The sequence below is a fragment of the Pantherophis guttatus genome, chromosome 1 (genome assembly GCF_059756535.1).
Source record: "Pantherophis guttatus breed Tessera chromosome 1, ASM5975653v1, whole genome shotgun sequence".
NCBI classification, from domain to species: Eukaryota; Metazoa; Chordata; class Lepidosauria; order Squamata; family Colubridae; genus Pantherophis; species Pantherophis guttatus.
This window is the reverse complement of record NC_142063.1, coordinates 259,759,582-259,979,806: the sequence shown is the minus strand read 5'-3', so window position 1 is coordinate 259,979,806 and position 220,225 is coordinate 259,759,582. Positions and strand designations below refer to the sequence as shown.

The 220,225-nt window shown below is 37.6% G+C and overlaps 4 protein-coding genes and 1 long non-coding RNA gene across 12 annotated transcripts; 2 read left to right on the top strand and 3 right to left on the bottom strand.

The window, feature by feature from the left end:
* Positions 1 to 2,995: 2,995 nt before the first annotated feature.
* On the bottom strand, positions 2,996 to 16,560 carry CCDC28A (coiled-coil domain containing 28A). Its single transcript, XM_034418907.3, has 6 exons — positions 16,369 to 16,560; positions 13,143 to 13,316; positions 9,197 to 9,360; positions 6,285 to 6,439; positions 5,159 to 5,181; positions 2,996 to 3,450 (listed from the first exon to the last, which is right to left on the bottom strand). Exons 2-6 carry the CDS (start codon positions 13,298 to 13,300, stop codon positions 3,396 to 3,398), a joined length of 555 nt encoding a protein of 184 aa, XP_034274798.1. The 5' UTR covers positions 13,301 to 13,316; positions 16,369 to 16,560; the 3' UTR covers positions 2,996 to 3,395.
* Positions 16,561 to 29,208: 12,648 nt separating this feature from the next.
* NHSL1 (NHS like 1) lies at positions 29,209 to 176,034 on the top strand. 8 transcript variants are annotated; one of them, XM_034418899.3, is made up of 8 exons: positions 29,209 to 31,665; positions 134,507 to 134,659; positions 144,150 to 144,277; positions 157,410 to 157,602; positions 162,241 to 162,372; positions 166,008 to 169,304; positions 169,869 to 169,998; positions 173,785 to 176,034. In XM_034418899.3, exons 1-8 carry the CDS (start codon positions 31,344 to 31,346, stop codon positions 174,428 to 174,430), a joined length of 5,001 nt encoding a protein of 1,666 aa, XP_034274790.2. In that variant the 5' UTR covers positions 29,209 to 31,343; the 3' UTR covers positions 174,431 to 176,034. The 8 variants fall into 8 exon arrangements, with proteins under 8 accessions (XP_034274790.2, XP_087738956.1, XP_034274792.2 ...); XM_087882830.1 differs by lacking the exon at positions 173,785 to 176,034 and adding an exon at positions 170,392 to 170,633; XM_034418900.3 differs by lacking the exon at positions 29,209 to 31,665 and adding an exon at positions 76,035 to 76,925.
* Positions 117,685 to 121,337, top strand: LOC148116833 (uncharacterized). Its single transcript, XR_015731425.1, has 2 exons — positions 117,685 to 119,825; positions 120,652 to 121,337. It is a non-coding gene; the product is annotated as an uncharacterized LOC148116833 (long non-coding RNA).
* A 4,065-nt stretch (positions 176,035 to 180,099) lies between the features above and the next one.
* On the bottom strand, positions 180,100 to 191,378 carry HEBP2 (heme binding protein 2). The gene is made up of 5 exons (XM_034418898.3): positions 190,694 to 191,378; positions 189,250 to 189,325; positions 184,541 to 184,676; positions 183,628 to 183,808; positions 180,100 to 182,544 (listed from the first exon to the last, which is right to left on the bottom strand). The coding sequence occupies exons 1-5, from the start codon at positions 190,927 to 190,929 to the stop codon at positions 182,367 to 182,369; spliced, it is 807 nt and encodes a 268-aa protein (XP_034274789.2). The 5' UTR covers positions 190,930 to 191,378; the 3' UTR covers positions 180,100 to 182,366.
* A 3,381-nt stretch (positions 191,379 to 194,759) lies between these two features.
* SMIM28 (small integral membrane protein 28) lies at positions 194,760 to 200,567 on the bottom strand. Its single transcript, XM_034419059.3, has 2 exons — positions 200,367 to 200,567; positions 194,760 to 195,266 (listed from the first exon to the last, which is right to left on the bottom strand). The coding sequence occupies exons 1-2, from the start codon at positions 200,478 to 200,480 to the stop codon at positions 194,883 to 194,885; spliced, it is 498 nt and encodes a 165-aa protein (XP_034274950.1). The 5' UTR covers positions 200,481 to 200,567; the 3' UTR covers positions 194,760 to 194,882.
* Between the last annotated feature and the right edge of the window lie 19,658 nt (positions 200,568 to 220,225).

Genomic DNA, 220,225 nt, shown 5'->3' with positions numbered 1-220,225 from the left:
AGAGAACGAGAGAGATAAAGGTCTTCCTAGAAAGGGAGGCCCAGTAAAAAAAAAAAAAACACAACCCCAAACTTTCATACATTGTTGCTGGCACAGAAGAGCAAAATGTGGTAATTCTTATGAGATGCAAAAGTGACATAAAAGGGTGATGTAGACATATAGGGTTTCCCTATTTCCTCATCATATTTACATTATATGGCTGTCCATCTCACAAAATGCGACTCGGGATGGCATACAATAAAAAACTATAAAATGGTACTATGAAAGCAATAATTAAAACCATTAATATTATTACAAGGCAAGGAGGGAGCAACAAATATTAACAACAGTGAAACTACCTCAACAACTCACAATTCCCTTAAGAGCCCCCAGGCCTCTTGGCACAATCAAGTTTTGAAGGACTTATGAAAACAGCGATGGGACCAAATGTAATAACAACTTTTAACTTGTTATGCCCTTCTTCCTTGCTAAAAAAAACCCAGAAACAAAAGTCTGCAAATTCCTTCTACTTTTTCCCTTTTCAAACCATATCAGCTTGGATTGAAAAAGCCCTTGAATTAGTGGAAATTTGTTTGGAAGTGAGGCTTCTCCAAATACCGATAAGAAGCTGTGAATGTATGAGGTCTTGTATTCTGTAGTAATAAAAGCTGCGGAACACAGGCAACAAAAGCAAAATCTGCAGAAAAAGGCTGTCCTCATAGTGAGTTTAATATTTTTTGTAACTTCAAAGGCTACTCTGGTTTTCCTTAATTTGCTGTCCAGTTACTCCTCCCTTCCCCCCATCTTATTTCAGTTTGTTCTCAGCTTTTCTTTCTCTTTCCCAGTGACTTTACCCTTTTTCTTATTCCATTTCCATCATGTTCTTTTGGGTCACCAGTGCCAAGAGGGAATTGAGTGTGTGCTTAAAGTGGGGAAGCTGTGTTCTGTCCAGGATGTTTGGTTTGTATGTGTATATAGACTATCAACTCTACTTAGCAGTTGAGATCATTTAAATATATGGCATACCATATATCACAAATGCAGTCCTATCTATCTCTTTCCAGAAAATCTCCTGATTTGCAGGATTAACGGAAAAGTTTTATAGAGATATAAAAGATCTTTCTTTCTCAAGGAGAAAGCAATCCTGAGTGGTCACCTTGACTACTTCAGTTAGACGAAGGATCAATGTGTTCCTTGGCTTACCTTCCTTGGACATCAGCTTCTTCTATTAGTAATCATACATTACAATGTAGCACACTTGTCAGGAAGCCACCATAACATGAAGAGGTTTCACATCTGTAGTGGCAATTTCCATGAGTATCAAGTATTGGAATAGAAATCCATATTGTTACTAATTTTAACACATCAAACAGCAATACAAAGTAGGGATTCAACCAATTTTCCAGAAAACAGAAACAACTTACCATTGAAGTAACACCTCTGAAACAATTAAAACCTGTCAATATCTATAATAGTGAGAATTACTGTGGTCCCCACTTATATGGAAGGGAGCAGATCAGTAAAGCTCAGCAGAGAAAGGGTGTTATTACTGTGAGAATCAAGCTATTAAGCTAATAAGTCATCAATATAATGATCTCCATATGAAACCACTCACTTTCACACAATAAGCATCTGGCATCTGGTTTTAATTTCCTCTTCATCAATCATCTGAAAATAATAAGACCATACAGATATAGAAGGCTAGTTACCTGAAAGTAACTAGAAGTGGAAAATTTGAACAGCATACCCTCACACTTTCATTACTTAAAATAAATATATATACATGCAAGGGACCAATGTGGAATCCTTGTTGCTCTCCGAGCTTGGTTGTTCTGCTTGCAGACAAAATGTCTGAGGCCACTCTCACCCTCAAGGTTATTAAATGGGTGAGATCAATGTACAACTGCAAACTTGTTCTTTCTAATAACAAGGGCTCCCAAGTGATAAATGAAATGTAAAGCTGTAATGAAAATGTAGTGCAATTTCTCCCTTGCTCCGAGGGCTGTGTTATGTGCAGGATATGAGCGCATCTTGCGACTCCCAGGGGGAGGGCCTTCTCTGTGGGGGCTCCAACCCTTTGGAATGAACTGCCCCCGGAGATACGGAATATCCCTGATCTCCGTGCTTTCCGCCGTGCCCTCAAGACCCTGATGTTCCAACAGGCGGGGCTAAACATACGAACATGTGAATGATTTTTTAAATGTTATCTAATTCTGGGTTTTATTTGATTGACCAAACTAAGAAATAATTTTAATTAGCAATTTTATGATGTGTGTCTATATTTTTCTTGACTGTACACCGCCTTGAGTCCTACGGGAGAAAGGCGGTATAGAAATATAATAAATAAATAAATAAATAAATCTTTAGCTATTTCTGCTTATCTAACTCAGCAAAGTAGACATGCTTCAGGACCCCTGAGGCAGAGTTATCTAATGGGACATAGACTCCATACCTTTACTGTTGAAACATCTGCTCTTTGGGATGAGCTTCTTCCCCACTCCTAATGTACAGGCACTCTGATCCTACTACTGTTTTGTAAAGCTGAGATGTTTTTTCTCTTGTGTCTTGGACCAAGATGGTAACTGAACCCACTCAATTATGAGAGGGGGTGTTTATTTGCATACTGGTTAGAATGCAATATTGCAGGTTAATTCTGCTGACTGCCAGGAGTTTGATTCTCACCAGGCTCAAGGTTGTCTCAGCCTTCCAACCTTCTGAGGTTGGTAAAATGAGGACCCAGATTGTTGGGGGCAATACATTGACTCTGTAAACCGCTGAGAGAAGCCCATAAAGTACTATGAACCTGTATGTAAGTCTAAGGGCTATTTTCAGCCTTGGTTATCTGTGTACTGTTGTAGTTTATTATGCTGGTTTTATATTTATTGGATATTTACTTCTATCTGCTGCCCAGAGTAATAAATTATTAATTTGGCAACTTTATAAATTCAATAAATAAATAAATAAAGATACACATAAAAACGCCCAATGGTTACATAAATTCTATAGAAAACAGAGGTCTTTAAAATTATTTTATTGCTAAAATAAATTAAACATTCATTTAATGGCATCACTGAGCATGTGCTGATTGTCTACATTGTGGAAAAGGAAGCAGGCACACCATAGTTCATATATTAACTTAATCAATACTGACTTTTTTTTCCATTTTAGAAATGCTCTTTCAAGTTTTCCCACTTTTCACAGAGGATAAGGCAACGATACAAAGCATAGCAGCAAAACATGGCCATACTGAACCCTAAGCTTCAAGCCTGACAAGGCTGCAACATTGCACGTCTGCTAAGAGGAGTGTGTGCACATATTAATTATTTTCAACACGTTGTTACAGAAGCAAGGAACAGTCTGCTGGAAATTAAATATGGGAACTTGGATCCCCCAAAACAAGCAAGAAAACGGCAGATTTAGCTTCTGCTGGTATTCGGATGATCTTGAACATCTGCTAAGTGAAGTTTCTGTCTGAAGCAAGGAGTCAAGGAATAGCAATCAATGAGTTGAGCTAAAAGTAAAATGTCTTATGCTCTTCTAAGATTACATGCATTTCAGGAGAAGCAAGTTTTGAGGTAATTTCTGAAGACGTTTTTAAGAGGCTCCAGGATACATAGAACCTTGTCTTTCATTTATTCTTAAAAAAGGACCCTAAGTAGCAGGCAAGCATGAGAAAAATGGATAAGTTACATTTCACATAAAACATGCAACTGGAGTACTACTTCACTCAAGTTTAAATCATAGCCATAGATAGTAGGGTGAAAGATTTTAAAAAAATAAATGGGTTCTTTCTCTGCCATAATCCCAAAATAAATTTTCTTCTAAATACTGAAATTCTCAAGTTGCTGTTTTATTTATTTCACTTATATCTATCTTTTCCCTGGGAGCTCAAGGTGGAAAACATGGAAGCCTTTCCACCTTTTATTTCTCACAAAAGAAAACTAATGAAGTAGCTTGAGTTGAAAGCAAACATTGCCCAAAGTCACTCAAGGAGTTACAGTGGTGGAAGGTGGACTTGAGCCTGAGGCTCCCTGGATTTAGTTCATCTTAACTACCACACCAAGTTGCTACTAGGCTATGTCAAATGGGGGTCTGGAGCGGGAAATTATGCACATTAAAGACTGCTCTTTAACATTTTTTAAAAATTATGCAAAATCAAAATTATGTTCCTTAACTTCACACTACGTGTGACAATTGAGTATCCACAGTCTTGGTCCAATATTCTGTCTTATCCTTTCACTCTTATTATATTTAGTATTACTATATTTACTATTACTTTACTATCTTTATTATTATCTTGAGCTGTGGTTGTGCAGTGGTTAGAATGCAGTATTGCAGGTTAATTGTGCTAACTGTCAGCAATTCGATTCTCACTAGCTCAAGGTTGACTCAGCCTTCCTTCCTTCTGAGGTTGGTAATATGAGGACCCAGACTGTTGGGGGAAATATGATGACTCTGTAAACCGCTTAGAAAGGGTTGTAAAGCACTGTGAAGCAGTATTTAAGTCTAAGTGCTATTGCTATTACTACTAGAAACAATAGAAGTAAGACAACCAGGTTGGTGAAGGTAGGCATTAGGAAAAATGATATGAAGTAAGCATACCATTCTTTTAAAAAATCTATATAGTAACAGACATAGAGAGAGAGAGACCCTAAATTATAGTTTATTAAGCTATGGAGAAAAGTAGTACTGAGCCAAAAAATGACACGGCCCACTATTATTCAGGTCTATATTGAGAAGACTTTTGTGGGAAGCGTGTGAAATCAACTTACAGCCCAAACATGCAGAAAATCACAGTGTTTCTTATCAAACTCTTAAGTTAGTTCACACGTGATACAACCAATTTCCATTCAAAGCCACTAAGGAAATATTGCTCTGTTCAAAAACTGAGCAGAAGGTAAAATAACCAGGTAAATTTGGAGATGTACAAAGAAACGGAAGTGAAAAGAAATGGAGGGAACAAAAAGCGGAAAAATGTGAGTTGCATGCTATTTAAAATAACTTGTAAATCATGAAGAAATGTTAAAAGTTTCTCGGTTGCAGGCTTAAAAAAACAAAACAGATCAAACAGTTCTTAGACTAAGGTGCAGTTGCCTCACATGCACTTAATTTTACCCTTTCTATAAAATGAGCTAACACAGCTATTTGATTAAGACTAGATATTTCACAAAAAGGATACATAGAAGAATTCAGTTCTTCCAGCTACAGTAGAAAAAAATATAAAAAGTTGTTTTTATATTTGTACTTATTAATATTTGTACTTATTAATTGTCCAGATAATTTATCGGTAAGGCTTAATTGTATTTAGAAAAGAGACTGAGATCTACTGGAATCCCAACTAGAGAAAGAACTGGATGTCAATTTCCCACAGCAATGTCCCCACACTGTTCTTCAGTGTTTCTAAACTCTCCAGAACATTTTTTCGTCAATGATGGAAAAATAAACTGAATTTGCCTTTTCTGCAGAAGACTTCTACTTTGGGAAACAACAGCGGCTCATCAATTTAATACTTTTTATTATTCAAACATTTTTGACAGCACTAAGCTAATCTTGAATTCCACATGAGATTCGATTTTCATCCTTTACCAAATTTCCAGATGCAAATGTAATGATACCACAAAGAAAGAATGCAAAACAAATATCTGAAACCTATCAATACCTTTTTGTTGCTTCCAGAGATTGTAATGTTGAAATTTATGAAAATTTAATGATATTTATAGGGTTTTAGGGAGGACTGAGGAGACAAAAAAATGAAATGATAATTTCCTTTTTAAATGTATTCTCCTGTTTTAAAAAAGAAAGGCTGCAGTGTTTTTTCTTTATCAATAGAGGGTGGTATAATATTGGGAAAATGTTTCATTGTCAGTGCACCCTCACTTATGAAGAAAACGGTTATAGTTTGAACAATGTAATTTTGTTATTATGCAAACTCTACAAAAATAACAAAGCCATATATTTTTGAAGGATAAAAAACAGACCTGAAGTCAGGAAAATTTTTGCACTCTGCTCTCAAGTGTGCAAAATACTTCATTCTGAACATAAAATTTCACAAAAGTACAGGGTTGAATGCAAGGCAGGATGTTTTGAGCACTGTGAGACAGTTTTGCTGTTAAAATGGGTCACTCTTTAAAAAAAATCTGGTGCTCAAAATTGTTTGAAGCAAACAGAACTGAAGAAGCAAAACATCTTCAAGAAAAACAAAGTCCAGTTGCCTTTTGAAAAAGCACCTTTGGGACGTTTGAAACAAAGTAACAAACCCTTTGCAAGACTCTATTATAAACTCCCTGCGTCCTGCTTATACTTACATCTGACAACAACCTATCCAGATTAGAGTCACTAGTTAATTTTCTTTTATCTTCAGGGAGTTCTTCCAACTCTCCGTAAAGCTCCAAGTTCAAGCGGGCCAACTTCTCTTGCATTTCTCTTACATGTTCCATTTGCTCAATAGAACATTCATTTCCTGAAGTAAACAAAGGTATAAAAGAGCATTAAGCCAAAGATTTGATAATAATTAAAAGTATTAACTTTCCATCATGCTAACAAACAGATCAGAACTGCTACAGGAGGCTTAAGAAAATGATCAAAGTGCAACATCGTGCCAGTGCTTTACTCTTCAGAACTGAAGGGCAACATGACTTCACAAACCAGCTTCAAAAGAGTACTTTGCTTGAAATAGTGTAGAAGCAATGTTCCCCTTTGAAGATCTGATAACCCCATAATTTAGTTCTTCTTCATAGTAATTCTCCCTGAACCTGTCCTTCCATAAATCTTGCAGATGGTTTTCTGCTTTCTTTAGGCGATTCCAAGCTAAAGATGTGGCATCTCTGGAGACTTTGAAGCCACATATCATTTTTTTAAAGTGGTTTTGTGGGGTGATGAATAAATGTGATTTATTGGATTTACCTCACCACATTCAAGAAAACTCTTGTTAGTTTACCCCTTCCATCAATGTAGTATCATAAAACGTTCACAATAAAAAGAGAGAGAAAATAAATTACAAATAGTCAGCCAACCCTAAGGGAAGTTTATGACGCCATCTCAAATCTCAAAAGCTCTCAGTAAAGCTCCACTTTAATACCTTACAGAAAATCAGAAGTGTGGGGGTTGATACAATTTCCAGGAAAAGGCTCTTCAAGAATGCAGGCACACCAAAGGACAAGCAATCTGTGAGTCTCCAACCCTGTTAACTTTGCAGATGTGAGTGACCACCAGCAGGTTCTACTGCGACATATGGGGCAAGATTAGTTAGAGAAGGTAGTCCTGAAAGTACCTTCATGTTAAGTCACGTAAGGCTTTAAAAGTTAAAACCAGCATTTGAATTGCACTTAGAAACCAACAGGAGCCATTGTAGGGCACAGGTGTCATGTATTCATGTCAGCATGTAACAGCTAGCACCTGGGCTGCCACAGAGTGGATCAACAGAAGGCTCCAGGTGAAGTTCAGAGGCAGTCCCGTGTAGACATGTGCTGCAGTACAGACCACTGGTGGCAAAGTCATACCATAATCATTTTTACACCCTTAATGGTATAGGTTCATTTTACTATTTTCAGAAATGCAATGTAATCTGCATGACTTTACACATATATCAAGTTTGGCATGCTTATTAAATGGAAAAGTATACTTTAATCCATTGGTCCAAAATGTTTTCCTTCCTTACCCAAAGCCCCTTATCAGAAGGGTCCCTTTTGCCCATTGTTGGTAAAACACTTTAATTTCAATGTCCCTGAGGGGATTCGGTAATAGATTTGTGTGTCATTATCCAAAGAGCCTGAGTACTTTATCCAAGTTTGAGAAGCACTGCTTTAGTAACATGGTAATTTTATTTCTGGGTGTTTCTTCTATCCTTTGAAGCTTACTTAAGACTTTAAACAAAAAGTCAGCAACAGACAATTCCACAAGCAAATCAAGCCTTGAATCTTCTTCCTTCCTTCCTCACTTGTGGCCACCTAGGAACAGAAAAGCACCTCATTGTTGCCTTTGAGAACTGTACTGCACTGCTTGTCCTCCACATCCAGGAAGTGCAGTATTCTGCTGCCCTAGATAAAGGCCTACTTATTACAAGTCAACAGAAAGTAGGGCTGTGAACAAAGGCAAAAAGATGCTTTGGACAGTGCAAGCAATGCTTACAGGACAGCTCTCTGCAAATCTTTTAAAGCAGGGGTATCTTTTCCTAGTATCAAATGCCTCCCTCCAGTTTCCGCGTTATTCCAGAAAAACACATCGGATTTTATGAATTGCAAGAGAGTCTACAAGCAGGCCTCTACACATTGCTTAGCCATAACCAGAGACATTTGGGAGAAATAAAACAACAGCTTTTTGTCACATTGTGTTCATTATTCTAAAGAAAACATTTCACTGTAATTGTTTTATTCCTTCCAATTTGTTTCAGCTTTCCCAATCTTTCTGAGGAAAAAAAAAATCAAAGACAGAAAATAATATAAAAATTCAAATATCTAGCTATAATTCATAACCGATGGGCAAGACCCAGACCATTCTCCCCATGCTTGGATATGTAGCAAATAAAATTTCTGTCTCATTGGGAGGATAAAGTAATTTATTTATTTTATTTATTTATAAAAATTTGCTGCCCATTTCGTGGCTCAGGAGACTCTGAGCAGCTAATTTAAGTATGTTTTATGATCACTTACACAGCTAGTGAGAATGTAGACCTGTGAGTATAGTATGCTGAAATATATATGTTACATACCCTATTTTCTAGTCTTTAATAGGTGAAGCCATGACCACTATCGACAATTTACTCTGAATGCTAATTTATTTTTTAAAATCTTCTTCTGTTACAACTCCACTCCTTCTTTAAAAATATAAATTCTGAAGAAAGAGTTCAGAGAGCAAATATATTAAAAATGGAATACAAAACAGGGTTGCCAGGCTCAGAATTGTTAAATAACATTACTGTCTATTTTAGTGTTGATTTTTATCTTTTAAAACCTTTTTTAATTATCTTGAGTATTCACCACAGTAGAAAACTGTTACATAAATCCATTAAGTAGTACCATAATAGCAACAGTACATTGATCTAAGCAACTTGTTCTGCTTTGAAAAAATAAGTTTAATGAAACATTTCCCAATTTGTATGACTTCAGCAAATCATGCAGTTGCTTTCAGTTATGCTTTCAATGTCCCACTTTTTCCAACAGTGATCACATGAGCATTTCAACATATAATTTATCTAGGGGAACAGTCAGAATAAAAATACCAAATGCTTGCAGTTTTCCAGAATGGAAGTCATTCAGAAGACTCAGAAGTCCTTTCTCCATTTCTTGAACATCTGATACATCTGTGAGAAATGAATGCTGGATTGGAGCTGACTGGGATCCTTTGTTTTCCACTCCTGGTGTTTTGGCTTTCTCTTTCACACCTCTAAGACAGAAAAGTTGTCATTTAGTTCTGCTTGCTACTTTGAATGTCCCACCTCAATAAATGCTCTGAAACAGGGTTGTCAAACACGCGGCCAGCAGGCTGGATGCGTCACACGCTGGGCACGCCCACCCCCGTTTTAGCAAAGGGGAGAAAGTCGCGATACATCACAACACGATACATCACATGACGTGATGCTGCGAGTTTGACACCCCTGCTCTGAAGGAAGAACTTAACCCCTTCTCTCCCAAACACATACAAAAACAATTCATTATAGGAACTCAGATTATGATTCATAGGATTAGTTTCTAAAGCTACCAATGAGGTAGCTTATGTATCGTATGTCCATAAATTTTGCTTTCCTTTATCAAAAGATACAGAACAATTAAAACTCGGACCACACGTTTTCTGAATAGTTTATATTCAGAGCTATAATTGCACTCAACAATGAACTAAAGGGCCACCATCAGTGAGCTGTTGAACAGCATTACTTGGTCTGTTGTGTGGATGTTTGGGTGGTTTAAGGGTGGGGAAGTGTGGTGGGTGGGAGTGTGTTTGGGGATTGTTATGTGTTGGACCTGGTCTTTGGGTGTTAAGTGAATTTCGTTGTATGGGTATACTGTGTACAATGACAATAAAGTTGTTGTTGCTGTTGTTGTTGTTGTTGCTGCTGTTGCTGCTGCTGCTGCTGTTGTTGTTGTTGTTGCTGTTGTTGTTGTTGTTGCTGCTGTTGCTGCTGCTGTTGTTGTTGTTGTTGTTGTTATTATTATTATTATTATTATTATTATTATTATTATTATTATTACTACTACTACTACTACTACTACTACTACTAATGGAAAACCGCTTAAATAGTTTAGGAAAGTTTTCAGTCTCTGGGAAAACCCTCCTTTTCTTCTCTAATTGGTATGGAGCAACTATTTCAATTGCTCCACTAAGTGAAGTTATCCTATTGCGGTGTCTCATTTGGACAAATCATGACAGGAATCAGCTTTGTTCCGACTTTCCAAAAAAAGATTCTGCATCATATACACCTTCACCACTCCCTAATCCACATTAATTACAGTATGCCAATTCCACACTTTGCCTTTAAAAGCTGAAAGAACCAATCTGGTATATTTCAGTTCCAACTGACTGTTATTTGTACTCTTCTATTCTTGTACCAAGTACAAGAATAAAAGGAAAATGGTTATTAGGGCTGAAGTATTAGCCCTTTTCAGAAATCCAGACAATATTTGTCAGAACATGCAAGCCTTGTTACAATATTCAGCTCCCTCAATTTTTAGCTTCTTGTATTGTACAGGAATGTTTGAAGATTCAGCTTTTAGTGAGACAGCTGACTTCCTGTAATAGTTTATGGCCTCACGTTTGGGCTTATCTCTTGAGAAAATAATTTAGGAAGAGATATAATATATAGGTGCCACCTTATCTTGACCAGCATGACCTACTATCTGATCAGTAAAAGTAGCAGAGTAATATGGCATCTCATCAAGAACTTGCTTTTTCACTTTCTTATATTTTGGATAAACTGACTTATGCTGTATTTAAGTAGAACCTGTTATTTTGATTATTGTTTTACAATTGCACTCTGTTCATTGAGCAGGCGATTCCAGACATGCCTGGATATTTGCTATCAAAGCCTTGGATGTATCCCTGGATGTATTTTTCAAATTTATATGCCACTCATATCACAGTTCGAGGTAACTCTGAGTGGCAAAGTAACTATCTTACATGCTATCAGTTACTAGGACCTTCAAAAGAAAAGAGTGAGCTTGCATTGCATATCACTATTCCTGAAAGAAAAATATAAGCCCATTTAAGGGCTGAACGTGACAGGAATTCACATATACACCTTTAATATATCTTTAGCAGCCAAGAACTCATCTTTGGAAATAGTTTCTTTGACTGTGTTCCGAGTTTACATTCAGAAATACTTTTATTTACAGAACACTGTACAACCACTTCAAATCCAGGAGGGAACACATTGTTCCATTCTTGAGTATTAAGAAGAAAAAAGAAGAAAACATGGGAAATGTTCCTTGGCTCGAATAATTAGCAGAACTTGCACTGCTGCCTTCATTCTGCAATGTTCATTAGACCTTGAAAAGGCAATGCATTTGTTCTAGAATGGAGACATTTCAGGAGCTAACCAAAGGATGCTATCTCTTTTATCTGGACATGTCCTGTTCCATTTCCTGGCCAAAACATTCCTTGCCAAATCTAAAACAGAAACAAGTAAACAAAACAGCTGAGATATTTCTCAGACCATATTTGAATTACCCTGTAGTTAATTTTTCTTTACGCAATTCCCTAACCAGAAGCAAGTAGCTCTGCGAAACTTGAAGTCAAATATAGGAATGACAAAACAAAAACAACAACAAAACAGCAGAACAGAGTATAAAATGTTAGTGGCGGGCTGCTTCTATTCTTTGTCCCAAAGATTTTTGGAATTATCTCCTCTATCTGCTGAAATGACTGCCATAGCCGCATTCTTTTTTCAAACAGTGTTGTGTTGATTGGGTTTTGTGAAAGACTAAGAGCAAAGATTACTTGAACACAATTGAAGTCTGACCTCTTGATCAGGTTTTTTTTAAAATATTAATTTAACTAACAGGTTTCATCCCCTGAAAATCTTTTAAAATCCTTCTTCTATGGCATCCATCTTTGAAAGCTCTAGCGATGCCACATGTTGTCTGATATTTTTATTTTTCCTTTGAAGGTACTGTTCCACTTTGCCTTTCACGCTTTTTGAAAAAAAATATGGAAAATTGTAGCATGTGGGGATTAGAAAAGCCCTGAAGATTGTTTCAAATCTTTAATTGTTTCAAATTATAGGGATGTGGAGTCCCCGGTGCTCTCAAAGCTGGGCTGTTTGCTTACAGATATTTCATTACATTCATTCTCCTTGGTAGTTCTTTGATTAAGAGAAAACTACATCCCCACCAAAACTGGCAGGGCAAGCTGCTGTATGAAAATAGAGAGCAAACCCCACACTTACTCACATTGATGATGTCACCTAGTGGGGTAATGAAACACCTGCAAGCAAACAACCAGCTCAGAGAGCACCAAAGACTTCACTGTTCAACTCTTGAGCTGCAGATATTCTGTTCTATTGGAATTACGGGGTTGGCAGGAAATCTCCACTATTACTAATAGTTTTTCTGTGTGTGGGGATATATTTTATCCCCCTTAAAACCTTGAAAAACTGCAAAAATCGTGTTCCTTGCCCTACCCACTTGAGATGTCTTGCAAAGCTCCATGAAGTTTTTGAGCTTATGGAAACTTGTATCGAAATATTATACTGACAGGAAGAAAAGTAATTTCTTCTTTTGTTTTATGCATCATTTTCACAACTAGTAAAGATCACACTCCATTTTAAAAATACAAAACTCTCATTTAGTTAAAGAAGCAACATATATGTGTTTGTATGTGTTTAATTAATCTATCATAATAGAACCAAAATTAGTTTGGAACCAAATATTGCCTCTAATGACTAAACTCATAAATGGAGTTTGGATGATTTCAAAAGGGGCCAGCATCCTTAAGCTTGAGTTTGTCTGACCTATAACCCTCCCCAAATGAAAGGAGTGGAAAACATCACACCAAGGAGCTCCTGGGGGGAAAGCTTCAAAAAAGGGGATGCCACAGACAGCTTAGCATGGCAAGCTGGATGGTTTGTGGGCCAGGTATTCTTTATCCCTTAATGTCTCCCTGCCTGAAAATTGTACAGCCCTCAAATTTAGCCAGCTTTGATTGCCAGTAGCACATTCCATATAAAACCTTACCTTTTAAGCTTTGGTCTTTGTAAATGAACCTGGGATGCAGAATTGGTAAATGCTGTACTTTTGCTAGAAGGCACAGTGTTTTTCTTATTGCTGTGAACCTGACTGACATGAGTCATAGATGACTTGGGACTTCTCCTTTTGTTTTTTTTCTCCTCCATTTCCTGATTCTTTTATCTTTTATTATAGAGGAAGAGAAATAGCAAATATCATTTATATATACGTATGTTAATCATATCGTGATTTCAATGGAAAAATACTTTTGCACAGTGTGTATTTTTATATTTCATAAACCAGCTTGATTTTATTTGTTTGCTGCCCATCTTGCAACAAGCCAACTCAGTTATACTAGAAATCAAAATACAAATCCTCTAAATTATCACCACAATGCAGCATAGAAAAAAAGTACATAGAAAGACAGCACAATGAAAGGAAAGAAAAAAAGAAAGAAAGAAAGAAAGAAAGAAAGAAAGAAAGAAAGAAAGAAAGAAAGGAAAGGAGAAAGGAAGGAAGGAAGGAAGGAAGGAAGGAAGGAAGGAAGGAAGGAAGGAAGGAAGGGAAGAAAAAAAATCCAAAATCGAACAGGTGATAAGTGTTGCACCCACCAGCTTGCCGTCTGTCCGTTTGTCAAATGTTAACGATGCAATTTGACAGCTACTTTCAGTAAAGGAAATATTATTAGTCAAATCCTATGACTATATATTCGAAGCCAGTAATTCCTAAAATATTTTCCAAATAAAAATAATAGAGATGAAACTTCAAACTTCTAAATGGCTTTTGGGACAGACAAAAGCCATTTATTGATTACGGCCTTCAACTCTTTGAAAAGAAAGGTATACATTGGATAAATAACATACATTTAAATAGTCCCATTAACTAGTATTTTAACTGGAGTAAAATCAGTTCTATTTCCTATGGCCTTACTCAAAAAGTGTTGTAAAATGTATTAATACTTTAGTTAACAACAATCTTCAGAATTTCATCTTCAAAAGTGGGTCTAATGTAATGAACATGTAATCCACAGAAAATGTATTAAAATGTATGATAATTTCCATTAGAACTGTGGGAATTACTGGAAGGTCTGTAAGTGATATCAAATACAAATGCCAGCCAATATGATCAATCTTGCTTGAAAATCAGTATGAGTATACCCTTTAAAAAAATGCTGGTTATTCAGAAGAGAATAGATAACTGTTTCCATCTCTCCCGCAAAGAATAATTCAGCTCCGCTGACCTATTTTTAAGACTCCAATCTGTTCAACAAAAGCTTTGCATGGCTATCAAATTGGTATACTATACATGCATACTCATCAGAAAGCTCCTGAAAAAACGTCTGTGCATTCCTTACTATTTCAAGGACTGTGAGAGTTGTAATACAATTCAATTCAAAATGGCAGGTGTGGTAAAAAATTATGGTAAAAAAAAAAGAAGTCAAGATAATAACCACACATACAATCCTTGAATGCTGCCTAGAGGTCAGCAATTGGATGAATACGATTTACAACTATTCCTCGATTTACAACTATTCATTTAGTGACTACTCAAAGTTATGGCACTGAAAAAAGTGACTCATGACCGTTTTTCACTTATAACCATTGTAGCATCCCCATGGTCCTGTGATCAAAATTTGCATGCTTGGCAATCAGTTGATGGTTTATGATGGTTGCAGTGTCCCAGGATTGCGCAATTGCTTTTTGCAACCTTCTGACAAGCGAAGTCATTGGGAAGCCAGGCCCAAAGGTGCTTTTTTCAAGAGACAACTGGACTTTCTGTTTTTTCTCTTCTTATCCAAGAAGCGAAACATGGATGAGAAGTGAAACGTCTTCAACGAAAAACCAGAAAGTCCAGTTGCCTCTTGAAAAAAGCACCTTTGGGACAACCATGACCTGGATGACTGAGAATCTCCATAGACATTGGGAAGCCAGGTTCACTTTTAACAACTGTGGTAACTAAATTCATAAAGTGGGGCAAAACTCATGTCTTACTTAGCAACAGAAATTCTGGCCTCAATTATTATGGTTATAAGTCAAGCCTGTACATAAATATGTAACACTTGCAGTTTTGACTGCACCATCATGGCTAGCATTTCGATTTATTTTTTTTACCATATCCTGAGTAATACTTTAAGGAGGGAAAAATCTAATCCCACAATTTTAAACCTAAAACTTAATCCTTTCCCTCTCAGCTTTTGCTTGACCTGTTGCTCTGGAAATGAGAGTCTCCTATCATTGGTAGTTCTAACTGGCAAAACCATTTTTTAGGATAACCGTGCTTGAGTGGTTCTTTGGTTTAAGTAAGCTGCAGCAGACTCACTTTGGTCTGGCTTTGATTTCAGTCCTCGATAAGTCTTTGCTACTCTCTGATATCAACAAATAACACCCTCATTGAGTCCAGATAAAACAGAGGCAAAGTAGACCGAAGCATCTGCAGAAAAGGATGTTTGTAAAACAACAACAACCACCCAACTTCATCTCATGACTTTTCCTATTTGAAATCCAAAGTGTTTGGTCAGGTCCTTTAATCAAGGCCATATTTCAACGAAGGAATGGATTGAAATAGTTTTGACCTGAATCTGACTGTAACTTTGTTGCTTGTATCCTTACGATTTATATTTATATTGATTGCTTCCTAACATGACTTGATTATTTGTACCCTATAACTATCATTAAGTGTTGTACCTTATGATTCTTAACGAATGTATCTTGTCTTTTATATACACTGAGAGCATATGAACTAAACACAAATTCCTTGTGTGTCCAATCACACTTGGCCAATAAAGAATTCTATTCCTCCAGGCCGGGCTATCAACGTAATATTTTAAATTGGGGTATTTTAAATTTTCTGGGGTTTTTTAAATTGAGCCGAATTTATTTAATAATTTTAAATTTTTAATTGATGTTTGTCTTGTGTTTTTAAATAGGCTGTACACCGCCCTGAGTCCTTCGGGAGAAGGGCGGTATAGAAATAAAATTATACTTATACTATTAAGCTGATCGATGCCCAAGGGGTCAAGTACCAAGTCCCGTGTCTTGTTTATACGCACTCCCCACGGTCACGCAACAAGCGTTGTTAACGTTTTGCAAACGCGTAATCGATCCCACACCATTTTCTCAGTTAACCGAGTTGGAAGAAAAGGGTTATAGGGAGTTTGGGCTTCACCCTGTCGCACCCTGTCGCTGCTAAGATCGGGGGTGGGGTGGGGGCGAGAGCAATGGGTCCTCGGACCTACCTGCGGCGGCGAGGAAGTGCTCGGTATCTCCCCCAAGTCAGTCCGGTCCGACTGAACCCCCGTAACCTGCCGGCACTGGCTTATATCTTCCCCGATAAGGCGGTCAACCCCACCCACCCCAACTCAGCCCTTCCGAATGAGCCGGCAGAACGAAACTTCCGGGCCTGCTCCAAACAAGAACCCACGTGCTCTAGGAGACGAAACCGAGAGGGGAGAACCCGGAAGAGGTCGGTCACGTGACCGCGCGTGCTTCTCCGGAGGGACTGTTCCACGTCGCTGAGATGCTCAACCGTTCGCTTTTCTTTCTTTCTTTCTTTCTTTCTTTCTTTCTTTCTTTCTTTCTTCCTTCCTTTCTTTCCTTCTTTCCTTCCTTCCTTCTTTCTTTCTTTCTTTCTTTCTTTCTTTCTTTCTTTCTTTCTTTCCTTCCTTCCTTCCTTCTTTCTTTCTTTCTTTCCTTCCTTCCTTCTTTCCTTCTCTTTCCTTCCTTCCTTCTTTCCTTCCTTCCTTCTTTCTTTCCTTCTCTTTCCTTCCTTCTTTCTTTCCTTCTCTTTCCTTTCTTCTTTCTTTCCTTTCCTTTCCTTTCCTTTTCCTTCCTTCCTTCCTTTCCTTCCTTCTTTCCTTCTCTTTCCTTCCTTCCTTCTTTCCTTCCTTCTTTCTTTCCTCCTTTTTCTTTTTCTTTCTTTCTTTCCTTCTTTCCTTCTTTCCTTTCTTCTTTCTTTCTTTCTTTTCTTTCCTTTCTTTTCCTTCCTTCCTCCTTTCCTTCCTTCCTTTCTTTCTTTCCTTTCTTTCCTTCCTTCTTTCCTTTCCGTCTCTCCTTCCTTTCTTCCTTCTTTCTTTCCTTCCTTCTTTCTTTCTCTTTTTCTCTTTCTCTCATCATCCTTCCTTCTTTTTTTTCTTTTTCTCTCTTTCTCTCTCACTTTCCCTCACTCTTTTTCTCTCCCGCTCCATCCATCCACGCCCCCCTCTCCATTCGTGTGTTGGGCACTGGTCTTCTTGTATTTGTTCCTTTTACCCAGAGAGAATGGTTTGACTGGAACCCAAAGCTCTACAGTGGCCATGATCCTATCGCTTTAGTTAAGTAGGATGCATTACTTCATAGCTCCATTATCTCCCAGCTACAATAGATGCTGCCTAGATAGGAATTTTAAGCTAGCAGGAACCAGGTCAGGGAAGAACATTGCCGTGAGCTTGCTTGCACCAGGAAGGGCAGGCATTGCTCTCTGTTCCAACTGGGGCAATGAGTGCAATCCCAAACATCCCCCTTATTCCACTTTTTTCCATCTCTGCCCCTCCATCAAATTTTTTTAACACGGATTCACCTTGATAGCAGTACTTTCAAAAGTATTTCTGCAATAATGCAGTGGATGAGGTACTGGTATACAAGAATCTTTTTCTTGCATAATTTTGACTTGTAAATTTCCCAGAGTTGTTGGTAATCTGGGGTATATACATTTAGCAAAAACCAGTCACTGTTTTTAGGAAAAAGGGTGACATAAATATGAACAGATGTGGCTAGTTTCACCCATCTATACTGTCAAGACAGTGAATCACTGACTTGCCATTCCATGTTTATTCTGTTACAGACTGAAAGGCCAATGTGTAATTTTGATGGTGATTGCAGTTTTCTGGGAAAATCAACAGAATTCTGAGCAGAGACTTTGTACTTGGAATAATGGCAGATCAAGATCCAAGCAGCTATTTCAATATACTGTGTTTACCTGAAAATAAGACCCTGTTATATTTTTTTGAACCCTGAAATAAGCATTTGGCCTTATTGCCATGCACTCAAAAGCTCAATTGGGCTTATTATCACGGGATGTCTTATTTGGGGGAAACAGGGTAGTGTTCATTCAACTAAGAGCCAAAATCAGCTTGATCTTTTTTTTTTAATACTGCAATCATCCTATTTTAAACTTATCGTTCTTATCCATTGCTGCTTCTTGCATGTAAAGGTTTCCATAAAAAGCTTAGCCCAGTAATAGAATGAGGGGTAGGTAAGAGAGAATGCATATTAAACTGTTGTAAAATTCATTAGCTACATTGTATTTCAAAGTGGGAAATTCTACAACAATCAATACTACGCATATTCCACAAAGGTGGCACCATTGCAACTTGAACTGAAATAAATACAAAGGTAATTCTTGAATAGCATACATTGTTTCTGTAAGTAAACATTTATTTAAATTGCTTTAAGTGGAAGTGCAGTTCAACTTTTCCCTGTGCAGGCACAGTTACTGGAACCTGGAGTGAGTCACTGGAGAGTACAGTAGTGAGGTGGGGGGAGGTTTCTAGCAACTGTACTGCTTTGAATAACTGCTGAAAAAAGGAGCAGTACTTATTGTATGTAGAGATGAGGTAAATAGGCTTTTTCAATCTGTTTTTACATTTTATTGAAAAGTTTCACCTCTCCGATACACAGCAGGAGCAAGGAGAACAGTGACACTGACATTCCGTAAGTGGAATGCCTCTTTCAAGGGACTTCAATATGCAAAACTGCATACATACATGAATGGCCAAATTAAATCTGTAAAAGTATCTTTCACAGTTTTGATCTTATGACACTACTACTCATAAGGGAAATACGCTTTCTCTTGGAATCTATCACAGGAAATACAAATTGTGTCTAAGGGTGGCACAACATGATCCCTACTTTTGAAGATGTGCAGAAACATAATAGAATAGAATATGTTTTTATTGGCCAAGTGTGATTGGACACACAAGGAATTTGTTTTGGTGCATATGCTCTCAGTGTACATAAAAGAAAAGATACATTCATCAAGAATCATAAGGTACAACACTTAATAATAGTCATAGGGTACAAATAAGCAATCAGGAAACAATATCTATATAAATCGTAAGGATACAAGCAACAAAGTTAGAGTCATACAGTCATAAGTGGAAGGAGATGGGTGGTGGGAACGATGAGAAGATTAATAGTAGTGCAGACTTAGTAAATAGTTTGACAGTGTTGAGGGAATTATTTGTTTAGCAGAGTGATGGCGTTCGGGGAAAAACTGTTCTTGTGTCTAGTTGTCTTGATGTACAGTGCTCTATAGTGTCGTTTTGAGGTTAGGAGTTGAAACAGTTTCTGTCCAGGATATGAGGGGTCTGTAAATATTTGCACAGCCCTCTTTTTGACTCGTGCAGTATACAGATCCTCAATGGAAGGCAGGTTGGTAGCAATGGTTTTTTCTGCAGTTCTAATTATCCTCTGAAGTCTGTGTCTGTCTTGTTGGGTTGCAGAACCAACAAGACCAAAAGTGATGCACATGCACAGATACCGGTACCACATTTTTCTTCCACAATACTGTAGGCAACTTTACATTGAATACCATTCTATCTTCAGCCATTCAAAGCCTCTCTCCACCACATTCCTGCACATGTGGTTGCATTATGCCTCCTGTGGATTGAGAAAAATAGTTACCTAAGCCACTGGTATATATATTTAGTATATGCTATCTCTGAAGGTAATTAATGGTGAAAAGACACCTCCATCGATCACCATGGAATTTCCAGCAACAAATAAGAGTTCTGAAAAACAAAAGGCATTGGACTCTTATACGGGGCAGATATCCCACTTCACCAAACCATTCATGATCTGCCAGAGATGTGAACTCTCTGCAGACTGCTTGACATTCATACTTGACTGCACACCTCAACCAGTGGTGAGTTTCTACCAGTTCGCCAGGGCGAACCGGTGGTGGTGGCGTGAGGCTCCGCCCACCCACCCGGATGGCATCACAGACGCTCTGCGCACGCGCAGAAGGTTTTGCACATGTGCAGAAGTGCCACGAGTGAGCAAAGCGAACGTGCGCACACACATACGCTCACAGTTTCAAACTGGTAGCGAAGGTAAGTGAAACCCACTAATGACCTCTGAGGTTGTTCCCACTAGGGACCTTCCCAGGTGAGATTGATGCACAACCTCATGGCAAATGACCAGTCCCCACACTATTATAGTCCCGTCCTCCACTCTAGTTTGTAAAGTTATTGTTGCAACGGTGGATCTTAGGAATTGTCGTATTGAAGTAATAGTTGCGTTACAGGAAATGAGGGAGTCATAAAGCTAAAGGTGGATGCAGGCATGTTAATGGCTGAAGGGGAATTTGCACAACAATGCCTTGTACAGTCACATCAACATGTGTACAACCTCCTCTAATCATTTTATCCAAAGTCTATAAACTTTATACACTTTATACTATACTATATTGCCATCGGCTAGACAATGTCGACTGGCGACACCGAGGGGGAGAGCCTTCTCTGCGGGGGCACCAGCCCTCTGGAATGAGCTCCCCCTAGAGCTTCGTCTTAGCCCCAACCTGCGTACCTTTTGCCGCACCCTGAAAACCCTTCTGTTCCAGCAAGCCAGATTGGCCTAATATGAATTTTATGAGGGGTGTATGTATGTTTTAATTTTTGAGCCAAATTTTATATATTTGATTTTAATTAGTTTTAAATTTTGTAATCTATGTGTTTTAATATGGCTGTACGCCGCCCTGAGTCCTTCGGGAGAAGGGTGGTATAGAAGTCTAATAAATAAATAAATAAATAAATAATTTTTTCCTTGATACTATAAAGGGAAATGTAATCCCTGGTATCATGTTTTGCTTGTATGACTTTTCATTTCCTATTATGGAAGATGGACTGTGGTTATCCATTCTATACATCTACTCCTAGCTTGACAATAATTTTATATGTATACAGATGTCCCTAGACAATTGCAAATCACTATGTTTGTGAATAGTTGGAAGAAAACATATGTATGTCCCAGATACTCACGCACCGTCAAAGAACAGCTGGTGAGGGGATTCCTCCCATTTGTGGAGGGAAACCCTGTAGAAAACCATAGGCAGCCAGCAGGGCAGTAATTGAGACTAATGTAACAGTAAGCTAAAAAGTATTGTTGTTTGTTTCCTTCACTGCAGTCTTTTGTGGTCGCTGCTCCTGCCTCCCCTCTTCCATTTTAGATTATGTTTTATCAATGCACTGGTTACTGTTGTATTCTTGGTGTGCTGCCAAATGCTGCTATGAATCTGTGTTATTGTGTTTGTGGTACTGCCACATTTACAGAGACAGAACTGTGACATGAATGGGAAAAAAAATACTGTAAATGGGTTTGCTATGTAACCAATTCTTTTCCTGTGATTCATTGAAGGGAGCAAATTTATCAAGGGTTCTAATGCTCACTCCCTCTCAACCCCAATGGAGACCAGCATGCAATGTTTCAGGACCCCTCAAGGAATCCAGAACTTTTTCCTTAAACAACCTTCCATCCAGGGGTGCTATTCAGCAGGTTCTGACAGGTTCTGGAGAACTGGTAGCGGAAATTTTGAGCAGTTCGGAGAACCGGCAAATACCACCTCTGGCTGGCCCCAGAATGGGGTGGGAATAGAGATTTTGCAGTATCCTTCCTCTGCCATGCCCACCAAGCCACACCACGCCCACCAAGCCACGCCCACAGAACTGGTAGTAAAAAAATTTGAATTCCACCACTGCTTCCATCCAATTTCATCTCTTGTTTTTGAACAGGATAGACCAAAGACTGAAGAAGACATCCTAGTGTAGAATCCAGGGAATAGGGGCATACTGTTCCAGGCCCTTAGGTTACTGAGCCAGTATGATAAAACACGCATGCAGGGAGTCTGCATTCCTACAGCAAAGAAAGTTATAAAATAGGTGCTTGAAGTACATAAGTTGGGACATTATAATATGGCAAACTGAAAGCAACCCTTCCCCCCCACATCCCCAAAATGTGGCATAGCGATAGTGGCATAGTGGTTGGCCACTGCTAGGGCAAGAACAGATGATAGGAAATATGCTCTTGCAAAAAGTTTATACAATAGTAGTTAATAGAAAATTGAATATGGGTCAGCAATGTGTTGTAGGTTAACAGAATAACATAGTTGAAAGGGACCTTGGAAGTCTTCTAGTCCAACCCCCTGCCCAGATAGGAAATCCTATACCATTGCAGACAAGTGGTTGTCCATCCTCTTTTTAAAACCTCAAGTGGCAGAGCATCCACTTCTGGAGGCAAGTCATTCTGCTGATTAATTGTTCTAACTGTCAGGAAATTTCTCCTTAGTTCTAACTTACTTCTCTCCTTGATTAGTTTCCATCCATTGCTTTTTGTCTTGCCTTCAGGTGCTTTGGAAAATAAGTTGACCCCTTCCTCTTTGTGGCAGCTACTTAGATATTGGAACACAGCTATCATGTCACCCCTTGTCCTTCTTTTCACTAAACTAAACATACCCAGTTCCTGCAACTGCTCTTCATATTTTAGCCTCCAGTCCTCTAATCATCTTTGTTGCACTTCTCTGCACTCTTTCTAGAATGTCAACATCTTTTTTATATTATGGCGACCAAAACTGGATGCAGTATTCCAAGTGTGGTCTCACCAAAGCATTATAAAGTGGTACTAACACGTCAATTGCTCTTTTTCATAGCCTGAATTTTAGGCTTCCTTCACAGAAAGGTAATACTATAGTGACCAGTGATGTTACACCATTATCTTCCCCAAAGCAGTTTGGTGATAGTTTTTTGTCTGTCCCATATGTGGGAGCATGAAAATGCTCCTCCTTGTGCCCGCCTGGATAAAATCTGTCTCTATCCTTTTGGGCATGCACACACCAGAGCAACCCAATCCCACTCAGAAAAGTGGATGAAGTGTCACGCATAGAGAAAGGATGTCTTAGGTATGAAACCTACCTTGGCAACCTGTATTGGTGTAGAGCAGGTAAAACAGCAACTGAGGAAGGGAGGAAGGGAAAGGCAATAGCTGCAATTTGAGGGCACGGAACCACTTTTACATCGGTGGTTTGGCCTGAATTAATATGGTTCATCGCACAGTCAGCTAGAAGTTTAGATGAATTTGGCATTTTTGTTCACCTATCAAGTCCTTTCCAAGGACCTGGGATAGGCCGATGTTAAATATATCATGGTAGAAAATAAACTGTTCCGAGTAAAACTGCCTTTTGCCGTTGACTGATGGTGGATTTGGTCAATGCCAATAGTGTTAAAGTGGTGCTACAGATGTTTGGAGATTGCACTCAAAGCACCTATTACAATTGGCACTACCTTTGCTTTATTTTGCCACAGTTCTTCACAGTTGTCTTTGTATTTTGTTGTCTTCTCCGGTTCCTTCTTTTCTTTTCTGCTGTCTCCAGATACTGTCATGTCCACTATCCAGACTTTTTTCTTTCTTTCTCATTGACAATTGTTAAGTCTGGAGTGTTACGTGTTGGGTACCTATCTATTTGAATTCTAAAGCCCTGGAGAAATTTAGCTTCTTTATTTTTTATTACTTCCTCTATTTGATGGTCACACCATTTCCTGCTTGCGGACAAATGATACTTCTTGCAGATCTTCCAATGCACCTTTGTTGCTACTTTGTTATGCCGTTGTTTATAGGCAGTCTGTGCAAACTTCTTCCAGCCGAGGTGATCCACTGTTTCTTCAGCTTCTTCACAGAATTGATATTTGCAGGACTTCTTCTCAATTCTGGCTTTGTATGTATTTGTTCTTAAGGATCAATCTTGTACAATCCAAATTAGTCCCTCTGTCTCTTTCTTCAATTTTCCTGCTCTTAGCCATTACCAGGTCTCGTTGTTATATGCCTGCTATTACCGTATTTTTTGGAGTATAAGATGCACTTACACCCCCTAAAAGAGGCTGAAAATTTTGGTGCAACTTATACTCTGAATACTTTTCAAAGCTTTTTTTCAGTCCTAACAAGGCGCTAGCAAGTGATGGTTGCCTGCTTTTCTCATTGCTGCTCCCTCCAACGATCAGCTGTGCTTTAGAAGCTTTTTTTCAGCCCTAACGAGGCGCTAGCAAGTGACAGTCACCTGCTTTTCTCATTGCTTCTCTCTCTGATGATCAACTGTGCTTTAGAAGCTGCTTTTTATCCCCAACTAGGGGATAAAAAGCACGTGCAGTGCTCAAAACCAGAAAACAAATGTGCTGAAGCTGACCAGACTAAGGATGCTAGCCAGATGAATACCTGGTAGGCAGATTTTTTCCTCCCCAAAAACTAAGGTGCGTCTTATGTTCCGGTGCATCTTATACTCCGAAAAATATGGTACTTTATGTACTAGCCTTGTAATACTTTGTCTTGCCACTTCTCTTTTCTGTTCTTCCTTTGGTTTTTCTTGTAAACTAGTTTTGTCTTTTCAGTACTCAGTAAGTCATCATCCTATAGTAGGTTCATCTTCTTCACTGTGCTTCAGATATTCTTTGAATGCTTTTTTTTTTAACTGTCTGATGTACTTGCAACATTCCACACCCACTTATTTTCCTTGGCAAGTTGAGTCTATCAACATTGCTTTGTGGGTGAAGGGCATGATTCATTGTTATTGTTTTTTTCATCTTCTAATCCAGGGCTTTTAATTCTACTTGAATCCATTTCAATATTCCAACTGTGTATGACTGGAATTGACCAGGTGTTAATTGCCTTGATGGTATTTCCTCAACTCTGTTTGGATTTTAAGATCTTCTTCACTTTTATGATGTATTCACTTCTAACCTCCTTCTTGACTTCAGTGTGCTTAAAATCATCAGCTTGAAGGATGCCCGAGTGTTTGTAGTGTTTGTCTTTAACCAGACTCTTGATGTTATTTCTGAAGGGCATCTGGATTCATTCATTGTTTTCCTCTGTTGATGGTGAGGGTGGCACATTTGTCCAGTCCAAATAGATGTTCCAGTGAATCATTTTGGTGACTGTCTTATGTTGTTGTTTATAATCAGTTTGTGAAATCTTCTTGCACGAGTGATATACATGATCTACTGTTTGTTCTGCCTCTTTGTACAATCTGCAATTGGAATCATTTGCTGAGTTTTTAATTCTGAATAATAATAATAATAATAATCAACATTGAAAATAAACATTGAAAAACATTGAAGTAAAATGTGATGACAACTTTACATGGGCAGGGCTTAAGTTGGGAACCATCAAGAAAGAAATGGAAGATTTAATACTGGCTGCTCAATAACAAGCACTACAAACTAATGCCATGAAAGTGAAGACAAAAAAATCCACTGACAATCCAAACTGCCGACTTTGCAATGAGAAAGTCAAAACTGTTTCACATTTAATATGTGAATGCAGCAAAATTGCACAAACTGATTACAAAGCTAGACATGACCAAGCTGCTAAGTTAATCCACTGGTTATGTAAAAAATATGACTTACCTTTATCCAAAAAATCACGGGAGCATAAAGTGGAAAAAGTTATCGAAAATGAAAAGGTGAAAATTTTGTGGGACTTTCAAATACAGACAGATCGTCATTGGAACATAACGCGCCAGATATCACGGTTGTCGAGGGCCGAAGCGTACAGTTTATTGATATCGCTGTACCAGGAGACACCAGAGTCGAAGAAAAAGAACTGGAAAAAATCACAAAATATCACGACCTGGCCATCGAAATGACACGGCTATGGATGAAACACGTAACAGTGATACCCATTGTCATCAGGGCATTTGGTACCATGTCCAAGAATTTTATAAGATACATCAACAAATTGCAGCTTCCTGCAATAACACCAGTGGAACTGCAAAAAACTGCACTACTCGGAACATTTAGGACGCTGGCAGCAACCCATATCAACCATTAGCACCAGTCACTCGTATTTGTGACATATTTTTAAATGTTCAGTTGACTGAGTTTCATGTTTAATGAATAAAATAGGTAATTCTGCTCCTACCCCTCCCCTGCTTTTCCTTTTTCTCCCACCTCCCCTGATCCTCCTTTCTCCCTCTCCTCCTCCTCTTCCCTCCTCCTTCCTTCTCCCTCTTCCCTCCTTCTGCTTTTGGAATTTGGGTTGGAATCACTGAAAATATCAGGCAAATTGCTAGCCTGTTCTCAAAGACAGCAAGAATTGGCTGTCGTTGTCGTGACACCCCATGACTAGGACTAGCTTCACCAAGACATATGGCTACAAAATGTATTTCACAACAATTAACAATAAATTAGTGATGACTAAATGCCAGGAGGATATAAGAACAGTGTGTTCATTTTTCCACTTAATTTGCTATGAATATACTTTCTCATTAATCTATTTCTTTCTTATTAAATTAGTTTATTTTTAGTCACTTTAAATCAGCTATCTGTATCTCTCCCTCTGGTTTTAAATCTGCTATTTGAAGATTTTGGTGCTATAATTTATACATTGAGGAAGAACCCAGCACTAGATTATAGGAGAATAACGGATGCCATGTATTTATTTGATTGTTTACTATAGTGGTATGCTATCCATTCCCAGAGTTTTTAGGAGAGTAATATTTATTTATTTAAAGAATAGAAATGCCAAACAGGTACAAAAACAAAATCCATATAAATATACCAAAGATACTGCAGGCACTGCCTCTATTTATAAAGCTTTATCCTGTGGCAAAAGGAAAGGGGTTTTCCCCCCTAGTTTTTTGAAGCACAGGAGTGATAAAACCTACTGAGCCTTATGAAGGAGTTCCAGAGAATGGAGACGTTGATGGAAAAAGCTTGCTTCTGAAGTCTACCTCTGATGACAATTGCAAAGGGAGGAAGCCTGGAGATTGGCCCTACAATTCCTATTTGGACAAGGAGGTAAACGGCAGACAAGGTAGCCTCTGAAATAACCAAGACTGGAGCCAAGTAAGATCTTTGAGGCAATAACCAGCACTTTGAATCACACTCAGAGTCCCAATAGCAGCCAATGGAGCTTCACAAGCGAGCGGTGGAATGGGGTCATCCAAATATATCAGGGCATATCTGAGCTGATGCATTCTAGCTGTACCTGTTGAATGTTCTTCAAGGACAACCCATGTAGAATGCATTAGACCAGGGGTGTCAAACTCGATTTCATTGAGGGCTGCATCAGGGTTGTGTTTGATCTTGGGAGGCTGGGGTGGGCATGGCCAGGGTGGGTGTGGCCAGCTCAACGTCACTCCTGCAGGGTGCTTAGATCTGGCCCACGGGGCCACCCTGGAAACAGCAAAGGACTGGCCTGCAGTGCCTCTGCCAATGAAAATGGAGCTCCGTTTTTGCTAGGGGAGGGCTGCAGGAGGCTGTCGCAGCTGAAAACGGAGCTTGGGAGCCCATTTTCACTGGCAGAGCACTCGGGCCATCACAGGCACCCCCAACATGGGTGACGTCGAGCTGGCCATGTCCACCCTGGCCACGCCCACCCCAGCCTCCCAAGGTCAAACACAACTCTGATGTGGTCCTCAATGAAATCAAGTTTGACACCCCTGCTCTTGGGGCTCAGAATAAGCATTTTTCGAGCCTTCTGAAGTAATTTGGACGACACTATAACAGTTCAGTGATAATTTGCCAGCCACATAGTCATAAGACATCAATGGGAAGCAGCAAGCTGCCAATTTTATCCACTTTTTTAAAAAAGAGCCACGGTGGCGCAGCGGTTAGAGTGCAGTACTGCAGGCTACTTCTGCTGACTGTCAGCTGCCTGCAATTTGGCAGTTCAAATCTCACCATGCTCAAGGTTGAGTCGGCCTTCCATCCTTCCGAGGTGGGTAAAATGAGGACCCAAATTGTTGGGGGCAATATTCTGACTCTGTAAACCACTTAGAGAGGGCTGTAAAGCACTTTACTGTAAAAATTGTTTTTTAAAAAATCAGTGCGTGTTCTAGAAGATCAGAAGAGAGAGGGAATCTTTTCAATTGTACTGTTGCAAAACTTTGGTACCTTTGTACTGGGAATTGGTGGCAGTTTGATGCTGCTACCCTAAATTTCCAGCAGTGTAGGCATGATGTCTGAGGCTGTGCAAGGCCTTTGAGTTCCCTAGCTCTGCTCTACTAATTATCTATGACCCCTAGGCCCTAATGTAATGCTGGTGTATGCCGGAGCATCTAATTCAACTATAATGACCATCTGAGCCATTATCCAGGAAGAACATGATTACCTGACATATATAATTGAAACTTACATATGGTTGGATAAAATGACAGGTGTATTTTTTTCCATGTGTATTCACTGGTTATTAAGTGTAGCACTAAGCTTGAACTGAATGTCCTTTATAAAGATTCCTTCTTCATGGTCAGATGTTCTAAGTAAAAAACACCTGGTTTTGAATTTCTAAACTCAAGATTGGGCAGAGATTCTGATATCTTCTCTGTAGCCTGCCTGAAGTATGGAAGGTAGACATGCATACACATGTTTGCAGAAATACCTAAAGTAGTAACAGAGGTTTTTAGTGATTACAGCTAAAGTATACCAATGTCTTTTTCTTTTGTGTGTGCCTGTTGCTTATAACTGTATTTCATGACATTGAGAAACATAGCCAGAATGCAGAAAATCCTTGTAATTTAATAAGTACTAATATAGTAATAGGAAAAATAGGAATAGAAAATATTAAGCATGATTAATTGAGGAGTGAGCCAACATAATTCTAGGCAACACAAGAGATTCAAGTATTTTTATGAATGTGTTTTTACCTCCAGAAGATATGAGCAAACTAATTTTTTAAGAACCATAGTTCCATTTCTCGGGTGGTGCAATGGTTAGAATGCAGTATTGCAGGGTAACTCTGCCCACATCCAGGAGTTCAGTCCTGACTGGCTCAAGGTTGATTCAACCTTCCATCCTTTTGAAGTCAGTAAAATGAGGACCTAGATTTTGGGAGGCAATATGCTGACTTTGTAAACTTTCCAGAGAATGCTATAAAGCCCTATGGGACAGTATATAAGTTTAAGTGCTATTGCTATTGCTGTTGCTATGTCTGCTATGTAGATACTTGTTTTCCTTCCAAGTGTATCTGCTAGATGGTCTCAAGATTCAAAGAGGTGTTACTTAAAATGCCCCTATTTTCAGCAAGCTAAGAAATAATACCCTGTTTCCCCCAAAATAAGACATCCCCTGATAATAAGCCCAATCGGGCTTTTGAACGCATGGCAATAAGGCCAAGAGCTTATTTCAGGGTTAAAAAAAAAAATAAGACAGGGTCTTATTTTCAGGCAAATACTAATATGGTTAGTATTTATTTATTTATAAAATTTATTGGCCACTTATCTTACCACAAGGTAACTCTGGATGAGTTAGTATACATCTAACTCCTTAGAGATACTCCCCAAACTTCAAGATTTATGGGGAAAACTTATCAATGAATAATGTAAGAAGTTCTGCCTATATAGTTTGCCATGTATGGCCATCAGTCCAAATGAGCATGATGTGACATACATGACAGATACTAGAATGTCACCTGAATAGGAGATCAAAACAGATATCAATATTGTCTCTCCTGGACACAAAATAGACAATTTGCCTCCTGGGGTTCTAGTGCTATGGAAAAAAGCCTTTTCTCTTGACTAGAAATGCAGATAAATGAAAGAGCCACTATGCATGACTGCAGTCAACTATGGAAGTTCATCAGGTGGTCTTGGACATTTTCTCTAAACTCAAACTACCTCACAGGGTTGTTTTGCAAAGCATAATACGAGGGAGTCCTGGATGCTCTGCCTTCCATTCCTGATTGAAAAGTGGGCTATAAAAACAATAAGTAAATGCATGTTGCAAGAAAAAAGATCAGGGAATCCACCCTTAAAACTGCCACAGCCATGCCATTAGGGGTTCAGTCCATTTTACCAAAAGGTCCAAGAAAAGTCCAGTTCCACATTTATACAGGTAGTCCTCGACTTACAGTTCATTTAGTGACCGTTCAAAGTTATGACGGCACCGAAAAAAGTGAGTTATGACCATTTTTTTCAAACTTACAACCTTTGTAGCATCCCTATGATCATGTGATCAAAATTCAGATGCTTGGCAACCAATTCATACTTACGACCCTTATTGTGTCCCAAGGTCATGTGATCACCTTTTGCAACCTTGGAGAAGACAGATTCACTTAACAACGATGTTACTAACTTCTCAACTGCAATGACTCGCTTAACAACTGTGGCAAGGAAGGTCGTAAAACAGGGCAAAACTCACTTAACAAATGTTTCATTTAACAATTTGTGGTCGCAAATCGAGGACTACCTGTACTCTTTCTCTCCTACCCTTGGCCTAAGATCTCTTCTGTGAAAAAAGGACCAGCGTTTGAGCCCTAAAGGACAAGGCCGAGGCTTTTCCTGGGCCCTTAAAATGACCGAAAAGATGGCAGCTAAGAGTGCCAGAGGAGAAAGTTCATTTTGAGAGAAAGAATCCTTAAAAGATTCCTCGGGAGAGCCGAGGACTGAGCCAAGGCTGAGGTTCGCTGACCTCCAGCGGCAGAAAGAGTTAAAGGGAAGGCGGGGAGGAGAGAGAGAGAGAAAGGCGCTCCACCTTTCGGCTGGCTGGGGGGCAAGGAGTAACTCGGGCTGGGAGAGCCACAGGTAGGCGGCGGCCTGGATTTGTTGTTATTGGGTTGCTTAAAGAAAGCTCTCGCGCCAGGTTTCTGCTGAGACGGATCGTCTTGCGCTCCCCTTTCCCCGCCTCGTCGGTTTCCCAGGGTGGAAGAGCGGCTGCTTCGGGAAAGCAAGAAGAGAGGGATCCCAGGTGAACCCAGCGCCTTCGGGGGGGGGTGGGAGAGTCGGCCGAGCAGATCCCTTTTCTTCCAGCCCGCTTCCTCGCTGACTTCCACCAACATCGGCTCTCTCTCTGTCTCCCACTCCGGTTTTTCCGTTCGGAGCTGCCCGGCAGCGGCGGCTCAAAAGCTCTGCTGGATTCCTGCTCCCCGGCACGCTCCGCTCTTTGCAGCGCCTTTCGGGGCTAAGCGGAGGCTGGGCGGGCGGACGAGCCAACTCTTCCCAACAACGCTCGCTTCGGCGCAATGTACCTGTGGCGATTCCCCTGCGGGCCCTGGGCTAACGGGGCTTACGGCCACGCCAGCTCTGCGCTCCGGCCTTTTTAATAACGACAGCGCGAGAAGGAGAAAGGAAAAACAAAAAACAATACAAAACTCGGTTGGAAAAGCTCGGCCTTCTTTCGGGGGGCGCAGGGGGTGAGCCGGCAGCGCCTTTGGGTTGGATGCCTGTTGCTTTCCGTCCGGCGAAGCGGAAGCCCGAACGATGCCTTTCCCTCTGAGGACCGTGGCTCCCCTCCAGCTCTGCCGCTTGGAAGAGGGCGCTGCCGCCCTTCCGAGGGACAAAGAAGGGCACGCCAGGCGGAGCGGCGCGGGGCTCCTCTTCGACTCTTTGGAAGAAGTCTGCTCCCGCTCGCTGGTCTCCCTCCTCTGGCAGCTCTCGGACCTTTCCCGCTGGGCCAGCGACATCTTCGGCGGGATCCAGAGCGAAGCCGACAGCTTAGGGCGCCGGAGCGTCCGGCTCCGCTGCCGGTTGGAGTCCCTCAGGGCTCTCGCCGGTTGCCTGGACCATCGTAAAGTCAAAGTCCGTAAGTCTCTGTGGCTGCAATTTGGCGGGCGAGCTCGATGGACTTGTTGTGGGCTGCAGGGCTGCAGGGCCACTCTCTGCTACTGTGTGTGTGTGTGTGTGTGTGTGTGTGTGTGCCGTGCGGGAGAGAATAAGGGAGATTATTTGGGTCGGTGGAAGTGTTGGAAGTTTGCATGGGTCCCTCTGCTTCTCCGTGGGACCCACGGAAGACACACACACACACACCCCACTCGCGAGTGAAAACGGGGCCGTCTCCTCTTCCCGTCCAAGTCGGAGCTAGTTCTGGGGACTCAGAGGCTGATGGTTCTGAGCGGATTTTGCCTGAAAGGGTTTAGCGGTTATTGCAAATAGTTACAGGCTCCACGGGTTGGGTCACATTGTTTGAAATGCTGCTTTGCCTCTCCCCAAACAGGGATCCTGAAAGAGTCCAATTGCTCCAAAACAAAAGCAAAACAAAAGATTTCTTCCTTCTCTAGGTAGGGCTTGGGTAAACCATTTGGCCCACTTAGGAACCCTCGGTGACAGTGCGCCAGGCATGTATTTGGCGTGGCTGTGTGCTGAAATACAGATGTGCGTCCATCAGTTGGGATTATTTCCTTCTGGATCGCATGCCTGAGATTCCAAGAGGGTGTGAAGCAGGCTTGGGATTAGGTCCCAAAACTGTAAAAAAAAAGTTTTCTGAAGATAAGAGAAAATCTTCCACATCTGGGTTTCTTTGTGCATGTTTTTATAAACAGGACAGTAAACAGGGAAAAAATGGAAGGGAGCTTAAGTTGGAAAAAAAATATATTTCTGATACACTCTGAAAGACTTCTTTACAATGTCATTAATTAACTTCTCTTATGGCAATGGAAACATGGGATTGTCTGATCAAATTTGTTCAAGTGAAAGCTATTTTGATAATACTAAACTCTGGGAATGGTCTCTTCCATGAGTCCCTTGATTAACTGAAGTTTGTATATTACACTTTTTTTTTTTTGGGAAAAAAATGCATAGAAGTTTATAGAAGCCCCAATGACCAATAAAAGTAATTCAAACGGAGAATGAGTTTGAATCACACTGATATGACACCTGAATGATCAAACCCTCATTGAAGAGGTGTTGAAACTTGGTAAACTTTCAAAAGCAAGTTTTAATTCAATCTTTTTTCTTCTGAACAACATTGTTTCTATATCCAAACTGGTTTTTTTTTATGGATTTCACTTTAGTATTGGATGCACAGATTCTACCTTCAGGATGAAAAAGCTTTTATTAACTTCATTTAATTTGGAAAAAAAAGGACACTCTTGCTATACTGTAGATGTTATCAGAGTCATGTTGTTCCACAAAGACATAAAGCCAACACCCATGGTTTGGTAATACAGTGATTAGGGTGTACCAAACTATTACAGAGGTGTCTCCTACTAAGGAAAGTTGTATAATAGCCTTTAAATGCTGCTGCAGAATATGTGAATTCCTAGTAAGGTCTAGGGCAGTGTTTCTCAACCTTGGAAGCTTGAAGATGGGTGGACTTCAACTCCCAGAATCCTCCAGCCAGCAGCGCTGGCTGGGGGATTCTGGGAATTGAAGTCCACCCATCTTCAAGCTACCAAGGTTGAGAAACACTGGTCTAAGGGAAGTGTTCATGAGGGGTCCTTGGTACTCTATGAGCGTGGTTGTTTTCTTACAAACGTTTCATTACCTAAACTAGGTAACATCATCAGTGCTACTACGTTTGCAAGAAAACAACCAAGCTCAGAGAGTACCGAGGAGCCCTCATTTCAACCCTGAGCTACAGATATTATTCTTTATTGTTTATTTATGAGCATATATTGAGATAAAAAATTGACACTTTTGGGGAAACCTTTTTGAATGATAAGATAGGGGTTGGCATCCTTTGTGGTAGCAGCTATATCTGCTGTTGGCAAATTAGCCTAGCATCTGGTGCCTGTTTTTTGGAGAGTAGCAGAAGTCTGGTCTCCTGAGCCTTTAAAGCTAATTTGCTCTTACTGATTTCATCAGGACGGGATGTCATTGGTTAGTTACCTTTTACATAATAATCTGCTGTTTATTTTATCCTTTGAAAATTGGAATCCACTTCGACAACTGTTCAAAGTGGGATAAGAATATTCGGTAAAGAATGAAATACATCTTTCTTTAAAATGTCCTTGCCTGAAAAATGTGAAAGGTTTTTTTTTTCTTAGAAGGGAATTCTATAACTTTTGCTGAGTTATGTGACAGTATACTTTTCCTTCATTTTCCCATGGATAAGATAATGCTAGTCTGGTATCTTTGATCAACCTCAAAGTATTTTAAAGTTAGACAAAGGCGTCTAATCCTTAAGGTTATCTTTCTGGGGAGAATACTGAATCAACAATGCACAAAAGTGATTTGACTTCACCTTTCACTGGAGTACTAATAACCCAATTCCTGAGAGTAAGCTCTAGTGAATACAAGATATTTAATTTCACTTTATGCTTATGAAAGCATTGCTTTAACACTTTCCATTTTATTATATTCCATCTGTCTAAACATGGAAGGGCTTTACTTTTTGCACAATATGTTCCCTTTTATTCACCCCCGCTGTCCAATTTAATTTTTACTTACAATCTGTTCTAATAAAGTAACTTGTTTTTATTTATAGTATGTGTACAGTTTATTCAGAGATCCAAGGCTAAAAAAATTGCTGTCACATGATCTGTTCATTCTGAATTAAAAGACTTTCATGTAAATATTATACAAATAATACTGAAATTCAACTTTAGGCATTGGGAATCTACCTTTGACTGTTTAAATGAATGAAAGCAAAGCCAGAGGAGGCATGCTTCCTTCCTACTTTCTTTTCCCTATCCCAGGCCCTCTCGTTGAAGGTTCAGAAGCATGTTATGATTTTCCCTCTGTAAACTACATACATCCTTTTCCCAGAAACTTTGTTAATTCTTGCATGGAGTGTTTGGAATTTCCTGCTGGCTCTCTGCAGTGAAATATTTTTCCGACCTCTCCTCTTTTTCAGTTTTGCAGTTTGTCCCACTCTGCACAAAACAAGGCTTATAATGTGTGATGTACAGACAATTCAGCAGAGTAGAGAAGCTTGTTTGTCAGCATTTCTGATGGGTATCAGTTTTCAGCTTTCATTTGGCACATTAGCCTTAGGAGAGTAATTGGGGTTCTTGTTTGCTTACACTAACCTTTTTGTTTCAATTCATATTTTTTTTCTTAAAAATAAAACCCTTTTAAAATTCTGTTCACAATAGATGGTTCTATAGATTTGATTTTTATAACATAATTATTTTCTTATAATTTTCAATATCTAAAGCTTATTCTTTAACACTACGCTCTATTTAGATTGGATTGTAAATAGTGTTTGTAAAAAAAATTAGGCCACAGAACCAATTAATTAAAAATATTTCCCTTGAACCTCTGATCAAGAAGCATAATTTTAGTAGTGGAAGACTGCATGAACTTTTGGTTCAGGTTTTGCCCTTGATCTCTCATGGAACATCATCAAATTCTTATAGCATTCTACAGTTTTCAGGAACATACTGGTAATTCAGGGGTGAAATGCTACCGGTTTGGACCGGTTCAGCCAAACCGGTAGCGATGGTGGCTGATGGTTCGGAGAACCGGTAGTGATGGCAGCGCGAGGCTCCGCCCACCCACCCGGTCGTCATTCTTTCTGGTTTTAACCAGAAAGTAACCTGTTTTTTACCCTCTGCGCATGCACAGAAATGTTTGTGCATGCGCAGAGGGTCCACACGCACATATGACATGCACACACGCAAGCGGAGTGAGTGTGCGTGCGCGGTGTATACATTTCCAAACTGGTAGGAAGGTAAGTGATTTCACCCCTACGGTAATTCAAATAATCCTGCATTGGGTAATCAATGTCTTTAGCTGAGTTTGTGCTGATTGTTGCATTTTAAGTTTCATGATAATATACAAGAAAAAATAAGCAACCACCTTAGCATATTAAGATGAAGTATTAATTCATGCACATAGTTTAAAATGAGTAAATAATTTGTGCATATAATTCAAAGAAGAAAAAAGAATTTACATTGTGCTAATTTATTTAATTTTGCTTTGTTTGCCCTCTTGATTACTTAGCAAAAATAATTTCTGTAAAATTCTTCCTTATTGTCAAATTGGGCTTGCTAGGGGTTTTGTGTTTTTTTTTTCTTTAATGGTTGAAGTGTAAGTCCTGTTTTCCCCCTTCCATTCATTGTATCAGAGAGTGCCTGGACAAATCCCTGCAGTTTTCTTGGCAATATTTTTCAGAAGTGGTTTGCCATTCCCTTCTTCCTAGGGCTGAACGAAAATGACCACTGCAAGTCATCCAGTTTGCTTTGTGCCTAAGATGGACTGGAACTCACTATCTCCCAGTTCCTAGCCTGATACCTTAACAACTACATTAAACTGACCTTTAGTATAAGTCCTGGACCACAAAGGATATTTGGAAATATAATATTTTCGGGAATTATGAAACCACTGAGATTTTTTCCCAGTTTTTTCAGAGGCAATGTTGGGAATATTTGAAATGTATGCAGTATTTCTTTTAATGTTATCCTTAGTGATCTGAGTTCTCTTTGCTGTTTTAAGAACATTCAATGCAATATGCGTAATTTTGCTCATACAAATATAAAGTTTGTCATAATTTTTATATGCAAAAATATACACTAGTCACATAATAATTTTGTCTACTAACTGAATTTACTTTAATATATTTGGAAATTTTCAATTTGGTGTCCCTTAATGCTGCTTCTGTCCTTTGAAATTAGATCAAGGCAAATCTACCAACCTCTAAAAGGAAAAAAACAGCAACAGGCCTGTTTTCAGGCACTGAACATTCCTTCCTTCCTTCCTTCCTTCCTTCCTTCCTTCCTTCCTTCCTTCCTTCTTTCCTTCCTTCCTTCCTTCCTTCCTTCCTTCCTTCCTTCCTTCCTCCCTCCCTCCCTCCCTCCCTCCCTCCCTCCCTCCCTCCGTGGCACTTGTAACAGAACTGCCTCCTGTCTTCTCATTTAAGAGTCATATTGCATACAGGAATTATATTGCTCTGTTACTCTGAATAAAAAGATCCAGGAAAAAGCACTTTGCATTATGGAGTTTCAAATAGGTGCTACATACTTACTATTACATACTTTGAAGCATCTTTTAATCTTTGAATCTCAAGCACAACATAGTCATAATAAAATATCTTTGGAATATAAATATAAAGGATAGCAATATAAGAGCACCCTGTTTTATTGCATCCATAATGCCAAACAAAACATCACATTTGAATTTTTTCATCTTTTCCAATTTTTTTTCAACTTTTGAAATTTGCAAGCTTTTTATTATTTTTTTCTGCATGCCTTTATATCTCCATATATATCTAATAGCTTCAAACTGCTATGCTATACAAAGTCATTTTGAATCGTAAACCTGGAGCAAAATTTTGCAAAATTTAATTTACAGCGTGTACCATCAGTGAAGGAAGTATATGTATTTACCTTATTTCAGGTAAAATATCTTAGAAATGCCTTTAGAAATAAAAATGAATACATCCACATATATATATTATTTGATCTTGGGGATCTTTTTCATGGTTGAGAAATGGAAATTGAAATTGTCGACATTGCTGAAATCCAGTTCACACCACATAGGACATAGCAGTCATGGTTAGAAAAATTTATAATCAGGACACTTATATATATGCTAGCATTTAACATTCTATCTGTTTATTCAGAGGACTTAAAAGAGAAGATTGTTTGCATTTTTTCTTAAGAATAATGAATAATGAGTTTTAATTCCCTTTCAGTAAGGAATGAAATCTACAAAAAAATACCACATGAACTGAGAATTTAAATATTTTTTTTAAAAAATCTCTCTTTCCTGAAAGCTTTGCAAGCCACTGTTTAACTAAAGCAGCATAGAAATTATAGCAATAAACAAAAATAAAATCAAAATGAAATGTTTTTCCTTGTATTTGAAGCTTGGAAACCTAGCAATTTGCTGCATGCTAGGTAAGACAATGTGCTTCTTCTGGACTTGTAGAAAGACTGTATGGTTTTGGTCAAAGTTAATGGTTTTACTTTTTGATTCCCTCAATGCACAGTTTTATAAAAATGTTATAGATAATGTGGAAGAGTTTCTTGTAGAAATTGCTAATTCCTTTCCCATTTATTCTTGTGATTCATACAGTTGGGTGATTGCAGTTCATGTCTTCTCCACAGCTCTCCAATGTTAGGAAGGAAATACTGTGCAATGCAACTTGTGACTGTTTTTGTTTTGTTTGGGGTCAGCTGTTTCCGTGGGGGAACATCTCATTTGGCTCATTCACCTCCTGCTGCAACAAAGAAAAATACTGTGAAAGGGCTTTCCTGTGTATTAAAAAAAGAACCATATGAATGGAAGAATCTTCCATCCTTCACAACACTTCCTGTCTTGAAAGAATTTGTTTATAAAACATTTATTCAATATTGTAGTCACTTCTATGGTATATATAATACTGCAGGATTGTTCTAGCAGCTTTCCTTTTCTTTGGTACCTATGCTTTTCCACAGTCTTGCTCAGTTTTCTGAAGAAACATTGCCTTTCTTGTTAAGAGGATGCCTGAACCATTGAAGTTTTTTAGTCCCTAGATAAGAAAGCGAAAACAGCCTAATTTGATTTGCAGGACAGTTTCAGCTGTTTTATTCTTAAATAGTTAAACGTCTAGGTTCTACCCCTCAAAATCTATAGCTTGGATCAATTTTTTTTTCTCCCTTCTCTTTATCACAAAATTACATGAAAAAATTCAAATTTCATTCAATACTTTATCGCAAGACTATTGCAATACTAGAAACAAAGGTACACTGGAATTACTAAGTCGCATCCATAATTTTGTAATTTAACAGTAAAGGTAAAGGTTCCCATGCACATGCCTGCTGGTCGTTTCCAGCTCTAGGGGTGGTGCTCATCTCCCTTTCTAAGCCGAAGAGCCAGCACTGTTCGACAACGTTTCCATGGACATGTGGCCAGCATGACTAAATGCCAAAGGCGCATGAAGTGCTGTTACCTTCCCACCAAAGTGGTCCCTATTTTTCTACTTGCATTTTTTATGTGCTTTTGAACTGCTAGGTTGGCAGAAGCTGTGACAAGTAATGGGAGCTCACTCCGTTATGCAGTGCTAGGGATTCAAACCGCTGAAACTTCTAATAGACAAGCTCAGTGTCATAGCCCCTAATTTAACAGAGAATAATAAAAACCAAGAATTTGTTTCAGAAGTTTAGCCTTTGCAGTATTAATGACATACTTTATAAGAAGTAAAAAAAAAAATGCAGAAGGATTCATGAAAACATGAACCCTTTACAACCTTAAATGCACAAATCTTTGCTGTGTTAAAGCCAAATCTATCTGAATAAGCATGAATTTTCACATAAATAATTTTTGTCTAAAACTCGATTTTGTGTGTGTGTATGATATAGACAAGTTTCCTTGTAATAAAAATGTATCCTGTTATTATCTAATAATTATCTAATGTTATTATCTAATAATCTTCAAAAGAGTAGCTACATTGAAAGAACAGTTAGCAATGACCAGATATAGCTGCAAGAAATCTGCCTTAGATTTGGCCAATAATCTGTGATTTATGTTCAGATCTGGCATGACTTTGAAAGAACTCTTTGATTTTTTTTTAAAGCAAATAATACCAACTGGGAGATAAGAAAAATAAAAAGCAATTAACATATTTCCTCTTCTGCAATCCTGGAAAAAATACTATTCTGAAGCTTGGGTCTGTTTTAATGTGCGCAAGTTCCCTATTACAGTCATTGATTAAACTCTGTGCCTATTATAGTAATCACAATAATTTAATCTTGTCGCAAAGCCAATTGCAGTTTTATAAGCCTGTTTGTTACATACAAAAATGCATTTAAACCCCCTTGCGGTATATGATTTATTATTTATTTAAAACATTTTGTTTTAAAAGCAATTCCTTTTAAAAGTCACTCTAACAGGTATTTGACATTTTATACCAATCGTAGTATCCCCTTGCACACAGGGATATACTGTAGAACTGAAATCTGTGTACTGCTTAATCTATGTACTGTCGTCTGTGCATCAATTTTGCATTTCCAATAACTAATATATAAAGTTTTCAGAGAAGAAAATCTAAATATTTTGAGCTTGAAACCAAAGGTACTATTAAAAGTCATTCCTTTATTTTATATTTGGTCAGTGAATATTAAATTAATTAGATGGTATAAAAAGTGTGTGACATTTTTGGCTGCTGTTGGCAAACCAGATGACTAATTATAGCATTAATTAATGGGTGTAGGACTGTGGACTTGCAAGGCAGGCATAACAGGTATGGTTTTATTTTCTGCCATGTCTTACTTGGGGAACGGATTAATTTCAAATGATAATGCTGTGTTTCTTAAAATTAGTAGTATTATACAATAGTATGGTCCTTAAAGAAGGGACACGGTGGCGCAGTGGCTAAGACACTGAGCTTCTCGATTGAAAGGTTGGCAGTTCAGCGGTTCAAATCCCTAGTGCCGCCTAATAGGGTGAGCTCCCGTTACTTGTCCTAGCTTCTGCCAACCTAGCAGTTCGAAAGCATATAAAAAATGCAAGTAGAAAAATAGGGACCACCTTTGGTGGGAAGGTAACAGTGTTCCATGGTAACAGTCATGCTGGCCACATGACCACGGAGACGTCTTCGGACAGTGCTGGCTCTTTGGCTTTGAAACGGAGATGAGCACCGCCCCCTAGAGTCGGGAACGACTAGCACATACGTGCGAGAGGAAACTTTATCTTTACCTTTTATGGTACTTAAATGTAATCTGATGCATGAAGAAATTGGCTATAGTGACAAATATCCTTATTTCAGTCACTTTTAGTTTATTTTTGGCCACAGAGAAATGTTTTTACACAATCAAATGCAGGAATGGATATATTTTGCTCCCTGAAATTCCAGTATGGTGTGGAATGCCAGTATGCGGTCATCTTATATCATATTCCTGGTCTCATTTGAAAGAAAGGAAATGGAATAGATATGGCCATATGAAGGCATACTATACAGTAGTGCAGTGGGAAAAAATAATTCTCCCAAATAATCTTCCCAAATTACTAATTAAAAAGTAATTTAATATACCTTTTCCAGCTAAAATTTAAGCAGGAAGAAACTATCTGCCCCACGTTTAAAGGTAAATTACATGGATAAAAACATATAGTTCTCATTGTTCCTCCTGTTTTAAAATATGCTATCACCTTAGGTCCTTCAGTTACTGACTTTTTATGTATTGCAAGACTCATAGCTGCCAAGTGTATGAAGTTGCATGTAGTTATGTAACTATTTGTGTAGTTGTAGAAATGGCACCTGCATTTAAAGTATATGGTAAACTGTCCAGAGTCTCTGGGAGTTGGCAGAGAAATAAATTTAATAATAATGATATTGAAAATGAATATTCAGACTTAATCATGTGTAGTATAATCATTGAATTTAATTAACTAAAGTTATTCTTAATTTTTGTTGATGTCAGTGCTTCTGTTCTATATATAAATAAATCTGGATCCACCACTGACTATAAAAATAATTGTCTTCAGCTAGAAAAAAATCCTCTTAATTTCTGATACTTACAATTTATTTTGCGCAAAAATATTATGTTGTTGAACTATTTCTGTGTTATAATTTGGCATCTCCACCCTTTCCAGCATAGATTAACAGCAGCCTTGGTAATAGGCATTTAATTATTCATTTTTTATATCTTCAATTATAGCCAGCGTGCAATAATGACTCAGGGCAGCTTACAACATTTGTTTAGAGAAGGTTCATAAGACTTTGAGAAAGTGATTCTGTACTTTCTTTCAGATTATTGATTTATAGTGAAAAAAAATGCTCAAAAGTCTGTTGTCTATGGAAATCCTCAGTCATCCAGGTCATGGTTGTCCCAAAGGAGGCAACTGGAATTTCTGGACTTTCTTTAAAGATGTTTTGCTTCTCATTCAAGAAGCTTCTTCAGCTCTGACTGGATGATAGGGAACAGAAAGTTCAGTTGCCTCTTTAAAAAGCACTTTTGGGTCAAAAGTCTGTTTGTATTCTTTTCAATTTATTGAAAATCATATTATTGTATGATGAAGGAAATTTAAAATAGACCGATGATCATTTGAACCTAGTGAGAAAACTCAGTTCTTGTCTTGTTTAACTCTTACAGAGATAGCAATAGCAATAGCACTTAGATTTGTATATCACTTCACAGTTATTTACAGCACTCTAAGAGGATTACAGAGTCAGTATATGTCCCCCCCATCAATAATCTGGGCCGTCATTTTACTGATCTTGGAAGGCTGGAAAGCTGAGTTAACCTACAGAAATACCTATTCTATTTCATTTTGGGGGAAGCAATATTATATAAAGTGCAGAAAGGATTAAGATAGTAAGCCAAAGAAATTAAAGTTATGAAAAACAAAAATAAAAGGAAAATTTGCATTTCTGCCTTGGCAAATGGTCCTCTTCTAATATTCCTGTACATTGCCCTTTGTTATTTAAAATTCTCATCTTGATCCTATCCAGCTCCAGCAATGACTGGGATCTTCAGCTTCCTCTTGACCCATTCACTCTTCCTTCATTTATTTTGAGGTTGAGGATCAAGTGTGAGACTTGAGCCTCAATCATTATTTCCAGAAGATTTAGTCAACTCAGCACAATTCTTTTGTACTAGTCACCACTTTTGTATTCAAACACATCCATTCACCACTCATTCCATCCCATTGAGCTAATTTGTATGTTTCTCCAGACATTAACTACCTTCACTTCCATGCAAAGTGTGGGCAAAAATATGTTATTTTACACCCCTACTTTGTCTTTTAACAAATATTCATTAATCTTTATCAATTGCATTGTTAAGTTGGGCGAGTGAGGAGACAGGAGACAGGTCTGTGTGAACAACAGCTCTTTATTTCACAGTGACAAATCCAGCAACGAACCCAGTTGACAGCTCCCTTTATATAGTTTCTTGGCCAGGGTGCTGGCCAATCAACATTGAGGGTTTTCCCGCTAAATTTTCCCTCCAAAAGTGAATACATAACATGCATGTTATCCATTACTTTTCTATCTGCATTTATGCATCTCTTTACTTCCCAGATGGCCCGGTCATTTTCTTTGCACTGTCTTCTGATTGCCTGCATCCATTCAAATTATCTGACAGAATAACAGTTTGGGTGAATTGAAGCATCCACATAGTAATATAGTATTAATTTAATTATTTGATATACATGCCATCTTTATTTGTAAAATTCAAGTTGACATTTATAATGCTCCCTCCTTCTATTTTCATAACAGCAGTGAGATGTGGTAGGCTAAGAGAAAGTGGCAAGCCCAAAGCCAGGAGAGCACTGTGGTCTCCTGCAGGTATACCCTACCTGCCTTAGCTTACAGTACTTGTGTCATTTCCCTTCCAGGGCTAAGGTGTTTAGCTTTGGCACATTTTGATCAAAGAGCAAGCCCAATTTTACTTCAAGCATATTCATACTGTTTTATGCAAAGTAGGATCGCTAATCTAAAAAACTCCTTGCGAACCAGTATATTTACATTGTACCATCTTGGAGATTCATGCAATGTTTTGGCAGTCTTCATTCTTCATATTTGGGGACGCAGTGGCTCAGTGGCTAAGACGTTGAGCTTGTTGATCAGAAGGTTGGCAGTTCAGCGGTTCGAATTCCTAGAACCGCGTAACGGACTGAGCTCCTGTTACTTGTCCCAGCTTCTGCCAACCTAGCAGTTCGAAAGCACGTAAAAAATGCAAGTAGAAAAATACTGTAGGGACCACTTTGGTGAGAAGGTAACAGCGTTCCGTGTACCTTTGGTGTTTAGTCATGCCGGCCACATGACCACAGAGACGTCTTCGGACAGCGCTGGCTCTTTGGCTTTGAAATGGAGATGAGCACCACCCCTAGAGCCAGAAATGACTAGCACACATGTGCGGGAGAACCTTTATCTTACTATTCTTCATATTCTGTATTTTTTCATTTGCTTCATTTGATGGCTGTATTTTTTTATGAGAATGATTTCCAGACTTGAATGATTGTTGCATGCAAAATTCACTAAAACCCATACAGAATTAATTTGATTGAAAATTTGTACTGTAAAAAATTAATATACTGCTATAAATGCATCCATTAAGCTTGTTCTAGTTAAGCATGGCAGGTTGCCAGTTTGTGGAGGAGTGGCTCAACAGAGCCTTGTTTTTGTTGCTCCACCTGTTAAGATGAGCACACCAATGAATACTGTATGAAGGCAGGTGCAGCTGGAGATGTACCAAGAATGGAAGAACAATTCAGATATTCCATGGCGTCATGCAGATTTTTCTCTCTACCATGAGAATGTCTTGTGATTCAAAGCACAGGAACCACCAAAGGAGAGAGAGAGAGAAGAGAGATGCACAAGTGTTTGCTTTCTTGCATTACCACTTTAAATACTCATATTGGGAAGTCGTTTATTGTTGCCTCGTGAGACTCATCTCACGAGGAAACAGAAGCACTACAGTATGACTACATTTAACTGGATGAGACTTATTCTGTGCTAACAATTCGAATTAAAATTGCCTCGTTCATAGAAGTTAAAACAAAAACAAAGTACAGCTCTTATTTTCAAATGATTTGAATACCATATGTCAGCAATACATTTTTTTTTGCCAAATAATGTTATTTGAAATTAAATAATACAAGCAAAACTTGTACAACTACAGAATAAAAAATATATTAAAAAAAATTAAAAGGGGGTGCAGAAAAAGAAAATAAATGAGAAAAAGAAACCTCCCCTTAGGCCTCAGCAACTTTAACAATTGATCACTATTTCTTAAATTATTAGCAAACATCTCTTCATTCTATATGTCATCCCAATTTCTATAAACCCATGTCTAGAACTCTATGAAATAGGAGAAGCCCAAAACATTACAGATTATATCTAATTACACCCAATATAAATCCTTACGTTCCCTTTAAATAAATCCCTATTTTCTCTCTTCAAATAATCAAAGTTTAGTCCCACTCAAAAAAGAATTAAATATTAATAGAAATAAACATCATCATCAATTCTAATCAAGAAACTGCTAAACATTTCCCAAAATAACAACCCATTCTTTTAATCTTAATTGAATAACTAATTCTGTATTCTTTCTTTTTTTCTTCAAACGATCTTTCTTTCTTCAGAGAAAGTTCTAACATCTGACTTCTCATGCTCCCCTCTTCTCACAAAGTTCTTGTTTCCATCTTTATGAAGCTCCTTTTGTACTTCCAATGTAGCAACTCCAGCAAATCCCTCTTGCAAATTCAGTATAAGGAAATATTCCATATTGCTAATTTGACTATTTTTTTCTTTTATCAATTTTAAGTCATAATCTTTCATTTGTAAATCCCTTATTTTCATCTCCTTTTTGTTAGCTCTCATTTTTAATTTCACCTGTATGTCAGTTTCAAACAACCAATGTACAAAAGAGTTAAAACCTCCTGTCGCCATACTTTATAGTAGATCAAATGTTTCTTTTAAGGTAGCCATCTGGTGCCCTCTAGTGTGTAATCTTCAAAGTCTTCTTATCTGTTTCAAAATATAAGCAAAGGATCCCTTGGGAGAGGAGCCTTTCAATCAATTTGAAATTGATTTCAATTTAAATCAAATCCACCTGAGCCTTTTATCTATTTAAAACTTTCTAAAGTCAACAACAATCATCTTTTTGTTGTAATTTTAATAATTTTATTAATTTGTAATAAAAAGCACAACTATTTAAACTTATATTTAAACTTTTTTTAAGAATTGAAAGAAACTTACCAGTGATTCAATAAAACTTGCCAGTTTAAAGGTTCTTAAACTTTAAATAAAGGTATGTATGTATGTATGTATGTACCCTGTTTCCCCGAAAATAAGATCCAACTGGAAAATAAGCCCTAGCATGATTTTTCAGGATGCTCATAATATAACCCAAAAAATAAGCCCCAGTTAAGATTGTCACCAGACAGAGGCATTTAGTAGTGTATTCCCCTCAAAATAAGCCATAATGTGTTTTGAAGCAAAAATTAATATAAGACCCGGTCTTATTTTAGAGGAAACAGGGTATGTATGTATGTACATATATGTGTGTGTATCAAATATAAAGCCCAAAGTGGCTAAAAGGTTACTCCAGTTGAACATATAGATGACATTCGCAGTTGTAATGTGGTGGAATCTGGTGCTGTTGCAGGATGGAGGGGTCTTTCATAAGGAGCTAAGAGACAAATCAGCCTTGGGTCCTTGGCATGCAGAAAGAGGCCCAGGAGGGATTCTTCCTAAACCTTCACAGAATATAACTGATAGTTATGCAGCGTATACTTTAGGCTGAAAAGATTCCTGTGTATGGGAGAAACAAAAACAAAGAAATTTCTCTGAGGAATTCATTGGGTTATTCCTGGTTCCTTGCACCTGGCATATAGGCAAGACAGAATTCCACAACTTCCAGCCAATTGCAAGTTGACACAAAAATGCAGCTCCTGTCCTCTACTTGCAAAAACGTAGCTATATGGAGTACACGTAAATAATCTAATGGTTTCTCTTTAACTCCAAAGAGATTTTAGCAGCCTGATTCCTGCATTCAAGTCTCATTTCAGTCACAATGGTTCCTCTCTTATACAGTAATTATGGCTGATTGGAAGTTCTGCACACCAACACAATTTTAATGATACTGTAAAGTATACTCTTCATATTAATTCTTTTTCCTATAAGCAGTGGTTGTTGTATTTAATTTAAGCGGTGAGGAAAAAATTATATCAAATAATCATATGTACAGTAGATTAATAATGGGCTTGAGAAACAGATGAAAGATGTGATGAGGGGAAAAGTAGAGCAATAACTTTGCATATAATAGAACCAGCTTCCACCCATTTTCCCCAGATACTCATTTTGGACTAATTAGCACTTGTACAACATAACCTGCCAGGCAGGCTTTGTTAAAATAATGCTAATCAGGGAAAGTTTAGAGTGAAACCTCTATCTTTCCAGTTGTGATTTCATCCCTCTATCATGTTGTTGTGATAAAGGTTGCAAACTAAAGTTTTTCCTTCCCTGCTTTTTAACTTGGGTTTAAAAGTTTAAAATTGGGTTTAAATATCCTGTATGCTGCATCTTCTTTGCTAAATTGATTTCACGTTAAATTACTGTATGAATCATACAAAATACCTTCTTAGTCTTTCATAACAGTTTAACATCCAAGTGTACTTTCTGGAAAACATTTAATTGTTTTCTTTTTTCATCCTGACAAATACATCAGTGGTAGATTTTTAATTTTTATTCCTTCCATAGGACTTGTAAACGATTGATACCACATGTAGATATTTGTGGGAATAAAAAATATGCTATAGTAGACCTATTTTAATATCAAATTTTAAACATAGGTGTAACCCAGCATTATTCTTTCATGTAAAATGTTAAGTAGTCTATGACATTTCAGGGTAGGTATTAATGTTGACGAAATCTCAGTATTGAAAGCTGCAGCTGGTAATTCTCAGTCATAGGTTCCAAGTATTTATTTAGTTTATTATTCTTATCCTGGCTATTACTAATCTAGCATATTTTTACAACCTACTGAAAAGTAGAGATATTTTCAATCTGTTCTTGACATTAGAGTTTGTGTGTTCTATGTGGTTCTTTGTAGACATGCTTTAGAATGATATTTTATGAAATGCTACATGAAAAGGGCCTGGTGTGGTGAGAGATAAGTCACTTGGGAAAGAAGGATTGAGCTTTAATTCAAGCCCATCTGGCAATTAGCAAATAAACAGACAACATAAAACAAATGGAAAAGTCCAAAGGTTCACAGAGCCTTTTAGAACGTTGGTATGTTTAACACAATTAATGCAATTAAGAATAAATTCTGATTTGACAAGTCAAATGTGGGATCTCTTGCAAAAAAAATGTTAATGTCTAAAAGCAAGCACTAAGAATACACATTTTACCAGCTTCAATTTTAAAGGCATTGGCAAATAATTTAAATAGTAGACATGATATTTTAATTATTTATGCAGATGACAAACTAAATAATACTGCTTCAAGGAAGGAAGCATATATTTGAGTGAGAACATCTATATGTATATGTAACTGAATAAGACAGTTGTTTTATCGCTGTAGGAGGATTTATAATCAATAGTAATTATTCGTTATTCTTAAATGTAAACCTATACAACAAAACATAAGAAACTTGGCAAGCTACGGAAAGTCTGAAAGTCCAAAAATATGAGCTCATCTGGTAAATACAAAAAACGCAGTGACAATCCCAAAACAACTGGAGCACCATTTGAACACCATTGGCATTGGCAAAATCACCATTACTCAATTTCAAAAAGCAGTTTTGTTCAGAACATTTTGCTTACATTCTGCGACAATACCTTCGACATCATCAAATAACAACATCTGTCTAACCCAGATCCTTGGGAAAGACTCGGTAGATGGATAAAAATACCAAATCCATCCTAAACATCTGGTTGACTGTGTGTGACGAACCATAATAACAACAACTTTAATAAGTTCATTGGCGTAAACAAATTACAAAAAGCACTTCATTTCATTGCCATTTTTATACACTAGACTAGAGCTTTGCCTCTGGATCAGGGATTTCAAGAATTTTTTTTTACTAAGAAGGTCTACATATGAAAAGCCCTGCTCTGGCACTTTAATTGTCAGGACAAATTAGATGTGGCCTGTATCTCCAAGCGCTCATTCTACTTGATTATTTGAAAAAGGGGCATGACATTTTAATTTGTGCTGAGCTGTGGGAAAACAGGAAAAAAAATAATTTCTATTATTTCTTTTCCTTTAATAACAGCATATTTTTAAAGAGCAAACTGTTTATAGCATCCTAATCTGAGCCAAAAGGGGATATATATACTTTTTTGTATCTGTTACTTAAGTTCTTTAAAATTATTTTTTAACTGAAAACACTCTACTCCCTCTGCTGTGCTAAACTTTCTCTCCTGAGTTTGGTTTCAGAATAGCTCTCGCAATGGCACAGTTACAGATTTATTCCAATTAATTTTAGATATAGGTAATTGTCCCAGATTAATTTTGAATGTATTGGAACAATCTAGTGATTTAGATAGAAAAACAAAATCTAACATAATTTAGATATTAATTTTTACTTCCTTTTTCATATCAGAATACCTTTGATGTCTATATTTTGACAAATTGCACAAGTGGAACTTCCAAAATTATATTTAAACATTAAAAACATCTATTGTTTTATGATAAAGACAGAGAAAAATTAGAAACCAAACAATTAATACCACAATCTGGAACAGATTTTCAGTAAAACGATAAACATTATAAAGTTGCTAACAGGAATTGCCAATTAATATTACTGAAAGGTTTTAAACCTAGAAAAATAACACTTCTTGTTATATTAATTAATAGAAGCATATTCTTTATGTTTGGAATGCAATGTTAAAACATGAAATAAATACCTAAATAATAGACGATTTTGATTTAACTTTACTGTGAATTAAGTCAATGTTTATGAATTGATCATGAAAATATTTCTCTAAATCTATAGATATGCTGCTTATAATGTTAGGTACTTTTAAAGTCATAGAAGAGCTGTTTTGTAATATGGCTTTATGAACTTTCTAATGCCAAAAATTTAGCATAGTCCAGATTACTGTGTAAATACTCATCTGCATGTGACAGTAAATTACAATTTCCACACTATACAACACACTGCACATATGTTTTTGTATACCTAAAGATCTTGGGAATCTTAAAGCACTTTTCTGTTTATATGTATGTAGAAATGTTGCAGATTATAATATATATGTGTGACTTTGAAAATGTTTAAATTAGAACTACGTAAAAATTAAGGGGAAGAGGAAACAGGTTAGTGTAAAGGGCATTGAATACTATTATATTTTAAAACATAAAATAGTACTGATATTATTGGTTAGCATTATTATTGTAATATGTTAGCATGTTCTGATTCCTAAAAACATTTTTGATTGCCTAGCTCAGTAATCAAAACTGATTTTACTACAGTAATCATGAATTTACTATTCATGAATAATAATGAATCATATGAAAAGTATGCATATGTTTATAAAACCAACATGAATTACTAATGACATAAAAGTTTAAATCACATAAATCCCCAATTATGCTAGGCATAATGTAGTTGTAACCGGAGAGGGAAAACTCAATTCACAACACAAGTTTGAGCTCACATGAATGCCTTTGTGTATACAGCTGTACACACAAAGGTTTCCTCACAGCAGATTTAATTATTGAATGTGCCATTGAAGATTAGATTCACTAGTATGACTCCAGAGGAGTAGGTCTCATTGTATGATGAGTTTCTTCCCTTGTGAAGATGATTGCAAAGGGAAATAATATACTTTTGGCTTAGCTTGATACACAAATTTATCCATAGAAAGAAACTATGGCTTACAAGCAAAATAGTTGCATTCACACTTCCATCCAATTCAAAAGCAAGCCACACTGTGGCTTAATTTGATGTAGCAGTAAAATTAAATAATAATAGTAATCCTTTACGATGTATGCTTGTAATAAATGTTGATTGTGCAGCACTTCTATTTCTACCCCCATTTTTCTTTTTTTTTTAAAGCTATTTCTCCATGATTTATTCAGTGTGAATATTTAATTTTCTAGTTCCAAGGTTACTATCTTCCAGTTAGTTGAAGTTTAGCTTGCTCTGGAAGTACCGTATGTGAATTGAATGTATTCTCTTCAGTCTCAATGAGATTTCTCCTATTAGTGACATTGTATTACACATGATATTACGGTATATTAAAAAAAAAAGCTTGATGGGATTACTAATGAAAACATAAACTCATTCTCAAAAAATGGTTTATTTGAAATCCTGCTTAATCTGATACTTTAAGTTTATTTGACCAATTTTTTTTCTGACTCATGATTAAGCTTGTATGAGGTTCATTTATATTAAAATATATCCTTGTAGGAAATGATGGAAGAATCCTTTCTGAGTTACTGAATCATGAAAAACCTGTTTCCTAGAGTTTCAGCAAATTATATTAGACAAGAATTTGATTTCTATCCAGTTCAAAGAACATTAAAATGTTTAATCATGAATGTCCACATAAGTTAACATGAAGAGCTATTTTTGAGAAGAACTCAGTATTAGAAAGAAGGCCTATGAATTGCATTAAAACAGAAATTTGTATAGCATCCTTTGTATGAGTTGTGATGAATAAAAGGCTATAGGATTTAATGAAAAACTGTTTTTCCTGAAACATGTCTCTTGGTCATGATGGCTATGCTCATAGAATGATTGAGTACAGGTACTTGACTTACAACCATTTGTTTAGTTTGACCGTTCAAAGTTACAACAGCATTGAAAAAGTTGACTGAAAAAGTACGACCGTTTTTCACATTTACAACTTTTGTAGCATCCCCATGGTCATGTGATCACAATTTGGGTACTTGGCAACTGGCATATATTTATGACAGTTGCACTGTCCTAGGGTCATGTGATCATCATTTGTAATCTTACCAGCCAGCCTTTGACAAGCAAAGTCAATGGGGGAAGCCAGATTCGCTTAATGATCATACAATTCTCTTCATAACTGCAAATGTTGTTAAGCAAGACTCACTTGACAAACTGCCTCGCTTAGCAATCAAAATTTTGGACTCAGTTGTGTTTATAAGTTGAGGAGTTCCTGTAAGGCACAGGTCTCCAACCCGTGGGCCGCGGCTCACTACGGGGCCGCGGACCATCTGGAAATGGGCTGCGCAAGCGATGGGCAAGTGTATGTGCACTCGCAGCTCTATTTACATGCACAGCTCTACTTGCACAAGCTTATGCTTAGTGCAAAGCTCCATTTGCATGAGCAACAGGCGCTCACGCGTGAAGCTCTGCTAGCGGCAGGGGGAAGGGCATGGTTCTGTGTGAATGGTAGGCATGCATGCAAGCACGCACACTCACCCATCACTTCCTCAACCTGGTTCGAAATGAGCCACAGCCCAGTAGTGGGCTGTGGCCAGGGGTTGGGATCATATTCCTGCAGTGCGAATATTTTAGTTTTAAATGCAATAAATAGATTTGAAATCAACCTTTAAAGTCATGCTCGTCATATCATTTCCACTCAGAGATGGACTACTTATTTATTTATCAATTTACATATCAGTCAAATCACCAAAGTAACTAGGTGGCTTATGTATTAAGGTTAATTTAAAGGGGGGGGAAACCCTCTCGTTTTTATAGTTGTTTTTATTTGGCTCATTGCAGCACTACTGCAGTGATAATTCCCCATTTATCCCATTCAGAACTCTGTTGCTGGTTTCCGTATTTTTCATTAACTTTATAAACTATATTATCCCAAGCTTTCTCATCACAAAGAACAATGTATCTGTTACAATCAGTTTCCAAAGAAGAAGAAGAGGCCGATCCATAAATTTTACGATCTTAATGAGGTACTTTCTTTTAAACTACTAATCAAAGTTAACACTGTAAAGAAGCTAATTGTTTAAATGTGGTCATGCCTGAGAGGTAATAAATTATTTCTTTGTTTTAATGCTAACTGGCTATTGGTCTTTTATTTCAAGACAGATTTTACCATCTTTTAAAAATAATATATAGTTACAGAGCTTTTCATGTTTCTTAGGACCTGTTTTGTCTGCTTGTACAATGAGCAAAAGTGTCTTGAATATTTAAAAGCAGGATTTGTAATATTTAACTACACATGACTACCTAGGAATAAATTCAGCTGAAGCCCCTACTTCGGACAATGAATCTTTCAAAATTAGATGTAAGAGCCCTTAGAGAGGCAGGCAGCTTTTGGGCATGTTTGCCATGGGATAAACTTTCCTTTAGCAATTAGTTCAGGTAGAATGGTTTGATATATGTCCTCTCCCCAAGTTGCCTTGATCACTACCGAGTGATAGTTGGTGACTGAGATATAAAAAGGAGGAAATAAGTGAGATTTCCCAAGCTTCTGCAGGCTGAAAACCTGAGTTTTATACAGAAATACACTGAAGAAGATACTAACTTATGAAAGTTTTTTCAGGAGAATGACATAGCTTTTTCATAGGGCAACAATATTGTTTCTGGAGCAGGGAAAAACTAGGTAACATGAAGATTGATTTGTTATGGAAGGGAATGAACATTACCTGCCAGTCATAATAAATATCAACCTTGCTTGAACTGAGATTCAGAATGTTTAGGTGATTATGTATTTAAATCAATCCACAAGGATTTCTAGGTATTAAATGGCAATTGATAAGTATCCTCAATATAAAAGAGCCTAATTATGAGTTCATTTAGGATTTATTAGAATTTATATTGTAATAATTATATTGTATTGTCTGCTGGGTTCTTAAGATTCTAAAGGCTAAATTATTACTAGTACTAAAAATATTAATAAAAATGCCTTTTAAAAAAAAGACTGATATACCTCTATAAACCGAACAATAAAAAAGGTTAACAGATACTTTTAATAGGTTAAAAACTATTATTTATCTTTAAAAGATGTAAAATACCTTGATTGCCCTTTTTCAGAATGAGAAGTCTTAAATATGGTAAGCAGCCTGGGCACTGTGCCTTAACAGGGAAATTTTGTAAGGAGTTTAAAGACATTCTGATCTTAGAACTTTGGTTAATTAGCGTTTTTTTCTACCAAGTATATTCTGTCCCTCAACATGAGATATTCAAAATAATTTTAATTCTCAACCCAGGTAAAGATTTATAAAAGCATCGTATTTTAGACCTATATCTCTTCTTAATATAAATTATACACTAAGGTTTTAGCTGATCATTTCAAATTAATATGAACAGGAAAATTATACATTCTGTCCAATAAGGATTTATTCCCAAAAGAAATATATCAAGTCCCACTAGGAAATTGTTGAATGTCATTAACCATTGTAAAATTAATACATGATTTCTATTATTTTGCTAACACTGCATTTTTAATACTTTTGATTGTGTTGAAAGGACCTTTTTAAAATAAACATTACAGAAACTTGAATTTGTTGATTATTTCTTCTGTTGATAGGTCAAATTTATAATAATACTTTTGCTCAGATAAGAATTAATAGCTATGATTCATAAACAATGTGTTCTTTTAAGAGTCACAAAGCACCTGTTTATCACCACTGTTAATTGAGTTTATTATAGAAATAAGATAGCATTTTGTGCTAACAAGGAAATAAAAATAGGAGAAAAAAATTATTAAACTTGTTTGTTGGTGACACAATTCTGACTGTTTCAAATCTTAAACATTGTTCAAAATCGTAGAGGACAGAGGGAATGGCCTTGAAGGGCAGGACAAACTGTTGCTACCAAGGCAACAGTCAGATAAGCAAGGCTTGAGCCCATTCTAAGAAACTAATCTGAGTAATTGTCACAATCTCTTTCTTAGTTCAGGTGAATTGAGAGAGTAGGGAAGCACATTCAGATTTGCAAGATTCTGTTACTGTAGCTGTCACAATAAAAGTAGTCCTGAGTTATATGTCATTAATTTATTAGTCAGGTCTATGTTATAGGGCAATGGTCCCCAACCCCAGGCTGCAGCCCACTATCGGGCTGTGGCCTATTCAGAATTGGGCCGCCAAGTGGCTGGCCGGACTGCAATGCATGCAAATGTGCAGTGCAGCTGGCGGGTTGGTGGGTGAAAGCATGCTGGCCTGCTGCACACCTGGCCCAGTTACCCTCTCCTCGCCCCCCCCCCCACCAGCCAATGTATTGGAATTTACAGAGCTATTAGGCTAATTGGTATGAATCATACCTACAGTTAACCCATAAACTTTTAAACTAGAATGAACAGGTTCATACCTCATCTAAGTCTAAACTAAACAAACTATATGGTTTACAATAGTGAGTGAATGCAGCTACTGTGAAACTGTATTCTATTAAATATTAAAAGAGTATTGGTTTGGCTTAGCACATGGAGAAGAATTATACATTTTTAATTCTTAAGTTAACTTTGTTTCTTCTATGTATTTTTCTCCTGACTGTCAAAACTCTGGAAGAGTAAGCTATCTATTGCACAAAAGCAGGAAACTGACATAGAAACAATAACAGTATTTTTGCAGAAGCCAGTAGATTTCTGCTTCTGTTGAATTCTCTTATTCAATTGGTATTTCAAGATTACTGCCTGAAAATTGCTGCGGGTTGACTGGTTCCAAATGTTTTAAGACGAGAACATTAGTCTTTAAATTGGTACATAAACTGTATTTTAAAAAGAAATGAATGAGCTTGTGAAACAGCGTATTGGAAGCTTAAAATAGGTTCTTGTCTGTTAGAGGCCCTTCTAACTCAGAAGAAGCATCAACATAATTGTCACGATTTTCATTTTACAAAGAGCACGAAATCTTGGCAAAAGTATAAAAACTTTTTGTGGCTTGTCTGGCTTGTAGCCTAGTACTAAATCTTTGCTTCATAGATTTCTCTACTAAAGACAGGAAACCGAGTAATAAATAAAATGTTATTCAGGTTGACTGTCATGACGATGAAACACACCTTCAAGTCCACATGATTTAGATGAAGAATGGATGTAGAACAGCACATTCTAAAACAGGGATTACTTTTTAAATTTAGGATAGTTTAATCAGGTAGTTATTTAAGTTTTATTATAATCTAGTATTTGTATTTATTTTTCCACTTATAATGAAGTTTATCTGTCACACAAATAGTTACACTGTTTATCTGTCAGTGTAAGGGTCTAATAAATTATTAAACATTTTGGATTTCATAGAAAAATATGAACTGGAAGAATTGTAGAAAGTTTTCCTACATAAATTAGGTTCATTTTCATCAGTTTCCATTGGACTGAGAAAATGTAACTGGCCCAGCTGACTTTCATGAATACCTTGAATTTCAGGTATTAGGTACTGTAATTGTGGGGTTTGATTGACAATTCAAGGAAGAACAGTCATATTCAATAGAGATAAGTTCATTTATCAAGACATCCTAGACACTAAGACAGCACTAAATCCAGATTTGCTAGCATTTCATTCAAAGACTTGAATTATATTATAGAATGAGTGGGAAGGGAAGATGCAGTTTTATCTCTGATGCCTCCCTTCCACTCTCAAAATAGAGATTTTGAAAGTTGAATCCATATAACTGGGAGCCAGCATAGCTCCACTGTCTCCCCGAGAATGATTGAAAGATGTATACCTCTATTATAGAAACCTTGACAATTTGAATATGGCTCTCACTTTTCTGAGTAAGGCAAAAACTTTTGCAAAGTGATGCCTTATATGCCCCAAATCATAGTTTCTCAGGAAACAAGATGGTTTCAGACTGTATCCTATGTGCTAGTTTTTAGAGCTGTGGACCAGGGTAGAACATGCAGGTTAGGAAGGATTGTAGGCAAAGACATATTTTGGCATAGGCAACAAAATGTCATATTGCTTGTTTTCTAAGCTTGGAATAGAAAAGATTTTAAATTTAAAGACTGTCAATGTAGAATAAAATTAACCTGTCTTTCACCAATATAATTGTCCATCTACTTCATTCATTCATTCATTCATTCATTCATTCATTCATTCATTCATTCATTCATTCATTCATTCATTCCACTATGAAGTTCCCAAGGGAACTTGATCTTCCCATAATGTGTCTAAAGTATGATAATTTGAATCTGTCTACTTGACGAGAACTCCGGATTCATTTATACTATGAACCATGTCATACCAAATTTGCCTGTCAAATACTCACAAATCATGGATATAAATAATTATAATTTAATGCAATAACTAAATGACAGACTTGTCATTCACTACACATAATGCTTCTAAATAATTTCTCATAGGGTAATAAACGTTCTTAGCAGCAAAGAATATTTCATCTAAGGTTTGGACAAGAAATCAACTTTGTTTTTATGGAACTTATTAAAATTCCTTTTTTGTGTCAGTTGTTCTGGTTAAGTTCATTTGAACACAGTTCCTTTTTGGGAGAGGACACTTAGTTGATGATCTCTGTCTTGTCTCTATCACCTGACAATATCCTAGCAACTTTTCCTAGCAACAAATCCAGCCCTTTTCTCTTCCTTTTACTATTGTTATAAAAACCCTTTCTATTGCCTTTAACATCCTTGCAAGATGGCAATTTAATACCTAAAGTGAAAAAGATTATTACAATTATGCAGTTTATTACAGTTTAACAATTTAACATTTTAAAAATAATGTTTGATTTTGGTTACCTTCTAAGGAATGAGGTGCCTTTCTATGTGAGTGTGTTTAAATAGTTTGGTGTTGTATGGTTTAGATCAGGGGTCTCCAACCTTGGGAACTTTAAACCTGGAGGACTTCAACTCCCAGAATTACCCAGGCAGCTTTGCTGGCTGGGGAATTCTGGGAGTTGAATTCCTCCAGACTTAAAGTTCCCAAGGTTGGAGACCCCTGGTTTAGATTGATGTACTTGTCCAGAAACAATTTGGCCTTAGGAAAAATATGTGCTGCTAGTATTATGTAGGATTACATACAAGCAAAAAGTAAAAGGATACACCTCTAGTTCTGGGGAGTTGAAATATTTTCTGAACTTATTCAGCCATTAACAAACCTGTTATTTCTTGCAAAGTCCCATTTTGAATTATACGAGAGCATCTTTAGAAGAGCCTCTCCCACTGTTTGAAGTGACCAGGCAGGAAAGATCAGTGTAGACTCTCTAACCATAATTGTGCATAGATACTATTCACCATCTGACACCATTTGCAGCTATCTGCAAATCCTGTGACAACTGGCACTGTAAGGATCACACCCAAAAGATGAATCTGCTTTTTCTGGTTGAGTGCAGTCCCATACAGAACAAGCTTCATCTTAATCCCAGAGTACAATATGTTCTTTACTAAAAGCATCCCCATCTTGTGTGAATTCAGTTGTTTATTCTTGCTTATCCAGACTATTATCAAGAGTATTCAGTGTTCAAGAATAGTGGTTTCTTCCTTGAAGATAAAAGATAGTGAGCAGCATAGCTAGGTGTCATTAACATACTCCAGAATTCTGAAGGATCTCCCTGAATAGTTTCATGAACATTCACTGCCAGTAGATGTTTGTATTGAATTCCTCGTTCAATTGCTCATTGTAGCTTTTCAGTTGATTGCTGATGGCATTAGCCATCGTCATCCTGAAATTGTGGTTATCTTTACTAGAGGTCTTCATCAAATCCAGCAAAAGATCCAGCAGGAGCTCCTCCGTTACAAAGATGAGAACAACAAACATAGCAATGTTGTCATTCCATATGTTGCAGGAATATCTGAAAAGCTCAGGAGAATTTTCAATCAGCACAACATACATGTACTGTACACTTTAAACCCAAGAATACACTAAGGCAGAAGCTTGTCCACCCAAGGATAAAACACCTGAGCAATGTAATTATGCAATACAATGCAGTGAGACATGTGCAGATCTGTACATTGGTGAAACAAAACAACCACTTCACAAACACATGGCACAACATAGGAGATCAAACCCGTCAGGACAAGATTCAGCGGTCCATCTGCATTTGAAAGACAAAGATCACTCTTTTGAAGACAGCAAAGTCCACATTTTGGATAGAGAGGATCATTTTGGATAGAGAGGATCATTGGTTTGAAATAGCAGCCCTCTCTCAACAGAAGGGAAGGGATAAGACATCACCTATCTCCAGCCTACATCGCATTGCTTGCAGCAGTGCCAAGAAGACCTGGAAGGTCCTGGATGACTGAGAATCTCCATAGACATCCCTATTTACACTTGCAAAGATTACGAACAGGTAGACAGGCAAAGAACCAAATATTATTTGCCCAGGTAAGACAAAGGGAATCATCTCAGTCCCTCTTCTTATGTTAAAAAAAGAAGCTTGGCTAAAATCCAAGTCTGGAAAGGGGAAGGAAGAGCAAAAAGAGCAAGAACACACTGGATGGGAGGTTGAAAGAAGTTGGGCTCTAATCTCCCTTAAGCCTCAAAAACTAAGCTTGGAAAAGCTAAAAGCAATTCAAAGTAACACTGAATCAGGAAGAGAACTTTGGTCAGGATTTTATACTTTATTGTAATGGGTGTTATATACTTTAATGTCTCTGAGTATTTGTGATTAATGTCTCTAGTGCCATGCTCTCTGCAAATGCTAAGTGAATTGTATATTGTTTGTTTTTATGCTCCTCGGAACCTATCGACCTCAGAGTACAAGCTGGTGAACCATCATATGATCTGCTCAGAGATCTTGTCTTTTGTACAATTCTGTGTAAGGTTAAAAATAAGATGCTGTGTGTGATTTTAGTAGCGCAATTGGATTTTCTCCACAAGTCATTGTTTTCACAGTAAGCTGCTTAAAACAGTAGAAGAATACATTTTCTATTTAATTCAATTTAATTTAATTTTTGGTTAAACATAATTTACAATTAAACTTCTTATATTGTTCTGATTTGGAGTGTGTGTGTGTGTGTGTGTGTGTGTGTGTGCAGTGGTTTTTCCCTAACACTCATATCAAGCTCATGCAACAATTATAGGAGGTGGCATTATAGATGTCCACTCTTATCATTCCTAAATTTCTTGATTTTTTTTTACTTAGAGGCTGCGGGATTTCTATCCATCCCACACACAGAGATTAAAGTACTGTGCACAGGGAGGTAGTGGCAGGGAAAGTACTTTAAAGTTGCTGTATTACATTGGGGTTGATAGTCCAGTCAGCTTGTGTAATATCCCAGAGGATAACTGGGAGAAAAGGGGAGAAACATTTCTTGTTCATCCTATAGGCCAGCCCTTACCATTGAGTCAATATTAAACAGTATAAGAAATAGAACTGCATGGAGCACCATAGATAATCGACTTAGGAGTGTTTTATTTTATTATTTTTTTCGAAATACTGTATTTTTCAGAGTATAAGACACACTTTCTTCCCCTAAAAGAGGCTGAAAATTGGGTGTGTCTTATACTCCAAATGTAGCCCTGCCCACCCGCCAGCCCCCACTCTTCGACCTCCACACATCCTCTTCCTGCCTGCAGAGATTGCCACCAACAATGGCTTGTGTTTTTGGGCTTTGCGCATTGCATTTTCAGCCTCCAGAATAGCTGCTGCCTTCTCTTACCCCTTCTGAGCTTCACGGGCTTCACTCCAATGATCAGCTGTGCTTTCGGAGCTTTTTTTCAGTCCAAACGAGATGCTAGCGAGTGAAGCGATTTTCCACGCTTTGCCTGCTTTTCTCATTGCTTCTCTCTCCGATGATCAGCTGTGCTTTAGAAGCTTTTTTTATCCTCAACCAGGCATGTGCGAGCGTGCATGCGTAAACTCAAAACCAGCAAACTAATATGTTGTAGCTGACCAGACTAAGGACACTAGCCAGATGAATACCTGGTAGGCAGATTTTTTTTTTCCTATTTTCCTCCCAAAAAACTAAGGTGCGTCTTATACTCTGAAAAAATACGGTATTTTTAAAAAAATTCTTTGCAGTAGTAACATGTTATCAAAGAAGCAAGAAGAAGTATGAGGGAACAATTATTTTATTGTTCATGACTTATGGAACAGACACACCCAGACAGAAATGCATAAATACCATGTTTCCCCGAAAATAAGACCCTGTCTTATATTTTTTTGAACTCTGAAATAAGTGCTTGGCCTTATTGCCATGCGTTCAAAAGCCCGATTGGTTTTATTATCAGGGGATGTCTTATTTTGGGGGAAACAGGGTAAATGTTTTTTTTTTAATGTTGCTGCAAAATTCACAAGCATTTTGCAATTATCTGTTGTAAAAATCTGATACAGAATAATTTATTCTGCTTTCAAATTCAAAATAAAACTGTATAATCTTCATGTTTCGTCAGCACAAAATGGGACATACTTGAGAAGAAGTAAACTCAAGACCTTCAAGTAATCTTGAACACTTTGTTTCTGATAAAGATTTCCATCTGTGCACCCTAATCCAACATGAATTTTATTGAATTCTTCTGTCAAAATGTCTCTTTATCTTGATATCCGAAAACTACTGTCCAAGTAACTGTGAGAATAGAAATTTCTTTGCAAGCACTTAACTATTTTCAAGAACTAAATTTATTCTGTAATGTAAATATCATTCAGTAACCTTATTCATCCATGTAGTTTAATGAACAGTATTCTGTTTAAGTTGTTCTGATAATATGTTACATATTGTGGTAGTGTTAATTTAAGCTAATAAGTATTAAGTTTGGGACAGTTTTTCAGTATGAATTTGGACTACTAAATTTGAAGTATATTTTGAGCAACACATGTATTTTCATATTTATCCTATAGAATAGTAGTCTAAACATGTGACTATGCCTGTTATTCATCTATGTTTGTAATTATTATTTCAAGCATCTGAGCAACAGTGCTGACTATGATGAGGGTATGTTACCTGGGTTATATTAGTATTTTTAAAAAATACATATACCTTGTTTTCCTAGTTTTGTAAAAACCCAGCCACCATAACTGCTTTATATTATCCGAAAATAAATGTCTAAAATGGATTAATCCTAATACCACAGAAATATTGGAATAGCACTTAATGGCTTTTTAAAATGAACATTCATAGTTGGAGCAGAAATTCCTGGCAGATGAAGATTATATATCTATCTTCTGTGATTCCCATGATTGGGACCAGGACAGCTTTGTTAAATTAATGCAGCACATTCCATAGTTTGTTTTCATTGTATCAATTACAAATGGTTTCCTGACTATACTAAACTTTAGCAAATGTAATACTATTGTAAACTTTAAAAAAATGATTTCCAGCATGAGTGAATAATCCCAACAAGCAGATTTGATTTTTTTGAACCCTTCATTCTCCATGATTCATTATTTTTCATATGCTTATAATAATCCAGGTAATATTTTTAGGCTGAAAATCTCAGCCTATGTGACAATAACCTCAAGAATATCATCATTCAAATTAAACATTGATAGTGCAGAAAATGTAGAGAACCAGTTGGGTGTAGTGGTTAAAGCATTGGTGAGAAACCAGTAGATCAAGAGTTCTAATCCTGGTGAGGCACAAAGCCATTGGTGTGACCCTGAGCTAGCCATTTTCTCTCAGTTCTAGAAAGTGGGCAAGGGCATACCATTTCTGAAAACCTTGCCCAAAAAACTGCAGGGAGTAGTCTGGGCAAGCACCAGGAGTCAAGATCGACTTGAATTCACCAAAGAAGGACAAGAAGGAGGAGGAGAAGAGAGTGAGGGAATGCTATAAATACAGGTACTTATACTTGTTATACGTGTTGAATAATACTTGCTATATGTGCTTGAAAAAGTAAACAGTTGAAGAAACCATTATAATGTAAGAGACCTGTGTATTCCTTCCCATTGTACCAAACAAACTTGTGAGGTAGGATAGGAGAAAAACAGTTACCCAAAAAAGTTGATTGTTGAGTAGAGATTTGAATATGTCTTTCTAATCCTGAACTAAAATCAAGATACTTTACTGCCTCTTATAATTAAAGTGCACATGGAAAAAGGGTTAAAGAATTTAAAAGAACTTCCGATTACAGCAAAAAAACAATTATGCATAACTACATTGAATCTCCAGAAAGGAGATTGTCTTTTCCTAAAGATGGTTATTCATTCCTATCATTGTTGAAGGACTTTTCAGAAGCTTCCTACAAGTCTGCTTGTTTGTTTCCCTCGATTTCTGCTAATCCAGAACATCTTAATGTAGTTAATAGTTTGTTTCTTGGGAGTTTACAGATTGTTAAATAAGTGTGATATTGTTGCTATTCTTCTGTAATTTTATGTTAGTTGCATTCATAGAAAATAATAAGCATAAATTGCAGAGAATTTGTGTTTGCTAGGAATTATGTCATTACAGTTATGAGTAAATACAGTTTAGAGAGGCTGCAGATTCCTATATCATTGCCAATATGTTAAAGAATTATAACGGAAATGGTTTCTAGAAAATAGAAAGGAAATGGTTTCTTCCTAAATTTCAAGAAACCCTCCCAGCAAAGTACAGCATTTCATTGGTTGCCTTATAATTCTTTTTTTTTTTCTTCAGTATTTGTCTTGGCTTCTTGTGCTCTATAGTGGGGAAAATTCTAGTTCTGTTTGTTTCTTTGCATTCATTTCTTGCCAGGTATTTGGATACAAAATAAAAGCAGTCAGTATAACAGAAAAGAGAAAGAATGTTCTTCAGCATAATAGACCTAACTGCAGAGTTTCTAGAAAACAAGGTCAGCTCTCTATTTTTGAAGAAAATTGTGGAGAGAAACATAAATCAGATTATTTCACATTTAAACATTGTGACGGATATGAAACTAGAAATACTAGTGCTGTCCTGTATATGTTACCTTGTTTGCTGAATTCTTTGTTATTAAAAATATAAAATGCTTTCAAAATATGTTAGCATACAAAAAAGGAAGCTTTTCAATTCATGATTGCAAAATGGGAAACTAGACCTGAATATATAATTTATATTGGCCTAGATTTAGCAGCTTTTCCTCATTTATTCTCAGATAAATATATAACAGAATAAATAAACTTGTCTATAACTAGACAGTGGTTATTGTTTAAAACCTTTCTTACTGACTTTTTATTGCAATATTTTATACAGAGTGAGAACCTGCACAATAAACTGTTTTTGAAAACTGTGGAATGAGTGGCTTCATGATTCTCTCTCTCTCTCTGTACACATATGTATTTTTCTATGTAGATGTATGTTTTTATGTAGATGTATAGGTAGTCCGCGAGACATGACAGATCACTTAATGAACTTTCAAAATTACAACAGACACCCCAAACTTACATACGATTCTGTTTAAAAGTTATGACAGCTACAGCACCTCTGTGTTTATTCTCCCTTCTGACCAACCACAGGGATGCTGCAGAGCCCCCCCTTCTCTCTATCCCACCCTGCCAGGAACCCCAGCACTTGGACCTTCTCCCCATATGCCCATCACTGATCACACTTTTTTAAGCTCACTGGACCTTATGTTGAGAAAGGAAGGAAGGCCACATGTCCCTGGGCCATGCAATGGCAACCCAGAAGTAGCCACCATTTTATCCTGCCCACTTGTGGGCAGGAACAAAATGGCAACCTCCAGACAACTGATTTGTTTTGCTGCCTTAACACAGTCTGCACAGCACTGCAGAAGTTTTAAACGTGGCAGAAAGCTTCTGCAGTGCTGTGTAGACTTCATTTAGGCAGAAAAAGTGAGTACTTTGTTTTCAGGCTGCACAACAGCAACCTGAATATGACTGCTACTTTGTGGGTGGAACAACTGGAATCGTGCCATGCGGTTACACAATTTAGCAATCCATTCTTACCCTCTGAAAGGCCTCCAAGCTCTTCATAAAGTAAGTGAGGAGGTGGATGTTTGGTCTGATGGGTTCGGAATCAGGCCTAGCCCCTGGGGGGATCCTGTGGGAATGGGGGAAAACCTGTAGGGACCCAAGGGGCTGGAAGTGGAACATGGGACTTCTTTGGGGAGGCATTGGGGAAGCCTTGGGAGGGCCAGGGCAGGTGGGCTTGGGCCTATGCTAGATGTCCAAGGGTCTCTCCCACACCTGAGGCACTCTGTGTTCTGCTTAATGACCTGCACATTCATCGGGGAGAGCACATATGGGGGCTTCTTAGATGAGATAGTTAACCTAACCACCATCGTGATATGCAGTTGTATTGGGCAAGTTCCATTACAGTCGTATATCAAGGACTACCTGTATGTGTATATTTTCTAGCTGTGATCTCTTATTTCTTTACCTTCTACATTCTCTCCCCTTTTCTCTCTACTCCTTCTTTGTTTCCCCTTAATATAAAAATGCCATATTAATTAAAAGGGTCTAGAATTCTACATTCTGATTCTGAGCCATACTCTGAACCTACTTAAAAACTGCTTAAGAAAAGACTACTTGAGATGGAGTGTTTGCACTGCTGTAGAAACATAGGCTAAAGGCAGTTGGCATCTTCAAGAACAGAAATGTATAGTGTAGTTGATTGGGTTCACAAAGACATGTCACATGGCTAGCCATTGTATCAGAAATTGTGAATGTGTGTCAGTGTATCGTCTTACCTGACTTGGGACTTCGTGTTTTTGAGTGGAATTGATTCTGTCATCTTATTGTAGATCAGATATATGTTCAGTAATCAGATGAGACATGGCTGTTGGTGCATGTCTGAACCATCATTTCCCCCTTATTAAGTAGACATCTCTTTGTTTTTTATTATTTTGTATTCTATTTTCATGAAACTATAATTGATGAGTGGTTTGTTAAAACTTAACTTGTGCTTAATATTATGTAACCCGCCTATGCATTTTAATTGTTTTTTAATTTCTGTTTTGCTCAATTGTTGAAAAACTTTTTCTAGTTTTCTCAAAGGTACTTATTTTCTTATTGGATACCCCAAATCCTCTGGTTTCAATCACTGTAATGTTTTGATTTCAGACTAATTGGAAAGCAACAATTGTATAAATCCATAGCTAATTGGGGAGAAAAGAATAAAAATTTCCATGACTTAGTTTAAAATATAATATGAGGGGATTATATTGTTTTTACTGTTCCTCAAAGAATGGCTTTATTAGTAGGGCCTCTGTATTCCATGATTGAATAATAGCTTTCGATTAATACACACTTTCCCCATTCACATTTATAAGCAAAACATTGAAGGATTTTAATCTGTAAATTGAGAATTTAGTTACTATATTAAGTAATGTGTCTGTAAAGAATTAATTATTGCTAATAAGTGACAAAGGTATTAATTTTGTTTCTCCACCTTTGGACTTGTATCTTATTAGAATTAGTGATCATTTATTTATATCTGTCTCTGCCACCACCAGTGTCATCCACCTTGGTATACATTTTTTATTGATTGAGCTACTTGTTATCATTATACTACAAATGAAAACAGAACTCAACGTTTTGTGTGAACATAAGAAACAATCTAATTTAGTAAACTTTGTCCCTGAAACCAAATTCTTTCTTAATCATTATTGCATGTTTTCTGCATTCTAATTTTAACAATGAAAAGAAATTTGAGATCAGCTGCTAAATAGATTACATTATTGATTTTGAATACATTGCCAAAGGAAAACAAAGAAGTGTTTGTAATTTAAGCACTTCAGTACCTCCAATCAGTATTTCATTGCAGATATACAAAGAAGTACAAAAGAGACAGGATAATGCTAGCTCTCCAAGGCAGATTGGTGGTCCGCCTTATAAGCAGATGCCAAGGACACATCAAGCGTCTTGTTTTATAGGTCTTAAGTAATACTTTTTGTAAGGAGTTGAAAAGTTGAACCTTTGCAGATTACATTTTTTTAGGAGTAGATGAAGCTACTGCATCCAGTTTTGGTCGCCATGATGTACAGAAGATATTGAGACTCTAGAAAGAGTGCAGAGAACAGCAACAAAGATGATTAGGGGACTGGAGGCTAAAACATATGAAGAATAGTTGTAGGAACTGGATATGTCTAATTTAATAAAAAGGACTAGAGGAGACATGATAACAGTGTTCCAATATCTCAGGGGCTGCCACAAAGAAGAGGGAGTCAAGCTCTTCTCCAAATCACCTGAGGGTAGGACAAGAAGCAATGAGTGGAAACTAATCAAGGAGAGAAGCAACTTAAAACTAAGGAGAAATTTCCTGACAGTTAGAACAATTGATCAGTGGAACAACTTGCCTCCCGAAGTTGTGAATGCTCCAACACTGGAAATTTTTAAGATGATGTTAGATAACCATTTGTCTGAAGTGGTGTAGGGTTTCCTGCCTAAGCAGGGGGTTGGACAAGAAGACCTCCAAGGTCCCTTCCAACTAGTGCTGCACAACTACTACCTCCTTATGAGTCAAACATATCTGGAGATCAAGTTGGGAGAATTACTACGGAGAATGCTAATGTGCTTTTATGTTTCGCCAGTGAAATCCCAAGAATAGATGATATAAAATAGAAGGACTACAAGCCCTCACATAGGACCAATGTGGAAAAAGAGGAAGTATGCTTTCATTTTCATGCATGCTAATATTATTGACTATGTTATATTCCCTTCCTCTTGCTTCTGTAGTTTCACAGACCTTGTGAAAATCCTTGGAAATATGTAGGTTATCTGATATCAGGAACTTCTCCACTAACAGGATATGTTACTGGAGATATTTAATAGATTCTGGACAATAAACAAAACTTGAATTTCCACCAACATATTGGCTAGGTGACATACAGGTATTCCTTGAGTTATGACTGACTGCTTAGTGACTGTTTTAAGTTATGATGGCTCATGACTGGCTGTTGTTTATTATTTAAAGTTACTTATGACCCAATTCTAAAATGCTTAGTGGATGGGGCCCCTCTGATGGTCATTTGATCTCATTCAAGGCGCTTGGCAACCGGCCTGCATTTACAGCTGTTTGCAGCATCCCGTAGTCATGTGAGTACATTTTATGACATTTTTGCTGAAAACCAGGGTTTACTGAAAAACAGGGTTTTGGCCAAACGCCCATATTAAACAATTGGCTTGCTTGAGGACTGAGGCAAGCATTTAACGACTGTGGCAGTTGCTTAACATTCACCTCAAAAAAAGCCATAAAATCAGATTGGTCATGTGGGTGATCCATTTTACAATCATCATGATTTACCACCATAATGGCCAGAGTCCATTTCGGTCATAAGTCAAGTAATACTTATAGATGGGATTCAATCGTGAACCTGCTTTACCTTTCACGCAGAAGATAAAAATGGACAGGTCATTTAAATTAATTCATTTTCTTTGGGAACAATTCGTTTGCCCTTTTTAAAAGAAATTTCCCAATACTCTAAACTTTCCTTTAAAAAAAAGAAGTAGTTGTTTGTGTTTAAAACACTGCAGAATAGCTTGCCACAAAAGATTACTTTTCTGTGAAGCCACAACCTCATCTGTACCCAAGCTTGAAAAACACATGGGGAGATAATGTACTAACTCATCAGAATTTTCAATGTGGCTCTTTCTTTTTGAAATATTACTGGAAAAAAATCTATACTGGAATGAAAAAAAAATCCCCAAGAGGGATCAGATCAAATGTAAATTAGTAGGCTATGTTGAGGTGGTTTGGAATCAACTTCTTGTTGAGGACGAGGTCACTGGCAGGAAATATTTTTTTTTAGAAAAGTAATATACAATTCCATATTATTACTACAAATACAGGCTTCCAAATATACCTCTACTAAAATTACAGAAATACGGGACAGACACTGACTGCTTGTTGATTCTCTTCTACAAATGCCTCCTTAATCCTGGTTATTCCATTCAATTCCATCAGCCAGACTTGCTTCTGCATTTACAGCCTAATCAGGTATGGTGGGATGGGGGAGTTAAATTGCCGAGGGTGCCAAATACAGGTTTCTTGGCCAAAACTCAACTATTTTATTTAGCAGTGGAGACAAATATTGCAGACACTTTATTAGTAAAGCAGTGAGAATGGCAAATATTTATTATTACAACCTTAGATCCCACTTTGCAGATGGTGGATGTTATGGCCATATGTGGGCTAGAAAAATTCAATTGCCCAGTAGATACAACTGTGGGTTCACAATTGGTTAACAGTCAAAACTACTCTATTCACAATTGGGGGAAAAATGCCTTTGCTGTGTTTCATTGCTGTGCTTTTTGGAGGCAACAATTAAGCTTGTTCATTGATAACTCCTATGGCTTGTGTTGAATAAATGTTTTCCTGTATTCAAGACAAAATCTATTAAAAAGCTAACAATGAATGGAGGATTCTTTTTGAAAAAATGTTTAGTAGCCCTAATTGTCTGTACAAATGTGGGATATGAGAATACATGTTCACACATGACAGATGATTTTTTATTGATATTGATAGACCAGATTATGTATTCATATTGTGAACTGAGCTTCAAAGACAAAAAGAGAGAAATTAAAAACTTGAGCAAATGAAAAAATTTTTTGAAGAGATTCCTTGCCTGCAGTGTCATTTGTTTCTGGTGACTTTATAAACACAAGAACAGAGAAACATAAATTCAAATTCAAATTCAGTTTTACAAATTCCCATTTCAACCTGCAGGATTGTTTCAGCCCTGGGTGCAATTCTATCTTCAAGAAGGTTTTAGAAAAATGCAGTGCTAATTTTTAAGCAATGGATGTGAGTGAAGACAGAATTTACTCATTTCTTTTAAAAGAAATGCTCTTTTAAAAAGGGTTATTAGAACAAAAAACCCTCCTACCTACTGTATGTTCCTAGAGCTAACATTTTACCTTCTATGTGTTCCCTTGTACTTTGTCCCATCCCATTCTCTTTAACAATCTGTACCAACACCAGTCTGGAAGAAAATTGATTAATATATGGTCTTTCTAGAAGAAGTCATCAGAAAAAGGCAGCATTAGATTAAGGAGACAATCTAAGGAAAACAAAAGAAAGAATAATGGACAGTGTTTTGACAAAAACTCGGTTTTAACTAAAGCATTCCTTCCAGATCAGTGATGTACAATACAGTTTTGGAACATCCTTTCTATATTCTCCACTGTTATTATGCTTATGGTCTTATTTACTGCTCACATTTTTAAAGTTGCTTTAGTTTACATCTAAACTTTAGTTTACACTTGAAGTATTCATTATTTCACACTGCCATCTTGTGGATATATTTTATGTTTTGTACTGTAGGGTTCTCTACATTAGAAAAATGAATGTCACTTCTGACACTAGCATAGTTTTAAAGAATTTATAATTATGCTTTTAATACAAGCATGTAGCTAAGATATTAGCACTCTGACTTGATAATATCTGTTTTATTCCATTTGCATTCTTATCTTCCTTTGTGGATTGAATCAGTGGAAAAAGAAGGAAAGTCTTTCTTCTTATTCCTGTATGCAGCTATAGTCCATTAATAGAAATTTGTAATAAATAACAAAGGAAATAATTGTTCATACTCTCAAAAATTGAATGGAAAAACTATGCGATTTTACAGAGAATAAATAGAAGTTAAAAAATACTTGGATAGGACAGTTATTATAGTTAATCACTAAAATATAGTTGGATAGCACAGTTTAATTATAGAAGTGAACATACTTGAAGAACAAGATTTTGCTAGGCTATGAACTTTGACATGAACTCTTAAATTTCTAGTTATCTCTACATTATTTTTCATAAAACAGTGTTTGAACATTGGTAATGTTGGTTAAGAATTCAATATTTACAGACTATTACAACATTTGAATGACATAGTAAGCCATAGGAATTGCTTATTAATTTAATGGCTGAGTGATTTAATGGGAAACAGCTAACAGCAATTTCTTTCCAGCCTACTGATTTTTCTGCAGGGTTCCTCCAGACACAACTAACTAGAAAATGTCTGCATGGTTTGTTTTAATTTACTTATGAGAATGTTTTCTGGTTAGCAGGGCCAAAAGTATCCTACACAAAACTCAAAACAAATTACATATGGCTGTTCATAGCTGTGTTGTTTGACGGCAACAATTAAGCTTGCTTAATTTTGATGAGGACAGTTCCAAAGGCATAGAGTAGTCAGATATATATGTCCTTCTGCCATTGGTGGCTCTCTTTATTCTGTTAAACTCAAAATTTAGGTTGCAGCTTCACTTCCTTAACTAGTTGACTGAAGGCAATAACTTCTACCCACAAGCAAAGGAAGTTTTCCCCTAACCAAGAAAAAAAAATTTCAAAGAGCAATTGACAGAGAGGGTTATAACTATTCTGCCAAGTAATGGCTTAAAACACTGCTTCCTACCTTTTTCTTTATGCAGTTCACTAATTTCATCTAGATCTAACAAGGATCGCCTGTGGCCATCATGGTGAATTCCCAGATATCACAGGCACCAATCTTGCAAGAATGCATGCCAGAAGATCAACATCTGGCAAGACTTGGTGATCTCATATGATAAGAAGTCAGGAATCATTGAACTAAAGAAACCCTCCTTCTCCCTTGCATTTCTCAGAAAAAAAAAAGATAAGAATTGTGGGCCTTCAGACACTGCTTTGAGATGAGGTCACTATCTACAGAAACTTCTTCACTTTGTTTACTTCTTTTTCTGTCACTTTTCAAGGAAAGAATGGTGGGAAGCCTTCAGTTCCCTATCAAAATTAGATTTGAGCAGAAATTAGAGATGAGATGACCTCTACTGTCTTGGAATCTTCAAAGCTGGAAGCAAAGTATTTTGCTAATCTTTAGATAACATGCCCTTTTCATCTTGATGAGTATGCCAAGTGGGTTTGCTGTTCACTGTCACGTTTTACAAGGTTTTGATGTAAACAAACCTTCAAAGTATAATATAAAAAGGAAAAACCTTTTTGTGGTATTTTAACTGTTTTGGATTTTTTTTTTCTAAAATGTTAACCTATTTCTTAGGCATACTTTTATCAGGCAAAATGTAGTGTTTTCTTGTTTCTGACAAAGTCTCACCTCAGAAAAATGATTGACGTCTGAAGAGAAGAGAAAGAAGGTTCTCCTAATTTTCATCATTATTTTCTTTCTGTGAGAAAAATGAGATATTATTTTACTATTGTCTCTCAATTTTCTTTTTCTTCTATTTTGCACAAACTATTATTGCATACTGTAATATGCAGTTTTTTTAGTGGGGAAAAAAAAGATTTTCAGGCAACTCAGAACAAGAAACTTTAGATATTGGAAGCTAGTAAATTTGCCTCCACTTTGTCTTTCTTTTTATTTGCCGTATTTTTCGGAGTATAAGATGTACCGGAATATAAGACACACCTTAGTTTTTGGGGAAGAAAATAAGAAAAAAGCTGATTGGTGGGTGGATCTGCCTCCTGGTATACCCCCAATCAGCTGTTCCCAGTGGTGAATTTTAGCAACAGGTTCTCTGTGCCTTGCTTTTTTTTTTTCTGCCTCTGAAAGCCTCCAAAGGTTTTTTTTTCTGAAGCTCTGTTTGGAGGCTTTTTTTCTGAAGCTTCTTTCAGAGGCTTTTATTCTGAAGGACTATCTGTTCTCTGTTCAATCTCCTTTCTTTGCTATTGGTATATAGATTAACCTCTTCTGATCTGTTGGTTATTATGTCATTCTCCAGATTAGTTACCATAGTTTGGTTAGAACCTTTACTGATTCTTTTTTTTTGTTGCTTGCCATATTATTTTAGATAAAAGCCTTTCTGAGGCTTTTTTTCTGAAGCATCTTTCAAAGGCTTCTTTCAGCCTCTGAAATCTCATTTGGGAGTTTGGGCAGGGCTACATTCGGATTTTCATCCTCTTTTTTGGGGGGAAAAAGGTGTGTCTTATACTCCGAAAAATACGGTAGATACTGAAAAGAAAACAAGCTTTTCTGTTTTGTGTTATTCCCAATTATTTCTCAATTCTTAGTTAAAGACTGCTTTTCCCAAAGGAAAAAAAAATGTTTTTTTTTTCACTCTGGCAGGACAACCTATTTCCAATTGGTCCTTCAGATCTTTCAAAGATGCATCCATCACCACTGTAATTGAATCCATTTATCTTGTTACTGGTCATCCTCTTTTTCCTCTTTACTCCCACCTTTCCCATTATAGATGGGAAAGATCTATAGATATTTTACAAGAGCAAGTTCTTCTCACAGAATGTTATTATAACTACCATAATAGTTGTTATGTTTACCACTATATTCAGTTTTTTATTGTGTTATTACCATTCAGGGTAGATTTTTTTTCTTTTGTATTTTAGTATTTCAGCTTTAAAAAAAACTTCTGTGAAAACTGATCATATGCTAAGCCAGAGGTGTCAAACTCAATTTCATTTAGGGCGGCATCAAGGCTGTGGTTGACCTCGGGGGGCTGGGGGGCTGTGGCCGACTGGTTGGGCATGGCCAGCTTGATGCCACTCACTGGGCATGGCTGACTGGGTGGGCGTGGGCAGCTGGGTGGGTATGGCTAACTTGACGCCACTCCTCAAACTGCTGGCATGTTTCCTCTTCGCATTGCATAGACCTGGCTGAAGCCACACTGGCCCAATGTTTCCTCTTCGCATTGGGTAGACTGGGCCGAAGTGACGTGGGTAGATCGGGCCAGCTTGTTACATTTTCAAGGACGGCCCCATGGGCTGGATCCGACCATATTGCAGGCCAGATCCGGCCCGCAGGCCTTGAATTCGACACCCTTGTACTAAGACAGTCATAAGTGAGTTTCTCAATAATGGGTCAATCAAGCTTTTGAAAAATTCTCTTTTTTAGCTTCTTCCATATTGACATCCTTCCAGAATGCCATTTTGCTCAGCTTTGTCCAAAGCTAATACGAATGTGCTTCCACTATTGCAATTGTTTCCTTTATTATTATTTTATTTTAGTAGTAGTATAATAGACTGTGGAGATCAGCAATTGGTTATTTACCCACCTTCTCTGTTGTGCAATCTTACTTTCCTAGCCAAGCAATAAAGTTTGATGCATCTGTCTTCCCAGCATTTCTATAGAAAATATAATTTATTTCCAGAATAAATATAAGAAATAAGAATAAAATTTACTTCTCCATTGATTATTACAGAAAAATGACATAATATGATAAAATATACTGCAATACTTATGTATAAAATTCTCAGTTGATTTTCATGAATGAATATATTGTACTTTACAATATCCAGCTGGGAAACAACCATAATATTAATTGAACATATAGGTAATCCCCAGGTTATGAGCATTCCCTTAGTGAACGTTCGAAGTTATACGATCAGTATCCCCTAACGTTTCTGAATAAGGCCCAAAACTATGAATCTTGCAACACCACGGCAGTTGTTCGCCCTTATGAACAACCGCAGAGGGTCTACAACATTTGTCCTGCAAGCTGAAATGGAGCTTCTGAGGGGCGGATCCAGGGGTGAAATCCAGCAGGTTCTAACAGGTTCTGGAGAACCGGTAGCGGAAATTTTGAGTAGTTCAGAGAACTGGCAAATACCACCTCTGGCTGGCCCCAGAGTGGAGTGGGAATGGAGATTTTGCAATGTCCTTCCCCTGCCATACCCACCATGCCACGCCCACAGAACTGGTAGGGAAAAATTATGGATTTCACCCCTGGGCAGATCTGACCCTCAGAAGCCCTGTTTGGCCATCCGGAGGCCTTGTCCAGGACCTTGTCAGCTGAAATGGAGCCTCCAGGGGTCGGATCTGGCCCTCTGTTTGGCTCTCTGCGGGCCTCCCCTGGATCTGGTCCCCGGAGGCTCCATTTCAGTCTGCAATGGGTTCTGAAATTTAACTAGAAAGTTACTTCCATTTTCCTATTTCCTTCATATTCATTTAATCTGCACTTTACTAGATAATTCACACTTCCAGAAGTATTACATACTGTGGTCAGTGTAGTTGTATGAATTGTATGGCTGCAGTTATACTAATAGTTCAATTAAGTATATATTTGTCATACAGCATATTTTCTTTTGCATTGGCACGTGAAAGAGAAAATGTGGTGAGGTGCATGTGCTGTTCTTCAAAGCTAATTCAGTATAAATACAACCTATTCAATTATTTACTAAAGACAGTTGGCTAATCCATTGTTCAAGGATCTGAAAGTCATTTGATTCATAGGTAATCTGATACAATACTTAGCTGTTTGATTCCCAGACAGAGGGTTGTACCTTATCTTTTCATTATGAGTCAGGTAACCTTAACTTTTCAGGGAGAAAGCTTTGAAAGTCTTGTTCAGCTAGTTTTTCTTTAAGAAAATATGTTTCTGCATGCTAAAGCAATAATATAGTTTAGGGTACATCATTTATTCAATAATCTGTGACACATTCTGTTCTTCATACTTTGCTAACTTTATCACATCAGAAAAGTTGGCAGGAAATAATACTGTGCAAGTGAGTTTCCAAAGATTTCTGCAGATAGATTCAGGTGCTCCCAAAGTATGTAGACCTAGAAATGTGTCTTACATTTTTTTAAAATAATCTTTATTAAATATTTACAATAAAATTAACACACAATAATGGTTGAAAAGCAATATAGGAAGCAAAATATAGAAACACATAAACACAGGACTAAAACCAAACAACAAACATGACTAACCGAGAGTTAAGATCACTCTCCAATTAATATTAACTAATATCATCCTAGCCAAACATTTCAATGCAATCAAGTTCTTTTTACTAACTACAAAACAATTGGTCTGTTTTTATCAAAATTATAAAGAGTTATAAAGCCTAGTAAATATCTAGTTAATCTAATTAGATGATCTTATCACCCTTCTCCTAAGTTTAACCTCCTTTTGAGCCAAACAAAACATCTGTCCCAACTTCTATTATATACTGAATCTTTCTTGTCTTTTAAGATATACGTTAGCCTGTCCATCTCAGCACATCGAAGAATCTTGTTTATTATCAGATGGTCAGGGGGCATGTCTGCATCTTTCCACAGTTGAGCAAATGCCATTCTCGTCGCTGTTGAGACATGGACAAATATATACCAATCCTTCTTATTGATGTAGTCCGGTCTTATTCTGAGTAAGTAGAGGTCGGGGTGAAGAGGGAAGCTCACACTTGTTATTTCCAACAGCCACTGCTGTATTTTCCCCCAATAGCGTCTAGCTGACGGACAAATCCACCACTGATGGAAGAAAGTATCCTTGGGTGACCCATATTTCCAACATCTGTCAGAAGATCCTGGGAACATCTTAGCGATTCTGGCGGGGGGGAGGTACCAATGGTAGATCATTTTATAAAAGTTTTCTTTGAACGGGGAAGAAAGGGTCAGTTTCATAGTTTTGTTCCATATATTTTGCCATGTATCAAGCTGAATTGTTGTTCCAACATTTCTCCCCCAGGCAATCGTGTCCTTTACAATGTGTCTTACAATGTGTCTTACATTTTTAATATTTCTTCAAGAACTGCCCTTTTGGATTAGTTATATTATCTGAAGTCTTAACATGCAATTATTGTCATCATGATCCTTAAAAGCAGAGAAACTAAAAATGCATTGGACTTTGCTGTTTTTTGTTTCTGCTTTTGTACATTGGCTCGTTTCTCTCTTTTTACTGTTGTTTTCCTCCCATAATCTAAGTAATATCCAACAGTGGACCCTAATGTGTGGTGTTCATTTGTTTGGTTGCTTTATTAGCAAAATCTTAATCTAATGATGAATCCTGAAATGGATTAAAGTATAGTTTAGTGAAGCATATAGCTAAAAAGAGATCATGAACTTTAAGCCAGATAATTTATGTGACAATTTTGATGGTAAGAACAGAACTAGGTGGCTCAGTGGCTAAGACACTGAGCTTGTCGATCAGAAAGGTCTGCAGTTCGGCGGTTCGAATCCCTAGTACAGGTCTCCTGCGTGAGCAGGGGGTTGGACTAGATGACCTCCAAGGTCCCTTCCAACACTGTTAATATTAACTGTTAACTAACAATTGGAGTCGTATATTAAAAACTTACAATTCCTGTTCACCCTATCAATAAAAGTAGCATTAAAACAAGCAACCTTTTACATGCCTGGTGTTAGAAAAAAGAATTGTCATTCGGTTACTGAGCCTTTCAAAAAAATTTCTCCTTGTATAAGTCAACTGAGATGCCATTGTGTTATTTCACTTCTGTTTCCTGTTCAGAAGTTTGAACTGTTGTTAGGTCTCTGCCGTGGAAGGGAGGAGTCTCTATGGCTGCGCCTTCAGGAGCGGAAGCCTATCATATTTCACCCTAATCCTAATTGATAGCTATAGCCAAGCTTATTGTTAAGGAGAATCGTTCTGGAGAGCCTTCCCCGAGCCTTTTCGTTGTAGGCAGAAAGCTACATGGCTGGTTTGGGGGAATCAGAATGCCTTTTCCGCAGAGAAAAGAGAGAGCGGCTGTAATTTATATCCTCCTCGCCTGGCAACTTGCTAACAGCATGCATTTCTTTCTGATCAAAGGAGCTCTTGGTTCCTCTATGTAATAGGAGGGGAGCCTGGATTACAAGCACACTGGAGAGAGGAGATGGACTTTGGATGAAAGCTGGGAAAAGCCAAAATCTGTGTATTTTTCAGGATTGTACTTCGACACTCTCCTAATCTGATTTCCTGGAGGTTGTTTTCAGCGTGTCAGTCTGTTTCGCTTGCCTCTATTGTGTCGTGTTTGGCAGCTTGGAAAGTACTGGGGGCAAAAAGCAGAATTAGCCACTTGGTTTTTTTTGTTCGACTGAGTTTTAAAATGAACAAGTGTGTTACTTATTTTAAAACAGGTACACGCCCACCCTGGTGGTAAAGGAAAAGGAACGGGAGAAGATTTAAGAGCGTTCTTAATCGTTGCATATTGTATTTGGGGGATTATTATTTTTTAAAGAGAAAATGAAACAGGAGAGCTCCTCAAAATCACTGCGGTTTAAATCTAATCCAGGATCCCTTTCACGTGCTGTAAGCTGGATAAACTTCTCTACGCTGTCCAAGCAAACAAAAAGGTTATTTCGCAGTGATGGTGAACTCACATCCATATGTGATGGGGACCAAGTGGAAGAGGATGAGAACTGGATCTACAGACCGCAACACAGAAATGGTGATCGTTGTTTTTATATTTAATCCAGATCTCATCATTTTAATTAGGCTTTGTAAGATTGTGCTTTCATTGTTCCCATACTCCTTTTCATTTTCTCTACAAGGGTCTCTGTTGACCTTCCAGATTCTGGGGCGTTTCTTGATAATGTAACCTGCTGTTTTATTGTATCCTTACAAAACCATTCTTCCCTAAGAAGCTAGCTAGCCTATGAAAACAGGATTTTCGGTTGCTGTGCTTTTTAATGTGGCAGTTTGTTATGACAAAGGATTTCTCTGACATTGCGTGAGGGGAGGGGAACTGAAATGTAATGGGTCTAAAGATAGAAGACAGGGAAACATTAATTGCAAAAATAGATTCTTCAGTTATTTTTGGAGACATAATCAGTGCATATAACAGACATATGTGTAACAGGTGTATGTAAAGCAAATGGCAAGGTTTTTTTTTTTTTTGTTGCTTCACCTGTGGATGAGGTTTAACAGTTTCTGGAAGTTGGGACCTTAAGGAGCATGTATTTATATATTTAATATTCTGATTTGTATTACGCAGGCAATGTGCTATACAAATGTCTTTATCATTTGATTGGAACTTTTGGCTTAGCTTCATGTGAGATTCATTCCCTTCCTAAATGTGTGCAGTACTTATGTGGCATTCTGGCAAGGAAGAATTATTAGCTTTAGCTAGAATTGTTTCTAGACAGTAGGAATGGTGATTCATCCACCTTTTTGAAAACTTTACAGACACATCCTTGATGTCCCCAGGAGTTGAGTTTGACCTGAAAATGTCTTTATCTTTACTCTACTTCTCAACCTTCCTTTCTTACCAATGGCGGTTTCACTTTTTCCCTACAAATCAAAAGTATTTTCTACTCGTGAGTAATTGCGTGCCTCATTTCTCATCTCTTATAAAAACATGATCAGGACTTTGTTTTACAGCATGTTAAAGTAATAATTATCTTTTTGGCCAGTGTTGTAAGTAGGTGAAATCTATTTACCTTCCTTACTGGTTCAGAAGTGCACGTGCCGCCTGCGCGTGTCACATGTGCGCACAGACCCTCTGTGTATGCCCCAAACCTGCGCATGCACAGAGGGTAAAAAAACACATTATGTAAAAAACAACACCCATGCGAGTGGGTGGAGCCTTGCGCCGCCATTGCTGAACCACCTGCCACAATCGCTACTGGATTGCCCGATCCAGTCCAAACCGGAAGCATTTCACCCCTGCCCCCTATAATAATCCAGTGAGTTAGCTAGTGTACTATTAGAATTTATACATAAGTACAAAAACCATAGCAAATGATAGACTGTATTGGAAACTGTGCAGCTATTTAGTTTATATTTTACTGAAAAAGGCATAATCTTTTTTGAACATTGAGAAAATCAGTCACAAATGTTGAAAGAGCACTTGTGTAAAATAACTCCATGATAGCTTCAAACTTCATAGCGTGGGAAAAATGAGGATGGGTATGTATCTATTGTTTTATGGCACTTGACTAGAAAATTTACTTGTGAGTTCTTGTTTGGATGCAGAATTTGTTTTGTTTCCTGCTGTGGCACCCCACTAGAGACCCAAAGATCTTCTAGTAAAAGTAAACGGCTATTCAATTTCTCCTATATTCAGTTAGTTCTTTCCATGGTGCATTTTCTCTTGCTTTGAAGCTCTGTTTAAAAGAGATGAGACTGAAAGATAATTGGAGGAGGTAGAGAAGATAAAAAGAGACTAGACTAGAGGAGATTACTGTAAATCAGCCTGAATTTTCAGGACCTCACTCCTAACATTAGTCAAAGTCTTCAATGTAATTTGTAAAAGTAATAAAAAGAATTTAATAAAAAAGCATTTATTAAACTCCCCTCTTAAATCCAAGTGTGTTAAGTCAGCCAATCTTCTAGAATCATATACCAAATTGTAAAGTGAATTTTAAAATGGAAAATCTAGAATTCTGAAAAACCAGAGAAATGTTTGGTCAAATCTTTTTTTTAAAAAAACTGAGTCATTTAGAGGGTAAATTTGTAAAACAAAAGTTTGGTAATTAATATTAAAGCAATTTAATAAATAAATAAGTTCTGAAATATAAGGTTGATATTAAGTTAATATTAAACTAATAACCCTAACCCTTGTATATTCTGTACCAGGAAATTCATAATAGTCACAGCATTAAGATTTTTTATTTTTAGTCCTCTGAAGTAAACATTAATGACTCGCTAATGCTATATATGCAGTACAGGTAATGATAAACTTGGCACTTTCTGTGGTCAATTTTTGAAGTCCATGTGTGTATTCTATGTGGACATTTTAAATTCAGCATATATTATAAATATCCATGACCACACCTGGAGTTTACATTGCCCTGTGCACTGATTCATCTCCAGAAACTTGATATCTATGAGTAATATTACCATGTTTCCACTGATGATTGCTTTATAAGGTCTGTCTATGAGCCCAAAAGATTTATTGGTTTAAGAGCTCCAAAGCAGCTCTGTCATATTGTTGGAACACTCAGAAGTGATTGCAGTTGTAATAATTTCCCAGTCATGCAGACTAACCTTTGGACTAGAAACCCGAGATTGCAAAATAACCCCAGGTAAGAATGTCTGGTCTGAATAATGTGAATAAAGCAAATGTATGATGATTTCTTTTTTGAAAAACAATTATGAAATCAAGATTCCTCTTCCTGAATTCAGATGACAAACAATGTGGTAGTACATCAGTCTTGGATAGGAAACCCTAGGCATAAAGCTCAGTTATTTGTAAAATTCAATGAATTACTTTTCAACCCTGATCTTTGAGATTTGTTCCAAGAAACGGTACCAGAGATTAGCATCAGGAAAATTTATTTACAGAATACAATATAGAAACATATGTAGGACCTTATTCATATTAGAATAAGGACCAGTTATGCCAATTGTTGAAATTAACCTATTCATATTTCTAAATAGTTCCTTTCTCAAAGCTGTTCATTGCAAGACCCTTATTCTTGGAATGCCTACACCTCAAGTTGAACTTCTTAAAATTATGAAGTAAATAACAAAGAGGCCAATACCATCCTTTGTGAAACATCCTTTCCTATGTAACATTGAATGTGACTAAAAAAAGCAAGTTGTCCTTAGTAATTTGTAACTCATTTTGTTTCCAAGAGTATTTCAAAAACTAAAATGAATTGTATATTTCAACAATTCTGTGGTTTGAACTTAACATGTAGAATAGACCCTGGAGAAATGCTGGCACGACAATGTTCTTATTTGGTTTTTTCATAACTGTTCTACTGGGTATTCAGTTAAATTATCAGGTTTACATGAAGTTGGATTGAAATCAATTTGGCTTGCATGTAAGGCTAAAAGTAGAAATCCAAGGAGAGGACATTTAATCAAAATGTGCTAGAAACTGCAGTACCACAAGTGTGTTATCCAGATGTTAAGTCTACTTCCTTGAAGTTTGTTGCTTCAGTATTTGAAACTGAGCATTGTATGCTGCTCAAAGTTATTTTCTTGTGAGATCAGTAAATAAATAAAATATTTAAAGACATTTTTTGGTTGGTGTCTGACTTTTTTTAAAATTTGAAAGGAACAACAAATCTAGCAAAACAAATGTAATTATGTAATATATTATGCAGAAGTAAGTAATGTATTGTTCATTTAAGATTTATGTTCTCTTTTGTTGATCGTCATATTGTCATTAGATTTTCTTGCAAGGGCTAGTTTTTTCTTTAATGAGAGTTCACATACTAAGCCAATGTAGGAATGGGAGAAAGATGTGGGAATGAATATACTTCATTGATTTGGGGGGGTAGATGGGCAGCATAATTGTGCACTTGACTCATATATAAAATAAAGAAACCTATTGTATCGTGCACAGTATGGGGTAGAATGAGAGGACTTTTTACCCCTGTAATTGGACAGGGTCTGTAAAAATCTTTATTATTTGTAATGATATGCATGGCAGTTGATAATTTTTTAAGTTATTGTTTTTATTGGAATAATGAATACAGGTAGTCTCTGATTGACAACAATTCATTTAGTGAGTGTTTGAAGTTACGTCACTGAAAAAAGTTGATTTATGATTGTTTTTCACGCTTAACGACCATTACAACATCCCCATGGTCATGTAATCAAAATTCAGACTGCTTGGCAACTGATTCATGTTTATGACCATTGTGACAAGAAAGGTCATAAACTGGGGCAAAACTCACTTAACTGTCTTGCTTAGCAATAGAACATTTGGGCTCAATTGTGGTCGTAAATTGAGAACAACCTGTAATGGGATATGACTGTTTCAAAACACTTGAAGTTGTGCAAAAGTACCCTTGATTTTAGTTAGCATAGGTTGGAATTATTATATAAATTGTACTATTGAAGATTGCTTTAAGCAGTCTTGTAAATATCAAATGTGGCAATTTTTATTTTGTATACAGTAGTATACCATTCCAACTTACCTTGTGATGCTGATGGGGTTGTTTCTGAGTGCTTGGAAGCTGTGGGATGACTTTAGTTCATCCCTAGCCAAGACCAAGCGACTTTGGGTTGCCCAGTCTGGTGATTTTCCATCTTTAGTTCTTGATGGGATGGCAAGGTAGACCCTCAGACAGAAGTGGTGCACAATTTGGGAATTTTCCTGGATTCAAGCCTTGTGTTTGAAGAACAGATGTTGACCGTAGTCAGGATGGTTTTTGTAGCACTCCATCTGGTGTACTAATTTTGCCTTTTCCTGGATCAGTATATTTATTGTCACTCATGCCTTTGCCATCTCCCAAGTGAGTTACTGAAATGTGCTATACATGGGGCTGCCCTTGAAGATCACTCAGAAGCTGCAGATAATCCAGAACTCAATAATGCAAACAGTTATGGGAACCTCTTAGCTACATTTGTTTCCAGTAGGCTCCTGGAGGGCCTCCTTTATCACCTCTAAAACCCTTCATTGGGTGGGATTAGGTTTTAAGTGGAATTTCTCTCTAATTGTTTCTGCCTGTCTCACTAAATTTAAACAAGAAGGAAATGTTCCAGGTTGCAACTATTAAACAGTGCCATTTGATGGAAGCAGAGAGACCTTTCCTGTCATTCCATACTCCTGTCCTGTCAATCTCATTCGCAGTGGTCCCCAACCTTTTTATCGCCGCGGCCCGCTGAGCGCGCGCAGGGGTGGGGGCACAGCTCAGGAGCTTTTGCGCACGGCCCATTGCGCACAGCCCAGGAGCTTTTGCGCACGGCCCAGGAGCCTTTGCGCTGCAGCGTTCATGTCCCCCGGCCACTGCGCGGCCCGGTGCCAGGTACTCCACGGCCCGGCACCGGTCCGCGGACCGGGGGTTGGGGACCACTGCCCTATGGAATGAGATTTGCAAGCTCCTTACATTTTGTAAGTCCTTAATGACAGGGTGTCTCTTTGGGAAGGGGGTTTGGAAGTTGGGTGAACCCAGGGGTGAAATCCAGCAGGTTCTGACAGGTTCTGGAGAACCGGTAGCGGAAATTTTGAGTAGTTTGGAGAACTGGCAAATACCACTTCTGGCTGGCCCCAGAGTGGGGTGGGAATGGGGATTTTGCAGTATCCTTCCCCTGCCACACCCACCAAGCCACACCCACAGAACTGGTAGTAAAAAAAATTGGCTTTCACCACTGGGTGAACTTATCAGTGTGATTGTTTTTTCTTATGGTCTAAGTTGGGTTTGTGCTCGGGCACCATTATTGTATTATTAGTAATTGTTTTTATTTTGGCTTTTAATACTACGTTGGCTGATGAGAATGAAGGTCAATAAGATTGGCAGCTATATACATTGATTTGAGTAAATAAATAAATAGTCAAAATACCACACAAAAGGAAGCTTGGTCTTTCATGCATCTATTATATTCTGACAGTGTGACCTGATTAGATTTTTTCTCACAACTTTACTGTACTTGCGCTAATCAAATGCTTATGTCATCAGATCAAGGCAGCTTGGTAGGTTCCAAAGGTCTGGTTTGACTTTAGCAGTATTTCTTGCACGCTACTCGCTTCAGTATGATTTCTGAAAGTCAATTTGAATTAAACGTTAATTTAGGAGTTCATAACAACACAGACTGTAAAAAATATGTAATGGCACATATATTATCAGAGTGGCCACATGAAGTAGCTTTTCAGGAAATAGGGAGATGAAGAGAAAAGATGTGGAAATTTTGAGAGTATAGAAATTGAAATATGAGGTTTACCTCTCAAAAGAAAATACTATTCAGTAAACCTTTACTCTGCTCAAAGAGACACAGTGAACTCTTAATTTGAACTCTTATGATTCAGTGAAATATTTTATAATAATTATTTTACATGTATTAGCAATGAAAATTAATTATAAAAGTCTCATTAATTGCAGCATATCAGAGCTGAGTTTGTGTGCTAATACAGAACAATCGTACAATATTAATTGGAATGCTCTTGAATATATATGTTCAAAACCTACTGATACGAGTATAGAATATCTTGCCACTCCTACAGTTTTGTGGAAGTTTATCTTCCAAATAGTCAATCTTCCAGATAGTCAATTTGTAATGGTTAAGTGCCAGAATGGAAACCACGAGACTATGCATTTTAGTCCCATCTTGAGCAAAAATCCATCTGGGTGACCTTGGTCTGGTCACAATCTTTCAGCCCTAGGAAGGAGCAGTGGCAAACCACTTCCAAAATCTTGCAACAAAACTGCAGGGACTTATCCATAAATCAAAAAATTGACTTGAAGGTACAAAATTATATAAATATATAATTCAACAAAGTTGTTATCACAGGGGTGTCAAACTCACGTCACGGCGGCATCACATGACATATTGGGACTTTTTCCCACTCTGCTAAACCGGGTGTGGGTGTGGCCAATGTGTGACACATCTGGCCCATGGACCGGGAGTTTGACAGCCCTATCTTATCATATTCAGATCACTCTGTATTGACTTTGGAGTTCCCTCCCACCATTCCTTATCACAATGAGGAAGGATCTATTAATTTGTTATTTCTCAGGCACCTGATATATGCTGTTGAATTTCAGAGAGAAATGGGGTGGTTCCTGAGGCTCTGGTTAACAGCCATCAATCAGATCATTGCTATAAGAACTCTCTCAGTTCCTAGATCCTGGAGAGTTCCCAAGTTTTCAAAGGGATTCCATGAAGTGGCAAAAGAGATACCTAGAATGCCACGGAAAGAAAATGAAGAGTAAACCTGAGCAAGCACAGGAAGATTACTTCAGGTAATTAAATGTTATCATTTTTCCACTCTGACTGCAACTACAGATTGTCAGCTGTGGCCTTGTACGAAGAGTTCTAGGCATTTCTCAAAGGAAGTTGTTTAGATCCATTCTTAGCTAGTTTCCAGTTTGCAAATCCTTTGGAGTTGATTAAGAAATAGTCCAGTATGGTTATCTGGAAAGAATTCAATCCTTGTGGTCCTAAGACATTGGGGCTGTAAGTGTAGCCATGTTGTATTAAATCTATGTTTTTTCCAGTTGGTTAAAGCCTCCTCGGAGATGATGTCTAGCTAGATCTAGTGGTGGTAAATGGATTTTTGAAATCAAGGATGTTTTCTCCAGCTTTTAAAGATGCAGAGCCCACCTACTTTTTCAATAAATTATTCCAGGATCCACTGGTACTGGATAAATTGTGTCTTGTCTCCAACCTTCCTTTTTTTAGGGAAGGTTGTTGAGAAGGTAGCCAATTAGCAGCTTCAGAGTATTCTGGAGGAAACTGATTACTTGGACCTTTTCAGTCAGGTTCAGAGTACAGTAATTCGATAGCATTGATTATGCTTATAAACGACTTCTAACAGAATTGAGGTTCATTTATGAATGAATGAATGAATGAATTTTATTTGACTGCATGAAACCAACCAGGCAACTTACAGAATTTGCGTATTCAAAGCAAATATAAATCAGAAGAAATTAAAATGGTGATTAAAAATGCAAAGCTAGCAATTATAAATTTCTAAAAGTGGTGTAGCTATGTTAAAAGTAATCCTCAAGAGCTGTACAGGAAAGTTACGTTTTTCACCTGCTTCATAAAAGCCATGAAAATAGGGGGCTATATGCAATTTAGATATCAAGCTGTTCCATGAAAGGAAAGCTGCTACAAAAAATGCCCCTCATTGGGCTCCCGGTAGGCAGGAATCTCATATGACAGTTGTCTGGGTAGGATGAGCAGAAACTATTGAGGAAAGGCATTTCTTAAGATACCTAAGCCCTCAGCCATGTAGGGAAGGGGAGATTATCCATCTGGGGCTTTTTTTTCCTTTTTCTTTTTGTCTTAGCAGCTTTCTGTACCGTTTTTATACCATAGTGTCCTCCTAGATTTAAGGGCTTAGACCGAGCAGAGTGTTGAAGTGGTTTTCCTTCTTCCTCTGAGACTCATTCCAATCAATGTTGGTAATAGGAGAGATCTAGTACTAGACTTGCTACACTTCCTTTGTTCTTACTTAACATTTATATGAAAACTCTGAGTGAAGCTATTCATTGGCATACTCTGATATCATCAGCTGATGATATTTAGCTTTCCTCTCTATCCTGGGTCAAGCAAGTAATGGTCAAGCAAGTAATGGTCCTTTCAAGTGTCTGGAAACTGTTAGTGGAAGGAGGCAAATGTGAAGAACAGGGTTTATTTTAACTGAAGCAAGACCAAGTAGAGTTTTGGGATGCTCTGGTTCTTGGAATCTTCCATCTTCAGTTCTCAATGTGGTTGTATTTCCAGATAGAACTGATGTACAATTTCTCTGCAAGTCTTAGCAGGAAGAGCAGGTGGCAACTCTGCCCAAAAGAACCTTCATGCAAGTCCATTTTCTATGCCAGTTACTTATGCCCATTGATGGACCAGGAAGCCCTCTACATACTCACTCACACCCAAGCCAATTCTTATTTGGAGTACTACAGCTTACTATATGACCTGTGCTTGAAGGCCATCTAGAAGCTGCACTTGGTCCATGTACAGTGGTACAGGTGTGCATCCAATACACTCAGGAAACACCATTGTTTTTGAGAGCTACACTAGCTACCCATAGGCTTTTAGATATGTTACTACCTATAAAGCCCTTCATGGAACAAGAGCAGGTTATTTGTCTCTGTTTGTTTTTGCACATTCCACAAGATCTAGCAGGGAAATACAGGTAGTTTTTGAGTTACGACCATAATGGAGCCCAAAATTTATGTTGCTAAGTGAAATTTTTTTTTTTTAGTTTTGCCCCATTTTATGGCTTTTCTTGCCACAGTTGTCAAGTGATTCATTGCATTTGTGAAGTTAGTAACATAATTGTTAAGTGAATCTGGCTTCCCCATTGACTTTGCTTGTCAGAAGGTCGCAAAAGGGAATCACATGAGCCCGGGACACTGCGCCAAATGTCTGAATTTTGATTATGTGACCATGGGGATGCTGCAATAGTCTTAAGTATGAAAAATGGTCATGTCACTATTTTCAGTGCCGTTGTAATTTTGACTAAATGAACTGGGGACTATCTCTATGCTCTATGCTCCCTTTTATGAAACAATATTATCTAGCAAGACCCAGGAAGTATGTCTTCTTTGTTGTAGCATCTGCCGTTTGGAACAGCATATCTCTAGAGATTCCAACGCCTTCCATTGGCCTTGCAGAAGTCCTTGAAAACTTGAGTTTTTTTCTCCGGCATTAGGCTAGAGTGTTGAATGACCTTGACTTCTACCAACTTCAGGTTGGAATCTGTTGTGGTTTGGCTTTGGTTGTGTGGTTCTGTTGTGTGTCTTTGTGCTCTTTTTTGTTTAATCTTATGTTATTCACCCAGAAATGATATTCATGATTTGGGCACCTTATGTATCAAGTCATACCAAAGTAAGAAAGAACTATGAGCAACTCTTGATTTTCTGGTTTAATCATGATATGTCTTGTCCTTATCTTTCTTTTCTTATGGTACTACTGGTTTTGTTTTGTTGTTATTGTTCAGTTGCTAAGTCATATCCGACTCTTCACAGTCCCAAGGACCATAGCACATCTGCCCAAGGGTGAAATCTGAATCGGTTTGCTACCAGTTCGCTGGCCGTGCATGCGTGCTGCATGTGCACATGCACACCAAATGCATGCGCATGCGCAGTGCACACTAAATGTACGCTGTGTGTTTAAAAAGCTACTGGTTCAGGAAAACTAGTAATTAAAAAATGCTACGATTGATTATCACCTGTGCCGCATGGTTTAGCTTTGCTAGAAAGCTCTCCTGCTTTCTAGCAAAGCTAAACTGCGCGCCACAGCTGATCCCCCCCTCGTTGTACTATGTACCTTCCCAAGCCTTCTTTTGGCGTGTTCTGCACATGTGCTTGGGTATGAGTGAGTATGGAGAGGGCTTCCATCAATGGACATAAGTAACTTTTTTTTACTATCAGTTCGCCCGAACTGGTAGTTTTTATCGCTACCGGTTTGCCTGAACTGGAGCGAACTGGTAGCATTTCACCCCTGTATCTGCCCCTCCTGTCCTCCACTGTCTCCGGAATCTGCCCAAACCTATGCCCGCTGCGTCAGTGACCATATTTAACCATCTCATCTTCTGCTGTCTCCCTTTTCTACTCCAGTATCCTTGCCAAGAAAACTTTATAGACAGCACCAAAAGGCTAAAAGGTACTACTGGTGCAACTTGTCAATCACAATTTTATGTCTGATCTGTGATTTAAATCTAACAATAATCCTGGCATGTAAATTGAATTATAATTACATTGTACAATATAAATAAGTTTCGATCACAATTTCTTAGTTCAGATATAAAGGAAATTTGTTATTTCAGAAATAATATTACAATGTGCAAGAGAATGGAGGATAGTAATGTTTTTAATTAAAATAGCATAATTAGGTCTTAGTCATGTTTCTGACGTTAGATTGGGGCAGAAATATCCCTAGTTCAGCATCTTTGGCCAAGAGAAAGGATGCTGCTGTATTAAGATGCTCCAAGAATAGGCCACACTTCTCTGAAGCTGCAGAAATGGGAACAGCTTGTCCTAAAAGTTGTGCAGTGACTGATCTCTGCCACTTTTCTAATTCAAAGTTGGCACAAAGGACTGACGGGTGTTTGGCAGCCATGTAGTTTAGGCAGTTGGAAATCCTGCTGTAAAATCTGAATAGTGTAAGAAATGTTTTGCTTTTCCCTCTCCCTCTCCCTCTCCTTCTTCCTTCCTTCCTTCCCTCCCTTTCTCTTTCTCTCTCTACCCCTAACACGGACACATGTGCAAACAGAGTCTGAAACACTAGTAATTGCTTAAAATTCCAAAGTAATAACTACTTCTGGTTTGCTATTTGATACCATAATCACATGGATAGTTTAGATAATTATGTTGTATTGACAACTAATGTTAACTTGGACATGCTGAAACTATAGGCTAGATTTATAGTGGTTTGCAAGAGTATAATTCAATTTGATTTAGACTGTTATAGTGAGTTAAATTTGGAATTTGCCCGGAAAAAATAAACAAACTATAGAATCAGTATTAGTACTATTTTTATACTTTTTAAAAATATAGCTACATTAATACTGCCTTTCTTTTTTTGTAATAATTTTATTAAGCATTACAGTTAAAAAGATAAGAACAAATACAAACTAAGTGATAAAAGTATAAAAAGAAAAATTAGACAGTTAGAAAAGAAAGAAAAATAAAAACAAACATAGAAAAGAAAGAAAAAAGAATATAGTAAAGAAAGAAAAAAATATAATGATTTCCCCTCTCATAAAGTACCGTGTTTCCCCCAAAATAAGACATGTCTGGATAATAAGCCCAATCAGGCTTTTCAGCACATGCGATAATATAAGCCACTCCCGCAAAATAAGCCCCACCATCAACTACTTACATGCATGCGCAGCCAGTCCCGCTGTTTCCTCTGGTTGCTTGCCGTGCAACCAAAATGAGTTGAGGAGGGGAGGCCGGGGGGGGAGGAAGGGGGAGACATGCCCTCCCCTCCCTGTTCTTTGTGCCAGCCGAGAAGCCCAACACGTCCCACTCCACCCCAATGGCAACAGCAGCCTGGCTGCTTCCCTTCCCCGCCATCTCTTTATTGAGAGAGATGGCAGGTGAGGCAGGGAAAAAGCAAGACGCGTGGAACGAGATGTGGCTCCCCATGCTGTCTCTTCTCCTCCCTTCGCCGCGGAAGACAGGGCTCCTGCCCCTTACTTAGCCACCCGCCCCCTTTAGGGATGCAATTTGGGGGTGGCAGGTGGGACAGGTGAGAAGCGGGATGCAGTTCTTACCTTTCAAGCTCTGTCACTTTCCTCGCCGTTGTGTCCAGAGAAACACTCTGTAAAAGAAAGCCTTCTTGTGAGTTCAATCAAACTTCTCGAACTCGTGAGAAGGCTTTCTTTTACAGTGTGTTTTCCTGGACACAACGGTGAGGAAAGCGACGGAGCTTTAAAGGTAAGACGCGTGTCTTGCTTCTCGCCCATCTGCCACCTCCCTTGATAAAGAGATGGTGGGGAAGGGAATTAGCTGTTGCCATTGGGGTGGGGTGGGACATGTTGGGCCGCTCAGCTGGCGCAAAGAACAGGGAGGCAATGGCAGTGACGGGACATCCAGTCCCATGCTTGCCGCCTCCTGCATCCCCAAAATAATAAGATCCCCTGATAATGCCAAGCCCTTATTTGAGGGGTCAAAAGAAAATAAGATCCTGTCTTATTTTCAGGGAAACATGGTATAAACATTTTTAGTAACCTATCACCTTTTATTAAAGTACAACAAATGATATCTTTGTCCCCTATTTCATCTATAATCTTTATAGTCTCATCAAAAGCAAAAAGTCCATTAAGGGTTGCTAGAGAAAACAATTTTTAACATTGATCAAATAAACCAACTTCATGTTCCTTTCTTCTTTTTCTAATAATCTTGATCTTTAATTCCTTCAAATAATATTCTAGAACTTAATTTCTTTTCATTTTTTTTTTGTCTCACAAAATTCTTTAACACTTAAACAAACCTTTTTTGTAAATCCAATATTGAAAAATTATCCAGGTTATTTACTTCTTTGTTTGTTATTTCTATATCTATTTTAATTATTAAGATATCAGCTGATTTCTTTTGTAAGTCCAATGTAACATCTTTTTTTCATATTCTTGTAGCCTGTCATTTTAAAATCGTTTTCAGATCATCACAATCTAGTCAGGAAAAATATGTTCCTCTTCTATAATTTTTATATACAGTCTATCTATAGAGGCAGACACTTTTAAAATTAACTTCTGGATTCATTGTTTACAAATATCTATCAGTAGATCCAGTGTTAAAGTATTTTGTTCCATTCTGTTTTAGTAAATAAAATTTAAATGATCATCTCCTTTAATTGTAATCTCTAGTATCAAACTTTCAAAGTCCTATCCTAACATTTTTTTCAACCATTCAAAACAGCATTTCTCCATGTAAAGGATTCTTATACTGTCATTAATTTCAATATCTTACGTCAAATCAATTTGACCCTTAATCCATTTGTAACTTTTGAATTTGGCCAATTCTGAATTATGTCTTTTTAAAGCAAGAATCCTACAGACATAATTTCTGATCTAGTCAGTATTGTAGGTATTCTACTTTTTTCCTAAGTTCTTAGCTTAATAAGTGCTTTCCTATTTGGAAAAAAATTGTTTATCATAGAGATGAATGAGGTCTTAGACTGGAGTCAGCAGTTGTGACAAATTGCGGACAGATTTTGGATGCAGAAGTTTCTAATTATTTTTCCTCACTGTGTTTTAAATTGCTTCTAATTACTAGGCTCGCCTGTGAGTTACCAAACCTATTTATCTGGGAGCTACTGCCTGCATACAGCATATTTTGTTTCTCCTTGTGTAATCGTAGGGTCTAAGTAGGTCAATTTCCCATTGTTTTAGCTTTTTTTCTCTTTTCCTGTTCTTCCTTCCTTTTTTTTCATGAAGCAAAATCTGTTTGAATTTTCAGAACTCCAGTTTTCAGGGAAGACTGACAATAAAGAGAAAGAAAAAGGAAGGGTGGATCAAAATATTTCTCTTAATTGCTGTGAATGAAGAGGCAACTAATGTCTGCTGCAACTTTAAAAGAAAGGGTGGCCTTTTTAAAATTTCAGACTAAAATCCAAACTAAGGAAGAACTAAGATGTTGTAATGTTCAAGTCATTTTTAAGTGAGCACTCTGTGTAGAAGTTGGTCTTATAGAGCAATGAATTATGAAACTCAGCTTCATTTTTCTCCAGGAGACTGGCCTTTTATTAATCCCAATTCGAAAGTGCTTGGGGGAATCATTTTTCTAGCCCAGATGAAATTTAATATGTTGCAATATGGTACCCAGTTATCTCTGATGCTTTGGTTTGAAAAACGTGATGGCCTTTTTTAAATTATTCCAACATGTTATCATTGGCAGAAACTCAAAGGAACCTTAGTAGAAAAAATTATTAGATTCCTGAAAGTTCACTCCTTCCCTGGAATGTTTTCCAATACACTCATTCTACATGCATGCACATAGACATTTGCATATTCATAAATATATGTATATTGTGTGTGTGTATGAGTGTGCACGTGTTTGTGCATGTGTGTGCGCACTGAATCAATTTTTGGGGGAACAATTGTCCCAGTACATTAATTTGTTATGACAAGAAGACTATGCAGAAGCTTATAGGTATGATTTGTGTATAAGAAACATGAATTATTTATTATGTCAGTTTGTGCACCTGGGAATCTAATTCTGCACCTGGCTAGTAACACTATTCAGTATACTGGTTTGTTTGGTTGATAAGATTATTTGTGCACATTTGTTTTCAGGAAGATAAGAATATTGAAAATATTGTTCCTGAAATATGAATTTTATAATATTATTGTGCTGGGTTAAAATAAGTTAATGGCAGATTTCAGTATATCCAACAAACAACAAAGCGTAAATTAGCTTTGACCATTTAGTTAAATATATGGTTGTTTGCTGACATTCTACATAAATGCTGTCAGGCCTGGAAGCCATATTTGCATTGGATCTTCAGGCCGGCCACATTTAGTTCTGTGGGAAACTGGGAGGGGGGATTGTATGGAGCAGGGGAGATATATAGTCATAATAACATTCCTTTCTCTGAGAGTCAAGGACACTTTGCCCTTCACCTGGAGGGGTGTGACTGGGAAGCATCTCCAGTTGGCATGGTGCATTGATTGGGCCATGTGATGGCCATGTGGGTGTTGGGCAGAGTCTTGGACTTTTCTATGGATGGGGAAAACCTGGAAGCTTTCAGATTCGGGTTTTCCCAGATGTGCCAATATAACATCTCTAATAAAATGGAACTTTGAGGGAGTTCTAGCCTCGGAGTCTTCTTTCATGGGGGGGGGTGTTACTTGGAACGCTGACAAATGCTTGGTACTGTGTTAGTGTAATTTTATATAATTAAATGTACACCCTATCGATTCATAATTAAAAGAATATATTGTTACATCATTTAAAGTACTAAAAAGTTAATTGAACACTGCAGGAGATAGTAACAGGCTCAGATATTAAAGTCCAACCAGAGAAATCAGTATCTTTCTGAGTGAAATATTTTAATAGCAACAGAGGAGCAGAAACAAAAATTAATTGCCAGAGGTAACTTTAGTTTGGTGCAGCCATGGTTAAGACTTTTACACACTTATTATAATCAGTCTAGTCCAGGAGTGAAATGCTCCCGGTTCAGACTGGATCACCCGATCCGGTAGCGATGGAGGCGGGTGATTCGGAGAACCGGTAGCAAAAATCTCTGCCCCCCCCATTGCCCAGCTGAGCCACGCAATCATCAGAGGCTTTTTTTAATTTTTAAAAGCATTTTTTCTACAACCTCTTTGGCCAAAAAAATGCTTTTAAAAATAAAAAAAAAAGCCTCTGATGATTGCGCGGCTCAGCTGGGATCATCAGAGGCTTTAAAAAAAAAAAAAGAAAGCCTCTGCCGATCAGAAAAGTCAGCTGGGATCGTCAGAGGCTTTAAAAAAAAAAAAGAAAGCCTCTGCCGATCAGGCAAGTCAGCTGGGATCATCAGAGGCTTTAAAAAAAAAAAAAGAAAGCCTCTGCCGATCAGAAAAGTCAGCTGGGATCATCAGAGGCTTTAAAAGCATTTGTTTTTGCAACCTCTTCAGCCGAAGAGGTTGTAGAAAAAATGGTTTTAAAAGTTTAAAAAAAAAAAAGTTGGCCACGCCCACTCAGTCATATTACCCTCCCACCAAGCCACGCCCACAAAACCGGTAGTAACAAATTTTACATTTCACCACTGGTCTAGTCTCAACTAGATTTAATTTGGCATGTATTTCATTCACCCCCATCAAACCTTAAGAAAACTGGTCATTTAACAATTTCACAAAGAAGGAATGTTGAAGAAGGATGTAGTAAAAAAAAAAAGCTTCTAAAGTTGAACAATGCTGAAAACATTATGTAAAGTGCTTGACAAGCATAAAATACAATGCAAAAATTTATAGAGTCGGATATCAAATCTGACTATTAAAGCACAATTCCAAATGCCACAATTTTGAGCAAAATAGTGGTACACAATATTTTTGTAACTAAGAAAAGTTATCAAACGGAATTATGAACCACATAGCCTTTGAATTATATTGTAACTAAACAATTAGCCCATTTAAACATTATGAATATTGTTTATATTTTTTAATGAACATAATAAATAATTTATGCTTTTTCTTTGCTATCAATTGCCACATTTTATGGTTACTAACTTGGTGAAAACTCTGTGTGGTTGGTTTTTCTAATGTGCAGATCCAGTTCTTTATTAAACACATAGTGATGTGCATCTCTTCACCATGGGTTAAGAAATCATAGTTTCAAATTGGCAGGCCTGATCTAATGATTACCAACTTAAATCATGTTCCCCTGCTGGAACATAACTCATTCGAGTCCAGTAATAAACTTTGCCTGATTAGCTGCACCTGCTGACATCCCCAGGGCAAAGCAAATAGATGATTGTCATTGGTATAAATCTCAAATGATAGCTGCTGTCCCTTTTCTTTATTTTTCCTTGTTTGCTTGTCTTGACAGAATGAATCTTCTCCTTTTGGTTTGATGGGGACCAGTAAAGATTTTTTTTTTTAAAATGTGACAAAGAGATTAATGCACTATTTTAAGGCGTACATTTAGCAGTTGCTTGAATTGCTAAATTCAAAAATTGATTTTTAGTCTGAAATTTTTATACTTTTTCCCTTTAAAAGCCATGAAAGATTTACTCAGGAAGTTCTCTTATTGCAAAAATTATCCTTAAAAAAAAAAAAAGTATATCTGCCATAGTTTACTTGGGGAACAGCTATGTTTAAATGGCTTCATTTATCTATTGCTAATGCACCCAAGTATCTTTGCTGATTTTACAAATATGAACAGTGAACCATGTTATGACTTGGTTTATTGTCATTTGCTGCCACCACAACAAAATAACGTGTACCCTGAAACTCTGCAATACTGAATATAAAAGCACTTCCAGGTAAACTGAGTTCTATCATGACTGATTTGTATCCTACAATAGGAAACTGTCCTACTTAAATCTGAATAGTGTAATTTGTGAATTCACTAAGTAAGATCGGAAGCTGACAACCACTAGAATGCTCTATAGGTTAAGTTAAGCTTAAATTCAAATATAAAGGGGTGTCAAACTGGATTTCTTCAAGGGCCGGATCAGCATTGTAGTTCTCTGCAGGCTGGCAGAGGCCAGCCGCAGCAGGAGTGGGTTGGACAGATGCCTCCTGCAGCACACTGCTGGCCAAAACTGGGTGCGGGGGGTCAGCGTGCGGCCCCTCTGCGCCTCATTTTCACCCTCCATGGTCTCCTGCAGCACACTGCCGGCCATTTTCGGGCCATTTTTCAGTCCATTTTTCGGGCCATTTTTGGCAGGCAGAGTGCTGCAGGAGGCGATGAAGCGTGGGGGCCCTGCACACATCCCGTTTTAGTCTCCAGAAGGCACCGTAAACCGATCCTTTGATATTTCCAGACTGGCCCTATGGGCCGGATCTGGCCCCGCAGGCCTTGAGTTGACACCCCTGAAATATAACCAGTTATAAATTGGCTATAAATTTACTACTTCAGACTTCGAGGGATCATCTCATCCCGCTGGGATTGGCCCGTTTTACCCATGCTGCAGGCCCTGTCAACCCTAATATTCTGGCTGGTGGGGTACAGGAGAAGGCCTTCTCTGCCATTGTACCTGATCTCTAGAACATCTTGCCCCCCTGAAGTGAGGTTGGCTGCAGTCCTCCTGACCTTCTGTCAGAGCTACGCCACTTGGCTTGGGGCTCACAGTGGTGCCGGTTGATTGATTAACAATAGATCCTACTTCCCCCAATCCTGCTCCTGCCTTTCCCATCCTTTAACTGGGCTCTGTGTAGTATTTAATTTATGTTTTTATTTTGATACGGTTTTTGTTTTTTATGATTGTAGGCCAGAGTTACTCTGAGATGAGTAGCCAATCAATCAGTCAATCAATCAATCAATGTTTCTTTCAAGTAGCTCTGAAGTTCTGCACAATAATAAATTACATGCTACAGAATTGCTTCACTGAATATGTAACATAAATAAGTTGAATTCTACCCTGTATTGTGTGTATAGCTGATCTGAAAGAAACCAAATTCAGTGGGAAATTATAAAAAATTAAATAAAACTATTATAATTTGGTTAATGACCTTCAGTTACTTGTACTTTAGTCTTCTTATTTATAAAATTAACATACAATACTTTATTCCAGGACTGTGATAATTTATTGCATTAGAATGTCTTCATTAAAAGTTAGTAGCCATAATTTCATCTTGGGGCAGTGAATTCCACAGGGTAATTATGAACTATCTGAAGAACTGCTTGCTTCGCTCTGTTCTAAATCTCCTTCCAATTATATCTTTATTAGGTGGCATCTGGTTCTACCATTTTGCATTACTAAGGAAGCACTTCTCCTTGTACACTTCCTCCATGCGATGCATGATTTTGTAACCTCTATTGTGTCTCTATTTCTAGCACACTTTTCTTCCTAAATGTTCTAATCTTTTACGCCCATTTTGGTTCTCCTCTACTTCACTTTTTCCATCTCTGTTATATCCTTTTTCAAATGTAGCTATTGGAATTGTACACATGCTCCTAATGCAGAGGTACCATACATCTGTATAAGGGCATTACAATGTCAGACAATTTTATTTTCAAGTTCTTTCCTAATGAAGCCTACAATGGAATTTGACTTTTTCATTCCTGCTGCACACTGAGTCAAAATCTTTATTCAGCTGTCCACTATGACCTTAGCATTTTTTCCTGACTATTGGCTGTCAGCTCAGACCTCATGAGTTTGAGCCCTAATGTGTATCAGTTTACACTTATTTAAATTGAACCTCATTTCTTGAACTGTTCACTTAGTTTAGAGAGATCCTTTTGGTATTTTTCACAAGCAATTCTTGCCACTCTGAAGAGTTGATAATATTCACAAACTTGGCCCCCAGGTCACTATTAAATCAAGATAATTTATGAACAAGTAAAAAATAGTAAGCATTCAGATCACCTTATTTAGTAAGGTGTTTACTCTTCAGAAAGTGGTCTGTACTGTTTAACCCCTTGCCATAATTAGTGTAAATGTATATGTGTAAATATTTCTATTTTTTTTTACTGCTGCTGTTCTTCATTGTTTTCGTTTGCCCAAAACTGTAGGTTTTTTAAAAATGCAGTAATCTATTTCATCATATGCTTTTTTTTAATCCAAGTAACTGTTTTTTGAAGACTATGTTATTAGGTAGTAATTAGTTTTACTCTATTTTTCTTTGTTCTGAAGCTTAAATACAATACATTTCAGGAATATATGTGATGATACATTGTAACCACATACTAAACCTTTGTTAAACTTGGCAGCAGCCGCTGCTGAATTATTTTATTTTATTTGTATAATAATAAAGTTACTTTTGGTAAATAACAAAAACACAGGGCAAAATCCTAACCTCTCAGTGCAGAAAAGAACACAGTGAGGGATGGGAAAACTATTATACATTATTTTCTATTAATTCACGTTCCCTTCCATTCTACACACTTTCATAGTTTTGTCTTTTATACAAAATTGGGTTATTTGGAGAAATTCATTTAAAAAGAGAGCTGAAAGATTTCTCTCTTGACTTGTCACAAATTTATGAGGCATTGCCCTTTGTATGCCCTCTAACTTTTATTTGACTTGCTCTTGAGCTTATTTGATTCATGACTGGGATTGGCTTCATGCAGAGTCTTACTGTGGTTTAACTGATTCTTTTTGTTTAAAAAGTGATAAGGAGTGCCAGACCCAGAGGTCACTTTGGAACATTCAGTCTGAGTTAATATTAAATTAAATTGCATCGATGTATCCATTTATATGTAGCTACGCCCTCTTTTGAACTGACTGTCCCCCATATTTATCTTGTGGTTATAAAAAGTTAGATTCGACGCAGCGTGTTCAAAACAATTCAGTAGTTCTACATGTGGAAGTGAAGTTTTAAAATCTGTAGTATCTATTTTTCATTATGAAATGTCATTTTACTGGTAAAGATATACATAGATATACAATAAAAAAAAATAAATACTTGGGAATATAGATGGACACAAGGTTTGAAATTTATATAAAATGATGTATCAATGGTATTTTAACTCCTGATAAATTGTCAAAAATGTATAAGGGAATTACAAATAAGTTTTGGAATTGTACAGGTAGCCCTTGACTTACAACTATTTGTTTAGTGTCTCTTTGAAATTACAACAGCTTTGAAAGAAGTGTCTTATAAGCAGTTTTCACACTTACAACTGTTGCAGCATTCCCATGGTCACATGATCAAAATTTGAGCCCTTGGTAACTGGCATGTATTCGTGACGATTGTACTATCCTGAGGTCATGTGATCACCATTTATAACTTCTCAGCTAGCTTCCGACAAGCAAAGTCAATGAGAAATCCAGAGTCCCTTGACTACTGCATGGTCCACTTAACAACAGCTGTAGTAAAAAGGTTGTAAAATGACTCACAAATCACTTAACAAATGCCTTGCTTAGTAACATAAAGTTTGGGTGTAGTTCTGATCATAAGTCAAGGACTATCTGTAATCAATCCAAAGGTACTTTGGTGGACAGGTAAGAAGGCTTAAAAGATCAAGTATAGTATCTATTATTATCAATTTAATATCTGATACAGGTAGTCTTTGTTTAATGACTGGTCACTTAACAGTTTTTCAAAGTTAAAACGGACTACCAAAAAATTTCCTCCAACCTATCTTTGAAGTTACAACTGACTTACACATATGCCCCACAATCATATGATTGCATTTCAGTTGTTTGGCAGTTGGCTTGAATTTATGATTGGTTGCAGAATCCCACAGTCATGGGATCACAATTTGCAATTATTTTTTTCCAGTTTCCAGCAAAGAACAAAAAGGGCCATTTGGGAGAATGGATTCGCTTAATGATTATGTGGCTTGCTTAATGACCACAGTGACTAGCTCTACACCATTATAAAAATGGCGGTAAGATTGAGTCAGATAATTTGATGATTCTTTTAACAACTGCAATGATTTATGATAGAAATTTTGGGCTCAGTTGTGGTTGTTAAGTGAGGACTAGCTGTATGTCCTCTATTTGAGGACTAAATATTAAATGGAATTTTAGAACTTTTTAATTTTTTTGTTGTATACTGCCCAGAGTCACTTTGTGTGAGATGAGTAATATAAATTTGATAAATAAATAAATAAATAAATAAATAAATAAATAAATAACTTTAATTTATTTTGTAGAGTCATTTTTTGATAACTTAATTTTCCCTTACTCCTTATCTTATAAAAACACAAATGTAAATAAATCTAATGTCAACTAAAGGAAAGTATTTTCACATATTTGTAGGTTCTATCAAATTTAACTGTAATTTATTTTTAATAACAAGTTTGTTGGCTTAAATATCCAAATTATGGAACAATACTTTATAAAGAGAAGTTTCAACAGAAGATCAATGGAAAGAAGCATTTGATGCCCCCCCTCCTTTTAAACTCATGTTTCAGACGAGTTTCTTTGTTTCAGATTTCCTGGTTATTCTGATACACATTTTGGTGCATACTTGCCTCCACCCAAAAAAATAATTTTATGGCAGTATACAAGCCCGCTCCCCATATTCATTGTCCCAGGCTAGACACAAAAATCATGATTCAGACATTCTTGAACTCGACTGAATCACAGCTGGAAACATGTAAATTAAAAGTAATTCTGTGCTGTGGATTTAATTCCCAATGAAGAGAAGACTGAATTCCCTAGCTACGTGCCTCAAAAGCACAGTCACTAGAAAGTGGCCCTATAGAATTTATTTCAGCTTTATCAATTTCCCCCTTTTTACTCACAAGTAAATATAGCCTGAGGGAATTCTACCTGTCTTCCTAGAGTTACGATCACTATTTTTTCTCTTTGGTTCACACTAGAGTTTAGTCTAGTATATAAGGTGCTGGCCTGGAAATCAGGAGAGTTTTAGTTCTACTCCCTCCTTAGGCATGAAAAACTGGCTGGGTAACTTTGGACTACTCACACTCTCTCAGCCCACTTATCTCAGAGAGTTGTGGTTGTGGGAAAAATAGAAGGCGGAAGGAGTACTGTTATGTTTGCCAACTTGACGTATATGAAGATAAAGGTGGAATAAAAATAATAATAATAAAAGAGAGCTAGGATACCAGGTAAAGACCTTTCTCAAGGAGAGAGGTAGCAGCAGTAGTAACTACCAAACAGCTACACCAGCATAAACCCCAAAGGACCTCTGGGAAATGAGGGTTGAATTCTCCTAAGGTAGTGTTAAGCAGCTGTAGCCAGTAAGGCCTTTGCACAACTCTATCTGCTGCACCAGTTGTATTCTTTCCTAGGTCAGGGGAAGACAGTTACTCATGTCCCAGTCACCTTGGCATTTGACTACTGCAACACACTGTACATGAGGCTGCCCTTGAAGACAAACCATAAGCTTCAACTGGTCCAGAATGCAGCAGTGCGAACAGTGATGGGCATGCCTCAGTAAGCCCATGTAACACCTCAGCTTTGTGAGCTGTGCCAATTGCCAGGTTGCCTCTTGGGGCAATTCAAGGTGCTGATTATGACCTTTAAAACCCTATAGAACATAAAGCCTAGTTACTTGAAGAGCCATCCATATCCCATAGTATCTGCCCGGGTGATTTGATCTTCCAGGATTGGTGCACTCTGAGTTTCTTCAGTTAAACACTGTCATTTATTGGGACCCCAGAAATGGGTCTTCTCTGTGGCAGCACCTGCCATCTGCCCACTCCACTGTTAGAAGAACAGTGAAGACCTGGCTCTTCACCCAGGCCTTTGGTGAGGGAAAGTGAGACTTTTTACTTCATTCAATTCAATCTGTCACTCTTGCCATCTTTCATCTTATATCTTTTATTGTAATATTTTTGTCTGGTTGTTCTGAATTGCCCAGATTATTCCAGAACAGTGTTTCTCAACCTTGGAAGCTTGAAGATGGGGGGACTTCAACTCCCAGAATCCCCCAGCCAGCGCTGCTGGCTAGGGGATTCTGGGAGTTGAAGTCCACCCATCTTCAAGCTACCAAGGTTGAGAAACATTGTTCTAGAGTCAACCCTACCACTATGATGGTGATAACATAGGGTTAAAAAGAACACTAGGAATTTAGAGTGTGATTCACCAATGACTGATGCTGTTCTTCCCAATTTGTTTCAGTGGATTGTTGTTGCTGGTTTTGTTTGTTTTCTTCCCTGTAGCAGATGGCTAGGTAAAACAAGACTCAGAGGCACTTACTACCCACTGTTCCAAAAATTTCTTGGTTCATTCTTCACGTTAAAAAAAAAGGAAAGAGTTGAACAACAAGCATAGATAACAAAGATGTGATTTTAAAAAATATAGTAAAAGTTTAATATATAATAAATATAACCGCTGTTTCTTTAGCCAGTAAGGCAGAAATATGATTGAGTCCTTAGTACTCTCTGAGCTTGGTTTTCTTACATTTTATTACCCAAACTAGGTAACATGAGCAGTGCTGGTAGGATGTGCTCTAATGATATTTCCTAGTTTGGGTAATGAAATTTCTGCAAGAAAACAACCGGGTTCAGAGAACACAAAAGACCTCTCCCCCCGCACCCCATTTCAACCCTGAATGTTCTTCTCTATCAGAAATATGGTTGGCCAAACTTTTGATTAACCACGATGTATACTCAGTGTATATTCAGCAAAGGGATGTGGTGGCTCAGTGGCTAAGTAGCTCAGCTTGTCGATTGAAAGGTTGGCAGTTCAGCGATTCGAGTCCCTAGTGCCGCGTAAGGGGGTGAGCTCCCGTTACTTGTCCCAGCTTCTGCCAACCTAGGAGTTCGAAAGCACGTAAAAATGCAAGTAGAAAAATAGGGACCACCTTTGGTGGGAAGGTAACAGAGTTCCATGTGCCTTTGGTGTTTAGACATGCTGGTCACATGACCATGGAGACATCTTTGGACAGCGCTGGCTCTTTGGCTTTGAAACAGAGATGAGCACCGCCCCCTAGAGTCGGGAACGACTAGCACATATGTGCTAGTGCGAGGGGAACCTTTACCTTAATACTCAGTGTGTTTTCCAAATATAGCCTAAATAAACCATTTGAAGGAGCTCCCATTGTTTAGCAATTCTTGCAAAATATTCCTATTCAAGCGTGATTGAGCAATATATGCCAACATAATAATATTGGATGAAAGTGGATGAAATCAAGTTTGTTCTTCATTCTTCATATGGAATATATATCTACATTTGTCTTAATTAAAATCTTCGTTGCTCAGAGTATTAATCTTTACATCAATTTTCCAATGGATCGCAAATATTTTTTCTTTATTCTGTCTTCGTTGCTGCCATAGCTCACAAGAATGCAGCTCTGTCATATATATTTTTCTGCCACCCTCCCTCCCTCCCTGCAGAGAAACACTAGGGAACTAGATTGATTTTCATATTCATGCAATTTTGGAAGGTAAGAAGGGCATTTGCCTTAGAGTTTCTGTGAAATGCTATGTTTGTGCAGATAGAATCTAGAAAAAGGGGCTGATGTTAACACGATTTTATTTACATATCCTGATACATATCTTTGTTTAAATCCTACTTTTTAAAATCAAATTTGTGAAATAGACATGTGATGTACTCTTTTATTTGCTTTTCTCACTGCTGTCTTGTAAACAGAGGATGCAAGTGTATGTGTAGCTTCATCTTTATTTAGAGGTCACAATAGCTATTCTCCTAATTAGATATGATATTTGTCCTATTTATTTAGAAGCAAGGTTAACTGAAAAACTGTTGAAGATACTCTTTGTATCTATTTATAACTATAACATATTTGCAATCCAGTATGTGTTCATAGCTGTGCATGCATTTAGTTACAATTATGCATAATTTTCTGGTTTGCTGCATGTGTACCTAAAATACCTGTGCGTTTTTAAAAGTTGCAAACTTTCTAGCGTGCTTCAAAATGGAACAGATTGTAGTCCAGATTGATTATCGAAAAGTTAAGGAGGGATGAAATTCATCATTCAGAGACAAGCAAGGTGGTTTATTATTTTTTTTTTTTTACTACACACTGACCAGCTCACAAGGGCGAATTGTTTTCAAAGGAAAAACAAGCTGACAAAGGAGAAAAAAAAAAATGCATTCAAGTTGTAGTCTGATAGGCGTGGCTGAAGAGGCACAATTCCCTTTTCCTTTCTCTTGTCTTTTTTTTTTTTTTTTTTTTTTTGTAGTAGCAGGGAGGGGGGAATAGGGAGGTGTCAGTAGTGTTGTTGAAGAATCAGTGGGTTGGGCGACAGCTTCCTAGAGCAGCAGATTTGGTCTGCAGCCAGCTTCTCCGGCTGAGTGCTTGAATGGGGGGAACTGGGGAACTCATCTGTACCTAGCACTGGTGTGTTGCTTTTTCCCCAAGCAAGACTTTTCCATTTCCTTCCATGGAACAGTCTCAGAATGTTTTGTCTAAAAGGTAAGGAGTTTGGGCAGTGATACGGTTTCTTTTTATATAGCCAGTTGGGCTGTGTTGCTGTTTGGGAAGGGGGTGGCGGAATCTTTTTGTCCGTAGTTGAGCCAATTCTCTGAACTTTATGAGAAGTGTAATCTCTGGTCTTAGGTCCTGAGTCAGAGAACAGCCCAAACCATCTCACCCTTTGTCTTTCACGATCCGAGAGAAGGCATATTTCTGGTTGGAATGCATGTAATCTTTTCCTGTACAAAGGAACCAGCTTATTCTGTAGGTTGTAAATTGCTGACCCTATCAACTATTTGCAAATACATTGTTTGGGTCATTGGAATGTTTGGGTGGATTTATTGAATGAAGCATGTACACTGGCTCAGCTACTAAACAGCATTCATCAGACAATTCCTTTATTTAACTGGTCTCAAAACAGCAGCTCCTAATTATATTGGGGTGTGGGTGTGGGGTGGGGTGGGGTAGGAAATAAGAATATAAATGCAAAACTGCATGGGGTGTTTTTTTAGGATGTAACATATACCCAAAAATTGTGCTCATAAGGATATGGAGATGGGTGGAGGGCTTAGACACAAAAAATTACTGCAAACTTTTTTTAAAATTGAAAATGAGCATTTATTTTCAAAGGTAAAGAAAATATGAATGTATGATGTACTGCTGTGAGGCATATGTCTATATTTATTTGTGTTTGCCGTTACTGCTCTTTGATTGTTAAAGGAAAGAGCTGCTTAATTGTATTGTGTTTTCCTTGTTGAAATAAAGAGAAGTCAAACTGATATGCATACAGTACAAGTCAAAGCATTCTATACTGATACATCAGAGTTAGAATTTAGAAGATAATAAAAAGACAGTTGTTTTAGGCTGTTCTACCAGGATTGACTGTTTATACAATGATGAGAAATATATATTTGCAATAATATAACTGTTGCAACTTATTATGAGTGAGTTTTCAAATGCCTGATTCACTCCTGCATGTGCTGTAAACTAGTACATTGGTAACATTTCTTAAATTCAAATCAGATTAGGAGGTTAATACTACCAATCTCTCCCCCTGCAGCTTTGCCAGAGTATTTTTAACTGATTATTTTTAAGCACTGTATTGTCTCAATGGAGAGATTACTTATCTGTTACTGAATGTGTGTTTGCATTTTAAAAAATCGAGAAAGAGAAAAAAACACAAATATTTTTAATTGGTTTGACCTACATTTTATAGTCACACTCAAAACATTGTATGAGATTTTGCATTATAGGAATTTATTATGAAGCACTCTTGTGAACCATTTTGGGCCTTCAGGGCAAATCAAATAATTGAAATTAAATATATTCATATTGAAGGGCAAGGGTACATAAAGGTGTCATATGTGTTGGGCAGCTTAAAGAAGTTACAAACAGGTCAAGAAGTTACTGGGACTTTCAGAGATAGGCAGGCTGCAAAAAGAGTAGGAAAATGGGATTCTCTTATAATATATGCACTACTTAAAAACCAATATGGTGTCATGGTTAATGCATAGAATTGGGTAATCTTGGGACAGACATTTTCTTAATCTGACCCACAACAGAGTGGTTGTTCTGAATGAGGTAGTCTATGGTGTAAGGATAGGAAATAAATCTTAACAAATATAAAAACAATTATTTTCCTTTTACACATTGATCATGCTTGTAATAAATAATAGATTCTGTCTTTTTAAAACAACAAAAGGGCTCCAGTAGGTAAAATTCCATGGCTCACTGTCATCTTCCTTCTCATTGTTATCTAGAGAGATACTCAAATATATATACAATTACCGTGCGGTGATTTTTCCTTATAGAATTGGTCATGTGAACACTTTTGTATAGCAAAAATTGTGTCGAAAGGACTGATGGACAAAGTTTTGCGGGAGGATATATTTTGAAATTCTTCCAAAACTTGGTACTCAATAGAGATTAAACAGAATTTTTTTCAGATTCTGTAAAAATAGAATAATGAAAAACAAACAGAAAGGTTGACAAAAATGAATGGCAATTTAGTTTAACTGCTGTTTAAACATGTTTGCTGTTCTTGTTTTGCATAGTAGTACAAGTGAAAAGCTAGCAAGATTTGTTAAATAAATTCCAAACACCAAAACAGTTACTACTAAATCCCTCCACTTGGGATAGAGCCAAGATATTTATATTGGATCTACCGGTAGCTTGCTCAGAACATCTTGACATGTACAGATGATAAAGGAGGAGCCTTGTGATTTAACTCTTGCTTAGTAAATTAGATCTAATTTTGTACTAGCAAGTTACCTCTCTGCCTCACAAGAGAAAACTTCTATATAATGTTTATTACAGTTCATCACCCAGTCAGCCAGATGTTTAGACTAGATTTGGCCTTTTTATTCACCTGTTGAGTCTTTCACAAGGATCTGAATTAGGCAGATGTTTGATGGTGTTAAATGTATTGTTGCAGGTTGTAAGCTGTACCATAAAACTGCCTTTTTTAATTGACTGATAATGATTTTTGTCAATGACAATGGTCTTCAAGTGGTGCTACAGATGCTTTGAAATTAGGAGGAGGAACCCAAGGTACCTATTACTATCAGTGCCATTTTTGCTTTCTTTTGCCACACATGTTCTACTTTTATTTGCAGGTCTTTATATTTGTGATTTTCTCCAGTTTTCTGTTCCCGTGTTTCCAGTTACTACTGCAGGGTCCACTGTCCAGACTTTTTTTTGGTCTTTCTTAATAGTTGTTAAGTCTGGGGTGTCAGGTAGCAAATGCTTGTCTGTTTGAATTCTAAAGTCCAGAATGCTTTAGATTCTTCATTTTCTATTACTTTTGTCTATTTTGTGGTCTGTTGTTTGCTGGCAGGCAAACAGTATTTTATTATTATCTTATCCCACCTTTTTAAATATATATATAAAACTAAGGCGGCAAACACACCTATTATTTCTGCCTCCTATTTTTCCAATAATAAAAACTTTTTGAGGCGACCAGAGAAAACTGGCTGAGACAGAGGGACTGGGCCAAAGTCACCCAGCCAGTTTTCATGCCTAAGGGAGTCACAATCTCCTGTTGTCTAGGCCAACTATTATAGCAAACTGGCTTTTTTTAAAAGAAACAATAAAGTATATGTATTATATTCGATAACAGCAATAGTTTCTATTCTACTTGCATGAGTTTTGTTTTCTTAACTGTTTTTGAACTCCTTTCAATAGCTTCAAGTACTTGATTTCATTTATTTATGTATCACTTAAGATACCGCATAACAAGATCAGAAGAAAACCCTGGAAGTCATGAATAGGATATGGAATGTTTTTAGTTTCTTCAATGTTGCCATATATTATTTGGACAATATACTAATTCCAAAACCCCCACAGAGCTTGATTAAATGTGTTTATTTATTTTCCTATAAATATGCATTTCAGTTTTCTGTAAGAATGTTTCCTGAGCCTTTATTTATGATTAGTGTCCAGTGCAGAAATGTTGTTTATTTCAGATTTTGTTTAAATTATGATGGAAGAGAGGCTGAAGGGACATTTGAATTAACTTCAAATGAATCAATTGCAATTCACTAAAAACAATTAAAATTGTTTAGTGATAGGTGACAATTAAGTCTTCATTGGCACACCCCTATCAGTATGCCCCTACAGTGTTTGCATTTTTTAAAATATCACAATTTGGGAATGAGAAGGTTCGATGTGCTGACTTAGGATAATGGTTAGCCACTGTTGCTATTAGAGGTACAGGAAAGGTGAAGGTAATCCTTTGGGCCCTGCATTTCTCTTCCCTCTTTCTTGCTCCCCTCTCCTTATTGCCTGTTCCCTTCCTTCCGCACTAGCTGGAGAGCACTGGTCCTGGTGACATATCTGATCATCGCCACACCCAGGTCAAGTGTAGGTATTCCCAAGGAGAGCATCTAGTTGGAGCTGCTGCTGTAGGAGTTTTAATGGCAATCTCCAACACATATTGAGTTACAGACAAGTTTAGAGAAGAGAAGCAGGGAAATATAAGATCTGTGATTGTGGGTGGGGAGAGAGGCAAGCTTCAGTGAGGAAGTATCAGTAGGGAAGTACAGCAGACAGGAGAAGAACAAGACAAAGAATACTAATACAGGTAGTCCTCGACTTACAAGTACAATGGAGCCCAAAACTTCTGTTGCTAAATGAAACATTTCTTAAGTGAGTTTTGCCCCCATTTTATGACCTTTCTTATTACAGTTGTTAAGTGAATCACTGCAGTTGCTAAATTAGTAACAGTTCTTAAATGAATCTCCCCCCCCCAAATTGACTTTGATTGTCAGAAGGTTGCCAAGATGATCACATGACGCTGGCACACTGCAACCATCATAAATATGAGTCAGTTGCTAAGCATCTGAATTTTGATCACATGACCACGGGGATGCTACAAGAGTTGTAAGTGTGAAAAATGGTCATAAGTATGGAATGTTTTAGTCTCTCTGGCAGCCAAAGTTGAAATAGCTATGGAGGCACCGAGCTCCTAGTTGGATGTGGTCTTGAGGCATATCAATTGGAACTTTATAAATAGCGGACTCTTCCTTCATACAATATATATATTTGCACTGGAGCTATCCTTCTGTTTTCCAGTTGATAAGACCCCTGTCCTACCAGTTCACCTTGATCTAGCTTCAGCCTATCTTGGCATAGATTGTTACTGAGATGAAACCTCTCCTGTGAAGTGAGGTTTCTCTAAAAAGAAGTGTGCTATCTAGGATCTGAACCGAAGAGGGTCAAGGATGCACTCAAAGTACACTGACAGCATTTCCACATCAAAGAAGCTTTGAAATGTATTCTAGTTTTAACTACTTTATTTTTTCTTTCTCTTGTTTAGAGGTCGCCCATTTCCTTTATAGAATGACTCTACTTGTATTCTATCCACCAGATCAAACCCAAGTAGCAGTTTATTTATTTATTTACATCATCAATGTATGGGACTAGGGTGACACAAGCAGGAAGTTCGATGTTTTAAGAGCTTGAAGAAAGGGAATTGTAATAGGACAAATACAAGCCAAAGCAGTTGCATGTAGCAAGGTTGCTTTTCTCTTTTAATCTCAAGAAAAACCATGATCCTTCTTTTTAGATAGTGAGTAGATAATGAGAGAAGAAGGTGGTAGGACAATTAAGATATACTAGAAGCTATTCTACCCTGCTGGATAGCAAGAAATTGATAACAGAGATGGTCTATGAGAGACCAAGAATATAAAGCTGCACAAATGCACACGAAAGTTGTTCATTGCCTGAAGTTTTGAAACTGGAGTGGAAACAATCTATATATCTTTTCCCTTGTTCTCCTCAATTTTTTAAAACTAAGTGAGAAGATCTGATTTTACTTTGATCTATGAGTGTCTTTTACTGTCATGTGCAGAACTGTCCTTGTGTCCAAATGCACATGAATACACTCCCTTTTAAATGTTGCAACAGTTTGGGAACATTAATGACTAGGATGACAATATATGTAGACAAAAAACAAACAAACCCCAATATGTATAGTTGAGTCCTCTATCTTGTTTCAAGTTTTGAGAACAATTCTTGATGTTTGATGTGGAAATGCTGCCAAAGTACTGTTCATTTTATCATGCAATGTGCATAGTTCCATTTTTTAAAAATATAACCTTATTTTCTTAAAGACTAGTCTTGATTTCCAGCTGGCACAGAACTTAGAAGAAATTAATGGCTTTTGTCTTGTGACAGATAGTCAAATTATTGTATTGAGGGAAGATGTCACCAAAACAAGAACGACACATGTTTGCATAAAGCATATGTATGCTAATTAATGTATGAGTTCAAAGTTAAAATAATTAGTGTGATACATACATCATACACCTTTCTATAATGAGGCTTCTATGATCAGGAGATTAGTACGCTTGCTTGCTTTGCTTTTTAGATATGAACTACTGATGGACAGCTTCAAGGTCTCTTGGAAAGTGTTCTTCAGTTTGCATAATGTTTATAGTATCTACACTACAGATAAGTAGTTGAGAAACATAGTGACTGCTTTATTGTTAACCATCTTAACATTTGTTCTTGTTAGCTGTTTAATCTGAATATCATAGCTATGGTTTCAAATTGCTGATGAATTGAGTTGCATTGTTGTTCTAGTTAAATTAGGGTAAGAGATTGGAGGGGGAGATGTTAAGTAAAAATATTATTGATTTCCCAAATTATTTTCAAGGAAGATCTGGATAGCTAGTATTTGGTTGAATAATTGTATGGTATCAGCATGTAAGAATAATGAGGACCAGAATAAATTAGATATGTTACACTATGGATGAACTCTGAAAATATTTTGCATACTCTTATTTATTGTACAGCTGTGAATTTGGTGAAGGGGTAGGCGAAATATTTTCTGCTAATAATAGGATGTTAAAGACCATCTCTGAAAAATCCTGAGTATGTGCTTACTGCACTCCAGAGGAAAGCTCTTTGCTAGAAATGCCAATTTATCTTCTTTCTCTTTTTAAAAAAAGATATCAGTGGTTTGTTCACCAGTTGTCTCTTATGTAGTTTACATATAAAGAAATTCCTTGAATTCTTTTCTTGGCAATGTTCTTCGCAAATATGTAAAGTTTGGAATCAGAAACAGATTTTTTGGAAAGGTGTCTAAGGGAGGTAGGTGCTTTGAACTGAAGGGCACATTAATCTATTTCTCTTAGGAAAGAAAATAAAAATATGTAGTCACTTTTATCATATGCTTCTACAAACATAACTTGAATTTGTTAGTGTTAACTTTGATTAGGTTAGTCTTACTCAGGCTTGACTTTGATTAGGTTAGTCTTAATCAATCTAGTTTACTTCTAATAAACGTTGTCCTTGGATTTAATTAAGGAAAATTGATTTATGACATCAATAACAGATAATGTATTTTGAATAACATGGGGAAAAGTATGGGCAAACATCTATCTTGACAATTTTTGGCTGGAAAGCAGTGTTTACAAATTAGATGGAGGTTGAATGAGTTTGTGGGCAGGTTTTTCTTTGGTTTTTAATTGTGATTATATGCCTTGAAAGAAGAAAAATTTTAAGCTCAGTTTTCATCATTAAGATATATGCTTGAGGTTTTACTTTAAATGTAAAGTAAAATATTTTACTGTAAATATCTTTTACAGAAGATAATTTTTCAAACAGTACCAACTCTTACAAGTAGTCCTTGACGTATGACTGGTCCCTTACCAGCCATTCAAAGATATGACCAATTCCCCCAAAAGCACTTTTGATTTAGTTCTTAAATTTCAATGCCCCCTCCCATGGTCACTTGGAAGCTGGCCCACATTTATAGTTGTTTGCTGTAACCATGTGACCATAATTTGCAATGGTTTTGCTGAAAACTAGTGTTTACTTTTTGTTTTCAGCAACTTTTGTTTTTCAGAAAACTAGTGTTTACTTTTTGTTTTCAGCAACTTTTGTTTTTCAGAAAACTAGTGTTTACTTTTTGTTTTCAGCAAAAACGTTTCCATAGCAAACCATTGGTTCACCTAATGACCACACATTCACTTAACAACTGTGACATTTGCTTAATGGCAACGTTTACTAAATGACCACCACAAAAAAGGTTGTAAAATTGGGTCAGTTGCGTGATGTCCCACTTTATGATCATCATGTCTTACAATCATAATGGGCAGGCTCCATTATGGTGTAGGTTGAGGATTACCCGTATTCTATACTACAAAGCCAGTCATTCAAAATAAAATCAGTGTCTACAGCACATTCAAATAACTCTTAGTCTTCAGAGATTGTCTACCTATCTAGTCAGGTGTCTGCTTAACCTAGAGATTTATTTTAAGATTACTTAAGGGTTGAACAACATTATTACTAAATTTTATTGTTTTTGTATGTTATACATCACCTAGAGTTGTTTGAAAGATTAAGACAGGTTATAAATTGAACAAATAATTGAATTTAAAAAACAAAAGATTTATTATGTATATTTTATCTGCTTTTATTAATTTTATAAATAGCTCAAGGCAGTGAACATATATAATAATCCTATTAGACCACGGGTGTCAAACTTGATTGCACCACGGGCCGGATTGTGACGTGTCGAAACTTTTTTGCCATAGTGGAGGCGGGATGGGTGTAGCCTGCATGTATGTATCTAGCCCATGGGCTGCCAGTTTGACAGGCCTGTATTATACTATTTTACTCATAACAGCAACTCTTGAGGTGGGTTGGGCTGAGAGAGAATGGCTGGCCCAAGATCACCTAGTTAATGTCCAGATAGAACTAGAACTCACAGTTTCCTTGGTTTTAGCCTAGGGCAGTGCGCAATCCCCTCCCCCCCGCTCCTGGCACATGATGGCCTGGTAGGCCCGGTTTTCTTTCTTACCTGGTTCCAGATCCTCTCTGTGTATCTGGGAAGGGCGAAAACAGCCTTTCCCACTCCCTTGGAGGCCCTACGGAGGCTGAAAGGGCCCATTTCCCAACTCTCAGTGGGACAGGAAGTGACATTTTTTGCTGTCCCCAGCCTCCAGAACCTTTCTAGGAGTCTCTAGGAGTCTCTAGGAGCCTCTGGAGGCTGGGGACAGGAAAAAACGTCACTTCCTGTCCCACCGGGAGTCGGGAAATGGGTCCTTTCAGCCTCCATAGGGCCTCCAAGGGAGTGGGAAAGGCTGTTTTCGCCCTTCCCAGATACACAGAGGGGATCTGGAGCCAGGTAAGAAAGAAAAACGGGCCTTCCCCACCCCGCCCCCAGGCCCTCCAGAGGCAGGAAACAGCCTGTTTCCCTACTTCTGGTGGGCCCAGAAGGCCCAAAAATCAGCTGGCCGGCACACGCATGCGCCCCAGAGCTGAGCTGGCGTGCCCACTAATATGGCTCCGCGTGCCACAGGTTCGCCATCACGGGCCTAGGGACTTCAGCGCCTACTGTAAACTGCCACGTAAGCAACGATTAAACCGGACATTGTAGCAAAGCTCTTGTGCGTTTGTGGTGTTTGCCCGGCGAAGCACAGGTGGTTCCAGAGGGGCTGACACTTAACCTCTAGGCCCAAGTGGCTAAATACAGAAAAATCATTTAATAAATAAATAAATGAATGAATAATAAATAATGTTTATAAAAACAAGGTTAGACAAGCCACACTGGCATAACCCTCTGCTACAGCTCATATTTTCAATATTGGTTTCAAGTGAAAACCAAGATCAGCTTTGTCTACAAGAGTAATGCTGCACGTCACTGACTAATTAAATTGCCATCATCATTAAAATGTGCAATTAGAGATTTTTACCACTATGGTGCCATTGGTTTGGTGAAAGCTAATATAATGTGATGTGGACTAAGCCATAATGTATAATGAATACTATCATAATACAGAGAGTTCTTTTCAGCAACATACTGTGTGATTCCTAACGGCAAACCTATAAACATTATTAGGAATTTGTTCTGCATAGTCTTGTATAGGATTGCACTTTTAGTTACCATATGTTCCCATCAGAGGAAACTCCAGAGAACTATGTACAACTGTTGTTGAGTGTAAGTATGAAAGGAATTTTTTTAGTGCAAAACGGTATGTGAAATTGCATATACATTGTTTGATATGAAGATCTATTTATCAATTATTATATATAACAAGAGTCTGCTTATATATCCATTGTATTAATAATGTATGAATTACAGGCTTTTCAAGGATTTGAACTGAATAATTAGCACTGTGTTGCATTAAATAGATATGTTTATGGCAATTTTATACCCATGCTTAGCAGCTGAGGTCCCCCCACCCATGTATATTAAATAGTTTTTGTTTACTTTGATAGAAGAATTTATCAAAGTAATGTGGCTATCCAGTTAGTGAACTCTAAGCTATCTGATAGACCATCTTACTCCCATTATTTGTTCCTGTCCTGCAAGATCTGATAGAATGAGAGTGTTCCAAGTCCTATCTTTAAAACAGGGTCATCTGATGGGACCTAGGGACCTAACCTGCTCTGTTGTGGCATCTCCACGTGGAATAGTATCCCCCAGTGGCGCTAACATTTGTCTCCTTGAAAACCTGACTCCTTCCCCAGGTGCTGAGTTAGGAAGTATGTGCCCAGTCAAGAATTTTATCAATGAATTGAATGTATTAGTCCCTGAGATACTGCCTTCATAGTGTTTTCATTGCACTGGATGTTCTTTTAAACTTATATGCTACATAAAGTTGTTAAGAGTTATATGGCCTATAAATATGATTTATAAATTTATAAATGAACACATACATACATAAATCTTGTTTCTTCTTGCTGGTGTTTTTTTTTTTTTTTTGATAAACATACTGTGTGTGCAAGTGAGAGGAAAGGAATAAAAAGACATTAAGTATAGTAGGGTAGCTTTATTTTTATCAGAATGCAGAAAAATTGAAGGAAAAACTTGTAGCCTTCAAATATTATATAGGTAGTCCTTGGCCATAATTAAGCCCAACTTTTCTGTTGCTAGTGAGATACTTGTTAAGTGAATGTTGCCCCCATTTTATGACTTTTTTTGCCATGGTTGTTAAGTGAATCACTGCAGCTGTCAAATTAGTAACATGGTTGTTAAATGAATCTGGCTTCCTGACTTTGCTTGTCAGAAGGTTGCAAAAGGGATGACATGACCCTGGGACAGTGCAACCATCATAAATACATATCCATTGCCAAGTATCTGACTTTTGATCAGATGAACGTGGGGATGCTGCAGTGGTCATAAGTATGAAAAATAGTCACTTTTTTGGTGCTGTTGTAACTTTGAACAATCACTAAATGAACTGTTATAAGTCGAGGACTACTTATAGAGTAGTTCAAATGAAGAACAATGGGGTGATATATTTTTATTTCTACCTCCTTAATCTGGGGAAAATAAAGCATGTGTTTTAAATCTGCTTACATAGATAATATGTTGTAGCCTGTTAGTAACCCTAATATTGGTATTTAATTCTAAAAAAATACTGTACTACAATTCATAAAATGAGTGCTGCATTAGTTATTACCATGATATACATCTGAAGGAAATACTGTTTGTTTTGGAACTTTAAATCTTATAAGAAGTTGTTGAGGACCAGTGAAAAATTGGGGTTGTGCTTTTCTTTCTGATGGAGGGGTTACATATTAATCCATAATTTTAATGTATTTGAATTGGCAGTAGTGGTGGGATTCAGCCGGTTCGGGCCATTTTGAGTGAACCGGTAGTTAAATTGCTGACTGGCTCCGCCCCTTCCCGCCCCGCCCCTTCCAGGAGTCTCCACACGCCCCATTTTAGCTCCCAGGTAAGTGGAGGGAGGCTTTCTAGGCCCAAAGTGAGGCACAGGGGGTGCGGTATGCCCCCCCATGGCCCGTTTTCACTCTGAGGAGGCTTCAGGGAGGCCTACTAGGCCCAAAACATGGTTCAGGGGGTGTGTTCCCCTGCGGCCTTTTTTTGCTCCCAGGTGGGTGCAGGAGGCCGAGTGCTGACTGTCACACCCGCTGGACACGTCCACCATGGCCACGCCCACTCAGCCAGTCATTAGAGCAGAGAACCGGTTGTTAAATTATTTGAATCCCACCACTGATTGGCAGGTTGATCTTGTTCCAATTGTACAGTGTCTGAATTCCTAATTCTAGTATACTGAACTGTAAAATTTGTGCTTTTCATCGATGTAAAGAATGCTTTGCGCTCTCAGTGCTAGGTTGTGCCAGCTATAGCAGTTTTGTCGTTCTATTGTTGCTTTAGATTAGAGGCATTTCTTTTTATTTATTTTTTGGCAGCAACCTGTTTTTCGGGTGCAGCAGCAGCTGCATGAAAAAAAAGCTAAAATCCTCCAGTATTGTGCCAGATAAATGGCTTTTGTGTCAGTATCAGCAGCAACCTGTTTTGAAGAGTGAAAGTACTCGTTTCTGTTGACTGTATTCTAAAATATCAAACCCGGGTTTAACGGGTGAAACGTGAAACTTGAAGAAAAACAGTCTTCATGCCAGGCAAACCTGTTATTCCATGTAATTTACAAAATGATATATTCCATTGTTAATAACATTATATGACTTCCTGTAAAAATTCCAATAGTAGTATAAAAACCTGAACATTTGAAAACCTGAAATTAGTTTATTTGTGTGGTAGGTTTGATGCTTTGATCCTAGTCTGAGTCACCATTTCATTGTCAGTGTGTTGTATCAGTTCTTGCTTGTTAAGCAGAAATCTCAAAAACATTGGCAAATAAGTACAGAACATGAAGTCCTAGGACCATATGTGATTCATTGAAGCCTTAAGATATTCCAATGACCTTTTGATTATAAAATGACCTTTTAAATATGACAGAAGCAAAATTATTAACTAAATGACTGGACATTAATGTCTCTTCATTTAGCTATTTAATCCATTCAGAAGGAGAGGCAGAGAGAGCGCTATGCTACAAAGTTTGCTGGTTGGTGCCATCTCATGTACATCCTCTCTTGTGCAGCTACACCGGCATTATTCTCACTCTGACATTATTGTCAGGGACAGAAATCTATACCTAAGTGCACATATTTAGCAGTCAATTTTTAAAAAACTACTGTTGATTATGATCATATTTGCTAATCAAGGTAGTCACTAAAAGGGAAGCTGCTGTATTAATTTTTTCTTAGATTTTAATGAAATAAAAACATTTATTTTCTGTCCTATTACTCCTTGACCTAAAATAAAAGTGCATTCCAGAGTTAGAAGAACTGATTTTAAATAAGCTTTTAAGATATGGCCATCTGTGTGTGCAATTGTATGTTCAGAGGTTGATAAATAATCTGGGATAAGGCTTAAGTCACGTAGCATCAGAGTTCAGTTGTAACTTAAAGAAGTATCTTGAAATTGGTCTCTGTGTAATCCCACAACTGGTCTTAAATTGGAGCCCAAGGCCTGCTGTTGGTGTTTCTTGGCCTCCAGTTTAAGACCAGTTGTTGGATTACACTGGAAACTACCCATTTGTCAAATCTGATCAAAGGGACTTATAGGCACTGCTTATCTGCAGATCCAGGAGTTGATAACTTGATAGAAATAAATAACAGGCAAATTAAGGTGAAGATGGACTTGGAGATATCCTTCTTGAAAGGACTCATTCTGGTTTTTTTCTTTCTTTCTTAGCTTTTTTTTTTTTTTTGTCTCTCTTAAATGATCTGTAAAATAAGAAATTTTCATTGTGTCTTCTGATTGCGAATTGGTATTCTTGTATGTGTTCTTCTTGTCTGTTCTACAAAGTGGCTGTTACAGTCCTTCTACTGTACATTGTAGATGATTCCTGTTTTTTTCTTCTTAGGCTACTGAGTCTTTTGTTTTACTTAAGATGATTTACAGGTAGTCCTAGATTTACAACAGTTTAATGTTCGAAGTTACAATGGCACTGATTGGCACCGTTTTTCACATGACCATTGCAGCATCCCCATGGTCATATGATTAAAATTCAAATGCTTGGCGACTGATTCATATTTATGACGGTTGTAGTGTCCTATGGTCATGTGAGCCCATTTTGCGACCTTCTGACAAGCAAAGTCAATGGGGAAGCCAGATTCACTTAAAAACTGTGTTACTAACTTAACAACTGCAGTGATTCACTTAACAATTCTGTCAAGAAAAGTCATAAAATGGGGCAAAACTCACTTAACAAATGCCTTGCTTAGTGATAGAAATTTTGGGCTCAGCTGTAGTCATCAATAAAGATTACCTGTAGTTGGTTTGCAGCTACAGTGATGCCATGTAGTTGTAATAATCTATGTTTGTTTCTGAAATGTTTTTGATGCATAGGTAGTGTGATCCTTTTCATCGCTTGTTTTGAATGTGCTTTAGTGGGTTGAGTGTCAGGTACTTTTCGATAAAGTTATATAGGTATCCATTTTGTTCTATAGGCAGTCTGTTTTTCTTTCATTCTTTGCTGAAGTGCATTGCTACAGTACTAAAATACTGATACAAATGTTTGTACTTTATTTCTGATCCTGGTAGCAGGTGCAGAACTGACAGCAAATGGACACAGTAGATCAATATGGAATTACGGCATGCTTTAAAGCTGTGTTAATTGTTGTACTATCTGTGCCCCTTGACCTCGGGGCTGCTGTTGGTCTCTGCACATCTGCTATCATCCTTGCATAAAGCCACATCAGCACGCATACACAATTTTTACGTTTATTGGCATGGCTGAATGTTATTTGCTTGTTTACTTTGGGAAGACAGTATGGCAATATATAGAAAAAACCTGCATCATTGGAAAAAATGGGAGAGATTCAGTTGAGTCCACAGTGAAGTAGGTCAGTAGTCAGGCCACTCGCTAACAAAGCTGGCTGAGTCTCATTGCTTAGAAGGGTGTCTTGTAAGCAAACAGGCTTTAACATGAAGATGACTTTACTGTATATATTAATTGAAAACCCAGCTGCCATGTATATCTATCACTACGCAGTAGTACATAACAGCATTATATTTGATTGAAATGTGAAATATTCACATCCTAGTCATGTTATAAATAAAGTAAATTTATCTTGGAAATAAAGTAGAGTTAGGCTTCCTGGCTGTTAATATTATTCTGAAAACTACATATATAACCCCAGTTTTATCAGCATAAACAAAGATCTGGATAGCTATTGCAAATCAATTCATAAAAAGCTACTTTTTGCATAGTTTACAGTAGTGGCCAAAATTGTGGAAACCATTTGGGAAAAGTGTATTTTTGAGGTTTGATGACTAATAACGCCAGCTTTTTTTGTAGTAGTACTATAAAATTATATGTCAATGGAAAGATAATTTAATCAAGAATGTAATGCAACAAAGTTTGTTCAATTATCTGTATTTTATGAAAAGTTATAGCCAAATAACCAGAATAAGGAAGCACAACTTCCTTAGGTTGATATCAGGTAGCTTTCCTTCATCTGATTGTAGCCAATGAGCATGAATGTTTAGAGAGCCAGTCAGGTGTCATCTTGTTTTGCCAATGAACCAATCAGATCACAGTAGGATTCAGTTATTGATGTCATGTATTGAGGCTGAGAGGAAGACATTTGTCAGTGTGTTATGTGATTGCTATAAATTGGTTGGGGTTTTTTTGTGTTCTTTCATTTAGTGAGCTTGTAAAACATAATAAAATTAAAGTAATGGTGCAAAGAGTTGACTGGTCACCCAGAAAGCAATGTAAAATTATATTTTAAGTGAACAAGGGTACAGTTATAAAGAAATTAGAAGAAAAAATTGTGGAAACTTATCCAAAGGTGGCATTTCTAAATTTTTGAAGAGGTATAAGGAGACTCAGTCACTACAGAACCACACTGGTAAAGGCAGGAAAAAGGTGCACAACAGAAAGTGATGATAGAAGAATTAAGAGACTGTGCCTGTGTGACAGAAGAAAATCAAGATGAAATGGTGTGATGCAATGTGAAGTTAAGTGCAAGGACTATTTGGCACAGACTGCAGGAATTTGGCCTAAAATCTAGAATTCCACGAAAAAAGCCACTTTTACCTCTCAAAAAGCATCGAAAAGCATTACATTCTTGATTAAATTATCTTTCCATTGATATATAATTTTATGGTACTACTCCAAAAAAAAAGGTGGTGTTATTAGCCATCAAACCTCAAAAATACACTTTTCCCAAAAGGGTTCCACAATTTTGGCCACTACTGTATATTATTCTTGCATATCTATAAAATGTTTGCTTCTGTATTTTACAGAATCTTTGTTAGTTCTTAGTTCAGCTGCTTGACTTACCACCTTTGCTCTATTTTCAGCACATTTCTATTTGCCAGGCTTAGTTTTCCAACCATTATCCATTCTTTTTACATTAGTTTCAGGCTCTTTATTTATCAAACACCTTTATTTTTCTTTCTTCTTATTAACAATGCACAGCTTCTCTTTCCTTATTCTGATCTTTAATTTTTTCTCATTGAGTTTACTATGTCTGCATTCTCCTCACACGATAAAATGTATCTGATGTTTCCCAGTGGTGAAATCCAAATTTTTTTACTACCGGTTCTGTGGGCGTGGCTTGGTGGTTGTGGTGTGGCTTGGTGGCAGGGGGAGGATACTGCAAAATCCCCATTCCCACCCCACTCTGGGGCCAGCCAGAGGTGGTATTTGATGGATCTCCGAACTGCTCAAAATTTCCACTACCGGTTCTCCAGAACCTGTTAGAACCTGCTGGATTTCACCCCTGGATGTTTCCATAAACTGAATAGCTGTCACACCAACTTAGAAAAGTATATGCAGGTCGTTGTGTATGAAACTTTACGGTGTGTAAAAAGAACAGCTTTTCAAGGAGTCCAGTTCCAACATATATAAATAGTTTTGTCATTCTGCCTTGATCACAGAGTTAGTGCTTGTAAATGGATGTTTCTGATTGTTTAGGCTCTAGCAATGAGCACATTGCTAGTGGGTAAACAATCAGAAAGGTCCATTTACAAGCACTAAGTTTGTAATCAAGGACAGAATTGTAGCCATAGTCTAATAAATATTAGTTTAATATCCCTTTTGCCATTATTTGCTTGCCCACACTGCTATGCAAACTCAATTAGATTGATTGCTAGCAGATGGCTGGTTTGAGTACATAGTCAACAGTATTTAAGTTCCTAGTTACAGATATTTATTCAGTATAAAATTGACTTGCCAGGGCCAAAGACTTTGTAATAAAATAGCTGTCATTAATTTAAGATTTTTCTGATTTGATAATAGTGGGCCCATTACCTTAACTAAAATAGTGTAATTGCTTTAATGTTTGAAAGAGAGAACTGCTGCAGTCATTAAGCAATGCAACTGTTGTAAATTAAAAGCATTTAATATTTAATTATGATAGTTAATGAATATTAACGTTGTTGTTTGGTCCTAGTCTCTCTTTTGTGGCTTTTCTCATGTCGGTCTAACATCATTGTAATGCGCCCTTAATGCTTACTTTTAGCAGATACTGCTTTATGACTTCTGTAACATTATATGTTGAGAATAGAATGAATGGCTGCTATTTGTTTTGTTTAAAAGATTTGTTTCTGAATGCCTAGGAAAATATTTGATAGTAGCAATGGGAACCAGTGTGTGTATAAGATGGACCTTTACATAATTCGTGCACCAAAAGAATGAATCAAAGTTATAGACGTTTCTATCAATTTTTCTGGAGAAAGAACTAGAATGGAAATATTCCATTGCATTCCTTCATGTGTTTGTAAGTTTTTCTTTATGTATGTGCCCTACTGCAGTTGCTCTTGGCTTGCCTCTTGAGAAGAACTTGCCATTGGCCCATCCTGGCCTTCATTGAAAGAGTGGCAGTCTTCTGGTGGAGATGATATGATATTCTTCACTTTTTCTCTATCTCATGAGCTTCTGCTGTCCTGTAAGCTATATTCTGCTGTCCTATAAGCTATAATCTTTTTCTTTGAAGGTTTGTTAGGTGCTATAGTTTAAAAAAGGAGGGATATATATAGAGAGAGTTCAATTCAGCTACTCCAGCTAAAAAGCTTAATGCGGAACTCCCAGTTTTCCTGTATCTTATTCAGTATAATTAATATAGAAAACTACAGTACTAATTGTATTGTTATTTCTAAATGAGATGCTATTGTATTCTGTTTCTTCCTCATGTTTGTGTATATAACAAGGAATAGCAAACAGAAAGAAAATATATGAAATATTTAAAACATAATAAAAATATAACTATTTTAAAATAGCTAATGGTAGTACTGAAATTACCTTTTCTGGGAACAGTGGAAATAAAGAAAACAGCAAAGATTGCCCTAAGAGAGAGGATTGGCGATTGAAACAAAAGCTCTTCCATACATAGATTGCAGATTCAACATTATCAGAAAAGATCCTCAGGCCTTTTATATTTATCAAAAAAAGTTTTTTTTCTTGTCTCTATGGTAAATAATAGCCCATTGTAATTTTTACATTCCTTTATTACTTTCTAGAACAAGATAGACTATCTGGATCCATCAGTCACTTATATAAGTAATTAACTTCTACAATATATTTCGTCTTTGCCTTTTGTCTTCTAGGAAATCTGCTACCTCATTTTATCTAATCTACTGGCACACCCTATTAGAAGACGTAAGAGGATTGGATACCGTAAACTATTAGTTCATCACAGGACAAAAGTGGCTCATCTTAATTTGTCTAATTAGCATCTTATATATGGACCAGCTGCCTTCTTGAACAAAACCAGATGATAAGATTAATTTATTAATTGCATATTAATTCTTGCATGCATCAACCATATGGGGGATCTTTCCGAATCCACTGTAGCAAATCCATTATGAGAACAGAGTAAACTCAAGACCAATTGTATCTGCAGAGAACAGCACATTGGAGCCATGAAAAATGCTTGTGTCATCCTAAGTACAACCCATCTGTGTCCCTCCTGCTCTTTGTTACTCATATTAACACATTTAAGAACAAAACAAAACAGTGCATTTAGTAACTGTGTTTCTGGGAATTGGTACTCCTCTCTTTGAAAACAAAGCTCAGGTCTTTCCTCTACCCCAGGTTTTCTACATTCATAGATTAATTATTTGTATTAATATTATGCTCAGGCTTATGTGTTTTTAAAGTTTATAGTGCAATGAAAGTAATTCAATAGTTTTGCAATGGTTAAAATTTAGCTCTGTATACACACAGGATGTATCAAAAGTCAAACTCTGTAGAAAGTTTATTTTATAAATTAAAATAAATATTCAAATTGGTATACATTTTCTTCTAAACACTTATTTGTGCACGGCCGCTAAACATTCCTAACTAAAGTAACATTTCCCTCCCCTGAAAAATACATTTATTAATATAATTATTCAAACTTAATCAGAATAGAATTGGAAGGGACCTTGGAGGTCTTCTAGTCCAACCCCCTGCTTAAGCAGGAGACCCTATACCATTTCAGACAAGTGATTATCCAATCTCTTCTTTAAAATCTCCAGTGATGAAGCACCCACAAATTCTGAGGGCAAGCTGTTCCACAGGTTAATTGCTCTCTCTGTTAGGAAGTTTCTCCTTAATTCAAAAAAGGGACGTGATGATGTCAGGGTGGGTGGGTGGAGCCTCCCGCTGCCGGCGCTACCGGATCACACAATCCGGATAGAGCCTGCTGAATTTCATCACTCCTCTAGACTAGACAAACTCAGATCCTGCAACTGTTCTTCATATGTTTTAGCCTCCAGGTCTTTAATCATCTTAGTTGCTCTTCTTTGCCCTTTTTTTTCAAAGTCTCAACAACTTTTTTGTAATGTGATCAAAACTGGATGTAGTATTCCAGGTGTGGCTGGAATTATTTAACTTATTGTGACTTATTATCTAATTTATTGTGATTGGCTTATGGGGGCTTGAATTTTGGTGTACTCATTGTGGCTGCATGTACAGGCATATGTGATTATTATTTCACAGTGATCTTTGGCAGAGACATACAGAATATGGTTGAAATAAAATATCACATTCCTGAACAGTGCATAATAAAAATAATTGATTTTCACATTTTAAAAATGCTTAAAGAATCTGTAGAATCATATCTTTACTAAAAAAAATTCAATTGTACAGATAATCCTCAATTTATGACCACAAATTGAGCCCAAAACTGCTGTTGCTAAGGGAGACAGTTGTTAGGTGATTTTGCCCCATTTTCTGACTTTCTTGTCACAGCTGTTAAGTGAATCACTACAGTTGTTAAGTTAGTAACATGGTTGTTAAGTGAATCTGACTTCCCCATTGACTTTGCTTGTCAGAAGGTCGCAAAATGTGATTACTTGACACCGGGACTTGCAACCATCATAAATATGAGTTATTTGCTGAATGTCTGAATTTTGATCATGTGCCCATGGAGATACTGCAATGTTTGTAAGTTTGAAAAATTGTCATAAGTCACTTTTTTCAATGCTGTTGTAACTTCAAATGGCCAGTAAATGAATTGTTGTAAGTCAAGGACTATCTGTAATGTAACCTGGTGTTATAGAAACATATCACAAACGAAGCTATTTACCACCAAACTTATTTACCATCAAACCACGAAGAGCTTTAGAGATTCAAATCAGCACTGTAAATTGCACCTAGAATCAAATAGGAAAGCAATGTAGACCTGCAAAACAGGTGTAATCCCTGTTGGGATAGGATTCAAATCCCGGCGCTATCGGTTCGCTATCGGTAGCGTGTGGTGCTTCTGTGCACGCACAGAGCATTTTTGATGACATCTGGGTGGGTGGGCGGAGCCTCCCCCGCTGCTGCTACCGGTTTGCCCGAATCGGGGCAAACCGGTAGAAACCCACCCCTGCTCTGTGGCCATTGCATTTTGTACTAACTGAAGTTTCGGATGGTCTTTAAAGTTAGCCCCATATAAAATATGTTGCGATAGTCTAATTGGATGTTGATGAGGTCAAGAACCACTAAACAGTACAAAATGAAAATCAAAATTTAAGGATAGTGCCATAAACCAGAGATGATAGTCCCAGTGGTTAGCAGCACATTGAGTACCATACCAAAAAGTCCTGGATCCCACTTAGAAAAATCTGAACATTGACAAAATTTCCATCTGTCCGTTAACAAAAGGCCACACATGCTTGGATCCCTGTATATATAGGTCAACATTACGACATTTTAGGTTCTTCGGAAGAACTCAATGCATATGAAGGCCAATATCAGCTAAAAAGCTGGCAGCTGTGATTTCACATTACAGTGTATATAATATTAATAATAAACAGTTTACAATAAATAAATAGCTCTGAGTAGCTGAAGCTTAGGGAAAGAAGTTAGTGTTGATAGTTTAATGAAAACACTGGTTCTCAAAAATTTGGATTTATCTATCCATGGAATCTGCATTTTAATTTTATGAGATTCTTAAATCAAAATAGAATTTTAGTAATATGGACTGAACTCATTACAGTACACAATTCCATTCAGTGATTTATATTTGGTTGACCATGCTTTTTATACTTAGAATGTAATATTTAATGTGATTATAGTACATGTAATATTCATAACTATTACATATGTAATATTCATAGCTATTCACAACTAATTGGTAATATTTTAAAAAGCTATAATCTTCATATGTTTAAATCTTTAGCTTATCTATATTATACCGCTGTTATTTTTTAATGTTCTCTCTTGTTGTTTTCTCAAAACTATTTGTTTTTTAAAAAGGAAGAAGAAAAAATACAAGCTTAGTCTGCTGAAGAAAAAAAAAAGCAAGATAGATCTAATTAGTGCTTGGATAGGAGACAGAAAGTCAACATGGACATTTACACGTGATCAGGAATTAAGCTCTGGTGGTCTGCCAGCTCCATACTAATATAGCTTTTTTAAATAAAACCTAGCAAGAATAGGAATAGGCTGCATTGTTCTGAGCTTAAAAAGAATATTGTGTACAAGAAAACTTACATAGCTTCCCTTTTTCACCTATCAGGTAGGGATGTTTTAAATGGCTGTGATATTTGAAAAGGGAACAGTAATTATTGGTTGCCTACAGATGGCAGCATTTTACCTTTTTTCCAGATTTTGTAAATCTGTTGTACTGTTTTGGGAAGTAGCTAATTATGCTTCGCCCATCATTACCATCTGTTCTGATTTTTTTCCCTACAGAAAAATGACTATAACAGGTTACCCATATGTTAGCTTCTTTTCAATGTCCTTAAAAATCTTTCTTCTTGAGCAAAAAACATCTTTATAGCGTATATTTCAAAATCCATAGCTGTCTTTGTAAAAAGTATTACATTGATTTACCATCGCTTCCATTCTCATATGATAATATTCATGAAATATTTAATCTCATTTTATCTGACTAATAAAACTTTAAACACTGACCACCAGAGACACTTTCTGCTTCCTAGAAAGAGAGTGACTGCCCAAGGTCACCCAGCCAACTTTGTGTCTAAGGTAGAACTAGAACTCCCAGTCTCCTAGTTTGAAACCTTAATCACTACATCAAGCTGGTTCTCTTCTGATTTAGCTTACTGGAATTAGGGTGATGATATTCTGTTCTGGAAATGGCCTGTGACAGATTCATAGTGCAATTAAAACAAATGTATTATGGGGAAGGCCATTTTGTTAAATTAGAAAATGATCAATTTTCAAATAGTTAGTGTTCTCAAGGAAAAGATAAATCAGTTGACCAAAAGATGGATCTGATCTAATATTTTTAGTTTTGATTGTCAAGACACTTAACAATTTTTTAAATGATCAAACTCTTTAAAAAAATTTCTTGAGCACCTTAGCTGAATGTTCTTGGCAGTGTAAGTGGTTTACATTGCTATTTTTCAATTCCAGAACAAGCTTGCTTAGGGCCATAGAAAATAGTTAATTTTCATTTTTAGCTGTCAACTCTAGGTTAATGATTGAGATAACAGTTCTGTGTAGAAGTTGGTACCTCTTAGACTGTGCAATCAGCTAAAGTAAATGTACTAAGTAAGTGCCAGCAAGCTTGCAACAAAGTACTGAGTAAATAAGCAGAGCACTGATCAGAAGGTAACCCACAGTATATTTAAATAATTAAGCAAATTCAGAAATAGCATTGAGCTATCAATGGGTAACTAGAAGCAGAACTGATTTGTTGCTATTTAAACTTGGAGGAATTTATTGCACTGAAAAATAAAGGCTTTTGTGCAGCACTTCTATCTCTTCAAAGATACATACGTTTTAGTTTAGAATGTATTCCGTGTCTTTGTAGAAGGAGCTATGTAAAAACAATAATTTTTTCAACAAATGTGGAAATTAATGTATATTAAGATCCATATGTATGTCATATTTGTTTTGTCTACATTAATTTCTTCAAAATAATTTTGAGTTAAAATAATTTAAAATTCTTAAATTTTACTTTCTCTTTTATTTTTGCAAAAACAACCACTGCCTATGGTCGCTCTATGAGGGAGATAGATGGCGTCCAAATCTTTTTATATATTCCCTTTTATAGATACATACTGGTGGTACAGAATGAAGTTCCTAGACAGACATTAAGGAGTTGAGGACTTTGATTCTTTGTTGTTCAGAAGTTCTGAATGTAGATAGAGGAGCATCAAGGTTTTTTGCATAGACACATGATAAGTTTACAGTCTGGAGCTCCTATTCGTTGAGATTTCCTGAGGGGGTTGCTAATTTATTTGTATTGATTGTAATATTGACTGTTTACACTTTAATCTCATTTTCTTTTTTTAGGGTCATGTCTTCCTTGACCTTACAGTAGATTACAGTAGAAATATATGTAGCTGTTCTATCTGCTGCTGACCTGCATGCTAATTAGTTGGCTATATTATGAAGTATTTTATTAATATATTTTGTGTATATTTTATACTTCTTTTTAAATATTGGTGATTTATGAAATTATTTGTTGTAATGCTTACAGAACACATTGGAACCAACTTTCAGATTTAAATACAGAACTGAAAATTTGAAACAGGCCATGGAGCCTGGTTTTGGAAGATAACATTTATGACAATTCCATAATTTATTCTTTGAAGTTGAATTTATGTAAAACCCTCTGTGCTGAGTCATAGTATAAAAGTATTGTAACCATGGTTTTGGGATTATATGTCTCATAATTCCTGAATTTGGCATGCATGTTTTGATTTATGGAAATTATAATTTTGACTCTTGAGGCATAAGTTTACATATCAGCACCATAGACCTCAAAATATTTCTATGTAACTATGAGTATTTTACTAAATTGTTAAAAATTTGGCACACGATGCATTTACTTTTGGTATTCTGTGTGTGTCATTTAGGTGAGGATGGATATGAGACTATCTTTGACATATCATTTTAAGGGGACTATACTGTTCTGCATAGAGTTAAATGGTGAATGTTGGAGTAAATTATTTCTGTCCTTTTTCATATTACAGAAGTTCTGGTCAAGGAAATTACTATTTTCATTCCTCAGTGTCCTCGTCCCGTTCCCCCCCATACTTTTCCTTTGTTTCATCAATGTGAATTGGCCATACAATTCACAAATACTAGTATCTTACTCTCTATTTATTATATAATATAATTATACTATACTACACTACACTACACTACACTACACTACACTACACTACACTACACTAGTTATAAATATCTTATTCTGATGTGCTTATACTTATAGTCTGTGATGGTAGAGAAAATGAATCAGTAATCAAGAATACTAAATTAAAATCTGTGTGTGGAAAGTGTTATTATTTATAGTAAAATAAAATAATTATAAGAAGTTCTCCTTTTACTTTCTTTGTCTCTCATCATCCCATTTTATTGTCAGTCTACCAATCTCCTTCTCAGGATTTCTGATCTCCTGAAGAAGCTGCCATGAATTTCTTCTAAGCAGTTACCTACTTTATAATCTTCTTTGCAAAGATGGTTTATGTGTGGCTCTTGCTTTGGCTTATATGGTGCACAGGTTGTTGGGCTTTTGTTTTTGTTTTTAACAGCTGTTTTAAGGAAAAATGTGACTTACTTTCTGATTCTTCTCCAGATCCCCAGTTTAATTAATTATCACTTCTTAGGAGCCAAGGCAGTATTAAGATGCATGAAGGCTGAGGCTGCCTAGTTGAAAGAGACTATTGTGAGTAGAGTTCAGTTCATGATGGGAGGGCAGCTAAATTCATTGCTTCTTGGGAGAGGTTTTGTGACAAGAACTCACTTTTGTTCTGAGGGATAATGCCGGGGGGTTGGCTAAGTCTAGATGGTTTGAAAAGGAAAAAAAAAAAGCCTCATAACTTATAAATTATTTATTATTAGTTCTTGTAGAAGTTTGAATTGGAAAACAACCAAGTATGTAGCAACTGAAATATATGGGGGGTTTTTTGTGATACCTCATTGGCAATGCTTGTAGCTTAGTATATTTGTCATGATATAGGGTACATATGTTTTCTCTACCAAAACACTGGTTTAACACTCTATAGTCTATACATATAACAAATGCATTTAGTACATTAAATGAAAAAGTATTCTTAGAGGCAAGCCATGTTAATCTCTGGTTGCTACTGTTTAATCAAGCTACTGCTACCATAGTGCTCTATGGTAGCACACTAAGCATCTGATAAAGTGAGCTGTAGCTCACCAGAGCTTATGCCTTTTGAAGTGCATTGGTTTGAATAACTGCTACCAGATTTATTCTAATGGTACTGTGAAAGAATTATCCTTTAAAGCCCTTAAAATTTATGTATTATATTTTAACATGCCCAAACATTATTCAAATCTCCATTAGCCTGCATTTTTTGTTATTAACTTTATATTATACTCATCCTTCAAAGAATTCCCAATCATGAACATAAATTCTGTTTCCTGTTGTAAAGTAGGTTGCATTGGGAAATGGTGACTTATCCAAGGTCATCTTCATGGTGGAGTGAAAATTAAATCTTCCCTGTCCTTCATCATATATAATACAGGTGGTCCTTTACTTACTAGCACAATTGGGGCCAGAATTTCCATCATAAGTCATTCTGATAATAAGTTGAGTTGGACCCAATTTTATGACAATTTTTACAGTGGTTGTTAAGCAAATCACATAGTCATTGGTAGGAGATGATCAGACTGAACCTGAGGGAGGAGTCAAACAGTTCATCAGTCATGAGTCCCTGTGTGACTACAAGAGATTTAAGTCCAGCCCATCTTGAATACCTTTGACTCTTATCTACCACCAATTTGCTTTGACTGCTGGTAGCTCAGATTCTTGTAGAGAGCTTCAGCTTGCAATAAATCTTTATACTCATTTGAATTGCCTGAAACTCCTGATTTCCCCAGCACTTGGCAATTAAGCACAGCTTTCCTAATAGACCTTTTTTGCTCAAAATCGGAGGTAAACACCAGATACTGGCAAAAAAAATGTGAATCACAGGCATATGACCATGGGACATTGCAGATGGCTGTAAAACTAAGCCAGTTGCCAAGTGCCCAAAATGCAATGCCATGACCACGGTGTGTGTGTGTGTGTGGTGGGGGGCTGTGCTAACTTTGAAACAGATTGTAAGTAATTTTTGGGGAACTGTTGTAACTTTGGTCATTAAACAGTTAACTATTCTGAGAGTTAACCCACTGAAGATTGGACATTGAAATATGTATTGTGTTCATGCCCACCAGATGAATTGTAGTCATCAGTTTGATACATGCTCTACTTACTTTACATTATTTTCATTTCTACCTGTGATTTTGCAAATATTCAAGCTTCGTTGAGTGCTTCACAGTAGCATTTTATTATAGAGAGAAAACTACTCAACAAGAATTATTTTACTATGGAAAATTAAATTCAAAAGAGTTAAGCCTGAAATTTCTCAGCAAATTCATCTTTCTTCATTGATCAACATTGAATATTAAAAGTGCATAATTCAATAATACTTTCATTATTCTGTCAGTCTTGTACTAGTTGCCTCCATATTAAGATGGATATAAGCCTTTGCACTGCTTATTGTTTTTATTCTGGTACACGCTGATGCAACTTTTAAGAGAAGTTATTATGGTAATCAGGGACACATGCATTGTCTACCCGTTTACATTGCTGTGATGAAACAAAGTTGGTTGAAGTGTTAAAGGGGAAAACTATTAACGCATATGGTATTCCAATCTGAGTCTATGGAAAGGACTGAGATGGCCCCTGCTGTTGGTGTTTCTTTGGGGAAATGAGAATTCCTTTCAGTGTCAAGCTAAGGCATTGCTTGGTCTTTCTTTGAAAGGGCAGTCTGACTTCTTGAGCCTCAGCATTGTGCTACAGGCATGCCCCGCTGACCACATTAATAGCGTGCTTAGCATTGTTCTCTGCAAAAATTGTGAATTGCTTCCAAGAGACAGATGATGCTTTCACTTCAAAAATCCTTCACTTACCAATATTGTTTAAGACGTTTTAGATAGAAATTTTACCTAAGTGGGAATTGTAAACCGTAAGTTAGTTTTAACAAATCCTGTGAGTGAGTCAATGAATGAATGAATGGAAAGATAAACTGTACAGTGGTGTTTATTATACACACTTGGGTATAATAGAAATTGGCAGAATGATTTAAAGGAAAATCATTTTAGAAGCAGCCAAAAGGAAAGACACTTTATGATTTACACACAGACACACAAAACAGGTCTATAGGAATTTTATAGCAGTGCTGGAATCATGCTGACTATAAAGACAATCCTTGGTAGGAAAAGAAAACGATGGGTTTAGGAAAAAAAAAACTGTGTATCTTATTGTCCCAGGCAATAAAAAAAAAAATCCTATTCACAATAGGCTAGGATGAGAAAAGATGCCCATTAAAGCATCTACCTCATACAGTATTCTGTCCTGTAAAAGATTTTGAAGATCCCATTAAGGCAATGCCAGGGGGGACGATGTACATTTATTGTACTCATCTTTGTAAAGTACAATCTGCAGGGGAAAGAAGAAGTCTTGGTTTCCTAAGAGAAGTGGGGGTGGGAAGGGTGGGGGAGAAAGGGAGAATCTATGAATGAGCATTGAAGCAGAAATCTCCATCTTGCTTCCATGCAAACATGAACAAAGATTGGCTCCCCTTGCCCCCACCTTCTCCTCACATTGTAACTGGCTGTTGCAGGCACAGCATTATGTTTCCGATGGAGGCTTTCAGGTTCAAGGGCTGTTAATGGTTTCTAATTGGCAGGACGTTTCACTGCAACGGGGAGCTTGCTTTTTAAAAGAAGAAAACGAGGAAAAGAGGGGTGGCGTAAGGATGAACAAAGTTAGCAGAAATTGTAAGAACTGTTGGGGAAGCTCTGGAATTTAGTTTCTGCACGATACCTCTCGCTCTCTATGGAAACGTGGAGTGAGCAAGGCATTCCCTACTGAAATGGGAGTGCTTATCAACACAAAGCTGAAAGCCTTAATACAGTTTTTCAAGAAAAAGAGTAAGTAGGCATGGTGTTTTGTTTTTTTTAAAAAAAATCTGTTTAGATTTTTGGCAGAAGCATTACGAAAACATTGCATAACCTGCTCTTATTTCTCCAACTGTACATAGCATTGTTTAGTTTACTGTGCTTTGATAATTGTGTGGAGGCAGCTTATTAAACGGTGCCCTAAGCACCTGCCCTAGCTTTTGTTGAGCTTGTAAAGTTTTGAATTGCGGCTTCCTCGTTTTTCTTTTGTGTGCCTGAATTACCCATGGAGAAAGGGAGAAACGCTTTTTGATGCAACCCAGCAATAGTAATCTTGAAAGAAACTTGATACAGGCAAGAGGCGATTGTATAGAGATGTTTAACCAGCTGAAGACTTGTATAGTCCTTACAGCACCATGCTCGTGCAAAACTAATGCAGGACCCCTTTGTTTTGTTGCTCTCTCCAACTTGTCACAGGTATTTCAAGGGTTTCAGTTTAACCCGATGTTCAAGCAGCCCTTATTTAAGATCACAAATTGTTTTAACTTGCTAATAATGTGTGTGTGTATATATATTTAACAAAGCTACTCTGCATTTAACTCAGAAGGAAACTTGGTGGCAATAGTCCTGCTCTCAGCATTTGTGTGGCAAGCCTAGTTTAATTCTGTATTCAGCACCTGTGATTTTCTCTCCAACTTGTTTTCTCCCTCACCGTTGTTTCATCCATTCTTCATTATAAGTAAAGATTGAAAGTGATCGAAGTGTCAGGTAGATGGCTCATCTTTCTGTTCATTATTTTGGGGGGGGGGGCTGGGGTTTCTGTAGCAAGGCTTAAGAAGGCAGTCAAGCATTGTGTCAGCATGATCTACCTGGCTGCATGAGATGGTCCTTGTAATATATGGTGTAATAAATGAGGATGACCTTAGAATTCCTCAAGCAGATCTTGCTGACTCCCATTAGTAAGATGTGCATGGAAAACTCTAAGGGCAAACCGGTCGTATTCATAGGCTGGCTAAAATACTGTAGCCACACTGAAATGGAGGACTTTTTCCTGTAAGGTAATTTATCCCAGTTGGTTAATTAAAAATGCAGACAAGTTTCCCACTAATGGTGTTGTTACTTTCCTACATAACTTCTCAGCACATATTCCATTAAAACAGATAGTCGTCAACTTACAACCACAACTGAGGCCAAAATTTGTATTGCTAAATGAGACATTTGTTATGCAAGTTTGGCTCCATTTTATGACCTTTCTTGCCACTGTTGTTAAGCGAATCATTGCAGTTGTTAAATTAGAACGTGGTTATTAAGCAAATCTGGTTTCCCCCATTGATTTTGCTTTTCAGAAGGTCACAAAAGGTGATCACATAACCCCAGGACACTGCAACCGTCATAAATATGAACCAGTTGTCATGCATTCTGAATTTTGATCACGTGACCATGGGGATGCTGCAACAGTCATAAGTGTGAAAAACTGTCATAAGTCACTTTTTTCAACCCTCTGGTAAATTTCACTAAATGAACTGTTGTAAGTCAAGGACTACCTGTAGTTACATAGCAGTTTGTGCTTTGTTAATAAAGTCCAATAAAAGATGGCTGCTGAGTTTTGCATCTCTTAAGAGGAATACCATCCAACCCAAAAGTGCTGCTTTTTCAAGAGGTAAGTAGACTTTCTTGTTCTTTGAAGACGTTTTGCTTCTCATCCAAGAAGCTTTTTCAGTTTTTGGATAAGAAGCGAAACATCTTCAAAGACATCGCCTTTGGGACAAGTAGGATCTGGATGACTGATGGACGACTGGATGATTGTCCATAGACCCGTGATGGAGAACCTGTGGCACACATGCTGGAAGTGGCACGCAGAGCCATCTCTCCGGACACGCCAGCCATCGCCCATTGCTCTTCCGGGTTCTGGCACACATGCACAGCTGGTCTTTGCGCATGCATGTGCACCAGAAACCAGAAGACCAGGTGACCGACATGCATGTGCGTGCCGGAAACCGGAAGCTCAGCTTCCCAGTGCGCACATGCGTGCTGGGGAGCTGCTCTTCCGGTTTCCGGTGCTCCCGCATATGCACGCCGGGGAGCTGCTCTTCTGGCTTCCCGTGCTCCTCCACACACGCGCACGTGCTCCCGTTTCGGCACTCCATGCTGAAAAGGTTCGCCAACACTGCCATAGACAATAACATCCAAGTATCAACGCTTTCCTGTTTTGAGGGTATTGATTTTAACACTTTATAAAATTTTATTCACTTATTTGAATGCACACACACACACACCCTCATCTAATAACTCCTTCACAAAATTACAATTTATATCAACTTTCGGATCTTTGTGAAGGGCATACCTACATTTTTTTTAGTAGACATGTGCAGGCCTGGAGTTGGGCTCCTCTATTTTAGCAAACCATGAAGATATAGAAAGCACTTGTGCAAAACACCATAGTGTCATCCAAGGAGACAAGGAATTCCAGAACTCATTTTATGTGAAGACCATATGAAGGCAGAATTCTGTCTATTCATTACTGTATTTACAAAGAAAATGGAGATTTTGCAGTATTCTTCTCTCAGGAGTGGGGAGGGAATGGAGATTTTGCAGTATCCTTCCCCTGCCACGCCCACCAAGCCATGCCCACAGAACCAGTAGTAAAAAAATTTGGATTTCGCCACTGAGTTGAAGTCCGCAAGTCTTAAAGTTGCCAAGGTTGGAGACCCCTGATTTAGACCTCAAACAAGCTGTTCTTTACAGACCTTTTAAGGCAAGCTAAAGTGGTTTTTTTTTCCCTGCCTGTTTTAAAATTACATTCATCTGCCCATGGAACATGTCATTCTTTTGAATCATTTTGTAATTATTTAATTACATTTATAAACACTTAATCCTTGGGGAGCTTGCAGTTTACAATATAAAACACCCAAGACACTTTATACAATAAAAGTATACAAATGAATTCTCTACAAACCCAGTAAAAGTGTAGAATAAAACGAAATGAACAGCCAAATTATACCCAAAGATAGAATCAATTCAAATGCCCTCTGGAAGTTTTAAGCAACTTGTAAAAGTCAGACAAGGTGGGATACAATAGAAGGGTGTCCCACGTTGTTATATACACTATTTCCGAAGTTATTTGTGCAAGTATTGTCATTCTTTTTAGTGACGAAAGGTGGAACTAAATAAATAAATGGGTATTTCTTTTTATATCACTCAGGGCTGGTTTTTAATCATAAAGTTCTATCTAAGTGGCTTGGGTCCCAAGAGATTCCTTTTGCTTTTGTGCTTTTGTCCTCTGAGGTTGACTTTGTCTACTCCTTTCATGAATTTATGTAAATGAGAAACTTATGTAAATGAGAGCCTGGGTCCGAGCCTTCTTTCTGTTCGTGGAATTCTTTGGTCAGGCAGAACAATTCTGAACACTCTCCTCTAATATTTTAGCAAGCTATTCCAGGAGGGTTTTTTTTACATCTGTCCTGAGTTATATCTTCCTTGCCCAGGGAAGCAAATGACTGTGCATGCACAGATATGCAGAGACAATCTGGGAAGGATCGCAAAATGCTGAGACTTCCAGAGATGCTGGTCGCCTCAATACTTTGCTTGCACTAATACAGTTTGCTACATATCCTTTCAAATCACAATCTTACTCCATTAGAGTTGTGCAACACTAATGCATATCCCCTGAGGTCAGACTGGGCCTTAGCTTGTACTATGTTAAGTCCTGGGTCTTCCAAAGGGTCTTTGGGAAATTATTTAAGTCTTTGTTTCATTTAAGTGTGTTATTGCTTGCTGCTGATGGTGCTGATGTCGTGTTTTGTTGTATGTTATTGTATTGCATTCATTTTAAAAAAAAACTATATCTGGAATTACCTTCAGTTGGAGTCACATAAACACAGAAGGAAATGAAAAAAATACTCTGCTTTACTCTGTTTTTCGAACTGTTGGACTATGTTGTAGTCCAACCACATAAAAGCCTTTCTAACATAAAATAGAGTGAGCAATCACAATGGTTGTTATTACTCCTTTCATTTCTCCGAGTTTATCAAGCAATTTTGTTTTTTTAACTTTTAGTGTTTAACACGGCATTAAATGTATCTCCGTCTTTCTGCTCTTTTATAGCTGTCTCCAACCTAGATGAAGAGAGTAGATGGACAGTTCATTATACAGCTCCTTGGCATCAGCAGGAGAATGTCTTTTTACCTTCCACCAGGCCGCCCTGCGTAGAGGAGCTGCATCGTCAAGCCAAATTGAATCTGAAGTCCGTGTTGAGAGGTAGGAACTTTACAAATACATGTTCAGTCAACAAGATGACACCTATGCCACCTTTTGTTTCCTTAAAGGCTCAGTTATCTTTTCAAAGTCCTTTACTTTTCCAGTTTTTCCACTTTCCAGTTTTTCCAAAATTCATTCCCAAACTCATTTGTTTTCACTAATTTGTTTGGGGAACCAAACAGGTTTTTTCTGTCACTTTGAAGCCTAATGCACAATGTTGCCTTTAATCCCTCCCCAAAACCCAGGAAGTGAGAATTCCCAGTCTAAGAATATCCAGTAGAGAAAAAATTTGGAATATAGAAATGGCACAAATTACTTGTTATGACAAATGACTAGTTCAGATTAGTTCATTTCTATAGCCTGATATTTATTGAATTATTTTGACACAAAATTAAGAAGAATGGTAACTGCTAAGAAAATAAGAGGGTGGTCTGAAATATAAGCTGATAAACTGTGTTCTTAATGCACTATTTCGATTTTTGCATGTTTGGATTGTATTGTGGCATTTTTTTTTAAAAAAAAAATCTCACTGCTACTTTGAAGTTCCTTTAAAAAATTCAGCTGATATCTTGGGTAGAGTTTGTTTTGTACATGAATATTAAAAACATGAATATCAGGCACTATTGTTTGAAAAGTTCATTGTAGGCAGAATTGTTTGAATAGTGTAATTAATTGTTTAATGTAAAAGCAGAACTTAGTAACCGAATAACAAATATTTAATATGAAAATATTAACCCTCTTGCTTCCAGAAATATTTGATGAAATGGTTTTTAATTTGTTTTAGTGCTCAATGTTAAATGACATATGGTTTTATATGGTAGATTTTAGTTGGGAAAGACTGCTGCCCTAATCTTAGTATGGAAAATGTATTCCTAAGTGAAAATCTCTGGGCTCTGTAATTTCTCACCTCACATGATAAGAGTTGGTTTCAAAAGTGGTTGACAAGAATAGAAATGCTTGAATATCTGTTGCTTCAAGCGAAGTGCAGCAGGATGGGAAAATACGTTGTTCTTCAACTGTGATCAGAAAAATAGAATGGTTCCATACAGAGTTTTTAACATTACAGTGAACAGGTATTGTCATTTTATTTTTTTATTTAATTTGTATACCGCCCTACTCCCGAAGGACTCAGGGCGGTGAACAGGCACAGAATAAAACACGTAAAATACAAAAATTAAGAGCAGAAATAAAATCGAATTAAATCAATTTAGCCTAAGACAAATTTAAAACCCCAGGTTAAGAGCAAATTAAAATTTACATTAAAATTTACATTAAAAAAGAATGGGAAAGGTTAGGCCAGACCAGCCTGGTGAAATAAAAAGGTCTTAAGAGCGCGGCGGAAGGTGCGTAGATCCAGGATGCTCCGTATCTCTGGGGGGAGCTCGTTCCAGATAGTAGGTGCCCCCAGAGAGAAGGCTCTCCCCCTGTGGGCCACCAGCCGACATTGTTTGGCCGACAGCACCCGGAGGAGTCCCTCTCTGTGAGAGCGTACCGGCCGGTGGGAGGCCGTTTGTGGCAGCAGGCGTACCAGCTGGTGGGAGGCCGTTTGCGGCAGCAGGCGGTCCCATAAATAACCAGGCCCTAAGCCATTGTGTAGAAATTCTACCTTTCTTCCTCAGTAAAATTTTCTCTAGAAAGAATAATAATAAAAACTTATTGGTGGGGAAATAGGATAGTTAAAAATGAGAGCACAGCAATATCTGGACCTTCATAAAATGTTGTAAATGTGGCAGGACAATTATGCAATAAAAGCTTTAAACTGAACTATGTTGATAAGCTATTCTAAAAACTGATTTAGTTTCCAGTTATAAATGTATTTTTGAAGGTAAGTGATGAGATCATATTGCCCTATTTTGAAAGGGGGAAAAACCAGGTACTTACATTGTTTGACTCTCTTTATTGTTCTTTATTGTATTTGGAGAAAAATATTTAATTAGAAGGTTGTGGATTGCATCCATATTACAGAAACAGGCTGAATCCTGTATGGGTACTTCTCTCATGTTTCTCTTCTGCACCTATGCATACCAAAGACTCCTCTAAAGGGTTCCCATTTCTCCAGAACTTCCAGGTGGAAATGATCAGAAGATTCTTTTTTGGGGCTGGATGCTATTCCAAAGATATTCTAAAATCTTTGGTTTATAGACTCTACAAAAATGTAGAGTCTACAAACCAGAATGAGCATCTGGTGTCTTCATGGACACAGTTGTTAAGTTTTCTTAGAAAGGATTTATAAAAGTTCTTCCAGGATGCTTTTTCAAATCTGTGTCTACTCTTAAAATTCTGGAATTATCTGGTGGACTTCCATCCTCATATGATCCTGGGATCAGGCAAGGTCAGCTAGGAGTTTCTAACTGTTAATCTTTTTAACTAACTCTGGAGTATATGTGTTTATATGAGAAATATCAAAATATTTTTGTGTATAGAAATGTACTGCTATTTTCTATTCAGCAAAATTGAATAGCAAAATTCACAGCTTGAATTTTATTTCCTTATTCAGGATTGAAGACAAGCTACTCTAATGCAGTAAACAAAAGGTAGAAGTACAGGTAGTCCTCAACTTACGACCACAGTTGAGCCCAACATTTCTGCTCTTAAGTGAGAAATTTGTTAAGTGAGTTTTGCCCCCATTTTACGACCTTTCTTGCCATAGTTGTTAAGTGAATCACTGCAATTGATAAGTTTGTAACCTGAGTTGTTAAGTGAATCTGGCTTTCCCATTGACTTTGCTTGTCAGAAGGTCGCAAAAGATGATCACATGACTCTGGGACACTGCAACCGTGTATGGACCGATTGCCAAGTATGGACTGACTGCCAAGCATCTGAAATTTTGATCATGTGATCATGGGGATGCTGCAAAGATCTTAAGTGCGAAAAAGGATCATAAGTCACTTTTTCATTTCTGTTGTAACTTTGAACGGTCACTAAATGAACTGTTGTAAGTCGAGGACTACCGGTAATATAAAGGAAAAATGTTGCTCTGTGCTGAAAATCCAAGTTGAAAGTAAAAATCATGTCTAGAATTAAATACTTCCCTTTTTCATTCTACCAATCAGAGGATTACAAGGAAGTGATTTGAAAATAACAGTTGGCATACCGTATTTTTTCGTGTATAAGATGATACTTTTTCTTAAATACATTTACCTAAAAATGGGCATTTTATGAGATGAGAACTATAGTTGCGAAACTGCCGATACCTTATCTCTGCAAACTAGCCTCATGAGCAAAACTTTGATTGCTGAAAATATTAATTTCTGAATTTTGGGTAAGAAAGGGGGGGGGCGTCCTATACATGGGAGCTTCTTATAGATGGAAAAATGTGATAAGTAGAAAACCCAAGAGGCATAATGGGGGAGGGGGGCACAAAACTGAACAGTCTTTTGCAGATGATATTTTTTGACAGGCTGTCACTAGAGAGTGCTCAAGGTGATCCTGTCCATTTGTCTTTGAGTAATTTAGATATCTACCCTGTGCATTTATGGATAATAAGGAGTGATTGCCTCAGTCATGCCCACTTACCTGTCCATTGTGAAAATAAATGTAGTTAATTGTTGTTTACCTATACGTAATGGGTGAAGCATGCTTCCCAACATTTATTGCTTAGAACATAACATGAATCATCAATATTCAGTTCTCTCTGAATGATATTTGGCAAGGCAATATTTATTAAGGAACTTAAATTATGATTAACTTCGAGACAAAGCTTTTGCTTCAGCAGTGGGATCCCATTGTAATCTAGATACCATGCCTACTAAAGAAACATATCTTGTTCTTAAACCTTCCTCTTTTATTATCTCTGCAAATCCTCACCCATCTGTTGCTCTGTTTCCCTCTCTGACCAGGTGACAAATTTATGGTGATAATTGCATTCAATGTTCTTTCTCTGCCTCCCTACAGGATTTGAAGAATTCAGGCAATGACTTTAGTGCTTTCTTGGAATGCTGGAGATGCAAGCCCTGTCTTTACTTTATGCCAGTTAGCTTAAAATGTTTTATTTAATTGATATATATATATATATATATGGCTGTTCATCTCAAATACATTACCTGAGGTGGCTAATGATAATAAAAAGTGAATAAAAACAAATGCATATACAAAAAAATTAAAACACGCAGCAGCCAGGAAAAACTCACGAAATAGTCATTAACATTTAAAACAGCCCTAATGTTAATTCTTTCTCCATAATTGGGTTACCTCCAACATTGCACTAATAGATTTCCATTCATGCAGTGAATGTCGTATGTCTTAGTGAGGCTTCCAGATTGGCTCTACAGTATGCCCCAGTTCCCTGGAATAGATTTCAGGGAGTTGCAAATACAAAGGTTCTGTTTCTATCACACTACATCTTATGATGATGATGATGATTATAATTGTGTACAACTCATCATCCCCAAAATGGGAATCTTCTCATGATGGTCCTATGAACCAAGAAAGTGACCAGTGAATGAATAAGCCAACCTTCATCTCGAAAAGTGCATATTAATTTGAAATCTATATAAATAGTTTGCTGCAGTGAATGTGTCTAGTCCCGTCTGTGTTTGAGGGGAGGCTGCAACTTTTTATGCTGACCCTAAAGCAGTGACACGAACCTTTTTGGCACCGAGTGCCGAAAAGGGAGCGTTTGTGCACCTGGGCCACAACCCAGAAGAGGTGCTGCCTAGATCACATGCGAGCACCCGAAAATGAATTTCCGGTTTCAGCTACTGAACTTGCGGTTTCAGCCAGCTACTTTTCCTGGTGTCTGGCACGCACGGGCACGCGAGAATCAGCTGGCCAATGCACATGCTCACACAGGAAAACGGAAAACCAGCTCTTCTAATTTCTGGCACTGCCGCATGCAAAAAGGCTAGCTGATTGTCTGGTGCGCATGCGCGCCAGAAACCCAGAAGAGGAACAGTCGATGCCGTGAGTGCCAGGTGACATGGCTCCGCGTGCCACTTCGGGTATGCGTGCCATAAATTCGCCATCACAGCCCTAAAGCTAATGATAACATTGGAGGGTTCAGAGCAGGATATCTGAATGTTATTTTGGGACTTTAATATTTGCTTGTTGGGAGGGGGGGAAAGAGTCAGGTTGGTATATGCCTACGTAGCGCTTTTATATCAAGCTATTGAGAACTAAGCAGTTATAACTATTATACAATATGTCATTGTCAAAAATGTAAAAATCAACCAGCCAATCTGTTGGAATTCCTGACTCAGTTAAAAAAAAGAGAGCCCCCCCCTCCTCCCAAACTGCAGTGAAATATGCTGCAGATTTAGTTCATGAATCTGCTTTATATTCCCAGGCTGGGATATATTTTTTTTCCCAGCAACAGCCCAAGTGCTGCTGTTAGCATTTTTTTTAAAAAAAAAATTAAGCTTGATATGAAACAGTCCTTGTGGCATCTCATTTCTGCTGCTGATAGGCTTTTTTTTTTAAGTCTACAGAAATGGGTCCTGTTCCACTTGATGCAAACTTCATTGCTGAAGTTTGCCATATTTAGACTGTTAGACAGAAATAGATCCTTATCAGAATCAAAAGAGTTTGCATTTAAAAGCCCACTTATGATCCAGATAGCTGTTGCAATTCTATTAACCATCAGCAGCTTTGTACTACTGTACCCATTATTAATGGATTTATGCATGGTCTAAAAACTATATCCTTATATGAGGACTCAATGATTTTCAATAACTATCAATAAGTTGCCACCATTCCCTTTTGGGGGAGATTTGTTGAAAAGATGGTCAGTCTTTAATTCTGAAACAGATTAATTCAGAACTAGCCTGTTTCATGTCTTCATTACATGCATTGTAAATAATGATTAAAATGTATATCTATATATATAAGAAGAGATGGGGAATATCTCATTAACTACCTTTTCCTAGTGGAATATCTGTATATTATAATGGATGGGTCCAAAATGCAAGTCCATTTCTTTCCACGTTTCTGGTATTTTCCTCCCTTTTCTGCTTTGCTCAGTGGAAAGGAATTGGAGAACAGGAGATTGCTATTAACAGTGGACTAAACCCTTAGCTTTAGGAAAAGTTGGCATTTGGCAGTACATAAGTGTTCATGGTAAATCTTGAAACACCTAAGCAAGGTTGGGGCGTAGACAGGATATAATCAAGAACTGAAATCTCAGTACTGTGAAGTATGAGAATTTGAAAAAAAACATACCCTTGGGGGGAAGGCATGGCACATCACTGTCATATGGCTATCAAGAAAACAACATGGTTTTGTCATTGCCACAAGGGGACTTTGATTTACTTGAAGATACTTTTACAAAGAACTCCCAACTAGTCCATTCTACTACAAAGATTTATTTTTTTTAATTTTTTTTTTAATTTGATTTATATGCCGCCCTTCTCCGGAGACTCAGGGTGGCTTACAATGCGTTAAGCAATAGCCTTCATACTTTTGTATATTTATACAAAGTCAGCTTATTGCCCCCACAAACTGGGTCCTCATTTAACCTACCTTAGAAAGGATGGAAGGCTGAGTCAACCTTGAGCCTGGTAAGATTCGAACCTGCAGAAATTGCAGGCAGCTGTGTTAATTACAGGGTGCATTAAACCACTGTACTTCCAAGGCTCTTCTCATGGTTTAACCATTTAACTTTAAGTTAAACTTTATTTTTATTCCATTGTAAAAAAATAAAACGATCATCAGCACAAATCGATAAATTAATGACTTGTGCTCAGATAACTAAAAATGTTCTCTATAGATTTAATGGAGAATTCCTAAATATAATGGCTATTAAAAATACTGTACATATTGTAATCTAGAAGGCAGGAGTGGTAGTCTAGCATTGTACCCCTGGACTCTACGTCCCTAGAAGAATAATGAACTCTCTCATGCATTTTATGCTTTGTGCAGTACCTGCTGTTGGAAGCGTTCCATGTGTGAGAAGTGAAATACGGTAGCTTCTTCCTCAAAAACATGATATTTGAAGTAATATAAAACAAAGCTTTTCTGACTAGTAGTCCTGCTATAAAAATGGCATGGAAAATAGACAACCATAATAAAAAGAAAATATTATCAGAATCCTATTCAGAGAAAAATCAGCATCATATTGTTATGAAGAGTCAGAGGATTGAGTATGTGATTGTACTGTGGTTTGTGCTATTACAGCAAAAGTTTTCAGTGTTGTATAAATGTAGTACCGCATACCACATATACCATAGCTACATGGAGACTTGGAGTAATGCATTATGATATGTAAATTGTGTAACCACATTTTCAAGACTTGATCACATAGTCTACTCCCATCCCGCTAAAAGGAAAATGACTGACCTTTCCTTCCTTCCTTCCTTCCTTCCTTCCTTCCTTCCTTCCTTCCTTCCTTCCTTCCTTCCTTCCTTGTCATCATCTCAACATCATGACTCTGGGTGGCTACCAGGAATTAAACATCACAGTGTTACAACAACATCACAGTATCGCAATAAATTCTATAACCCATATGAACAGATGCTAAACACATAATTCCAGATGCATAAGAAGGAGGGGGGGAATGAATACTTTGGCTGATGTGCTACATATATTGAGGCTTCCTAGTCTACATGCAAAACCAGACTTCAGCATTTTGCCAAGTGAACAAACCTTCTTTGAAATAGACTGAATTGGGACACACAACAATTAAACCAGAAAAAAAAATACAAGCCAGGTGTTTTTAAAAAAACAGTTTTTAGAGTTCTATAGGTGGCTTTCAGAACTGCATAATCTTCATAATCTATGTAATAAAAGGTTCTGCCGATGTATTCTTTGCTGCTTGCAATATGCTCTTTGTTAACAAAGGGAGACTTCATTTGCTAGAAGTTTTGAGTTTCCTGCATTATTTAAGTGAGATAAGTAACTATGTAACATGATGAATTCAGGAGATGATGCAAAAACAATCAAGCTTGGTTATCTGGCATAATCCTGCACCTTTAATTTAATTGCAAAGCTTGCCATTCTACTCTGTTCAGAAGATTGCAATTAACATTTTTCTCAGATGGAATTCAGTTGCTGGTCTCAGTCAAAACAGTTTTATGTTTCAAGGAATTGACTTACAACATATTTGAATTTGCTTTTCTTTAAATCGTGCTTGCTTGTCTGCTTTTGAGAAAGAACAGAGAAACCAGATAACCAGTTCATGAATAAACTGAGATTAGAAAAATCCCAAATTTGATTGGGTTGGAATTTTATACGAGGGGTGTATATGTGTGTGTGTGTTGAGAGAGAGAAAGAACATTTTTTTTCTTGTTTTTAATCATCATTGATAAGTATTATGTGGTAACTAGGAACCTTTTTTGTGCCATAAATTTTTCCCCTGTAAGATTTTAATAAGACGTTGTAACACATGTAACACATGTACAAAAAGTGCAAACCCTGCATTTTTCAGATACCTCTGTATTTTACTTTTGTATCAACAATGTAACTCTGATAACTTTTAGTCAAAGACCATAGGAGAAGTTTCAGTGGTGGGTTGCTCCCGGTTCGCACCGATTTGCAAGAACCAGTAGTAAAAATTTGTAGTAGTTTGGAGAACCGGTAATAACATTGGCTGGCCACGCCCCCGAACCAGCACCCGGCCTGCTCGCCGCTCGCTTACCCTGCCTACCTCATCAGAGGCTTTTTTTTTAACTTTTAAAAGCATTTTTTTAATCTTCTTCTGCCGAAAATGTTTTTAAAAGTTAAAAAAAGAGCCTCTGATGATCGCGCGGTTCAGCTGGGATCATCAGAGGCTTTGAAAAGCATTTTTTTCTACAACCTCTTCAGCCGAAGAGGTTGTAGGAAAAAAAATGCCTTTCAAAGCCTCTGGCGATCCTAGCTGAGTTGCCTGATCGTCAGAGGCTTCTAAAAGTATTTTTTTCTGCAACCTCTTAAGGTTGTAAAAAAAAGTTGGCCACGCCCACCCAGTCACATTACCCCCCCCAAGCCATGCCCACAAAATAAGCCACACCCACAGAACCGGTAGTAAAAAATTTTAGAACCCACCCCTGAGAAGTTTCTACTTCATTTGAATGATTCTGTATATCTTTAAACAGCTAAGTGATTTCATGTTCATAGGCATCTTAAATTTCATCTAAAGTCAGGCACTGTGTGTTTTGTAATACAAATCTAAACTATAATGTATTAGCATAATATGTGTGAATCCAAGTAGTGTGACCTATTGTAATTGACCGATGGAACTATTATCAATGAGTAGAATTTCTAAGTGCCATCTAGGGTTTTTTTTTTGGTACGGTACCACCATAGCCAGTTTATGGACTGGGACCACCACAGTCAGTTTTTGCCATAAACTTTCAACTTTGGTTTTCAGATTTTGATACTTTCTGATCTTCTTCAATTATTCTTCTATCTCTTCCCATTGCCACATCAATTAGCCACATTTTCTTCTTTTCAACTATTAAAGAGGATAAAACTAGCTACAGCTCTCCTTGGAACTATTTGTACTTCTTGTTTGGAATTTATGTGTAACTCAGCAATAGTTCATGGTATCTTTTTCTTATATTTCCCCCACCATTTACAGAATGTGACAAACTTCGGAGAGATGGCTATAGAAGTTCTCAATACTATTCTCAGGGTCCAACATTTTCATCTTCATCCAACCCAATCTATGGAAGTTACCAAGATGATTATGAAGAAATTGAACAGAAGGTGAGACAGCAGAGTCTTGAAAAAACAAATGAAAAATACTGCAGAAAAGTTAAATATAATGCACAGCATTATATGCTGTAATGTTCCATATTTGAAAATGATAAACCAGATTTTAAAATGTTCTGTCCCAAAAGCATTTTGTTTGAGTTCTTTAGAATAGTTTAATTTGCAGGGAAAAAAAATACTGTGCAGATACCCAGGTACTATTTCAAACAAAGGCTCTGATTTAAAAACTGGCTAGGTTAGGTTTTGCTGCTTTTATGAACAAATAGAAAGAACTATTGTTCCCTTGTAAATACCCTGGCTCTGTAGTGATCACATTGTCCCATAGAACATACCATAAATGACAGGACCACTCCTTTATTGGCTTTCCCTTGTTTGTTATTTGATAAGTACGGTGTGAACACAATGTGATTGTCTTCTTTATTCTATTACTTGCTTGAATTATTTGTGCCACAATGAATTGATAACATCATATCTTTGTAACACCTGTCCCTATGCAGCATTTAATTAGTTCATTTATATGTCATGTAATCCCAAATAGGCATGACTTCTCTAAAAGAAGATCTAACGAGTAAAAAATATATTTTGAGATGTTTCTTTTAAAAAAATAGCAAAGAAGAAGCAGTTCATGAAGAGAGAGGGAAGGAATACTAAAGTATAGATGCCATCATGCAATATTGTATATTATATCTATCTATCTATCTATCTATCTATCTATCTATCTATATATATATATATATATATATATATATATAGATTCTTACTTCTTCGTAGGGTTTATGTGTGTTTTTCCTCTAGCCAGGTTTTCCCTACGTAACCAAGGTTTTTCTGCAGCCCCAGCTCAGTAGAATCAGAACCAGAATCGAGTGGATATGATTCTACTGAGCTTAAATAAGTTAGTTAAAATGTTTAAAATTCTGGTTAAAATCCTAGCTTAAAATCTTCTAAAAATCCTTATAGAGCACTCTGCAAGGTCCTTTAAAACCTTAGCTAAAATCCTACCAGTACCTTTCTTTAAGGATTTTAACCAGAATTTTAAACATTTTAACTAACTTATTTAATATGACGCGGGAAAACACCCAAGATTTTAATTTTTTGCACATACACACCCGCGAAAATTTAAGAAGACATATATATATATATATATAAAGAATTGTCCTAAAGACAATTAGGGGGGATAAGGAAGAACAACGCAGACCCATCACAAGATCATGGGTAAAACAAATGGGTTTAGAGGAGGCAACGTGCGTGCCTAAAAGGGAAAGGTATAACAATGAGGGAGAGGGAGCCGGGAGAAATACCTTCAAAGCAATGCCTGATAACCCTGCGTTACCCCCCAGGGAGAGAAAGAGGCAACACAATGGAGAAGGAGGCAGGGGAAAGTGCATCGTCATCTGTCAGCATGACTAAGGCAGAAAAAAAGATAATTACAGGGGGAAGGCAAGGGTTTGGGCCTGTTACATGCGCAATGACTAAATTGATCAGCATTACATAAAAGCAAGCAGCTCCTCAATGGGGATTTTATACTCTGACGAAGTCGGTAGGGGCCGACGAAAGCTTAGCACAAGTTTTAAAATAAAATAAAAAATTAAACTTTTAAACGTTCCAGATATTTATTTATTATTTATTTATTATTTAAATTTCTATACCGCCCTTCTCCAGAATAGGACTCAGGGCGGTGAACAGCCAAAGTAAAAAACAATACATACAAAATTTAAAAGCAATTTAAAATAATTAAATATTATTGGCCGTAAATTAAAATAACCCAATTTAAAATCAATTTAAAATTAACTCAAGCCAGCCCTGCTAGTTGAAATAAATGGGTTTTCAGGGCCCAACGAAAAATCCGGAGGTCTGTTATTGTACGTATCTCTGGGGGGAGGTTGTTCCAGAGGGTGGGCGCCGCCACAGAGAAGGCTCTCCCCCTGGGAGTCGTCAGCCGACATTGTCTGGCGGACGGCACCCTGAGGAGGCCCACTCTGTGCGAGCGTACTGGCCGGTGGGAGGCTATTGGTGGCAGAAGGCGGTCTCGTAAGTACCCCGGCCCTAAGCCATGGAGCGCTTTAAAGGTGGTCACCAACACCTTGAAGCGCACCCGGAAGACCACTGGGAGCCAGTGCAGCTCGCGCAGGAGAGGTGTTACATGGGAGCGCCTCGTTGCCCCCATAATCCCCCACGCGGCCGCGTTCTGGACCAGCTGGAGCCTCCGGGTGCACCCCAGGGGGAGCCCCATGTAGAGAGCGTTGCAGTAGTCCAGGCGGGAAGTGACAAATGCCTGAGTGACTGTGCGTAGGGAGTCCCAATCTAGAAAGGGGCGCAACTGGCGTATCAGGCGAACCTGATAAAAAGCTCCCCTGGCCACGGCCATCAAATGATCTTCTAACGACAGCCGTGCATCCAGGAGGACGCCCAAGTTACGAGCCCTCTCCGTGGGGGCGAGTGATTCGCCCCCAATAGCCAGCGATGGCATCAGCTGGCTATATCGGGACGCCGGAAGCCACAGCCACTCGGTCTTGGAGGGGTTGAGTCGGAGCCTGTTTCTCCCCATCCAGGCCCGCACGGCCTCCAGGCACTGGGACATCACTTCAAGGGCATCGTTGGGGTGGCCTGGGGTGGAGATGTACAGCTGGGTGTCATCAGCGTACTGATGGAACTCCACCCCGAAGCCACGGATGATCTCACCCAGCGGCTTTACATAAATGTTGAACAGAAGGGGCGAGAGGACCGACCCTTGTGGCACCCCACAAGCAAGGTGCGTCGGGGTCGACCGCTGCCCCCCTGTCAACACAGATTGCGACCGGTCAGAGAGGTAGGAGGAGAACCACCGCAAAACGGTGCCCCCCACCCCCAACCCCGCCAACTGGTGCAACATGATACCATGGTCGATGGTATCAAAAGCCGCTGAGAGGTCTAACAGGACCAGGATAGAGGAGCAACCCCTATCCCGAGCCCTCCAGAGATCATCCACCAACGCGACCAATGCCGTTTCCGTGCTGTGCCCAGGCCGGAAGCCGGACTGGAGCGGGTCTAGATAGACAGCTTCATCCAGGTACCGGGGAAGCTGTTGCGCCACCACACTCTCAACAACCTTCGCAACAAAGCGAAGGTTGGAGACTGGACGATAGTTAGCCAAAACAGCCAGATCCAGAGAGGGCTTCTTGAGGAGGGGCCTCACAACCGCTTCTTTCAAAGCAGCCGGCAGGACCCCCTCACTCAAAGAAGCGTTAACAATCTTCTGGAGCCAGCCTCGTGTCACCTCCCGGGAAGCCAGTACCAACCAGGAGCGGCACGGGTCCAATAAACATGTGGTTGCGTTCAGCCGTCCCAGGACCCTGTCCATGTCCTCGGGAGCCACAGGGTCGAACTCCCCCCAGATAACACTCTCAAGACCTGCCTCAGTCATCCCGTCCGGACATACCCAGTCAGAGGCCAGCCCTTCCCAAATCTGAGCGATTTTGTCATACAGATACTGCACAAAGTCCTCAGCTCGGCCCTGCAAGGGGTCATCCCGCACTTCCAGATGGAGGAGGGAGCGGGTCGCCCTAAACAGGGCGGCCGGGCGATTATCTGATGACGCGATAAGAGCGGCAAAATAGCTAGATTTCGCCGCTTTTATCGCCACTAGGTAGGTCTTAATATGAGACCTCACCAGTGTTCGGTCGGATTCGGAGCGGCTGGTCCTCCAACTACTCTCCAGGCGTCTTTTCCGGCGCTTCATCTCCCTAAGCTCCTTGGAGTACCAAGGAGCCAGGTGAGTTCGGTGCCGGGTCAGAGGCCACAAAGGCACGACACGGTCCAAGGCCCCGGCAGCCGCACTATCCCAGGCGGCCACCAGGTCTTCAGCCGAGTCATGAGCCAGAGTCTCAGGAAATGGCCCAAGCTCCATTTGGAACCTATCAGGGTCCATCAGGCGCCTGGGGCGGAACCACCTGGTCGGTTCCGCCTCCCTGCGGCAGGGTGCAGCGGTTAGAAAGTCCAGTCGAAGGAGCGAGTGGTCAGACCATGACAAGGGTTCGATGGCTATATCCCCTATATCAAGGCCACTCAACCACTGACCAGAGACAAAAACTAAGTCCAGAATGTGTCCCCCTGTGTGAGTGGGGTCATGAATTAACTGAGTAAGGTCCATGGCTGTCATGGAAGCCATGAACTCTCGAGCCACCTCAGACGTTTCACCGATAGATGGCAGGTTGAAATCCCCCATAATAACAAGTCTGGGGGTGTCCACCGCCACCTCGGCTATAACGTTAAGCAGCTCGGGCAGGGCCGTTGCCACGTGGCAGGGAGCCAGGTACGTGACCAACAAGCCCATCTGTACTCCACGACCCCACTTTACAAAGAGGGACTCACATCCGGCTATCTGTGGAACAGTGGTCTCCCTTGGATCCAGACCTTCCTTTATAATAACCGCCACCCCCCCCCCGCCCCTGTCCTGAGCCCTCAGCTGATGAAATGTACGGAAGCCTGGTGGGCATATATCCACGAGGGGAACCCCCCCTCCTGGCCCTATATATATATTTATATATATATAAAGAGAGACATATATAAGACAACAATATCTGAACAACATCAGGAAGAATTAAAGAACATTAAAAAGAAAAATTAAAAAAATATTTGACAACTTTTTCAAAGCCTGAACAATTTGGAATTATTAAGATGTTCTTCCCATATTGATGAAGGAGGCACCTCCTCATCTGAATTTTATTTATTAAATTTATTGACTGCTCATCTTATCACAGGGTAACTCTGGGCAGCTTACAATCTGTCTGAGTTTATCTTTCACGTAACTAAACAGGCTCATATATTAATACCAAATTGAAAGGTAACATCAACGCTTGGTACTGACCTTGTTGAACAGCGATCAGTGTAGTTCATTCACTATCAAAATAATATAGTCCAATGGGATACATCAGTCAGCAACATGACTGCTACATGTAGCAAATGAGGCATTTACAGTTGTTCCCAGATCAGGTTGACTTTGAAAAGCCTACAGCTTATGCTGTAAATATAATTATGCCAATTCTGCAGTTAAAACCACTATCAGCTGAAGGTCTGGAGTCTTCTGTGGACCATGAAGGAGTCTCTAGCTACAGACAGCTTTTTCAGGCAGAATGCTTTATTTTCCAGAACATACTAAATCCCAAACTAGTCTTCATCTTGATTGATACTACAGATAATCCTTGTTTAGCAAGCACAATTGGGACTGGAAGCTTGGAAACTACCATTGTGCTTATATAATCTGACTTCAGCTTCCTTTGCTTTAAAGACCTGTGAAGGTTGTAAATGCAACGATTGACCAGAAAGTTACATTTTCATCACCATTGTAATTGAGAATGGTCACTATACTAGATGGTTGCTAAACATGGACTACCTGTACACCCATCTTAATTTATTCTCATCTTGATTACCCACAGTCATTTCAATTAACAAAAGATGTTTTTTGCAGTGCTACAGGGCCTGAAAGACACATAGGAGAAATCTCTCTTCTGCATACCAGATTGATAAACTTGGGGCAATGAATCTTCAAAAGGGCCTGTCTTCTTATTGAAGTACCCAGTCAGGTTCATAATAGGAAAGTTAGTCCCTTAGATCAAGGGTCCTCAAACTTGGCAGCTTTAAGACTTGTGGACTTCAAGTCCCAGAATTCTCCAGCCAGCTATGCTATGCTGGCTGGAGAATTCTGGGAGTTGAAGTCCACAAGTCTTAAAGCTGCTAAGTTTGAAGACCTCTGCTTTAGATCATCAGACCTACTTTTGAAAGTAACCTTAAACAGCGTCTGATAGACAGTTGTCAGCCAGTGCAGCTTAGCAGTCTAGCTACAGCATTTTGCACTAGCAGCAATTTTTGGTCACTTTTCAAAGATAGCCTCACCAGAGCACATTACAGTAGTCAGGTAGAATTGTAACCAAGTATACAAATAAGAGTTGCCAAGTACAGTATGCTCAAGAAGGACCAAAGGTGATGCATTAGCTACAATTGTGCAAATATACATGTTCTCAACCACTGGTAATTGTCAAGCATTATTGCATGAGAGTTTGATCCTGAACAGATGTTACCTTTGGCTGAGATGTGTTGTCTTTGGTGTTCAAATGATAAGCTACATAGAAGATAAGGTTGCTAGTTACCCATATGTGAGAAGCACTTAGAGACCTCAGTGAAGTAAAAGAGCTGATGATCTGTAACTATGGGTCTTGAAGAGATCATCTGTGTATTCACGCAACCCACACACCTTCCCCTTTCTAGTGACTATTTTGGATAAATTCAGGTGCTTCTTGTACCTGGAGTTTTGTCTCGGGGAAGTAGAAGAGAAACCTCAAGCATGAACAGTGAAGCTTCTTTCCTGCCAAAATATTTCTCACTTTTGGAAAATTCCCAAAAAAGACTGCGTGAATGCACATATGACCATTCAAAGAGCCAATTACAGGTAAGTAACCTGTTCATCAAGGTAACATACAGAGTGGTAATTTGCTTGAAAGTTTCAGTAAACAGAATGGGTCTTTTTTCTAACAAAAAACATCGCAAAGATTTTTACTGTGAAAATATTTTAGCTTTCTGTTTGTAGGTAATTTTTCATTAAAGGTATACCTGCACATTAGTACTTATAAATAAAATTTTAAAATCTAATTAATATGCCTCATAGCATACTTGTTATGTTAGTTTATATATTATAAATCAGTACAGGAGGCTTTAGCACAAAACAGTAAGCTAAAATATTGAGTGGGTCATTTTACAGAAAGAAAACTGGGTTTATGCATCATTGACTCATCCTCCCCTTCCCTCTTTCTTTAATCAGCTTGTCCTATTCTAGCAGCTTTCTCTGTGTATCAGTTATTGTTTCCTTCCCAAACATTAATGTGTGGCTCAACTCCCATCGCTGCATGTTTTCCAACCTCTAAAAATGCTTGGCTTTCCATTTATAGAGGAAATCTGTTCTTATTCATGTTGTACCTCTACTTCTTCTCATTTGGTCGGCAAGGTAAAGACCAGGTCATTGTCCAGGGTGGATGTAGGCAGCTCAGCAAGAACAAGAAACGGGCCAGGAAAGTCATTTTATTTTGGTGAATATGTGGGCAGGAGGTGTAAATCAAGAAATTTGGCATGGAGAAGATTAGAGAGCATTAATGTTCTGCAGAACCTTCCACCATGAAGTAAGCAACAATCTTTTTATGGCCAAAAGTCATAGTTTACATATGGGGTAGTTGAAGGCTAAGTAGATGGGGACCATGTCACACATGGACAGGGATAATTTCATACATTTAGTAACCTTTCATTTTTAATCCTTATATTCCCATTTTAGAATTTAGACTACAATTTTCATGCATTTCCTCTTCAAAATAGGTAGAAATCAGACCACTGGTTTTAAGCCATTGGATCCTAGGACCACAAAAAAAGAAGAGTTAGACTGCCTGTAGCTCTGAGGCTGCAGATTATCTGCCCCGACATGTTCAGCTTTTGTTCTCTACATCCTTTTAGTTTATATAGCACTAACTAAAGGCTTGATAATCAAATGCTGTACACTGAGGAGGTGGATAAGAGCTGCTGATTGAAAAATATATGACATGTACTGGTTGATGTAACAATGGCAACCATTTTCATGGAAACTCAAATCTACATTGTAATTCTTATAACTGAGACATAATTTTAAAATAGTAAATATTGTGCATGGTTTCATCACATTTAAATGGAAACCTGTGAAATTACTTGACTGCTCTATTAATCCAACATTAATGATTGTTTTGAAAAGGAGAGGTATAGAGCCCGCAAGAGTTCAGTAACGGGTGATTTGAAAGACCACTATTCAGGACTCTTCTCTGGTTGTCAGAGAAGATAATATGGGCTATATAGATAATTTCTTTGACCTGATATAGGCATAGTTGTATATTATTTTGATTTACCATTAGTTCTGGATTATCGTTATGCACAGACATGTAATCCCTGGCACAGGTTGAGGTGTTTGTCATGTTAAGACTTGATGATGTTAATTTAAGTACAGTTCCCACTTGTAATGTAAACACACTGAATTGGTTGATCCAAGTAATATTCCTTTTTCTGTTCCTCTCTTGCATTCATTATGTGTTCTGTGGAAAAGGTGTGTCTGCATATAACAACTTCTCCCTGTTTTTTTTAATTATTTGTACTGTGATGTGCATACTGTGTCTGTTGTCTGTTTTTTATGTCTGTGTGTTTTCATTATTTTCTCTTCGTCACTCATTTGCTTTCTTTTTCTCTCTCACCCAACAGTCTAGTCTGTTAGACTGCCTCCCTCAGTCTTGCTTAAGTGCCTGCTGTTGTTTGATGTCATGGACGATCAAGGTATCAAGCCCCCTCCAGAATCATCCAGCTGTAATACCCGCAGCCTGATGCTGTTGTCACATTAGAGTATCCTCTTCTTAACAGTGCTCTTATTTTAAAAATTACTCCTTCTGCTTTATTTCATGTCACAGGGAAAAACACTGTGCAGTAACTCTAAATTCTCTAATCCTTTTTAAAACATGATTTCATTTCATGGCAAATTTGAACCTTTTTTTTTTTTTCTGTCCTGTTTTTTTTCCTGTTTTCTAAATGGGCATTGTGGAAAGTTACTAACTTTCAGAAAGTGTTGTACATTTTGTCATAAAATTGAATTTCCAAACTAATTTAAGTTCAAAACTTTCTTAAAATCTTTCATGTAAGAATGAACAGTGACAAACTCTTAGGGTCTTGCTAATTCATACATCTTACAGAAGGACCTTACGCAGTTTCCAAATCTCCTTTTTGGCAATCCCTGAATCCTTCTCTGAATGTGATTGTAAGAAATCAAAATATTTGTATGTTGTTTTGAGACTTGAATGGCTCAGTTTTTATAAGTACAGAATATATATATATATATAGAGAGAGAGAGAGAGATACACACAAATATAAAGTATGACATCCTTAGTCATTCAAGGTTCAGCCTGGCTTCTGACCATCAAAAGGATGTCAATCCATATCTAAGAATTCCACCACAAATAGCTGGCTTCCTACAGTGTAAGGGTAACAAGAAAACCAAATGTTATTGTTGTTTTATATAGTTCTTGTGATGTAATTGTAGATTTCAAAAAGGAAAAGGTAATCAGAAAGCTGTTGCTTGAATATTTTCTAAATTGATATTTTCTAAGAAAAATGCTGGTGATAGTGATAGGAACAATAGCCCTGCTAGATTAACTCAATGCTCATCCTAATCCATAATTATGTTTCACATTGTCAACTGTAGGATATTCATACCAGAAGATGGAGAATCTTCTGATAGATGTCTTCTATCATTGTTCCCCTGCAATTATTTTGAAGTATACTATCACCTTTCAGTGAAAAACATACTGTCCTCATTAAATCTTAAGACTAATAGTCTTTGATAGACACATCCTCCATTAATTTATTCAGTCCCCCTTAAAGACAATCTTTCAATTCTGTGATAATGAATGAAGAAGCAGAAGAAGAAGACCAACCAGCTGGATTCATGACTGATTAACAGTTAGGTTCCTCCCAAATCTTTTAAAATAGTCCAACTTTTGGTGTTGCTCGGAATAGATTTTTGTTTAAATGAGTAGCTTTACATTCTGAAAAAGAACACAGCACTGCTTAAAAGTTTGTGAACTCTTTTGAATTTTCAATATTTCTAAATCAACGTGACATCTCTTTATTTACCTGTAGTTTTAGAACTTGTTTGGAGAGCAGATCACATTTTAGGTCATATTTATGCAGGATTATTGAAAATTCAAAAGTTCATAACTTTTAAACACCATTGTACAAAGATTAAACAGGACTTTGATATATGTGTTACATATGTGTTATTGATATGCCTGCATTATGTAAAGAGAAATTTTTATTTACATAGATCCCCAATTAAAATATAGTTCTATGTGCTGCAACATCATCCTTTCTTTGATAAGACTATGTAAGACAGATGCACTTGGAAATCTGTATCAAGAAAAAAATATATTAATATATAGGATCTTAAAAACATCAGATTAAGAGCACAATTCTGCAAGGCACAGTTCCTGAATCTGTTTTGACAGTCCAAGTAGATTTCTTGAATATGGAATTGGTTTGTTATTCTCTTCTGGAAAAATGTTCAGTTTCCCAGTCTAGCATAAAGCCATGGGGTTTCCTGGTTGTTTTCCATCCAAATATTAAGCATACCTGTTGCTGTTTATCTTTTTTAGATTTGCCTACTTTAACTAGGTACTTTAGATAAAAATGCATGTTGGATATGCTCCAATTAAATGTGCATAGCATTGCTGTGAAAGGGATTTAAGTTATCAACTATACAGTGTGAAACTGAATAAATGCAAAATATACAATTTTTTTCAGTAGAAAGGCTCTACTTTTGCATTTTCTTTAGTTTCTGGAATTTTTCTACCCATTAATGTGTAGAATTTTTATGCAATGGTTATGGGCATCTTCCTATTAAATTAGCTTAGTTGGAATCTTCCCTCATTTAGTGAGTAGTGGTTTGATTGACTGATGATTGATTGATTACATTGTCCCTGGAGACAGAAGATAAATGTACATTAGGCTTCTTCTTCTTTGCATTGATCCTACAGAAGAATTCCTAATACCAAAACATTTCTTTGTCTAGTTTTATTTGTTACAATAATCTCATATTGGATTTAAATTTCACTCTCCCAAAATATTAAGAATTCTAGAATTGAAATTTTAGGACATTTAGTAATAGATAATGCCAGTGCATTACTTCATCTGCTACAAGCCATCCATGTTTACATTTCTTTATCAGTTGCGATAACACTGAAACTGTTTTTCAGCAACATTCAGATTGAAATGACCTAGAAAAATACCTTTCCTATTAGGTAATGTTAGGATCCCAAGTGGGATTTGGTTCACTAAAAGTAGTGGCTGAATCAAAATACTTTACTGCACTAAAATATTGAGAAAATTTTAAAACAGTTTTTTATTAGAAGAGATCAATTCCAGTTTAACTGTTCGATAGCAATAACCAAATGAGAAATTCATTTTTTTTCCTGCTGGTAAATATCTTAGTATTTTGTTCTGTGGATCCATCGTAGATTTCCCACTTTGTCAGCAATGTTGTTGTATTAAATGCTATAAGTGCTATTAAACAGTGTTTATTTATAGCTATAAATAGTCCCCTTTCCAAACAGAAATATACTTTACTATTTAATATATGCAATTTTATTTCTTTTCATATTAAAAAAAAATTCAGTTCAGGGTCATCATCTTGTGACAGTTACTATTTTGGGATTGTTAATCAGTATGTTTAGGATTATGTTGAAATATGTTGTTTTGTTTTACCATACAGCACCACCATACTTAAAGTATTATTCCATTCTCAGTGAACCCAAGAGAGAAGAAACATCCCCTTTGGCTATTATTGCATAATAAATAAAAATCCATTCTGCTATTTCTATCTTGCACTCAAAAAGGATAGGTTTCTTATTCTTATGTATTTTGTATTCTTTTCTTCCAGTTATATAATTTCAAAACTAGCTCTGGCCTGGGATTTTTTTAAAAAAAAAAATAAGTTGATTATAAGGCTATCCTGGAAGTAAACAGTAATTCATGATTTATTGTTAAGTTGTTTGTATGCTTAAGTTTGCTTTGCTTTAGTGCAGCTTCATAATGTGTACTTTTTTTCCTCCACCAAGGCATGTGTCATATTTCACAAAAACACACACTTCTAAGAGATGAAACAAATTGATATAGCATTTATTGTACAAGTGATCCTCGCTTAATTACAATAATTGGGACCAGAATTTTCATCGCTAAAAAAATGTGAACATAAAACACAATATCATGTCACTGCATTGTTTAGAGACTGCAATCCTAGCTATTCCCCAGTTGCCATCATTAAGAGAAGACCTCACACGATCACGACTTTTGACTTGCTACTGGCTTTCCCAGTGACTTTGCTTGTGGGAAGCTGGCAGGGAAGGTTGCAGTTTATTTGATCGTGGGACACCGTGATGGTCAGAAATCTCATAGGGAACTTATGGAAACTGCCATACGTATATTAGTTTAATGTTTTGTTTGAGCATCACAGTTGTGATGATTTATGATGTAATATTCATAAATAGGCAAGACTTTAAGAGGCTCTTAAGTATTTATGTTCTCACTGAAGTCATTCTCAACTTTTGGCAGAGTTTTAACCCAAACTGACATAATAACCTGCATTCCTTGATTTGTAGTTTGTCCGTTTGCATTTATTATAAAAATTCCTATAAATGTAACCATGTTAACGTAATTTTGAGACAGACTTTGATCTATTCTCAGTTTTCTTATATAACAAAATGCTGTCATTTAGTCAAATTTATTTATTTATCTATCATATTTCTATGCCGTCCACTCTCCGAGGACTCTGGGCAGCTTAAAACAATCGACAGTATACTAAATAGCATATTGCCCCCAATAATCTGGGTCCTCATTTTACCCACCTCGGAAGGATGGAAGGCTGAGTCAAATTAATGTTGCAATGGACATTTATCAAAACTTAAGAATATATTAACTGTTGGGAGAATAAAGGTTGCGTAGTAGTTTCAATAGCTTCTCGAGTGTTCATAATCTGTGACACTCTGCAACTTCCTATCTCCCAAGATACTTTGTTGTTGTGAGAAAAAAATGGAGTATGCGATTCCATGATGAAATCCAAAACCATCGCTTTTCTAATATATCATTGTTGCTAAAGTTAAAGCTAATCAAATTTTTAAAAATATAAGAAAGCCCCAAATGGGTTTGCATTAGAATACGTTCCAGAAAGTGAAAATATTGCAGAAAAACTAACCTATTGGTTATAGATTAATAGACTTACAGTTGTTGTCTTTAAGAACAAATATACTAATGGAATGAATCATTACATGTTTGATTACTTTCTTACTAAATGCTTTAGTAAGAATTGAACCGTGGATTACTCTTGTTTTGACTATTAAAAATCTTCTGCAAAACTCATAAGAATTTGAGTCAGGTGTCAAAAACATTTTTTCAAATTCTGTCACAATGTCTTGTTCACAGTAGAAATGCTTTATTTAAAATAAGGTAATATGTAGCTGGAAAAATGTCTAATTTATCTTTTGCTGCAATTTTTTAAAACAAATTTTATAAAATCCCTACAATTAATGATATACTGTTTTTTTTATAGTGTTCAACTCCTTCTCCCGAAGAGGAGAAGCTTATTCCTGTCAAAAGACCCAAAACACCAACTCCTGATGAATTATCTGACATCAACACCCAGACAAATTGGACCAAATCACTTCCACTGCCAACGCCAGAGGAAAAGATGCGACAACAGGCTCAGGCAGTCCCAACTGATGTTATCCCTATTAATGTAACAGGTAGACTTTAAATTTTATGGATTCATGGCATCTCTTTATGATATTTAGAGCAAAATCATACCTTTATAGAAAGTAATGATTATGTTAAATAATGATAACAGATGATAAGCATCAGGGCCTTTAAATATTACAATATCAGAACTCTCTCCCTTTCAAAACTCATGCTGAATGCTTAAATATTCTGAAAAATGCTGAAATGTTATACTTCTGAACTTTCTGTAGGGTAATCTTTGTTCTTTAATGACTTGTTTCATAATAATGTTTCTGCTAGTTTTTAAAGAAGTTTATTTAAAAAATATGTACCTCATTTCATTCACTATCAAATGTGTTTTCTAGTATCATATGTGTTGTTATGGAATAATATTTTTGCTACATAAAAGGATGAGTAAGGTTTAATGACCTAAAATAAAATTGACTGAGACCACTGGCCCATAATAAAAGAATTTAAATTGAAAGTAAGGTTGTTCTCTAAGGAAGACAGAGCAGAATAATTAGCAGGCTTTCATTTTTGCCAGAATTATTAAGCAAGAGGGAAAGCAGGGAGAAGAAAAAAATTGAGTTGCAAAAGCCCTAAAACCTGTTCATCAAGAATCTGAAAAAGACTATAGAAGGAGATTGCAAGCATAGCTGAATTAGGCTTTTTTTTTTCTGGATATGATGATAGGTTAGGTCATAATTCAGGAAGTTGATGCAAAAAAACTCAAGCAATTGTTATTTCTGGTTTTCTATATAGCCTATAGCTATATAGGGATGTTTCTGATCCTTAGAAAACATGAACGTTCCTTCTCAGAGGCACAAGAAGAGAAGCACGACTGAAAGATTGAAAACTTGAATTCTTGGTCCTTTACAAGGGATTCATCATTCTTAATCCATCTGGGTTTTGTTCTTTCCTGCTTAAAAAGGAGTGTCAGACTCAAAGCACTATTTTTGAACTGCAATCACATGCTAATCTACAAGATCGGTTAAACCAACTGACTTTTTTCATTAATAATCAATTAACACAGGTGCTTTCTTTTTCCAATGTGGTGACTAATATCTGCTTAACTATATTATTAGTCTTACCTTCTGAGAGAATTTTAATATAACTCAGCGATCAGGGTTCAGTAAAAAAAAATATGAAAGGAAGAAATAGATAAAACAGAAATCCGTGTACCCTAGAAGAGCAAAAAAAAAAAAAATGTTTGTGGAAATTAAATTGTTGAAAACTAATAAATAGGAGTTTTCACCCCTTATTTTCTGCCTTCTTAAAAATGTATGGTTGTATTCAGTTGGAGTTTCTTTGTTAATATAGTCTTGCCCTCCACTGAATTGGTTTCTCTTCAGTTCTGCAGTCTCTGCATGCCTTCCAGATCTGGTGGATGTAGAGATCCTTTCAGATTTATTATTAGAACACATGATATCAAGAGGACAAAGGAAATGGGGACAGTCCTGTTATGTTAGCAGAAGTATCTTCCTACAGTCATGGGTGCAAACAAGATAAAAAAGTACATGTAAGTCAAAAACATTTAATAGGGAAGATGCCAATTGTTTAATCTTATTTGACCCACAAAAGATAGACACAGGGATTTTAAAACATGGATCAGAGAGTAATGTGATCCTAAAGCAGAAAGACGTCAACTCTGCTAAAGTGTTCATTTTTCATGCTTTATGGCTATTTATATCTGAGTAAATACACAAAGATTCCACTATAAATCTGTCCTCCCAAATATTTGCTTTTTAGATAAAATATTCTTTTCAGGTAAGAAAATAAATATATAATTAAATATATGTCTCTGGTCTTTGTGAGACAAGAGGACTAGGTCATAAGAATCCATTGTTTCTTCTTCCATAGAAATATTATTTATGACAGTCTAGGCCAGCCACAGTGGATTTTATTACAATAAAATATTAATATTGCTGAACTAATATTAACTTTAAACGTCCTATTTAAAAATTAAAAGCCTGTAAAATAAAATTAATTAATAATGAACATGATATTTCACTGGTCTGCAAGGACGTAATGCCTTCCCACCTTTAGTTTCATCTGTCAGTGCTCTTCTAGTAAGATAAATTCTAGTACTAAAACTTGATATGAATATACTGAAGACTTAAGTTAAGAGAACGAACTGCTGAATTGTTATCAGCTTTGGGAGTGGATTTAGTCTCATGAATTAGCAGGAATTTAACTTGCTTTGAACATGATATACAATACGGGATATACAAGATGTAGTACACTTTTCCAGAGACCAGCAACTTTTTCTTTTCTTAACGCTGTTGTGTGTCTCTGGATGTGGTTTTACCCAAATACTTGGAAAGGGAGTAGTAGATATTACTTTGTGATTGTTGTCTCAAATAAAAGTTAAAAGCCTTTATTTGCTTACATATAACTAGCTTCATTGAGTTGCTTCTCAATTAGCAAGTGAAATTTAAACAGCACTGTGTAAATGTAAATTACAGCAAAAAAAAGTGGCTCAGAAATTCATAATGAAAAAATCGTGGAGTGCAATTTTAAGATAACAAACAATTTTCCTCTTTAGAGGTGTGCTAGACAAGCTCAAGCAGTACCTTACTAATCTACATAAACATTTTATAAAATGGCCACTTATAACACTATTCTAATTGGTGATAGGAAATTGAAGACTGAATGAGAATTCTAGTGAAAAAAGGATCAGTAAAATGAGCCTTCTAAGTATGAATATACACAGCTATTATCTAATTCTCTGAACATTCTCTCTGGTTTGCAAAGTCTGATACTGATATAATTTGGGATGAGATGTAGACAGCTGTAGTACTACTTTTATAGAATAGAGAGGCTTTTGGCACTTCTTCCAAGAGCCAATTTAATGACTAACAACAGTGGCACATCTGAGGAATTTTTTTCTGTAGTTTTTGCAGAAGTACTGCTGTTCAAATAAAAGCAATAATGTAAGAGGCTCCCTGGTATGTTGAACAGAGCAGAGTTGATGGTCTGAAACTCTTAATTTGTTCAACTGCAAATGCTCCTTCACTCCTAACATTAGAGATGTTCCATCTAACAAAAACAGGATATCTTTGGGCTCACATACAACATCATCTTCTCAAACTCCCAAATTTTTGTCCATGCAACTGAAGACAAAACAGTTACCTTTAGTCTGGATTATAGTGTTGTTATAATCCAGAACATATTCATGTGTAAAGTTAAAAAAAAAAATCTCTTTTAAATCATTTGCATATCCCATGTTTTCCTTAAAACTGATCTGATGAATTGACCTGATCTAGGGACGATCCATAAACAACACATTCTAGCAATGCTAAAGATACTTTTCAGTGAGAAATAACTTGGCTAGTCAGAAATGTAAAGTATGGAACAATTCAAATACCTGTATTTTTTTTCCCTTTGCTACAGTGAAGACAAGATGAAAGAGCTTAATCTAATTTTCTGAAACTTTTAAATCAAATATTTTGTGAATACAAACAAAAACCAAAATGTGAAGTATATTTGATCTGTAATCTGTTTGAAAGAATAAAAACAAGAGCAGAATATAAATATGGCTATTGACAAGTAGTCAACTTATTAACTCACTGAAAAAAAATGGAAATGTCTATAACTATCTGACCTGGAAAACTGCTGTTGGGTCCATTATGATGCAGCACATAGTCAATTATAAGGCTTACTTCTGTTACATGCAACATGAATCACCTTAAATTACTTAAACCTCATTTTGATTCAAACGGTTCAGCAAATGTAGCATCCAGTGGTGATAGATTAAACATAGTTGAGATTTCAAGTGGAAAAGCAGTTCATTATAATTATAGTTTGTTTATCCAGTAATGCTATGACTTAGTATGCTTTTTGTGAATGATCAGAATGAAATGGAGTATATTATCTTTTGGATCAGAGATAGCCGATTTAAATAAAAAATATTCCTTATTCCATGATTAGGCAAACACACACACATATATTTAAGACTTACAGAATCATACAGATATAAATAAGTCATTTTTGGCAGCATACAGTCATAATACTGTATATTTTGATGTTATATGTAACAGTATGTACATGTATCTCAAATGTTTTCCAAAACCATTTTCACTTGAAAACCTATTTTTGGTTGTGCTGATTAGGTCTTAATTTGACTTAGGTTATGTAAACACTATCGTTTACATGTCTATATTTATGACTTACAGTGTTTTGTGAATCCAACAAATTTTAACACATTCTACTAAATATAATTAGTAGAAGGGTCAGCAACGTTTTCTAGTGCTGGCACCTGATAAACCAGGCTAATCCCAGATCATCCAAAATCACAGGGATCAAATCACCAAGAAATTATCCACATAGGCCAGGGGTGGGCAACTGTGGCCCTTATACAACCTGTGGACTTCAACTCCCAGAATTCCTGAGACAGCCAAGCTGGGTCAGGAATTCTGGGAGTTGAAGTCCACAGGTCATAAAGGGGCCACATTTGCCCACCTCTGACATAGGCATTTAATTTTTTTTTTTTTTACATTTTAAGCCTTACAGTTGCAGAGTGCTGTATCTGTTCCTGCTTTGTATGACCGTGCTAACATCATATATTAATGCCTTTTCTTCATTTCTACTATAAGCAAGTGAAAGAAAGTGCATGATGTCAGTCTGCTTGAAAATAATGGTGCTTTGCTTGTTCTACTGTACATCAGGGGAGAATTTTGACCGCCAAGCCAGCATACGGAGGTCTTTGATTTACACAGACACTGTGGTAAGGCGGCCGAAGAAAATGAAAAGGCGAAAGACTATTACAGGAGTCCCTGACAACATCCAAAGAGAGCTAGGTATGGCTCATCAGAACTGTATTCCATTTCAATTAATTGCTGATCGTAACTAAACTCATAACATTTAATTGCGCTTTTGGAAACCAATACAGTCTGATAGCCTTTTAAAAGTTCCAAATGAATGTATGGTTGGTCACTAAGAAAGAATAGCGAGTGCGTTCTTTGTGTTTTAAACTCATCTGGACCCTTAGCCCATTTATAACTTTCCAAAATCAACATTCTGTTTATTTATTAAAAACATGTAGCTGCCCCTCTTCTAACCGACTCTGAGTGGCTCCCAATCTAATGTTAAAACAGCGTATCAAATCATATTAAAACTGAAAATTAAACAGATCAAAATATTAAAAACATTATCACATGACCATGGGCATGGGCATGATGCAAATGTTTGCAATGACTGAAAGTGCTTACAGCCCATAAAGCAGGGGTGAAATCCAGCAGGTTCTGACAGGTTCTGAAGAACCGGTAGCGGAAATTTTGAGTAGTTCGGAGAACCGGCAAATACTACCTCTGGCTGGCCCCAGAGTGAGATGGGAATGGAGATTTGCAATGTCCTTCCCCTGGAGTGGGGTGGGAATGGAGATTTTGCGGTATCCTTCCTCTGCCACGCTCACCAAGCCACACCACGCCCACCAAGCCACGCCCACAGAACCGGTAGTAAAAAAATTTGGATTTCACCACTGCCAAAAAGCATTTTTTCTGAGGCTATTGTGGTTTCCAATTATCGTTAAAAGAAATGGTCATAAGATGAGGACTACCTGTAACATCGTTTGAATGATGTCAACAGGGAAGTTGGATATAATCAGAGTTCTCATATAAAAAATTAATTTAAAATCTTTGTAGATGATAAAGCATTATGTGATTTGGGGTCTCAGACTAATCTTTGCAGTGGCTTTATGCACCATGCAAAGAACAACTGCACATATATCAAAACTGGAATTTCCTTATGATTGTGTTTTTAGAAGAAATCCATGCTAAATAAAGGTGAATATGACCAAACAACTAAAACATAGGGTAATTTGAATAACATCTACAGCTTCCTCCAAATTGTGCACAATTGGAATTTTACTTCTCTTTATCTCTCTCTTGAGACAGGTCCTCATGCAGCATCATATTTCATTTTTAAAGTGTTTCTAATTTCAAGAGAGATAGGAGGAACTGAAGTTCATGGAATCCAATCCTCCTTTCATGCACAGTTAGCCACAGTGATTTTATAAATGAGAACCTGTGATCCTCATGTAGAATTCTGAATGTGAAACACCAGCTTTTTATTATTCTCTTCCTCTTTGTTTACTTCCTCTGTGCTAGCAACTGTTCAATTTTCTGATGACCACTTACTTCTAACCCATTTAGAATATGCCTTGCATATTGCATTGGAGAAAAGATAGCTTGTAATTGCCTTTTTCAAGATACAGGAACCCATGGCCCATCCACAACTTCCAAGATTTACCACAATGAAAGCCGAGCAGGGCTTTTTAAAGCAATTTTTAAAAATTACACAAGGTTATAAAATTCTATTTTCCATGTGTGTATATGTCTTCATCCTATTTGTATTGCTAATGGAAAGGGATCTCTGGAGGAGGATAAAATTATGAGAACCAAGAAGTTACTTTCAAATTTTAAAAATAAATGTAAGAAACTCAAATTAAATGGAGCTTATTTGGGAAAATGAATGTTAAAGAAAGAGAAAATAAATGCACAAACATAATAGAGGTATCTTAGACTTAATCATCTGGAATCAGTACTTGTATGGCATATAAGAAAAGAGCTCTATGCATGCGTTGCCTAGAGAGTGATTAACAGCAAATTACAGTGAATATAATTTCTTGTTCAGTCAAGAGGACAATTTATTAATGTAGAAAGTGAGAATGTTCAATCCTCAGATGTTGCAAGGAAAAAAAATCTAAATCCATACACTAATAACCCAATTAAACAGTTATTGTAAGTATTCACTTCAGAAATGTCCTGCTAGATTAAATCAAAGTACATTTTAATTCAGGATTCTGTTCCTTAGACTGGCCAATCAGATGTCTCACAGGCTGGAAAATATACCTCCTTTTCACCTTTCTTGCCTCTACAACTGGCATTTGTATATGCTGGAGTAGAATAAATATTAATGCTAATAGCCTTGACCTCTTCCAAAGAACTTTATCTACCCTACTTCTAAAGACATCTCAGTCTAGTAGCCATTACATTCTAGTAGCTTTTTGACAATAAATTCCACATCTTAGTGGATATGATGTTCAGCAGAAAGAGATACACGACCAATGTCCTCCACATACTTGGGCTCAGGTTTCCATCAGATATGTGCTAGTTATTTGGAAGATAACATCTTATCTCCTAAATTATAGCAATGGCGAGTTATTGTTATTTTTGCTGATCATCATATGTTATGCAAGGTTTTCATATTACATTGCTATCATCAGCCAGCTTTTACTATGGAAAATTCTATAGAAATGTTAAAAAATGTTCCTTTTTGGAATCTATATCAGAAATGAGTGGAATATTTATTTCTTTATTTATTAGATTTATTTGCCACATGTTTTATTTCAAAGCGACTCTGGGCAGCTCACAGCATTAAGAGCATTAAAACCATAAAAACAAAAAATGTCTAGAATGATAAAAATGTTATGACACTCAAAGATAAAATTATAGCTAAAGGATGGGGAGAGGGGAAGCAGGATGTATTATGGGGGGAGGTGGGATTGCCTCTTAATTTATCAACCCCTTTCCAGTATGAAACTTACCCACTTGGGCTCCAACTCATCTGGCAGAAGCAGGTCTTCAGGCCCTTAAAGTAGGTCAGAAGGTGGAAGCCAATTTCACCTTAGGGATTAAGATATTCCAAAGTGCAGGAGCCATGACAGAGAAAGGCTCCCTCCTGCACCTTGCCAGCCAAAATTCCTTGACTGATGGGCCCGTAGCATCCCTCCTCTGCCAGGGCTGGCCAGTTCCAAAGTTCAGTAACCTGGACTCACGCCATGCAGGACTTTAAATGTAGTTAAAGACCCAGATCTTGAAGCTCCATGCACCCAAAACCATCCAGTCTTGCCTGAATGGGTTCAGCCAAGGTTCAGTCAAAGCCTGTTGTCCCTCATCCAGGGCCCCCCACTGCTTCCAGGTACTGTGAGAGGACATCACTTGGATTACCAGCACACTTGGATACTCAATTATAAAGTTGAGTATCATTAGCATACTGATGATACTTCAACCCCTGAATGAGTGATCTCATTCAGCGGCTTCATGTAGATGTTAAAAAGGGTGGAGATATATTGACCCCATGGCACGGCACAAAGGAGCTGCTGTGGGCTGGATTCGACAAGAGAGCCAGCTGATATGGTTTAAAATATATTTGAATTGAAGCACACAAGGAACCTACTAGCCTGCTGTTGGTTGTCTTTATGCGTTTTCATCTATTTTCGTCTTTTTTAAAAAATCCTAATATATCACATTTGCAATATAGAGTGCAAATATAAACATGCCAAGAGTCTTTCATTAGGAATATCTGAACATATTGGAGCCTGTATGTAAATGTGAGTTCTATATAAACTTTTTATTAACTGACACATTTTAAAATGCAATTATAACAATGCTGTATATTTATTTTTCTAACAGTTTTGTTTTAATATCTACAGTTGGCAATGGCAAATATGATATCCGGGGCCATTCATTATGTGTCCCTGATCATTATTCTACACTAGGAAGACTTGAGAGCTGTCAGTCTTCTATGCAGCAGTGTGGCACCAAAGACTCCAGCTGTCAGACAGAAGAAGTTAAAGTGGTGCCACCTTCAGTTAGGCGAATACGTGCACAGAAAGGTCAAGGAATTGCAGCCCAGATGTCACAGCTTTCCAGTTCTTCTGGAAACATGTCTGTGATGAGTGATTCTGCTGGAGTCATGTCTACTTCTCGCCTAACTAATGACCTGGGCTTTCACAGTCTACCTCGGTCTGCAGCAAGAGTGTCCCTACAGTTACTTGAACGTAGGCACAGCCTCTCCAAGTCAACAGAAAATGGACCTTTGTTACATCACGTAGGTGTGTGGCAAGAGAATGAAAGAATGGATGATATGAGAAATGGCTGTAGGATAAATGGGCTACAGAGGCCAAAATCTCAAGAATTAAACTCTGAGAATGGAAAAACAGAAGGCACAACATGTATGATCTCTCCACGTGTTGCATATTCTACCATCATCACACCAAAATCTTCCCTATCATCCTCTTCAGACGTTATGAATAACAACCCAGGAGAGAATTCCGAGACAATAGATAGGAAAATGGTGAACTCTTCTTTGTATCTAAAGCCTAGAGACAATCTTGGCAGTGGCACAATAAATGCAAAAGAGCAACGTCACTCTTCTAATGGCACCTGGAGTGACACCAGCTCAACACATCACTCACATTCCTCAGACACCACTATCTCATCCAACGGTGTAATGGTGTTTGTATCCTTTTGTGATACAGGAACTACAGAAAGTATCCCCCAAAGTGTGACTTATAATTTTAGGAACAATCACCATTCATCAAGCCATTCTCACGACATCAATGGTAGAAGTGAATCAAGTTACACTGTGGACAACATACAGGACAAAGTTAAACAAAATGCAAAGCACTGTGGATTCAAACATTGTGGAAATGACACCACCACCTTACACATGTCAAAAAGTGCCATTCCAGGTTGCTCCAGCTCTGACACCCTTGAAAGAGTCTTAGCCAAAGAAGACTCACACTCTTTATATTCTGTGGACAGTGATGTCTGTTACCCTTCTATGCATGGGGATTCAGATGTCCAGTCTGTTAAAAGTTGCAATGAAAATGGCTTTGCAAATCCCAGGCATAGTGTCATTAATGTGTTTGCTGGAACTGAAAAGAAATCTCTGGAAGATTTTGTGAGCTCCAATGACAAGTCACTCACACGTAACATTTCTTTAAAAAAGGCAAAAAAACCACCTCTCCCACCATCTAGAACAGATTCTCTTCGAAGAACCCCCAAGAATAAACCGCAGTCCAGTGGACAAGTACTGGATGATAAGCTGATAGCTAGCCTTCAACATTCCTTGCAACTGAACCTCCAGTGCAAAAATGGCAGCTCACCGTCACAAAGTCCCTGCAGTGATTATGATGATCCTTGGGTGCTGCGGTCTCGTAGCCAGAGCACTGTGAGTGCCAGTAGCAGCATGATGTCTGCCACAGGACTGAACATGTATTCCATCTGTGCAGTTACCCCAGCCCAGAGTGACACAAGTAGCATCAAATCAGAATACACTGATCAGTGGTGTTACTACAGTGATTATCCTGGGATTCCAGATGACCATTTAAAATCCACATCAATTCATTCCTCTAATACTGTACCAAAGTTAATTGATTATAATGTTAGTCACCTTAGTGATGGGTCAAGGGCTTCTATACCACAAGTGCCCTCTGGAGTGGCCAAAACAAAAGCTATTTCTCCAGAAAAATCACAGAGAGTTACATCGCCATCTAGTGGGTATTCTAGCCAGTCCAACACACCCACAGCACTTACACCAGTGCCTGTCATTCTAAAGTCTATGTCAACAGGAAATGCGAAGTCCAAGATGAAGCCTAGAGTGCCTGAAAGAAAATCAAGTCTGCTGTCTTCAGTTTCAGTGTCTTCCTCTTCCACCTCTCTGTCATCAAATACATCTGCTGAAGGAACTGTGAAGAAACCTGATCCTACCCTGAGCTTCCCTCCAGTTACATCATCTTCACTACTATCTTCAGATTCCAATGACCCTCTTCTTCCTCCCCCACCACCTCCCCTAACAGATGTTACTGATCTTCCCCAGTCACCTGAATCACCAAATTTTCCACCTCCTCCCCCAGATGTTGTCACAAACTCTTCTTTTCCTCAGCATATTGAATGGTTTAAAAATCAAGATACTTCAAATCATTCTTCTCATTCATTACTTCCTGATTCTTCTCATCACCTCCTACCCACTTTTCCAACTTCAGTTCCTCCCCCAGCCCCACCCTTGGATCCCAAATTCATGAGAGATGGCCATAAACCTGTACCATACTCTTTCAAGAAACATAATTTGGACGGTTCTTGCAACAATGCAAAACAGCCCTTAAACAAGGATGATGTCCCAAGGCCTGCAATGCCACTAATAACTACTGAAGCTCTCCAGATGGTACAGCTGAGGTCAGTGAAGAAAGCTATGAAGTCAGAGGTTGAGCAGTCAGATGAGTCTGCTTCCAAAGCAAGTCCTCAGGAAAAAAAACAGGATTCTTTTCCTGCTGAGTTGCCTTTCAAATCACATTTGTCAGGAGGATACAGTGACATGCTGGATGCAGTTGGGGATGAAGCCCAGAGAGCTTCTGTTTGTTGCCCAAATAGCAGAAGGTCTGAACCTATCAGTGCTAAAATGCCCAGAAATGCAATAAGCATAATTAACTCATTTGCCAGAGAGTCACAACCAGACAAAGCTGGAGAAGCTTTGGTGCAGAACCAAGACTCTCGTAGTAATCTTGCATGTTCATCCCTTCAGGAACAATCTGGATTTCTCAGCAAGCCTCAGGATATATTGCCAAACAAGAAGCCACCGCCTGTTTCAAAGAAACCCAAACTGTTCCTGATTGTGCCACCCCCACAGCCTGATGTTACAACAGAGAAAATAGCTGTGGGTGAAACAGCAAAAAGCATTCCGAGTACAACTACGAAGGATGCTGAAATTGCACAGTACAGCCAGGTTAACAATTATCCTACGGATGGATTCGGTTCCTATGAAATGGAGTCTAACAGTCTTGTATCAGAAGGAGGAGCTGCGAGTCCTATCTCCTGTGAAACCAGGGTCTCTATTCTGCAGCCCCAGCAGGAGGAGACGGCTTCCTCATGTGAACGAAGCAGTCCAGACAGAAATGTAGACAGCATCTCTGGAGCAGAGAAGCAGTTTTCTCACGAGGATGAAAGTTGTAAGTTTTTTTCCACTGTGTTTTGTCTTTTCACCTAGTCTATTAGTCATCAATCACATCTGGAATTATGGAGAGTCACATCATAAGAACAGTAAAGATTTTTACTTTGTATATGGTAAAGATTACATGTCGTCTATATAATTTCATACTAGTCTTAAGGAAAACCAGAAAGCTCGGGTTACTATGAGTATAATGAAATTATTACCTAATTCTTTTATTTAAAAAAAACCTTATTAGTTAGGATTTTATTAGCTTTATCCCTATTCTAAAAAAATTCCTGGGACTAAAATACAGGTTCTAAATTAAGGTGATGATGATTTCTTTATTGGGGGAAGGGTTCCATTTTGATTCCATCCAAAAACTTTCACCAGGATTTAATTTTCTTCATAAACCAGTAAAAGCCTTTCATGGACACCAGTTACTGAGAACGTTATTAAAAGATAGGGCCGATTGTTGCAGAGTTTGTGAGAAATGTACAGACTGTATTTGTTCATTTGTCATTCTGTTAACTATTGCAATAGATTACATTTTTGCTTGTTTTTTTTTTTCATCCTCGTATTTTAGCTGAAGCAATTGAAGCAGATGCAGCAGCCAGCTTTTTGCTACAGAGCCCAAGCTATGGGGAAGGCAGTGAGATAATGGCAGTGCCAAGTCGACCAAGGACGACTGAGGATCTTTTTGCAGCCATTCACAGGTACTGCTTAAATTGTTTTTATAAGGTTACTTCATTGGGTGTCCTTTGTAGTTTCTTTAGTATATTTCTTCTATCATAACGTTTGTGCTTTCCAAATTTCATTAATTAATACATCCATGTCCCACATCTCTTGTATGTAGGGGAAATACCTTTCATTGCTTTACAATAATGTTTCATTCATTTTAAAATTTAACTCTCCTACCAACAAAATCATATTTTATTACATGATCAGCCATGGTCTCTTCTTGGTACCAGGTGGCTCCTTCTTTGATTGTATTTTTGTCTCAGTCTACATGATTTAACATATACTATTGCTTTTTCTGTGTATCTTTTCTTTCTCTTTCTCCCTCCATCTCTCTCTCTCTCTTTTTTTTTTTTTTACTCCTGGTGCAGTTTGGGACAGAGGCTCAACTCTAATACTTCATGGCAAGCTTGGCTTAAACTGGCAAGTAAACACAACATAACCATCATAAGGGAAAAACATACGACAATAGCCAGAATAGAGATTGCCATAATCTAATTAAAGATGACATGCTGCTTTATCAACGTGCAATACCGACAAACCCTACCCTAATCCAATTCTTTCTTAATTTAAAAAGGGGAAATGATTATAGGTACACATTTCAAGTATTTTAGCTTCCCCCAAATGATTTGAATTATGAACATCTTTTGAGGGAGTTATTGTCCAATGCATCCACAGAGCTTCAGGTTCAGGAAGGCTGGGTGAAGTCAATGTAAACTTTTTTTTTTTACAAGAAGGTTCTTTGGTGATAAATTTTTAGGAGCCAACACCCTCTAAAAATGCTTCAGGAGAATTCAATAGAGAAAGTACCGTATTAACGATTTGTAGTATCTAGCATGAAGCATTGTTTCCATCTAGTGGTCATTTATTGCCATTTATTGAGCTGGTTTCAAAGTAAAATTGAAAGTTGACTGCCCAACGCACACCAAGATGTTGCCTGCTTTTATTAATATGCACAGGAACTACAACACTTTAGTTACTCGAGGCACAAATATTTTCTTGCTATGTCCCAGTGTGGTAGAATGTTCTGTTGACTTTCAAAGGATAGGAATCATTGTAAAGATGACTTCAAATCATGTCCAAGTTATATTTTGCAATCAACAATGTCTTCCTGTGTCTGCATGGGGAAGGGTAGTCATGGGTCGTTTGATGACAGCAGTGTCATCGTGCGAGGCCCACCCTTTTACACATGCATCATGTCATCACTTGCAGAGCCCACGAGGGTAAAGCTTTAGCACAGACCTTCCAACCAGCTTTCATTAATCTAGTAACAGCAGCAAGGCCCTGCAATGTTAAAGCATGACAGCAAGAACAGTTTCGCAGCTGGGACTACACTATTTCATGACAGTTATTTGGGTTAAATTTAGGATAATTGACACAATTGTCAATTTTAATTCTGTAAAAGAGAATTTTTGTTAGTGTAGTGAAAAAATTGAGGATAGTTTCCAAAGAAGGGGAAGGGGAAGGGGAAGGGGAAGAAGAAGGAGGAGGAGGAGGGGGGGGGGAGGGTTTAGGTACATAAAATAAATGGGTAGTAGCAGAGTAGTAGTCATGATAAGAACAAGACCAGATATGGAGCCAGTTTGGTCTGGCAGTTAAGGCGCCAGGCTAGAAAGCGGGAGACTCTTGAGTTCTAGTTCTGCCTTAGGCATGAAACCCGGTTGGCTGACTTTGGGTCAAGCATTCTCTCTCAGCCCAGCCCACTTCACAGAGTTGTAGTTTTGAGGAAAATAGGAGAAAGAAGGAGTATTATGTATAGGTTCTCTGTCTTGAGCTACTTATAAAGTAATAAAGGTGGGATAAAATTTTAATAAATAAATAGAGAAAAAACTATATGTGAGAGAATATCATAATAAAGTGAGTGTGCTTTTCTATCACCATTGCAGGTGTTATTGTATAGGCGCCTTCATATTACATATTGTACATCCATAGGTTGCCATATCTTAACTAATACCATAATATCAATTAAGATCAGTTATCTTATACATGTTATCATTCTGATAGTTACAGACTTTACATGCTTGTCAGAGGAGGCTTCTTGTCAGGCAAGACAGAAAGAATGATATATAATAGAGGCCTTAGGAAAAAAACTACATTTTCATAAATGAAATTTTAAATTGCATAGTTTTGTATTCTTAAATTTTTTAATTTTCTGAATGATAATCTTTAAGGGGGGTCTGTATTGCACAGTTATATAAAACAACAGGTGCTGTTTAGATTATTTGTGTAAAACAAATAGAGAGCGGCAGTTTGCATTACACAACAGAGTGTAATGTGAATGTATCACCGCTCAATTTGCTACAGTGATACAACAGTGATACAATCTGCATTCCCAATCATTTCTGATTTTGTATTAACAAATTGTTCTCCCTGTCAAACTGAATATGGAAAAAGAACATTTTTCCATTGTTCTTAACATTTCTTGCTGATGTGTACTACTGCAAGTACATAAAAATATACAACCTAATTTTTGTTTTAGGGGCAGAATATATCAACAGAAATATGTTGGTTAGAACCTATAATTATAGTATTATGTTTCCAGAAACCATAGTACAGTTTTCTTCTCCACTACTCTGCCACATCACTCCCCTCCCTCCTTTTTTATCTGGAGGCTTAGCCATTTTGAATTGGTACCCTCCTCTTCTGCGATGGGTATTGCTTCCAGGGATAGAATTATATTGGTGGGGCTGCCATACACTGTGTCTAATTAAATGTAAACCGTAATTCAAGTCTACTGCAGCAGAGACCAGAAATTATGCCATACTTATTCCAATAATTATTTCTGAGTTACTTTAAAAATTGTTGTTGTATTTGGACAAACATGCTTGGTATTAAAGTTTGTATTGGAATGCAATTCAGATGATCACATGTTTGTTCCCTGTTTTAAACTATATATTCTGGGGGGGTTTTCCCTTCCATGTATATCCTTGTTGTTGCTTTAATGAATATCCTGTTCACCATGTGACCATAAATGTAGTTAGTTGAGTGCTGTTGCTAAATAGTGAAACACTGTGCCCAATTTGCTAATTGCTGTTTAATAGGAAAGTGAAGTGCTTGCTGGATTGATAGTTTCCCACAGAGCTTATAAATTTTATTTTGATTTCATTAATTCCATTCCCTTGGCAATTTCATTGGGAAATGCATATTCGTGCACATTTTGTAAATTGGAAGAGATTATTAGATTGGAAGAGATGATTAGATTGGAAATATGTGTTCATTAAAAGTAATGTTTAGCAAGTTTCAAATATTTGTTTTACAAAATAAACCACAACAGAAGAAACTTTTAAATTACATGCACAATGTTTGGTTTAGTTGTGTGCCCGGGAATTAAAAACACTTTTATGTCTGAAATATGGCATACAATTCCATTTTTGCCAAAACTACACTTCCAGTAAGTTCAATAACAGTAGTTACTGTATTCATATATTTCCTTCTTAACAAGTATAGATAGTCCTCATTTGGGACTACAATTGGGACCAACAATTTGATTATCAAGTAAGGTGGTCATAAAGTGAAAGCATAACTGTGCTTACGAATTTACTTCAACTTATTCTTGTTTTACACAAGAGCTTACTCTTGTGAAGGTTGTAAATATGAGGACTGGTCATAAAATTGTTCATCACTGTTGTAATTGCAGTCACTATCTGAGGCAGTCACTAAATGAAGACTACTTTATTATCTTTTTCGTATTGGGATGCAAAATAAGTCCTTAGATGAGAGGCTAGTAACTTTTTTTTCCCTGTTTTTTCCAACTCACAATTCAGATCCAAAAGGAAAGTCCTTGGCCGCAAAGATTCTGAGGAAGATCACGCTGTAAATCATTCTCCATCGCCCCCAGTTACACCTACTGGTTCTTCCCCAAACCTGCTTTCCCTGAGGCAGGCGGGGTCAATTCAGAGAAATATTCGCAAGAGCAGCACCAGCAACGACAACTTCAAGGCGCTCCTTCTTAAAAAGGGGAGCCGCTCCGACACCAGTTCTCGTATGTCCGCAGCAGAGATGCTAAAGAATACAGACCCAAGATTTCAAAGAACTAAAGTAGATTCTATCGGAGATCTGAGTGAGAGCATAGTGGGTTCCCCGACTAAGACCAAAAGGCCCCAGGAGGAATGGGCCAAGAGCGAAGGCCTGATGCCAAGGAGTCTGTCTCTATCCAGCACAAGATACAGCAGATCTCGAACCCCGCCCTCTGCCGCAAGTAGCAAGTATAGTGCTCGAAACCGGATCCAGAGTAGCCCTATGACTGTTATCAGTGAGGGTGATGTAGAAGTAGTTGAATCTGCAGAAAACAGAACTCGCAGATTTTCAGAAGAGGAACCACCCGATGTATTTGAGAGTGATGATACGGATATTAATGAAAATAGAGACTCTGCTGAGGATGACAATATGCTCAAGGATTTGTTATCTTAATGGGTAACTCAGAATGCCCTTGGTTTTTTTTAATATTAGTATTTAAACTTTTAAAAAAAAGTTTAAATGAGGTTTAAGAGGCTAGACTTTCATATATAACATGAAAGGCACCGAGTCTAAGTACAATTTAGGGTGAATTTGTGTATGGGATACTGTATAGATGATGCAGTACACTGATATTCTGTTCAACTCAATTGGACTGACTTTTTTGTTTGGAAGAAACTAGTAACCAGACCTCTGCATTCAAGCCTTAATAACAATAATAATAGTAATGACAGTTCTTGGATTCTAGTTTGAGCATGCTTTTTTTTTTCTTTTTTCTTTTTTGAGGGTGTAAAAAACTAAGTAAGTCTGCAAAAACAACAACGACGGGAAGCTTCTGTGGTACAGGTGGCAGTAACTTTTTAAGTATTATATTTATAAAACTTAGTAAACTTACCGCAGGGACTATTTGAAAGAAATGTGCAGCCTATTAGTTAGCAGGACAAGGCATTGTCCCACTGCTGCTTCTGATGTGATCTAGACTCCTCTTATGAGCTAACCATGTCCTAATAATATAACAAGGGTTTGGTTTAAATTTTGAAAATGACATCTGGAAAAGAAAAGAAAAAAACATTTGTGATACAGAAGTGACTGCTGTGCAGCCACATTACAATCCATCTGCTTGGATTTCAGAAGCCACTTTTTCTGTGTGGTTTCTCTGAATAAACTTTGAGGTATCCTTTTGCAGACCTTAAATAGTTGCAGGCTTATAATGGGGATGTAGATATATATTCAGGGGAAACATAATAAGCAGCCATTAATGTTTCAGTTTTAAAGTAAATGCAACATTGGAGAACTTACACCATAGAACTGTGAAGAATACGTTTTCCTTTTCTATTAAACTGTATTGTTAGTGTTTGTTTGTCAAAAAGGGAGAAGAGCTTTGAATAACATATCACTTGAAAGTTTCAACAGTAACTGTCTTTTTGTTACCAAAGAGTGCACTACAATTACTTTTACTTTTTAGGAATAGCCAGCATTTCCTCATTCTGGGGAAATAACATTGCTCATTTAGAAGACTTTAACGTTTATTAAGAATTTATCATTGATTTTAAAACAACAACAACAACATTTTCTTCCTTGTAAAGAAAACTACAGACAAAATAACTGCAGTTTTGCTCACAGTTTTGTAAAGAAGCTTTTAATTTTTGAAAAGGAATTTTGCATAAGTTGATAGTCTGTAAGGTTTTTATAATATTTGTACATAATGGAAGTTCTTAAGGTAATTCTTGTTTTCTCAGAGTTTGGAATTTCTACATTTTTAGATGTTAAGAGAAATCCTGTATGTAGATAATTTATTTTGATGAAAAACACTTGACTCCTTTTTTGCCCTCCATCTCTATATTGTTAATACTGTATATTTCAGGGGTCTTCATTCAACTGAAGAGGAAGATGGAGACAATGCTGGGATTCTGCTTTAATAAACAAGGCTGCCATTTGTCATCTTGCGACTCGAGTTAATGACCATTCTGTTTCCATACAACATCTTCTTAAACGAACATTAGCAAAAGATCATATTGGGAAATCCAGATGCTATCATTAAAATGTATTTATTAAATGGTGCTTATCTCTTATATGTTTGATTTTCCTCCAAAGAATGATAACCCACATAATTGGAAAGATCCAAAAGAAAAAAGGAGAACATTCCATGTTCCCTCCTGGACTACTGCAATGCTCTCTACATGGGGCTCCCCTTGAGGAGCACCCGGAGGCTCCAATTGGTACAGAATTGGCCACCCGGGGAATTATGGGAGCAAGAGGGCGCTCCCATGTGATGTCTCTCCTGCGCGAGCTGCATTGGCTTCCAGTGATCTTCCGGGTGCACTTCAAGGTATTGGTCACCACCTTTAGAGCGCTCCATGGCATCGGACCTGGGTATTTGCGAGACCGCCTTCTGCCGCCGATAGCCTCCCACTGACCAGTATGCTCCCACAGAGAGGGACTCCTCAGGGTGCTGTCAGCCAGGCAATGTCGGCTGGCGACCCCCAGGGGGAGGGCCTTCTCTGTGGCAGCACCTGCCCTCTGGAATGATTTGCCCCCAGAGATACGAAGGATACCAGATCTCCGGGCCTTTCGCCGTGCCCTAAAAACTTTTCCATCAAGCAGGGCTGGCGTGAACCCCCCCCCCTTTTTTTAGCTCTTTTTAGTTTTTTAGCTTTTTAAGTGTAAATTGGGTTTTAATTGGATTGTTTTAAATTGTGGCCCAAAGCTGTATAATTCTTTTAATTGATTTTAAATTCTGTATTGGCATGTTTTTTATCCTTGGCGGTGCATTGCCCTGAGTCCAATAGGAGAAGGGCGGTATATAAATTGAAATAATAATAATAATAATAATAATAATAATAATAATAATAATAATGTATTTTACTTTTTTTATGGGGAGAGTAGCTTTGACATTTGCAGTAATGCCCATCATTCCCGAAAACACAGTGGTTGCTGTGAGGGTACATCAGCATGGTATGTTTTTTTAAAAAAAAACCCACTGCATTTTAGTTCCAAAATTTCAGATAAATTAACCACATTGAAATTATGTATCCATCTTGCTCTGCCTATCTTGGCTGAGAACTCTATTGCTATTTCAATCAGAATAGAGCTGGAAGCGACCTTTGAGGTCTACTCCAACCCCTTGCTCAAGCAGGAGACCCTATACCATTTCAGAGAAGTGACTGTCCAGCCTCTTCTTAAAAACCTCCAGTGATTAATGTCTATGGAGATTCTCAGTCATCCAGGTCATGATTGTCCCAAAGGTGCTTTTTCAAGAGGCAACTGGACTTTCTGGTTTTTCTTTGAAGACGTTTTGCTTCTCATCCAAGAAGTCTGTAGAGATTCTCAGTCATCCAGGTCATGGTTGTCCCAAAGGTGCTTTTTCAGGAGGCAACAAGAAAGTCCAGTTGCCTCCTGAAAAAGCATCTGTGGGACTCATCAAGAAGCTTCTTCAGCTCGCTTCAGGGCTGAAGAAGCTTCTTGCATGAGAAGTAAAATCTCTTCAAGAAAAACCAGAGAAGTCCAGTTGCCTCTTGAAACAGCACCTTTGGGACTCCAGCACCAACAACTTCTGATGGTAAGCTGTTCCACTGATTAATTGTTCTGTTACAAAGTTTCTCCTTAATTCCAGGTTGCTTTCTCCTCAATTAGTTTCCATCTATTGTTTCTTGTCTTGCCCTCTGGTGGTTTGGAAAATAAGTTGACCCCGTCCTCTTTCTGGCAACCTCCCAAATACTGGAATACTATCATGTCCCCCCTAGTCCTTCTTATCTCTAGAGTAGCCAAACCCAAATCCTGCAACTGTTATTCATGTTTTTGTCTCCAAGGAAATATTTAATCATTTTAATTGCTCTTCTTTGCACTTTTTCCAAAGTCTCAACATCTTTTTTGTAATGTGGTGATGACCAAAACTGGATGTAGTATTCCAAGTGTGGCCTTACTAAGGCTTTACCAAATAGTACTAACATTCCATGTGATTTTGATTCTACACCTCTCTTTATACAACCAAGGATTGTATTAGCTTTTTGGGTTGCTGTCGCACACTGCTGCCTTATATTTAAGTGATCATCCACTAGGACTCTTAAGGTCCCACACAGTTACTGTTTTTGAGCCAGGTTTCGCCTAATATTGTGTTCAAACTCAGCAATGTGTACTCAACTCTTAGAATGTTTAGAAATGTTTCAAACATTTGTACCTATGAGCATATGAAAAATCTAGCTCCAGGGAGTTTGAAGCAAGCAGTGAAGAGGGAGAAAGCAGATATTGAAGTAAGCAGAAAGAATGTAGCAGCTGTGAAATTCACTTACCTTTGCTACCGGATCGGAAATGTGAACACACACACACTCTCACTACGCTCCTGCCTCTTCTGTGCATGCGCAGAGGGTAAAAAATGGGACGTAATGACGTTCTGGCAGGTGGGCGGAGCCTCCCGCCGCTGGCTCTACCAGCTCACACGAGCTGGATAGATCTGGCAGGATTTCATCGCTGGTATGTAGGGCATAGGAGTATACCCCATCATGCTTCACTCATTCATATCAAAGGGATGAGTTTCCAATAAACAACATTAAAATCTACCAGTTGTGTAGATTCTATGTCATGCTACCAATAATAGGAAAATATAATCCAAGACAAGGCTCACAGGCTTAGAAATTATTGTACTTAAACCCAGCCTATGGCAATGACAGTTCTTTATGTTTAACACACAATACAGATAGGACCAGAGGATTTGGCTGTTGAGCAGGTTTAGCAAGCTTTGTGTGCATGTGTGTGTTTGCATCCATTGTGTGTGGCTGTGTTCGCATCCATGTGTATGTGGGTGTGTAAGCACACAAACACACCTATGAATGAAGTGAGGTTCTTGGTCTCAATAGAATAAGCAAAGATAATAAAAACAAACATTTCTCAATTCTAAGTATAAGTATGTATTGAAAAGACTCAATTATTCTTGAATATAAGTATGTGCAAAATGTTATTACAGAAACAGAACATTCCAGGAAACTCCAGAATGTTCTCTTCTTCCTCCAAACCATGGAGGAATTGTCCTTAGGGCAATTTTCTACAAACTGACTTTTCAATTCTTATAAACCACTTAATATGCTGGTAGATTTACTTCAGGAATACTGCTGGATTCCCTTAGAACATTTGGATCAGCTTGGTGTGGGGAAAACTAACATTGTGGAATTCTGTGAAATGTTCTTCAGAACATTTTTAATATACTTACTTGCATATATATTAGCCATATACAGACATGTTTATTTTCATTAATTGTTTTCCTTGTGCTTCAACCAATGTATTTGTACAATACCTATTAAACCAATAAGTTTTGACAAAATAGCATACTCGCCAAATAAGGATTTGTTCCCAAAAGCAAATATAATTAATTTGAAAACGTTATATATGTTTTTAATAAAGTTACAACTACAGTATTTGATTTTAAATACTGTGGGCTTGAGTATATATTAGTAAACCGTTTAATTGCTTATAAACAATGTCTAATTTTAGACTTGCCTCTTCTGTTTAGTACTAAAAGCACTTTTAATGTTTGGTATGATCAGGCCAACTGTAAGAAGGCATGAAATTTTAAAAGTGAGAGTTTTTACGCCTTGCTACAGTTTAGAGATTAATATGTACAAAGAAATATTTCCTTTTTCTATTAATTATGGCACAAAATATGTATATTTTGTATCTTTCAGTTTGCTATTCCCTGTTATACAGATAGTTCTTAACTTATGACTGTAATTGAGCCCAGACTTATGGTAGTAAATCATGCCAGTTGTTAAATGGTTCACTATGTGACCATCTCCAATGTTACAACTGTTTTGCAGTGGTCATTAAGTTATTCACCATTACCATTAAGCTAACACCATGGTCCTTAAGAGAAACCATTATTCACAATGGGCATTTTTTGCTGGAAACCCAAAGTAAACTCTGAGGCATAATTTGTGGTCACGTGACTGTGGGATGCTGCAAATGGCCGTAAAGGTAGGTTGGTTGCTAAGCACCCAAAATACAACCATATGATGGAAGTAGCCATTGGAACTTAAAGTCTGAGTTGTAAGTAGCCCTGGGGAGTATAACTTCAAAGAGTCACTAAGGTACTGGTTTTAAGTTGACTATCTATATACACAAACAAGAGGAAGAAACAGTATACAATACAATTTCATTTAGAAGCAACAATACAGTTAGTAGTTTTCCACATCAATTATACTGAATAAAATACAGGATAACTGGGAGATCTGTGATAAGTATTTTAGCTGAAGTACCAGGATTGAATTTACATTAATCCTTTTTTTAAAAAAAAAAGATCTATAGCCCCTTACAAACTTTCAGGAATAAAAATAACACAGCTTATAATGCAGTAAAAGTGGGAATCATACATTAATAATGCATTAATGTAGGAGTTTGGAAGGCCCATTGTTATCTGGCCAAGTTATGCTACTTTTCATTATAGCAATATAGCAATATGGATTGGCAATATTTCAGGTTTCCATGGTAGAAAAACTCACTGTGTGCTATTTGGAAGACAATAGCATTGAATTCTAGTGAGTTGGTTTGCTAAATTCCCTCCACTATAGCTTTCAAGGGTTCACAAATATTTTCACCCAAAAGCAAAGCACAAACTAATGTCAGTTGAATCTAAGCATAATCGACTCTTTCAGGCATGAATGTTTTTAAATATTTATAGCATGTGAATGATAATTTACATACATTGTGGCATCTAAGTGTAACCATCAACTGGAACCTGGTTTTCCAATTAAGGATATCCCTCCTTAAGGACAAGTAGTCTTCATTCAGCGACTGCCTCAAACAGTGACCTTTTGCAGTTATAACTGTTGGAAATGTAATTGCGACTAGTGCCTGCATTTATGACCTTTGCAGTGTCTCTATCAAGTCATGTGTTTGTCACAACGGTCAGTCAGCACTATACTGCTTTGTCCTTTGGCTGACTTGTTTTTTCCCCCTTCCTTGCCCCATTGCAGATTGCTTAAATAAGCTATATTTCCTGAACTGCTTTTGTTCACACACAGAACTTCCCTCAAAGTTCTAACTACAAGTAAACAAGGTCAGCTCTGTGACCTTAATAATTCGATTAGAACAGTCCGGCCCACTACCCTTGCTATCTGAAACTGACAAGATCCTAATCAGTTTCACATTGAAGACTTTTCTTTGCCTCCTAAGCAGTTGCAAACACAACAGCCAACCTACTGCATTCCTTTCAATGTCTATTTGCCTATTGTGTGCCTGCTTAGTCTTCTCTAATGAATGTAAATATAAATTATATTCTAGTTAATTATTCTAGCAGTGGGATGAGTATTAAAAAAGGTGAGGGGGGGAAGGAAAGTTGAAATAAAATCATAAGCAGTTACATGATTTTCACATAGCAACCACTTCACTTAATAACTGAGTTGCTGGAATCAATTGCTAAACAAGAACTACCTATATATTCAATAATTATTCAGAAGAAGGATTGGCAAAGTTCAAAGAATTAAGATCCACAATCAATATTTTGAGGAGATGAAAGGGAATGGGAGGCCTCTTTGAAGCAAGCTGCTCTCAACCTCACTCTAAAACTGTCCCCTAAACAGGCCACAAGTGCCTCCCAAATTCAGCAATCCCTGATTTACAGGACACAGGAAGTGTTTAAAAATCCTCAGACCAGCATTTGATTTAAAAGGAAGCTGGGGATTGGCGTTAACATTCTTACCTTTTAGGTAACATTTCCAAAAGGGCTAAAGGGAAGCAGATAGGATCTCCTGGCCCAGTAACCTCTTTCTTGGCCAGTTCAAAAGTTTTGCCTTTTAATTCCCCCCCCCAAGAGAAAAAAGGTAATGCAAGAGAGACATAATTTCTGCCCCTTTTCCTTTCGCTGTGGAAGTGGGAAATTTGAGATGGCTTTTGATTTAATTAGTGCCTCAAGACTATCAGAAGTCATTATGCTTGATTTTACAGCAAAGATTAGCAGCAAAATAATGCAATTTAGCAGTTTGCCTCCTAATGAAGAAAAACAAAACTCTAGAAACCACTGTGAGATTCATGGAGATTCTAGGTTGCTTTACCTGCCTTTCAAATTTCCTATCTACCCAGATTAAGCCTCCAATTTAGTGAAAAAGGCTTAAGCATTACTGTTTTTGTAGAAAGTTGAGTTAATTTCCTACAAAATAGAATTCATCACACTTTCAAGGATTATAAATATTATAAAATAATTATTAGCATTACTCTATTAGCCATATTTTAGCAAAAAAAAGATCAATTTTATATCAGTATAGAAACTTAGGCAACGGTAAAAGCGAAGAAATTCATTAGAAAAATATACAAAACCCCAGCTTTCATATATATAAGGAAAACTCCTCCCTTTTAAATTAAGCATTTAAAAGTTAATACTTATAATCTGTATTGCTGTACAAAGATTTTAGCTTCTTTTGATAAGCCAAACTTCATTATGCCTGTTTAGCAACTTAAATGGACTGTCATAACCAGCAGTATAGTAGATCTTATCTTGAAATGTTCTTCCATCCCGCTTTAAACATTCAGCAAGGGCCTGTATTTCGTCTTGATTTCTTTTAGCTTTAGCAAATCCTCCAAACGATCTGTTAAGAACAGACATACATATTTTGACAAAGCAGTACCGAGACCAAACATATGAAGTCAAAACTCAAGTTTAGTGTTAATGAAATACTTTCCCCAGAATTTAAGCATTACTTTATGTTATTCTTAGCCATCTATCATCTGTCCTTTGTTTAATTTGCTCACAAAAGGAATCCATCCATATAAAAGCAGCAAACTAATATACCCTCGTGATGATTTCATATGCGCATGGAATGCTGAACAAACATAAATTAGCTCTGAATACAACGAACAATGAGATTCGTGGATTTAAAAAAAATAACATGGGGGCCAATTACAAACACTGTTTTAAGAGAAAGAAGAAAAGAGAAGGTGCAAATGTAGATTCCTGTAATGGCATATAAAATACCTTTCACCAAAGGTATTTCTTCCATAAAATACTTGTTTTCATCCTCTAATTTCTTTTTAGTATTATTATTATTTGTAGAACTGTTAGAGCTTAAGCAAAGTTGCTCAGAAATTGAAAAACTGTATATTTAGTAATTTATAATTACTAAAGTATCTGAGAACGTCTGACTACTTTTGATTTTAGCGGGCTTTTTAAAATCCCAGAATATTTTAAACATACACAACACATTTTATCTACCACAAGGTGGCAGTCAACAATTATTAACAATTTTAAATAGCTTTTAGCTCTGATATACTCCATTACGAAAAAGTAGCTGTTGTATACAAGAGTTATCTTTCACTTTAACAGATTAAACATTAAGATCTCTAGAAGGGGGGGGGGGAACCTTTCTCTCACAAATACCAACTGGCTAGTTAGTAATATGCACCAGATTGTAATATGTAGATATTTTAAACAGGGACTGTGTTACCTGTATAGCTTTTTTTTTTTTTTAAACTATTAAACTTCAAAAACATTGCTATCAACTTGGCCTTTAAATATAAGTGATATACCGAGACCCAGTCTTGTCATGAAGCACTAACCAATGCGTACTAACACTTTTATTCTAAGATTACAATACCTTGCATGTCTGAACATAACATCTCTTTCTACACCCTCCTTGCCTTTACAGTCCAATAAACCAGAGGTCAATATTTACCTGACAAAAACCGTAATTGCTGGCTTAGTTTCGATGAAGACATCTGCTTCTGAAGGCTTGGGTGGATTTGCCTGGTACTGAGATGGCAAATAAAAGGCAACTGTTGTGATGGACTCGGAGAACGGGCCAGCTCCTGGCTGGACATAGCATGTCACTGGAGCTGTCATAGCTATCTTTGTTCCTGCAAAAGGCAGGAAAAGTCATGTCATTAGCCTGACCAAGAAGCAGACTAAACACGCTGCTAAACTTTAAGGATTAAGTCTTTAAATTAGGATGCTAAAATCCTGAAATCTGTCATACATTAAATAATACTATCATCAGCCAGAAACAATGATTAAAATAATTTCATTCTGGGTAAACATACAGCTCAATATTAAACTGCACACAAAATAAATATAATCAAATGACTAAGCTTAAGCCAACTCAGTCAAACACCAAATATACCTACTATGCTTTCTGGGCAGAAATCCAGTTAAATCTACAAATAAGGTAACTTTAGTAATATTTTAAAATGCACCTGACTACTACAGAAGAAAATTGGTTCCAATGCAATTATTAAAACACTTTTTGCAATTTAAAAAAAGAAAATTAGAGGACTGAGGCAATTTGACCACACAATAATTGATAAAATGAATGTCCTCAGGATTATTATTTTTCTAATAACTTTAAGACGTTATCTTTATCCATGTTTTGAAATGTCTATTAAAATATTTGTATGTGCCTTTAGCCAAAAAATAGAGAACAGCTTCCAATAAAAGATTTTAGAGTATGCATGTAAGACATTTAGGAAAGCAACACATTTTGGGAAATGATGAAATATGTCTGTGTGACATGAATTTTTCTATGTGAAAAAAGAGGAACAATTTCAAAAAAATAGGATACATAATTGGTGCCCAAATACCCTGTATATTACCTTTTTCATTCTTGCCTTTAATATAGTTAAAGAGCTTCATGAAGCCAGCATTGATGGCTGCATCCCAGTCTATGGTTTTAAGAGATGTACACACCCATTTGGCAGGTTCATATTGTCGAATTTCATAATCGGATGCCTTTAAAAAAAAAGTTCAGGTCACAGATCATGACATTGTTACTAAATTATTTGCATATCATAAACTCTGAAGGAATTCACTGAAATACCAATAAAACACAAATTAAACTATGGTTTGTTAAATTACAAATGTTAGTGAGTTAGTTTAGGTTAGGGCAAACCCACATTTAACCATAAAGCTCATTCAGTAACCCAAAGATGCTTTTCAAAAGGCAACTGGACTTTTTGTTTGTTTCTCCTTGCATACACTTTGCTTCTCATCCAAGAAACTTCTTCAGTTCTTCTTGGAACTTCAGCATCTTCTTGTATGAGAAGCGAAACATATTAAAGGAGGAAAAATCCCAAGAAAGTCCAGTTGCCTTTTAAAAAGCACCTTTGGGACAACCATGACCTGGAAGATTTAGACTCTCCATAGACATTCATTCAGTAACTTTAAGTCAGCCATACCTGAATCACCCTGTGTTGTGAGAATAGAAGGGTTGAGCTAGAGCTCATGGGAAGAAAAGTAGAATGTAACATAATAAATAAACAATAAAGAAATAAAGGATAGAATACTTTCAAACAGGAGGCATTGTACTGACAGGAGGATTGTTTAAAACCCATTTTTTCAACTTTATTTAAAAATACTACTGGCATCCTACATCTTATAGCACACCCAGCCCAATTAGGTACAATCAGGGCCGGATTTAGATGAAAAGAGGCCCTAGGCTATTCCACTTATGAGGCCCTTTCACCTATAGTGAAAGTGTAATTTTAATTTTGCTAACAATTTGAATGTAGGCCCCTCTTGATCTTGAGGCCCTAGGCTGAAGCCTAGTTAGCCTATAGGAAAATCCGGCCCTGGGTACAATTGCTGTGCACACCTCAAAAAGTATTTGAAAAAAGTGCTTGACATATGCTCTGAACATATGCATAGTACATCTCTGTAGTCATTAAAGCAGCCCAAGTTTTTCCAGACTTCTGCCCAAAGTTGAAAAGAAGCTACTTCAAGTAATTCTGCACTGGCTCTACATAGAAAAACCTGCTGTTTTTATGAGTCACATGTACTAGTAACTAGGCTCACTCAAAAGTCTTTTCAAACGTGTGAATGACCCTATTGGGAGAATATTCACAGATGTATTTAATGTTGTGATAGTTTAAAAATTAGAAGTAGCCATGAAAGGGTTGTGAAGTGATTCAAGCAAAGAATTAAGGATGAGCTACTTCTTAGTCATTTCCTCAGTCAAATTTCCACCTATCTGCATTACATGCTTCAAAGGAAAACCACGCTTTTCTTTATGGCAGAAATGTTTAGAAAAAAATATTTTGAGTGCAAAATATTACTAAAGAGTTAAGTACTAAAGATAGATAAGATCTATCCTCTTCCATCCCAGTGTCAAATGTCTAGTTTTTATTTCAAAGAAAAAATGGGCTTTACATAGATTTACTCTCTATTTTGGTAGTAATTCCAAGTAACATTCATGAAGTTGAAACACCTTTCAAACATATTTAGGCCATAATTCCCATAATAATGTGATACTAACAAGGCTATCCACGCTGAGATTCTGGGTTTTGGCCTCCATATACCTGACAGGTGTAAGGTATACCCTGACAAATTAGGACAGGCTAATCTCCTGACAGATATCATAAAAGAGTAGTTATAGCCCTTGCTTTATGGCTATTTGTTCAGTTAGAATAGAACTGAATTGAATAACAGAGTTGGAAGGGACTTTGGAGGTCTTCTAGTGACTAGTCCAACCCCCTGCTCAGGCAGGAAACCCTATCCCATTACAGACAAATGGTTGTCCAATCTCTTCTTTAAAACTTTCAGTGTTGGAGCATTCCCAACTTCTGGAGGCAATTTGTTCCACTGATTAATTGCTCTAACTGCAGGAAATTTCTCCTTAGTTCTAGGTTGCTTCTCCCCTTGATTAGTTTCCATCCATTGCTTCTTTTCCTGCGTTCAGGTGTTTAGAGAATGGCTTGATTCTCTCTTCTTTGTGGAAACTCCTGAGATATTGGAACACTGTTATCATGGCACCCCAAGTCCTTCTTTTCATTAAACTATACCAGGGGTATCAAATTGGTAGCCCACAACTGACAGGATGTGTCACATGCAGGCCACACCCATCCCAGCTCGGTGAAGGGGGAAAATGTCACAATATGTCAAGTGACAGCAACATGACGCGGCAAGTTTGACTCCCATGAACTAGTCAGTTGACTGCTCAAATTTATGGAATTGCTAGAAAAAACTGATGTACAGATAGTCCTTGACTTATAACCACAATTGAGACCAGAATCTTGCTTTTTGAGCAAAGTAGTTGTTAATTCACTATTTTTAAATCTTTCAGTGTTAATTTGATTCAAGTTGAATAGGCAAAATTAATTTGACTAATCATAAGTTATGAAACTAGCCGTTGAATTAAAGCATTGTCCTATTTACGAGACCGCCTTCTGCCACCGATAGCCTCCTACCGACCAATTCACTCCCACAGAGAGGGACTCCTCAGGATGCCGTCGGCCAAATTATGTCGGCTGGCGACACCCAGGGGGAGAGCCTTCTCTGTGGGAGCCTCTGCACTTTGGAATGAACTGCCCCCGGACATACGCAAGATCTCTGACCTACGAGATTTCCTCTGTGCTCTTAAGACCCTGCTCTTCCGACAGGCAGGGCTAGCTTCATAATTGAGTTTTAAATTCGGAGTTCTTAAATTTTTTGGGTTTTTAAGCTAATTTTGGCTTTAAATGTAATACTTTTAAGAATTTTTTAAAATTAAATTGTGATATTTGTATTGTGTTTTACCTGGCTGTACAACGCCCCGAGTCCCTCAGGAGAGGGGCGGTATAGAAATAAAATTATCCTTATCCTTATCTGTAAGAATAACAGACTGCCTTTCAAAGCCAAGAATAGGGCAGAACAAGCACACAATTTGAACACTCAGCACTTTGCTCCTCCTGCTCATGCATCATATGAACAGATCAAGATAGCTGCCCTTTTATTGTCATCTCAACTACAGACTTGGTCTGGCTATGTCTGTTTGTCATTTCAAACAAGGACACGGTCAATCTATCTTTGAAGGAAAGTTTAATTATGTATTACATTTATACACCGCCCATCTCACTAGTGAGGTGACTTACATGAGGACATAGCACAATCAATATGTAAGGACTGCTGTTGCACAAGTCCTCATTCAAAATGGCCGATAAAGAGTTTATTTGGAGTATCCTAGAGTTTCCTATCTAAGGAGACCACCTTGTACTACTTAATTATAGGGCTGCTGCCAAGGAGAATCTAACATGCATTGCATAATGTCAATACATACAAAAGAGAGGTGGGCAACAGTATAGGATGTGGAATATCACAGAAGGGGGAAAGGAGCCAAGAAAATAAAGACAATGATGATTACATAAACAAAGCAATTTTCATGCTGGTGAACAATGGAAGCATGTGAGAGAAGCTCAGGTTGCCTCCTTCCTAATTCTGCCTCCTAACTCGGCTGAGCTCAAAGAGTAGACAAGGACTACGGGCCATATGAAATTAAGTTGGAAATTTACATTGTCCCTTTAATATTATTTTTTCTGGGATAGTCACATCTACAACAGGGTATATGTAGTGATAACTTATGCAAAGTACCAGTGATGCAGATTTTATGGCATGGCTAGACTGAACTAGAGGCAATTGTGTCAGAAAACCTTTTATTGTTTTACTGCGTTTTATTACTATAAAACCTAAGTAAAACATTATATTATTTAGGCATAAAAGTATGTATATGGTATTGACTAGAAATTATTGACATTAATATTTAGATAACTTAAAAATTGAAAAAAAGACATTTATATCAATATTAACTGTGATTATTAAAATGTCAGTCATAAGGTTAACATTTACATCCAAAAGTAAAAGTGGCATTAATAAACTGCAATGTACACAAAATTATTTGTTATACAATAAAGGTTTCCATTTAAGCTTACTATTTAATACTAAGATCTCCACTGCATTATTATTGTTTGTGCATATTAAAGAAAAAAGAAAAACAGACAAAATTACAATAGCAAAAAGTAAAAAAGAAACCCAGCTATTTGGTTTTCAACTTTTCTCTTTTAGTGCCTCCAACAATTTACAGTGTTTATATGCATCTAGGCCCCCTTAGAAGCATGTCAGGAAATTCCTGCCATCTAATGTTCGAAACCACACACTATGGATTTAGCCTCTACAATCTCTTTGGGTTAATTCGGGTTAATTTAATCTGGATCCTTTGTGGTCTGTAAATTTGAGGTGTGGTGGTGCAGTGGTTAGAATGCAGTATTGCAGGCTAATTCTGCTGACTGTCAGCAATTCTGCAGTTTGATTCTCACCAGCTCAAGGTTGACTCAGCCTTCCATCCTTCTGAGGTCGGTAAAATGAGGATTCAGATTATTGGGGGCAATATGCTGACTCTATAAACTGCTTAGAGAGAGCTGTAAAGCACTGTGAAGCGGTATAGAAGTCTAAGTGCTATTGCTATTGCTAAATCTCTCAAGATAACTTGGAGAATCAATCCCATTACTTGTTGAATGAGGCTAAACCAAGGCTGGAAATGAAAACATAAAGTCACCTGATTTGGTAATGCAGTCCATTTAGGCATCTCCAAGCCAGAAGAAAAAAGAGCTTGTTTTATAGTCTTGAACATTCTATATAAACAAAAGGAACAAAGTTATAGCTCTTCTATATTCTGGGTTAAACCTACAAGTTCATAAAGTTCAATCCTTTTGAAAGAGGATCTGCAAAGGATTTTAGCTTGTAGGTTTTTAACAACTACAACATAAAGCAAACATTTTATCTCTTCATCTCTTCAACTTCTTAAATTGAAGAGAGGAAGAAAAACTACAGCTAAGAAAACAAGGAAAAGAACAAAACTGTAAGCAAATATGTTTGCATAAATCTCTAAGTTGACTTGTTTGATTAAGGAGCAGTTACTTTTATTAAAAATGGAAAGCCTTTATGGTTGCATTTGCTGAAAATGGATAGAATGAATTGGTGATTTTGGAATTTATTGATTAAAAAGGCTTGTTTAAAAAAAAAGAAAAGCATATATAGTATGAGAGTGTGGCGATATAATTAGTGTAACAGCTGCAAAGATGAAAAGTTGCCTCTTTACATTTTTTCTTTTCCTTTTTGTTATCTTTCACTTTATCTTTACATCTTCCTTTTCTACTTTTTCCTTTCTGTAGTTTTTAAGCCTATATAAAAATCTCTAATAGTAAAAATTACTTTTTTTTAAAAAAAGACTGTAAACACAGATATGGCCTGCAAAACAACTTTCTGGGTACAAGTTTGCTCTGAGACACCCTGTTCTTTTAACTGGGTTTGTATAGTTGTCCTCCACAGCACCCTGTTGATCAATTTGGTAGAACTTTCAAGGCTGAAGTAGGTAGAATCAATTGGTAGAATCCTCAAGATTGAAGTCTTTCTCCTATATTCACCATTCCTTAAGTTGATAACTCTTGCATTCCTCCCAGAAGCACTTCAGAATTGCACTGCTTCCAAATGTGTGCCTTAATACCATTTATTCTGCATGCCACCGACCAGCAGGGCTCCTTTGGATTTGTTGTGCCTCTCTATCCAAAGAATAAAAGTCCCAATTCAGGAACTGTCACTGCCATTGCATCGCCTGGCATATCCTGCCCGATTCGATTCGCTTACTCAGCAAAGGGCTAAAAACCTGAACCCCGTTCAGATTTCGAAGAGTTCAATTGGGGCAGCGCTTTTCCAGGGGGTAAAAAAAAAAAAAAAGGCCTATGGGATGGATGTGTAGTTCAAAACATAACTTTTATTTTTTTTTATTTTATTTCGTCAAGCATGCATTTTATGACAGATACAAGTGTAAACATAATTATAAATACGTAAAAAGGATACGAATACAAGAAAACATTGGGACAGGGACGGTAGGCACGTTGGTGCGCTTATGCACCCCCCTTTAAAAACTCATCAACTTAAGTTTTAAAAACTTTAAAAACTTATCAAAACAAAACTTATCCCGGCCTTTCGGCCAAACTCACCTTTCTTTTAGCCTCTTCTCTGGTCCCCCAAGCAGGAACTTTTGCAAAAGGCAACAGGGCTTGGGGAAGGGGGGGGGGCATAATATTTCTAGCCTCGAGAGTCGTGGGGCGGGGCTGCCCAAATCAAGATGGAGAGAATCATTATTCTCCACTCCACTCCTCCCCACGAAACGCGGGGAGGTGGGGGGGAGCATACGGAGAATTCGGTTTTCTGATTGGTTGCGAATGGGCGGCATAGTCTACACCCATGGGGAGGGTTTTAAGGGAGCCTCGGCCGGCTGTTTTGCCGGAGGGAGAAATAAAGGGGGCGGGGGGGGGAAGAAAGAAAGCTGCTGCTTTTGGTGGCGCTTGGTGTGGGACGTCGCTTGTTGTGGTGTGGCACGGTCTCTCGGGGGGAAAGAAGGAGTGAGCTCATGGCCTCCTGTCAGAGGCCCAGAGGGGGAGGAGAGGGGGGAGATGAAAAGGGCTCTTTGAAGCAGAAGGCATTCGTGTTTATCTCGCCCGCTCACTCCCACTGCGCTGCATTTCTCTTCGCTGAGGGCATTGCTTGCCTTTTGGACGGGGCGCTTGCTCCGACGGCGGGGCTGGGCTTTCGCTTCGGCTAAGGGAAAGGGCCGTTTCTGGCGCTCGGAGGTGCGGAGGAAAGTTTGGCACTCGAAGTTTGCGCCCTTTCCGTGCTGGAAGTACAAACTGGATGTTCACTTCGCAATCCCACGCTCTCGTTTTGAATATACGGGGAGGGACGCGCGCTTGGCACTTTGGCACCGCAAAGCCCAAGCAGCAAGCAAGGTTCGCTTGTTAGGATTTGATGAGGGTCCTCTAATGAAATCAGTGTTTCAAGACTTTTTTTTTTTTTGTAAGAATGCCAAATTCTTCTTCTTAGAATAGAATAACAGAGTTGGAAGGGACCTTGGAGGTCTTCTAGTCCAACCCCCTGCTTAGGCAGGAAACCCTACCACCACTTCAGACAAGTGGTTGTCCAACATCTTCTTAAAAACTTCCAGTGTTGGAGCATTCGCAACTTCTGGAGGCAAGTTGTTCCACTGATTCATTGTTCGAACTGCCAGGAGAAATTTCTCCTTGGTTCTAAATGGCTTCTCTCCTTGATTAGTTTCTACCCATTGCTTCTTGTGTGATTTGGGGTAAGAACACAGGCAATTCACAAAACTTTCAGGGTAAGAACAGTGAACTTCGGCAAGGTTTCAGAGTAAGAGAGCTAAAATCGGTTGGACAGTTGGATGTGCACCCGAATCATTGTGCAAAATAATGCACTTGAAAAGGCTGCTCAACTGCAGGTGGTTGGTGTACATTCTTCCATACTTTTCACTCGCACAAAAGCTCATTGTTAGAACCGCCAGGAATAATAATTATGTTGCAACTTTCAATTGCTTCTGCATAAATCAATATAAATATAAGTTTATTACCTGTCCAGCTCTGTTCTCCCAAATGTCACAAGAAGTAAGATTAAACTCTCAAGTGAGATTAGCAATACCCTGGTAAGAATGTCCCAAAGGTGCTTTTTCAAGAGGCAACTGGACTTTTTGAAAAGTCCAATTGACTCTTGAAAAAACACCTTTGGGACAACTATGACCGAGAATTTTCATAGACATTCCTGGTAAGAATGCCATTTCTCATGGCAATGATCTAGCCATCCAATTGAATGGGAGAGTTTATATACTCAACCTGTTTGAGAACTACATATAAGATTGATATTGTACAATATTTTAGATATTGTAGCAACAGCACTTAGGAAATACTGTTGACTGCATTAGAATTAAGGATTACCATATCACGAGTTCTCAGGCTTACCTAAATCTCAAATATTCTTACTGTGAACAACAATATATACATATGTATAGACTTTATTTAACACCCAGAGCCTTCTCTATAATTTCCTATGTTCTTCGAACCCCCTCCTGAGCTTGGAAATACTCACCTTTGAGCAAGTTTCTAAATATTAATAGTTTTAATGTATTTTCAAAGTACTTAATTTTAATTTGGTTTTATGGATTTATCTTTTTATTGTGAATTGCCAAGAGATCTTGGTAGTCACTGATATATAAAGTAGGGATGGGATAGAAAGTAAACTATTATTAGGCTAAGAAAGTAGAGACAGTCTGAAAACTATTGGTTTCCAATATTTATTATGTTGATGCAATAATCTGTCCAACTAGAAAGGCAACGTCAGTCAAGTGACTTGAATATAAAGAGGATTGGCCTGTTTAATTCCAACTTATTTCTTAACAACTTCTACTAAAAATAAATAAGCAATATAGTATTATATTGCTTATATAAGCAATAACAGTATTAGAGAGGTTATACTAATGCAATCATTTAACTAAAAAATGTAGAATGCTAGTTCAGCAAAACAATGTTAATTCATTCCTTAGTGTAGAATGCATTTGTCCTAAAATGTTTATCTGGATGACAACAGGCAATTGCTTTTTGAAATAACTGATTTTTTGAAATAAATATGAATAAAGCATCCACATCAATTACAGTAGCTATTTATTTACTTATTTACTTATTTTATTTGTATGCTGCCCCTCTCACCTATAGGCAATTCTAATTTACCAAGAAATTGTTTCTGTTTTTACTAACATGTCTATGTAAAATGTTAGTTATCAGTTAAATAGTAAGTTTGCCCCTATTGATGGATATTACTTAAAGCATTACTTTGCCTGTTGACTTATGAAAACTATGCAACTAAACATTCATATAGAAACATTATCGATCAAAATAGCTGTGATAATTGTTCTCAATTTTCTTTCTTTCTTAGGTTCATATCTAAAACTATGGTGTTGAAATACAGCTACAAATTCAATGTTTATTTCAAAACATTTATATAGACACCATTGTTATATCAAGCTCCCAATCAAGAATTAAAGAATATTATAATAAAACAACTCAAAACTATATTAAGACTGTTAAAACCATAAATATTAAAACAAAACAAAAACCTGGCCCCAAGTTAAACTTCTGGCATACAGTCACCTTATCCTATACCAGCACTTGGTTAAATCTTCAGTGCCTTTTAGAAGGCTAGGAGGATAGAGGTCTACCATACCTCAGAGGGAAGAGGGTTCTGGAGGGGCAAGGGAAAAGGCACATTTCCTATAAGGTGACAGTGTATAAAGAAAGACACCAAAAGTATTCCTAGCCTATCTACTCAGATAGAACAGTCCTTATGGAAAGGTTGTTCTTGCAAATAGATAGATGATAGAGATGATAGATTAGATAGATAGGAAGGTAGGTAGGTAGGTAGGTAGGTAGGTAGGTAGGTAGGTAGGTAGATAGATAGATAGATAGATAGATAGATAGATAGATAGATAGATAGATAGATAGATAGATATGGAGGGAGGGAGGGAGGGAGGGAGACATAGATAGATAGATTGGATAGAGGGATGGATGGATGGACACAGACTGATTTTCTAGTGACAGAAATGTAATCTACCTGAAAAGCAAAATAAATAAATAAAAATTTTAAATACTTTATTGTTGTTGTTAATGTAGCCATATTTAACTTTATCTTATATATAGAATTAAAAGGTTACAGGATTTGTTCTATTTAAAAGTAGAAAAACCATGAAATTATTTTGTACACAGTGCAGAAAACCACCGCATTGGTGTATAGGTATCTTATTGTGCTTCCAATAATTAAATCTCCAAATTTTCCACTTATCTTGAACACTCAAAAGACCGCACATTTATTGTGTGTACCATTCAGAGACCTTACTCTCCAGATATATTTCAAAAGTCATGTATAATCTGTAGTATTTTGATATATAAACTTGATTATTTGTTGAATTCATAAAATGTCTAAGAAATATTACTGCATTACAAACGTTAAAGCCCTTTCAGTTATTATGTATATGTGTAATTCCAGTCTAGTTGCTTTCCAACACAGCTGTTGCAATCCAATTCACTTCAATTTTACCTTCTAAAACATCTGTATGTCATTTACTCCAAGAATTTCCTAGGCACAGTGTCAAATTTAATCTTTCCTTCACCCAGTCCAGTTGCCTGGTGAGCTATTTCAATATCTGTTCCTTTTGAAATCGATGCTGTTAAAATTAATCCCTTGAAGCTCCATTGTGCTTGTACTGATTGCCTTGCTTTGAGTTCTTCTTGCTTTGTTTTCAGAAGTCATAATAGACTGAGAACCCTGACCGAAAGGATTTCTGTGTGCTTATTGTTGTTTGGTCTCTTCGTAAGGAGGCACTGGCTCCTGAAATTGCTGCACATGGTCCTCTTCTATGGACGCCTTCATGGTGGCCTCCTCATATGACGGAGGCAGGCATACAGCAAAAAAGGCAGTTTCAGGCAGGAGAGTGGAGTATTGGAACCTCTGCTCATTGTTCCAGGGCAGCACAGAGAGAAAATCTGTCACCTCGTGCTCTGGAAGGGACTCTGGCAAGTCAATGCTGAAGATCTGAGCCTGAGGATTGCGACGTTGGCAACGTCTGTAGAGGAAGAGCAACAGGAATGCCAGGAAGAGCATCACAGTAGCTGGTAATATGATGCATAGGAATGGCTCTATGTCTTCTTTGGTTGAACTTGCTTTATGCTGACTCTAAGAGAAACCAAGACAAGAATATGTATCAGGCCTTTGCCAATTTCATTTTATGTGCATCCTGCCTTTCATAAAAACACCATCTCAATGCAGATAAAAAGCAGTATCCAAAAAGCCCAAACCCATTGAAATAAGCAAATCAATAAAGCGTAAACATAGATCTCACAGAAAGTGCTGGTTTCAGAGTGTGCACAACCGAGTAATTATACTGCCCAATCAGTCCTCCAAGCAGGTTCTCACTTGCACTTAGAAAATGCCTCCACCTAAGGGCTAATCCATCTCTCCTTCAAGCCTCGGAGACATAAATTGGCATTTTCTACTGTCCCCTATCACTCAGGAAAACCTTACTATGGAAGTTCAGAGGCTGTTTGAAAATAGCAAGTGCAAAGACTCTAGTTCCAAAGGTGCTTTTTTCAAGAGGCAACTGGACTTTCTGGTTTTTCTTTGAAGACGTTTCACTTCTCATCCAAGAAGCTTCTTCAGCTCTGACTGGATGGTGGGTCAGAGCTGAAGAAGCTTCTAGGATGAGAAGCGAAACGTCTTCAAAGAAAAACCAGAAAGTCCAGTTGCCTCTTGAAAAAGCACCTTTGAGACAACCATGACCTGAATGACTGAAAATCTCCATAGACCAAGACTCCGTAGCCTCCTTTTCTATGCCAATAATTGCTTCCATCAAAACCCAAAATCATTGATTATATCTAATTTCTCCTGCCAATAAGAACAATTCTTGACAGGAGTTTTTTTAATTACATCTCAGAAAATGGGAGGTTAGAGGGGGAAGTATCCTACAGCACCCCTTCTTATCCCAATTTAGAGCATCCTTGAACACCTATAGTAGCATTTGTAGAGTTTAAGGTGTTAAAATACCCTCTTTGCCCTTATCCCACTGGAAAAGCACCACTGAAACAGAAAGTTTCCCCAGATGGAACGCAATAAAGATCCCAGATCAGTATGTTTATCTCTCTTATATTGTCTCTACTGCTATCAGATAGCAACTGTTTCTCTAAGTTTCCCTCTATAGCTATCAGAGGGCTGATTTAGCAACTCAGTGACTGGGATTTTTTTAAAACCTGATGTCTTTGTATGTTCCCTTTCCCAAAGGAAGTACAGTGTACTTTTGGCAAACTACTCTTCCCCAGTATGATTTCACAACTGACATTCCCAAATCTATTTAAAATTATGACTGAATCACATAAACATATTATCTTGCAACTTAATTTATCCTCATCCGTGCACTTATCTCATCATGCTAGAAGTAACTATAACCTAGGGTTTCCCCCTTATTCTAAATTTTTCTTCCCCCATTTAAGTACCCTCTTAAACTTTGATAAGGATAAATAGATTTTAAAAAACCCAGACAGGACAGATGATGAATAAGCAGCTACTAGTTTTGCTGCCAAATAAATCACAGTTTTTGCTATTTATCCAATGTGATTTTGGTAGGGTGCTTAAAATACTTTAAGAGACACCCTTTGGTACTCATTTCTTTTAAATTTATCTACCTGTGCCACTTTAACAAATTTATGCTAATAACCAAAGGATTTTTTTTGGTTAAATGATAATTTAAGTGGGATAAAAATATTTGTTTATGTAAGGCATACATGGAAATGGGAACCTTTCTAGGCAGAATTGTGGAACTTAATTAAATGGAATAGGACACCATATTTTTGAGAATACAAGCTGACACCTATTTTATTGTTATATTTTGTGTTGTCAAAACCATCTAACAATTAAAAAAGGAATAGTGAATTGCCTTAATAGATTTGTCAAGGAGACCTTTCCAGATCATGTTCAATCAATTTAATTTACCACAGGTGGACTCCATTCAAGGTGTAGAAACATATCAGCAACGATAAAGAGAAACGGCAGGCATCAGAACTAAATTTCACATGTTGTTGCAAAGGGGCGGAGTACTTATGCCAATGTGTTATTTCAGTTTTTTCTTTTTAATAAATTTACAGACATTTCTAAAATTCTGTTTTCACTTTGTCATTATGGGATACTGAATGTAGATTAAAACAGGGGTGAAATCTAAAATTTGTTACTACCAGGTCTGTGGCCGTGGCTTGGTGGTGGTGAGAGTAATGTGACTGGGTGGGCGTGGCCAACTTTTTTTTTATTACTTTTAAAAGCATTTTTTCTACAACCTCTTCGGCCAAAGAGGTTGTAGAAAAAAATGCTTTTAGAAGCCTCTGACGATCAGACAACTCAGCTGGGATCGACAGAGGCTTTTAAAGGCATTTTTTTCCCTACAACATCTTTGGCTGAAGAGGTTGCAGAAAAAAATACTTTTAGAAGCCTCTGACGATCAGGCAATTCAGCCGGGATCATCAGATCTATGATCCCAGCTGAACTGCATGATCATCAGAGGCTTTTTTTTTTACTTTTAAAAGCATTTTTTTGGCCGAAGAGGTTGTAGAAAAAATGCTTTTAAAAGTAAAAAAACAGCCTCTTATGATCGCATGGTTCATCTGGGAATGGGGGGGAGGGGGTGCAGGGATTTTTCTACCAGTTCTCCGAACCACCCGCCGCCATCGCTACCGGATTGGGCGATCTGGTCCGAACCAGGAGCATTTCACCCCTGGATTAAAGACAAAAAAAATGAATTTCAACCACTACAGAATCAGGCTACAGCATAACTAAATTGACAACAGTGAAGGGTGTCTGAATACTTCCAGAATGCACTGTAAATGGAGAAATTGTCACTAGGAAGGAAAGGGGAAATTAAAAATTTATATTGTTCTTTAATTGTATACTCAATACATATTTAATGGTATATAATATGGTAGAAAGGATTATGGTGAATATCAAATATTGCAGTGCTACCATTAAAATAAATACTTTGTGAAAAGAAAGTAAACTGCAAACCTTTTATATTTGATTCTATTTTACTACCACTTTAAGCCTAATGGTATAAGATAAATAGGATGTATTCCAAATTATACTTAAGTGTATCTGGTTTTTATATCTCATGAGGGAATGGATAGGTTAATCAATATTTCCAAATGCAATAGCAATGATATCATTTGTTGCAGATTTTTAGTATGAATCATCGGTTGACTTTAAGTATTCTGTGCTTTGAACACAATACAAAATATACATTGTAGATAGCTTGCCTATTTAAAACATTGACATTATTTTGGAGTTTTTACAGTATCTGAAGCCTTGAAGGCAGTTTGAAATAATTATTATACTATAGAGTGCATACTTTTATTCTGTTTGAATACTTTGCTAAACTAATTTTGCAAAGTATCTGTCTTTTGCAAAATATCTGTACTGGTTTAATCAATCTGCAAAAGCACATATCTTCCAAATACATTATGTTAAAGTTTTTGCTTAATTTGCCCTGAATTTTCTTGTATGTAACAAACATTACCATTTTACAGTGCTCTTTATTTACACCTGATCATACTGCCTGGCTTATATATTTTGGTTGAGAAAACATAGAAAAAGAATCAGACATGACTAATACTATTTTTTCAAAAATATGTAGAATTGCTGCATTCATTAATAAATAGGCACAAGAAAAACCTGTTGATTTATACAATGTTTTAACATTTTCCTAACTAGGATTTCAAAATAAATCAATGAGAACAATACACATTTATAGCCAAATTTACACATTCATCACTGCAGAGCAGGGTTTAACATAATTTACTGAGTTGGAAGGGATCTTGGAAGTCTTCTAGTCCAACCCCTTGCTGAAGGAGGAGACCCTACACCATTTCATACAAATGGTTATCCAATATCTTCTTAATAAGCTCCAGTGATGGAGCACCCACAACTTCTGAAGGCAAGTAGTTCCACTAGTTAATTGTTCTCACTGTTGAAAATTTCTCCTTAGTTCTAGGCTGCTTCTCTCTTCAGTGTTTTCCTATGCACTCTTATGAACATATGACTGTACTTTTGAATTTTAAACAAAGGCAGAGAAAAAGCAAAAAAAATGTGGTTGATTACTGTGAGTGGAGTTTGGCTCATTGTGGTAATGATACATAAATTATAAGCTATTTCAATCATGAAGAGAAAAAAAATTACCTACACGGTATATTTAAATATACTGTGTGTAGATATGAATCACCATATTCAGATTCAAAACATGTTGACTAGCATCAAGTAGTGCTGTGAAGATGTAAATGAGTAATCACAGATTTTCCATCACAGACCAAAGTCATTCAGTATTAACTTCAACACTATTTTTTTTAGTATAGTAATAGTTCAGACATTCAGATGAATGAAATCATATTTTAGGCATAGTCAAACAAAGAAAAAATATGCATTGTGAACAATTCTATGAAATCATGCAAATGTGAAGGATCACATTTATGCTTATGGTAGTTGACATCAACATAAAAAACACCATTGCAATCATTTACTGTCCATATTACTACGATTACTCTTCTGGTCTTATCACAGTAAGTTATTCTGTCTAACTAGGAGACCTAGAAATATTTAGAAGGAATAAGTTCCATTCAATATTCTACTAAATTCAGTGGGACTTACTTCAGCGTAGACATGCAGAGAATTACATTACTAGCCTGTTATTAGTTTTATTTTTGACACAGTTCAGCTAGGCTCTTACTTAAAAAACCAGACTAAATTACTTTACAGGTTACTGTAAACAATACTGAAAAAAATAATTCCACATGGCCCTCAAAATCTCTTTTAGATTGTCTTGTCAGAGTAGCCTTTCTGATCTATCTCTCACGCTTTCCCCTTTTGTCACTCACAACACTATGAAAAGTAATATAATCTAGGAAACAAAATTTGCTGAATATCACTTATTCTAATATCAGTAAAAGGGTCTGCAGAGAGAAAGATTGAAAATGAAATAGGTTTGAAATGAAACGACAGATTCAAAAGCAGCCAAAATATGCATTTGAAGTTAAGATAAGTTTTGAAGTAAATATTTACATCAGTTTCTGTAAACTTTTTTTCCACCTCAGTCAGTGAAACAAAGGAACAATTGCATGGAGGACAGTGTGCAATTTATGTAAAATAAAGTACTTGCCTCCATGTCTATATCACAAACCCTTTGTCATCCTGAAACGAGAAATCTCGAAAGAACAGAAATAAATTGCAAGGGATATAGATGATACAAACCTGTAGCTCTGTTTCCACCAATGGCACACCTTGTTCACTGGTTAACCAGTCATAATTTCCCCTGTCGGCATGTCCAAATTTCTTCCAGCTACCACTATCCAGAAGCCAACGCATACTTTCATGGACGTGTGGGTTTGTTCCTCGTTCTTCCTCTTCAGTTGTGGTCTTCTTTTGGATTATTTTTAATATTGTCACCTCCCTCTTCCCTCCCCCCTCCCCCTGATACAAGGCCTAGCTTGGAATGCCTAAGGTGAAAACCATGCTGATAGTCTCTCCTGATCCTGGCAGTGAAGAAGGAAAGGATAGAGCAGTGACCAAACGAATCTTGGATGCTATTTTGTCTTCTAACTCAATCTCTCTGGATTTGCTTCAGTGGCCTACATTACCAGGGAAGCTGGCATCAGGTATCAGGGAAGAGATAGCCTTCTGATTGGATGGTTGCCTGCATTAGGATTATTAAAGGGGTATTTCCATGACAATCTGAGTGCACATGGTCCTAGCTCTGTGGATAAATCATTGTCTACATTTATAGTCCATATACACATAATTTATATATAAATATATATGCATAATGTGTTTGTGGAGAGGAAGGGAGCCCTAATGCTATAGAGAGTTAACAAAATGCTTACTTCTCCCTAAGGGTTAAGGAAATATTTCCACTTGGATGCAATGTAAATAGCAAAAGCAGTTGCTGTTAGGCAGGCAAGGGCATAGCTGAAAGCTGTTCTGAATTATTTAGAGGTATTAGGATGTAGATGTTAATGATAAATCCGAAAAGAGGCTGCTGCTAGAAAAGGCTTTAGTCACTGAGAATATACGATTGCTTTCAATGACACATCTAACAGGCTTAATTCTGCTCTTTAATCTTCCCTGGCTTTTTTTTTTAACAGATAAGTATCATTATGTTTCAATCATTTAATTTAATTATTCAAAGCAAAAAAAGACTCCAAATGGTTTCTATACTCAAGACTTGTATTGATAAAGAGTACTAAGATGTCAGCATGATCACTTGGTGGTTCTTATCTTTCTTTTAGTTCCCCTTTGGCTATATTCTGATCTTAACGTTGTTTGGGAAACATCTGATAAAATTGTTTAACAATGACATAATGCTCTATTCGTCATTAACACGCAGAAAGAAAGCAAAGGAAATCATCTAGTCCCATTGGTATCCATGCAAGGAATTCAAATGTAAAATTGCTAAGTGTCAAAGATATGTGACATAGTACAAGTAGTCCTCAACTTACGACAACAATTGGAACCAGAATTTCCATTGCTAAGCAAGGCCAATTTATTTGCCTTGGCTGTTAAGCAAATAACAATAGTTGTTAAGTGAATCATATGATCATTAAATGAGTTCAGCTTCTCCCATTGACTTTGATTGTTGGAAGCCAGCTGGGAAAATTGCATATGATGACCACATGACTCCAGGATGCTGCAACCATCATAAATACGTGCTGGTTGCCAAGCAACTGAGTTTTGATCACATGACCCTGGTTGTCAGTGTGAAGACCAGTTGTAAATCACTTTTTTCAGTACCATTGTAACTTCAAACAGTCACTAAACAAATGGTCGCAAGTCAAGGACTACCTGTATATATGATATCTACCATATAACTAAAATTAATGCCTGAACCATGAAGACCAGAAATGGCCAGCAAAAAGAGGAAGCAGGAATACACATCTTGGGAGACCTGAGAAATTACAAATATCACCTGTTCTAGGTAATCTGGTGGGAAATGTTGGAAGCAGTGAGTCTCCTGCTGGAGCAGAGGGTTGGACTAGAAGACTACCACAGTCCCTTCTGATTGATTGATTGATTGGTTGGTTGGTTGATTGATTGATTGACTGACTGATTGACAGTCATACAGCAATAACTTTTTTTTTCTGGAAATGGATATTGGTTTATCTTTTGAAAAATGTTTATCCAGCCTCAGCAAACTTGGAATTGTTTGAGAATACTAACAAGAATGGGGATGGTATATATATTGTTTACAATATATATGGTGGGTGGGCTCTTCACCATGATATTCTCCAACTCTGACTCAATAGCTTGATATTGGCATGTGATGTGATTGTCTTAACTTAACCTTGAAATAGTGAAGGAGAATGCAAAGAAACAATTCAGGGGCCCTGTCCCAAGGTACAAATGGTCCTAGAGCAATAGCCACCACCACTGCCGATCTACCCAAAAGGGAAAAAAAATATATTTTTTTTGCACCAATTCATTGCATGTCATGAGAGGGAAACTGGAAATATGCCAAGCCATATTTTCTCTTAAAAGACCTCTGAAATAGTAGCTTGTGGTTGAAACCAGGATCAGGAAGATTAGACTTCCCACAAATGGAAGAATTAACTATCTACATATTTAAAAATTTGCAAAAGAAAGGTTCAATTTCAGTTTCAGATAATAAAGTGGAGCAAAACTGAAAAAGGACAGCTTTTTTGTTGCAGAACCAGCATTACAGATGGTGGCAAAGATTCTGTGAGGTCTCTTTTAAGATTTTTCAATAAATCATTTTGTCACCAAAGATTTCCGGCCAAGCTGATAAGAGACGTGTATACTTAGGATTGGCGAATGGTTAAAGAAATAGGCAATAAGAATGAATTATTAGTTCTCCCAAAGGAATTATCTCAATAAACATAATATCATCATTAATTATTATGGATCATTCTAATCTCATGGTCTACTAAAGATGATGTGTGCATTTTTATAAATTAGACTTCATACATTTTTTTTCTTTTGATTTTATTTTTTAATAATAAAATCAAAACCAGATTTTTATTTATCTCTTATGAGATTGATTTCATTCCCAGTGGGGAAGGGGAAAACTGAAACCACTGATTATAAACCTACATGCAACAAAGCCAGAGGTTGTATCTTAGACATTATTTTTATATTCTGTTTGCCAAAAGGACAGTACAGACTCTTGTAATTTAATCTCTTTTAAAAAGCGGGGTTAGGGAAAGGATGCCTAGTGAGATGCTCCCTGGGAGATAAGTTGTGGGAGCAATACAGATAGTCCTCGACTTACAACCACAATTGAGCCAATTTTTTCTTTTGTTAAGCAAGAGAATTGTTCAATGAGTTTTGCCCCATGTTATGCCCACAATTGTTAAGTAAATCACTACAGTTGTTCAGTGGAGCTGGCTTCTCCATTCACTTTGCTTGTCAGAAGGTCACAAAAGGGGATCACATGACTCCAGGACACTGCAACCATCATAAATATGAACCAGCTGTCAAACACCTGAATTGTGACCAAGAGGATGCAGCAATGGTTGCAGCATCCTCTTGGTGTGAAAACGGTCATAAATCACTATTTTCAGTGCCATCGTAACTTTGAACAGTCAAAGTTACACAACAGTCACTAAATGAATGATTGTAAGTTGAGGACTACCTGTAACTCAGGGGTGAAATCTAAAATTTGTTACTACCAGTTCTGTGGGCGTGGCTTGGTATGGGGGTAATGTGACTGGGTGGGCATGGCCAACTTTTTTTTTTTTTTTACTTTTAAAAGCATTTTTTCTACAACCTTAAGAAGTTGCAGAAAAAAATGCTTTTAGGAGCCTCTGACGATCAGCAAGTCAGCTGGGATCGCCAGAGGCTTTTAAAGGCGTTTTTTTTCCCTACAACCTCTTCGGCCGAAGGGGTTGCAGAAAAAAATGCTTTGAAAAGTAAAAAAAAACAGCCTCTGATGATCGCGTGGCTCAGCTGGGCATGGGGGGAGGCAAGGGATTTTTGCTACCAGTTCTCCGAACCACCCGCCGCCATCATTACCGGATCAGGCGATCCAGTCCGAACCGGGAGCATTTCACCCCTGCTGTAACTACAAAGTAGCATACCAGAATGTAAGGCAGGTCCAGGGTATGTCAACCCAGTAGGTCTGGGGGGAAAATATGTCTGTGTTACCCCATGTAGATGAAGATTTTATGGAATATAAAACATCCAATCATTCTTTCAGGTAAACTCTACACCTGATGATGACAAGAATTTCAGTAATTATCAATAGTCACAAGCTGCTAACATCACAGGATCCTTTTGTCAGCATAAATAAATGCTGACTTCCAAGCACTTTATCCAATTGCAAAGATGTTTCCTTTTTGTCCCAAATGTGCTAGTTTGCTTTTGTTCCCAGGTTGAATACATTTGGTTAATACCTGCCATTGGTCTAATCTCTTTAGGTTTGTTTCTAATTATTTTACTATGTTTCACTATGTGTACAAGTCTCCCTCTGGGCCTCTATTATGCATGAATTATGTTAGTAAAGCTTTTTAGGTGTTTTTAATGGCAATAATTCATAAAACAGAATGTAACCTTATCCTTATATGACCTCAATATGAACCCTGTTTTACAAAGGGATGGTTTTTGTTTTTTGCAGACATGCTATCCTTTCTATTGTGAAATAGAATAGTAAAGGATATTCATATTCACATTAATTTTCCTCACAACAGAATCTCCTATTTGATTTATCAAATACTTTAATCATGTCCAACTATAATTATCAACTTTTTTTAAAAAAAAACCATTTCTTTTATACAGACATTTTGGAATCCATATCTCTAGAATCATCAGTAGGACTTTATCACGATGGCTCTGGTATATTGTTAAAAAGATCAACAAAACAATGGAACAAGCAGAGGTGGCTAAATTGATTAAAGAAACAATAATATCTGGGCTGGAAACCCCTTATTGACTTTTCCCATGAAACAGAAAAAAATTGTGCTTATGATTTGGGACTTTCTTAGAAAAAAATGTATAATAGAAAAAAGTAAAGGTTTTTGTAATCATAAAGTAATTCTGTAATTGCACTTATTTGCTGCAGATGTTTTAAGTGGGCAATTCAACTAGATATGTGTTTTTCTGTGCATAAGATATACTTTCCTTTCAGTGGTGAAATCTAAAATTTGTTACTACTGGTTCTGTGGGTGTGGCTTGGTGGTGGTGGGGTTAATGTGACTGGGTGGGCATGGCCATTTTTTAAAAAAGCCTCTGCCGATCAGGCAACTCAGCTGGGATTGTCAGAGGCTTTTAAAAGAAAAAAAGCCTCTGCCAAAAAGGCAATTCAGCTTGGATCGCCAGAGGCATTTAAAAGAAAAAAACCCGCCTCTGCTGATCAGGCAACTCAGCTGGGATCATCAGAGGCTGGGATCAGCAGAGGTTTTGATGATCCCAGCTGAGCCGCGCGATCATCAGAGGCTTTTTTTTTTTACTTTTAAAAGCATTTTTTCGGCCGAAGAGGTTGTAGAAAAAAATGCTTTTAATTTTTTTTTTTTTAAAAAGCCTCTGATGATTGCGTGGCTCAACTGGGCATGGGGGTGGGGGGGGCAGGGATTTTTGCTACCGGTTCTCCGAACTACCCGCCTTCATCGCTACTGGATCGGGTGATCCGGTCTAAACCGGAGCATTTCACCCCTGCTTCCTTTACATAGTTATGCATAGGTTTTACTATGTGATACTATATCTCTATTGTTTTTATTGGAGAAGTCAGCTTTTATACAATAACATTACTACTGTATTCACTACTGCCTATCCAATCTTTAAAGATAAAAGAAAAAAATATTCCAACACTGTGAATGTGTTTTTCATGTTTTCCTTTTGCAAATAGGCACTCTAATTGCACTCCTGTCCAGAATCTTTACAACTAAATTGGAACAACAATGGAGTGGGAAGAAGATCTTTGGATTTTGTTTCAAAACTATAGAACAGGGGTTTTAACAATAATTTCCTTTTCCTTCTTAAAGACGTTATCTGAGATGTATAACCAAATAATTTGTATATTTTAAAAAACAAGATTAGATGGGCTCTTGAGAGATCAGGCATAAGGCTTTCAGAACTGGTCTGCAAAGGTTTGGACAGCCTTTTTTTTTGCCAACTAGGGGTTGTCTGGATTTTTGAAGCTCAAAACTGGTAGATCTAATTAGGCTATCAATGGATATTAACCTCCCGAAGAGCTTAACTATCAATTGCTGGGCAGAAGGAGGCCATTCTTCTCTCTTCTAGGCCACTAAGCTTCTCATATTGCATCCAGCTGGCCATTAGCACTAAGTAGGCTTAGCCCTACTCAGCTTCTAAATGTAAACAGATGGGCCTAGTCCTGCCACCTGCTGGAGCATTTTGTGAATGGCCTCTTCTAATAAGGCCATTCTTAGTAAGTTCTTGCTTCCTTCCTCTTTCATGTTACTGTTTACCATTCCTTTGCTCACGCCACAGAGAAGTCTTCCATACAGTCACTTGACAGTATCACCCAGCCTTCCCTGTGGCAATAAATTATAACTGTAGACAGGCTTTATATTGCCCCTAGACAACCCATGACCTTGAATTCAGAGATATCTCCTTACTTAAACAGAGAAACAGAATGACCAAGGACAACGAAGTAGTGAGAGCAGGAGCAACTTCTTGCCAGCTTGACCAAGCTAACCGCCCTCCAGCATCCAATGGGTGGAACCAGTCTACTTGATCTTTAGAAGTGGGACAAGCAGTGATAGTATTGTAACAACCACAAATTTGCCAATATTCAATTCCATGGGAGTTATGAGTTATGATTTTGGACACATTCTGTAAGTTAGTCCATTTGAGATCCTTTGTTTCAAAAATGGTTGCCCTGTGATACACTGTTTTGTCCAGTTAACGATTATATATACTAGAGTTTTAGTAGTACATGGATAGAGACATCTGATTGATAACTGGCGTGGAGCTGCTTCATGGCTTGATTTATATATTCCTATCTCAGAATAATATCCTACGACTCTGAACTTGACTGCATTTTGCAAGCACTCTCAAACTTTTAAGGATGCTCAGTGATATATCTGGCTGGGTGTATAATGGCTAAATCTATTTGGAGAGGACCCTGTGCTTTTGCTAATTTATGCAACAACTTTTTAAAGCCACTAAACTGAAACCTGGCCCTTTAAACTGCTATGATTAAAAATTAAAAAAACATATTGATGATGAAAGGGAAATGGAAGAAAGAAACAAGTGTACTTTCTGACAGATATCTCCTGCCAACTAAAAATCATTGCCCATCAGAACTTGTATTGCATCCCAGCTATTTATTAACCGAACCAAGCTTACAACACACTGAATAAAGTAATCATTTTTGCTAGGTTTGCAGAACAGCAAACCATAAGCAACAAATTACGTTTTAAGCTAATTGTGTTGTGCAAAGCTAGCTACATCTAGCTACTCTGTTGCTTTCTCCTTAATGAGATTCATTAGGCATAGCATACCCATTCTGCACAAACCCTGATGACTGCTAGATGGCAGGAAAAAGATGGGTTTTCGGGGTCTCCCTGTAGCTATCTCTTGCCTATCCAGATTTCTACAACTGAGACACAGTAGGGTGATTTCGGGTAGAAGAAAAATAGAAGAAGAGGTGAGAAAACAAAGTTACAAGTGGAACACCATGCCTGAACCTCCAGTGCAAATTTGTGATCAAAGCAAAGGGACTGTAAAATAACCTTTCAAACAATTTTGTGTCAAATCTGAGAAAGGACAAAGGTGGTATGAGTACAATATGATGCCTGCTGGCTTGAGACTTGATGCCTTGTGAAGGCCTTGTGCTGGCCCTTTGCTCAAACTACTGGAACATCATTTTCTTTCTAAGATCAACGAGGGACAATAAGCATGTGGTCTCTACATCCAAGGGAAAGTTTTTTGAATTGAGATATGCATTATTGAAGAGGGCATTTGTTGTCAGGCTTCTGGAAATTGTAGCTGCTGATTTAATTTAGCAAAATCAAAGGTGGAAAAAATTGGCATGATGCAGCAAACAGGAATGGATATGATCACTTGGGGGGGGCAGTTCACAACAGTGCACTTTGTCAGGAAAGGAGTCATGGCACTTTCTTTTATATAACTTTCTTTAACCATACTCGCGAGAATCCCATAGTTAGGTAACACAAATGCTCATCATTCAATTATGTCGGGTATATATTTATATATATTTAGACTAAATAGTTCTGAATTCAAATGGGGCTAATTCCCAACTAGGATTGCAATTAAGCCTGTCATGGGGCTTGATCTACCCAACTACGACATCCTGATGTGAAGGTGTGACAAAGTCCCATAATACTTTCAATTTAGAAACAAAACATTTTTTTCCACTATCTCTTATAAAAGCATACAAAAGAGTGTCTTTACCTCTGATTATTATGATTCCTGGCAACTCTATTGAATTTTTTGGCAAAGTAACAAATGGTTTAGATCATAAATTTTCAACCAGGGGCCATATGGCCTTCTGGGAGATGTAGGATATTTCAAGGGGGTTACAAGTGAAAAATATGTAATGGAGGGGGGCGGGCACAGCATAGCAAAATATATTATGTTACAAATACTGTATTGTAGATTGTAGAAAACATAGTAGTCATTGTTCCTTGTCTATAACTGGTAATGGGATTTGGATGAGGGGGACACAGGAGATAAGACTGGAAGAGGGCAACAAGCAAAATAACAACAACAACAACAACAACAACAACAATAAATTGAGAAACAGTGTTTAGACCATTTGTATTTTTGACCCCAGTCTGGAAATGGCAAAGGTTAGATTGCAAGCTAAGTCATTTTATTATTTTTTAAAAAAATATTATTACATTAATTCCAGTGTAGGTCTCTTGTTTTTGGTTGGTTATTCATAACTTCATCTTCTGGTTATCTGTGTTGTGGCTAATATATGGAAGATAAGAATAATTGTTTTCTCAGTCATCTAATCCCTTATCTAAAACGAACTATGAAGTCATTTTAGATGGAACACATTAATGCACTGCTGCAAACAATCTCCCAAAAGAGTGGAATTGTCGATGAGAAGAACATTTACAATATGTTATTTACATACAGACAGAGCCCCTCTCTGAGGAAGATGGACAGTTAAAAAATATGAAATATAAATACCCTGTTTCCCCGAAAATAAGACCCAACTGGAAAATAAGTCCTAGCATGACTTTTCAGGATGCTCATAATATAAACCCTACCCCCAAAATAAGCCCCAGTTAAAATTGTCAGCCAGATGGATGCATTGAGTACTGTATTTCCCCCAAGACCTAACCAGAAAATAAGCCCTAATGCATCTTTTGGAGCAAAAATTAATATAAGACCTGGTCTTATTTTTGGGGAAACATGGTATATAAATACATACATCAACTTTTCTTGGTTTGGGTACCATTCAAATATGTGGACTTCAACTCCCATATAACTCCAGCCAGCCTGACCATTAGTGAGAAGTCAGGAAGGCTTCCAAAGACAGGATAGGAATCAAAGTAACAGAACATATGTATGGACGTTTTTGTAAGTTTTGTAAGAAGTAATAACACCCAGATCAAGCCCCCCTTATTAAAAATACAAAACACTTTCCCTTTCTACTTTATAGGGAAGCTCCTCTACTGCATACATGCTTGAGAGATTTGGAGGGCTTAAATGTGACTTCAACCACTCATGTGTCCCACCAACATACCATGGAAGAGATCTCCCCATGGAGTAGGCTGGCAACCAAGTCTGCAAGTTGCATAATGTAATGGTTTTGGTTGGAGGAAAAGTGACTCACTGTAGCCGGTGCCACTACCAAGTGTGATGAGCCATCATCACTGTGGAAATTCTATGTGGGTGGAGACCAAAGGAGATCATGATTGCTCTTCTGAATAATGTTCTTCCACAGCTCCACTTGTGGGGAAATTGAGTTGTTACTTTGGTAGTAGAGCACTGATGTTAGTGTGGGTAGTTTTTCAAAAGATGTAGTTTTAATTTGCTGCCATTTCCTTTACTATGGATCTGTGCTATGATCATTGGCCTCTTCTGTGGCAAGTCCTGTAGTTTCTAAGGCTGCTAAGAATTCTAACTGATTAGCATCGTCAATGTTGTAATTGAGTCCTTTCTGTAGGCTAATGTGTTCTGTGGTGAAAACAGTGCAGTGTTGCGGTGTTCTACGGCAAAAGACTTTTGTCAGAGGAAGATAGAAAGCACCACTTTAATTTCCATGGAAAACCTTGGTTAGCTGGCCTTAGATGCAGGCTGAAGATACAAAGAAAGCCAGCTAACCCTTCAGGAGCAATTAGCCAGACACTCTTAAGCCAAAATTAGATTGATACATAGCTGTAGCTGGTTAGACAAATATATGGAGAGAAATCTTTCTGCATGTACTCCAGTGGTGGGTTTCACATTTTTTTACCTCTGGTTCTGTGGGTGTGGCGTGGTGGGTGTGGCTTGGTGGGCATGGCATGGGAAGGATACTGTAAAATCTCCATTTCCTCGGGAAGGTTACTGTAAAATCCCCATTTCCTCCCGATCAGCGGGGACTCAGGAGGCAGAGAATAGATGGGGGTGGGGACAGTCAGAATTTTTACTACCGGTTCTCTGAACTACTCAAAATTTTCACTGCCGATTCTCCAGAACTGATCAGAACCTGCTGAAACCCACCTCTGATGTACTCCCACAATGTTGGACTTGTGTGAGGGTTAGGAAGTTGTCAATTACAACTGCAAATAACTGTCAAGTACTACAAATAACTGAAATAATGTGGGATGGAGCCATTTCCCATTGGTCAAGTCCTGAGCTTTTCTTCTTCTGCCAAGGGGAAAGGTCCCATAGTTCCTTGCTACTATATCCACCCCAGCCAGGAGTGACTCAAGTGGGGTGGATGGAAGGGGTAGCAGGGCCCTCTCCTGCTTAGTTCATTGTCATGACTTTGATTGTTTATACCTTGCAGCAGGGGTGGGTTCTAAAAGTTTTTACTACCGGTTCTGTGGGTGTGGCTTATTTTGTGGGTGTGGCTTGATGGTCATGTGACAATTATTTAGGATTTAGCAGAGGTACTGCTCTACCAGGCTTTTAACTGCTTGCAGAGCTGTACCGATCTACTCATGTATTTTTGCAGGCACCGGTCTACTCATGTATTTTTGCAGACACTGATCTACTCATGTATTTTTGCAGGCAGTGGTCTACCCATTTATTTTTGCAGGCACCGGTCTACTCATTGGTTTTCTTTTAACACTGATCAGCTGTAGGGCGGCCCTTTGAAGCCCCGTGACAAGAGTTTAAACAGTTTGTTTCCCTCTAGCCATCAGCTGGGACTCAGGAGGCAGCAATAGATTGGGGGTGGGGCCAAATAAATGGTAAGAATAATGCGGGGGGTGGGGGGGCGGCGGGACAGAACCGGTTCGGTGACATCATATCGTCACCGCTACCGGCTCAGCAGAACCGGGCTAAACCGGGAGGAACCCACCACTGCCTTGCAGTGAAAGGAGAACAAGGAAACCAACAGAGGAGGGGGACCATTTTTCCATAATGGATGCTAAGGATTAGTGGCTTCGTTGTGATAATCATTAGATATGTGTCATTAAAGGACAGTGTATGAAGTAAGCCTTGCTATTATGAGCTGAAATAGTAGAAGGTTTTCTTCTTTTATCAAGTAATACAGGATATTGCATTTTCACTCCTGTCCCCCCCACTCACTTCTCACCAGCCTCTAGCAACTTCTTATTTCACGAGCTCACTGATCCTGCTGAAGGAGACATAACCTTGACGATTTATTTTTTTAGCAAAAGGGGGGAATTTGAACTATTAAATATTTAATGAGTGCTATTTCCATCACAAAACATCTGATCTGAAGCCAGCAAATGAAAAAAATCACAAATGTTCTTTGTTCCTGCTGGACAGGAAACCTGAGACGAGATCTTCTGCTTCACAGACTATGGCTCCGAAAGGGCGCTGAGACATCGGCGAGAGGCGAACAGAGCCACCATGAGTAGCTTTGGACTTTTAGAGGAGACAACTCGGTAGAAACTGTATCGATTTTGTAACATAAGGCAGCAGACTAGATTATCGTAATTACTTTGGGTCTTGAAAAATAAATGAAGGAGCTGTAAAATAAAATGTAAGGAAGATCAGCCATTGATTAGGAAATCTGCCAGCTGAAAGTAAAATGTTGTGTCATCTTGCAGCCTTTTCGAGTTGTTTGGTAAGGCAAATTATTTACCAGAAATGATAATAACCTGCTTTGTGAAAGGGCTAAAAAATATAAAAAGGACGACAAACAGGTAACCCCTCCCTCCCAGCATCAATAACTCCAAATCTTATTTACTTATTTAAAAAAACTATAGAGCACCCGACTTTGTATCATAATCCTGTTGGTTTATAAATAATAACAGAACAAGAAACAGAGTTGTGTTCTGCCTATAGAGCCTCAAAACAGAAGTCTTGCGGATGCAGTGGGTCAGAACCGCCAAATTTCCCAGGAAATATAGTTAAAGGTTGGACAGGCTAACAGTACCTAGGGATTGTCGGCAAATGCTTCAGAAAGTTGCCAGGTGGAGGATGCTATTGTAAGTAATGCTTTATTCAGAGTAAGATTATTTACATTTTAGCCTTGAATGCAATGCATGAAAAACACAACAGCTGGCCCAGAGAGTGGATATTAACATTTGGTCCCCACTACAGGCCTGATGGAAATGACCCTAATAAGGAAAGCTCTTAACTTATATCAAGAGCAGCATTGTGGTGGGGACAAAGAGGTTTATGTGTTACTCGCCTCCACTAATACCATGATTGTAATCTGACTTGGGCCCACTTCTGCATTCTATTTATTTTTTTTAAAAAAAATGATTTGCTTTTTATCCCAGGCTACAAAGGGGCATCATTTCACATCCAGAGTGGTTCATTCTATCATATAAGGTAACTGGTTTGACTTTAGCTTAGTGAACTGCATACACCAAGCTCAGAGGTGGGTTTCAGCAGGTTCTGACCAGTTCTGGAGAACCGGTAGCGGAAATTTTGAGTAGTTCGGAGAACCAGTAGTAAAAAATTCTGACTGGCCCTGCCCCCATCTATTCTCTGCCTCCCAAGTCCCAGCTGATCGGGAGGAAATGGGGATTTTGCAGTATCCTTCCCCCAGAGTGGGGAGGGAATGGAGATTTTACAGTATCCTTCCCCTGCCATGCCCACAAAGCCATGCCATGCTCACCAAGCCACACCCACAGAACCGGTAGTAAAATTTTTTGAAATCCACCACTGACCAAGCTATTATACATTGTAAATTATGGTTTATGGCTTATCACATTATGAATCTAAATTAGCTAACTGTGGTTCAGTAAATGAATAGTGAGTAAACAATATCATCGTATGATTTATGAACTCTGACTCACTTTTGGTCTAAATGACCAAAATACACTAACCCTAATCCTTTCATTCTCTCTTTCTCTTTCTCTCTCTCTCACACACACACTCACTCACAAGCGATAGTCACATGCCCTGAATATTTTTAAAAAATGAAATTTAAAATTACCTCTCTCACTTTGAATTCTACACTTATGCCTAACAAAAAATTAACAATACAATAATACAAGACTTCAGGGAGTCATGGCAAATTGAAGATGTTCTTGAAAAACAGACATGAAATGTGGGGCTGGATGCAGGATCTGGGCCAGTGAAAACTCTCTGGAGACAAGCAGAGATGTTGAGATTTGCCACAGACACTCCAGACAGCTTTGAGTAAACCACAGGAACTAATGCTTTTGTGCATTAGGGAGCGTAGCAGCTGGGAGTTGAGAAAAGTTTCCATCTAAACTCATAGGCTTAATGCAGCCTCTTTGGACTCAGAGTTCTGCCAATTTTCATTTCTTAATCACTTTGGAATTGCATACTTTTTAAATATTGAGAACCTCCAGGGTGGCAAATTTTATGACTTTCACTGGGTAAGTTTTTTTCAATCAAAATAAGATTTCGGTAAGAGTTGAAGAGCTTATGAAAAAAAATAAGTCTTTTTAGAATTGACATGACAAGGATGTTTAAAGTTTTTTTAAAAAAGAAAGTTATATAGGGATTAAAGGTTCCAATGGATTTAATATAAATGCATTTAAATACCATGATAATGGGACTTTAAAAGACATCAGATGCAAACAAAACAATGGATGTATTGTGTGAACAAATATTTCGGAAATTACTTTCAAATATTTCTATTATTATTGATAAAATAGATGATGCTATGGAAGAGGTATAAGTTTTATTGAACAAAAATGATATTGACTTAAATCTTGATGTAAAGGTGACCAACTACTGACTACAGAAGAAGGATATTGAACAAGATGAAACATAACATTTACAGAAATCAGCTGAGCTTTTAATTTTATTTTTTTAAATTAAATTTTTAGGCTGTCCACCTCCCATACTAAGTTAATAATTAAAAAAGGCATACAAATAATAGACCAGATGAGCATCTTAGATAACTTTTCTATTTTGAATTTACAAAAAGGATTTGGACCAAGGACTCCTACCAATATTCTCTATTATCAACAGTTATTATTCATATAATATTGCTAAAGGAGCTAGGCAAAGCAGAAAGGTTCTAGGTGGCAATTCAATTATATTTACTATGAGAAGTCAGCATTATTATATTCTCTTGTTTGCCTCCCCCCTCCTTATAATAAACTCCAAATCTGTTTCTAGAAATCTCCATGTCTGCCCACTTAATTTCCTTTATAACTCCAAAATGAATTGAAAGAGAATAGCCTATGGGTCAAGCTAGAAAGAACTAGAGTGGGTTGTAGAACATATTCAACTAGACAGCATCCGAATGACATTGAGGACTTGGGGCTGTAGTTAAGTGTTGCTTGGGCAGCATATTCTATGCTTTCAGGCTTTAGCCATGAGCTTTGTCAGAGTGCCTAGAATTCTTTTACCGTAGCAAAGAACAATGATCAGAATGCAAATATCAATCACTATAAAAGGATCATAGCCATAAAGGAGAGACAATTTAAATCCTTCCTCTCTAGTTCCAACCTCTAATGCATGAAAGGACCACCGTGCAGCCATCTCAAGATCACGCCACTGCAGTTCAATCATGGTAATTGACTAATGACAGTTTTCATTACTTGTAATCAATAGGTTCAGCTCATTACTCTAGAAATCCATTTGATAAACCCTAATAGGTACAATGGACATTTTATTGTAATTTCTTTCTTGGGCAGGACTGTCAGACAATGATCGCAAAGTCACTTCATAATTAGCTCAACTAAAGTCATCAGAGCAATGCAGACATTAAGAAAAAGGATGCCCTATAGCAGGGGTCCTCAATCTTGACAGCTTTAAGACTTGTGGACTTCAACTCCCAGAATTCTCCAGCCAGCTATGCTATGCTGGCTGGAGAATTCTGGGAGTTGAAGTCCACAAGATTTAAAGCTGCCATGTTTGAAGACCTCTGCTCTATAGCCAGTGGTGGGTTTCAAAATTTTTTACTACCGGTTCTGTGGGTGTGGCTTGGTGGGAGTGGCATGGCTTGGTAGGCGTGGCAGGGGAAGGATACTGTAAAATCTCCATTCCCTCCCCAATCCAGGGGAAGGTTACTGCAAAATCCCCATTTCCTCCCAATCAGCTGGGACTTGGGAGGCAGAGAATCGATGGGGGCAGGGCCAGTCAGAATTTTTACTACTGGTTCTCCAAACTACTCAAAATTTCCGCTACCGGTTCTCCAGAACTGGTCAGAACCTGCTGAAACCCACCTCTGCCTATAGCAACATCTTCTAGGCTTGGTCAACACACAGCACTATAGCACCACAGGGCCAAACAGAGAAAGTCAAGTAAAACTGTCTGCTGTGCAGCATCTGATGACTAAAGAAGGACTACCAAAATAGCTGCCATGCCACTATCTGACAGCTGCCAGTGTTGCTGTTTCTCTGAGTGGGCCACAATGTCTTTAAGGACCTGCCACCTGCAGGCAGGAGACATAGCAAAGACAACCTTTTGTTCTGTCCCAAGTCGGATTGTCTGAGAATTCACAGCCAAGTACCAAAAGGAACAGGGATGAAAAGATTCTTTGACCCAATTCTTCCCTGAAACATTTCTTACAAGTTCAGTTATTGCAATACTGGAAAGTCTAAGACTCTAAACGGATTAAGAAGGGTATATTCCTATATGGAGTCTCTCCGACAGGGGTCATTAATGAAAATAAAATTGCTCATTAGTGCAGCTGGAACACTCACGCTTGAAATGTTTACACAGTCTTTAAAGATGAATTAAGGAAAATAACAGAAAAATTACTTGCCAACAATTTTCTGTTAACCTTTAGATTTGGCATGATCGTATTTTCAGAATGACAACTGCGGGTATTCAAGTCACTTAACAGGACAAAAAAGATAATTATTCCAAAATTAAGGGGATGCAACTAATTATCGTATTCAGTAGCATTTTTGTTCTGTGCTACTGAACTTTCCAAATAAAATTATTTCATTTAAATAAATAAAAGTTCCACACTTGCTTTACTTTTTTTTATAGTTTCTTTATTCTATAACACAAGCAACACAAATAATTATGATTCGTTTTAAAATATCCTCCTTTAAGAATTCCCTCTGAACAAAATATACACAAAATACATTTTGCAAAGTGGCTTACAACGAACTGTTCTTAAACATACATACGAGAGAAATGGTTCAGGGATGTCCCTCCCTCTCCCCTCCCCACATAGACCAATAGAAGAAGAGGGTTTAGGGGAGTTATTTTTAAGAGCACAAGGAAAGCTATCGCAGGATCCAGACATTTTGTCAACAGATATTCCTTATAGGCTTTCATCGGCCACCATAAAACAAATCCAAACACAACAAACTGTGAAGACCCTTTGAGGGTCTCAATACATCCTGGCGTCATAGTTCTTTATACCCAACCTTCTTCCAAATCTTCAAGTGCTTAGAGAATTGCATATCTTGACCAAAGACTATGCATAACCAAGAGTAAAGGTTGGCTGGAAAGGGGCCCCAAATGTCTTTGTCCCCTTCAAAATAGTTTGGATTCCTGTCTTTTCGCGTCTGTCTAGTGATACAAGCCCAATTGTGGCAAGCATCACTATTTTTCTTTTCTTTTTTTAACAAATTGGATCTTTGGTATAAGAGAGAAAATGCTCCTTTGGGGGTTGCATTTCACTGTTTGGCATAGGATCTGTCTGGGGAAAGTAATAATTGTAGGACCTGGTTAATCAATAAATTGCTTGAAGACTGAAGTTCCTCTTTCATTTTGGTAGAGCAACTTTCCTTTTAGTTAAGGCAGAGCATTCCCCCCCACCTCCCAGAATGTTATGGTACGAAACAAAACTTGCCAGCTGCCATCGCAGACAACAACTCTGCATATACATAACAGTATTGTGTGAAAGTTCTAACTCCTACACTTTCTGTCACTGCTGTCAGCATTTGTTTTCTGCCTCCAAATCATGGGCAGCTGTTAGGAGGGGAATATTTAGAATATGGAAATCAGGGTCCACTATAAATTGCTTTTGCAGTATGGACACAAACAAATAAAATGGATCCAGAGCAACAACATTCTGTGACTGCCCTCTGATTCCTTGAATGTGCAAATTCCATCTTAGATCCCATAATCACGACCCAAACTTTGCATAGTGAAAAAGGGTGCAAGCTTCTGCCCTGAAGAATGTCCTTTCCCCTGCCCATTCGTCATTCTGAGACGTGTGGAGACCAAGTCACTGAGTGTATGACTGCCTGATTTTGCAGGCACTACTGGAGAAGTGCAATTCCCTGACCCAGGAGGGCCTTTGAAGGATCAACATGCAAACATGAGCTCTGGGCTCACAAGAGCTTGGTCATTGAGAAAATGGAAAGGGCAGCTAGATTGGCACACACATGAAGTCTAATGGCTCTTTCCACAAACGTGCACCCATGTCTCGCTTGCAAGGCCAAAAGCACCATAGGCAAATGTGCCTCCCAGTTTTATGGCATGTGTTTCCATAAAAAGTCTATAGCAGTTGGAAACCATGAAAAATAAAACTTGTCCTCCCACTCAGTGATTTTCCATTAAATATCAAACTAAATCTCTAGTTTCCTCCCTTGACATTATCTACCTATCCTCAGAATGAGGCACATTCTCCCTTTTCTGCCCAGTGAATGTTTTTCTTTAAGTTTGGCTGAACTTTCAGTTAACTTATATTTTAGAGTTACGTAATACTTTCAGTCACCCTGAATAAATAAATAAATAATATTATGATCTTCAGCAGGAACTGTTGTGTATCTACCACTTTCCCTTGTGGTTTACAATCTGAAATGGTTTACAATCAATAGTCATTCTTGGTAGTGGCAGGAATGTGTAATACTTTCCTTCTTTGAAATAAATAATAATAAATTGTTGCCTGCTTTTGTAATAGCGGCCCTACAAGTTTGTTACACTTTGTTATTCCACTTTTTACATACAAAACGTTAGCACTTTGTCATTCCACGCGCAGCATGTACAAGTAATCTATACCCAACAGCACAGAACTGAAAAGCAACACTTGAAATCCAAACATTTTTTTTCAGCATTCAGGAGAACAGATGAAAAAAATCTTGAGTAGGGTGATTCTGTCTCTCTGCTCAAATTACCATGTAGTCAACAGATGCTTCAAAGTGACAAACTAGAGTACATGTATAAGATCTCACTAACAAACAATGTAGGTGTACACCATGTGAAAATGTTCCCCAAAAACAATTCCCTCTTCACGAAGAACCATAGAAACACAGCATTATTTAAACCTTAAAGAACAAACAAATAGAAGAATCAAACAATCATCTCAGGGCATAGCACTGACAAAGAATTCCATAATTCATAATAGACAATCACTAGAGTTCAGCAGCAGCTGACACAACTTGTACATTCAAAGTCTTCTGTTAACTGAACGAGAAAGCGGGGAAGCAAAGGAAACAGGGCTATTTGCTGTTCAAGCAAGCTGCAAGGCATCCTAGGGCAGGCCGATTAAGGCTCTTCCACGCAATCAGTTCGATGCCTGTGGTTGAAAATGAAGGCTAGCACAACAGGCAATGCTGCACTGCTCATAAGATTGATCCCAACTGTTTCCCAACGTGGCACACAGAATACTTTTCTGGTGCCTCTAACACTTGCTGATGCAAGAGCTACTGCTCTCATTTGGGCATATTCCAACAATGACTTAACAAAGAGAGAGAAGGCAGATGCAGAGTTTGATCACATTCATATAAGACAAGAGAAAGTGTGTGGGCTCACATACCACATATCGTTTTTGGAGCAGTGAAACGTGACCGCCAGTTGTTCAGTTTTAGCAGTAGTTCAAAAGTGAGCTCCCCTTTATTGGTGTAGCTGGGATTCATTCTTCACCAGCTGCCTGTAGGCACTTTCACACCAGTGTCCTGAATTCCTCTGGCATCAGCTCCACACCAGACTGATCCAAAGAAGCTTAATCACTATCTCTGCAGATCTTGTGGGTTGTTGGTTTTCCCATTGATAAAAAATCTCATGCCTCCCCTGACATCTGTCCCTGAACTCCTCTGCCACCCATTGTATCTTGATCCATAAGTTTCCAATATTTAGTATTTATCTTCCTTCACTCTTGCATACTAACCAGGATCATTAAGCCCTGGTCACAACTGTAAGGAAAAATAGCTGATGGAAAAATTGTCAGCAATAAGAAGTGATTTCACGTGTACAACCCATACTCGTGTCTGAGTGTATGAAAGGGTTGATGTTGAATTGGCTGAGAAACCACCAGAGGATATTAGTGCTTTGTTTGCATTTTTCCAATCAACCTCACCTCATATAGCTTCCCATCAGAGCAACTTCTCAGGGGGATTTGGAGTTTATATTTCTGTATGATAATTACAGAGAAATTGGGTAGGTGGGTGGAGTTCTAGTCATTCTGCTATTGGTCAAATAGAGGGATGGAAAACACTGTCATGTTCTCTGAGCCTTCTATATTTCCAGAGTTAAGACAATTGTGGCCAATTTCAGTGTGAGAAGTTGTCAGGGTGCAAATGCTATTATGAAGGCAAGGTGAGGAGACAGCTGCCTTTCCCAAGTTCCTTTACTAGAATTAACACCTAACTGGCTGCTCATCCCTTCCATTCACAGCCATACCAGCCAGCTACCTCCACCACCTC

Bases quoted from the DNA above. Each gene is read 5' to 3' on its own strand.
- SMIM28 (XM_034419059.3), bottom strand. From the start codon at position 200,480: ATGCGTTGGCTTCTGGATAGTGGTAGCTGGAAGAAATTTGGACATGCC. The intron at 195,267-200,366 runs GTTTGTATCATC...GGTTTCTCTTAG, and splicing joins TGGTGGAAACAGAGCTACAG to AGTCAGCATAAAGCAAGTTC.
- CCDC28A (XM_034418907.3), bottom strand. From the start codon at position 13,300: ATGGAGGAGAAAAAAAACAAAAGGAGAAGTCCCAAGTCATCTATGACT. The intron at 5,182-6,284 runs GTAAGTATAAGC...TTTCTACTGTAG, and splicing joins TGGATAGGTTGTTGTCAGAT to CTGGAAGAACTGAATTCTTC. The intron at 3,451-5,158 runs GTATCCTTTTTG...TCCTTGCTTCAG, and splicing joins GAAGAACTGAATTCTTCTAT to ACAGAAACTTCACTTAGCAG.
- HEBP2 (XM_034418898.3), bottom strand. From the start codon at position 190,929: ATGCCGCCCATTCGCAACCAATCAGAAAACCGAATTCTCCGTATGCTC. The intron at 183,809-184,540 runs GTAATATACAGG...TGCCTTTTGCAG, and splicing joins TAAAGGCAAGAATGAAAAAG to GAACAAAGATAGCTATGACA. The intron at 182,545-183,627 runs GTAAATATTGAC...TGTTCTTAACAG, and splicing joins GCAATTACGGTTTTTGTCAG to ATCGTTTGGAGGATTTGCTA.
- NHSL1 (XM_034418899.3), top strand. From the start codon at position 31,344: ATGCCTTTCCCTCTGAGGACCGTGGCTCCCCTCCAGCTCTGCCGCTTG. The intron at 144,278-157,409 runs GTGAGACAGCAG...TTTTTTTTATAG, and splicing joins ATGAAGAAATTGAACAGAAG to TGTTCAACTCCTTCTCCCGA. The intron at 169,999-173,784 runs GTACTGCTTAAA...CTCACAATTCAG, and splicing joins CTTTTTGCAGCCATTCACAG to ATCCAAAAGGAAAGTCCTTG.